At 50.0% G+C, this 282,813-nt stretch overlaps 15 protein-coding genes and 2 long non-coding RNA genes across 58 annotated transcripts in view; 7 read left to right on the top strand and 10 right to left on the bottom strand.

Annotated features, from left to right (window-relative positions):
• The window catches only part of LOC122386364, a 48,280-nt gene extending 27,286 nt beyond the window's left edge, over nt 1–20,994 (bottom strand). The window contains exons 1-2 of the mRNA XM_043375516.1: nt 20,612–20,994; nt 3,463–3,879 (exon numbers count right to left, since the gene is read on the bottom strand). Coding sequence (XP_043231451.1) covers nt 3,463–3,538 — 76 coding nt within the window. The 5' untranslated portion in view covers nt 3,539–3,879; nt 20,612–20,994. The remainder of the gene's footprint in view (nt 1–3,462; nt 3,880–20,611) is intronic.
• A 26,570-nt stretch (nt 20,995–47,564) lies between these two features.
• Nucleotides 47,565–57,195, bottom strand: LOC122386363 (tRNA (guanine-N(7)-)-methyltransferase-like). 7 transcript variants are annotated; one of them, XM_043375515.1, is made up of 7 exons: nt 57,064–57,140; nt 55,524–55,602; nt 55,147–55,289; nt 54,185–54,369; nt 53,573–53,686; nt 53,187–53,288; nt 47,565–47,974 (listed from the first exon to the last, which is right to left on the bottom strand). In XM_043375515.1, exons 2-7 carry the CDS (start codon nt 55,598–55,600, stop codon nt 47,846–47,848), a joined length of 750 nt encoding a protein of 249 aa, XP_043231450.1. In that variant the 5' UTR covers nt 55,601–55,602; nt 57,064–57,140; the 3' UTR covers nt 47,565–47,845. The 7 variants fall into 7 exon arrangements, with proteins under 7 accessions (XP_043231450.1, XP_043231445.1, XP_043231447.1 ...); XM_043375510.1 differs by lacking the exons at nt 47,565–47,974; nt 57,064–57,140 and adding exons at nt 49,261–49,672; nt 57,164–57,195; XM_043375512.1 differs by lacking the exons at nt 47,565–47,974; nt 57,064–57,140 and adding exons at nt 49,261–49,672; nt 56,939–56,959.
• Nucleotides 57,196–58,027: 832 nt separating this feature from the next.
• On the bottom strand, nt 58,028–64,114 carry LOC122386362 (protein canopy homolog 2-like). Its single transcript, XM_043375506.1, has 4 exons — nt 63,735–64,114; nt 62,973–63,085; nt 59,436–59,639; nt 58,028–59,147 (listed from the first exon to the last, which is right to left on the bottom strand). Exons 1-4 carry the CDS (start codon nt 63,823–63,825, stop codon nt 59,013–59,015), a joined length of 543 nt encoding a protein of 180 aa, XP_043231441.1. The 5' UTR covers nt 63,826–64,114; the 3' UTR covers nt 58,028–59,012.
• Nucleotides 64,115–64,579: 465 nt separating this feature from the next.
• LOC122386361 (methionine aminopeptidase 1D, mitochondrial-like) lies at nt 64,580–68,147 on the top strand. Of its 4 annotated transcripts, none has more exons than XM_043375501.1 (6): nt 64,580–64,782; nt 65,675–65,891; nt 66,158–66,349; nt 66,715–66,865; nt 67,051–67,226; nt 67,475–68,147. In XM_043375501.1, the coding sequence occupies exons 1-6, from the start codon at nt 64,667–64,669 to the stop codon at nt 67,634–67,636; spliced, it is 1,014 nt and encodes a 337-aa protein (XP_043231436.1). In that variant the 5' UTR covers nt 64,580–64,666; the 3' UTR covers nt 67,637–68,147. The 4 variants fall into 4 exon arrangements, with proteins under 4 accessions (XP_043231436.1, XP_043231440.1, XP_043231437.1 ...); XM_043375505.1 differs by lacking the exon at nt 64,580–64,782 and adding an exon at nt 64,796–64,814; XM_043375502.1 differs by lacking the exon at nt 64,580–64,782 and adding an exon at nt 64,998–65,067.
• A 267-nt stretch (nt 68,148–68,414) lies between these two features.
• On the bottom strand, nt 68,415–87,209 carry LOC122386360 (paired amphipathic helix protein Sin3b-like). Of its 4 annotated transcripts, XM_043375499.1 has the most exons (20): nt 87,089–87,200; nt 80,824–81,031; nt 80,542–80,766; nt 80,121–80,237; nt 79,377–79,669; nt 79,048–79,171; nt 78,616–78,818; nt 78,153–78,399; nt 77,746–77,979; nt 77,310–77,525; nt 75,119–75,241; nt 74,827–74,953; nt 73,267–73,481; nt 72,777–73,055; nt 72,168–72,564; nt 71,476–71,823; nt 71,028–71,221; nt 70,297–70,742; nt 69,532–69,724; nt 68,415–69,243 (listed from the first exon to the last, which is right to left on the bottom strand). In XM_043375499.1, exons 2-20 carry the CDS (start codon nt 81,004–81,006, stop codon nt 68,962–68,964), a joined length of 4,446 nt encoding a protein of 1,481 aa, XP_043231434.1. In that variant the 5' UTR covers nt 81,007–81,031; nt 87,089–87,200; the 3' UTR covers nt 68,415–68,961. The 4 variants fall into 4 exon arrangements, with proteins under 4 accessions (XP_043231434.1, XP_043231432.1, XP_043231433.1 ...); XM_043375497.1 differs by having other exon boundaries at nt 80,542–81,031; nt 87,089–87,209; XM_043375498.1 differs by having other exon boundaries at nt 77,310–77,504; nt 80,542–81,031.
• A 28,697-nt stretch (nt 87,210–115,906) lies between these two features.
• On the top strand, nt 115,907–158,297 carry LOC122386359. The gene is made up of 3 exons (XM_043375496.1): nt 115,907–116,117; nt 120,437–120,561; nt 154,939–158,297. Exons 2-3 carry the CDS (start codon nt 120,470–120,472, stop codon nt 156,608–156,610), a joined length of 1,764 nt encoding a protein of 587 aa, XP_043231431.1. The 5' UTR covers nt 115,907–116,117; nt 120,437–120,469; the 3' UTR covers nt 156,611–158,297.
• A 1,822-nt stretch (nt 158,298–160,119) lies between these two features.
• Nucleotides 160,120–166,224, top strand: LOC122386355 (sodium-dependent phosphate transport protein 1, chloroplastic-like). Of its 5 annotated transcripts, none has more exons than XM_043375478.1 (10): nt 160,120–160,159; nt 160,794–161,118; nt 161,479–161,638; nt 162,023–162,135; nt 162,854–162,982; nt 163,434–163,638; nt 164,010–164,157; nt 164,478–164,592; nt 164,948–165,094; nt 165,528–166,224. In XM_043375478.1, exons 2-10 carry the CDS (start codon nt 160,927–160,929, stop codon nt 165,579–165,581), a joined length of 1,263 nt encoding a protein of 420 aa, XP_043231413.1. In that variant the 5' UTR covers nt 160,120–160,159; nt 160,794–160,926; the 3' UTR covers nt 165,582–166,224. The 5 variants fall into 5 exon arrangements, with proteins under 5 accessions (XP_043231413.1, XP_043231416.1, XP_043231415.1 ...); XM_043375481.1 differs by having other exon boundaries at nt 160,159–160,178; XM_043375480.1 differs by having other exon boundaries at nt 160,159–160,189.
• A 126-nt stretch (nt 166,225–166,350) lies between these two features.
• On the top strand, nt 166,351–169,056 carry LOC122386356. The gene is made up of 4 exons (XM_043375482.1): nt 166,351–167,238; nt 167,565–167,767; nt 168,168–168,306; nt 168,539–169,056. Exons 1-4 carry the CDS (start codon nt 167,096–167,098, stop codon nt 168,891–168,893), a joined length of 840 nt encoding a protein of 279 aa, XP_043231417.1. The 5' UTR covers nt 166,351–167,095; the 3' UTR covers nt 168,894–169,056.
• An 8,430-nt stretch (nt 169,057–177,486) lies between these two features.
• On the bottom strand, nt 177,487–184,607 carry LOC122386354. Of its 2 annotated transcripts, XM_043375475.1 has the most exons (7): nt 184,488–184,527; nt 184,168–184,361; nt 183,059–183,211; nt 181,744–181,854; nt 179,599–180,963; nt 179,011–179,306; nt 177,487–178,552 (listed from the first exon to the last, which is right to left on the bottom strand). In XM_043375475.1, the coding sequence occupies exons 3-7, from the start codon at nt 183,141–183,143 to the stop codon at nt 177,866–177,868; spliced, it is 2,544 nt and encodes an 847-aa protein (XP_043231410.1). In that variant the 5' UTR covers nt 183,144–183,211; nt 184,168–184,361; nt 184,488–184,527; the 3' UTR covers nt 177,487–177,865. The 2 variants fall into 2 exon arrangements, with proteins under 2 accessions (XP_043231410.1, XP_043231409.1); XM_043375474.1 differs by having other exon boundaries at nt 184,168–184,607.
• A 5,091-nt stretch (nt 184,608–189,698) lies between these two features.
• LOC122386357 (complexin-like) lies at nt 189,699–221,964 on the top strand. 11 transcript variants are annotated; one of them, XM_043375490.1, is made up of 7 exons: nt 189,699–189,726; nt 193,950–194,242; nt 216,027–216,193; nt 216,465–216,594; nt 218,564–218,617; nt 218,971–218,991; nt 220,564–221,964. In XM_043375490.1, exons 2-7 carry the CDS (start codon nt 194,206–194,208, stop codon nt 220,581–220,583), a joined length of 429 nt encoding a protein of 142 aa, XP_043231425.1. In that variant the 5' UTR covers nt 189,699–189,726; nt 193,950–194,205; the 3' UTR covers nt 220,584–221,964. The 11 variants fall into 11 exon arrangements, with proteins under 11 accessions (XP_043231425.1, XP_043231427.1, XP_043231424.1 ...); XM_043375483.1 differs by lacking the exon at nt 189,699–189,726 and adding an exon at nt 192,554–192,783; XM_043375486.1 differs by lacking the exon at nt 189,699–189,726 and adding an exon at nt 192,595–192,643.
• LOC122386353 (uncharacterized protein K02A2.6-like) lies at nt 198,807–203,321 on the bottom strand. Of its 8 annotated transcripts, XM_043375472.1 has the most exons (3): nt 202,544–202,649; nt 201,749–201,975; nt 198,807–200,475 (listed from the first exon to the last, which is right to left on the bottom strand). In XM_043375472.1, the coding sequence occupies exons 2-3, from the start codon at nt 201,838–201,840 to the stop codon at nt 198,924–198,926; spliced, it is 1,644 nt and encodes a 547-aa protein (XP_043231407.1). In that variant the 5' UTR covers nt 201,841–201,975; nt 202,544–202,649; the 3' UTR covers nt 198,807–198,923. The 8 variants fall into 8 exon arrangements, with proteins under 8 accessions (XP_043231407.1, XP_043231406.1, XP_043231401.1 ...); XM_043375471.1 differs by having other exon boundaries at nt 198,807–199,450; nt 201,749–203,321; XM_043375466.1 differs by having other exon boundaries at nt 198,807–199,216; nt 199,346–203,320.
• Nucleotides 211,434–212,278, top strand: LOC122386358. The gene is made up of 3 exons (XR_006257365.1): nt 211,434–211,589; nt 211,727–211,770; nt 211,964–212,278. It is a non-coding gene; the product is annotated as an uncharacterized LOC122386358 (long non-coding RNA).
• Nucleotides 221,965–223,277: 1,313 nt separating the features above from the next.
• Nucleotides 223,278–241,597, bottom strand: LOC122386387. The gene is made up of 6 exons (XM_043375555.1): nt 241,463–241,597; nt 227,334–230,892; nt 226,750–226,858; nt 225,047–225,187; nt 224,700–224,808; nt 223,278–223,808 (listed from the first exon to the last, which is right to left on the bottom strand). Exons 1-6 carry the CDS (start codon nt 241,530–241,532, stop codon nt 223,714–223,716), a joined length of 4,083 nt encoding a protein of 1,360 aa, XP_043231490.1. The 5' UTR covers nt 241,533–241,597; the 3' UTR covers nt 223,278–223,713.
• A 5,624-nt stretch (nt 241,598–247,221) lies between these two features.
• LOC122386386 lies at nt 247,222–255,765 on the bottom strand. Its single transcript, XR_006257370.1, has 2 exons — nt 253,778–255,765; nt 247,222–247,869 (listed from the first exon to the last, which is right to left on the bottom strand). It is a non-coding gene; the product is annotated as an uncharacterized LOC122386386 (long non-coding RNA).
• A 14-nt stretch (nt 255,766–255,779) lies between these two features.
• On the bottom strand, nt 255,780–261,062 carry LOC122386385. Its single transcript, XM_043375553.1, has 7 exons — nt 260,969–261,062; nt 259,551–259,598; nt 259,146–259,295; nt 258,610–258,732; nt 257,935–258,228; nt 257,135–257,368; nt 255,780–256,621 (listed from the first exon to the last, which is right to left on the bottom strand). Exons 1-7 carry the CDS (start codon nt 261,024–261,026, stop codon nt 256,479–256,481), a joined length of 1,050 nt encoding a protein of 349 aa, XP_043231488.1. The 5' UTR covers nt 261,027–261,062; the 3' UTR covers nt 255,780–256,478.
• A 2,298-nt stretch (nt 261,063–263,360) lies between these two features.
• Nucleotides 263,361–273,334, bottom strand: LOC122386383 (serine/threonine-protein kinase PLK1-like). Its single transcript, XM_043375543.1, has 11 exons — nt 273,086–273,334; nt 272,763–272,955; nt 268,636–268,860; nt 267,962–268,179; nt 267,307–267,402; nt 266,353–266,552; nt 266,018–266,128; nt 265,477–265,635; nt 265,015–265,168; nt 264,509–264,755; nt 263,361–264,303 (listed from the first exon to the last, which is right to left on the bottom strand). Exons 2-11 carry the CDS (start codon nt 272,862–272,864, stop codon nt 264,022–264,024), a joined length of 1,794 nt encoding a protein of 597 aa, XP_043231478.1. The 5' UTR covers nt 272,865–272,955; nt 273,086–273,334; the 3' UTR covers nt 263,361–264,021.
• Nucleotides 273,335–273,428: 94 nt separating this feature from the next.
• On the top strand, nt 273,429–280,370 carry LOC122386384 (PIN2/TERF1-interacting telomerase inhibitor 1-like). 8 transcript variants are annotated; one of them, XM_043375547.1, is made up of 6 exons: nt 273,429–273,471; nt 275,820–275,924; nt 276,277–276,399; nt 276,739–276,904; nt 277,194–277,449; nt 279,220–280,370. In XM_043375547.1, exons 2-6 carry the CDS (start codon nt 275,852–275,854, stop codon nt 279,958–279,960), a joined length of 1,359 nt encoding a protein of 452 aa, XP_043231482.1. In that variant the 5' UTR covers nt 273,429–273,471; nt 275,820–275,851; the 3' UTR covers nt 279,961–280,370. The 8 variants fall into 8 exon arrangements, with proteins under 8 accessions (XP_043231482.1, XP_043231481.1, XP_043231483.1 ...); XM_043375546.1 differs by having other exon boundaries at nt 273,443–273,503; XM_043375548.1 differs by having other exon boundaries at nt 273,460–273,499.
• Nucleotides 280,371–282,813: the final 2,443 nt, after the last annotated feature.

Here is a 282,813-nt window from a genome sequence, read left to right as displayed (position 1 = left end):
GACTCCCTACAAGCTACAAAGGAACACTATAGAACACCTATATACATACAGATTAAAAAAAAATGTTATAATTATTCGTGGTTTCGAAAATGACAGAACTGTCGTTTCTGTATGGCTAACAGCGCGGGAATTCTGATCTCGTGAAACTGATTAGTTTTCCTGCTTGGCAGTTGTCAACCGAGAATGAGTGACAAAATGAAATGGAACAAACAATATAAAGAAATTGACTGGTGTTTTAGCCCTCGCCCCTATTCGTGTTTTGCCAGCGTTTAACGTATAGGGGGGGGGGGGGGGTCCGTTGGAATCCCATCGTCGTTTGGCCCCTGGTGGAGCTAGAGCTTCGAGGAAAAAACGAGCGTGTTGCCCGAGACGCGAGGAAGCCGATGATAACCAACTTTAAGGTCCTAGGTCATTGGTTAACCTTCCAGGCCAGGTCAATTACCCAGAAGTCGGGAAAATAAGGGGTTATTTGAAGTTCGTAAAGCGAGGTTATTATTTTTTGGCTGTTGCTGATCACGAATGTCATGTTTGTTTTGATCACATGTGTCTTCGTACATTTAGGCCAGGTCAGGTCAGGTCAGGTCAGGTCAACCAGTAGGTGTCCTGCCGGCTATCCATAGGGAGTGTCAAGTGTCAACTACCACTGACGGTGTCGTAACATGTTACGAAGGCACTAAAACTACTTCGTAAATGATCAAATGCATGTTAAATTCGACGTCGGCCCGAAAAAAACTACCCTAGAAACATGTAAAACTCCAAAAGTGAGCCGAGGTCACCAAATGTCAATGACCTGACCTGACCTTCAGGTGACCTTGACAGTTGACACCCACAATACTGCATGGGACCAACATCATTTACATGTTTGGACGTTACAATCACAAAAAGACTGGAAATGCGCGGATAATGTGAGCGGACTACGCCAAATCGCGATTCCGGCCAAGCATGGTCTCGAGAATCAGGTCACAAGTCAAAAACCATTTGAGTCAGGGTCATGAAATCTTTAGAACATGTGTAAAATTGATAAACTCGAGAGGCACTGAAAGTTTCGTCGCGATCGGCCGCTTTTTGCGCGAGTTATGTGCGAAAAGCCGAAGTGGTCCGTTCGCCCGCCTATAAGTGCGAGGGTTAATTTTGGCTTTTGATGCCGAATTTTGTTTTATGTCGCATATTTCACCTGATAGAATACAGTCCAAATTAGATTCGCTTCACTTCACTTCATAAATATTTTGTTGACTACCAGTCCACAAAAGCTCAGAAGTATATGTGTTCTTTCATTTCAATCCATTATTTCTGTGAGAGGCATATCAACCTTGACCCGCAACTGACAATGTGTTTTAATTACAAGAAAATACACTTGTAATTCCAAAATATATTGCCAGTTTTGATACCGTTGGCTTGAGGACACGTGACTAGCCAAGTTCAGAATGTTCTAAGTAAAACTAAGTATCATAAAGCGAAAAAATGATGCTGCTAAAATCAAGCCATTTTGATAGCGCTGTGTTGGACATGATTGCGTTTTTATGAATGTGAGGTCTGCTGCCAAACTACTATCATTTTTCTAATGGTTTCTTTCAGGATGTGTTCTCTCATCCTTTTTTTAAACACTGGCATTTTATCAACTCACCTCTGAGCTTCTTTAGCCGAGAAATTTTGAAAAATCCAAAATCATATCAACTCACCCCCTGGGGGGTGGTGAGTTGATATGAACTTTGGCGTTTTAAAAAAGGGGCTTAATATATACATTTTTTATTCATCTTTGCTGATTGCCTCCCCAAGGCATGTGCCATGAAACTGGCACAAAAAGAATTCCGTAAATGAATGTGGCTTTTAAAGAAATATAGAATAACCTCAAAATCCATATCAACTCACCCCGGTTTACGGTACCAAAATGACCGTCTCGAAACGTCCGACGCTTGGGAAAACCAGCCACAGTTCGGCTGTCGTGAGTGTCCACTGTCCAATCCCCTTACGTGAATTATTGGCTTCTCCGTTATCAAACAAATAGGTGAAGGCCACACGATAGACGGCAGGTAGTTTATCATACGAGTATACGAGGCACGAAAGCAAAACAGTTAAAGAGACATACCGCAAGGATCGCATTGTGCAATGCCTTTATGAATGGCCATGGTTCGGAAGCCGCAATGTTTAAACGACATTCATCGTGGCTGCAGACAGTAACCCAATTGGGTGCACTCACGATTTCGTTCAGTCCGACCGGGTCCCACGGTTTGCGGTCAGCACCCCCCCCCCCCCCCCCGTAACCCAGCGGGGCCGACTCTAGCGGGTGACAGAGCCTCGGCACGGCGCCGCGCGGTGACCCCAGAGAGCTGATGACCGGGGTCACTGAAGCGTGTCCCGTCAGTGCAGCTCGCGGGCCTGCTCCCGATTTCTCCCCATTGCATCCTGGTCCTGCCGGCGCGGCGCGCGGCCCCACTCTCAGAGAGATGGGGCCCCACTCTCTACGGTACGGCGCGGCGCGGTGGATTCAGCCCCGTGAGTGAGACGATCGCACACCGTTCCGCAGGAGTGGTCTCCGAGTTGTGCGTCATCGTCGGGCCCGACCCGAGGCTCAGCGGTTAGTGACGATACGGCGCCGCCGAGCCGCTAGCTCCAGTCGGGTGTTTGAGCGGCACTGATTTAGTGATTCGAGTCGATCCGCATGAGAGAATACGGCAAAGAATCTACGCTGAATGAAAAGTCACTAACAGAAGACCGCAGGCGGCTGACTGATGACATATTGCCTCATGACGTTTTCCGTGGCTTGACTTGCTCAATGATTGCGGGTCTTAGCAAACCCTCATTAACACTCCTGTGATTACCACGAACTTCCACAACTAAGATAAAATCAAAGCAATCAAGATCAGAGATAGCGTGGAAGACAAAAGAACGAATGAAATTCCAGGTGCGCGTGTTATGGATGCAGATAGATTTATCATACCGGTTCTGGTCTTCCATCGAGTTGGGCCAATCAGTTGCCTAATTTAGATAAGTTACGCGGTGGATCATGTTTTGCAAGCACATTGGCTGGGAACACAGCTGCTATTTTCGTCCATGATCTGGCATGAATCGGCGACGTAACTTAGTGACGCGTTATCCACGCCAGACTCAGATACTCGCAGGCTATACTTTCCTGTCCGGTATGCAAGTACCCGCGAGCAGGTTTACTCCCAGCAGGGTTTTTACGACGCTTTAAACGATTTACAGCCACCGTCGCACACATGCGTAGCGAGTCTGACCGCTATAGGCGTTCACATCTCGCTGATTTCCCTAATTCCCCTCCTATAACTTTCCCGAAACAACTTTCTCGGTGGGCACTATATGGCGCTCATGGGAAGCATGAATTCCAAGGATCTACTCGAATAGTTTACCTGTGGCGGTGATAAAGACGGCACCACGCCATCCAAACACCACCCGCGACAAGCCAGAAAGGAAGGGTGAGTTTCCAACTCCCCGGTGGCTTACCTTGTACTAGTGAAGAGCAGACTGCTGCCACGGCGACCAGCCAGACCAGTGGTAGCGGTAGCCGTGCTGACTCCATGGCGACCCAGATGAGGTCAGTGCCAGTTGCGCTACCGCATGTCACAGCTCACCGCGCACTTGCCTTCCGCTGAACGTTCACTAAACGATCACAGCGAGTTCGCTGGTCGTTTGCTGACAACCGACACTGAGCGTTCAGTAGATGTTCGTTATCTCACTCAGTGGCGACTACTTGTCCGCTCACTTGGTAACCACCCTTAGCCGCTGTCTGATCGCCGTGAGGGCGCCGTCTGATCCTCTGTCGGTCCGTTTCCGGCGGTTTCTGATCGTTGCGCCGTGGTCCGTCGGCCGCTCAGGGGCGAGGTCGGCCCACGGGCTGTCGGTCAGACTCCGGCGCGGCACCTGGGAACAGTAGAGACCCTGCGGTCAGTGGCGGCTCGGCCGGGGAGGGAGGGGCGCACCTGGACGGGCGGGGCCGGCTCGGGTCGGCGATGGCCCCCGGCGCGTGTCGGGCCGTTTGCCAGTGACGCAACCGTGCGGGCCCGGTGGACGGCCTCGGTGTGCCGCTCCCAGCGGGGGTCGACCGACTCCCGCGGCCGTGTCCCCGCACCCACCACACGGCGGGGGTCTGGACCGACTGCAGGACCGACACAGGGCGCCTCCGACCGAGCCGAGTCTCAGAGGAGCATCGAGCCGGGACTGGGGCACCGCCTACCGCCTACCACCCACCGTGGCGCCGAGCGACCGCTAATAAAAGTGAAACCAAACCATATCGCTGTCTACTGGACATCTGCGCCGACCAGCCCGCAGACGAATGGAATCTGAGTAAAAGTCAGAGCCAGACACGCCACAACACAGACTACAGACGGCGGAACGCACGCCTCAAGGAATACAGACACCAGAAGCAGGACTGAGGCACGATGACATCAGCCGAGACCGGGGCGGAGGCGGGAGCGGGGCAGGGGCGGGGCGCGTGTGCGTGGTCCTCGGTGCCGACCGCAGAGCATCTGGCGCGGCGCGGTGACATGTCCGGTGTGGTCGGAAGTGTGTGGCGCGAGGCGGTGGCTGCGGTCGGACATGTGTCAGAGGCCAGAGCTCAAAGCGTGCGCACTATTTCACAGCTGCGTGCAAACAAAGTGGGGCGTCGCCACTCATGGGCGCACATGGGCAGTGTTTGGCATGCGTCATCGCCGTGGTGATACGCAGGATACACAGCGGTGCGTCATTATTACGCAGCACAATGGCCAGTAAGCAGCCCTCCGAGAATTGATCGGTAAAGAAGAGAGTAAACGCTACGGCATGCAACGGTTAAGTTGACCGGTAGCGTGATGTGACGATTCGGTAGGCATTTGTGAGAGTCGGTAATTAGAAGGAGAGAGAGAGGGGGGGAGAGAGCGAGAGAGAGGAATAGAGAGGAGAGAGGAGAGAGGCCTCAGCTTCAAAAGGTGAGCTCAGCACTTGAAATAATTAATTACCAGAGCTTAATTGGATTCATTAAAGTTATATTCGTTTCCCAGCACTAAACTGAAAACGATTATCATCAAGGTTAATTTCAACTCGCCTCGGAGAGCGTTAAAAGCTCGTTATACGTTCCACCCTTGATTTCATTCAGCTGTTCTACTCCGTTGAGCGTCTCGATGACGTTCGCTCGTTTCTCCGTGATTTTGAACGGCTGTTTGACACATTGTTACTGACACTTGCAAGAGCGTCGATACGATAATCTCAAGCGGGCAGATTTCAACATTAATACGAATAAAATATAAAAATTTCGAATGTTACGTTGTGTAAGTTCAATGACAAGTTTAATTATAAAATGTACAAACTCTCACGAAAATCCTCGGAAGATATCCTTTTCATTTGGCCCGTAGGTATTCGGATGCTATTATATAGGTGGAGAAAGGTGAAGATATGCGCGACCCTTCCAGCGAGCAATGCTCATATTCGAACAAGACGTCACTGGAAACGGGCTGAGTGACTCGGCGACAGCGAACTAAGACGGTGGCCCCGTGGAGCAACTGCTGGCGACAGTTTGCAATAGTGAATGTGTTCACTCAACTTGATCCGTGTCGCAGATGTTGCGAGAGAGCTCATTTTAGCTGAGCAGCACTGAGAGTATACGCGACTTGCCTCGTACATACCTGGACACAGTGAGCGATCAATCAGCAACCCCGACTGAGCTGGCCATGGTTTCCATTTTCTCACAGCGGCTCTAGCCCCAGTGCCCTGGACGCTATACCGGCAGCGGCGGAGCGTCGGCCGGCTCAGATCCCGAGTCTGAGTCGAGGTCGGTGCGTGGATGTCGTCATAGCTCCAGCCGTTACAGTGCCAACAAATCCGAATTATTGGGAGCAGCCTCAGAGGCTTATCCCGGTATTACGCAATAAATACAGTGCATGAGCGCCGAACGTGAGGTCTTGCGGGTTGGAGACGAGCATGTGATACATTAGAAACGACATTAAATCACATAAAACCATTAAAACACAGGTGAAAATCTTTTGGAGAGCTGTGTCCACTTATCTGTTGGGAACATACAGGGATGTAAACCTCAAACAGGGCGCATTTCTCTCATAGCCAAGGCATGGTTGAGACACCAACACATAAGACCGTAAGCCGTCCGGTACTTGCGGCTCGCCTGCGCAATATGACCTTGTCCGGTTCCCAGCCGTGTCGGATGGAATAATGGTCCGATCAATCACCGGAGCGTGGCCAGGGAGAGACGCCGACGGGACCGGGTCCGATAGGTGCGGCACTGACCCGGGGGCTGACACACTGTCCAGCTGTGACGGGCCGCACGTGGCCTCGGAGGTCGCAGGACCGCGGTCTGGGGTAAACACAGACTGACCGGCGGCGGAGCGGTCAGGGGGTGCACCGACATCGGTCAGAAGTTCGGTCAGTGGGAGCTCAACAACGGTTCACCCGCGGCGCGACAAAGCTCATCTTGGACTCATCTCGTCGACCACTCAGCATGTCGTTAAACAGAAGTCCAAGAAATTCACGGTGTGTCACTTTGCACCGTCATGCAATGTTGATGCCAGATATCGAGACGGAGAGTTTCGAGACGGGCGCAGGATGCCATGCCCGACGATTGGCCCGAATTCAGCTCGAACTCGTGATCTGCCAGCCCGATTATATCCGGGGTGTTCCACGCCAAAGGTCAAGGACAGTCTGATGAACAGTCTCACTGGAGGCGGCATGGGAGTATCTTTGGTAAGACTTCTGAGACTAGCGCCTATCATCGACGTGCTCTGACGGTCCAAATACCAGCATGGCGTGCTGGTCTCTGGTGGTCTGATACCGCTGCATTCCTCGCCGTCTTACTTTGCACGCGCGTTATAGGTTTACTCTAGAGTCTAGACAGATTCGACAGCTTTCAATCAAAAGTTCATTTCGTCTTTCGCATGGGTCCGCGCTGTTTTAATTTTCGTGTTAGCAAATAGGAGAAAAGTCAAAGCCTGGCAATGTCATGGGATGCCTTGTCGGCACCCATGCCATTGCTACTGGGTGCCTTGTCGAAAACATAATATGGCGAGAAAAAAAAGTTGTAGATACAGGTTCAGCACTCTTGACATCCCAAGCGTCGTTCACTTTTCATTATGTCTCGAATAAAATGGCTGCTACGTCCTCAGTGATGACGCACAAAGGTCATGACCCCAGGAGGGCTGGCCAGCTGGCAACGCCACCGTGTCTGGCAGCCTCTTCTGAACGGCACCTGCAACGGAGAGGCCGCGCTCTGGCTCAGAACTGTGGCACCTCGGGACTCGAAACAGAGCATTGTGTCGGATACGGACTGCAGACTCCGCCGGCCGTCTAGTGCGCACAGAATATCCCCTCCTCGCCGGGGCGAGGGCATGGAGCAGTAAGCTCAGACCGCTCCATTTTCTAACAAAGCACCAGGACGGTCGTCACTAGATAAACTGCAGTGCTCTCACCGTCACAGGTAATTAGCCATATTTGGCAAACTGATAACTACATATGTGCCGCCATTTCATGATGATCTGGCAAAGCTAAAGAAAAGGCATTTGCTGGCATGTAGGCTGTAGCCGATGTGGTAGTTCCAACTGACCATTGACCAAACAGTGCCCGGAGGACGGCGCTGGAACTCTGTGTCCTGCACTGACACCACCTCCCCTGTCCCATCCGGCCATACGCCGCAGTGGCTGCATTAGGGCTGAGGCCGCAGCAGGGGAGCTGTTTATGGCGTACCGGGACGGCTGGGACCACTTCTGCGCCTGCCATCTATCGGGCAGTGTTTGGAACTACAGCGGGCGCCGGCCGGCCGCGCCGCGCGGCGCCGTTACCGGGCTATGGAGGCGAATGAAGTGGTATAAAACCAGACGAATTTTACGCTTGTAAAGCAAAAAACGAAAAATGTACACTCACCACAGTGTTCAGCAAAGTACTGGGAACACTATGGACATAATTTAAAGCTAGTACGATGCGAACTGTTGGTTCCCTAGAGCAGTATTTACATACTTGTAGGAGATAGGACTTTAACATTACGGGAGCTTCTAAACTGCGCTCGCAAAGTACTTGATTGTAAATATTTTCATTTCGAGGCAAAAATCTAAAAATGTACAGTCAGAGCGTTGTTCCCAATGCTTCTAGGTACACAATGAGCATAAATTTAGCTCTAAATGTCATCACACATTGGTTCCCAGTCCAGTTTAAAACGACACTTTGTGCCGCAGAGCCTATCTCTTCCAATGGATGGCGGCTGGGTGGCGGTTGTAGTGGTGGACAAGACAATTCTTGAGTGAAATGAAATCATTTGCTTTCAAAGAATAAATTTGAAGAACTTGTAATAATTGACAAAAGATCGTTAATTACAGTGTATAATTTCAAGTTCATGGCAAATGAAAATATTTTAAACAATGCTAGTGAACCCCAGTACCGCCGCGCGAGAAAGCAAGTACTCGACGCACGGTCTGCCCGCCACTTCTGAAAATGGTCCGCGGCCGGCCGGCCGCGACCCGACACGGGCGGCACTGTTTGTTTTTGTCGGAGCGTCCGCGGCCGCTCGGGATGTGCTGCGGGGCGTGTGCCCTCAGCGCTGGTCGCCGAGTGGGGCGGGGACCGTCACGGGACCTCTCTGGGGAGCGCTGGAGCTTGAGGAAGCGAAGCAGCCGCCCAATGTCCAGGCGGCCAGGCCCAGTGACCTCCAGCTAGCTGAGTCTCGACTCTCGACCAGATTGATTCGAGATTCGTGAGAAATCTTATGAGCCAATGCAGCTCTAAATGACGAGATGCGTGCGTCTGCAGACTGCGTCTCAGTAACACAGCTGCGCTAGTCTGTTCTAATTCGTCAACTCTTGGCGGTATCTGCTCGCGACTAATTATCGGTCGCATATGAGGCTCGTTGGACGGCCGGTGTTAGTGTGAACTATCGGCAGTGTTTACGGCGTCTACAAACACCCAATCTCATTCACGCACCCACGGCGGTGTGTGGGTGACGGAGAAGAACCGTGAACATCCCTCAGGGTCGCATAAACCGACACCAAACGTAACGGTAGCGTGAGGTGGGTGACCTTCAGAACTGATCAATCAGCAACAGGGCATATCTCCTAACATAAATAATACTTATCCTGGCCTAAATAAACTAAACGTCAGTACATGTCGCTTAAAAATATATTGCCAAAGAAAAAATGCAATATATCCGCCCCTCTACTTTAGCCCACGTCTCACCTTCCTCCCGACCGACCCACTTCTCCACCCTCTCTCTCTCTCTCTCTCTCTCTCTCTCTCTCTCTCTCTCTCTCTCTCTCTCTCTCTCTCCTCTCTCTCTCTCTCTCTCTCTCTCTCTCTCTCTCTCTCTCTCTCTCTCTCTCTCTCTCTCTCTCTCTCTCTCTCTCTCTCTCTTCTCGGCGACATCTCCCAGGCGCTCGGCCGCAGTTCTCAGACTCAGCCGTTCCATGAAGCACTCTGTTCCGCCGCTCGAGCCGCGATGGACCGTTCTCAGTCCATCCCTCGTGGACTCTGTGGGTCGGCCATGGGCCGTCGGGTCCTCCCTCGGCGCCCGCCACATATACAAACAGAGCAGGTCGAGGGACCCGGGGGGGGGGGGGGGCTGCCGGGGGCAGTGACGGACCCAATGTCCAGACCACAGGATGCAGATGACTGTAGCTAGCATGGTGTGGCATTTGGGCGCTTTGTAGAAAATCACTGCAAGCCTCAGCTGCTCGGTGTCAATAGCTTATTGAAAAACGGGCGAGTTATTCATTTTGAACAGCAATGCAACCATTCTTGAAGCGTCGCTGGATAGGAAGTTTGGCTCGTCTATGTGGATGAAAAGTCACTAAAGCGCTGCTTGACGCTGTAAGTACGAGTGGAACATAAACTACACATTACACAAAGCATGACGACCAGTGGCGGCGGAATAGGGGGTGCAGGGGGTGCAGCTGCACCCCCATCGAAAAACATGGGGGTGCAAACATATCTTTTTGCACCCCCAAATTCCGTACAAGGGGCCCATCGCACCATCCAATACATTTTCTCCTGAAAACCAGTGATCGGGAAACGAACACTGATGTGGAATCATCCGGGATGTCCAATTATGGTCAGGAGCGCCCCATGCTAGTCTTTGGGGCCCCCACACCGGCTAGAAGTGTCCCGAGCCGCATTTGGTGCTCCATGCGGCATCTGAGGACCGCCACGACGGCCTCAGAGGGCCCTTTTATGACGATCTCTGAGGGCTCCCACGACGACCTCTGTCCCCTGGGCCCTATAACGACCACTAAGGGCCCTCATAACGACCGCTGAGGGCCCCACAGGACTCCAGAGGCCCCGATGGCCTCTGAGGGCCTCTACGACGGTCTCTGTGGGCCCATTTGGCTTCAGACGGCCCAGCGACGGCCTCTGAGGGCCCCAACACAACCAGGCTGCAGGGGCTATGATGGCATCTGAAGGCCTTGCAACGGTCTATTGAGGGCCCTAACGATGGCCTCTAGCGGTCTTACCAAGGCCTCTGAGAGCCCTGCAAAGGTATCTGAAGGCCCATGAAGACCCTCACTATGGCCAAGGACCCTCATGACGACCCCTGATGATCCTCTCAAAGGCTTCTAAGGGCCCTCACAACAACTTCTGAGGACCCCAGGACGGTCCCTGAGGGGCTGAGGGCCCGACGACGACCTCTCTGGGCCCTCACGATGGTCTCTAAGACGGCCTCTGAGGGCCTCGACGCAGGCAGGCTCCAGGGGCTATGCTGACCTCTGAGGGCCCTCTTGACGGCTTCTAGGGCCTAACGAAGGCTTCAAGGGCCAACGCTGGCCTTTGAAGAACCCTAGCCTCAGAGAGTCTCAACTCTTAACTCAACGCAGGCAGGTGCCAGGAGACATGCTGGCCTCTGAGGGCCCCGCAGAGTTCAGATTCAGAGGACCCAACGACCTTTGTGAACCTTACGAAATACGAAGGTCTCCGAGGGCTCACGCAGGCTCCTGGAATTCTGCACTGATTCTCAGGCCCCATGTCGGCTTGTTGAGGCACTTAATCTTCTCTTGGTGCCCCGTCGCCGGCCTCTGAGAGTCTCAATGTCGGAACTTATGGGGTCATGGGTCCTACACCGGCTTTTATGGCCCCTACATCGACTCTTGGGACTCATGACCATTGACCCATGAAATGTGGGTCTAAGCGGCTTCTAAGAATCCCCATGCTGGTTTTAGTAGCCGCCAGCCGAATATTTGGGCTCACACGCGAGCTCCTGGGACCCCGTGCATACCCCAGGGGTCTACCTGCCTCTAAGACCCCACACATACTTTTGGGGCTCAAACGCTTGCCCCTGAAGGCCCCACTGAGACCCCTTTCTTCTATGTATTCAGTCCTCCATACCGGCTCTTTAGGCTAAACATCGGCTCCTGTGGCCTCCATCCCGGGCTTTGGAGGGCCTCCATACAGGCTTTTTTGGGGTCAGATGCCGGTTTCTGAGAGCCTTCACAAGACTTTCGAGCCTATACTGCCTTCTGAAATCTTTCAGCAACTTTCAAGGGACCGACCCTGATCGGAGGGCTCATTCAGTCTGGGGAGTCATGTAGGTCTCTGGAGGAGTCTCTATGTGGTCGGTTTCCAAGGGGCTTCTAAACACGGTCTTCTTGGAACGGTCTCGTAGGGCCCTCAATGGTCCACTGCGGATCTAGAAAAATGGTTTGAGACGCTGCGGGTGGTGGCTAGACAGTGGCGCGGGAACTTCTTCCAGACTGGGGGGGGGGGGGGGGCTGAACCATAATAGAGATCAACCTAGGGTACCCCAAATCTAGTTTTATCACCGGTTTTAGGCCACTTATTTTTCAGACTTTGGCCTTTTCAACAACAAAAAACGAAAAAAAATGCAAAAAAGTGAGGCATTCCGTCTCAGCTGAGTGAAGAAACTACCGTTTTGGCCAGGGCTGCGGAGTCGGAATCGGTCGGAGTCGACAGTTGTGATCGGAGTCGGAGTCGGAGTCGATTTTAGAAACCCGAGCCGGAGTCGGAGTCGGAGTCACCGAAAATCCGTCGACTCCGCAGCCCTGCCAGGTCTGCGGAGTCGGAGTCGGGAGTTGGAGTCAGTCGGAGTCGACAATTCTGGCCGGATTCGGAGTCGGAGTCGGAGCTGGTTTTTGAAAGCCGGAGTCTGAGTCTGAGTCGGAGTCGCTGAAAATCCATCGACTCCGCAGCCCTGATTTTGGCAACCTGGAGTAAAGGTCTTTAATCTGCCAAATGAGTTGCCAAGCCAGTGAAAGAGGTGGATTTTTCACTTACATGCTTTCTTCCTTTGTGACCCACAATCCCTAATTTGGGGAGGACAAGCTGCCCAACGGTTCCTGGCCTCATGAAAAGTTGTGAGGCTCCCGGTTCCCGCGCCTATATATGAATCTATGAAATTATGTTGGTAGATTTCCGATTTCAATTCCTGCAGCTGGGGGGGGGGGGGGCTCAAATACATTACGAGCCCCTCAGCCGAAAAGCTGGGGGGCTCAGCCCCCGCTAGCCCCCCCCCCCCCGGTTCCCGCGCCACTGTGGCTAGACTAAAAGATAGCCGATAAAAAAACTAGCTTCATTTGCTTCTTTATGCTTTCATTATTTGATATAGGTATGTAGGTAGTAGGTACAGGGCATATTTTAAGGATTTTTTACTGCGTCCCAAAGGTGGCATAGGGCACATGCTTCGATCGGAAAGGGCATATACCACATTGCAAGCGAAATAGTATATAATGCAGGTGAGATACACGTATCATTGTGTAATGTGCCGGTGGTCTCACCCTCGTAAAACACAAAAGCTTGCCGGTCATCAATCCACCTGCATCTCTGCATCTGCTTACTACCTATATCGACCAGCTACTGCAGCCGTTTTGGAGCGGCTCACGGCCGATAACACACTGGGCGTGCGCGCTAGCCGCTGGTGCTAAGCGCTAACCACTGAGTGCGCGTGGCCGACTGCCGCCCCGATGGCGCTGGCCCCCGGCACCGGCGCGGCGCTGCTGACCCATGGAGGGGGGGGGGGCTGATAATTAGTTGAGCCGGAATTGGGATAGAAGCCGGTATGGGATTGGGATAGAAGCTCAGCGAGACTAAGGGATTGTGTGGTGCCTTCGGTGCGCCCCTCAAAATCACCCGTGTAGGGCCCTCAGGGCCGCCGCGGTTATGAAGCATTTGAAGGCACTGGCGTGGGCCCTCACAGGTACCGGTGTGATGCTCTCAGAGGCATCGGTGCGGGGCCCCCAGAGGTGCCGCTGTGGGCCCTCAGAGGCGCCGGTAAGGGTCCTCACAGTTGCCGTTGTGGGCCCTCAGAGACACTGCAGTGTGGGGTTGTCACAGTCGGGTGTGGGACCCTTAGAGCTGCTGGCTCGAACCCTTTACAGGCCAACAGGGGCTCTCAGAGACCGACAGGGGGCTCTCAAGAGGTCTGCGGTGCCTTCGGGAGCCCTGTGGAGTCCTTATGAGACCAGCAAGGTACACTCAGACGCCAGTGGGGCCCTCAGAGTCGTCGGTGTGGGGCCCTCAAAAGTCACCGGTGAGAGGCCGTCCGATGCGGCTCCGGCGTTGAGCCCCCAGAGCCGCCGATATATGGCCTTAAGAAGCACTGGTTTCGGGACCTCATTCAGGGGTGCCGGTTGCACTCAGAGGTGGCAGTGTTGGGCCCTCAGCTAGGCACCGGTGTGGGGCATTCACAGCCGCCGGTGAGGGCCCTCGCAGGCGCCGTTGTGGGTGCCTTCAACCATTGGTTTAGGGGGTCATCGCAGGCGTGTGTGGAACCCTTAACCCTCGCCGGCACAGGCCATTTTGAGTCCTTCAACGGCACAAGGGGGGGGGGGGTTGGTACGACCCCCCCCCTCGCGTTTGGCCCCTGATCGAGCTAGAGCTTCGCGAAAAAAACGAGCGTGTTGCCCGTCACGAGAGGAAGCCGATGATACCCAATTTTAAGGTCCTAGGTCATCGGATGACCTTCCAGGTCAGGTCAATGACCCGAAAACCGGGAAAATCGGGACCTGTTAGAAAGTCGTAAAGTGTGGCTGCTATGTGGTTTTCCGGGGTGCTGATCACGAATATCGTGTTAGTTTTGATCAGAGATGATGTCTTTAAGCATTTAGACCAGGTCGGGTCAGGTCAGGTCAGGTCAACCGGTAGGGGTTGTGACGGGTATTCGTAATACGTGTCAACCGCCTCGGACAGCTTCGTAACATGTTACGAAGGCACCAAAACTACTTCGTAAATGTTCAAATGGTTGCTCAATTCGAATTCAGCTCGAAAAACTAGCCTAGAAACATGTAAAACTCGAAAAAGTGAACCGAGGTCACCCGAGGTCACCAAAGGTCAATGACCTGACCTGACCTTCAGGTGACCTTGACACCCACCCTAATGCATGGGAGCAACATCAAATCACATGTTTGAACGTTTGAAACCACGAAAAGCTTGCAAACGCGCGGCTAATGCGAGCCGACATGCGCCGAACCGCGATTTCGGCCAAACATGGTCACAGAAAAGAGGTCACAGGTCAAAGGTCATTGGGGTCAGGGTCATGAAATCTTCAGGGTAGGTGTAAAATTCATCAATGCGAGGGTACTGAAAGTTTCGTCGCGATCGGCCGCTTTTTACGCGAGTTATTCGCGAAAAACCTTAGGGGGGGGTTGCATCAACCCCCCCTGTGCCGGCGAGGGTTAAGGCTGCTGGTCCCTGATAGGCCGGTAAGGCCCTCAGAGGCCGACAAGTAGCCCTCAGAGGTCGCCAATAGGCCCTGAGAAGCCGGCAAGGGGCCCTCAAAGGCCGACAAGGGACACTAAAAAGCAGGTGTGGGGCTCTTATGGAGAGAAGTGTGGCTCTTCGGAGCACATAGGGTGTTCTTCCGAGCACTGTGGGGCCCTTCTGAGTCGAAAGATGCCAGCGTGGACCCTCAGCCGCCAATTGGCGTCGCAAGGCCCCTCTGGCCCGAGAGGCCCCCTGATCCGATGGGGGTACGTGCCCCCTGCTTCCCCTCCCCCGGGTGCAGATAGAGAATGCAATCGGCGGCGGTGCGGAACACAACAATTGCAATCGTTCCTCCTCCCGTCGCGAGGTCGCCCATCCGACCCATATCCCATGATTGTCAATCCTGGGGCTCGGGTCGGCAATGTACCGGCAAGGGAATCAGCTTTAGGTGAGTAAAAAAGTTATTAAGACTTAAGAGTCATTAGTTGTCGTTACGTTCGTCGTTCACTGTTCAGTAATAACAGCTATACGGTGCCAAATGTACCCGACGTACAGCTTGGAGTCGGGCGCCGCCCGGTCTCCACCAGTGACGTCACGCTAATGCTTAGCGACCGGTCTATTGGAAATCGCGGGATGATTCTACCTCTCTTATACGGCCCTGGTTTCAATGGCCGGGAATCCCCGGAAGGGCGGGCGCCGATTCCGCCCGGGTCAGCCTAACATCCAGGCTCGCACGTCCGCCTCGGCTCCGACAGGTCCAGCACGGCGACTACGCGAATGTGAATCATGAATGGGTGGTGGGCGGCGGATGGTGCCACAGGGGAGGGGGAGCGGAGGGGATTAAAGGTGACACTTATGTTGCTTGTGATAACTCGCCTCGCCTCCCTGGGTTCCGCCCAGGTCCAGGGATAATCTTCTCCAGCTTTAGCTAAAGTCTTATATATTTGATTTTTCTAAGTATTATTGGATCTTAGGGCAGGGCAAGGAACAGGACTAGATATGCACAATTTTCTCGAAATCCGGACCCAGCACCGAACCGGCAGCAGCACCGAACGGATCCTTATAGACGGGAAGACAACAAGGTATCGGGTTTGAGGGCACTGGGCAGGGCAGAGAGGGTCACAGGGCCTGAATGCAGAGCAGGGCGCAGGGTCTGAAGGAAGGGCAGGGCAAGGTACAAGACCTTAGGACAGGGCACTGGGCAGGTCACATATCCTAGGGGTATAGAAGGGCAGGACATAACAAGGTGTACGACCCTAGTATAGGGCAGGGCACAAGGACTGGAGAGCGCATGTATGTGCTTAGGTGAATAGTAAATCAGGGCATAAAGCAATCAGAAAGGCAACATCTGTTGCATAGTAAAAGACTGAGGCATGTTAATTATTTTTGCTTGCACTTTTCCGCTGAAACCGTGACATTTCAGTGTGGGACGCAGTGGTCCAAATTTCGCGAGGGCTACGTCCCAAAGGCAGGGGGCTGCGTCCCAAAATGGGACGCAGTCAGTATGTTAAAATATGCCCTGAGTAGGTACACTGCAATTTCAAACCTTTTACAGAACTTTTGTGTATGGGATAGTTTTCCAAAATCTTCGTGTTTCATAAATCAATAATAATCACTCAAAAAAAAAATGAAGGGGGGCCCAAAACTTCAAGAAGGGCCCCTTGAGAAAACTTTGCACCCCCATCCAAAATTACCTTCCGCCGCCACTGATGACGACACTCCAGTAATGCACCGCTGCAACCCGCTGCGCTAAAAGGATACGACTACACTTGCTGTTTTGAGTGTTTCTTCGTCAGCCGTGCAGCGACCAGCGCACAAGCCACCATATTGAGATTGGCGTACAAACTTACGACGCATTGAGCTGAGGACATCTTTTGCGTTGCGCCGTGCGCAATACATTTAATAATGTAGAATTTCGAAGGCTACAGGTACACATTCGGCAGAAAGTACATACAAGAAAATAATTCGCAAGAAATGACTCGATGACAACGCACCCGTCACCACCCAATTTCCAGGTGTAGGCCGCTCCATACCTCGATTACCGCCGACCAAGGCCCAAAGCGCCGGCCTCAACTCACGACCTTCGCCCAGTTCGCGGCCAGTTTTTAGTCAGCGCTGATGAGACACCACAGATAAAGCCTCTAGTGCAGGTCAGCACGCCACAAGCACGCCGCAGTGAATCGTGGCGTGTTATCTAGCGCACCTGCCTGCCACCGAGTAAACTGCCGCTAAACCGGACCGAGTGGTGAGGGACATAAGAGAGTGGTGAGGGGCCTAAGACAAAAGGACATAAAGAAATGGGCGGTCGAGCCGTGTGGTTAGCGGTGGAAGGGCTGGTGCAGAACCGGCAGCTAGACTTGGAGGTCACTATTGCGGCATTGCGTGCACAATATCAAAGGATCTCAGGAAGGCACCGGTTCGGCGCCCGACGTATAATGCGAAATGTGCACCATATGCACACAATGTGCAAGGTGTACAGAATGCATTTATGCATAAGAATGGCTGAATATTGCGAGCACCTAATATTGCATGACAGAGTGGCATGCTGTAAGTCAGGATCGGGATCACTGAACCTAACTGTCACGTCACTGTCCATTTTCAAATCAGGGCGCTGTTATCAGCTCCTCCAATAGAAAATACGCTCCGGCACTGTAGTTTCCTAGGTCAAAAAGAGCCCCGTCGCCATCTTACTTCATCTCCACAGCCGTCTAGAGTCTAGACCGAAACCAGCCACGAGGTGTCCGAGCCGTCGCCGGCTTTCGCTACCAGTCACAACTCACAATTGGACTAGCTACCGCCGTCGGCAGCGTTCGCTATAACGGTGGAGGAACTGCCACACCTGGAACACTACAGTCCGTAGCTCGTACGGCCACAGCCTGTACCTCGTAACGCTACAGTTCGTCTCATAACACTGACTGTCCGGGGTCGATAGTGATCCTGAAGAGTGATAACAGCGGCCATTCGTCATCAGCAATTCAGCGAGGCATTGCCATTCGCCTCCTGGCAACTCAAGGAGTGCCACTACCCTCCGAAGTCAGTAAACACCATAGCCCCTGGTGTTTGACTACCCACCATAGCCCCTGGTGACCCCTGGCTTCCAATCCAGCTAATAGAGCCGGTTGGTCCCCTGTCGCCACTTCGCTCCGCCCAACCCGTCCGACCCACGTCTGTTTACGGTCCCATTCAGTATGCTAACCACGCCTCCAGCTTTTAGCGCTTATAACACGCACAGCAGCCGGCAGGCAACATTTCATCAGAGCGCCATCATCTGTCGACGGTGCGCCTTTATCCGCCGCCACTGCGCCGTTATATGTCTGTTGGGAGTCCTGTTTCCCGGAAAGTTGCGAGTGCGAGTGGCGGCGGGCGAGTGTAACTCGTGGGCTATGGACAGGATACGGTTAGATACGGCGTCATCGCTGGGAGCACAGCGAGCCTGTATACAGTGAAACAGCGACTCAGCCTCATGACTGATCAGTTTGGTTTCCTCGTCACCGACACACCCCGTCTATTCGGTATTAGGGTCCCCTAATAAAGTTTAGTGGCCCCTCTGGAGTGTGAAGACCAGCTGGGCCGGAGGTGGGTTGGGGAGCGGCAGTCCGTGGGGAGGGGCGAGGGCGGGGAGGGCGAGGGAGGAGACGAGAGGACAGACGTCAGTCAGTGAGAGGGGACGACGGTGACAACAGAGGCGGGCCGCGAGTGGCGCGTCTGGTGGTGTGATTGCGCGTGTGTGGTAGGATAGCGTGCGTGTGCTGGCATCACGCAGCCTCTATCGTGCACGGTACGGTGGTGAGAGCCAGAGCGGGACGCGGACCATGGACTTCCATCGTGTCAAGCTGCCCTGGTGTTTGAGGGATGTCGATTGACACTGCCCTGGTTTTGAAGGGTGTCGATTCACACTGCCTTGGTGTTTGAAGGGTGTCGATTCACACTGCACTGGTGTTTGCGAAGGGTGCCTATTAACACTGCCCTGGCGTTTGAAGGGGTCGATTCACACTGCCCTGGTGTTTGAAGGGTGTCGTTTCACACTGCCCTGGTGCTTGAAGGGTGTCGATTCACACAATTCCTTGGTGTTTGCGAAGGATGTCGATTCACATTGCCCTGGTGTTTGAAGGGTGTCGTTTCACTCCGCGCTGGTGTTTGCAGGGTGTCGATTCACAATGCCCTGGTTTTTTGAAGGGTGTCGATTCACACAATTCCCTGATGTTGCGAAGGGTATCGATTCACACTGTCATGGTGTTTGAAGGGTGTCATTCAAACTGCCCTGGTGTTAAAGGGCGTCGATTCGCACTGCCCTGGTGCTTGCGAAGAGTGTCGATTCATCCTGCCCTGGTGTTTGAAGGGTATCTTCACACTGCCCTGGTGTTTGAAGGGTGTCGATTCACACAATTCCTTGGTGTTCGCGAAGGGTGTCGATTCACGCTGCACTGGTGTTCGAAGGGTGTCGATTCACACTGCCCTGGTGTTGGAAGGGCGACGTTTCACACTGCCCTAGTGTTGCGGAGGATGACGCTCGTTGGGTGAGCACTGCGCCTTGTGTGATGGGCCACCGGGCATTCAAATAGCACTTTTTCTGCTCTCGAGAACCAGTCCTTCTGGTAGCTTAACGAGGAGACTCTGAGTGTGCCAGTCTCCTACCATTACCTGTCGGTTCCAGTTGGGGCTTTTGGTGGCGGATGAGGAGCGCAACCGAAAAATGGGTGAGTACGGCCAACAACAGCCAAACTGGAATGGGTCGCAGCACGGGACACAGTAGCGACAGAGAGGAAACACTAATCGGTATTAGGGTCCCCTAATAAAGTTTAGTGGCCCCTCTGGAGTGTGAAGACCAGCTGGGTCGGAGGTGGGTTGGGGAGCGGCAGTCCGTGGGGAGGGGCGAGGGCGGGGAGGGCGAGGGAGGAGACGAGAGGACAGACGTCAGTCAGTGAGAGGGGACGACGGTGACAACAGAGGCGGGCCGCGAGTGGCGCGTCTCCCACCCCCCATCCCCAACGGCGCCAATGTCCTCAACATTGTCTCCTCCGTCTCTTTTGCGTTTTTTTTTTTATTACTTCTCTCCCTCTCTCGTCCGACGTCGTCTCACCCACGGTTGTGGCGGATGAGGAGCGCAACCGAAAAATGGGTGAGTACGGCCAACAACAGCCAAACTGGAATGGGTCGCAGCACGGGACACAGTAGCGACAGAGAGGAAACACTAACAGCGGACTTCGATCGGCAGGCTGCGGGGAGTAGAACTGACACCAGTTACCGCACAAATCGGAGATCAGGAGAGATCGTATACCCAACTGCAAGCTCAAGTTTCCTTACCTGTCATTACTTACGACAGATCCAGATAGATCGGAGAAATGGTCGCATATTTCAAACATTCAAGGAAAGTATGAGCTTTTAAATTGAGTCTGAAAGGAAACTTTACCGCGATGAAGAAACGTTTATGAGCTAGTCTGATTTGTTGAGAGCACGTAATTTTCTCACGTTGATGGTAGAGAGACATTATTTTTACACGTCGGTAAAAGGTACACATCATTTCCAAACGTTTACAGAGTTTGATCATCCGCAGTCATTTTCACACGCTGGATCATCCGTTCTGCCTGTGGCTGTGAACTGAATACTGAATAAGCAGTATTAAGTAGGTGTGGCGTCTCGCTGATTACTGACTAGTATATAATTTTTCAGACCGGAGAAACCGATCAAATATCACTCCGAGTTCCGACCATCGAATGAGTTTTACCACCCAAAAGATCGGCTGAAAACGCATTGCACTTTCCACATTGGGTACAATCGTGAGCCGAAAGTCCTGGCCGGTAGCGACAGGAGTCCTTTTTAGCCATTATTTTGTTGCAACAAACAGTCATGCAGATTTCATCATGAAGACGAAAAACGTGAAAAGCCCCGCCGTGCCGAAACAAGTCAGACCGGATGGAAGCGCTGCGGCTGCGCAACCAGCCGACGATTTGCAACATCGAGGGAGGCAGAAGCGTTTGCTAACCTGGACGGAGAAGCCGCTGTGGCGAGCCGACGTCGGCAGATGATCCAAGCGGTGAGCCCTGTCCACGTGACGTCCACTTTCAGGGTTCAGTCTCACAGCCCGATCCACATCCCCACGGCCCCCGCTTCCACTCCCGAGAACGGTCTCGTTCAGCTAGGAAAATTACTCGTTGTCTGCACTCGATCGAATTTCATTCGTTCCCAGACTGGAACCCGTCTCTACGCACCAGTCCCGTTCAGTCTCGCCCGTCGCTCCCCGCGCCGCGCCGTCCCACTCACTCTCACTCGGTCGACCGCCACCCGCGGACTGACGCCGAGCGCCGGTCGCCCCCGGCCCCCGGCGCGGCGGCCGCCAGCCACCAACACTTTCTCCCGACGAACGACGGCCGCGCCGGCCAGCTCACGTGACGTGACGGCACTGCGTGACGCTGTGACCGGTCACGGCGCGGGTCACCGAACGCTTGGGTGCAGCCGCCAGGTCATGACGGATCGAGAGACGAGTCATGACGACCACGTCATGTTGAAAACGAGAGTCGGGTGAGAAGGAGTAGGTGTGGAGCGGCCGGGGCGGAAGGGCAAAGGTCACGCAAGGCGTGAATCGCGTTACGTCACACCCCACAGGTCACCTGCATTTTCATGTTGATGAAATGGTTAACGCAAACCATAAAGAAAAGTACAAAAAAAATCGTTACAAAGCGCGGTCACATGACGCCATGACAGGTTACGAAGCGCGGCAACATAGGGATGCACCAAGTTTGCCTACTATTGTTTACTTGATGCCTTTCGACTCCGAGATAATTGATTGCTGCTATATCGGTGTACGAGGAAACAGTAACGTAATTAACGGCAACGGCTTAGTATGTCACGACAGTCTTGTTACCCAATGACTCAGTGAGCTCACAGTTTGCAGCTTTTTTCCTTACAGCTCACTATCATTGCCTTCATACACCGATACAGCCTTAATAATCGGCACAGTTTTAAAAATGACCACGATCGGAAGCATGAAATTTTTTTTTATAGGAAACCAGCTCAATTTACCTCGAACAAGTCACCAGTGTGTACCAATATGAAATTGCTTCTAGTCCACCAGCTGTAAAATGCCTAACATGCCATCAATATCTGCTGGGATGAATGTAACAAGTATGTACAGCCCACCGCTAAAGTAATGTAGGGTTTTACCACTGAACTCTATAATGGGTTTTACCAATCTCAACGATTGGCTTTGACTGGCGATTGTTTAATGCGGAGTGATCGAATAGAAGACGTCAATAGATAAACTTGCAGCTGCAAGGGTGACGATACATATGTTACGGGCCAAGTGCGAAGGCTAGTCCGTTTGCGAACGGACTAGTCCATTCGCGAATGGACTAGGCCGTTTGCGAATGGCGGTCCGTTCGCAAACGGACTAGTCCGTTTGCGAATGGACCGCCATTCGCGAATGGCCTAGGCCGTTTGCGAACGGACGGGTTTGTGGCGTTGCACTTAGCCGCCGGAAGCATGGATCCTCGGATTGGGGTACGATTCCGAATGAATGGGGGACCGCTGGTCGATGCAGGGGCGTCGCCGACGGGGGGGGGGGGTCGGAGGGGTCCGGACCCCCCCCCCACACACACACATTCTTGAAAATATGCCGGTCCGACGCCCCCCCCCTCCCCCCCACACACACACTTTTGGCCACGAAAATCGATCAAGAATAAAATAAAATATTTTAAAAACGATTTTGGTGCATTCTCAAAATAAAATTGTCTAAATCCGAGGAGTTTTCAGTATTTGGTGGGGATTACTTTGACTGACCGTCCGACCAGATCCCCTAGTCGAAAATCCGTGGCGACGCCACTGCGTCTATATGTTTAGTTTGTTCTCCGGAGCAGATCTGCGAGCTGGCGCAACTCTGGGTTAAGGTCTCCACACGCCTGGTCCATTCGGGATGCGACTTTCCGCTGAACCCTGCACAACGCGGAAATTATAGCAACGTGTTGCCGCTGGCCAGGCTTCGGCCACCGATCTGGATCTGGGGAGGTCAAATATCCCCGTGACCTTCGAACAGCGGAGAGTCGCGTGGTGTGCGGAGACCATTAGTACCGTGCTCCGGGCTCCCCGCTGATGACCCGACCTGACCTTGGTCGAGTTTGTGGCGCTCGATTCATTCTGCTCTGGTGTGGTGTACCGGGACGGTGCGGCTTGTGTGTGGTGAGTGCGGTGCGGTGAGTGTTCGAAAAACTGTTGTGTTGCATTGCATTTAACCCGCGCCCTGCTGGGGGGCGCGGGTTACAACACCCGCGGGCGCGGGTGTTTGAACACCCCCCCCCTTGTGGTTTTTCGCGAATATCTAAAAAACGGCGGCGCTCCGCGCCGCCGTTTTTGGTACACCTTATCATACATCAATTCTACACATGTTGTGAAAATTCAGACCAAGGTCATTCAAGGTCAGGTCACCAGGTCACTTAAAGTGACCTCACCTCATAAAAAGTTTCAATGTCTGTCATAGCTACACCGAGTGACCGATCGCTTTGAAACTTTCAGTGATTGCTAAGAGCAATAGCATGTACAAAATGTATATCTCAGAATTTTGATATCGATGACCTAAGGTCAGGTCAATTTTGCGACCTCCCCATTATAAGTCAATGGGAGAAAATTGAAATGCGCCTGTTTTGGAAGAAAGACATTATAAACACTCCCAAACACTGAATTACAAGTGGTTTAGACACACTGAACATGAAAACGGTGTCCGTGACCCCTGTTTATGCCCTGAGGTCATCTTAGGTCACGAATGGTATCTAATAGTTTTTCGCAAATAACTTTTGATAGAGGCATGCTAGAGCGATGAAAACGCCTTAGATGTGTTCAGCTCGACGATACGGATCGGCTGATATGCAACATGACCCTTTCCGGTCAGGTCATGACCTTGACCTGAGGTCAAATTTTCAAGTTGACCTTTCAAGGTCAAGTTATAGTTCATTCGATGCGTCTTGACGAGAGGAACACGATGCCGGTAAAAATAAGCTCGTACAAGGCTTGGGTCAAAAGTTATTGCAGAAAAACTGTTTCCGAAAAAATCGGCTATTTTTGCAGTTTTTGCCCCCTGCAGGCAAAACCGTTGACGTTAGGTCAAACCTGAGACAGTTACTCAGAAAGGGCGTTAATAGGGCTATCGAATGCGCTTTTCCGCGGCGCTGTAGCTCTATTGGTTCCCGAGTTATGCGTTGGCTTCTTGGAAATTGTCGACATTCGACCTGGAAATCGGCGAAATTTTGCCTTCAATGACCTCTGGTGACCTGACCTTTGACCTGACCAAAAAATTGACCGAAGTGATTTCCTCATTATTTTTGACGCTCTTTCGAACGCCGCCTTCCGCGTATCGCTACGTGGCCCAGGAGCCGAGTTAGAAGGGGGGTGTTCAAACACCCCCCCCCCCCCAGCAGGGCGTGGAAATCCAGGACCCCAGCCGGGCGCGGGTTAACAATACGCGCACTGGGGTGGCTATCAAAGCATACAAAAGCGCAGCGTACAATCCTCAAAACATACAAAATCGCAACATACAGCGCGCAAAACCTACAAAACAGGCCAGGTAGGGGACAGCCCAAACGTACAAAAGCGCAGCGTACAAAATCCCAACGTACAAAAGTTTACCGTCCAATGGGTAAAGCGTACAATGGCAAATCAAACAATGATCAAAACGTACAAAATTGGAACGTACAATGGCAGATCAAACAAACGCGTATCATACAAAATTGCAACCTACAAAACGAGATGATCGTATCATACAAAATCGCATCGTCTAAAATCAGAAGGTACAAAATGCCTCTGGTTGACGCCGGGTGAATTGATATTTAACAAGTCAGCCACCAGATGGGGTAATGGTGCTGTGGCAGTAGTTTTTTGGAAGCCACCAGGAAATAGAGTGGAATGCCACTAAGTCCCTTAGAAACACGATACCTCTGGACGCTGCACCGGCCGGCTATCGACGCTGCGGGCGGTCGGAGGGTGCCGAGGGGAATGGTTCCGAGCAGGCGGGAACACGATACCTCTGAACGCTGCACCGGCCGACTATCGACGCCGCGGGTGCCGCGTGGACCGGTGCCGAGCAGGCGACGAGGAGAAGCGGGCATCAAGACCGTGAGAAATCTATTATATTGGCGGGTGTGCATATGTAGGTAAATGAGGCAAACGTGCATAGGTATGTAACACCTTCATCGTATTGTATTGTATTGTATTTACATTTAAGAGCGATCCACATACAAAGTGCGTGGCGATTACTGCTCAGAATCCGTATCCGCGGTTGCTAATCTAATCATTCAAAACAGTTGCACATTCACTCACGTCAAAACAAGGACAAAACACTCTCAGGACAGCCTCATCGCTTTTACCCACCCCTATCCTATTGGTCAGCGACGATGTGCTGATTCATCGTCCACGATTGCGGCTTTAACAGCGCGGGCGAAGCGGGCGGGAGGCAGCTGCGACAGGTGAGGTGGCAGGCTGTTCAGCAGAGCTGCAGCTCGATAGCCAAACCGCCGCTTGCCCGTTTCCAGCCGTGGACGGGGAAGATGGAAGAAGTGATCTTGCCTGGATGGTCTCTCGCGGATAGCGCTATTAGCGACGAACAGGGCTGCTAGTTGCTCAGGTTCACGGCGCTGTATGACCTTGTGTGCGATGACAAGGGTGTGGAAATCGGACATACCGCGCGGGGACAACCACCCGAGTTTTGTTCGCAGGTCGGAGACATGGTCAAATTTACGGCGGCCGAAAATAACTCTAGCGGCGAAGTTAAGAATTTTTTGGAGTCGATCGAAATTTTTTTGGGACCCATTACCATAAACTGAAAGGCAGTACTGGATACGCGATACAACGAGTGCCGTCACGAGCGTTCGAATGATGCCATCTGGGAGACAGTGGCGCGCATGTGAAAGACCAATCAACAGTCCCGTACACCGGCGGCAGAGTTCAGAGACGTGTGCGTCCCATGACATAGTGCTGTCAAAAGTGACGCCAAGGTTCCCGACTTGTGCGCACGGTTGCAACGCTGCGTTGCGGAATGGTACTCTAAAGTCTGGTAATTTACGAAGATTTTGACGAGTGCCAAATACAATAAGCTGTGTTTTACTTGCGTTCACTTTGAGGGCGTTAGCGCAAAACCAGTCGTTGAGAGACGCGAGCGAGTCCTCCATGCGCGAGATGAGAACTTCGAGGTCCCGAGCTGGACCGCTAACCAATACTTGAGTGTCATCGGCATACTGAAACACTTTTGCGTCGCCCGCGTATAGCGATAAGTTGTTAGAGAAAATGGTGAAAAGAAGCGGCCCTAACGCAGAGCCCTGGAAGACACCCATGGCATTAGAAAGAGGTCTAGACAGCACTCTACGTCCGGATACATCTTTCAAAGACACGCTCTGAGTGTGTCCATGTAGATAGGCGGCGAACCAGGAAATTTCAATGCCGTGTAACATCAGTTTTTGCATCAGAAGATCGTGGTCAATCACGTCGAAACATTTACTGAGATCGAGAAGGCATAGCATTGACAAATCCCCCCTATCAGTGGCGGCCAGGATGTGTTCAGTGACAGACAGCAACGCGGTTTCCGTGGAGTGCCGGGGGCGGAAGCCGTGCTGGGAGGATGCCAGAAGGTGATTATGGGAGAGGTAGGCGTAGAGCTGCTGATGGACAATGCGTTCAACTACTTTCATGATTACAGGAACTAGGGAAATGGGTCGGAAGTTTGCGGGGTCTGAAGGGTTACCAGACTTGAACAGAGGGTGAACTATGGAATGTTTCCATGAATCGGGGATGTCAGATTGGATTAAGCAGGTATTGATAATATGCAGGATGACGCCACCAATAGCGGGGAATCCGAATTTCAGCATGCGGACACAGACGTTATCGGAGCCGCAGGCACTCGAGTTACGCATGCTGAAAATAATCCGCTCGAGCTCCCCCAGTGTTATCTCACGAAGTTGAAAACTGCATGCGCCGATACGGGTGAGACGCACATCCAAATCGGTGGGAGTGTTTTGGGCTCGGATCTCGTCAGCGACACGAGGACCGACAGATACAAAAAATGAATTTAAATCATCGGCAGATAGATCGGGCTGGACGTCTGGGCCGTCCTTCTTCGCGGCTACCACTGACCTGATGCACTGCCAAACTTTGTTGGGGCCCCGCTCCCCAATTTCCCTCCGTATCTCTATTCGCCTGTCTCGACGCACTGCCGCCCGGACTGAGCGGTTTAGGTCTCTGTATTCGCTCGAGTTGCGGCCTAGATGGCGAAGCGCAGCGCGACGTTGAGACATGAGGTTACGGGTGGCGGCGGATACGGGAGGAGCGGTCGGGTTACGGATAGACACACGCTTGATTGGGGCATGGGCATCAAAAACAGGTACGAAGAACGACAAGAAAGCATGCCACTTGTCACTGACAGTTTCGGCAGAGAAAACATAATCCCAGTCGACATCGAGTAAGTCGTGATACAGTGCAGGGTGATCTAGGCGCTTAAAAGAGCGAGATGAGATAACGGCGGGCTTTTGACGCACTTTCGGCACATTGACAATCACGTCGATGATTTTATGGGGACTGAAGTGACAATAATTAACGCTGGTGTCACACACAAGTTCGCGTTTGTTAACAATACATACATCCAATAGAGAGCCGGAGGTAAAAGTTGGATTTGTTACTAGTTGATCTAAAGAATAATTCGATAAGAAGCTGATCAGATGTTGAGACGCGCGGAAACTCGGCCCCTTCAATAGGTCACAGTTGAGGTCCCCGCAGAGAACGAACGGTACTCTGGGGTAATCGATGAGGACCCGCTGCAGCTGGGCCTCGAGGTCCGTGAAGTCGGCGAGCAGGGCAGCCTCAGAGTGTCGGGGTGGCCGATAAAGGGAGCAGATGATTATCTGTTGGCCCTTGTCCAGCTTCAGCAGCGCCCACTGCGACTCCAGCTTGCTTTCGGAGCTCCCGCTGCCGGGGATCTTCAGTGTCATTGACGTCAAACTGTTTTTAGTGATGATGGCTACGCCGCCATAACCGCTGCCATCTGGGCGGTCCACACGACTGAGCGAGTAGCCCGGAATGACCAGGAGGCGTTTCGGGGTAGACGGACGTAGCCAGGTCTCGGAAAGCACCATTACGTCGTAGTTGCGACGAGAGAGTTCGCAGGTCAGCTCTTGAAGTTTGGGTTTGATACTTTGAATATTTAGGGCGCCGATCAGCAATTTGGGCGGGTCGGTCGGCCGGCTGGACTGGAGAGTCCTCGATGCGGGGCGGGGTCCACATGCCGCTTCCGCAGGGCTGAGGGGGCGTGATCGATTAAGACAGCGGATGAGATACGCGGGAAGACTGCGCCGGATAGTCTCGGCTACTTCACGAGTGGTGTCGTTGCTTAGTCGGTCACGCACCGCCATCAGATGGTCACATCACATGCTTGGTCACATAGCCCTACCCACGCACTGCGGGGGGGGGACTGTTTGAACAACCCCTCCGGTTTCTCGCGAATATCTAAAAAACGGCGGCTCAGAGTGCCGCCGTGTTTTGCACATCTTATCATACATCTTTTCTACACCTTCTGTGAAAACTTCAGACCAAAGTCATCCAAGGTCAGGTCACCATATCACGTCAAAAGACCTTACTACATGAAAAGTTTCAATGCCTGTCACAGCTACACCGAGTGACTGATCACTTTGAAACTTTGAGCAACTGATAAAACAACAGTATACACAATACACATAATGTATACAATAATTATAACAATGATACACAAAATGTATCTCTCGGAATTTCGATATCGGTGACCTAAGGTCAGTTCAATTTTGCGACCTCTCCATTATAAGTCAATGAGAGACAATTGAAAGGCGCCTCTTTTGGCCGAACGTCATTCTAATCACTTTCAAATATCGAATTACAAGTAGACATGACAAACTGAACCGGAAAATGGTACCCGTGACCCCTCTTTATGTCCCTGAGGTCATCTCAGGTCACGATCAATGGTATCCTACAGTTTTTCGCAAATAACTTTTGACAGAGACATGCTAGAGCGATGAAAAAACCTTATATGTATGTGTTTGGCTCGACAATACGGATCGACTGATGCAGCATGACCTTTTCTGGTCAGGTCATGACATTGACCTGAGGTCATGACCTTGTCATGAGGTCATGACCTTGACCTAAAGTAAATTTTTCAAGTTGAACTTTTGAGGTCAACTTATAGTTCTTTCGATGCGTCGCCTTGACGAGAGGAACACGATGCTGCTGAAAGTAAGCTCGTGCATGTTTTGAGTCAAAAGGTATTGCAGAAAAACAGTTCCCGCAAAAACCATCTACCTATTCTGGCAGTTTTTGGCCCCTGCACGCTAAACCGTTCCTAATCTATGCGCCGGTTTGTCGAAATTATCGAAGTTTGACCTGGAAAGTGGCGAAATTTTACCTTTGGTGACCTCTGTTGACCTGACCTTTGAGCTGACCTAAAATGTGGCCGATATAATTTCTTCATTACTTCTGCCGCTCTTTCGAACGCCGTCTACGGCGTGTCGCTACGTGGCCCAGGAGCCGAGTGAGAAGGGGGGTGTTCAAACACCCCCTCTCCCCAGTGCAGATGGCGCCGAGCACCGGCCCGGCGCCGGTTAGTCAATCGCATGGCGTTTAACATAACGGTACATCATCGGTGTTTAACCCGCGCCCTGCTGGGGAGGGGGGGGGGGGGTGTTTGAACACACCACACTCCCCTGTGTTTTTTTCACAAAAATCTCAAAAACGGCAGCGCTTAGCGACGCCGTTTTTGGCACACCTTATAATACATTTTGTACATACTATTGCTCTTAGCAATCGTTGAAACTTTCGAAGCGATCGGTCACTTGGTGTAGCTATGGCGGACATTGAAACTTTGCATGAGGTGAGATCACTTCAAGTGACCTGGTGACCTGACTTTAAATGACCTTGGTCTGAAATTTTTAAAACATGTGTAGAATTGATGTATTATAAGGTGTGCCAAAAACGGCGGCGCTCCGCGCTGTAAACTATACTGAGATAAACTCTGCATATCTCAGAGTTTTGATATCGATGACCAAAGGTCAGGTCAATTTTGCGACCTCCCCATTATAAGTCAATGGAAGAAAATTGAAAGGCGCCTCTTTTGGACCAAAGCCATTATAAACACTCCCAAACACTGAATTACAAGAAACTAAGACACATTGAACATGAAAATAGTATCCGAGACCCCTGTTTATGCCCCTGAGGTCATCTCAGGTCACGAATAGTATCTAACAGTTTTTCGCGAATACCTTTTGATAGAGGCATGCTAGAGCGATGAAAACGCTTTGGATGTGTTCAGCTCGACGATACGGATCGACTGATATGCAACATGACCCTTTCCGGTCAGGTCATGTTGGTAAAAGTAAGCTCGTGCAAGGCTTGAGTCAAAAGTTATTGCAGAAACACTTTCCAAAAAATCGTTTATTTTGGCAGTTTTTGCCCCCTGCAGGCAAAACCGTTGACGCTAGGTCAAATCTGAGAGAATTATTCAGAAAGGGCGTTAACCCGCGCCCCACTGGGGTCTGCGTATAACACGCCCTACTGGGGGGGGGGGGGGGCTATTCATAGCCCCCCTCCTAACTCCGAAACTACTGGGCCGATCGTCAAAATTCAAACGGCGTCTGAGAGCCGCGGAAAAACTGTCGAGCGAAACCTAATTTCATTGACCTCGAGGTCACCGATGACGTCACAGGTCAGGTCAAAGGAAAAATTATTAGCATTTTGGCTTCTTCACGTTTTGGGCACTGGCCGCCGTCTTACAAGTCAGATCAGGCTCATTTTTGGTTCACACACTCGTGAACAGATGCTCTAGATACTTTGAGTGTACCAAACTTGTACTTTGATTTTCAGGTCAAGGTCAGATCATCACAGGTCACGAAAATATTATATCATCCCTCGGTCACGTGACACATGTTTTATGGTCCATTTAGGCCAAACATTTCGAATGTGATGTCGTCTGTGTCATTCGAGGTCATTTTGAGTCAAATTTAGCTTAGGTCAGGTCACTTTCAGGTCAAAAAAGGTCAAATTTTGAAGTTACAATTTTTCAACAAAAAAGGTGTCTATTGGATGCAGTTTGAGCTCAGGAACACGATCGTGCTATTTATATTGGCGTACGATGTCAAATTCGTGCTGAAAAATTGATTTGAAAAATTAATAATTGTTGATTTTTTGCAATAATGCGTATAACTTGGCCATTTTTGAAGATATTTAGCTAAAACTTGCTAGAGTTAGTCATAATAATGCGTTCTATCACATGTGTTCCGGTTTTTTCGAAAAGTCAAAAAGTTGAAAAAATGTAAAAATATAAATTTTGAATTATATTATATAAAATTTTCGAAAGTTTCAAAATTTCGAAAATCCGATATAGCAGTTTGATAGCGCAGTCTATTCTGAGTCCTCTCATGCAAAGAAATTGGATCTAGCTTAAAACTGAGCTCTTGGGATTGATTGCCGTGGTTCAATGTTTTGCGTCGAAATCGGCCGAACATGACGTCACTCTGACGTCATTTCCGGCCGACCTATGGTTGGTACGAAGTTCAAATTTTGACACAAGGTGTCAAATTGATGCAGCCGAAGGTACTGAAAGTTTGGCGTTGATACGTCAAGCGGTTTGGAAGTTATTGCAGAAAAACGGGAGGGGGCTATAAATAGCCCCCCCCCCCCCCAGTGGGGCGCGGGTTAATAGGGCTATCGAAGTCGCTTTTCCGCAGCGCTGTAGCTATATCGGTTCCCGAGTTATGCGTTGGCTTCTTGGAAACTGTCGACATTTGACCTGAAAATCGGCGAAATTTTGCCTTTGACCACTGGTGACCTGACCTTTAGCCTAACCAAAAAAGTGACCGAAGTGATTTCATTATTATTTTTGGCGCTCTTTCGAGCGCCGCCTTCCGCGAATCGCTACTTGGCCCAGGAGTCGTGTTAGAAGTGGGTGTTCAACACACACCCCCCCCCCCCCCAGCAGGGCGTGGAAATCCAGGACCCCCAGCGGGGCGCGGGTTAAAACACATTTGGAAAATATAAATATCTTCAATACAATGTACGCTAACCAGTTTTCTCAGTAATTCAGGTAGCAAATATCGTGCTGTGTTGTTTACATCGAGGGTCGAACATAACCCACGCCGTGCTGGTGGCCTAAGTTTTCCGTGTCGTGCTGGGGGGAGGCGTTTTCACGTCCCCGTCTAACTCGGCTCCTGGGTCAAAGGTCACGTCACCAGAGGTCATCAAAGGTAAAATGTTGCCTATTTTAACATTTTCCCAAACACTCAACGCATAACTCAGGAACCAATAGAGCTACAGCGCCACAGAAAAGCGTATTTAACAGCTCTTTCAAAGGCCTTTCCGAGTGTTGTTGTTAGATTTGACCTCAGGTCAAATATAAATCGTGACGTTAGTAACAACGCACGATACGTTAGACGCTGGCAAAACACCAATACGGGCGAGGGTTAAATCATATGTGAGCCAACCAGTTTTTGAGTGGTTAACCTAGCAAACATTGTAAATGTGTTCAACAGGATGTTTACAGTGAGGGTTGAACTTGAAAAAGACGGGCCATTGGACGATGGGACCGCGGCCGGAATTAGCGCGACACTGGTGGATTTGCCGCCCTTTCCCAAACTGAGTTAGACTGTTCCACGTAGTTCAGAAAAGTCCAATTCCATGGACCACGAATCTGCAAATATTTTTCGTCCATGGTGTATAGCGTCCGCGCCACATCAGCCCAAATACAAAGTTCTGTGACAAGCATCGTAGACCCGTTTTCGTACGGAGAAAAGTAGCAGCTAATGTAGGTAAGAAAAAATGTATATTAGACGGCTTTATCAATATTTTCGGAGTCTAACCTTTAGACCATGAAACAAGAAATGTTTAGACCATGGGCTTCACGATGGAAAGAAAAACTTATAACGGAATATATACATACGCTTCAAATGTTAAGTTTGTAGGTGCTTTTAAAATTGTGAGTTAATTTTACTATTATAAACATTCTAGAATGCCGATATGAAAGGTCCCGCTAGGTTGCGCTCTTCTTTTATCAATATGGTCTTTACCGATCAACTGCCTTTCAGAAAATGTATAATTTATCTGCTTCAGCCTGCTACATCGAAAATGAGGGGCATTTTTGTTTTTACTTCAGGTCGCCGGCGCTGGCCGTGCGCGGTTACCACGAGCCGGCCGGAAGCTGGGAGTAACAGATCGACAGATCCTCTTAGGAGTCGAACAAGGCTGCCAAGTGCCAACTATATTTAAGTTTTGTCCGGAAATATCCGTACCTGCTATCGGAGTGTCTGATACACTTTTCTGACCCTCACTTTATTTGTTATATAGTCCATCAGCCTATCAGATTTCCATCATGGTTTTGGTGGCTACATTATTTGCTTATGGGAATTTCCGGTTCCGTCATGACTTGACCGGGCAGGTGATGCCATCTTATCCCGCGAGTTGCTGGGGGGGGGGGGGGGCGTTAAACGCCCCCACTTTTTTCGCCGGGCCATAGCATAAAAACGGCGCGCCGCAGGCGCGCCAAATTTTTGATACCTGTAGGGAATTGATTGAAGTTTATTGTGACGAAGTTTAAAAAAAAAGTCGGTCGGATTCTTTTTTGAAATATCGATGTTTTAGTGACGTCATGATTTCTGAGTTTTCGACCAAAAACGGCATATGTTCAAAAAATCATATAAAATCACAGAATAGACATACAGACATGCCGTAAACGCCATTAGACTGCCAATACCATGAACAATCAAATGGCTATCTTCGATTTTTGATTATTGCTCCGCATATTCCAAAATCTTGAACTGAATCTTGGCAATTTCTCGTGACTACTTCACGACCATGATACTTGCATTTCTTAAATTGAACTTTTTGAGCCAAACACGTACACATATGATAATATGAATGTCACCATCGTGTTCTACGCCCCAAATAACCCATAAAACATGTGTCACAGGCTGCGAATATCAGTTTTGATTTTCGGGGATATGTGCCCACCCGGTTGACCTGACCTTGACCCTGACCTATGCTGGACTGACCCCTACATGAAGCTGACACTCTTGTAGGCCTTATATGATGGATTGTGCACCGTTTTGACAGAGTTTATGACGAGAGGCGCCCATTTCGAAGTCCTGAAGTCCATGCTACTGAAAGCCCGATTTCAGGTGTTTGACCTGACCTTGACCCGACCTGTGACCTCAAAATTCAACTTTAAAGTACTCATCTGAAGCGTCTCGTCGCGTTCTTTCGTTTGCCGCCTCGTGCGTTTCGCTGCGCCTATTGGTTCTCGAGTTATCGGCTGGGGGCGTTTAACGCCCCCCCCCCCCAGCAAACGGTGGGTGGCGAAATACCCCAGCAACTGCCGGGTTATCACATGACCGAACCGAGTCAAGGTCAACGCAGGTCAACTGATTAATTAATTAATTAATTAATTAATTAAATGACTAATGATTATTTAATTAAATTTATCAGGAATTGCTTCGAAAGTACACCGACTACCATTTGTATGATTCTATCATCCCTTTCATGTGAAAAGCGGGCACGAAACACGAAAAAGTACCGATGTCGCGCTAATTCTCGCTCCGGTCCCATTGTGCATTGTAAGAAATAGTTTTAGTGTCTATGCTACATATTTTGCGACCGATACCCCCTGAACCCGATTACGACTCGCTGACGAAGTTTTGTAAATACAATTTGAAAGCTCCGACCCGAACGATTTCTTGTGGAGTGAAGCTCTCATTCACTTATTGCATTAACAAACTCCACAGTCCACATCATATCTTTATGTGTAACTAAGCTGTTGGTGGCTTAGTAGCAGGTATTCAAAATAATCTTGAACCGACCTGTGACCTCGGAACTCCACTTGAAGGTACTCATCAGAAGTCTTTCGTAGCGTTATTTTGTTTGCTGCCTCGCCCGTTTCGCCGCGCCTCGAGCTATGGGCTATGGGCTATGGGTTCTCGAGCTATGGGCTGGGAAAGTTTAACCATCAGCCTAGCTGATGGCGATTTTGTATGACACGATCCCTCTCCCACCCCCACCCAGCAAGTGGTGTGTGGCGAAATACTCCAGCAACTGCCGGGTTAACCCTCGCCCGTATTGGTGTTTTGCCAGCCTCGAACGTATGGGGGGGGGGGCGGGTCCGTTGGACCGCCCCCCTTGCCGTTTGGCCCCTGATCGAGCTAGAGCTTCGAGAAAAAATTTAAGGTCCTAGGTCATTGGTTGACTTTCCAGGTCAGGTCAATGACCCACAAGTCTGGAAAATCGGGGCCTATTAGAACATCGTAAAGTGAGGTTGATGAGGGATTTTCGGGGTGCTGATCACGAATATCGTGTTAGTTTTGATCACAGATGATGTCCTAATGCATTTAGGCCAGGTCAGGTCAGGTCAGGCCAATCAGTAGACGTCCTGCCAGGTATTCATAGTACGTGTCAGCCGTTACTGACAGCTTCGTAACATGTTACGAAGACACCAAAACAACTTCGTAAATGCTCAAATGGTTGCTTAATTCGAAATCAGCTCCAAAAAGTAGCCTAGAACTCGAAGAAGTGAACCTAGGTCATCAAAGGTCAATGATCTGACCTGACCTTCAGGTGACCTTGACACCCACCATAATGCATGGGACCAACATCATATCACATGTTTGAACGCTTGAAACCGCAAAAATACCGCAAACGCGCGGCTAATACGAGCCGACATACGCCGAATCGCGATTCCGGCCAAACATGGTCTCGAAAAATAGGCCACAGGTCAAGGTTCATTTGGGACAGGGTCATGAACTTTTAAGGGTAAGTGTACAATTGATTGACTCGACATAACTGAAAGTTTCATCGCGATCAACCGCTTTTTACGCGAGTTATTCGCGAAAAACCATGGGGGTGGGGGTCCGTTCGACCCCCCCCCCCTATACGGGCGAGGGTTAAGTCAGTTAAATTTCTTTCGCAGTTTTCAATTTAATTTACGAATTATGTTCCGGCAGCTATAGTCAAAATGAGCAGAATGCTGCTCAATGTACCAAGCGCAACTTCGTTCTCCGGCCCGCAGAGAGCGGGGATGTAAGTCAGGCACGGCCTTGGCCGTTTCCTCTGGGGCCGCGCCGTCTGCCGAGGGAGGGGAGACCTTGCCCAGTCTGAGGGAGGGGGACGACGGCGCCACCGGGACGCCCCGTCGCTCCGAGACCGGCGCTCACTGTATAAACAAGCAAAAAACGCTGGCCGTGCAAAGCTTGGCTGTGCTTTGACAGAGGAGGCATCTAGTGGAATATTTCGTAACTACACAAACTTCTAACAAAGATGTCGCTTGAAGCGCGGTTGAGATTGTAGGTTTTGATCCAACTGAAAATTGACATCTCAAGGACGACGAAATGATGTAAATTTATATGAAATGGTTTTGTATGATGCGTACTTTGATTAATGCCATTAATTTTCCACTGCCTTTTTGTGTGAAACGATTTTGTACCTTGCGATTTTGTATGACACGATTTTGTATGCTGCGCTTTTGTATGTTTTGACTGTCCCCTACCCGGCCTGTTTTGTAGGTTTTGCGCGTTGTATGTTACGATTTTGTATGTTTTGATGATTGTATGATAAGATTTTGTATGCTTTGATATGGAGCCAGCGCACTGCAGGTTGCTTTCAACCCCCCTGTGGTTTTTCACAGATCACGAGAAAACGGCGGCGCGCAGCAAAGCCAAATTTTGTATACCTTTTCTCCCATATTCTGCGCACATTGTGTGAAAATGCTGACTCCAGATGACCTAAGGTCAGGTCACCAGGCCAGGTTAAGTGACGCCGGTTGAGTTACCAATACTTTGCACGCATCATTTCACACGGGACTTTGCACATGCGAAGTTGACTTGCCAAGTTGACGTCACTTTGCTGGATATTTCGCACTTGGCCTGACTTCGCACTTGGACTGGGAGCATAAACGCCCGTCCATTCGCAAACGGCCTAGGCCAACTGCAATAACGCACATGGACTAGTCCATTCGCAAACGGCCTAGTCCAAGTGCGTTATCGCACTTGGACTAGGCCATTCGCGAATGGACTAGCCTTCGCACTTGGCCCGCAACACATATAAGCTACATTCAAAGTTTCATCGTAGTCTGGCTAATCGTTCCTAAGCTTCAGAAGCAGATCATACCCATGACTGAAACCCCACATTACTTCTGCTGTGGACTGTACGTACCTACTACGTAGTGTTTCCTTGGAGAATAAGTAAAGGGAGCACTAAGTACAGTAATCTACGACTCTGCGAAGAAATGATTTGCCACATTTCGTACCAGCTGGCCCGAGTCTGGACTGCAATTACATTTCGTTCACGTGTCAGACAAGTCAGCGCCCGGGGGCGGTCGCTCTATCATTGTCGTGACCGTCACGCCGGGAGCAATCTGACCAGTGACGTCACGACCACGGTCCAGCTCTCAGCCAATGACCGAGCCAGCGAGCAAGGCGCAGAGGTCATGGACGGTGCCGTCGGCTGGAGAGAGACGGTCCAGAGCACCACAGAAAAAAGACTCAGGACTGAGGAGCGATACCAGAGGCAGAGAGGAATACTGGACACACCGCACCGAACGATAAACCATAACACCTGACTCCTAGCTGGTTGGCAGTTGGCACGCATCGCAAATCGTTTACAGCAGGGGTGGTTAACCTGTCATCGTATTATAATTTGGATTTCCTCGTGATTGTGAACAAATGCAGTTGAATTTAGTACCTACGTCTAGCAAGTTCAACTTTAAATCACATCATGGGCCTCAGTAAGTATCAGCTCTCAGAAGTCAGCAGCAGCGTATCAGAAGGCCCACCTTCCTATTCCTACTGTTTTATCGTGACCGGGCGTGGCACCGGCCGGCCGGTGACCGCTGACCCCTTGACCTCAGTACGCTCCACGCGGCAGCCCTAATCCCCGAGCGACAACCCGTGCCGTGGGAAACAGCCCACTGTTCTGGGAACACGGCATGCCGCCGTCTCAGCGGCCAGCTCACACACACATAGACAGATGCCGGGGTATCTGCGGCGGCCGTGGTGCGCTGACGACGTGCGCGGCGCGGCGGCACCCGTCACCGCCGACCTGGGTCAGAGGTCAGCCGTCAGCTTCCGGCGCCGGCCGAGGTAACAGGGCCCGAGCGCGGCGGGCGGCGGGGGCGGCATTGTTGCACCGCGCGGGAGTGCGCCTCGGGTCACCTCTCAGCGCCGGCGTATATGGAGGCGGCGCGAACCGAGCCGCCGAACACGCTCTAAAAGGCAGCCGAGGCGACATTAGCGGGTGTTTACGACCGACTGAGTGACGCCGGATGGACGGAGGTGACAAGGTGCTGGCTGATGAGAAATGACGCTTACCGCGAGGTTTACATAATGCGCGAATATAATTAACCGGCGATGCGGCCGATATGTGATACGCAGCGTAAAACTTTAACAGAGCAAGTGGGCACAGTCAGATCGACATTAATTGCAACTCAGCTCAACGTATCGCATGCATTTATTTTTTTGTAATGTTCATAGTAATGCACTCTGTATTGGTTATTACGCCACAATTGTGCCAACTGCCACAGTGTTATGGATAAATGATCTGGAGGCCGCTGGCCGCGGCTCTATTTACTGAGGCATCGCAGTTCCCTGTGTTCCCATGCAGTCGTGAACCATGGCGGTGGGGGTAGGCTGCCCGCAGGGACTCGATGTCCGGCGGCACAGCCTACCTACCAGGGAAGGACTGAGGACCGGCGCGGGCGCTCCCCATACCTAAACGGAGCCATTTCTGAGCAGTGCAGTAGCCACAAATGTTGGGCACGTACAGGTTCACAGGAATGTGCAAAAGTTTTATTTGGCAAAAAAGGACGAACCGTCAGTTTACCTTTGATACAGCAGTATCCTATTTTACTGCTGCTTCTGCTTATCTTTAAAACTGCAAGCATGGATAAACGAAGGTAAGTCAAGTTTTTTTTTTGCATTTTTGACAGACCCTCATCAGCAATGATACAATCTTAGGAATGTGGGACAAGGAGCAGTCGCATGACTTACTGAAGTCGTAAGGCTCATCTGATCCCAACCTGCACGCAGTATCGTCGACGCCAATATTATAAAGATGACTCAACGATTACAAACAATAGAGGAAACGTAACCGCACCATCCTTTGTGGCAAAACAAAAATGGCCGGTAAGTGCGGTAGCGGGATACCGCAATCCGTTGTCCCGGCACCGCGCGCGACTGACGGGGAAAGGCGTGGCCGATGACGGCGCTGGCGATACCATCTAGCTACACAGGTGGTCAAGGTGTGTGTACGGGGGACCGTGTCGCCACACTCGATAGTGACGCGTTTCCGTCTCGTATTTATCCGCCGATTGAGTAAGTGGAAGGATTATTGAGCTCAGGCAGCTGCAGTTTGCGGTAAAGTGGTACATGAACTGCACCTACTCGCGTACCAAACGGGACGCATGTTTACTATAAATAACCACAATATTCAATGTTGAAGGTGCAGTTCGCGGTGCAGATGCACTATATACTTCACCATATTCATGTGAGCTTGGATAAAAAAGACCTTCCAGTTCCTTCACATCGCAAGGAAAACATATACCTACGTTTCGCCCGTCGCCTGCCTTGGTGAGCAGTTGAGCACAGCTCCGCCCGGGTCTTTACCATTTCTTCCACGGCCGCCCACAGCATTAGCGTTGCTACAGCGTGTGTCTCTACTCTCTACTGACGCCGTGACGCGGTGTGGCTGCAGCCGAGCATGCAGCCGAGCATGCAGCACACGGGTACGTTATGAGGTATATGACACACAGGCGGCCGCTGGACCAGTTCTGCCTGAGCAAAGCTGTCACAAGACACTGTCACATCCATAGAGATATAATATATAAGATCTCTATGGTCACATCGACCGAGACAGACCAGTTCAGTGTGAGCAGCACGGTCACAGGACACCGGCCGCCACCGGGCAACTTATGCGTGAGCAGGACGGTCATAAGACACCAACCACCGTCAGAGAGATCATGGCACAACGACAGACCGATCGTCGTCAGGCCAGTTCTGCATGAGCAAGACTGTCACTATCTGACTGATGAGCAAGGCACCGGCCACTATCGCTCGGGCCGGGCCTCTTCTGCGTGGACGGTCGACTCGGATGCAGATCACTGCGGGCGACAGTCTCAGATTGTTTCGGCTCATTTCCGTTTGAAATCAGAGGATGCGTGCAGCGAGCCAGCTTGCTAAGAAGTTGTTCGATCAGGAAAATTATCTTTAGCAATATAGGTACATAGTACCATATAATACCATATTAATCAATGCAGCGTGATTCCAACCGGCACAAAGCAAAACCATTAATCAAGATGTATGTGGGCGGATGTAAATATTTTCCAATAATAACAATTCAATAAGATAAAACGCCTGCATAATAGCGTATAACCGCGGTGGCCAGCCCCGCCTCACCTCACCCACATAAAGGGAGCGTTCAGACGATAATGACGTCAGCATCTTCAGGTAGGTCCGCATTGTAGCGAATTTATCCTGTGCAATACGGGCGGGCCCGGATCAATAACTAAAAAACTGCAATTGACATCTTACCACAAGAACCACAAGTTATGACGTCACAGCCAGCCAGCGACGTGCAGTGTTACACCCGAGATGTCACCCAAATCCCCTTTAAAATATTAATCACTTCGAAAGAGATATGTTCTGTGCCATGGCGTACCATCTGCTGCGTCCAACTGTCAGCCAGTGAAGTTAATTTACTTGCAAAAAAGCCACGCCTCTTCTTGCAGTGTTTCCCAACAGGACCCTAAAAATCCCACTGCCATCTGCTGAGGTGAGCACCGACCGGGCCACTCTGTGGCCGCTCGTGACAGCCTCCCGTGTCCCCGTCCGTGCTGCTCCGTCCCGTGCCAGTCGACCGTCTGTGGCCGCTCTGTGACAGTCTATCCCGTGTCCCGTGCCGTGCCGTCCTCCCACCCCGTGCCGTGCCGGTCGGCCGTCTGTGGCCGCTCTGTGACAGTCTATCCCGTGTCCCGTCCGTGCCGTGCCGGTCGGCCGTCTGTGGCCACTGGCCGCTCTGTGACAGTCTATCCCGTGTCCCGTGCCGTGCCGGTCGGCCGTCTGTGGCCACTTGTGGCAGTCTATCCCGTGTCCCGTGCCGTGCCGGTCGGCCGTCTGTGGCCGCTCTGTGACAGTCTATCCCGTGTCCCGTCCGTGCCGTGCCGGTCGGCCGTCTGTGGCCACTTGTGACAGTCTATCCCGTGTCCCGTCCGTGCCGTGCCGGTCGGCCGTCTGTGGCCACTGGCCGCTCTGTGACAGTCTATCCCGTGTCCCGTGCCGTGCCGGTCGGCCGTCTGTGGCCACTTGTGGCAGTCTATCCCGTGTCCTGTGCCGTGCCGGTCGGCCGTCTGTGGCCGCTCTGTGACAGTCTGTCCCGTGTCCCCGTCCGTCTGTGGCTGCAGTGACAGTCTATCCCGTGTCCCCGTCCGTGCCACTGCGGTTCCTTCTGTTCCCGACTTTGCCGTGGTCCCACTGCCCCGTGCCGTGCCGGTCGGCCGTCTGTGGCCGCTCTGTGACAGTCTGTCCCGTGTCCCGTCCGTCCCGTACCGGTCGGCCGTCTGTGGCTGCAGTGACAGTCTATCCCGTGTCCCCGTTCATGCCGCCCCATCCCGTGCCGGTCGGCCGTCTGCGGCCGCTCTGTGACAGTCTATCCCGCGTCCCGTCCGTGCCACTGCGGTTCCTTCTGTCCCCGTCTTTGCCGTGGTCCCACTGCCCCGTGCCGTGCCGGTCGGCCGTCTGTGGCCGCTCTGTGACAGTCTGTTTGTGCGGCGGCGCGCCCTGTTTATCCTCGGCCCATTAGCAGCCGGCGGCGTCATCCGTCGTCAGTGTCATCCGTCGGCGCCGCCCTGCAGGCCGGCCGGCGGCCGCCGTCTCAGCCCGTCCGGCACGGGTGAATCACGGCCTCTGGTCAGGCCAGGTTGCTGCGGGCTAGATATTAATGGAGTGGACCGACGTGGTGTGGGAGACCGACAGCGATCGTGATAAAATATACATAATTAAGGGCGAAAGTGGAAACTGCAAACTACCTGCAACGTGTTAAAATAATTATTCAGAATGGAGGCACCAGCGGAACTGATTTATCGCTGGATGACGACTGGACAAAGTGAAAATGCTTACACCATGATCAACTGAACCATGCTGCCCACGTTTAGCAATTATGTTGCAGCCACGAGATAAATCCAACTGAGAAAAGATATTCAACAATAGGGCCATCTGAACAATGCTATCCCACAATTCACTGCTACCGACGAACTATAAAGTCATCCGATCTCCAAGATAAACAGCAGCCGAGCCAACATCCCATACCATACAGGGGCATGCTCTGACTCAATATGAGGCAACAAAAATTGCTAGCTGTCAAGATCGCACGGTTGAGAAGCAGTGACTCCGCGGATCTCATGCGAATCGCAGCGACACTGACTTCAGATCTGTGACGCCGGGTCAGTCAGGCGAGACCACCGACAGAAGATGAAAGTGTCCAATGCAGCCCGTGCAAGGCCCCGGCTCCAGCGGCGGCGGTGCGCGGGTGCCGACGGGCCGAGAAAGTGGCATGGAGTGCTCCGCAGTCACCCACTGTGTGGTGCGCTGAGATCAGCCAGGCTGGGAGGGGCGGGCGCGGCCGGTCGGCCGGCCCAGAGCTCCGTTCGCAGGAAGGTGTTGCTAATGGGGGTTTGTTCCGGCGCACACAATCGTTCCGGGGCGGATATTGTGCGCTGTAACACCCTAGGAAAATGGTGCCATTGCGAGGTGTCGGCTAAAAAGGCTGCACGACGCTGCTGGGTGTGTGACCGAGGAGAACAACGAAAAATGAGCTGTTGACACCTAATGGTCTCTTGGACTGAGCGACAGTCCATGGGTATTTTTAATTCACACTGCAGAGACGTGTCCAACGGATACCGCGTAGCGACAACTTCAAACCCTCGGCGAACAAAAGTGTGACAAACGACCAAAGTTTACCTTCAAATTACAGTTGAATGAAACAACACAGTGTGATAAAAACGTCCAGTGATAACTAACCGTTTGCAGGAGCTCACCCAGGTAGTTTTTATGTCATTCGACTCGGGTCCCACCATACAAGTTACCTTATTATCATCGCCTGACCGTCTAACGGGAAGGAGCCGGTGCGGCTTGTACGAGAATATAGGGTCCAGGAACACGTTTTACGCTTACTCGGGAAAATACCGAGGCAAGATGCCCTGTGCACATTGCACCTTCTCCCCTTGCCTGGGCACCGATACCTGCGGGGTCTACCTCCCGCTAGCATGGTAGTCAAGTCCCTGATAGTCGGTACAGAGCAACATATCGATGCTTGAAAGACAAATGAGCCTGACAATTTGTGGCCATAACAAAAACACGCGCAGGATCGGGGGCGTCTGTCGGTGACAGGCTGAGTGTCAGCCCGATACGTTCTGCTGGTACAGATATTGTCTGCAGCTTCCGCGCCGTTCTGAGATAATAAACCCGCTGATATTGATGGGGTGACGTCACTGGAACTGTCAGCGCTGAATCAGATTTGAATGTCATACCCGCATCGTGTGGCGAAAACACTGGTCGCAATCGAAAGTTGTTGCGACATCTCATATCATGCGAGATATCTCACATCTGTGTATAGTCGACTACAGAAAGATGTTCCACTCCTCAGAAGCTATCAGTTGACCGGAGCGCTAAGTTGTGCCGTTTATCACGCAATTAAGTGTCGATTGTGAGCATTGGGACAAAGCTATAATTTGTGAACTCAGACCGTGTGATGCGGCACAGCCTACCACTCCAGGCAAATAACTGCCAGTGAAAAGTGGAACATCATTCTGTAGTAGACTATACATTTCACGAGGCAATCGCCCACCCCTCCCCGACCGATCAACCCCCAGCATGCTGACTTCACTATCCGGACTTGTAACGACGCCAGACAGGAAACAAAGGCTCTACTATACACACTTATCGAGTGACCAACACAAATACCGTGCTCACGACACTGGATTAGTCACACTGTGACCTTTCCCGGCAATCAAACGATTTTCAATGGTATCCGCTACGTTATCCTCAACAGTCGAGGCCCGCCATCAACCCGAGGAGCTCAGCCCATTGTCACGATGCCGGCGACTACAACGTCATGATTGGAGAGGTGGAGACGGTTTCCTGCAATTAGTAGTTACGGAGCGAGCGAAGCGAGCGTAGTCTTTCCTTAGATTAACGGAAATTTCTGAGTATGAGCGGCCGGCCGGCCGGCCGGCCGGCCGGCCGTGGGGACGCTCTTCAAAAGCTAATATCTTAGGAACGGGACATCCGATTGACAAGCGGTCTTCTTTACTGAATGTCACTTGGACGTAAAAGTTCTGTGGTGTGATGGCCACCATGCGTTCTTGCCAACCACCGCACGTGGCGCGTGGTAAAGTTGGACATTTTTTAAGAACCCCCAAAATTGCAACCTCAATAACGGCACAACGGTTGGGCCGATTGAATTGAAACTCGGTACCCAGTTAGGTCTCCATCAGATGATTCATCTGCATGTGTTAAGGTTGGGGTGCTGCTGCACGTGCGCACGTGCAGGGGTCGTTTCCAGATCTCGAGAACGGCTGGACCGATGGCGCTCAAATTTGGTACACGGTTAGGGACCAGTTAGTAGGGTGCCGTGCACAAGTCAGTTGGGACCCATTTTGCACGTGCGCACGTGCAGGGTGCCGCTTCCAGATCTCGAGAACGGCTGGGCCGATTGTGCTCAAATTTGGCACATCGCTAGAGACCGGTTAGTAGGGTGCCGTGCACAAGTCAGTTGGAGGTACCCCCTCGAAATTTCGCACGTGCAAGGCCCACCCTCTCGCTCGCTCCGTTAGTCGCCCCATAAGGCGTTATACTGGTTGGTATCAGCATTAGTACCTCAGCTGTGACACATACGGAACAGCGGGGTATATCGTTACTATTACCGAATATTCATGGACTGCAGTATCAGGCCGATGCTAAAAAAAATGTGGCTGCAAGATATAACGTGAATATACTTTCACGCAAACAATCTTCACGGCTTGAATACAAGTTAACCCTAGAACGCCTAGGGGGGGGGGGGGGTTGTATCAACCCCCCCCCTGAGGTTTTTTCGAAGTGCACGCTAAACGGCTTGTCGTAGCGGGCTGAAATTTTCAATACCCTCTGGGACAACCTTTGCGCATCTTTTGCCGAAAAAATTGATCGGGTCATGTCAGGTCACGGAGTTATGACGTCATAAGAGGTACAGCCTCCGGCCGACAGTTACCAAACGTGTGCGCCGAATCCCTAGGTTTTCTGCCGGTGATACCCACATTGTTTGATGGATCATGATGAAACTTCCCATGCATGTTGGGGCAAGCATTGGCTATCGTGTGGTGCAAGAAAATTGACCGGGTCAGGTCAGGTCACGGAGCTATGACGTCACAAGAGGAACAGCGTCCGGTACTATTTTTGAAAAGCGCCCGAACCACTATTTTGCTAATTCTTGTCACCTCAATGGGAATATGCAGCAATATTAGCTTCTATAGGGAGTAAATGGACCTCCCAAATACAAAAATACAATCAGATTTCAAAAATTTAAATTTTGATTTTTCGAATTTCTGCCGCCGACTGTGACCTTGCCGACTTCCGGCGCTCCCAACGCGCCATTTTTAGAGCTAGGGAAACGAAATACATACCAAACGATAGAGAATTGATCAAGGAACACGATAGTGAAGGTTTCAAGTCGATATCTCCCACCGTTTTGCCGCAATCGCCGCGGAAAGTTGAAAAAGTTTGATTTTTTTCGGAAAATTTGACCTTTGACCGGTCATAAGTAGGTCAAATGTTGACCTAGGACCAAAAAATATACCACCAATCGCGAGATCTCGTTGAGAGCAATCCGTTGGTTTTTTCCGCTAAGCTCTACGACCTTCCGTTTCGAAACGCCAGGGGGGGTCGTAACAACCCCCCCCCCCCTGGTCGTTCGTGTTATGAGAAATGGCCTGGTCGTGCGAGGGTTAACAGTCGTGCAAAGTGTTCCTTCAGACCTTCATTTCACCATTTCAGTCAAACTGATCGGCAATTATGGACGGTGCTCTGATCTGAACATGAACATTACGGCACGCCCGTCTAAAACTGCCACCGCTGCTCGTCGCCGTTACCCGCACAGCCACGTGGCACAGGGTCTGGGACCATTCCACCACCGTGCCGCGACCCAAATCGGGGTCACAAAGTTACAAACCCCACCGGCACTGGCCCATCCCGTCAGGCCGACCACCCAGCATCCTCCGCGGGGCGGGTTGCAGTGCAGAGTGCATGTGGCAGGGGAAAGCCCCCACTGACCATCGCTGTACGGCCGCTCGAGTCAGTACAGACAGTCTCGACACGTCCCGACACCCTAACCCTATTATACATCCCACACTGCACACCAGGAAGGACCTGCCGGCGCGCGGTACCGTTTTCCGTCTGATTCCAGACCCCCACCGTCGCCGGCGATAGACAAAATAAACCGGCACCGGCAGACCGACTAGATCACTCAGCCCATCCCAGACTCACCCCAGCGCCACTTCCTCGTCCGTGTGAATAAATGACACCATCCTATTTATAAATATTACGAAAGGACGGGGGGACGGGGTAAAGTGGCAGATCGTGAATAGCGAATCTTAAATAGACAGAACGAAGTGCCGCTCGCCGCCACTGCTAGGTGTTTCTCTCCGTGGACACGTGCCACCTGCCGACCGTGTGGAGCTTTGGGAGCACATCCGGCAGGCGGCGGACGCCGGGCGATACGAGACACCTGTGCATAGAAGCCACCGGTGTCGGCTGAGGACCACCCTCTGAATACCACCCAGCTGGGTTTGCGGAAGCAAGTGGTGCTGAGTGTGCTGGAGTGGACGGAACACGGATGGCAGATACGATGTGCGAGAGACACAGTCCATCCGGCCGATACGCAGAAAGATGAAAGGGGGAGGAACGGGTCGGGTAGTGACTGGCGGTGCCCTAGTTTGCAGATGTACTGTGCCCACATAGCCGCCCAATGCTTTTTTTATCGAAAGGCATTGCACACGATGCCGCGTTACAAAAAAAAAACGTTAGAAAAAAATCAGTACAAATGACAAGCGATGTCGACTAGCTGAAAGGAAAGAGCCATGCCAAATTACTGCCAATATTACTACCGAATGATAGGTTTGATCAGCCGGCTGGCACCTGCAGCGTATCCACAGATCCACAGAGCATCAAGTAAGCAGAGGAGGCCCTTCGCCCCGACATTGCTTAGGAGTTAGGAGTCACAGCCTTAGCAGTGACAGGTGACTACTTAAGCCTATGCCGACGGTCGTGAGCTCAGGTAATGAATCTCAGCGAACCGCGACAAACAAACTGCGAGTCGGCGTGACTTAGTGGCAGGTTGTGGCAGAGGATCGCGTAAATTGGGACTGGCTCAATCAGTTCACTTCCATCACGGTGAAACAAGTGTGGTAGGTTTGGATGCAACACTCTGCACGACTCTGCTGGTTACGTTGCGGTTTGCCAGATTAGAGTAGGTTGGCTGGTTTGGTTAACCAGCGTGTGGAGCATGATGCAATCCATCGTGATTACGCAATGTGTCGTTAATTTCTTCCAAGCGGTCTAGTTTCAAAACTATCATGATACTCTGCTAAATGAGCATGGGACTGATCTTTTTTAACTTCAATGATGCTAAAACAGCTGTAGCCTGTAGACAGTTTTATCGATACTGTAGAGCGAGAATTGAACAATGAGCATGTTATACAAGGGTGCAATGTGCATTATTACCGAAGCGGAACGGATTACCAAACGCATCTTTTCAATTAGGAAACAATCCGGATCCTGCCGAACAGACACCGGATATGCTACGATGTCAAATGCCAAAATCGTTCATTACCACTGCTGTTGCTCGCTTTTGGTCTGCAAAAGATTTTGTTGTGTCGTCGAAACAAATCCTGTTCAAACGAATACTTTCTTATCGTTCCCACATATCAACAAAGTCAATATGAACAGGATGCACATCAAACAGTGCGTAAAACAAGTCGCGTACAACACAGCGGCACATCGGTCCCTGTTATTGCAGTGGACAGCAGCGCTCCCTTCAGTTCGGAGCGCCGACTGTGCTGCCGCCCCGGTGCAGGCTGTCAGCTGTTTCCCCGAGTCAGGGTCCGGGACAGCAGCGCCTCGTCAGCACCGTCCGGAGCGTACACTGCGCTGCCGCCCGCTGGTGTCGGCCGTCAGCTGTTTTCAGAGTACGGATCCGGGATACGCCGGAATACGGCCAGGAACTTGTCGCCGCTGTTTCTGGTCACCTTCTGACCCTCCTCGGAGCTGTCGTACAGCTGGGGCACCACCGGGTCGCCGCTCTGGAACGAACGATACCGCTAGAGTCCGGCCGACCGGCTGCACTGGCGCAATGAGGTGGAATGCACCCTGGACGGTGGGGTGTATGGAAAACTGGGCCGACATGACTTGGATGGAGGCAGCGCCAATTACAGCAATAGCTGCTCCGTTTGGATATTCAATCAAAGGACATCTTCTTGGAGAGATGGACAGTAGAATCGTACAGGACAACAGAGTTGAATGGCGGACCCAAGGAACGTATGGAGACTGTGGAACCGATTAAAAATCAATCACCAAACGGCTCAGATGCATCTTAGTCGTTGAATATTTCCAAATATCCCGATTTTTCTCGAGTAACACATAACAATGCTAGGGAATCACCGCACCGAATAGGGTAGTGAGCCTAAAATGAGTATACGCAAAAAATGAGTATAGTTTTGGAAAATGTGCATTACGCCAAAGTTATTTTGAACAAAAATAAGAAAAAAATACACAGTGCGTCCGAAGGTTTACTGCAACAGTTGCAAATACGTCCATCGCCAAATGTCAAGCGACTTTGGTCTGAAAAATGATTGAATGCTTTTTTCAAAAATGTCACAAAAAGTACATGCTAAAAAGTGAAGCCTGGTGAAAATATGTGCACTGCTGAAATAATTTTACCTTTTCAGCTGTTTGTCTCATGCACTGAGCTTGCTGGCAGCCGTAAAAAATAATCGAAAATTCGAAAGCGTAATGCAAAAATTTTAGCATTTATAAATTTCTATAAAATGAGTATAGTTCCATACTTACTTACTGGTCTTACTGGTCGAGCGGCAGCGTCGTTAGCCGGCGGAGGCCCAATAGTTGGCCCCAAGCAGCCTCTGCTCCTCCTAGCTGGAACACCCTGGTCAGCGCCGCTCGGGAGAGAGTGCCTGTGGCCAGCTGGCACATCGTGTGGGCATCGCGGCCACGGGAGGTGGATTTCGCCACCCAACCCCGCTGCAGGCCTCTCTCGCTCATCCTCTTCTCCTCCCACGACCCGTCGTCGCGGCTGCTCAGCTGTCGATCCCGTATGATGAGTTGGATGTCCTGCGTCCCGAGCTCCAGGTAGTCGGAAGCAGAACCGCTGCCAGCCAGGTGATCGGCTCTGTCGTTCAGTTGGACTCCGGCGTGCCCTGGGCAGTATACCCATACGACTTGTTGAGGTAGGTCGTGCCACTCCGGAGGAGCCGATCCGCTCTCTAGTTTGCGCAGGAGAGACTGAGAGTCGGTGCAGATGATGCATGCGGCTAGATCAGGGTGGGCGCTTCTGGCAAGATCCAGACCGCGGAAGATGGCCTCCAGCTCAGCCCTCATGCTAGAGAGGCGAAGGTTACAGCCTCCACGGTGGGTCTGCAGGCTGCCGTCTGACTCCCTCATCACACACCCCCATCCCGATCTTGGGGCGCTTGTGGTGACAGAACCGTCAGTGGCCAGGACGACGAGGGGCTGTGGGAGCTCACTGCTGGTGTCGGCCAGGACCTCCTCAAACATGGCGTTCACTACGTGTGGTGGTAGCTCACGGTCGGTGCGGCTGAAGAGGTCGATCTTGAAGGTCCATCGGCATCTGGTGGCGGGAGGCGTCGCAGACCACAGGTGAGATCTGCGGATCTTGTGCCGACCGCAGAGACCGCGCAGAGCTTTGGTCCCATCGCGCAGCCAGCCCGTGCGCTGCAGACGTGCCAGTGGAGCGCGTGCCAGGGCTTGGTCGACGAAGCCGTGCATAAAGTGTTGCAAAAAATGAGTATAGTATGGAAAGTGTGAATTTGAGCATGGCTACTCCACCGCCTGCTAAATATCGCCCCCAAAGACATTTCCGGGATTATTTTGGTTATGATTACGATCTACCGGCCATCTTCGATGGCCACAATGACTGACGCTGCAGCGTATTTGTAAGCGCGATACGGTAAGCGTTGGAACTCGTTTCGGTCGATTCTCATTTGCTTGAGCTTCAGTCACTGATCTTTTTTTTCTTTTTCATTTTCCTTTATTTTTTATTATTATTTTATTTTTTTATAGTTAAGCGGTGACATTAATTGCTTTATCTACTCCTGGCCATTTTGGCGAAATACCGTACAACCGGATGTGACGTCATGTGATCTGCGACCACCAGTGCCCTCTCCACCAATCGGGAGTCACCGGAAATGGCACTGTGACCTGTCACGTGACCAGCACCGGCTCGACCAATCAGGAGGCGTTTCCGGCGACAGAGGTGACTCCGAGGGTCGGCTGAGCTTTTCGCGTCCTTTTTGCACTGATCGTCGTCTCGTGCGCGTGTCCTGCTGGCATACGGCAAAAACTGGTGAGTTTTGAATGGCATTAGTCTTAGATTCTCCTTCAGTGATAATTTGTTGTGTATTGCTTACAATCTGATTTCAACTTTAAAAAAAAAAATATCAGGTAATCATTCTGGTTTGTAGCGGTTCGCAATTTAGTATGCCCTCAGAACTCTTGATATATTGGGTAATGTTTGGTCATACGGGACCTGCTGAAGGACCTGCCGACCTGAGCTGCGGGCCTCTGCCTGCCGAGTATCGTCGTCATTGATTCAAAAGCACTGGTGTAAATGCGCACATTCCTGGCACGAATTATTAAACAATGACCTCTTTTTTGTCAGGTGGCACCAATCGTCATGCCGAAATACACGGAGGAAGATCTGGGCAGAGCGAAGAAGCTCGTCGCGGATGGATTCACCGTCTACAAGGCAGCCAAGGACACCGGCGTGCCGTACGAGACGCTCCGCCGTCACATCTTCGGCATCAACGTCACCGGCTCCACTGGCTCTGGGCGACCGACGGTGCTGACGAGGACCGAAGAGGACAAGCTGGTGGAAATCCTCGCTTACCTCGCCCGCCAAGCATTTCCACTGGACACCAGTGACATCTGCGATCTGGTCCAGCAGTTCCTGAACAACCTCGGCAGAGAGACGCAGTGGAAGGACAACAGGCCCACCCGCTTCTGGCTGTCACGTTTCAAGGCTCGTCACGCCGGTGTCCTCGCGTCGCGCAAACCGGAGATCCTCACCATCACTCGTGCCAAGTCTCTGACAGAGGAAGTGGTTGGCGCCTTCTTCTCCATGTACAACGGGGTGCTCGTCGACCTGGGACTCGAGGACAAGCCGGACAACATCTACAACCTCGATGAGACGGGACTCTCGACCGATCCGCGCTCGACAAGGGTCATCGTCCCCAGCAAGTCCCGTGACGCCTACCTGAAGACGGCCAGCTGTGGTAAGGCGACATACAGCGTCCTCTTCTGCGTGAACGCCACTGGAAACTACTTCCCACCCTTCGTCGTCTACAAGGCCAAACGTGAGCCCTTTGACTCGTGGATGCGTGGCGGACCGCCAGGAACGGCCTATGGGACGACACCGTCAGGCTGGATGGAGGGCAACATATTCGAGAGCTGGTTCCAGACCATCTTCGTCCCAGAGATCACCAAGAAGCATGATGGTCAGCCCACAGTGCTCGTCTATGACGGTCACGGATCCCACATGACGTATTGGACAGCAGCGCTTGCGAAGGACAACAACATCACGGTGGTATGTCTTCCGCCACACACCAGTCACGCCATCCAGCCCCTCGACGTCGCCGTGTTCAAGCCGGTCAAGGTCGCCTGTGCGCAAATCCTGAAGCGGTGGCAGCGTGAGTCACGACTCGTCGCTGTCGACAAGTCGGTGTTCCCGACTCTCATCTCCCAGCTGTGGAAGGAACTGGATCCGGTCCACGCCGTGGCCGGATTCCGCGGCTCGGGTCTGTTCCCAGTCGACGCTGAGAAGGTTCGCAGCCGGATGGTGGGACCCGGGAGCACGTCACGTGATGACATCCCGTCACCTGATGAGGCGCTCCAGGATGCTGTGCTCAGTGTTCTCAGTCCGGAACAGTCAAGTGAGACGAAGGCGGCCCTGGCCAACAAGACGAAACGCCGCAGCCGAGTTCAAAACAAGAGCGGCGAGGTCTTGACGTCAGAGTCTTCTCTGCAGAGGCTCGAGCTGGAGGCGGCGAAGCGCGCAGAGAAAGGGAAGAAGTCTCCGTCGTCACAGCAGGACAGGAAACTCTCCAAGAAACGCGAAGAGAAGGGAAAGAAGCGGTCTTCGTCGCACAAGATCGAGAAGCCATCCGCGAAGCGAAAAGTGACCAAACTGACGACTCGATCGAAGTAGAGGGGGTAAAGCTCACGCAGGCTTTTGGAAATGTGGCGGTGCCCGTTCGCCACGCCACTGTGACCGTGGTTGGTGTTGTGGCCATTGTCGGTTGTGTTTGTTGTTGTCTGCTCAAGTCATCTATGTGTCTTAATAAATTGAAACGACCGGTAATACATTTTCTTGATTTTTTTTACATTTCAATACTTATATTGTTAGCAACACCGATTTCATATCCACGTTCCAGGCGAATTTCAGCGTCGCAAATCCAGCAGATTAGGCACAATAGAGCGTTGAAACAACTGTACTCATTTTTTGCGAAGGAGCAAAAAATGAGTATAGCCGACATTGGTCAGAAGATGCAATTATTACAGAACAACCGCTCGTCTGACACCGTTGTGCCACATAGGACGTCGTAGTCAGAACACGTAATGTCAATGTCCCATATAGCCATTATTCACACCCTTTCTAGTTTTGAATATATTTAACTGATAATGTAAAACTATACTCATTTTAGGCTCACTACCCTATTTTTCCTTCCACCAAAACAATAGAAAATGCGAAAATAAGGAAAAACACGACAGAGAAGAAAAAGACGATGAATCTGATTCTTTCACCCTAACTCCTAAAACGGAGGATAAAGATTAAAGATATTGGCATTTGAACCCTCATTCGTGAAAGCCCTACGCTAGCTTATTGTCACAAACTTTCGGCGCCACAATCCAGGTAAACGGAGACACGAAGGACCCGACCCGACTCCGAGACCATCGCCATTTAGAGTTCGGATCGATACAGGCTACCACTGGAGACCAGAGCCGACTACCAGTCACAATCAGGGCAGCTAGGGTTGACTCCGTCGCCCTTTACGACTTAGCTTTTAGTAACTTTACCACTAAAATGCAGTGACCACAGAAACGCTTGCCCATAAACCTATGCTACAGCACTGCTATGCTATTTTACAGTCTACAGATGGATCTACTTACATCTACACTACAGCGAAGCACTAAAGCTACGGAGCTATGTACGCTAAGACAGCAGCCAATGCCACGACTGCAGCCAACCAATGGAACACTCACCAGTTCCTCGTCAGCAATCCTCTGGAAGAGGGGGTGCTCCTCCAGGTGCTTGGCCATCCACTCGTGCAGGTCCTTGACGTCCGTCACAGTGTACACCATACCCTGGGTCAGAGGGGCGCAGGTCAGAAACGATACGCTGGTCAGAGGGGTAAAGGTCATCGCGGTACCCTTGGTCAGAGGGGCACAGCTAGGTCATACACCGTACTCTCAGTCAGTCTCAGTCAGTCATAAACAATGCCCAGGGTCAGAGGTGCACGGGTCCTTTATCATCCCCGTGTCGGAGATGCAAAACTTATAAACGACACCATGAACCAGAAGCGAACCCGATCCAGATGAGCCAACTATCCGCTCATCGAGCCGTACTTAACAATAAAGTTAGTGCTCACCCCTTCCTGCAGAGCGTAGGCGTATTCACTGAGTAGAGTCGGGCTGATGATGCGCCACTTGTGCTTGGCCTTCTTGAAGTGTGGATCGGGGAACAGGAAGAACATCTTGGTCAGCTGTGGAGAGGAACATTCATCAACATTCATTCATTAGAGTGGAGCATTCAGCGGGTGGAAATCGGATCACGTAGTGTAATTGGCCACTAGCAATCGGATGGGACAGCGACCAACAGCTAAAAATGACAAAAGTGACAGCATTTATTCAACTAAGCCTGTTCGCGATACATTTCCCGACCAGTCGCTGGGCTGGGCCATAGCTTCTGAAAATAAAAATATGGAAACATGATTACTACGGATTCTGACCTCATCACCCCAAACATTTGAATGACACATTCATGGCTCAGATGGAATATAAAAAAGATCCTTCACAAGCAAGAGTACAGTGTACACGTTTAAACCCTCGACAATAGCTGATAAATTGCCACGGTTCAGTGATAAGTAATGTAGTAGTCATTCAATAAAACTACGTCGGTTCCTATTTAAATAACCCACCATCAAACATTTTCTTACTTTTAGCTTTGCTCCTAATATACTCCATCGGCTACATGTACCCACCTGTCCCTTTCTGAAGAAGTTGGGGAGGTACTTCATGGCGTTGGAGCGGAGGCAGGCCACGTTCTGGTACTGGCCCGGGTGCTGGGCCCGCAGAGCCGTGATCCGGTCTGAGACGTAGTCGGACACTTTGACGCGGATCTCCATCCCCAGCATCAGCACCTCGGGAAACATGGTCGACAGCCGAACTGCGCAACACGCCCGCTTTGTGAGACGAACCGATAATGTATTAACTTCAGTGAGACAATGGCGACATGAATTCAACGAGACAGCGAGTTAATTAGCAACGAAAACAAGTTCATCCCTTCATTGAGTTGACCCAGTGGATGAATATGCCCCGTTAGTGCCTAGTGGCAGCCACTTTTTCAAACGAGTGCATTGAGCGGATTCTCAAGGGTTGCAGCCATCCTACGCGGAGCTGCGTAAATTCTACCACTGACCAATACCACCCGATCGAGAAATAATTAGCACACCGCACCGCAGACCTTACAAGTCGATCAGTGATTGTTAACAGACATCTGCACACAACTTCATGTAACACTCACTCACTGACTTCATCTGGCATGTGACACAACTCTTGTATATTGATAGAGACAAGTAGAAAAGCACGGAACAAATAGTGCGTGGGCGCGTTTCGATTGTGAAATCTTCATCATCATAACATCATCACGATCTTATTTTCTTATCTTGTTGGATATCTTGTTTGGATATCTTGTTTTCTTTTTGATTATGTCATGCTGATGAAGATTTAACATTCGAAACTCGTCCATGCACTATTTGTTCCGTGTTTTTCTACAACAACTCTTACCGAAAGCTATAAGCGCCAGGAACAAATGACGTTGGCCGATTTTCCATACCGATATGGGTTTTACTACCGGCCATCTCAAAGGACGGACAATGCCACTGAACTACTGGGGTGGGCAGTCAGAGGTTCGAGAGACCAATTCGCTCAGTCAAACACTCACCTAGCAGTCCGCCATATCCACACCCAATGTCGGCGAACCGCACCAGATGTTGTTGCTTTTCCGCCTGGTCACTGGCAGTGCAGTCCTTGCCAAAATAGTGTGGAAAGTATGGCGACCAGTCCATGGCATCTGGAGACACTGGACTGAAACAGCAGCAAGCACAGGTTGTGTTAAGAAGATGGATGTAAATTGTAAAGCCAGTTCAGCATTTTGAACACTGCAAGACAACAACTTCATCTGAAGTTACATTACCAGCAAATATTTTCTTATGGCATTGGCACATGAGGCTCTACTACATAGACGACAAATATTACTGATTATGTCCAACTTGAAACTCTCGACTATATCATTATTATCCCCATAATATTGCTACTTACTAGTCAAAGCAGTGGTCAGCTATTGGGTTCGAGTGAGCCCTTTGTCTGTAGAAACGTTTCTGTGGGAGGGCAGCCATTTCTGAAACAGAGAAAAATATGTCCAGCTATTGCTAGATTATCTCACAAAACATTGAAAAACTCAGGAAAAAAAATTAAGATGCAGGCTATAAGGCTTCTTCAAGGCTTCAAGGCCTCAAGCCTATCCAGTTTCCCATCTGCTACCAAATGGGGTGACCTGAATGGTGCTCAAAAGTCAAGGTAGGCATCTTGGTACCAGCCAGTAAAATTGATTTGGGCCATATCTGGTTGTACTCTGGCTAGCTCTGGCACTTACTCCTGCCAAAACATGGGCAAGGTCTGGAGCTCTACTGGAGCTGACACATGATCCCAGAGCTCGCCCTCACTACAATCAGACTTCAGCCACTATATGACAGAGCAGCTATGACTAGCCACTGGCCAGCCAGAGCCCAGACCTGGCCATAGCACGGCGTGGCAGGGTGAAGGTTTGTGGAGGTAAATAGAGGGTGCATATTTTGAGACCTCAATACAAATTGTGGCATTTTGTAACATTATTTCAAATTACTGTAGGTTGTAACTTGTTAGATTCTGTAGGCTACCTATGTCCTATAGTCTGACAACATGTATTCTTGGGGTAATTCAAGGACGCACACTGCTGTGGTTGCAAAATATGCCCCACAGCGCCTCTCCCGAACATCACGTCTTATGGCAGGGAGCCGGTTGCTGGACTTGAGCCAGACTTGGCGGTTCGAAACCATAACAACCCAAACTCCGGAGCCAGGAGCGGGAGCGCTACATACGGCAAAGGGTTATTAACCAGAATCATGGGCTAGGATTTATTTCATGCCGGCACTGGCAGCAGAATTAAGCCATATCAACCCAAACCTCCCTGTTCCAACGGCGTTCCGTTTACACCGGCCCAAATCTGGCATGTCAGAGTTACCACTTCAACTTACCAGGGCAGAACGGGCCATACTATTTTCTGGAAAACTCGCCAGCTGACACAGTATGGTGGCACTACCAGAGCTTGTTATATATCAATGCCAGATACAAATAACTAAATATCCTTTAATTTTCTACGAGTGCCATTTTACGTGTTCATGTTCCTGTCAATCTCCTACCTTATTTATATCAATAAATAACATAGCTATCGTGCGTCGCCAGCTGATTTTATCCAGTACCTAGTTAGTAAGACTAAGGCCCATGCAAAACTGAAACGGGCTTCAACTTTAGCCAAAGCAAGTTGAAATCATTGACCCCGCGTTCGATGTCTCTCGGACGACGAAGATTCTACGTTGACGTCGTCCGGCCAACCCCGCTCGAGGTCAGCGGGGGCTCGGCTGCGGTTATGAAACGTGATTGGCCGGACAGCGTAGAATCTTCGTCGTCCGAGAGACATCGAACGCGGGGTGAAATTGCTTGGCTGGGAAGATGCTCCCATCACCCATGGTTGTGGTGTGCTCAAAACAGTAAAATTGACCAAAAATGCAGGAATACTTATCTACAGGAATATTGTACGTACTCTTGGAAGTGCTCACCGACCTGAGGACCTGAGGCGGACACAGCCCCTATGTCCTTTTTATTTAATTTATCTTATAATTTGAACAAAACACATGTTATACTTCGCTGTAAATGCTACAGCTGCGTCATAAATGTGCATATATTCGGTAGGAAAGGGCCACTAAAAAATACTACCCAAACTCCAATAGACGTACGGGCTTCAGCCATATTTTCCCATGATGCATTGCTAGTCTTTTAGCCCATGGACTCCGATCTTCGTCCTGCCTTATGATCTCGAATCCCCGTTTTATGTTGGGCGGCCACCACCATCATCACTTGAGCGGCTCCCATCGGGCCATGCTCACGCATTGCACGGTGAGCAGTGGAGGTGACCGTTCTCGGGGCCGAGTGGCCTGTCCTTGCAACAGCAATGACATGGATAACTGAAAGTGACAAGCAGAGTACCTATATGTAACAAGAACAATGAGTAATCCATGACAATTAAGAGTTCACCCCCAGGCTAGCCATCTGCTTATGGGCGGCAGGCGCCAGCACCCGTCAGTATAACAGCTGAAAATATTTTCACGCCAACGTCCAAACTCCAAGCCCACCCATGCCACGATTTTCGTGTCCTTGGCAGGGCTGCGGAGTCGGAGTCGGAGTCGGAGTCGGAGTCGGAGTCGGTCGGAGTCGACAGTTGTGACCGGAGTCGGAGTCGGAGTCGATTTTAGAAACCCGAGCCGGAGTCGGAGTCGGAGTCACCGAAAATATGTCGACTCCGCAGCCCTGCTAGGTCTGCGGAGTCGGAGTCGGGAGTTGGAGTCGGTCGGAGTCGACTATTCTGCCCGGAGTCGGAGTCAGAGTCGGAGCTGGTTTTTGGAAACCGGAGTCGGAGTCGGAGTCGGAGTCGCCGAAAATCCATCGACTCCGCAGCCCTGGTCCTTGGGAAGAATTTCCACAGATCAGGGCATTTCCAAACCAAGTGGTGCTCTCAATGTGACGGCACTCGCCGCTCTGTATTGTGCGAGCCATGTTATAGGTACCTCTCCCCAACACAACAAACGTTCCGACATCAAGCGATCAACGACAAAGGCACGTGCGTCACCACAGCCCCTTACATGAAGTGCATGTCACTGTGGTCCCTAGCGTGGGGGTCTCGAGCACAGATGTTTCCCGACAGCGCTGAAACTTTGTCACGTGGGACGTATTTGGAGCAGTGGAACACTTGTGTAGATACATAAATCAATAGCAGCGAGACAGTACCACCACTGGTTCTATCGATAGAATAAGCTGTGGAAGACGGTAGGCAGTGCACTCTGCCATTGTCGAAGAATCATGGGGATGGTGGAAGACAAATCACGCATAAAAATATGCACAAATGATCCAAATTGCAGCAAGAACAACATTCAAATAATCAAATAAAATACACATCACGCATGAGTCATAAAAGAGGCAAATTTCCGACTATGCCCCTACCTCTTATTCATGTTACGCATTTTCATAGAACGTAGTGACTCAGAAGCAAGTTTATAAAATAAAAAAGTGGTCCAATCCAAACAGTGCAAATCAAACAAAACTACCTAAAACAAAACAAGTTTCAAAAAGAGATTATGTGCACTGTGCAATGTGCATCGTTCATCAAAAGGTTTCAGAAAACGTCAGCGCAAGTCCCGACACCCCAAATATCATAAGATATATGTCACATCCGAAGACACGCCTGCACGTTGAATAATATTCCGTACGGTAAAATTATAACAAAACAATTCGATGTGGAAGACGTAGCACACTGAACATTCGTGACCTCCCGGGCACCCCAGCCACCCATCCCAACACCATAATACCCAAAGAACTGGACGGCAATGAGTCCCCAATAGCACAAACCCGGTACATGCCAAAAGACACCGGGAGTGCCGACAGCCTGTAGCCCCGCAGCCCAACTACAAAACCGCAGAGGTCGAGTTTCAGCCCTCATCACAGCTCTTCCTTGTGACTGTGATGGGAGCAGATGCTGGTTTCGTGGAAGCAGAATTGGTGGCTGGCGTTTTCGTGCTCCTTGGCCAGGAAGGCCATGAGCTCGTCCTCCTGCTCCTCCACGATCGTCTGACACTGCGGCACGGGGAGGGACGGCTCGTGAGGCACCAGCACAGAGTCGTGGACGGCTAGGTCAAAGGGGGCAATGTGGCTCGCCGTGTCTTCGCACGATGATGGGATGAAGAAGGGGTGGCGAACGAAGAACTCTATTAAGAGTTCTTCGATGAGATAAGATTAGGAGCTCTATTACGAATAAATTATGAAAAGGTGACTAAGAATACAAAAAGCAAGCAACAAAATGGATTAACAAAGTCAAACAAGTGATGTACATAGGGAGGGCAAGAAAACAGCATAATAACGCACATAGTCCTTGATTCCCCTGTTGAGGTTGGAGTCCTGGAGCAGTTCGAACTCTGACATCCTCGGGTTCATTGCTCCGTCGACGATGATGGGCAGCAGGTCCTTGGCGCCGGTGTCCTTCCAGTGGCCCTGGGCGTAGTCGTCCATCTTCTCACACACGCCCTCCAGGAGCTCACCGAGGTGAACCTCTGATCTCCGGTACTGCTTCTGTTGACAGCAGCGAAATGGCCATGGCATTAGCACGCACATCTCGTTATTTATACCATAAGGCAACTTGCTAAAACTGCTAAGTTTACCTGAGATCTGAGATCACAAACCATATCTGATAAAATTATGTACCTAGTGAGCAATGAGCATTGCAGTAAGTATAAACATAAAAAATGTTACAAAATAGCCTTTATCAGGTACGAGGGGAAGCACACCCCTTCCCCGCCTCGAGTCACGATCGGACCACCACCCTTCACACTTAACCCTCACCGGTTTAGTCCACTTTTGCATCCTTCGAAGGCACAGCAACAAGGAACAAACAAAAATAGGTACAGTTGGTAACTTCTGCACTCCGTAGTGTACTTCAAATTTATCCTATGTTGTGTGACATTGTAACCACTTGTGGACTGTTTGATGAGGTCAGGTGAGCCGCGAGGTCATGTATGTTAACCCAGGCCCGTATGTGGGGGGGGGGGGGTCGAACGGACCCTCTCGATTTTTTTCGCGAATAACTCGCGTAAAAAGCGGCCGATCGTGACGAATCTTTCAGTACCCTCGCGAGTCGCGGTAATCAATTTCACACCTACCCTGAAAATTTCATGACCCTGGTCCCTGACCCAGATGATCTTTGGCCTATGACCTATTTCTCGAGACCATGTTTGGCCGGAATCGCGATTCGGCGTATGTCGGCTCGCATTAGCCGCGCGTTTGTAGTCTTCGTAGTTTCAAGCGCCCAAACATGTGATATGATGTTGGTCCCTCCCATGCATTAAGGTGGATGTCAAGGTCACGTGAAGTTCAGGTCAGGTCACTGACCTCTAATGACCTTGGTTCACTTTTTCGAATTTTATGTTTCTAGGCTAGTTTTTTTTTAGCTAAATTCGAATTTAACAGCCATTTGAACACTTTTAAAGTAGTTTTGGTGCCTTCGTAAGATGCTACGAAGCTGTCAGAGGCGGTTGTCAGTTGTCACGTACTACGAATACCCGGCAGGACCCCTACTGGTTGACCTGACCTGACCCGACTTGGCCTAAATGCATGAAGACATCATCTGTGATCAAAACTGACATGGTATTCGTGATAAGCATAAAAACAAAACAAAAACATAGCAGCCACACTTTACGACGTTCTAACAGGTCCCGATTTTACCGATTTTTGGATCATTGACCTGACCTGGAAGGTCAACCAATGACCTAAGACCATGGGTGGAGAACCTGCCCCGGCCACCCCGGCCGTGGCCGGGGTAACTTTCAGCCTACCCCGGCGCGGCCGGGGTAACTTTTCGACTCTTGTAAATCCTAGAAGCTGTCTCCAAACCAGAAAAGAAAACTCGTTCTTCAAATGTTCACTGCCATGGCCGTAATATAGCAAATCAGGTAACTATTTACTAACATACCATAAGCTCCAACCCCAGGAGTTGGGACCCGCGTGTGGTCGCCAATGCCAAGACTGCTCTCAAATCGGGTTCAGTTTCGAAAATTTGGCGCGCCTTCGGCGCACTTTTTTCCGAACCAATGCTTGACCTCACTGCCTTCGACTGGCCTGCCAGTGCCACCAACCGCAACCATACCCGTTAACGTTTATAGTGTAGCCGTCAGGATGCTCATAAACACCGAGCGTCCATCATGCTTCGAACTCGGATTGTCGTAACCGGGACGCGTGCTCTCGCCACGCGTAGTTCAGCGCTCTTATAGCGACTGACGAGACTGGGACCGGTCGATATCCCTGGATCGACCCCCCTGTTTGTCTTATAGGAGTTTGAGCTGCCCAACATTGAAGAAAGTTGCGTAACTGGATGTCAGTGACCCATTTTAGTGCTTTGGTTCGAACGTTCCATTTTCTCTGTAAAACTCAACATTATACGATGTCGGATCCAATGTCGGATACGATACGCTCATCCTTTAAGAAACACAACATCCAATATTCCATTTCCATGGGTCAGAATAGGGGTTTGCTTATGATGACCGTTAACAACAATGTGAGCATACCGTCTTTCCGACTATTGGTCGCCGGCCGGGGTAACTTTCTAAAACATTCTCCACCCATGCCTAAGACCTTAACACGCGCAGTGGAAGGGTTGCGAGTACTACACCCAGAGGAAGGGTCGAAGTTGTCGAAGTTGTCGAAGCCGAGATATTAGGGGGGCCACAACTTGTCGCCCCCCCCCCTAATATCTCGGCTTCCACTGGAGCTAGAAAGACGAAATTTTGTGGGTAGGTGGGGGCCCTGAGGAACTCTGTTGTGTGTGAATTTCATGACCCTAGGTCATATCTTCAAGGTCAAATGAGGTCAAATTTGGTCAAATCTGCCGTATGAGCGACTTTTTTGCGTTTACACGCCGATAACTCAAAAAGTTACCGGCCGATTTTCTTTTTTCTTTCACTATACGAAAGAACATACATTTGTGAGTACGTATGATGAATTTCTAGTTAAATCTAACAATAAATATGGCAGTTAGAAGCCTGCTAAGAGTAAGATGTCGCCGGCTGAAGCGGGATCGGCCGACGCGGGAAACGCGGCAATCACAATAATTGTGATTTCACTTGACACAAAATTTTGTGTTTACACGCTCATAACTCAAGTTTTCACAAGCCGAGTTTCAAACTTTTTTGACCATAAGATTGCCTGTACATTTCTTAGTCTTCTCACAAAATTTGACGCGAATCAAATGTAATCAGCGGTAAGGAGCGGCGAGCGCCGGCGCGATGCAAAAACGGAACCCGGCCCCGGCCCCGGCACAGTCTACAATTCAGGCGGCGCGTAACGGCCGCGCCGGCAGTCGCGCCGCCGCGGCGGCAGGATGTTTGACTTTACACCGCTATTACTGGAAAAGTTGTGAACCGATTTTCTTATTTCTTGCACGAGAAGATCCGCAATTCAATTGTGGACAAGTAGCCAAAATTTCAAATTGATATTATGTTTTCGGCGCGAGTTATTGTCGAAAAACTGGAGGGATGGGCGAAATCCACCCCCGCCCCCTCATTCCACTGCGCGTGTTAAAATTGGGTATCATCGGCTTCCTCTCGTCACGGGCAGCACGCTCGTTTTTTCCGCGAAGCTCTATAGCTCGAAGCTCTATAGCAGGGGCGAAACAGCGAGGGAGGGGGGTTCCAACGCCCATTACGTTCGCGGCTGGAAAAAAAAAACAATACGGGCGAGGGTTATATTAATTTAAATGTTCAAATTACTCCCTGCTATGCCAGATAAACTTCAATATTTCCTAGCTGTCCTACATGGCCATGCCAGTGACTTACCACCACTGATAGTTTTCCCACATAATTTCACCAGAAATTATTTTGACCCTTTAATATTTGAGTTGTCACAGTGACCCACCTTGATGATTTTTCTAGAGCCATCTGCTTCCAGTCTTCCACCAAGATCAATTACTTTCTTCGGATCCACTGCAGCTATACCTTTCTCCAGTTCATTTACTATCACTTCACAAACTGGAAATGAGGTTCATATCAGATTTAACATTAAATCACTCAAATGACTGAAGAAATCAATTATCATGATTACTATCATCATTGAAATAACTTGAGTTTCTAGTAAAAATCAACATTAACTGACAGTCCCACCATCTAAATTGAAATGCTCATCAAAGGCCAGAGTAGGTATCCAGTTGCTCACCAATGCCTTGCGCCTCTGACTGACTCTGACTCTGACCTCAAGCACAAAAGTGAAAAATAAAAATATTTTTAAGACAGCAGGTATCACGCAAAGTCCTGGTCAACCAGCCACAACAGTGTGGAATTCCTAGTTTAAAAAAAACATCACAAAAATAGACATCAATGATATCAAAACTCACAAGGCAGTAGAAGCCTGTCTCTCTTAATTCAGCCATTTGCATTTGAGTGAAAACCATTCTTACAGATCTTATTCTTAGCTGAGATGCATGCTTTAGTCTGTTCCATAGGATCCAAGCTTGCAGTCCAACTGTCCAGCTGAAAGCACTGCAGTGTGTGACTTATACGCTTGTCTCAAATTATTGAACGAAGATAAATGCCGAAACAGCTTTGACCACAAGCTTGATAGATGATATGGAACATACTTTAATTTAATAACTTTGATTTTCATTCTCTCAGAGCAACTTACCCATACAGTTGAGGTCATCATCAAAAGCAGCATAACCTTTTTGTATGCTCAAAACCATCAAAAGAACAGGAAGTAATGAAATAGCCAGCATCCTAATATAAATTCTGAAGAGTAGAGGCGATGCGACAACGTGGTTCCTTCACTGTAAATTGGAAATAGAAGACTGGGACTTGACTTGTCTTGAATCTATGGTATGCTCAACCCCACAACAGAACCTTTCCGGGCTGAGACTGGTTTCAAATGAGGGCCTTTTGAAAAGAGCTTGATCCTAGGCCTGAAGCCCTAGGCCTGAGACATTTGTCAACGAAAAGCGAGGACCGAATGCCACCCAACGCAAAATTCTAAACGGTTTTATTGACCAATCATTGACAAAAACAAAATAAATACGTGGCATAACGCTAGAGGAAATGTCATGAGCTGCTTTTGTAACTACTGCGTGACATTTGTCGTCCTATCAAAAGTAAACAATAGACGACTCTGATGCTTGCTTCACAAAAAAGTTTCGTATTTGCCTTTAATATCATTCTTTATTTTTAATTAAGGTAAATTAACATCAAAACTTTGACATAAGCTTTTTGTTCAAATGAAAAGAGGAATGAAAAACATCGCGGTTTCTAGAGCAATGAATTGATTTTTGACTGGCGCAGCACGCTCAATTATGTGCACTACATAGTGTTCTAAAATGGACGTCAGCAGCTAGCTTATGCATTCTGATTTCGCGTTGCCAGGCCACTCTGACAATTGCCAGCGCTCAATGGCTCAGCGTACGGCTTATAACTCGCTCACAACGCTATTGAACACAATTCGACGAATTTCACTTTTATCGACGGTTTTGTCTCTATCTGTTATCTGTAAGAATCTTGGCATTGTCCAAGATCATTTTTATTTTGTTTTGTCACTTGTGACATTTTCTTGTTGTTATAATTTTAAAGATGATCGCCAGAACTTTGTGGAGGCTGACACACTGTGAATTACTGACAGTTAGGCCGCATGGCCAACAACGACGATTGCTGTTCTGGAGAAAGGGAATGAAAACCAATGGATTCGGGTGAGTTTAGTAGTTAGCCATGCTTGAAGAGGGTGAACCCCTTGGGGTGAATGTTCGGGGCTGGTGGCCTGAGGGCATGTATTCAGAGATCACAACACAAATTGTGGCACTTTTTATTTATATTTTCAAATCCTCGTAGGCTGTAAGTTATAAGACTAGGCTATAATTAATCAATTTGATTTTTCGTTATTTACGTACCTACTGTTGCGAGCACCTGAGGAGCCAGGGCACCTCCCCCGAACCACCACCGGCCACCTTGAAGAGAAGATGCCCGCATCTGTGACTGTGGAAGCAGTATTCTTTAGAATTACCTATGTTGCTTTTTGAAAGCAGACTGAAATCTGAAATGGTCCATAACAATAGCTAAATGTACAGCAGATGCTGTTGACAGACATGGCTGTTGCATGTTTTGTTAAGTCAAAGTGGTGTGAATACTGGGAAGTCAGGGTTCACTGTTCATATCCCTGTGCTTTCTGCTTTGTACCTAACCACTTCTTCTAGCAATCAGCATACACCCATTGCTGACATGCTGGCATCATCATGTTCTGTAGTATCCAACATCAGTGAGTTTGCTTGTTCTCAGGGCACACACGTGATGTGCCATCTTCATCATATGCTGGGCCTTCTAGTTTAATCTATCACTGCCACTGTAAATGGGCTGTGAGGCCTGTAGCTAGCCAATGCAAATGCAGAATACAGAATACAAAACCTTGGCTGTCTGAAATGAGAGGAATCAGTGCATCTCCATGTTGTCTGATGGTTATTTTAAATCTGGTGATGGAAACTTCTATTCTCACCTCTAAAATGTTGCTTTCATCTTGAAGAACAACTAGTAGTCTCAAGTCTCAGCAAAGTGCATAAAACCTAATAAGATGCTTGTTTGGTGTTTCAGCTCAGCATTTGGTAATTTCTCTCTGGTCGAGCCAGGGACAGTGTTGCCTGCGCAGCCAGTCCCTGACAGCATTCAGAGGCCACCATGGGCAGAGTCTGGTGTGCCCAGTGATCCTCCAGCTGAGGCTGACTGCAAGTCAAAGGATGATCTAGGGAAGATGAGGAGGGCATGCAGACTGGCCAGCAAGATTTTACATGCTGCCAAACAGCTGGCAAAGGCCAGTACCTACCTATTACATGCGCACCATGGAACTATTAATTTTCCAATGAATCACATGATCATCAGTGTATTTGCCTATTTGATGCATAAAAAGTATATCAACATGCAAATGGCCTGGAGCTTTTGATTATTTGAGATATAGAAATGTTACTTTCCAGAATGCATTGATATTGGATAATTTTTACATTGCTGCACTCTGATGTATTTCTATTTCTGTTCAGTCACTTCTGGTGCTCTCTGTTGATTGGATCTGCCCGTTTGCAGCCGGGTGTGACCACTGAGGAGATTGATCGGCTGGTGCACCGGCTGACCGTGCAGCACGGCGCCTACCCGTCACCACTCAACTACCGTGGCTTCCCAAAGTCGGTCTGCACGTCAGTCAACAACGTGGCCTGCCACGGCATCCCCGACGATCGGCCGCTCGAGGACGGCGACATCATCAACATCGACGTCACCGTGAGTCCCCGGTGGGTCCCGCCGCCGCCGAGCCGAGCCGAGTGTGCTTCACCGCCTGGCGGAGCACAGCGACTCACGAGGCCGTAGTCGGCATTCGAGGCGGACGTCGGCCGATTTTCCTCGCTGCACTTTGAACACCGATATCATTTTCATGTGTTTTTACGCTTCAGGATCTGTTATCGAATGAATTACAATTCTCATGAAGGTTGTGTCTCGTCTAATTATTATCCTGTTTATTCTGTTTTTATTCCATCGCATCAGTGCCCAGTGGCGCATGCAAAGATGTGGCTGTGTTCTATTTCTCACTTAACCTTTCCAAACACATGCTGCCTGCTGAGAACCGATGGCGACGTTTTCCCGCGCAGGTGTTTCTGGACGGTCACAACGGCGACTGTTCGGAGACGTACCCGGTGGGGCAGGTGGACCAGCAGGGTCTGCGGCTGATCGAGGCGGCGCGCCGCTGTCGGGACGACGCCATCGCCATCTGCCGGCCCGGTGTGCCGTTCTCAGAGATCGGTGAGACTTGTTCGGGCGTTTATAAGTGTAGGTTCAATGGGGTGCAATGGTTCTTTTCTCCCACGCATCACAATGTCTTCATTGGCTACACTGACCCAGGGCGACCTTACTGCATCTCATATCACCATTGCGACGGCCTGTCACGCCGGTACTGTCCGCGTAACTGGCCTCTCCGGTCTCCACAGGCAGCCGGGTGGAGCTCTCAGCTGGACACTTAGACCACGCCGTGGTGCCGGCGTTCATAGGCCACGGCATCGGCCGCTACTTCCACGGCCCGCCCGAGATTTACCACTGCTGGAACTCGTACCCGGGGACCATGCGGCCGGGCATGACCTTCACCATAGAGCCGGTCATCAGTCAGGTCAGTCCGCCGAGCGGCCCGGCCCTGCGTCCAGTCCAGGTCCAGCCCGAGTTGTGAGCAGACGCGTCTCTCTTTTAGATGACGAGGAGGAAGTAACATATAAATATTATGTCTCAGCGGTGGCATGTATGCAGTTATCTCACGTCGTATCATTACGGTCGCAAAATATGCTACAAAACCTTTCACCGCACCATGTTGCGACGGACAGCACTGCGTGGCACTGTGGAAATGCTGTTTCTTTGTCGCAGGGTTCGCGGGAGATTGTGCTGCTGGAGGACGGCTGGACGGCCATCTCAGGCGACGGGAGCCGGTCGGCGCAGTTCGAGCACACCGTCCTCATCACGGAGGACGGCGTGGAAATCCTCACCGAGCACCGGCCTGAGGACGACCTGGCTGTGGAAGGCAGCTGAGGACTCCAGTATCCTCACTGTGGGTCTGCAGGGCGCCTGAACTCCGCCGCGGGGCCGGTGGACGCCCAGGAGTCTTCTCAGGCCCCAGGAGAAAGAAAGGCTAATATTTTGTTAGCGACAGATCAAGGGGCTAGTCAGAATGTCGATAGGTTATAAAATGAAATTGAAGCGAGCACATCTCTCTGGGAGCAGGGCACACCATCTATTAAATTGTGGCTCTACTCAAAGTCCATGCCAGATAGAATTCTCACGCCTTGAGCCCAAGATGGTAACCGATGTCCGACTTTATTACCCCGCGATATCGTCTCGCTCGCTCGCCCGATCTGTGCCAATACGGCGTTGAGCTATGAGTTGCCTAAATATGTGACGCACTTTTTGAGTGTTTTTGTAACGCCCAAAGCATTATTCGCTGCAGATAGGGCGGCATGCATAACGGCAGCAGGCGATAGCGATTGGTACTTTTTGCGATATTGTGACATGGGACAATATATGGCATTGCTCAACGGACAGAGCGGCTGGAGCTGAAATTATAGCGCAGTTGAATCGGGGAGGAAAAGAACAATTCGCAGATCTGTTTTCAATTGGTTTTTCTCGCCTCCAGTTCGATTTGTTTTCCTTATATTTGGGATCTGCTTCCATCTATCCCCATCCAGGCGAAAGCCACAGTGGCAGCGAAAAATAAGCGGTTTGTAATAAGAAAAATGTGTGTGAGCGCCAGACCTTTTACACCCGTCATCGGTTATAAACTTTCATGAAAGGCTGTAGCGTAAAGACCGGCTGACTGCGAGCGATGTATTTCTATATCTAATTCGACGCATGTGAGCACTTACATTTAAAGAAGTACAATAAGACAGAATACTTGAATCGTCGGGGGTGGCGGCCGGTCGTCGATGACCAAATACAGTACAAACATTTGACTCTTGCTATAAATAACCGTGGGCGGCAAGGCCCGGCGCAACTGGGCGCCTTTGTACGAGTCGGCCGGCGCGTGATTGGACGCGCGTCGGTGACGTCACAACCGTCAGGCACCAATCACAGCCGGCCCGGCCTGCCGACCGGTCCCGTGCCCTCGTCCCGGTTCAAGTATTCATCAAACAAACAACACATCAGTATGTCACGCGCGCCGGCGGCTGGCCGTCTCGCCTCCGCCGCTGCTATAGTATTGTCTCTGTATCTGTTCCACCCCAGCCCTCCCGTCGAGCGCCGCCAGTCGCCGGACGGCTCCACACCGACATCGAGTCGCTCCATTCTCGGCGCCGCCCTCGACATCACCGGGAGGTGAACACCACGGTCACATGATCTGTCTGCGCCGGCGGGCTCCGGCATCACTTGTCCCCGCCGGTCGGGGCGGCCGCGGCTGCGGCGGCGGGCGGCGGCGGCGCCGGATCCAGCCACTCGACTCGGTACCGGCTGTAAAGCACGTAGGGCGGCCGCGCCGTGTCGGTGTTACGCTGCACGGAGGTGCGGCTCGGCTTCAGGCCGTCCACCCGGCCCAGGAACCAGTCCTCCGAGAGCTGCTCCTGGCGCTGCGACACGTGGCCCTCCTGCCACCGGCTGTGCCAGGCGCGGAACCGGGCGCTCAGGTGGCGCGACACGGCACAGTGCGTCTGAAACACGGCGAGCCGGACAGGTCAGATATTCAGTCGGCCAATCACATAACATACAGACCACTGGGTGACTACGTCCGCTACTCCCCGGGTCAAACCGGCGGGAAACGCTGTCATCCTGGCATCAGCTGTACCCAGAAGTATTACCAAAAACAAGCAGGCGACATGATCCACATTTATATCTCGTCCGTTAGCAATACCTTTATGACTGCCAACGCACGCCCCTCGAAAGGAAATCAAGATTGACAAGCCCGGTAAGCCCCCTCGTTTCAACCCTCGTTCGCTAACCTGTCTGGCTTTTGTCATGGCGCCGCGTTTGTGCAGGTAGGTCTCGTCGTTGGCCACACGCATCATGCGGTAGTTGCAGGCCAGCTTGAAGTGCTCGTCGCCGTCCATCTCCAGCGGCTCCGGCTTCACCTTCAGCTTTCGGTCCGTCTCGGGTGAGGCGTCCACGTCCATGCTAGACTCATCCTCGACATCCCTGGCGGAGGCCGGAACACGAGTCGGTCACAATCACTCAGCATCGTGACACAGTTAACGAACAGAGCGGCCCGTGTTACAGCCGACAGACAGCGGCCCGTCAGCAGATCGATGACTGTGACCGCCGCCGGCCGCCGCGGTATGGGCAGCTACTGGCCCGACACCAGTATGCCATCGAGCCGCTATCGACTCGCCGGTGACACGGACCGGCTGCGGTCCCCTCCCTCCTTCTCGTCCCCGCAGCCGACCCCTCCCTCCGACAGGTTACCGGGAAACGGAGCCGGCGGCTGTCAGAGCGCCCGGATAGTCGGGAATACCGGCAGAATCAACAGTGACCGTGATCAAACAGCTTCATCATTTGTCACCGTTACGGTAGCTGAAGCCGTCAAATTAATTATGCATTGTTGTAATTCTCCTAGCTAGTTTCCTATTGTTTATCGTTTTTCTTTATTCTCATTCACCACCCGAGCCTCAGCTCTTTCACTAATCACACGTCTCAGGTCTCCCTGTCTCTCCTGTCAACCCCTCGTCACCCCAGCCTTCTCCAGCCTCCGCCCGGACCCCTGCTCTCACCTATCGCCGGAGGAGGTGGGTGTGGTGGCGTCCCGCTCGCGTTTCACGCCGCCCACGCCGGCTGGGAACACGAGTCGGCGCATTCGGCGCACGATGCGCGGCAGGAACAGCGGCAGGTTGTTGATGCTGGGCGTCTTCATCTCGTCGTCGGTGTGGTGGCTGGGCGAGGCGTACTTCTCCTGATAGGTGGAGCGGCGCTTCTCCTCCGCGAACCCGTCCTCTGAGTCCTCCGAGTCGGTGGTGTCCAGCAGCTCCACCGTCATGCGCGCCGCGTTCTTGAACAGGTAGATCTTCATGCAGTGCTCGTTCTCTTCTGTGAGCATCTGCTCGACGCGTTTGCAGTAGGCGGTCTCACGGAGCTCTCGCTGGTCGGCGCTGGCGCACGGTCCGCCGGCGCCGCCGCTGCCCGATTCCAGCAGGTACTCCTTCAGCGTCAGCTGGGCCACCTGGCGACACAAGAGACGACAGTTGCCAAAACAGGCCCGACAGATATCATATCGGTCGTGGAGATCCGGCTATACAATATTGTAGCATTGTAGGCCGATATCTTCACGCAACGAACAAATGATACCAAGAAGTGACAACAATGACGATTAATTCCAATGGATAATCTTATAGCAGACGAGAAATGATTCTGTCGATTCGATTAGCCACAGCTATCATTCACTTGCGATTAATAGCTAGTCGGCGGCCAATAATCCAAGCTAAATTAGCTGAAGTGAATAGCTTACGTTTTCGGTGACGATGTGCTGCAGCTGCCGGACGGCGCCGGAGACGATCTTATCGGTGGTGAAAGCGTTGTAGGCGTGGATGCCGAACATCTCGCGCAGCGTGTCCTCGAACTGGGACGAGTCCATGTTGTTGTCCAGCACGTTCTTCACCATGTCCAGAAAGGCGGGGTAGTAGTCTTCGACGTCAATCTCGTCTGTAAACGGGGGCGCATACGTCAGGCAAATAAGTGGCAAAAGACAGATAGTCGACAATCATCAGACAACGAACCTGCATCACAGCTTGAGTTTGGAAAAATGAAACTTCGGCAACGTATGAAAAGTCAGGTAGCGACGTTAGTTATGCATTTCATGCACTGTTGATCAACCTAAAACGACACCAGGTACAAGCGAACGCCCAAACTATCCTCCCTTCACTCGAACTGTACCAGCACCATCTCCAATCACTCACTCTTTGGTTTGAGCCGGAGCGCGATGGCGGTGGACTCTGTGCGCAGCTTCTTGTGCTGCTCCTCCTCGGCGGCCATGATGACGGCGCGCTCGTAGATCTTGTTGAGCCGCTCGCAGAGGATGTGGTGCAGCCGCAGGAACAGGTACCAGTTGCTGCTGGCCATGAAGAGCGTGTAGCACTCGCCCGTCTGGTCGTCGTCAGAGCTGGAGGCGGCGTCGCTGCTGGTCGGCGCGCCGTTCAGCTTGCGCTCGGTGCCGCTGCGCCGGACCTCTGGACGGCGCACCTTCTGACTGCGCGTGCGCCGCTCGGCCGGTCGCGCCTCGTCCTCGTCCGACTCGTCATCGGCGTCTGTGGAGACGCAGGACGGGGAGATCAGGCGATCGATCCGGAGACGTCTCATCGGACATTGCGTCATAAATATTTTGAAGAATGATGAAAACGAGGTAACAATTACGCATTATGCGAGATCATGGGTGAGAGGTAATATTTGTGACGGTACGAAAAATGGGAAAAAATATATCAGTCATTCATCTACATAGCAACCAAATATAACAAAGTTTTTGCAAGAATATACAAAGGGATTCATGCATTCATCAGCCTGGTACTCAGCAAGCGCCACCCGTTTATTTGTACCATTTTAATTCTACCTACAGCTTCCACAGACGTCGCCACCACCAGAGTCGACCACTTACCCTCGTCATCATCGTCGCGCTCATCATCACTGAGCTCCTGCTTCGGGTGATAGAACATGCCGGGCAGCGTCTGGCGTAGCAGCAGCTTGATCTTGGCCTTGTCCTCCTTCTGGATACCCGTCTGGCGCTTCACGTGGTGGATGATGAGGTTGGCCGCGTCATTGAGCAGGTGTTTGTTGGAGTAGACGAACTCGGTGTGAGGCCCGCCGCTGGCCGCCGGGTCGCCGCCCGACTCCTCCAGCTGCTCGTGGCGCTCGTCGTACAGAGTGTACAGCTCGTTCAGCAGCGCCTTCGAGCGCAGCATCTTCACGTCGTTCTGTTTGAAGTTGACGCCCTGTGGGTCTAGTGATTTTAGGTAGTACTTCTCGTTCTGCTCGCGCCAGATCTTGTTGAAGCCCTGCGAAACGATGAGAAACGTCATTTGACAGGTAAAGAAAAGAACCACTCAATGTTACTCAATACTACAAAAACCACGTTTAATAAAAGCCACTCCATACTACGCACTAAACGAGCATCCTACGCATCACTTCACGTAAACATCACAACACATCTCCACAACGTCCTCCTCATTTCCCCTCTCCATCCACCTAAGCCCCCTCTACCCCTCACCTTCTGCGCCTCGCGCCACTCGTCCTGCTTGGCTTTGAGCCGGCGCAGCACCACGGGCACGGCCACGATCGGGTTCCGTTTGAGTCCGTCCATGATATCGGCCGCCTTGTCGCCGTAGATGCGGCGCACGGCACGCTGGTGGATGGTGGGCGACGTGCCACCCAGGCAGTCGTCCAGTCGGTAGCGCGCCGCGTCCTCGGGCGCCATCCGGGACAGCTTCTTCTGGACGCCCTCCAGGATACGGATGGTGGAGAGGTTCGTTTCCAGCACCATGTCCAGCTGCCGCACGGGTGGTCACGAAACGTCAGCATGGGTCACGGTGGATCATGAGCCGGGCAGGTTGAGTCAATAAATGTTCAAGACCGTCCTTGCGGCAACAAAGTTACGAGACCTTTGCTTCAAAAGCCCAGAAAGACGCGCCCCAAAGACTCGTTTAATACCCCTATTAATTGTCAGTACATTCATAAACGAAGTCTCGCTATAACCTCACCTCGAAGCGTTCGTCCTCGCAGCGGTAGATGTACTCCTCGTACTGTGTTTTGCGCGAGGTGACGAACGTCGAGTCTTCCGAGTAGGAGGGGAACGACACCCAGGTGTCGTTGAGCACCTCACGGCACAGCTGCGTGCGTCCTGAGCAGCGCGGCTGCGGGTACGACTTGGGCAGCGCGCAGTAGGACGCGCCCAGACGCTTACAGGTGGAGTAGTCTGCCGGGGAGGGACCAGAAACAGGATGTTAGCAACCTTGGACGAGCAAGACATCATGGAAACACCATGCCATGGAAAACAATGATTTGATAACGCCATTGGGACAGCTGGGGTGATGTGCAAAAGCAAATATAAACCTTCACATTCCACAAAAGAAGTCATTTATACGATAAGGCGTCCGTTATACGAACATATCAATATAAATCTAAAGTGATATTAAAGGTAGTGTGCCACCTTTGAAAGATTTCCCATTTTATTTTTCCTAGGATAAGAAGCTTCTGTTTTTACCTAATATCGCAAAAAAAAATCAAAAATGGGCCTGGAATAGTGCCTTTTTCGCCTAAAAGTTTTTCGGTTTTTAGATATGTATCACAACTGTAGTGGGCTCACCTGCAAACAGGCGTCGGGCAACAATCGCGAATGCGGCGCACTTGTGACAATAACCCGGTTTACATAGGGTTTATTGCAAGCTTATATCTCCGTCCGTGATGTTGCAAAAGATGCCAATGGTGCTTAACAATTTACAAAATGATCCCCTCTAAATATTTGAAGACCACTGCATCGAAATTATTGCCAAATTAACAAGCTAGAGCCTCGTCAAAAATGCTATGTAAACCGGGTTACTAAGCAAAGGTCATTATAGTGTTACGACCATACGACGTACGGGAATGAGTTATCAGCTGTCTAATCGTAGACAACACAATGTCGAGCCTTAAACTGTAAGCCCGTATTGGTATTGTTTCTTTTATTTGGCTGTCGAACATTATTTATGGTTTGAAATATGATTTTATGTAAAATAATTGATATGAAAAAGCCGTCTTATAAGTTATGACCCCATTTCACCACACGCAAGTGGCAGAAATGACAATGATCAGCTGACGCATTTTTCTTGGCCGAAGTCAGAGCGCGCGGCCCGACGCACCACGCGTATTTGGAAATTCCGACCTCGACGAGCATCAGAAGCCACCTAACAGGCGTGTTCGAAACCGCAGGAGATGATGATGAACGGGTTTATCGAAACTTGATTGGATGAGCATATCGGTAATAGCGATTTCAGTGTGTGCATTTATTGTTCATAGTGGTGTGAAATGTGGTTGGGGTACGACCGACAACCCGTCGGGGCGAATTTCGCACTGGGGTACTCAAAATTTGAAGAATTTAAGACGTTTCCATGAGTTTTGAAGGTATGGATAAGTTCTAAAAATCCGGTTCTCCTTATCTGGGCCATTAACTCCATACGGTCCAAGAAAGCTGGCACACTACCTTTAAGTCACCATTAACTTATAACTACAAAAAGCCGACCAGGTCTGCGAGCCGCCCGGCACCATCGCTCGCCCAGACGTACCGATCTCGATGGCCTGGTCTCCGGAGACGCGCTCCTGTTTGGCCATGCCCGGAGGGATGGGCTCCACGGTCTCGCGGCCCTCCTTCACGCCCATGAAGTCCTTCAGCCACTTCAGCATTCCCGGCTGCTGCGGGACGCAGCGGGCGGGGCAGCGTCAGTCGGCTCCAGTCGCTCGGACACGCAGTGCAATACAGTGAGCCCAAAAACACAAACAAGAGTGACGACACGTAAAAGATAAGATGGTGATGGTGTTAATAACAGACGACGTGAATGCGTAGAAAAGGAAACTTACTTTGCCGAGGAATGGCGACAGCAGCTGAATGACATCAAGTCGAGAGATGATCTCGCTGTTGTAGAGGGACAGCACCCGCAGAAAGTTGTTGTAGGAGTCCTGGTTCTTCAGCGTCTTCCTCACCTAACAACATCAAAGCTCGAGTCAGCTGAAGGCCATGCATGCCGCATATGAGCAGAACAAGACGTCGATGGCATAAATAGCAAACGTACGTCGATGAAAATACGATATGTAGAGATCCTCATTCCTATCAATTTGAAGAAGCCAGAGGATATGACAACTTAACCATAAGCGAAACAAGAGCTGGGGGCTACGAAAGACGGTGTCGACTAATGAGAAGAAAAACGTTGACCCTTCCGCGCATGAGCATAACCATAAAACCGTTTTTATTTTTGATTTGACAAGCTAAAAATTATCAAAGAAACCCGAAATAAGATCCACGAAGATAACTTTTTGTACGAAATTTTATACAATGAATCTCGATGCTGTCTCAAGAACAACCATTACGCTTTCTAAGTTCCTATGTCGCCGACGTATAGATCATTCACATTTCGATCACATGATCGTCTGTGTTGACAGCTGAATGCTTCCGAGGAATTTAAATATGAAATTTCCGATGAAACGGCACGAGCGCTGTCCTAGCCAGACATTTCCATCCGCCGGCCGGCTGTGCCACCGCCACTAACGCTAGCCCCACGAACCAAAGCACTGAACGCTTCCATTAGGCACCATCCAGCCTCGCGAGAGGAGACAATAAATTTGGAACTTTGAGTTTAGATTTCAGCCGCTATAACTTCGAAAATACCGTCCATTTAGTGTTGACACATCACTTCTGGTACCCTAAGCTCTCCGCGTCACCATACGTAGCCGACACGACTCAAAGTGGCCCAACCAATGGCCTCCTGGGGACCGCGGTACCGACGCAATGGCGGGGCCTACCGCGTGGAGCGTGCGTCGGACGGGGGCGGCCGGCGCGTCAGCTCAGGTCGCCAGCACCGGGGAGCGCCCAGCGGCGCGGCGCTCCTTCCACCCAGTGAGGGCGGATGGACGAGCGAGACACAGCACGGGCCACCGTCCGCCGAGAGCACCGCCGCCGCACAGCAGCCGGCGACAGGTCGGCCGCTGCGCCAGCCAAACGCTTTTCAAAATACGGGGCAACACGAATAAGCATCACAATCGGGGAAGACTAGACGTAAAAGTGGGCGCCATATAGCCTCGTTGCTGGTGCGCCCTAAAACACCAAATCATCATCATAGACGTAAAAGCTAGTCCGTCCACTAGTCCATCCTGAAGAAAGATGGCCGAAAATAAATCTTAAGTCGACAACATCATCTAAGCAAGATGTTAGTTGGATCTCAAACACGCCTGTGCAAACGAGCTGGCAAAGCGGCACGGGCATTCATAGTTGAAGGTAACGACCTAGCACCAAGCAAAAACTAGACATGAATAATTTTACGGATGTGCAATCGTTGCTCATTGCCGAAATCATCCCCTGAAAATGAGACAAAGTGCTAAGAAACAAAAATTATACATGGACAAAAAAGCATAGGCAAGAAAAGCATCCGTAAGGTCTTCTTAGCGTGTAATCCCAGGCTAAGCGTTACGTTTCACAATCAGTGCGAGTCTGAAGGCGGCCGCACGGTGTTTAGTTCGTTCGGACACGAAATAGTCGCGAAATAGCTGCTAATTTCGAAACGTACGATGGTCGCATAAAACAAATTACGAATTCCAGACGTGGGTGCGATAAGAACGAAACGGTGCTACTTCAGGAGCGCAGCATTCAAGTACCTAAAGGCTGATCATTTGATCCGTTACATCGTAGTGTTGGGGCTGGCCGTGTGGAAACTCGCGGATCTATCACGAATATTGTGCCGTCTTGTTTCAAGAGTCCGTGACCGAATACAACCTAAGTGCGGCCTCCTTAAGAGTCATGGCTTGTGGCGTCAACTTGTAGCGGGTGCTTAAAAGACAAGCACAAAAATCAAAGAGCAGCAACCAAAGCAGCGATAAGCACGCATGCAAACAGACGCCAAGCATTACATTCCTACGTCGAGCGGCGACCGCCTCAATATCACGATGTAACCAAAGTAAGCACCACTATAACCTTCAGCAACCACTCCCACTTCAGGAAACTAACCCACCTACCTCCTTGCAGCAGTTGACCCCAACCCCTTCCCTCCACAACACTCACCTGATCGAAGAAGGCGTACTCGTTCAGGGTGGCCACCTTGCCGGCCTCGGCCAGTGTGACATCCTTCAGCATGCCGACGCGCGGCTTCTTGGTCGGTATCGGCGCCGGCGGCGCGGTCGGCATCGGCCGCTTCAGCTGCTTGGCAGTCGGCTGGAAGCTGGGCTTCATCGGCTTCTTGAGGGCGGCCGCGTGCTCCTGGTTGATCGAGCGAGAGTTCTGTTGGTCAGAGGTGGAGGATTTGGAGTTAGAGAGACGTAGGACCTGGGGCTGGAGAAGCAGGAGTCACACTATGGCACAATAGCAGAGCATCAGGAGGAGAACATACCGCCTCACCGCCCAGCAGTCAACTGTCAATGAGACGCTCGCGGTTATCGGTGCTAGCCCTACAGCCACTACAGCGATATCGTTCCCGGCTGATAGCGCGCTATCGACTCACGTTGACGGCGTTGATGGCGTTTCCGTTGGTGGCGTCCGGAAGGAACTGTCCGAACTCGTCCATAAGGTCCTCGTGGCTCTGGAACAGGGTCGCCACCTTGGCGTACACCTCCGTCTCGGTCAACGAGGGTCCGCTAGGGGGGAGACCATCCTTCAGGCTACGCTGGTCCTTCTGGTACGTGTGCAGGATCTCCAGAAACTGCTTGTAGACGTCCGGCTGGCCTTGGAAGCGGTTCTGGCGACGGCGAGACAGCCGGGTCAGAATCTGAGATCTCAGTCGTCGGTCTAGAGGGCACGCTGCGAGCAGACTGTAAACAACGCGCAACCATAACCACGGAAACAATCACGAGAGTTAAATAAATTTCCAGTGCATTTTCCTTCTAGTACAGCGTTCGCACGTCGCCTCACCTTTATTTTGTTGACGTAGTTGATGGCGTGGTTGAACTCCACTGGCTGGCTCTGCTGTGTGCCGCCCACGCCCTGGTTGGGCAGGTTGGAGCCGACGCCGCCGACGGGCGCGGCCGGCGCGGCGGCTGTGGGCGCTGCAGACGGCGGCGGCTGGTTGTAGGAGTGGTGCGAGGTGACGTGGTGGCCCCCGGCGCCGGCAGCCGCCGCGCCGGCGTGCGAAAGGATGTTGTTTGTGCCGTAACTGCTCCTGAGGCCGAGAACAGAATCAAAGCGTCAGCAGAGGCGCGAGTGATCAACAACGCTGAATTCCCGGACATTATTTCAACGAAAAAAAAAAAACAGCACGGGGGCCACTTCAATATATGCAAACCAACGAGTACCAACCACGGAAGTCCTGTCCCGCCTGGCAATCACACACCACTATTTAGCTACACCCAGCCGAACGATTGGGGCCCCTGCTCACCGCGGCGGCTGGGTGGGCGGCTGGTGGCTGGGCTTGGGCGGCGCGCCGGGCGCCGTCGGCAGCGCCTGCGGCGGTGGCTGCTGCTGCTGGGGCTGCGGCGGCGGCGGCGGTGCCACTGTGTCCGAGTACGTCTGGAAGCCGCCAGTGGGCGTGTGCACCACCGTGGTCACCTGACCCGGCGCCGTCATCGAGACGTGCAGGTACTGCCGACGAGAGCACATCAATGCGTTATGAAGGTCCGGTAGACAGGTGTTGGTACGAATATATGGCAATGAACCATACAACGAATGCCGCAGATATGGCCAATGAACCATAATTACCACTAATGCACAAACTAATTAAATCGGACATTTCTATAAATCAGTTACGTTGAATTTAAACTCAGGTATGCTAAGCCACTGTCATGAAGCACAGCTCTCTGACGATACTTACATTATTGCTGGACTGAACCTCGATCTTGTATCCGGGCGGCAGGAATGTGTTGAAGCCGACGATGAGGGCCGGATGTCCTCTGAATAAGCTGGACACTCGCGTGATGACGCCCGGTGTGTCGATACTGACAGAGACGGACACAGAGAGACACGGAAGTCAGACACCCGACAGCGGACAGCGGCGGCTGCGCTCGGACAAACTGAACATACTGTGTAAAGTGACGTTCTCTTTTGACGACGAGACAACCAAGCAACTATGTACCTAATTGAGAATGTTAAGAACAAAAATTCATGAACGTCATTGACACAAGACAGCCCCAAATTACTTACTTTTGTGCCTTGAATTCCTTCATGATGTCCAGGAAGTCGTTGTAGACCTCCGGATTGTTCTGAAACTTGGACTTGACCTGGTCCAGGTAGGAGAGGGCGTCCTCCACCTTGAGTCGGTGGTAGCTGGGCTGGCCGGCGCCGGCGTCGGCGGCGGTCGGCGCCGGCTGAGCGGTGCCCGCCGGCGGCGCCGCCGACAGCGGGCCACCCGGCTGCGGCGGCTTCCCGGCACTGGCGGCACCCATCACCATGGCGGCTGCGGCCATACTCGGCTGCTGGGCGATCGGCGCGGTGGTCTGCCGGGCAGGAGACACGGGTCGGCCGCGGTAAGACACGGGACGGCCGCGGTAAGACACGGGACGGCAGCAGTCAGACGAGCACACGACGACAGATGGAGCGGTTGGATAGACGTGGGTCGCTCGAAAGGTGCACGGTTTACATGTCAGTCTTATCCAACTGAGCCATATTCTGTTCCGCAACTTGGTCAAAATAGCAACGTATCCTGCAGAAAGAATCATGCATATATATCCCCATATTCGCCGGATCAACTCCTTATCTTTAAGTCTCACTGCACGCTCAAGTAAAGCCGCAGACCCCAAAGCATTACGAAACAAGCACGAGTTCAGAAAACATAAGCAATCGCATGTTTAGCTCATAGCTAAACCGGATTAGCTCATAGCTAAACCGGACTGAACCTTCCTGTTGCTAGGCGAATCTGAACGCATCCCGGGAAGTGCAGTGACTCACCCTTCTGACTGGCATAGGATGCGCCTGTGGCAGATGCACACTGGCGCCGCTCGCGTTCGACAGTGTATGCAGGGAGCTGGACACCGACACCGTCACACTGGTACCCACGTGGGAGATCTGGAACCAAACGTGTGGCGAAGTGTCAGCTGGGCGAGTAGGAGCGCGGATACATATGTGCACAACATCTGTCTGTGCTGATTGAACAGGCACCGCAACAGCACGGGTATGTGGCGCCCACAGCTAGAGCTGAGAGCACGGCCTCAGATTAACTGTCTGGGGTATAGTGGTTCAAGAGGCTTTGAACACCCAGCTAAGTCCCACTGCCCTGAAGCAACGTGACTGACCACGTCCGACCGGCAGTCTGGGTCTCTGGGGCGGCCCCGTACACCGTGGGATAGCCGAGTCGGCCGCCGTCACTGACCTGCGGCGAGGAGGAGTGCGGCACCGGCCCGGCGGCAGCGGCCGAGGCCGGTCCTCCGCCGGGGCCGGCAGAGTACTGCGACGCACCGCCGCCGCCGCCGCCGTCACTCTTCACCGAGAGGTTCTCGCCGTAGGCGGCGTGCGCCGGGTGGGCGCCATGGCCGGCCGCCAGCGGCGCCTGCTGGTACGACATGATGCCGTGTACCACGTGCGAGGCGGGCGCCGGCGGCAGCGCCGACGGCTGCTGGCCCTGGCCGCCGTTACCGCCGCCGGCAGACGCCAGGTGGGGCAGCGGCGCGGCGGAGGGCGCCGCCGTCTGCGCCGTCAGCCGCGCCGGGCTCGGCTGGGCGGCCAGACTGGGCGACGAGAAGACGGGCGGCTCGGCGGGCGACCGGCGCGCCGGCGGCACCACGCAGACCACGGCTGGCGAGCCGTCACTACTCACCGGCGGCTCCTGGCGCTTCATCACATTCCCGAGATGGCGCGGGGCGCTGTGGGCACACGGACACGTACCGACCACGCGTCAGCCGTCCGGCGCCGCCGCTCTACCGACCACAGACACAGGTACTCAGCCAGCCAAGGGACATACCGGGTGTTCATTAATGAATGGAATTAAGTAGCTACGTCACGTGATAACAATAAATCACGTGAGCGCATTTTTTTTCTTGTAAATATGAAACATAGGCTTTATCATTTTTTAATACATGATAACTTTAATCACAGCGTTATCCAAACGCTTATGAATGGCTCTGGTTTCGAAGAGCCCAAATCGGCACTTCAAGACAAACTCGCCGTTCCATTATGAACTAGCCGGCTGGGTTGTGGAGAACTGTGCCGGGTTGGAAAGTCTTACCGTGGTTAGACGGGCTTTCTGGCTCTTTCCTAGAAAACCAGCAGCCATACCACATACCACATCTGAATGCTTTTCAGCGTTTAGTGGAGAGATTTAGGATGGTTGCAGCGACACGGCCATGTGTGCGCTCCGGGCGCCAGCCGATGACCCCTGGTGAAATGGAAAAGGTCAAGGATTTCTTCCAGAAAAATGTCACAGCTCATGCTCGGCAGGCTTGTGAAGAGCTTAAAATGTCCATTGGAAAGGTATGGAAGATCCTGATTCTGTCATGATTGGCCTCCCTCGATCGAAGTTCAACGATCGGATCATCTCGCGCGGAGGTACCCATCTGCACTGGCCCGCATACAGTCTCTACCTGTCCTGCCTGGATTTCTCGTTCTGGACCCAAGCTTTGAATCGCGTGGTAGAATCGGAGCCGGAAACAATCAAAGAACTGAAAAAGGTCGTGGAGGACTTCGCCAGAACATAAGCGAGGAGCAGATGAGGAAGATGGTCCGGCACACACAGCGCCGGGCAGAGCCGTGCGTGGCGGAGTGAAGGTGTTACTTTGAGCACTTCCTGTAGGAGACACAAGTGGCAAGCGGGGATTGCGATGATGTCATCATAAATGATAAACCCTCTTGAAAATGCATTGTGTGATTTGATAACGTGAGATAAAAATATATCTATCTGGTGCCTACCTACTTTATTCCATTCATTAATGAACACCCGGTACATGGCAGAGGAGAGCGCCCTGGATGATAACTGATATCACAATAACAAGATGTTGGGGTAGGCGAATCTGATGACACAATAACTTGTTTATATGCTACAAGCATTCTTATTCATAGATTGTAACTCATAAGTGCTACAATTCTTATCAACCAATGTAAGCTGCAAAGTGACCATTCAGTCTCCCCAGAAGTGAGGTTTCCCTTCTGGGGAGTTTTCCTGGGTAGAGCACCTTCGGCTTTTGTTTAGGGACACTCAAAATTGCTACAGGCAGCTGTAACTACCTGTTGTGGTGTGCCTCGCACAACTGTCTCATCTCTCATTAGCACGCCAATTCTGCAAAAAAGCTCAGAGCTCTGAACTCAGTATCGGTATGGTGACAATCTACAATCTACCTGACATTTCCTGGACTGAGCATCAACTGATTGAGCATTTCCTGGACTGAGCATCGACAGACTGACTGCACATTTCCTTGACTGCATGTGCATGACCCGCAGTCAAGCCCAGTCTATCTCCTATTCGCTGAACTTGATCTGCATACCTATTTCTCATAAAATCTGAAAATAGCAGGTCATGCGTCTAATTTCCTGGAGGATCACACAAAGTGTAGCTTGGGATTAATGCTGGTTAGGTAAGGTCAAGATTTCATTTTGCATAAACAAGGATTTACTGAGATTGAGAAAAAATGTGTAAGAGAAACACATGTGAAATAAAGAGATGCGCTGCCAAAAAGTGGATTCATTGTTGCGAGACAAAGAAGTGGGCACAAAGAAAAGCCAGCATAAGTTTCGAGAGCCAAGAAATGGAGAAAAGGTATTCCGTGACGAAAAATTGGCATGCAAAAATCGGTCCTGGAATTCTCACCGAATATCAGGGCCTCGGCTAACATGTTAACTACTGGGGCAAATGCCCCAGTAGAGTCAAGGAATGCCCCAGTAGTGGTCAGGTTTTGCCCAACCTCTACAAAATGATAATATCTTAATATTAACGTACATTCTTTCACTCGGGAGCGGTTGAAGACGTTTGTAGCAAGAAATCATGGGCGGCGGAAGAGAGGGTGCATGGCCGTGCAGCTGCACCCTCAATTACCATCCAAAAACATAGGCGTGCATTGCCAAACATACCTTTTTGCACCTCCATAATCCATAAGCTACCCTTCGTTCGAAAAAGCGTCAAAAATAATGATGAAACTACTTCGGTCAATTTTTTGGTCAGTCAAAGGTCAGGTCATGGGGGTCATTGAAGGCCAAATTTCGCCGAATTTCAGGTCGAATATCGACAATTTGCAAGATGCCGACGTATGACTCGGGAACCAATAGAGCTACAGCGCTGCGGAAAAGCGCATTTGATAGCCATATTAGCGTTTTTTTCTGAGTATTTCTCTCAGATTTGACCTAACGTCAACGGTTTTGCCTGCAGGGGGCAGAAACTTCCAAAATAGACAAATTTTTCGGGAAGTTTTTTCAATATCGAATTTGACTCAAGCCTTGCACGAGCTTTCTTTTACCGACATCGTGTTCCTCTCGTCAAGACGCATCGAATTATAATTTGATCTTGAAAGGTCAACTTGAAAATTTGACCTCAGGTCAAGGTCTTGATCTGACCGGAAATTGTCATGTTGCATATCAGTGGATCCGTACCGTCGAGCTGAACACGTATAAGGCGTTTTCATCGCTCTAGCATGCCTCTTTCAAAAGTTAGTCGCGAAAAACTGTTAGATACCATTTGTGACCTGAAATGACCTCAGAGGTATAAACACGGTCATGGATGGCATTTTCATGTTCAGTGTGTCAAAATTACTTGTAATTCAGTGTTTGAGAGTGTTTAGAATGACTTTCGTCCAAGAGAGGCGGTTTTAACCCGCGCCCTGGTGGGGTCTGTTTATAACGCGACCTGGTGGGGGGGGGGGGGCTATTTTTTGCCCCCCCCCCCCTCGTATCTCCGAAACTACTGGACGGATCCGCAAAATTCAAACGGCGTTCGAAAGGCCTGTCAAATTTGTCGAAAGAAACCAAATTTTATTGACCTCGGGGTCACCGATGACGTCACAGGTCAGGTCAAAGATGAAATGTTTCACCGTTCACGGGTCTTCTAGGGAATGCGCTATAACACCGAGGAAAACGCATTTTGTCGGGAATCAGCGATAGGGTGTCAGTTGCCTAGTAGATATGTTGCTGTTAGAGGTCACTGGTCATACCAGGTCAGGTCACAGGTCAGGTCACCAAAGGTCACCGAGGGTCACCACATGAACCCAACTTTACTAAGGTTGTGCGATGCATGTTTTATGACCATTTTTTTCATTTCCAACTCAATGGTGTTGGTTATAAGACCATCAGGTACGGTTTAGGTCACTTTCTGGTGGAGGTCAGGTCAAGGTCAGGTCAAAAAAGGTCAAATTTCAAAGTTAATATGTTTGCATAAAATGGGTATTGATTCGATGCAGCTCGTCACGGGGAGTCTAATGGTGGTCTTTGTTTTGCGCTACGAGGTCTAGAATTGCTGAAAATGGAGTTTGAAAATTTGACGTCATCAATTTTGAACAGTTTTTTCGCTATAACTTGGCCAAAAAAAGAGGTATCGATCTCAAATTTGGTATGTAGATGGAAGACGGTAGGGACTATCACATATATTCCGGTATTTTCGAAATTCAAAAAACTTTTTGGATTTTTTGGTTATTATATTCAAAAAATCTATTTTTTATTTTTGGGGGTCAAAATCCAAAAATTTCACAAATCCGAGATAGCAGTTTTGTAGCCCTGTCCATTCTACAGCTTTTATGTCTGTATCATTTTTCTGTATTTGCAAAGCTATAGGCCTGACAGCTCTTCCCGCGAAACCTTTTTTTGGGTCGAAAACGGCAGAACATGACGTCACTCTGACGTCATTTCCGGCCAACCTATCGTAGCCTTTGGAAAAAATTTTGGTCACAATGTGTAAAATTGATGTCCGGGAGGGTACTGAAAGGAAAGTTTGGTGACGATCGGCGCAGTGGTTCTGGAGATACATCGAAAAGTCTGGAGGGGGGCAAAAAATAGCCCCCCCACCAGGGCGCGGGTTAAATTTTCTCCCATTGACTTATAATACCTAGAAGACGCAAAATTGACCTGAGGTCACCGATATGAAAATGCCGATATAAATTTTGTACATACTGTTGCCACTTGCTAGAGCACTTCATGGGCCGGATAGCTCCGTTATCCATGATAAATCCATGGACCGGATAGGATTGGATCCCAAATTTGAAAAAAATAGATCGGATATGGGAATTGAAGGTTGAAAACGGATAAGAACAGATAAAATTATAGCATTCGATATTCATGTAAAAAATTAACTGAACTTGTCAAACAGCAGCAGAGGTATTTATTGATTTAGCTACATGCGATTTATAAGCATGCCTTTGTGAACCGTGAGTCTGTGAGATATATGGTTATCTGGTCCCTTACAGTGAATTTGTGATAGTCAACAACCAGTTTTGGTGAAACGGATTATTATGGATATTTGGATGGCTGAAATATGCCATGGGCCATGGGCCATGGGCGGGCCGGATTCTGAAACTCAAAGAAAGGCAGATAATGGGCGGACCTGCGTGACTTGCTGAATATAGGCCGGGCTTGATCCTGAAAATCCTATCCATGAAGTGCTCTAACTGTTGTCTTTATCAATCGCTGAAAGTTTCAAAGCGATCGGTCATTCGGTGTAGCTACGGCATACATTGAAACATTTTATGAGGTCACTTGAAGTGACCTGGTGACCTGACCTTGAATGATCTTGGTCTGAACTTATTACAACATGTGTAGATTTGGTGGAGGATAAGGTGTGGCGCTCCGCGCCGCCGTTTTTGAGATATCCGTGGAAAACCGCAGTGGGGGTGGGGGTGGGGGTGGGGGTGTTCAAACACCCCCACCCCCAGCAGGGCGCAGGTTAACATACGTCGACCATTTGCCCCAGTAGTCAAAATTCCTTAGCCGAGGCCCTGCCGAATATGGAAAGACCCTGTCTATTTTATAAAGCTGTCCAGCTATATTCAATTTTGATATTTCATCTACTCATGAAATGTCCCCCTGCTGCTTTGTTCACAAATTTATACATCATTTTGGGTGCCATTGCCATTATTTGTGGCCTTGGCAGCTTTGTAAAGACAAAGTGACAAAAAAAAATGTTATGGAGAAATTAAAAGACAAAGTGACAAAAAAAAACTTATGGAGAAATAATAACTACAAAAACCTATTTTATCTGTGCAAAAATTGAAAAGCATGCTTATCTTCCCAGAAACTCATTTAAAACAGAACAATGAAATTAGAATAGAATCCACTGAAGAAACATCTGGTAATATCATCCCTGACATCCAATCCCACCATGTATTTAATGAAACAAGTAATCAAAAATCGAGGTCTGGACCTCCAATTACATGTATTTCTTTAATAATTTTAACCACTTACAACGGACTCCCAGTTCGTGTATCCCCAAGTGTATCCCAATACGCAGGAACTCCCGCTCAAAGGCAAATGCGGCGCACGAAATCGTTGTCCCTGACCTCCCCCGCCCCAGAAATCCCCTCCGGATAATGGACTCTCCCGAAATGACGAAATGAGAAACTCGTAGTCTGCAAATACATAATCATATAAACCACAATTACTATCTTGAAACAGTACCAGACAAATCGTAAGAAAATGCACAGAACTATTGCATTTGCCGCGCGGAATAAGAATGATAAAGCCGAAAGGAAACGCAAGCATTGCAGACAGCACAAGCCAGCACTTTGCATGATGACCATCCAAAAAGCAATGCATGAGTCAATTTGACTGAAGCTGCGAAGGTGATGATTACTTGAATTAAAAGTAAATCATGAAAGAGATTTCGCAACGTTTAAGCTTGAACATGACATAGGAAGGGAACTGGAACGGCAACAAAGCGAAGCGCTGAGGCCGGTCGGGCCTGTGGCGCTAGTGACTGTGATGCCATGAAAATGAAATAATCGGGTACTTACCAGGACCGTTAAGACACTTCAACGATAAGAATTCCAATCACCAGAATAGAACGATATATCAGTCTCCACAGCACAAACATGAACGACGCCGTCCGACCCACCTCCAAATTCCCACAAACTCAGACAAAATAGACGCAGCTGGGCCACATAAAAGAAAGACCAATCAAATCGCACGATTCAAAACATTAGGCTGTTACCCCGAACGTGGTTGGTCATTAGGAGTTGCATGGGCTTTATGTTGGCGAATCCAAAGCAGGTTACATTCTAGTGTCGTATTCCTACACTACAGATTCAATAATTCTTCCTAGATGGCAGGGTGGTAGCCAGGTCGTGAAGCCCGGTGCAGCCCTCCGGCCTCCGACATCTCTCCGATATGATGACAGCGGATTTTCATGTTTCACATTTAAACTGCGTTACAGGTGACCAAAGTACACTGGATCTCGCAAATTCGGACCGCCGATCCGGTACAGTGCATGCATTGCAACCTCCAAGACAAAACTGACGGGCGTCTCGACCAGGTCTCGACAGTCGACTCGGCTCCGAGTACCTACTAACTAGTAGAGGCCACCGTTCCGTGCTTCTATCCTCAGGATACTGAAATCCTTCTCCTCCACGCCGCAACCCCCCTCCGGACTGGACAGGCAACTTTATCTCATGCGGGCTGCTCCCTTGGAGCGGCACCGCTGCTCCCGAGGGAGCGCACCCCGTAGCCGGGTGCAGTGAGTGCCTTGGGGCTGGGTGGCCTGTCCTCTGGACGGGCTCAGCCCCGGCGACTCACTAGGGTGCCTGCCCAGACCAATGTCTCCCCCTATATCCTATCATCCTCCCGGCTCTGAAATGGTCTCATTGGACCAAAAGGGCCTAACCCAACAAAACAAACAAACTAGTAGAGGCCGCGATTACCCGTCGACCAGGCTAACGCGTCGGTCGGGTCAAGTAACAGGTCATCAGGACGAACGGTTAACGGTAACAACTAAAATAACAGTGCAGGTCTGTGCAGGACGACAATCTGGCCAGTGCAATAGACTCGCCGCCGCCATAGGCGGCGGAACGGGGAGGGCACCGGGGCACCGTGCCCCCGTTTGATTTTAGCATTTTAACATTAGCCTTATGGGCGTTGCATGGAAAGAATGGGACCAAAAGTTGGCAGTGCCCCCCTTATCGAAGGTGTTCCGCCGCTACTGGCCGCCGCGCCGGACAGTGAACAAGTGGCGAACGCCGAACTCATTAGCCGTTTATAAAAACGTTTAACGTTTCCACGTGTACATAGGGGAAAGTGGGGTAAGACGGGCACCTTAACTTTGGAGCCATTTTTCGGCCGGTAAGAAACATCATAGAAACGGGAAACTGAGTAAAAACCTTTTTTAGACATTTTACTTCCATTCGCCAGAAGATGAGACTTAGAGCTGATTCAACAAATAAACTGCAGCTATTTTTGCAAAACCTTGCAAAAACCCGTCTTACCCCACCCCATGGGGTACCTAAGACGGTCACATGGGTAGGGCAAAGACGGCCAGCTTCTTTCACCGATCAGCGCAGCTCGCAACAAATGCCCGAGATTAGCCGCATTCATACAGTCGCTCGTTGGTCTCAAGTGCTTCGGAAAGGCAGTAGGTATAGGTACGAGCGGTACGAGATTCGTGCAGAAGGCCTATGCTCGTATATAGGTCCTAGTTCAAAAGCTTTGTAGAGCCGTTTTTCACATTGATTATTCGAGAATAAACTGCGCCGCAGGAATATTGCTAACATGTCTGTGAGTATCGATATCGAACATATTCTTAACCTTCGCCCCAGTGGGGGGGGGGGGGGCATATGTTACCACCCTGTCGCGTTTTTCGCGTCACGCGTGTGAATAAAAAACCGCGCCACGCCGTTTGGAGTTGCTTTTTTGTACATCAATTTTGGACAATGTGTGAAATTTTTGATCCCAGGTCATGTCTGGCCAGGTCACCAGGTCAAGTTAACTGACCAAGCCTAAAAAAGTTTGCAATCATGTCCAGCCTGCAGTGTTTGTCAGAGAGGTTTTAAACTTAGTGGATTGCATGATGTCATGGGCGCCTACAATTTGTATATCTCGGATTTTTTATATCCGTGACCTAAGGTCAGGTCAGTGGCGTGACCTTTCCGTTATAAGTCAATGGAGAAAAACGAAAATCCCTCTAGATCCGTGTGTACGCATAGGAACAGTCCAAATATTTCAGGATCACAATGATTTGAACCATCCCGTGACGACCAGGGTGTCTTTTTTGCTGATAGCCTCTAGAAAGGTCATCCGAGGTCATTTAGGCTACAAACAGATTATTGCAAATCACTCTCGATTGGAAAGAGATAGAACGCTGGAGATGGTCTCGTTGAGTTTGTCATGCCGAGGCGCATCGACTGATATGCAACATGACCGTTTTCGGTCAGGTCATGACCTTGACCTGAGGTCAAATTTTTAAGTTGACCCTTCAAGGTCAAATTATAGTTCATTCGACGCGTCTTGGCGAGAGGAACACGATTCTGGCAATAGAAATGTCGTGGCTTTTTTAGTCAAAAGTTATTGTCGAAAAACACTTTTCGTAACGACAACTATTTTTGGAGTTTTTGCCCTCTAGAGGCTAAACCGTTGACCTGAGGGCATTTTTGATGATGACCTTATCAAAAGAAAAGTTCAAAAGCTATCGATTGCTATTCCAAACGTTTTTCTAGCTATCATAGTTCCTGAGATAATGGCATGTTTTCTGAAAAATATAATGACAATTCGCAAATTTTGACCTTTGATGACCTCTGGTGACCCCAATATTGCTCTAAGATGAAAAATGACTGAAATACTTTCAAACGCACGAATCGAGAGCTATCGACTGCTTTTTTACCGTGTCTTTCTAGCCCTCTTAGTTTTTTAGTTAGAGGTGGGTGGTAAGTGGTAACATATGCCCCCCCCCCCCCACCTCCACTAGGGCGAAGTTGGCTGAGACCGCCACTGGGGCGCGGGTTAAAGGGACTATCCCACCTTTAACATGGGGTTTGAGTTGAGATAGCCAAGTTTGCGGCGAGGTTCAGAAACCACTATCTATCTAGGTTGCAACCCCCGCGGCCTCTTGGTGTTGAAGAAATTCGTTCCCTTCATTTGAAAATGGGCCTTGTGCAAGGCCCTATCTTCAACATGTAGCGACCGTTAGTGTGACGTCACCTCGTTTAGTCATTCTGATTTAAATGGGTTTGTTCGTTGAAAAATCGCTTAAAACTTGGTCTGAACTTTGTTGTGGTGCCTACAGAGTAAAAAGAATCAGCTTTATGACAGTAATGTGGCCTGGGGAAGGAGGTAATTTTGGGCTGTGACGTCACATATTTGAAAGTTTGTGTTTGGAATATGGGAAGCCTAAGATGTTTAATGAAAAATAAATGCCAGAACCGTGTTCCTGGTCATCCAATAAAGTCGGGCACAATTTAACTGGTTTTAACAACATTTTAGAAGGTGGGATAGTCCCCTTAACAGTACCTAATGGTTCTTTTTTTCCTACAGCAACAAAAATATTTTCACCATTACAGACCCATTGGATCCACAGTTGCCCGTCTTACCCGAAACTCAATGTCAGAAGTTCAGCACGATTTTTCTCTGTGGACAACTTGATGCAGACAAAGCAAATCCGCGGTAAATGAACACTGGTGGCATTGAGTGTACCACAAGTGATTGCGAGTTTTTAACTCTATAGTGCTGCATGCAAAAGCTTGCACAATACATTATGGATGTTTTCAATGAAATGGATGTTTTTAAAGAAATCAAAATAAAAGATCATTGACTGAACACAAATTCACCAGACTTCAATGGTGGTGTGTAGTGGGAAAGGCAATTCTGGTCCTAATTTTTCTCGCTCGTTAAGCGCTATTGGTTTGGTCTGCAGACTGCAGAAGGGGTGCCCATCTTACCTACCCTGACCATCTTACCCCACTTTCCCTACATATAGGTAGCAGGACCTAATTACGAATTCGGTCGAGCCTTCCTTAAAAGTGTAAAAATCCAGTTTCAACTAAAAGTTGAGGTTGATAAAAATAAGTTGAATTAACCCTCGCACTTATAGGTAAAGGGGATCGAACGCACTCCTCCTTGGTTTTTCGCGAATAACTCGCGCAAAAAGCGGCCGATCGCGACAACACTTACAGTAGGTACCCTCGTGTCAATTAATTTTACACCAACCCTCAAAATTTTATGAGCCCGACCGCAATGACTTTTGACCTGTGACCTCGGTTCCTCGAGACCATGTTTGGCCGGAATCACGATTCGGCATGTCAGCTCATATCATGTGGGCATTGCCCGTCTTTTGTGGTTTTAAACGTTCAAACATGTGAAATGATGTTGATCCTACGCATCATAACGGGTGTCAAGGTCATGTGAAGGTCAGGTCATTGACTTTTGATGACCTTCTTTCGCTTTTTCGAGCTTTACATGTTGTTACGGTCGATTTTGGTTTCCCGACTTATGGGCCATTGACCTGACCTGGAAGGTCAGCTAATAATCTAGGACCTTAAAATTGTGTATCGTCGTCTTCCTCTCGTCACGCGCAGCACGCTCGTTTCACTGTTGTTTCACGCCAAAAAGTGATAATGGGCTGCATATAGGCAGTAGGTAGACGGTAGGTAGGTAAGTAGTGAGTACACCTCGTCCCTTGGTAATTCCTATTCAATGGGAAGGCTAGGAGATTCCTGTGATATATCGACATGGGGGGGGGGGAGCAAGATTACTTTACTAATAGGGGGGAGCACAGGTACCTATTCCCTAGTTACGTTAGTGACCACTGACCAAAGAGTAACATGCCTATCGAAGCATTTTTTTTTTCAAATCCCAAAATCCGTTCTCCCGTGAATAGGTATCCAGGAAGCACGAACGATCTATTTTAAATAGTATCAATCATCCGATCCTGATCAAATATGCGTGTTCGTAAGCTTGTTCTGGTATTGCTTGATCTACCAAGACCGACGAACTTGAGAAAATCGAGTGACTGTACCATTTTCAAAAGTCTCTATCCAACTTTTCGGAAATTCACGGGAGAACGAGAAAGGGCGTCGATATAAGGTGTCACTTTTATCTTATGCTTTCATTTTATGGTAAGGTACCTATTTAAGTATTCAAGGCCCTAAAACTACTTGTATTAACGAGCCCTCGCCGGACCTACGGGTTTTCCACATACGCCCCTGCCGAAGGGGGGCTGGTAAGACCCCCCTCACCGTTTCGCCCCTAATTAAACATCGCGGAAAAACGAGCGTGTGCGCCGTTACGAGACGTAGCGATTGGTATTCGATGTTAATGTCTCAGATCAATCGGTGACCTCTAGGGTCAGATCAAGTGTCCTAGGTCACGGGCTCGGTTTTTGGTCAATATAGTCGCCAAAATGGTCACAGAGCCGCGACTTTGGCACCATCATGTTTTCTTGCTCAGGCTCGTCGAATGGCATACTTTTTGTTCGGGTGAGGTCAACCTGAGGTATTGGCCTCGGGTCAAGGTCAGGTCTGAGTCACCCAGGTCACGAGAAGCTGGTTGAAGGCCATTTTGCATATCATTCGATTCGGCAGGTCTTTACGAGTCCATTAAACCGCGCATGGCTGGGGAGGGGGGCTCTACAGAGCCCCCTCCCGTTTTTCGACAATATCTTTTAAACCGTTTCACGGATCAACACGAAACTTGCAATACCCTCAGCGGCATCAATTTGACACCTTATGTTAAAATCTCAATTTTCTAGCTACCATAGTTTGGCCGATAATGACGTCAGAGTGACGTCATGTCGGTCGATTTTGATGCCAAATATTGAAATACGGCAAACGCTCTCAAGAGCTTAGTTTTAAGGCTAGATCCAATTTCTTTGCATCAGTGGATTACAAATCAGTCCCACGCACAAGGGGGAAAAGCTCAAATTATTGAGCGCTCAAAAAATTGAGCGGGCCCCATTATGAAGGAATAGGCGAAACGATGGTATTTTACAATGCCTCTAGCGTCACACTACGGCCAATATCGTATCCAACTAAGGTATCAATGGCAAGAGAGAGCAACAAGGTTTCTTCTCGAACACTCGCCGTGATAATTTATATCGGTGTTTTTGGAAAGAAAATGCCCTAAAGACGCTCAACTTTTTGAGCGCCACTTGTCGTTCGGGACCGCGATACTCAATAAATTGAGCGCCACGACAGACGACAGTCAGCTGGCGCTCAAAAAATTGAGTGCCGGCCAGCATCTACACTCAATTTATTGAGCCTTCTCCGTGACAGGTGAAGCCGGTACTGGCTGCCATTTTTGATGTTATATTCGTTGAAATACGTTAAACTGAGTTGAAACAGAAATGCAGGAAGTTGAATGCTACGTGGTACCTAAACTTTTCACAAACCCATGGCATCATGTCACATTTTCCGCTAGTAGTTTTATCGGTCGCCTTTCGGATTCGGCACACCTCAAATAATTATACAGGGCTTGAATAATCCGTATGAATACTGTATTGATATTTTCTGACTACTGGGAGAAGGGAATACGTGATTACAGAAAGATATCCAATTCCACCCACGCTTGAATATTGGAGAATTATACAGGAAAAACTGTATTGCCACGGTTACAACTTACAAGGCCATCGGCTGCAAACAAACAAAAATACTATACAATGTGGGTTAGATTCACAAACATCATCAAGTGTGGAACACAGAGACGAGCAAAACAACATCACATTATCGCATGCCAGCCCGACCACATTGGAACCGGGTGACCTGCGACCGGAGCCCTGATCGGCGGCCGGCTAGTACTCTTGCCCTCGCTCACATACGTGCACGTTACCCCGGCAACGGGCTATTGACCAATGAGAAGCGAGAAAAGTGTTACGTCACTGCGATTTTTCATATACCTGTGCCCCCCGGACGTGACGTAGTGTGCTCGCGTGCGTGCAGGGTCTCTGCGATCGAAAAAGAGCGCGCAGCGCGCCACTCGACGCCGCAATTGTCAAAAGCGGCGTGTTAGTATGCTTTATTATGAATGATGTGTGTAAAAGTGAGTTTTTATGTTGTTTATTTGGAGGAAATGGTTGGAATAAATTAAGTTATTTTTATTTCTGTTGATCGGAGTTTTTTATTCAAAAGATTTCGGTCTATACCATTTATATTTACTGGAAATACCTTCGTTTGAATAAATTGCAGATATCTGGCAACTTAAGTGTGAGGTAAGCCAAAATCATACGTAAAAAGGTAAGAGACACCCTGATTATCATTTGAGAAACGAAAATATATGAATTTCCCTTATAAGACTCGCTCAATATGCTACTCCGCGGTTTATGCCCCGAGGGTGTCCGAGGGTTCCCGTTAGTTTGTCGTTGGCGCTCGGCTCGCGCGCGAGCCGACGTCACCGCCTGTGACGTCGGCTCGCGAAATACGTCATACCCTGCACACAAAATAGCCGGCTGCCGAACAGCGCTCGGAACCTGCGTCTTGCCAGCATACATCACAAAAGCAGGAGGCAGTGTCGTACTGCTTTGATCCAAAATATGCCATATAACAAATGATATAAACGACCTAAGCTCGGACTAAGCTTATCATTATCAAATCCTTAACATGTAAAAGACGAATGGAAACATCGAGTCTCAGACCAGGAGTAGCAACCATCACAGTAGCAACATCACAAAGAACACGCGGCATTATCAGACAGCCGTTTTGTTATCGGGCTACAGGCGGCGACGGCGTGGTTGCAGACCAGCTGCGAGGTAGCGGCGTGCGGGCAAAAGGCGCGGGCACACCTCCATGTGGCCGTGCGGACAGTGCGCGGTCGACGTCGCATAGTGGGCGGCATCGGGCTGTCCCGGGGCCGTCGAAGCCGCACAGGTTGTCGGCGCATGTGGGCGCGCGCGGTCACCACGGCCAGCTGCTCACCACCAGCACAGACTGCGCAGCGTCGCCGCTCCGCCGGCCAGAACACGCAGACAACCCTTCTTGCAGTCGCACAACACGTCGCCAAACTCATTCACCTGCCCCACCATGTTGTTGATGTCACCGAGTCGTTCAAGTTGTGGCTCGTGCCGTCGAGCATGACCTGCCCGATCGGACACGGGTCAGCGGCTTCTGCTCCAGCGAAGTCTTCATCTTGGTGACGTCTTGCTGATCTCCACGAAGGCTGAGCAGATGACCTTACCCACAGGGACGGCCGACGTCCTCGCCAGCGACCGCTTGGTTGTGCAGGCCTGCCAGAAAAAGAAAAGCTGTTTGGTGATCTCAAACGATTTTTTTTCTTTATGCAGTGGAACAAAATGGAAAATATGTCATACAACAGGAACTAAAAAAAGATGCAGCCTAGGTCGTCTAAGAAATGGGTGCAACATTGATAAAATTCTTCCTTGAATGAATTCTACAAATGCTTTTGATAAAATGTGTGGTGATTATAAGGAGACCACTGTACTATAAAATTGCTCAGGATTCCCTATCTGGACCTGTCAAAAAATCCTGACTGCACACCAACAATGAGCATTAAATCCAAAACCTCTACCAGGTACCTAGGGATAATTAAATTCTGATTCAGGAAAATATTTCACATCATACAAATAAAAACCTTTACTATATTGAAACTGAAAATGTGATGCCGATCCAGTGACCTAAGGGTCTCAAAGTATAATAATGAATTAATCTATTATAAATTTGGTGGTGACTGCCAACTGGCATCTGGCAGCCTAGACCTTGAGGCTTGAAAGTGGCCTTCCTTTTCCGTTGACTCCGATCCTCCAGATGGAAATGATATAAAGGATCATTTTTATCTTATTTCAAATGAGCCAGTCAGCAAAGTGGCTATCCTGTTTCAGCATTCACACACACAATAGTTGACTGTCAGTCTGCCATGCTGTCAGTGTTGTGAAGTAACGAAGGAGTTGAGTTTTGTTGATTATAAATTGTGATGTTATGTAAAGGACTGGAAAATGAATGTGAAAACTATGGAAACATATTGGCAGAGTATTGTCACTTACTATCAGGACATATGGATAGAGAATACATTCAAATTAATAAGAAATGCCAAATATCAAGGTACTCAATCACTGATAGCAGTGGACTATCATATGTTTTAATGTCAATTATATGAAAGTTAAGACTGAAACTACCTTTTACTGCATCATACCTAATGAAAAATTGTGTGAAGAAAACATTCACAGCCTCTTTGAAGCACTTAGACCACTAAAAAACAAAAATTTTCACGTAAATATGTTGTGTCTCTTTCCCTCAAAACATCATATCGGATGGCGCCACTTTCGTCGACAGTTACTTATCTGCACGCAAATCGAGGAAAACGTGAATTGATTGACGTTTACGTGTTTCCAAATTTAAAATCACAGCATATTCAAACCTTTCAGTGTACCTTTTAACATCTAAATATAACTAAAACGATAAAAACTTACCTTCAACACAAGGACGACGACAACCACGCGACCGGAGACGTCGCGACGAAATAAACAAACGGCGCCGCCAAATGAAAAATATTCTCCGATATCAATATGGGTGATGTGAAATTGAGTCGCAATCATTTTGGGTAGTATGAAAAATGCTCTTTCAAACAGAACCCTAGTAAAAAACGTGAATGGACAAAAAATAACTTTTATTTCGACATAAATATTGGCCTGTTTTTAAGGCATCCTGGTATGCTGTAAGATTTCGACCTAGAAATCAGGGCCTCGGCTAACATGTTAACTACTGGGGCAAATGCCCCAGTAGAGTCAAGGAATGCCCCAGTAGTGGTCAGGTTTTGCCCAACCTCTACAAAATGATAATATCTTAATATTAACGTACATTCTTTCACTCGGGAGCGGTTGAAGACGTTTGTAGCAAGAAATCATGGGCGGCGGAAGAGAGGGTGCATGGCCGTGCAGCTGCACCCTCAATTACCATCCAAAAACATAGGCGTGCATTGCCAAACATACCTTTTTGCACCTCCATAATCCATAAGCTACCCTTCGTTCGAAAAAGCGTCAAAAATAATGATGAAACTACTTCGGTCAATTTTTTGGTCAGTCAAAGGTCAGGTCATGGGGGTCATTGAAGGCCAAATTTCGCCGAATTTCAGGTCGAATATCGACAATTTGCAAGATGCCGACGTATGACTCGGGAACCAATAGAGCTACAGCGCTGCGGAAAAGCGCATTTGATAGCCATATTAGCGTTTTTTTCTGAGTATTTCTCTCAGATTTGACCTAACGTCAACGGTTTTGCCTGCAGGGGGCAGAAACTTCCAAAATAGACAAATTTTTCGGGAAGTTTTTTCAATATCGAATTTGACTCAAGCCTTGCACGAGCTTTCTTTTACCGACATCGTGTTCCTCTCGTCAAGACGCATCGAATTATAATTTGATCTTGAAAGGTCAACTTGAAAATTTGACCTCAGGTCAAGGTCTTGATCTGACCGGAAATTGTCATGTTGCATATCAGTGGATCCGTACCGTCGAGCTGAACACGTATAAGGCGTTTTCATCGCTCTAGCATGCCTCTTTCAAAAGTTAGTCGCGAAAAACTGTTAGATACCATTTGTGACCTGAAATGACCTCAGAGGTATAAACACGGTCATGGATGGCATTTTCATGTTCAGTGTGTCAAAATTACTTGTAATTCAGTGTTTGAGAGTGTTTAGAATGACTTTCGTCCAAGAGAGGCGGTTTTAACCCGCGCCCTGGTGGGGTCTGTTTATAACGCGACCTGGTGGGGGGGGGGGGGCTATTTTTTGCCCCCCCCCCCCTCGTATCTCCGAAACTACTGGACGGATCCGCAAAATTCAAACGGCGTTCGAAAGGCCTGTCAAATTTGTCGAAAGAAACCAAATTTTATTGACCTCGGGGTCACCGATGACGTCACAGGTCAGGTCAAAGATGAAATGTTTCACCGTTCACGGGTCTTCTAGGGAATGCGCTATAACACCGAGGAAAACGCATTTTGTCGGGAATCAGCGATAGGGTGTCAGTTGCCTAGTAGATATGTTGCTGTTAGAGGTCACTGGTCATACCAGTTCAGGTCACAGGTCAGGTCACCAAAGGTCACCGAGGGTCACCACATGAACCCAACTTTACTAAGGTTGTGCGATGCATGTTTTATGACCATTTTTTCATTTCCAACTCAATGGTGTTGGTTATAAGACCATCAGGTACGGTTTAGGTCACTTTCTGGTGGAGGTCAGGTCAAGGTCAGGTCAAAAAAGGTCAAATTTCAAAGTTAATATGTTTGCATAAAATGGGTATTGATTCGATGCAGCTCGTCACGGGGAGTCTAATGGTGGTCTTTGTTTTGCGCTACGAGGTCTAGAATTGCTGAAAATGGAGTTTGAAAATTTGACGTCATCAATTTTGAACAGTTTTTTCGCTATAACTTGGCCAAAAAAAGAGGTATCGATCTCAAATTTGGTATGTAGATGGAAGACGGTAGGGACTATCACATATATTCCGGTATTTTCGAAATTCAAAAAACTTTTTGGATTTTTTGGTTATTATATTCAAAAAATCTATTTTTTTATTTTTGGGGGTCAAAATCCAAAAATTTCACAAATCCGAGATAGCAGTTTTGTAGCCCTGTCCATTCTACAGCTTTTATGTCTGTATCATTTTTCTGTATTTGCAAAGCTATAGGCCTGACAGCTCTTCCCGCGAAACCCTTTTTTGGGTCGAAAACGGCAGAACATGACGTCACTTTGACGTCATTTCCGGCCAACCTATCATAGCCTTTGGAAAAAATTTTGGTCACAATGTGTAAAATTGATGTCCGGGAGGGTACTGAAAGTTTGGTGACGATCGGCGCAGTGGTTCTGGAGATACATCGAAAAGTCTGGAGGGGGGCAAAAAATAGCCCCCCCACCAGGGCGCGGGTTAAATTTTCTCCCATTGACTTATAATACCTAGAAGACGCAAAATTGACCTGAGGTCACCGATATGAAAATGCCGATATAAATTTTGTACATACTGTTGCCACTTGCTAGAGCACTTCATGGGCCGGATAGCTCCGTTATCCATGATAAATCCATGGACCGGATAGGATTGGATCCCAAATTTGAAAAAAATAGATCGGATATGGGAATTGAAGGTTGAAAACGGATAAGAACAGATAAAATTATAGCATTCGATATTCATGTAAAAAATTAACTGAACTTGTCAAACAGCAGCAGAGGTAGGGGAGATCCGTGTAAGACGCCCAGGGTCGGTAAGAGGCCCCATCGCTTTTTTTACCAAACCAATAATGTTATTTATTTTTTAATGTTCTTGTAAAGCAGAAGCCCTCTTGAAACAACAACTCACGAAACCTGAGGTATCAGGTGCGTCGCAGCGACTTTTGGTAAGCCTGTTTCTGTTTTTGCCCCTTTACTTGCTAGATATATGCATCTTTATCACCCTTATATATCTGAAAAAACAATGGCTATCAAATGCAATCTTATCTCATCGAAATTGTCACATGTTAGCTTCAGAATAGACCATGTTCTGGTGCGCTGCAAATGTCTCATAAACCATAAATATTGTGACGTTAAAACACTGCATTTTTTTAAGAGGCCCTCCCTTCGAGGATGATAAAACGCCCCCCGATAAAAAACGCCCCCGATGCTAAAACGCCTGCACCTGCGGCAGGCGTGGCATTCTTTTTTCAAGGTGTTTGTTTTTGTTTCTTTTTTTCTGTTTCCTTTCTTAGAGGTAATAGGTACAATTTTCGTTGGTCATCAGCGTTTGGTTGTGCTAGTTTTCGCATTGTTCGAGCGCTTTGGAAGTGTTATTGGTTTCGATAACACCGTATTTGCTTAGTTTTTCGAAATAAAAGGCCTTGCAACTGTTCGCAAAGCGTCTTTTACAAGTCGACTTGACTTGTAAAACGCCCGAGGGGGGGGGCGTCTTACCATACCCATAGTGTAAGAGGCCCTTTTGCAACTTTTTCCAAAATGTTAAAGTTTACGGTTTGTGTACCCCCTAGATTCATTTTGAATGCAAATATGTATGGGAAAATGATGCATGCTCACAGCGCATGCACATGTTAGCTCTTAAATATTATCAGTTGTCTAAGAATAGCAACTGAGCTTAAGGGGGGGCCTCCTGCACCACTCTCCCCTATTTATTGATTTAGCTACATGCGATTTATAAGCATGCCTTTGTGAACCGTGAGTCTGTGAGATATATGGTTATCTGGTCCCTTACAGTGAATTTGTGATAGTCAACAACCAGTTTTGGTGAAACGGATTATTATGGATATTTGGATGGCTGAAATATGCCATGGGCCATGGGCCATGGGCGGGCCGGATTCTGAAACTCAAAGAAAGGCAGATAATGGGCGGACCTGCGTGACTTGCTGAATATAGGCCGGGCTTGATCCTGAAAATCCTATCCATGAAGTGCTCTAACTGTTGTCTTTATCAATCGCTGAAAGTTTCAAAGCGATCGGTCATTCGGTGTAGCTACGGCATACATTGAAACATTTTATGAGGTCACTTGAAGTGACCTGGTGACCTGACCTTGAATGATCTTGGTCTGAACTTATTACAACATGTGTAGATTTGGTGGAGGATAAGGTGTGGCGCTCCGCGCCGCCGTTTTTGAGATATCCGTGGAAAACCGCAGTGGGGGTGGGGGTGGGGGTGGGGGTGTTCAAACACCCCCACCCCCAGCAGGGCGCAGGTTAACATACGTCGACCATTTGCCCCAGTAGTCAAAATTCCTTAGCCGAGGCCCTGCTAGAAATTGGTGTTCCCCCAATCATTGAACCTTGAGCAGTGAAAAATATGAAAGCCTAATCTGTTTTGCATCATTAGTGAATCTCCTAGGGTGTTGCCATTTCTCCCTACGTGTTGCGAGTTGCTTTTGCAAAACGTGTTCCTGAAACGGCTCAATTTTTTGAGCCCTCAGCATTACGCCTATGGGAGCCTCTGACGTCACACGCTCAATATTTTGAGCGCTCAATAATTTGAGCTTTTCCCCCTTGTGCGTGGGACTGAAATACACTTAGCTATCAAACTGCTGTCTCGAATTTTCGTAATTTTGAAAATTTTAAAAAATATGTTTTTACAATTACAAAAAAATATATTTTTTGATTTCTTCAAAAAGTTTTACATTTTTCGCAAAAACTGGAAAATATGTGATAGAACAGACACCGATAAACTACTCTAGCCCTGTCTTAAGGCCGCCCCACACTGGACCTCGCATGCGGGTTGCGAGTTCGCGGGTTTTGAGTTTGCGGGCATAATACTAATTCATAGAGTGATTAGACCGTTCCTTTATGGTAACTTCATGAATGCAGTGAAGCCGGTACACCTTCAGAAAATAACATATAGTCGCAATACCAGCGCAACGAACCAAAATTTGACTCCAACGAAAAACCCGCAAACCCCGCAGAACTCGCAGACCTCGCAGCGAGGGAAATCGAAAGTTGACTCAAAATCCACTTTTGGAATGCGATGGAAGGTCGCTCGCAAGCTAAAAACATGCAGAAGCGCTCGTTAGATGGTAGTGTGGGTCACTCAGCTTAGATTGTATTATTTTATTTTGAAGAAACCCGAAAACCCAAAAACTCGCAACCCGCATGCGAGGTCCAGTGTGGGGCGGCCTTTAGCGCAATATCTTCAAAAATATCCAAGTTATTTGCGGTGTTGTCAAAATTTTACAATTATATATTTTTAAAACTATTTTTCAGTACGTTCTTGACATTGTACAGCAATATAAATGACACCATCGTGTTCCTGAGCTCAAACTGCATTTGATAGGCACATTGTTTGTTGAAAAATTTCATTTTCAAGATTTGTATGTATGTATGTATGTATGTATGTATGTATGTATTACAATCATGGACAATCCACACGGGGCGTGGCGATTACAGTCCAGTCCAACCCTTTCTGACCTCAAATTGACCTGACCTCCAGTAAATTCAGTTGAAAATTACCTCAAATGACACAAACGACATCATTTACGAAATCTACGTGTAAAATGGGCCATAAGGACCGCCCACTCCGCCATCCACCCCTACCAAAACCGGGGCAGCCCACTCGATGCCACCGGTCGTCCATTTGTATCTGGTAGGAACCAGCTGCGTCACTTTCGCCGCAGTAACTGCATCCTCGTCATCACCACGACGAAAAACGTCACGTTGACCGTTGTTCGCCGCTGCGCATCTGCACTTGTCGGACGCCAGAGAGCTACGACAGGTGGTGGAAAGCCGAGAGGGAGGGGACCGGATAATATCCAGAGCGGTATACCTACATACGGAACGTCTCAGCCGCGGAGCGGCGGCTGATTCATTCATTCGCGATGACTCAATTTAATTTCTTTAGTTGTTTACATAAAACTTAAAAGTAAGCACTTTACTTAAGTAAGTTAGGGCTAAGTAAGTTAATATTTTTTTCCCAAGTAGTGATACATACCGTTATTTTTTTACGCTATTCAACCTCATCGCGTTTCACTTTCATAATAAAAATGGCTTTGGAGTCTTCAAAAGTAAGCATTAGAGCCTAGCCAATAAAGTTGAAAAGGTCTCGTCCGCGTATGTTGGCTATAACTAAGAGTTGTTTTATCCGAAAGCATTAGCCTTTAATATATAAGAAAAGTATCGCTGTTATGCGTCATCTTTTCCACAGAGGCAGCTGTCGGACAGAAATCGCGTGACGTCACCAATGGTGCGTGACGACCGTAACGTTTCACGTGACATGTCCGAGAGCATCAGGCGGTAACAAGGGCGGCGCCACCGTGGGGGCAGTGGGGGCAGACTGCCCCCACTGGCAGGAGGCCGTGGGGGCAAGACTATGTTTTTGCCCCCACAAAATTTGGCTGATGTTGAAAAGGGAACAGAAGACCAGTGCAACATTCATGATAAGCGTTTATAATAGTGCGTCTGTTTTTGACGGTCCCCGTATCAAGTGCATCAGCAAAACGTTCGTTCTCGGACCGTCTGTCGCATATCTCCTACTCCCACTCATTCTCCTACTCATGTTCATTCACCGTGATTGACTCCCGATAAATCATCGGCGTCACATGCTGGCTGTGCGTTCAGTTAGCGATGGACATTGGCAACAGACTGGTAGGCCTCAATCACCCTTAACCCGCGCCCCGTAGGGCTACCGGCGGACCCTACCACCCGTAGGGGGGGGGGGGCGTTTCGGCCCCCCCCCTAAGATCTCGGAAAGTTACCGGCCGATTTTCAAAATTCAAACGGCGTTCGATAGCCCCACCCGGGAACTACCTTGTGACCAAATTTCATTGACCTAGGGCAAACCGATGACGTCACAGGTCAGGTCAAAGGTCAGATTTTCACCGTTCACAGGCAATTCAAGGAATGTGCTGTGAAAGCGAGTAAATTGGTAATTTATTGAAAACCATCGATGGTACGTTGTTCGTCAAACACATACTTTGCTATCTGAGGTCACTGATACTAGGTCAGGTCACAGCGAGGTCAGGTCACCGGGGGTCACAATATGAATGTGTCGTGTGATACATGTTTTATGGTCCATTTTACATGACAAATGCGATTATGTGGGTTAGGCAGCCTTTGGGGCCAGCCTAGGTCACGTTTTGGTGAAGGTCAGGTCAAGGTCAGGTCAAATTAGGTCAAATTTCAAAGTTGATATTTTTGCATAAAATGGGCATCGATTCGATGCAGCTCGTCACGGGGAGTCTAATGGTGGTCTTTGTTTTGCTCTACGAGTTCTAGAATTGCCAAAAATTGACTTTGAAAATTTGACGTCATCATTTTTGAACAGTTTTTTTTCGCTATAACTTGGCCAAAAAACGAGGTATCGATCTGAAATTTGGTATGTAGATAGAGGATGGTAGGCACTATCATATATATTCCGGGTTTTTTCGAAACTCAAAAACTTTTTGGATTTTTTGGCAAATATATCCAAAAAAATGCTTTTTTGATTTTTGGGGGCCAAAACTCAAAAATTTCAAAAATTCGAGATAGCAGTTTTGTAGCCCTGTCAATTCTACACCTTTTATGTCTTGATCATTTTTCTGTATCTTCAAAGCTGTAGTCCTGACAGGTCTTCTCGCGAAGGTCTTTTTTCGGTCGAAAATGACAGAACATGACGTCACTCTGACGTCATTTGTGGCCAACCTATCATAGCCTCTGAAAAATTTTTGGTCACAATGTGTAAAATTGATGCCCGGAGGGGTCCTGAAAGTTTGGTGGCGATATCTCCAGCCGTTTAGGAGATATCGACCGAAAAGGACAGGGGGGGCCGTTTCGGCCCCCCCCTACGGGGCGCGGGTTAATCGTCGAGAATGGTCGCGTGCTGACTTAATACCAAGACGTACCCGTATCGGAGACCTCTATGTTGCGGCGTTAGCCGTCTCTGTAGGAAGCGGGCTCTCTAGCAAAAGCTATTTTGTCTACAGAAATTAGTTACTGTGAAGCATATTGCTACGAGCCATGGCAACCACGTAAGCTCAGTTACGAACCAATTCCAGCGTGCCTTTAAGCAAGAGAGCCTATAAACGTAAAATTTAGGTGAAAACGAACTTATGGGACACCCTGTAGATATCCACACGAATCTCACGTGCTTTCAAACATTTTTGGGATGTTTCGGTTGGTTTCAGGTTCAGTCCGAGCTCAGTCTGGGTTTCGGTGGTTTTGCCCGGTGTGTGCCCTCAGTTCCGTTCATCCAATTCTGGCCCAAGGTAACGCAAGAGCGCTGCCGGCATTTAGTAATTAAGACATGTTTTCCCATCCTGAGGCTCTTAAATGAATACTTAGAGCAAAATGGATGCCAGAATCGTGATCAGCGACTACGAAATCATCACAAAGGAATTTTCACGTGTCAAAGTCAACCAAAGGTCATTCGAGGTCACATGAGTACCATAATAATTTTGAATGGCAACATCTAGGGGCAAGGTGCTCATGGATTTTGCAGATTGGCGTATCAGACAACAGTCGGGTCACCTCAAGCTTGCCCCCACTGGCGAAAATTCGTGGCGCCGCCACTGGGCGGTAAAGTGGCGTCACGCCACCGTCTCATCTGCTAATGCATGTCGCGGCGACCCACAGGACACCGCCAGTGAAAAGGTGTCTGCCATACGCCGAGCTTCCTATTGCTGTCCTGCCGGTCAATCTACATTCTATGTAGATGTACATTCTATGTAGGTGCAATGTACATTCTATGTAGGTGCATAATTTACCATAGCATGGCATTAACAAGCTCATTCATTTACGTCACGCACGCAGAACGATGCAAACATTTGAGACCATTCGCTCAAATTCGCTCAAACTAGATGGATCGTGCTTAAATTTTCTTGATTGAGCCTATGTGCATTATAGTGAGCTGTTAGCGCCATTTCATGTAAATTCAGGCACAATCTTTTTAGCATTAGGTACAGTTTTCACACACCAGCGCATGCATAAGTTATATGTACTTCGTAGCTCGGTTAGATCCCTGCCACACTAATTCCGGATTGCACACTGCAGAAAGGCCGGCCGCAGACCTCAGTAAATAGCCTAAGCATCATAGGAGCAGGAGGACTGAGGAGGTACCTACTGATTGGGTCACCGTGCGTCCCGCGACTGAGGCGCTTAGCTCAGCGCGGCGGCTCTGTTTGTCAGCGCTGACGACACCGCGTGCACCCCCAGCGACATCCTCGCCTCCCACCGGCCACCGCAGCCAATCTGATACAGCCCCGCTCGGGTGTCATCCGTGCCGCCCAGTGGCGAAATATCCCCTTGGTGTGACCCAATCCCTCATAGCTGATCAAGCTTTCCCCTACCCCGACCATGGTCAGCCTGTGCCGGTAGAAACAAGCGGTGCGACTTTCTTCTCAGTATAACTAATCCTTGTATCCTCCGTCTTAACACGGATAATCTGAGGTAGGTGTTCAAACAACACCCAGTAGGAGAAGGAAATCCAGGAGCCCCAGCGGGACGCCGGTCAAGTTGGGGTTAAAGACGTCGTATACCTAATTATGTCTCCTGAAACGATCAAAGAGATGTGCCGCAAGGGACATCCATATGAAAGTCATTCGACGTATCCAATTTGACAGAATGGAAAAGAAACATTTAAATGAAGTTTTTAGTTGCACATTTTATGTGTTTATATTTTCGTCAGTTTGATCAATGCCGTAGATTGATAACTAGTGAGAACAACGGCACTTAAGTTTTTTAGGATCTGCCAGCTTCCAAGTGTTTCCCATGACTCACGTGAAATCTAACGGAATAACTGGGCTCCGGCTGGCAAATCTGTAGATCTCTTGTGCAGATGACATGGTAACGGGAGCCGCAACTGTCTCGCGTGCTCCGAGCTTTGACCTTGAACAATTTTGTCGTTGTTGGAGGTGTTAACTGTGTGAAAGTAAACTTGTCTGACTGTGAGTCCAGCCATATAGCCAATAAAGACAACCTATCAAGCGAACTGTCTCTCGTTTTACCTAATCTCTCTGCACTGAGCTATTTGTTTTTTAAGCGGTAAACTGGTTACGCCCTACCTCAAGTCACCCATAGCTAATGATCATCCTCCTGGAACCTAAATCTAATCGACCAGATTGCCGATCGAAACCCAAAAGGTTGGCACTGGCAGAGCGAGAGACGCCGCCTCGAATAAACAAGCGTCCATTGTTTATTTAAGACGATGCTCTTTCAATGTATAGGCTGAAATACACAGCCGTACAGGTTCAATGGTTCACAGCTGTAGGTGCTGTTGAGAACTTGAGAGTCAGCTATGACAGACTGCCAGCAAGAATAACTGTTAGCGGCGCGATCACCGCCCACCCGATGGGCGTGGCGATAGTGCTCTCTTTAGTACGTGCATGTCGAATCATTGTCCTATGCAGTTGCCCCCACTGCCGCTTGGTGGAATGCACCGCAGATCGCATCTGCACAATTGCAGAGAGCGGTGTTTTGTACTCTGAAATAGGTCATTCATTCGATTGTGCTCGAAATGGTTGGAGAGATTCTGATTCAGTCAGAGCAGCGTTTGCCCGCTGGTTTTCCAATTGTGGCTATCGAGTCAAGAGCTCTTCCGTTGAAGCGGTTCGAGGGCTGGAACGAATACGTCACCCTTTCTCCTCCAGCTGCTTCTAACTGACTTTGAAAGGCACACTGCACTGCATGTCAGTTGGCAACAGCTCACCGTTTGAGTAGCCCACCCGACCCAACCCAAGGCCGGGCGGTAGCCTTCGCGGCCACCCTGGCTCACGAGTTCCAGTCGCGATGGACGCGCCCACCAGAGGTCGACAAAATTCATGGAGTTTCTCCGACTACCTGCCAATTTTCTCCAGGCTTTTCTTCGCGATTGTGAGAAATGATGAATTTGGATACCTATCCACGCAACCCAAAACACTGGTATACGGCAGTCATAAGCTCTTGTTACACTGCCAAATTTTGGTGCACGAATGTGCACGAATATGCAGGTCATCCTATGTCGCGGACCGATTCGGGATCTTTCTTCCCCGGTCTTGGCATTTCGCAGACCATTCGGTGTCCACCGCGCGACTTTTACGGCTCGTCACGACCGCCACAAATTTTTCATGAAAAATGAAAATTTCGTGGCCGTTCTCCGAACTTGTGATAAACGAATATAATCACCAAACAGTCGCCGAGTCGGCGCCGACATATCGCTGCGTGCGCCGACTTGTTGCCAAGGTATCGCCGACTATTCGCCACAGATGAGTGCCAATGATGTAAAATACAATACAATTTAATACAATACAATACGCGCACGCAGTCCTCTGCCGACTGAAACCCGGGTGTGTTTTGCTCCTGCGAGTCCCCCCCCCCCCCAACCCCTACCTTCCCCGCGGCCAGCGCCGGCCTCCTGCCCTCCTGCCCCGCGTCTCATCTCCCCTTTTTCCTAGTCCCCCTACCCACTCGCTCCCTCCCTCACCGCGCGTCGCTGTCGGGCCCTTAGCAGGGGTCGGCAACCTACGGCCCGCGGGCCGGATCCGGCCCGCGGCTGGCATCAGTAACTAACATTGTGTTCCGGTCCGTTGCTCCTGCGCGTGATTGTAACAAATTGTGACCATGCTCCGGCCCGCCGGTTGCTTCCAAATCACATATAAGGCCCCCATCCAAAAAAGGTTGCCGACCCCTGCCTTAGCGTCTTTGCCGCTAAGGTGGCTATTTCCCGTTATTGAGACTTTTCCTTGTATTTGAAGAAATTCCTTCAGATTCGCAATAAACATCGCAAGAATTAGCGACCATTATTGATAAATCTCAACTATTTTTCTCTTGTCTCAAGAGTTTGGCAGCTGAAGAAAACAAAGCGGTCGACAAAAACACCACTTTCTCCGACTGCCAATAAGAGCGATATTTGGTTATGAATTGGTAGGGAAACCGACCTAATAGGCACAGAGTTGCTTCTGACCGGATCAGACCAGCTCTGACTAGGGAGAAAGTGGAGAAATGGTAGAAAACTGTCATCACTAATTTGTTACTCGTGCTGTTGTTAGTCGATGACATAGGTGTATGGATGTAACAATGCTGGCTTTGCTAATCTTAGAATTTCCTCCAAGTTCCATGATATTTTCTTCTTTATGTGATTTTCGCTCGCTTATTTTTCTCTGACTAGGGTCAGATGGTCAGAGATTTTATCGACCTCTGGCGCCCACAACGGCAGACATGTAGGTCAGTGTTCCACCTGCCCACTCCTCGGTGGTAGCAGAGGGTGAGTTCATAGTGTTACGATTACTTGAACTTTATTGAACTTAATTTAAACACGAAGGTAGCACTGTAACCGCTTACTAATGCTCAAAACTCTCGGCCACACAAGCCGGCCGCCCGCCGCCACACAGGTCCGTCGCGAGAAGAACAAACAGCGCCTCTGGCGGCCGGCCGACAAATTACGATCAGCTGATCGACAAAACTGGGTCACCGGATCGGCGCGCGACGGCCGATCGTCAACAGCGGCAGCTGATCCACAACATCCTCCCCTTCAAAAAGTACGGACACCTAGGTCACAGGTGCACACCCGAGGGCCTAACCTGGCGAATACGGTTGCGGGCGTCGCACTGGGCGGCCATAGCGGCTAACAGCAGTTGGCGGACGGATGGGAGTTCCGTCCGGCTCCGAATCCGAACTATCCGAGTCCGACAGAGCACATTCACTTTCAGCGCTACTCGGCGAGTCCACACGACCGGAAACTTCATCGGAGCGGACCGCCAGCAATGGCCCGACAGCGGTCCGACCTAACAGCGGAATACAGGCACCGAGGTCCGGTTCCTCGTCAGACACACTGACAGTGACAGGAACCGTCACACATGTCGCCCGTTCTGAATCGTCCCGCACAGAACTTTCTACTTTCTTCAGGTTACTACCATGCACAAGCACCTGCTTTCGTCCCCGCTTAATCCTATAATCAGGTCGCTGCACTTTGACGACTACATATGGTCCAGTAAAACGAGCGGACAGTTTCCTGCTCTTACCACGCTTCACTGCCTGCACTTTTAGCATCACCGTATCGCCTACTTCAATGTCACTCGTTCCAGCCACAGACGAGCGCGACTGGCTGTCCTGCAGTGACTGATGGGCCTGGTCGCGGTCCACCTCGAGACGGCGCTTCAGGTCACTCACATAATTCGCGTAAGTGTCACACTGCAGCTTATCTGCGTCATCAATGATCTCACTCACAACGGGCACACGCGGGTAAACACCATAAACCAACTCGAACGGCGAATATCCTGTCGTGGTGTGCTGTGAGAACCGATAGGCTGACACACACACACTGACCCACCGGTCCCAATCAGCCTGGTTCTCACTCACATAATGGGTGAGCATATCGCACAGAGTGCGGTTGAACCGCTCGGTTTGACCATTCGTTTGTGGATGGTACGACGTGCATCGTAGCTTTTGGATCCCCAATAGCTCACAAATCCGCTTAACTAGCGCGCTTTCGAAGTTCGTGCCCTGATCTGTCAGAATGCTTTTCGGCACTCCAAAACGAGCAAAGAGCTCCACGAAACAGTCGGCCACGGTCGTGGCCTTCTGGTCAGGAATACAATAGGTCTCCACCCACTTCGTGAACAAGTCCGACACGACTAGAACGTACCTGTTCCCAGCATCTGAACAAGGCAGTGGTCCAAGAATATCTGCCGACCACTGGGAGAACGGCTCCCCTACGACAGGTACACTACCTACACCTTCTCGGTGAGAACGGTTCGGCCTTTTCACCCGCGCGCATCCGAGACATGCACGGCAGTAGTCGCGCACGGTCACTTTCAGGTTATGCCAGTAGTAATGACGCGTGATCTGACTCATCGTACGCTTCAACCCGAAATGCGCCGCCATTGGCACATCGTGAGCAAGACGTATCACGTGACTCTGCATGCTTAACGGCACGATTATCTGCGGCTCACGGTCTGAAATGGTCTGTCGGTACACGAGGCCATCACGAACAAACAGGCTGTCTCTATCACGCATATAGAACGCACCGACGTCACCAAGTCTCGCATCGTTCGTGCTCCCAGTCCGTAGACAGTCCATGACAACTGACAGCACCGGGTCCTCACGCGTCGCCTGCTGCAGCTCTGGCAGGCTGAGCCGGCTAGACGTCGCCTCCGCCCCGACAGCAGCTTCGTCAGCCGCCGAGCTTTTCAGCTCCACAGCTCGGACCGTCGCCGGCACGTCACCTTCGGCCAGCTCACACGAGTCACCATTTGGCACGCAGCCAACACTGACACTGGACAGTCCTTGTTTTGGCACACAGCCAGCACGGTCACCAGACAGTCCCTGTTTTGGCACACAGCCAGCATCACCAGACAGTCCTTGTTTTGGCACACAGCCAGCATCAGCAGACAGTCCTTGTTTTGGCACACAGCCAGCACTGTCACCATCACCACAGTCTCTGGACAGTGCGTCCGCGTGGGGAATCGCAGTCCCCGGTCGGTGAACCACCGTAAAGTCATACTGGGACAACTCCATGACCCAGCGAGCCAGCCGACCAGACGGATCCTTTAGGCTCCAGAGCCACTTGAGCGCCTGGTGGTCCGTCACGACGACGAACTCAGTCCCGAGGACGTACCATCGGAACCTGGTCACGGCCCGAATCACAGCGAGCAGCTCGTGCTCAGTCGTCGTGTAGCGCGACTGACAGTCCGTCCATTTTCCCGAAGCGAAGGCGACTGCATACTCGCCATCACCATCACACTGGCTCAGAGTCGCGCCCCAGCCGCGCGAGCACGCATCGGTCGTGATCCGAAACGGCTGCTCCGGGTCCGGCGGCCGGACCACAGGGAAGGCAGCCACCGCCTTCCGGAGATCCTGGAAGCTCCGCTCTGCTGCCTCCGTCCACTCGAACGAGTGCCGGCGAGTCAGATCAGTCAGGCCCACCGCACGCACACTGAAGTGAGGAATCAGGTGACGGAAGTAGCCCGCCATCCCCACGAATCGCAGCACCTCCTTCACGCTGCTCGGCCTCTTGTAGGCCGTGATCGCAGCCACGTTGTCGTACGCCGGCCGGATACACCCCTCAGAGATCACGTGAGACAGAAACGTGACCTCAGACTGTGCGAAGCGGCACTTCTGGGGGTTCAGGCGGATCCCGCTCCGCTCGAGCCGCTCGAACACCTCCCTCAGAACAGCGACATGCTGCTCTAGAGTCTCCGTGAAGATGAGTACGTCGTCCAGATACACGACCACTGACTGGTGCAGCAGGTCCTTCAGCACCGTCGTCATCATCCGCTGGTACGTTGCCGGTCCATTGCACATACCAAAGGCCAGGACTTGGTAGCAGAATTGCCCCTGATCGGTGACGAAGGCTGTCTTCTCTTGTGCCGATTCGTCCAGTTTCACTTGCCAGTACGCAGCCTTCTGATCGAGCTGCGAGAAGACACGGCATTTGGAACCGATCGACGCCAGCAGCGACTCTATCCTAGGTAGAGGAAAAGGGTCTTTCACGGTGCAGCGGTTCAGCTCCCTGAAGTCAGTACATACTCGAAAGCTCTTGCTTCCCTTCTTCTTTACAAGAAGCACCGGGCTCGCGTACGGGCTGGCACACTCCCGTATCACGCCCATTGACAGCATGTCCGCGATCTGCTGGTTGGCAGTCTCTCGCAGAGCCGGCGGAATCGGGTACGGCTTCTTTTTCCGCGGCTCCTCCATCAGCTCTATGCGATGTTCGACAGCTGTGACTCGTCCGAGCTGCCCTGGCGAGCTGAACACGTCCGACTGGTCCAGCACCGCCTTCAGCTTCTCCTGATCCACTGTTGACAGGTGAGACAGGTCAGCCTGTGTCTTCACCTGGTCCAGGAACGGCATCACCTCCTCGTCCAGACTGTCCTCGAAGTCCTCCACCGCACCATCTGTCACCACACACCGGCACACGGTGGCGGCCGGCTCTCTAACCTCCTGTCCAAAACATGAGAGCACACCGGTACTGAAGTTGACAGCCACTTCAGCCGCCTTCAGAAAGTCTGTGCCGAGTAGCACACAGTCACTGCACTCGGCGACCAGGACCTCCATGGTCACCTCACCTGCAGTGCCCGGCACATGCAGAACCACATCTGCAGCTCCGTGAACATGGAGACTTTCCTGTCCAGCTCCCACCACAGCCTTTCGGCTGTGTCGCAGCTGCAGCTGACACCTGTCGGCCGTCGATCGCGACAGAAGCGTCCGCTCGCTGCCGCTGTCCACGACTGCATCCTGCACTAGCCGTCCATTCACCGTCACGTCCAGCTTCAACGTCGAACCGACAACCACTCGCCTGTTGGCCGTCACAGCTCCTGGTCCTGCACCACTGGTGCCAGCACCACCACTGGTGCCACCACTGGCACTCCCCATGGCACCACCTCGGTTACCACCACTGGCACAGTATCGACTGATGTGCCCCACACCTCCGCACTTATAGCACTTGATGCCCTTCGAGCCGCCTGACCGGCTCCCTCCTTTGCACTGTTTGGCAATATGTCCCATCTGGCCACACGAATAACACTTTCGACTCACAGATCTTCCAGTCTCCTGGCAGCGCCTCGCTGCTGACCTCTGCTTGCCATGGAGCAGAGTCATGTGAGTCACCAGCTGGTCCAGCGAGGACAGGTCGCCCTCTCCCAGCTTGTGCGACCAGACCTCTGGCGCACCCTTAATCGCCTGTACGATGGTCATGCGGTCCAGAGACTCGGCTGTCAGCTCTGGCATGACCTGCTGAATCTGACTCTTCAGCGCCTCTACGTACTCCCGCGGAGTCTCGCCTGGCTGCAGACGACGCTGGTCCAGCCCTTGAAGGATCTGCCCCTTCATCACCTCCGGCGTCAGGAGATGCAGCACCTTTTGTTCAGCAGCACTGACTGTAGCATCCCGTTCAGCAGCCTGTACTTCTGCCTCAACCCGGTCGGCCACCCAGGCCGCCCGCCTGCACGAGCCAAGGGCATAACAGATCAAGTCCAGGGCCACCACGCCCGACAGGTTTTTCAAGCTCGCATAACGCCGAAACTGCTTGAAGAAACGCCGTGGTTCGGCGTACTCGAACACGGGGAGGGGCAGGCTCAGTGCCCCAGTCGCCCCGGCACTCGTGTCCACCGAGTTATCCATCAGCGGTCCCGTATCACACAGATTATCCGTCCGGTATCCGTTCACTCAGTTTGTTTACATCATCACACTGGGCGCCGCCATGACACACCTGACCGGTGGCGCCACCCGCGGAATAGTCCCGAAGCTTCCCTGTGACGTCACGTCCGGCTAACGCTCTTCCCGCTGCCGGCCGACGCCATCTTCGATGATCTTCGGCACACTGATCGGTTTCGCTCACGCCGACTGCGGCACGCGGCGCCGGTTATAATCCCACCGCTGAATGTTACGATTACTTGAACTTTATTGAACTTAATTTAAACACGAAGGTAGCACTGTAACCGCTTACTAATGCTCAAAACTCTCGGCCACACAAGCCGGCCGCCCGCCGCCACACAGGTCCGTCGCGAGAAGAACAAACAGCGCCTCTGGCGGCCGGCCGACAAATTACGATCAGCTGATCGACAAAACTGGGTCACCGGATCGGCGCGCGACGGCCGATCGTCAACAGCGGCAGCTGATCCACAACAATAGCGGGCATCAGTGCTCACTGCAGTGCTGGTGTGTGTTGGTGTCCAGGCGAAGATACGGTGATAAATACCTACCAAGCTTGTGAAAATTAAAAAAGTAACAAGAAATAAGAGAACAACTTTTGCGGACGATGATGCATTTTCGATCTGCAGAGATGCATTATTAGCTGATTGATCGCAGCTTATTCAAGGAAAACTCAATTTTATGAGCTTGCCTTGACCAAGGTCACGTCCACTTAATGTTTCAGCCTCACGGCTGACCCACGGCTTATTTGCTTCTATTTTGTGAGCACACTTATTCATTGTTATAAGCAGTAGGTAAAAAGGTAAAAATCTGGGCTGCAGATGTCAACGTTGTCGTCAATGCTGTTTTGTATCCGTCGCATTTTTGTGGTTTGTCATGACCGAATGCTGCTAACTGAGAATAAGCTAAATCTGCACAGTGCAACTGTACACCCATGGGGATGTGGGGCCGGGCACATTTGCACCGGTGGGACCGGCTGTACGCCCGGCCATCGCACGTCAAACTTCGGATTCTTAATTCTGCCATATAGGAATTGCGCGATCGGAGTCCGATGTAGTGGAGGGTCCACTCCACACAGCGAGTAGTTAAGGGACACAGCTACTTAGCTCTTCTTAGCGGGGGCTCTGTCCTTGTGAATCATTCCATTCAAACATGTTCGGACTAAATTTGTTTGAAAATGTTATCATTTCATCATAGGCCGTGTTTGCAAATTCGGATTTGGTGTTGTTTGGCGTCTTGTTATCGATCTGACCGATAATACGATTTGGGTGCTGAGGCCAACAACAGCCAGCTTGTAACGACAGATCTGAGTTGCGAGTGGTATTGTTGTGTGCAAGTTCGGGTCAGTTTGAGTTTCGAAATGCACTGAAATAATGTGTCATATTCGTATGCGTATGCGTACTTCATATGCGTACTGAAGATACTGTTTTAGTGAATTCTTGCATACGGAACGTGAATAGAAAATTCCCGTAAATAGAAAAGTGTTGCAAATTTCGTATGTTTGTCGACGACATTCGCTTTTGGCTCTTAAAGGCATGTCGAATGATAAATCATTAGAAAATAGGTCTAGTTGTGATGGCAGGTATTTTGAAGAAAAACGATGGCCTAGGTAAAAGCAAAGCCAAGATCCATGTTTAAATTCGCTTATAATATAATCGATTCGAATCTATCTGTAAGCGGTTTAAATTTTGGCACAAGAGCACAGTATCTGCAAAGCACAACATTGCAAAATTAATTCAGTTAAGTTTCCTTAGCTCAGGAGCGAGTCATTTCCAAACGTCCTAAACGTCCCAAGCGTCCCAAGCGTCTGTCCCAGCGGGTATCGGGTGTGCCTGTCGCACCTCCGACCCATGACGCTCATTTATTAGCTCCGTGCCGTTCTTTTTCACCGTTCCGTGCTTCTATCCTCAGGATACCGAAATCCTTCTCCTCCACGCCGCAACCCCCCCTCCGGACTGGAAAGGCAACTTTATCTCATGCGGGCTGCTCCCTTGGAGCGGCACCGCTGCTCCCGAGGGAGCGCACCCCGTAGCCGGGTGCAGTGAGTGCCTTGGGGCTGGGTGGCCTGTCCACTGGACGGGCTCAGCCCCGGCGACTCACTAGGGTGCGTGCCCAGACCAATGTCTCCCCCTATATCCTATCATCCTCCCGGCTCTGAAATGGTCTCATTTTGGACCGAAAGAGCCTAACAAAAAAAATCCGTGCCGTTTACTCGGTCACAAAAAGCGGTCCTCTCCCTCCCTCTCGTCTACCGGCGCGCCCTTGAACCTCGCCAGCCGTTCCAGGCCCGAGGATGACGTCACGCTGGACCGGTGACGTCACACATGGTCCGCCCGGCGGGCAGGCCGTGACGGCGCGGCCGGGCGCAGTGAGACGGTGCGCGGTGCCGCCGTGGTGCGGAGTGGTGCGGAGTGGTGCGCGCAGGTGGCTGGTGCGGGCCGCCAGGTCTCGGTCGCTGTGGAGGGGTGTCTCGAGGGAGGGCGGCGTTCCGCCTAGGTCAGCGGGAGTCGGTTGCAGTCGCACACCTGTCGATCTGCAGTGACGCACGGACGAGCACACGCGGAGCCTCAAGGTTAGTTTTCTCCCGCGGGCCCTGCCCGAGAGGTCACATGTGGTGTCTGTGCGTGAACTCTTGTAAAACAGGCGCATTATTAACAGCTTTCATGTGACAAGGTGATATTCGGCCTCGATGTACAAATTCAGAGCAAAGTTTTTCGGTGAAGTTTACTTCGTCCTGCATCGTTCTTCAGCCTTACCAATTATGTAATACAAATTTTGTCATTAATTGACAACGAATTAGTATTTTATCTATCAGACTCAGAGGTAAGTGCGACTAGTAGGTACGAGATATCCACGTTTTCTATCCGCAAAGGAATGGTTGATTAAAACTGCCTTGCCTGGCAATGCTCTTGGCCCGAGCGACGCTCAAGGGCGCGCCGTCTGCCAGGGGGAGGGTGAGACAGCATTTTGTGACGGCAGGAAGTCGACACATCATACGGGCATATTGGCTGGTAAACGAGTATCATTTTGCACGGCGAGGTTAGATGTTTGGATAGCACATTCAACAGTTCATGTACGCATCTTTCGGTTCAGGTTGGAACTCCTCGGGGCTATGCCAATGCAAGCCTGAAAACTCGAAACTCAAAGCTAAGACATTTCTCCTTCCCAAAGATTCAGCCGGCCTCTTGCCGCCGGACCAGAATAAATATGAGTGTGCATTGAAAAGCCTGTGTTATGATCAAAAGCGACCTCATTCACCATCACTTAATTTGGCAGTGAATGATACTGGCCTGAGAAGGGACCATAGCACATTCGTTAGTTTTGATTGATATCCGACACACTGCACAGTTCGGGGCTCGCTCTGCAGTTCGGGTCGCTCGGGCACGATCTAAGTTGTATTAAAAAAAAATCGTAATGCGCTACTTTTTCTCTAGCTACCATTGGCTTGTTTCTATCATAGTTACGGGTTTACCTCAGCAATGGTTGACTTATTTTCACTGCATCGAGCTTTGCAACTGGAAACTCCCCAAGTTACCGCATGTGTCACGAGTTTAATCGACCAGCATGAAATGCACAATGATGCATTCAAGCTGCAATTGCTGGCCGAAAACCCAGATCTGCATAGGAGAGCCATCGCAACTCGCTTTGTCGACACCATGCTGCTTTGGCTTGTCGGACAGCAACCGCCTCGGACATTCATTCATAAAACACCGCCTCCTCGACATGCAAAATTTTAGCCAGTAAAAACAGCCGTGTCACACGGGATTTGCATACATCAAGATCGTACGTGATTGCGAAATACACGGTCAAGTATACTTGATTATACCATGTCAACTTTACCGTTCGAGATCGAGTACCGTTTAACTAAAATTGCAAACTCTGCTCGATTAGAGCACCGATGTTCACCGTGTAACCTGCGGAAGTCAATGCGTGCACATCACAGTTTGGTTGATTCATTGAAATGTCGCACTAGCCTGGTGACATTGTAGTCCGGAGACAGAGTATATGTAATGATCTGAGCTCGCTTGATAACTAACAGGCAGTGATGTGCGAAAAATCAGCCGTAACTACTCCATAATCATTAGCCACATACTAGGACCAATTAGGCGTCGGTCCGTCTAATGAACGTCAGAGGAAAACCGATACATATTTCGCCTTTACACCTATATACATGCATTTACATGACTGACGTTTTGCATGTTCGGACGCGCAGAAACTCGCTCATTAGCTATCACCGGAATTCAGACATCTGGCTGCACCAGGCTCGGACGATCGACTCTCCAAGACAAATATTTGGACCGGCCGGCCCGTGGCGGGCGCTCTCCGACCGACCGCAGCCAGCTCTGTGGGATCGGCCGTCCCGGGCGCGCACGGCTTTTTGCCGCTCTGCACGGGGCGGCGGTCGGCGGTCGGCGACCGGCGACCGCTGCCGCCGGATGACACGCACCCATCGGGCGTTACCGTCACATGCTGGCGCGTCCATTGATTCGGCGGCCGCGCCCTGATCCGCCCAGGGGCACGCGGCCCGCGGCTGTGCGGGCCTCATCAGCGACCCAGCACGCCAGTCCCGTCGGCCTGCCCTGCACCGCCTTCCGCCCCTCACCCCGTCCGACAACTCGCGTGCTGACTGTGTGCCCATGGATGGGCCACCCGGGCCGGTGCGGTGGTGGACATTATCCGCAAAAAAGCGGTTAAGGATGTAGATGGAACTCCTGGGTCCCTTATTGGCTTCGAAGCCTATTGTTCCATCCACTTTTGTGTTACCATTTCTGTACAACCTTGAATGTATTGTGAAAGTGGGACTTTTCAACCATAAATTGGATGAAGGCTCCCCTTATGACCGTTTTGAATCTTGTGTCTAAAATAGTTAGTTTTGTCTCGCAAATAACACTCAACAAAAATATTTTCTAAATTGAGTTACGCTGAGCAAGCATTACCCAGCATATTGGCTGGTTAATGTCAGCTTCATTGCTCTCAATATGGCATAAGCGATATTGCTCATTACCCGAGGTTGCTTTGGGTTGCCGAGGTCACGTGCAGTTAGTTCACATAGGTACCTATAACTCACACATTCCCCCGTGATATTCAATCGCACTTTGTAATTGCGAAAAGTTATTGGTATTTGCATTGTTTATTGTCCAGTTGTGAATTGGTTTAGATTGTGTTGTATCGGCTTGGTATACAGTTTTCTTGAGTAGGTACTGGATTCTTGACGTATAGGTATTGGCGAAGACTGCTCTAGAACACCCTCCACTCACCAAGTCACACATGAATAGCATTCATGTGCACCAGTGCTGGAGTATAAGCTGCAGATGCCGCTGTCCTTACTGCTGGCTCGATTCGCGAGTGTCAGCTAGCACGCCCGCCCCGTTCCGCCGCTCCGTTTTGCGTGCATGGCCCCCACCACTCGTGCAGAATGACAGTCACTCAGAAAGTTTCCAACACCTACCATTTGTATTGAGCGGGCACCGTTTGGGTCTGGCTAACTCTGGGTGATAGGTGAGCCTAGAATGCGCCTCATTTAAAGGTCGGTCGCCACGGTCGGCTGCCACGGGATGCACTCGTAACATAACATGTACGGAGGTCGAGCGGAACTGCGGGATGCACTGTGGTGCACAGTGTGCAGTGGGCCCTGTAGTCGGCTGTGCGCAGCATATGGGAGTGGGATGAAGGATGTATTCGGCTACCAGCTGAAGAATGCGTTCGGTCATCGGGTCGCTTATCAAGTGACTATAGGTCGCCGGACACCATACTCAAGATGCTAGATAATGGGAGTAAGGAAAGTGAGAACACATTTTTAGTCACTTGCTCATCGCATTTGGAATTTGAAATTATGATACGATCATTTCTTTGTTCTTTCTCAGAAGGTTCTTTTTTGTATTGCATAAGTGTATTGTATATTTGTATTTGTGTTGTATACCTATTGAAAGTGCATAGGTATCGAATACCGATGACATGCTTATGAGTTCTGATTAATTAGGTATAAGATCACTCCGAGGCATATTAGATGTTTTTGCACCTTGACCGAAAGAGTGGCACGGGGATTTTTCACCAATAGGTAAATAGACAATTAGACATGTTCCATTTTCTATTTTTTGACAAGAACAACAGGGATTAAAAAGAATTTCGTCATAGTCCCATCATGGTTTTGAGTTTTGCTAATTTTTCTGATTTCTGAAGCCCGTTGGAGCCGCTGTGAGGCTATTCAATACCAGCTCCGACCTCCTGCAGTGCCGAGCTGCCTCCCGGAGCAACACTCTGGCTGGTGCCCCGGAGTCCCGCTGTGGGCGCGAGGGACGCGTCGCCACCGTTATCTGACGCTGTGGATTTACGCCGCCGTTCACGGACGGAAGGTGGGGACTGGGGAGATGGGAGTCGCACCTCCGCCGCCTTTCACGGGCGTCAGAGCGGGCTGAATGCCGCGGGCCGGCTCCGTCCGGCACCGGGCCGGTCATTTCTCACACACGACACCATCTGGATCGATAGCTGATCTCCAGCGTGCTGCGTTCTCGTGCACTTTCACCGCTTTTGTTCATGCTCACAAATAGCTTTGAGGAAACTGTGGCAATTTACCGAACCTTTCGGCGTTTGTTGCAACTCTTCGATTAATCACCTCAAAGGCAGGGAGCTGAAAGAAACCTGAAACGGTGCTTTGTGGTGCTGAGACCTAGATTGGGGACTTGTTCCGGAACTTAAAGCTTACTTAGGAACTTAAAGCTAAAGCTTAGATTCCGCTCTAGCATTGCCATTTACATCGAGTCGTTAAAATCTGATAGCTTCCACCCTGTTTAGTTTCCGCGTGGAGACTGACGGTGCCCTAGTTTCCCCACCTCTCACTGACTACTGAGCCCGACTCTGTCCCGTGTTGTGACCGACCGTCCGTGCCCGCAGGGTTGCCGCCGACCGCACGCGGAAGGCGGCACCATGCAGTACGTGAAGCTGCTGCCGCACAAGGTGATGCGCCGCTACCTGCTGGTGGTGGTCGTCTGGACGCTCTGCTGCTACGCCGTCTACAGGTGAGGCCGGCGTCGCAGGATCGACTATCTCCCTGTCCTCGTCACCTCGCGCATTGGTGTTCTCTGGACGTTCCAATCGTGCAGGTCCGACTCGGATTATCTTCCTCCTCGTCTTCTCTTGGTTAGGTGTTCTCTGAACCTGGGCAATAAATGTGGAGAGCATTGCATGTTAATTGTTAATCGTCCTGTAGGAACTAGGAATATATAGGTCTTCAATTTATGTGCGGCCATCAAAAACAGAGCTACGTTATTGAAGTAACACTTTAACACCAGAAACACTTGTACCGATTGTTTCAGACATCGTGTCACATTATGATATTTCTTATGCAAATCGATGCATTACATGCAAACCAAGACAAAATGACGACAAAACAAAACGACATTCGATCCTTGATATAGTTAGTGGAACGCTTGTTTGTGAAACTGTGCTAGACACTAAACAACAGCCAACAGGCTTTACTACACCAATGCCAACAACTAATAAGCACGAATGTTCGGCGCCGCAGTTCGCTCCTGGACGTCCCTGAAACGAGCGGCCCATCAACTCGTAGTTGTGGCTTTGTTCCCAGCCTGACCACATCTCTCGTCTCTGCAGCAAACCGCGAGCGAGGCGAGACCGAACATTTCTGACGATGTAACACAGCGAAGTACCGTAAAAAGATACGAGTAGTCTGGGGACGCTTCAGCTTGGAGAGTGCAGGATCAGAATGTAATACCTATTTTGTTCTTATTTCACCAAACATGACCCGTATTTACTGGACATGCACTCTGCAGTGCAACAATGAATAAATATCATGACTGATCTTTGTACCAACAATTGCAAACATACTCAATGATTAATAGCTCGAACATAATAATCAAGCGTAAGTTAACAACGTCTGTGTGTTCTTAAAGGGACCCTCCCACCTTAACATTAGTTTTGAGTTGAGATAGCCAAGTTTGCGGCCAGGCTCAGAAACCACCATTTATCCTGGTCGCAACCCCCGCAGCTTTATGGTATTCAAGAAATTTCTTCCCTTTACTTGCAGGGTGGGACCAGCTTGGTCCCTATCTCTTAACCATTACGGGAATCTGATGACGTCATCAGGCTTTCGAACGTCCGTCATTAAGTTTGACTAAAACGTTTTGTAGCACGCGGTGGTATATGCTATTTGCGCGCAACATCTGCCGCAAACGCCGCACTTCTAAAATAAAGTCGCTAGAAACAGCGGAGATCCCAAAAAGTAAACAAAAGTAAAAGTCTAATATCTTGAAAACCGGTGAATATTTTTCGGTGAAATTTGGTAGATATTCGTTTTCGCTCTTTCTGAACCGAGCGACATCACTTTCATGCCAATTCATAAACTTTTTTGAAGGTGGGAGGGTCCCTTTAAGGCACAAGTATAGCTAATCGTATTTGCTACACAGACTGGCGAGCAGGACGGCGCACTGGTAGCGTTCAGCGAAAAGCGGGTGGAGGGAGCCCTTAGCCCTTTGACTATCACAGGAGTGCGCATAGGCCCGGGCAGCGCTTGTCGAACAGCACTGCGGATCCGAAGGTTGGGACTTGAATTGTGAAAAACCGCCCGCCCGCCGCCAAACGCAAACACCGCAAAACGCGCAAAACGGACGCCAAAACGCCAACGCAAATGCCGCAAAAAAATCGCCCGCGAAAACCGCAAAAAAAAACTCAAAAAACGCAGCAAAAAAATCAAAACCGCCCGCATCGCACGCACCCCAAACGCCAAAAAACGCCCGTCCGCCGCAAAACGCGAAAACCGCAAAAAACGCAAACCCCGCCGCCGCAAAAAAAACCGCATCGCCCGCCGCCAACCGCGAAACGCCGCAAAAAACGACCGCCCGCCGCAAACCGCAACACCGCAAATAACGGCCGGCCGCCGGCGACCGCAAAACGCTGCAGAAAGCCGCCCGCCGCAAACCGCAAAACGCCGCAAAAGAAACGGCCAACCGCCACACACCGCCGCAAAAACGGCCGCCCGCCGCCAAACGCAAACACCGCAAAAACACCCGCATCGCCCGCCCGCCCGCCGCCAAACACAAAAACCGCAAAAAACGCAAACACCGCCGCAAAAAAACGCCCGCAACGCCCGCCGCCAACCGCAAAACGCCGCAAAAAAACGGCCGCCCGCCGCCAAACGCAAACACCGCAAAAAAAAACGCAAAAACGGCCGCCCACCGCCTAACACCGGAAAAACGCAAACACCGCCACAAAAAAACGACCGCCGTCCGTTAAACGCAAACACTGACGCCATTGACCTCTATTGACCTCTATTAGGTATTATAGAGGTCAATGACTGACGCATTAAGACAAATATGACGCTCTGCGGCAAATGTGGTGCATTCATATCTGCCGTTTAAGCAGCCATCCCTTAATTACAGCGCATCCTAATCGTCCAATGTTCGACAAAGATACGCACATTCTGCGATTTGCGGCAAAAATGGCGCTTTGAGACAAACGTGGCGCACTGAGTCAAACGTGGCGCATTTGTTCCTGTCGCTTAACATTTCATCCACCCACCAAATTCTAGCCTAATCGGACTTAAACTGACAATGTTATGCACATTTGAATATTTCACTGTAAGATATCTCCGCAAAGGAGGTGCCCAAATTTGCACGTGTGCCATGTGACCGCCGGTGGTGTAAGCAGGACTTGTCCCCTCACTGATTGCACCATTTCAGTGTTCCTGGCTTGTGCTGTTTTCGTGCTATAAGGCCACAAATCGGCAAACACACGATAATCTGGGAGGTACGCGACTCAAACACGTGGCCACGTGGCACGTGCCGGACCTCTGATAGCTTCACCGCTCACGCCACGTGATGACCCATCGACGTGGCCATCAGCATGTAAAAGATGACCCCGGCCGGTGTCACCGTCTCTGAACAGTGGACGGCTAAACTCGAAAAACGGGAAAATTTAGGGAAATTTCACCTTTGAATATATAATTTCCCCAGAATTTTGAATTTTTCATTTTACAAAAAATCCGAGATAGCAGTTTTTTAGCCCCCTTCATTCTGTGCCTATACCCGTTTTCAGATCGACCCTATCATAAAACCTGACGGCCTGACGGCTATTTCCCCCATTCCTTGCATTTCACAATGCTAGTATATTTAAGCACCAAAATTGACCCCGTGCCACGGCACGTGCAATAGCACGTGGGCCACGTGACCACTAGTGCGACAAGCTGGACTCATCTGCTCACCGGCTGCACTGATTTGGTGTCGCTAGGTGGAGTGGTTTCCACGCCATAGGACCCCCAGTTGGCCAATGTCGCATTTACCACGAGGTTACCCCATCAAACACGTTTGCACGTGGCACGTGCTTTTCAATCGCCCCATATCTGACCCATACCACGTGGTAGCCGACACCCCGGGACACAACATATTCGAACATTTTCAAAATCTAACGTGGAAATTTTTGGCAAAATCGATTTGAAAATAATTTTTCGAAAATGCCATAGGCTCAACATGGGGTAACTGTCGGCGTCGATTACCCGAAATTTTGTCATTTATATTTTAAATAATTACCCCCAGAAGGTGAGGTGCCAGCCAAAGAACTGACCCTAAAAATGTGGACAAATATTACTGAACAGATTTTGCGCAAATCGCATTTTCAATTTTTCCCCATGTTAACCCTATGGGAAAATGCACGTGCCGATTACCCCAAAACGGGTTAATTATATTTCAAGCAACCGGTACCAGCCGGTAGCTCCCCCACACGGGACCAAACGCTGAAAATGGCAAGAAAATCTACCGAGCCGTTTCGGCGGCGATCAAAATGACCCAAATCGCGGCAGAAACGCTAAACACCCCCCTAGAGAGGTAGCTCAGGTTGGGATTTTCAATAGAAAATCACAATTCTAAAGAATAGTGATTGTTCTTAATTGAAAAGTCCCAACCTTCGGATATCATACCCACGTGGCCGCTATGTTTGTATAGTGCGCCAGGATCACCGTTTCACGAGCGATCGATCTTGTGATACCCGCCGCCGAGCCGTGCAGTGGGTTTATCTGACCCCACCTCCTCCATCCCCAACCCACACCGATAGCCACCCGTCCACCCGGCCGGTGGCGCCGTGTCGCGGGGCTCGGAGCTGTCGCCCGCGCCGGCAGTATTCATGACCGTGGGTTTTGGAATGGGGATAGATAGGGGAGGGGCGAGAGCCGTATATCCCGACCGTACCCCACGACTGCCGCGTGCCATCGATGTCCCGCTACCCCGTCTGTAGATTAAACACATGATAAAATCCACTAATTAGCCAAATGATTTCACGGCAGGGGCGCCCTGATTTGGTTAATCATTAACCCGCGCCCCGTAGGGGGGGGGGGGCCGAAACGGCCCCCCCCCTGTCCTTTTCGGTCGATATCTCCTAAACGGCTGGAGATATCGCCACGAAACTTTCAGGACCCCTCCGGGCATCAATTTTACACATTGTGACCAAAAATTTTTCCAGAGGCTGTGATAGGTTGGCCACAAATGACGTCAGAGTGACGTCATGTTCTGTCATTTTCGACCGAAAAAAGACCTTCGCGAGAAGACCTGTCAGGCCTACAGCTTTGAAGATACAGAAAAATGATAAAAACATAAAAGGTGTAGAATTGACAGGGCTACAAAACTGCTATCTTGGATTTTTGAAATTTTTGAGTTTTGATCCCCAAAAATCAAAAAAGCATTTTTTGGATATATTAGCCAAAAAATCCAAAAAGTTTTTTGAGTTTCGAAAAAACCGGAATATATGTGATAGTACCTACCGTCTTCTATCTACATACCAAATTTCAGATCGATACCTCGTTTTTTGGCCAAGTTATAGTGAAAAAACTGTTCAAAAATGATGACGTCAAATTTTCAAACTCAATTTTTGGCAATTCTAGAACTCGTAGAGCAAAACAAAGACCACCATTAGACTCCCCGTGACGAGCTGCATCGAATGGATAGGGGAGATCCGTGTAAGACGCCCAGGGTCGGTAAGAGGCCCCATCGTTTTTTTTTTTACCAAACCAATAATGTTATTTATTTTTTAATGTTCTTGTAAAGCAGAAGCCCTCTTGAAACAACAACTCACGAAACCTGAGGTATCAGGTGCGTCGCAGCGACTTTTGGTAAGCCTGTTTCTGTTTTTGCCCCTTTACTTGCTAGATATATGCATCTTTATCACCCTTATATATCTGAAAAAACAATAGCTATCAAATGCAATCTTTTCTCATCGAAATTGTCACATGTTAGCTTCAGAATAGACCATGTTCTGGTGCGCTGCAAATGTCTCATAAACCATAAATATTGTGGACGTTAAAACACTGTATTTTTTTAAGAGGCCCTCCCTTCGAGGATGATAAAACGCCCCCCGATAAAAAAAACGCCCCCGATGCTAAAACGCCTGCACCTGCGGCAGGCGTGGCATTCTTTTTTCAAGAAGTTTGTTTTTGTTTCTTTTTTCTGTTTCTTTTCTTAGAGTTTATAGGTACAATTTTCGTTGGTCATCAGCGTTTGGTTGTGCTAGTTTTCGCATTGTTCGAGCGCTTTGGAAGTGTTATTGGTTTCGATAACACCGTATTTGCTTAGCTTTTCGAAATAAAAGGCCTTGCAGCTGTGTTCGCAAAGCGTCTTTTACAAGTCGACTTGACTTTTAAAACGCCCGAGGGGGGGGGCGTCTTACCATACCCATAGTGTAAGAGGCCCTTTTGCAACTTTTTCCAAAATGTTAAAGTTTACGGTTTGTGTACCCCCTAGATTCATTTTGAATGCAAATATGTATGGGAAAATGATGCATGCTCACAGCGCATGCACACGTTAGCGCTTAAATATTATCAGTTGTCTAAAAATAGTAACTGAGCTTAAGGGGGGGCCTCCTGCACCACTCTCCCCTACCCATTTTATGCAAAAATATCAACTTTGAAATTTGACCTAATTTGACCTGACCTTGACCTGACCTTCACCAAAACGTGACCTAGGCTGGCCCCAAAGGCTGCCTAACCCACATAATCGCATTTGTCATGTAAAATGGACCATAAAACATGTATCACACGACACATTCATATTGTGACCCCCGGTGACCTGACCTCGCTGTGACCTGACCTGGTATCAGTGACCTCAGATAGCAAAGTATGTGTTTGACGAACAATATACCATCGATGGTTTTCAATAAATTACCAATTTACTCGATTTCACAGCACATTTCTTGAATTGCCTGTGAACGGTGAAAATCTGACCTTTGACCTGACCTGTGACGTCATCGGTTTGACCTAGGTCAATGAAATTTGGTCACAAGGTAGTTCCCGGGTAGGGCTATCAAACGCCGTTTGAATTTTGAAAATCGGTCGGTAACTTTCCGAGATCTTAGGGGGGGCCGAAACGGCCCCCCCCCCCTACGGGTGGTAGGGTCCGCCGGTAGCCCTACGGGGCGCGGGTTAAACAACTTCTTGATTGCATGCAGCTTGACACATTGTTTTAAGTGTGGAAATGTAATGCAAAAAATACACTGATTTTTGAGTTTTAGTGTGAAGTAACCGTTAGTGATGCTTGCCCTTTTCTTTTTTAATTTGTTAAGTTAGTTTTTAGCTTTCAACTGGTGGTACTTGCCCAGTACGTCAACAGCTATGATTTCTTAGCACATGTGCAAGGGCGACGATTCCACGATCTACCGCCGCTGCACCGTTGCCTTCATAAGCCGCAGTTTTCGCGCACAGCGGCCGGCGATTTCGACGGCGATGTCCTCGAGCCTCGGCGGCAATTGCGCCGCGACAAGACGAAATAGAAAGCGATTCGCTGGCCGGAGTCCGCGCTCGCCGAGGAGGGGAGGGACGCTCGCCCTGGAAGCCTGGCGACAGAGTCCGCGGGCTGGTGAATGATTTTGTTTCCAAGGAATAACATCCAGGGCACATCTGGACCTGAGCCCTGTCTGGCGTCCGGTCGCGCACAGCCAATGGGCCGCGTGATCGCGATGACGACACCACGTGTGGACTCCAAGCGGAAAACATGGAGCGCGGCGACGTCGACAGCAGGTTGGACCCGGCTGCCGCCGGTTCGAACCGGCCGGTACTGGCCGCCGGGCGAGGACGCGGCTCGCGACAGCCGCCCTCTCACCGCCCGAAGAGCCCCGCTGGCCGCTCCGCCGCGCCGGCCGGTGAAGGGCCGCGGGCGGCGGACGACGCGGGGCGGCCGCGCGGTCGGCGTCGGTCGGCGCTGCAGCTCAATGAGGGGTGTCTCCGAGCAGGGGGAGCGGGAACGCTCGCTACTGACGGGGCCGCGTCGGACAGACTCGGAATGTCCAGTCCGGCCTGCTGGCGCTGCGCTGGCGTTCCCCCGAGCTGCTCACGAGTCGCCGGGTGGACCCCGGGTGACAGCAGAGGGGTCCCTGAGTCACCGTGACTCGGCGACCGGCGCCGCAGTGCCGTTCTGGAGCGATGCGGATTGCGCTGGCACGGCTCGGTGGTGACCAGGTGCACCAAATTGACGGCGAATGGGAAAGCGGTTTGTTGTCGTCGGTTGGACAATGAATATTGGAAAGCTGTGCATCTTGGCCCTCCATGCCGTGTGCCTGCGCTCTCACTGTCACTCTTGCATGTGGAAGCCGATTCATGCACTAACTTGTAATGTACGCAACAGCAAGTGCAGGTCATTGCATTTTTTTATTATATAACTTTTATTACATGCTAAAAAGGATAGATAGACATTTCAGAGAAAGGCGACGAAGCCGTTAGACACACGGGACACATTGACCATTGGAATTCGATGTTCTCACTCTCCTCACTCTATCCCTCCCTGCTTTTGCCTCTACGTAATTATGCTGCTTTGGTTACCCTCCAAACAACAGTAAGGTGCCAGGTTTCTCTATACGCACTCGCCTTTGACTGACTCTTCCCATTGTCCTTTACAATAATGGCCGCGTGCCGGTCCCAGTCGTAAAGTGATTGGGTCCGTGTGGCTCATCGGTCCCACGGAATGGCGCCTCACCGGTCCGGCGGACACTTTCTTTTGTTTCCCTCCTCGGGCGGTGCCGGGGGCGGTGGGTTCGTGGCCGGTTCCCCGCGGGCCGTCGGCTCGTGTCGCCCCCGCCTGCCGACGGTCGATCCGGCTCTGCGTTCCCACTAATGAAACTGTCCCTCACTCGGTTAATTACCACCAGCTATGTGATTGACCACCGACTCATAATGTCGAGACGTCTGATCGGGACACGCTAAGATGGTGTCTTCGGCCGCTGTTTGGTTCGGTGTTGTGGTGCGTTGCATTGACGGCTGTTTTATTGGTTTGGAAATTGGCTGTGTCGTCCGCTCATCGTGATAGGAGCGTATTTGGTAGATTGGAATCGTGATGGAATTTGTTTTATGACAAAGTTATGCGCTGAATTTAACGGACAAATCGCCAGGACAAATGACTAGGCCACTGCCCTTGAAGTCTGGAGCTTATTATAACCACTGAGGTGCTCTCATTAACATCAGCTGACCTGGAAGTGGCGATTGTTGAATTCAACCGGGCCACTTCGCCGAAATAGTCGCCGGAGGGCGGTCCTTTATCAGCGTGATGGACGTGGTCACGCACTGGCCACGGACCACTCGGCGCTTTGTCTGGGTTGGACTGAGTGATTTGGAGGGCGTCCACCTCTGGGGGCGCCGGCAGTCCGCGGTCAGAGCCGGCGACGGCTGCCGCGCGGCCCTGTCGGGCAGTGCGGCCACGGCGGGCGCTCCTCCGACGACCCTGGCGCGCGGCGAAAGGAGGGCCGATGAAGGCCGTCCTGATGGCCGCCCTACCCTGTCAGCGTCCACAACACGGCCGGCATCCGGCGCCGAATTGTTGCACTCTGTTTGCACGGTTCTCACCTCACATGACTGAAAGTCGAGCTTAGCCGTGTTCAACGGCTATGCAACGGTTGGTCAGCTAAGCCGGCGCCGTTGTTCACCGTATCAGTGACTGGGAGGGACGCCGGTGGATATCCCGCCCTCGTCAGCACCACATATCCGCCGCCAGTGGTCCTTGCCGACCGGGTATCACCGCTCCAATCGGGCGGCGCGCCTGACAACCGGTTACCGGGCCGAGCGCCCCAGACGCCGCGCGTCTGAAACGGTGCGCCTCCGAGCATTACGGCCTTGTACCCGGCAGGCGACGTGCGGCGCGGCGGCCCGGCGACTGGACGTTCCAGGAGATTGGGGAGTGTTAATCTGCGTCCTCGTGAGAACATAATTCGTGCAGATCTCTAGGCAGAGGTTGTTAGGAGTGGCTGATTAGGGTAATTTGTTGCCGGGGATTTGTATTTAGTGGCCTTATCCCCAGTAAAGTTGTTTTCGGACCATGCTGTTTGTGTAGAGCAGTGTCATATGCACATTATCAAGGATCATGACGAAGCCGGAGGCGAGATAATATACCTCTTTCCATGATTCACACGGTTCGTGTTAATCAGAGCCCAGCTAAAGTCCGCTCGTCGCGACATGCATCTGTGTGGAAACATACAATCACATAGGAGCTCATTCTGGATGGTTGACTATAATGGTCGACTATACGGATGGCTGGATGGCTGTCAGTTTTATTCTATGCATACTGCCGTCTGCTGCAGCGGATCTGAGTTGGTTGAAGTTTCTGCTTGTGTCCCAGCATCATTTTTATTTCCACTTTCTCCCGTCGGATTTACGCCATCTATGCAAGCCGCCTGCAGGGGAGCTTCCCTTCTCCGGCGTTACGTCTGCCCTCCCCCGAGCACTCATAGCTCTGCAATGGTCCTGCACTGCCAGACGCCGCCGCTGCAGACAAGGGCAGTGGCAGGCGGCCGGTTCTGGTCAGCCGCGGCCCTCCGTCTCCCCGACTCTGCGACCGGCCGGGCCAAGAGATCACTCTGACTGCCGGACCCCCTCCGAGTCTGTCATTCTGACATCACAGCCACCCGGCCCGAACGGTAGCCGTGGCGGCGTCATGGGTCATGACCTCACGCGGCGCCGGGGCACCGAGGCGCGTCCCAGCGGCGGCACTGTAGGTACTGGACCGGCCGCTCGCGCCACGCTGTCGCACTCACTTTCATCATCATCGGCTGCGTGCGTGCACGGTCCGGCAGGGCGGCTGAGCGGCTCTGGCTGCCCCGGAGAGGGATAAGCTGGCTGAGACGGAGGCCAAGAGCCGGAAATGCCCCGGAGCCGTGCTTTGGCGACTATCAGCGCCGCGCTGGGCCAGCTGAGAGCCCGTTTTCCTTCCGCCCGTGCCAGATGCCGGGAAGTAGAGTGGGCCATATCCGATGATCATATTTCGTAGTGAACCTCAGTCAATAATAATGGTTTTGGCTGACTGATGGACCTTCATATATCCATGAAGTATTTTGAACTTCGAAGCGAAAGTCGGTGTAAAACACATGTTCGTTCAGTTGATTTCCATCTCATGACCTTCTTTCTTCCACATTGAGCAGCTCTGAAACATAAGTGTCTTGAGCTCGTTCAACCGCTTACTCATTCATCCATTTCCCTTTACTTACAACGTTTGCATGACATTCGATTTGTATGAAGCAGCACAACAAACCACTCCGCTACCGTCTTTGATAAACCTGATCCTTTGGGTTCTTGTGAGTGTCTTTAAGTGTGGCACCTGTCGCGTCTCCTCCCAGTGCGGTGTATGTATGTACGAGAGACCAGGTGCCGCCACTGGGCCTCGTTTCATAAAAGGAATTACTTACGGCGTTCCGTCAATTATGCCAGATTTGGCGTATTTGATGCCAATTCGGTTTCATAAAGCCGGAGACCGGAGTAATTCACGCCATCGAAAGTACGGAGCTTCATTTACGGCAAATGCTCGATTCCGGACCAATGGATGCCATTTGGGTTTCATAAAACGACGTAATTAACGCCAAATATTTTATCAAGCTATTGATATCAGTGGTGTAAACTACGCACAAAAATGTTGCGTGATTTTGAATTAATGTGAAGATTCGAAGCTAATTTTTAATATATTGTATAATGCTGAGCCCGGTGAGGAATAAAGAACAGCCAAAATGAGAAAAAGAAACTGCAGATCTTCTGTACCAGTCGCTTTTTGTGGCCACTATCGGAATTTTGTTTATTCGCCGCGCCGCGCCACTTTCGTAGTTAGGCACTTCTGCTTAGCTGGCTTTCTGCTGTTTTTAATGTATTGTTTTAATAAAGGATGGTCATCAATATCAATTTTGTTTTTTCATACATAATTTTTAAGATTTAAATTCAACATAATTGTTTTATAAATTCTCGTAAAAAAATAAGTGTTGACATGAAATTGTAATTTGTAGGACGCTTGATAAATTACGGTAACTACGCAAATGTGCTTTGTTACGGAGGTGTAAACAATTCCAGTTGTGGCTTTGTGAAACGGATTTATTTGCGCTCCGTAGTTTGAAAGGGTGTGAATTACGGAAAGGTGTAAGTTACGGCAGAGTTTTATGAAACGAGGCCCAGGTCGGTGGCCGGCCAGCTCGCCTCTGCTCGCTGACGCGTGACCAGTCTCGGCGACAGACTGCGCCATGAAGGCGTCCCGCCCATCCGCCGCTCGCGCATCTGTCCACAGGCCGGGTCCGAAGAGCAGGAGAAACTCGCGCTGGCCTGCACCACATGACTCTCGGCCGCCGGCTGCTCCAATTAACTGGGGCTGGCGAGACCACATGGCTTTGAACCGCCGGCTGCTGTACATTCCCGGTTGTGGATATGTCTATCACATTGCACCCTTCCCGTGGCAGTGCTCCCAGCTGAGCTGCACTGCAGGTGTGTGTTGGCTTGCAGTCGCAGAGCAATGGACATACCAACGCTGCAACTGGGTAAGCGGACACAAAAGGTCACATGGCAACGGTGACGAGGTGCTGGCCAAGTTATCCGACTACTCATCTACTCTCTTTACACAACAAACTCATTGGAATGTGTTGGTAATGTATAGACACCGTATGTACATACATACTTACACCGATGTGTTTTGCGCTTTCGTTATTCTATGCCGTCGATCGGTGATCAATACATATCAGTGTATTTTTTTCCGTTGAATGACACAAAATATTTTCAACATATTGCTAGCATATTTTCGATAAATTTTCAGCATATATCCCTTTCACTCCATTTTTTTTTTATAGAATGCCACATTATGTATGCGCCTACAATGGTAACCCGGATAACCGTGTGCGCTATTGGCAACATGCTTTGCTTGCGCTACAGCTGATAAAGTGACATGTACACTTACTCTGATTGGGTTTTAAGGCCAGCGTTTCCCAACGGTGCAGTTGGACGCCTGCTGACCAAATGACAACAGAGGAAGCTGCTTATAACCCACTAGGCACGTTCACACTGTACTCATGCACCGGTCGCCCCACACTGTCCTTATTATCGGTTTCCGTCGCTGTCATGTCCTGGCCATGGCCGACGTTGACTGCTCAGTGCACATCTATATAATCAACACGCAATTTTTGGATTCGGATCGCTCTTGAATGTACAACACAACACAATACAATACAGCGGAAGGAGTCGAAGCTGCCGTCAGTTCACGCAGGCGGCATCGGCGTCTCCGTCACCGCGTCATGTGACACCCCGTCACGTAGCGTCACGCGGAGCCGGAGGGCGTGGTGACATCGACGGGCGTCGACGCGGCCCACCCCGGCCGTCGCAGCCGACCCCGACGGACGCCGTCACAAACCCCGACGGACGCCGTCACAAACCCTGACAGACGCCGTCACAAACCCCGCCGGTCGCCGTCACAAACCCAGATAGTCGCCATCACAAACCCCGCCGGTCGCCGTACCCAAACCCGGACGGACGCCGTCACAAACCCTGGCGGACGCCGGTGGCGTGAAGGTGCCCAGTTCCCGACCTCCGGGCGCTCATAAACCTGATTGCCCCGTCCAATGGCCGAGCTTGTCTGGCATTAACGATCCCCGACTAAAATGCAGCCACCAGCGAACCAAGTATGATCGCCATCGGACAGATTAGGCTGAAACGCTTTGTTGAGGCTGGACTTATTACCGGGAGTGAACTCCATTGTATAGCGTCGATGTGGCCGATATATCCGAGTGCTGTTTGTCGAATGGAACTGCCTACTCATTTAGCACGAATGGCGAATGCATGTTTGTCTGATAATTGTTACGGACGGCTATTAATTTATAATGCAAATCAACCCTATGGAACCTGCACGATGATACGGTTCAACGTGTTTTAGTGTTTATACATGTAGTGAGCATACATAGGTACCTAAAGTGGTATTGGTCCATGCATATATTGGACGACTCCCTCTGATAGGTAGGTGGGTACTCTTTAGGACAAATACATTTCCCGCACCTCCCAACTTGGTCCTGATTGTAAGTTAAGTAGAATTTCGTAGGGCTTGTCATCAACAAAATAATTGTGATACGAGGCTAATAAAATCTTTTTTCCTTAAAAAAATATTCGAATTTTATCAATTTAAAACGAGTCGACATCTCATAACCCTTTTGAGATACCCCTTTTGTCCAACGCGCTAACGATCTGCTGTCGGCCGAGCTTCTTAACTGTATAAGCACCTCCCAACTTGGTCCTGATTGTAAGTTAAGTAGAATTTCGTAGGGCTTGTCATCAACAAAATAATTGTGATACGAGGCTAATAAAATCTTTTTTCCTTAAAAAAATATTCGAATTTTATCAATTTAAAACGAGTCGACATCTCATAACCCTTTTGAGATACCCCTTTTGTCCAACGCGCTAACGATCTGCTGTCGGCCGAGCTTCTTAACTGTATCACTATTCATTCCTTGGATCGTATATCACCTGGAAATGGAAAAAGTCATGAGCAATAGCGATCTGAACCAACCGAAGCGTGTTGTCAAAATTACATCGCTTGATGTTAAACGACGCGACAACTGACAAGAGAGCATTACCAGAGCGATTACATCCTGCACAACCTTGAGCGAGGCAGCACGACATTGCTGCAACAGTGCGGCGCTGTTGGAACAGCTCTGGATCGACCAGTTGACTCAGGGATTGGGGACAATGGCTGGTGACTGATATCGTGGCAATTGTTACACATACTGCAGTCACATGGTAACATCTACCGGCGTAGGTTCTGACGGCCCTGATCGGGTCAATTCAGTTGGCCGCCATCGCCGACCGAGACCGGTATCCTATAGAGCTTGTTGAGCTCCACAACTGTTCTTCCTGCAGCGTCGAGCGTGAACGGCAGCTGGCCTCTACCGCAGACAAATTGCATACGGCCGGTCCATCGCGTGGGGCACTATGTTGGCGGTGCTGCTCATTATCTGCCGCTAAGGCGCCTCGTTAGCCGTGGTCGGGAGCGTTCCGTCGGCTGCCGTGTCTGCCAGCGGGCCGTGACCCCTTTCCCGGCCCCATCGGTCACGCAGCTGCTGAGGTCAGGGCACGACCCGGCCCGGCGCCGATCACTATGTGTGTAGGTGTGGCGCGATGGTCCTCCATCCGCTGAACAGCCATACACTTACTTACCTTGTATCTTCAGAGGTCTCAGACAATGCCTGGTTCTATTGTACACCACACACCATAACGTCATTGCAAACAAGATCAATATACAGTACCTAGAAGGCTTTGTGCTATGCGCACACATTGCACAATTACGCATCCACACGTATACTTACGTTGGATATTGGACAATGAGAGCCATGAGCCCATGTGGTATAACGTCCGTTAAATATGTAGATGGAATTAACCAATAACATGACAGTGAGGTGTATGACAGTGAGGTGTATTTTTGTATAATAAAACCAGTAAAACGCCTTTTGGGCGAAGAACGAGCGAGCGAGATAGTGAGCCCTGCACGTGCGGAAGGGCGAGAGGGTGCTTCCAACGGGCTTGCGCAAAGCACCCTTCTAACTGGTCGCTAGCGGTGTGCCAAATTTGAACGCAATCGGCCCAGCCGTTCCTGAGATCTGGAAGCGGCATTCTGCACGTGCGCACGTGCAAACGGGGTCCAAAGTGACTTTTGCACGGCACCCTACTAACTGGTCCCCAACCATGTACCAAATTTGAGCGCAATCGGCCCAGCCGTTCTCGAGATCTGGAAACGCCCCCTGCACGTGCGCACGTGCAGTAGCACCCTAACCGTAACACATGGGAATGCATTGCCTGGTGGGTGCCTACCTGTATGCCAACTTTCAGCGAAATCGCCCCAGTAATTACCGAGTTACTGAAATGGGAACAAATTTGGCACCTCTTATTGTTGTATTTTGCACGTGCACTGGGGGTGACCCACATGCATTGAGAGTATCCTATTTTGGGTAGAAGGGATGCTGCTGCCCTACAAAAATTACCGCAAGTCAATCGCCCAAGCGGCTGCTGAGATATGAGCCTCTCAAAATCACTACTTTTGCAAAACAGCTTGAACACCCTTGACTTTTCACGTGGCACGTGCCAGGACGGTCACTGAGATGTATCAAAAGTAGTCAATTACGGGGTAGAAGGGATGGGGCTACCCAACAAAAAAGACCGCAGGCCAATCGGTCCAGCGGTTGCTGAGATATAAGCCTCTCAAAAGCGTTACAGGCCGGGCCGGGCCGGGCCGCTCATACTGAGATTTTTCCGTTATATTGAAAAGACTCACTTCGCTCGCTGCGCTCGCTCGCTCGTAATAAGGCCGACAGAACGAGCTTTTGTCTTACATCATCGGGCCAGAACCTGATGATGTCATAAGACGAAAGCTCGTTCTTTATATTCGGCCTTATTTTGTTATATAAAGATACACCTCACTGCCATGTTATTGGTCAATTTCATCTACATACATATTTAATTATTTGATCATGACAAAACCGACCATAACGCCTGTTATCGTGTCGTTCGTTGATGTCTCAGGTATTGTGGTGCCCCTTTACGGTATTTACTCTCTGAGCATCCATTGGTTTCCATTGGTACCCACAGTAGTCATCCGTTCATTTCTTGTCCAGGCTGCTGGGACAATGTGTCTTTGATACATGTCCAACTCGAGCTTTTGTTTACCATCGGTGCCAAACTTCACAGTGCATTTATTGTGCAACCATTCATGTGTTTAGAATGCACTTGAACTTATTGACTTGGAAGTTGGAATGGTTTCATAACTTAATGGTTTCTGAGAAGTCTGTGCTACTGTGTGCATGGCTGTTGACAGAAATAAATCAAGGGCAGGACGAGACTAGGGTCATTTGTCGCGGTAGCATTCTGAACCACGTGCGGATCCGAGGCGCATGATTGTGACATTACACCCAAACATAATCGTCAATGGGCTCATGGTAAAGCTGGCAATCGGTAGCGTCAGCAAGAGCAATAACTATCTTAACTTCAAGTGCAGCATTGCGCACTAAGCTTATTAAGCTTACCAACGCACGTATAATCCTCAGCAAAATGCGTGGTATTTTTTTCGACAAATCCGAGAAAAACGCGAATACTATGCTATTGGTCACTCGGAAGACTTGACAGCAAAACGCGCGAGACTCCGCACCTTAGATTGGGCTTATCGTCGTATTCATTTCCCATCGAGTTTGCCAACAAAACACAAAAAGTCTAATATTTGCCCTAAAACAAACTTTTGCTTTTTGTTGCCACACTAGGCGTATACTTTGTCAGTGATAGACCCAATCGAAGGAGTGGAGCATGGCGCATCTATTTGCAATGAGTTCCGACCGACTGATAACATAGTCTGAGTTATTATCGGCTTTGTCGAAAAAAGAATACCTACCACGCAGTGTGCAGGCTGAGCTAAGTTGATTGTTCGTTCGGGACCGACTCTGCAGCTTCGTTCTGCTTAGAATGCCTCAATGTTCTGCAATAGGAAACACTCTCCAGTGCAATGCTGGACACTTAAAGAAACTTTTTGTAGACAGTTGAGTGAGTGCCGCGCTGCTTTTATTCGAAGCAGAAAGGTTACGAATGCCTCAGTCCCGTGTGGGCCGTGTCCGACTCTAATCTCCTGCCCAGACTGCACTCTGGGCGTTTGGGGCCGCCGCGCGGTGCTCCAGCTGCGGCCCGACCCGCCCGGCGCTCCGTGCCGCGGCGGTGAACGGTGCTGCCGGAGCCGCTCGGCTTCTGCTCGTCATGCCGTGCCGGTCAGCGCGCCCGGCCGGTCACATGGCCAGCCGCTGAGTCCGCCCAGCAGTCCGCTGCGGAGTTCGCCGTGGAGTCCGCCGCGGATTCCGCCGAGGAATCCGCCGCGGAGGCCGTGCAAATGTGGGCGCTGCGCCTGTCTCGAGGTGTCGCACTTTGTACCGCCGCGGCCGACACGCGGAAGAAGTGAGCTACCCGGGCGGCAATGGCGGCCGGTAGAAGCAGCGATATGAGGATATCGGCCCGATATGCCAGCTAGTGTGGCTCGGTGGAACGTTTGAAGGGATATGGGCGAGGCTGCCTCGACAGACACCAAGGAGTAAACGATCTGCAGCGCGTCTCCATATTTAGCTACGCCCGCGTGCCGAGCTTCTGTATGTGTCAGTGACTCAGGCAGACACAGGCAGCTCGTCAGGCTTGGCCGTGCAAAGCCAGGTGTGCGTGGAGCACACATCACTGAACCGGCCGGCGAGCTATCGGGGCGGTACCTGGGAGGGGGTAGTTGGGGGGGGGGGGGGGGTCACACTGTGGCTAGCTGATGCTCCCGTCGTTGCCGGTAATCGTGCAGACCGAATTGGCTGTCCCACGGTGCCAGACCAGACGACAGTCCTACATATCGGCCACGGTCGCGTCAGCGTGGGAGGGGATCAGCCTGAACGGCCCACTTGGTCGACATTGTTTGCGGGTTATAAATGACGAGCACTGCATTGTTGCCTTAGTGCAAGTGAATCTACAATGCAAATACTATAGGATCCAAACCAAAGGTATAAGAGGGTATTTGGATTCGGATTTAACGTAATGCAGCCTGAGCCATACCGGGATTAATTCGTAATGTAAGCGCGTCAGTAACGACAAGCGGAGGGACCTTGTGCACCACTTCAGTCCATATCAAGGCCGTATAAGAGAGGTAGAATCATCCCGCGATTTCCAATGGACCGGTCGCTAAGCATTAGCGTGACGTCACTGGTGGAGACCGGGCGGCGCCCGGCTCCAAGCTGTACGTCGGGTACATTTGGCACCGTATAGTTATTATTACTGAACGTAACGACAACTAATGACTCTTAATAACTTTTTTACTCACCTAAAGTTGATTTCCTTGCCGGTACATTGCCGACCCGAGCCCCAGGGATAATCATGGACCCAATCATGGGATATGGGTCGGATGGGCGACCTCGCGACGGGAGAAGGAACGATTGCAATTGTTGTGTCTCGCACCGCCGATTGCATTCTCTATCTGCACCCGGGGGGGGGGGGGCAGGGGGCACGTGTCCCTATCGGATTAGGGGGCATCGGGCCCGAGGGGCCTCGCGACGCCAATTGGCGGCTGAGGGTCCACGCTGGCATCTTTCGACTCAGAAGGGCCCCACAAGGCTAGGAAGAACATCTTATGTGCTCCGAAGAGCCACTTTTCTCTCCATAAGAGCCCCACACCGCCTTTTTAGTGTCCCTTGTCGGCCTTTGAGGGCCCCTTGCCGGCTTCTCAGGGCCTATTGGCGACCTCTGAGGGCTAGGTACTTGCCGGCCTCTGAGGGCCCTTACCGGCCTATCAGGGACCAGCAGCTCTAAGGGTTCCACACACGCCTGCGATGACCCATGGTTGAAGGCCCCCACAACGGCGCCTGCGAGGGCCCTCACCGGTGGCTGTGAAGGCCCCACACCGGTGCCTAGCTGAGGGCCCCACACTGTCACCTCTGAGTGCAACCGGCACCCCTGAATGATGTCCCGAAAGCAGTGCTTCTTAAAAGGCCATATATCGGCGGCTCTGAGGGCTCAACGCTGGAGCCTCTGACGGCCTCAGACGGGACCTGCGCATCGGACGGCCACTCACCGGTGACTTTTGAGGGCCCCACACCGACGACTCTGAGGGCCCCACTGGCGTCTGAGTGCACCTTGCTGGGCTCTAAGGACTCCACAGGGCTCCCGAAGGCATCGCAGACCTCTTGAGAGCCCCTTGTCGGTCTCTGAGAGCCCCTGTCGGCCTGTGAAGGGTTCGAGCCAGCAGCTCTAAGGGTCCCACACCCGACTGTAACGACCCCACAGTGTGGGGTCGTTTACCACACTGCAGTGTCTCTGAGGGCCCACAACGGCAGCTGTGAGGACCCTCATCGGCGCCTCTGGGGACCCCGCACCAATGCCTCTGCAGAGAGCCTCACACCGGTACCTGTGAGGGCCCACATCAGTGCCTCCAAAGGCTTCATAACCGGCGGCCCTAAGGGCCCTACACGGATGATTTTGAGGGGCCTACCGAGGGCACCACACAATCCCTTAGTCTCGCTGAGCTTCTATCCGCGGCTTTTATCCCAATTCCGGCTCGACTCATTATAAGCAGCCCCTCTCCATGGGTCAGCAGCGCCGCGCCGGTGTCGGGGGCCAGCGCCATCGGGGCGGCAGTCGGCCACGCGCACTCAATGGTTAGCGCTTAGCACCGGCGGCTAGCGCACGCCCGGTGTGTTATCGGCCGTGAGCCGCTCCAAAACGGCTTTAGTAACTGGTCGATATAGGTAGTAAGCAGATGCAGAGATGCAGGAGGATTGATGACCGGCAAGCTTTTGTGTTTTACGAGGGTGAAGGGTCGAAGTCGGCTGCTAAGTGGTGAGCGGATTTTATTAGATACCGGTTCACTATGACCTTTGTCCGGGTCCTGGAGTACCCTGACGCACTCTTGGAGAGCCGAATCACAGCAAAACTCCATCCACGACTGTATCTATACGGCTTACGCTTTTCTGAAAACGTCTGCGTTTGGCCTTCTACGGGCCCAGCCGGTCGGCCCCGATTGGCGGTCCACCAGTGACGTCACCGGTAGTGTTAAACTGATTGGCGAATAATACATGGGAAGAACCGGGACGACATCCCCCTGGTCCATATATGGACCTGACCCTATAGGATCAGGTGATGTTGATTAATTGATAATGGTGACATGGGTGGAGAACCTGCCCCAGCCACCCCGGCCGTGGCCGGGGTAACTTTCAGCCCCCCGGCGCGGCCGGGGTAACTTTTCCACTCTTGTAAATCCTAGAAGCTGTCTCGAAACGAGAAAAGAAAACTCGTTCTTCAAATGTTCACTGCCATGGGCGTAATATTGCAAATCAGGTAACTATTTGCTTAACATACCATAATCTCTAACCCCAGGACCCTCGTGTGGTCGCCAATGCCAAGACTGCTCTCAAATCGGGTTCAGTTTCGAAAATTTGGCGCGTTTTCGGCGCACTTTTTCTGAAACAATGCTTGACCTCGCTGCCTTCGACTGGCCTGCCAGTGCCAAAGACCGCAACCATGCCTGTTTATAATAGCGTACTCGTCAGGATGCTCATAAACAGCGAGCTTCCGTTGCACGCTTCGAAATCGGACTGTTGTAACCGGGACGCGTACTCTTGCCACGCGGAGTCCAACGCTCTACCGACTGAGCTGCGAGACCGGGACCGGTCGATATTCCTGGATCGACTCCCCGTTTGTTTTATAGGTTGAGCTGCCCAACATTGAAGAAGGCTGCGTAAGGGGTTTGCTTATGATGACCGTTGATAACAATGTGAGCATATCGTCTTTCCTACTATTGGTCGCCGGCCGGGGTAACCTTTTCAAACATTCTCCACCCATGAATGGTGATGCTGATAATTGATAATGATGATGATGATATTGTTAGTAGATTATATAAACGATTATATTTAAGATTATGTTAAGTTTAAGTAATAAATAGCTGGTAACCAAACAAGCCTTTCCATGTCCATCATGTAAGCTTACCTAAATATCCCTTAGATCCACATTGACAATGTTCAATTTGTCTGATTCCGCTAGACTTTCACTTAATAATCCGCCCGGTGGTTACCTTCGAATAAACCCGGCGCCATTTGTCATCCACCCTCCTGAAGATCTTACAAGTGCAAGTTTCTGGTTTTCGTTCGGGTCAACCGGGCGGTGGGCCGTCTTGGTGGTCGGGTTGGAGATCTCAGAGCCTTTCAAGGCCGCTCAGCACCTCTTCAACAACTGGTGTGATCAGACACCGGGGCATTGGGAGCGTTTTTTCAGTACCGCTTCAGGATTAGTCGGGTCTTAGAGTGTGGTGAAAGGGCAAAGGCATCGGTGCAAGATTCTCCGTTAGGAATGCCTATTGTTCATGGGGAGTTATGACATTGTGTAGATAGGAATAGCATCGCCAGCTAAGCAGTAAAGGGGGATAGGGACATAATGCAAGTGCTTTCCTAGGTTCATATTGATCGATTGTTTTAGCTCTGAACTAATGAAAGGAAGGCAATACGCAGTACTTGATATGCATTAGTGGTAAAGATCGTTTCATTTATGTGTGCAGCTGCTTCCTATCAAAGGATATTCGATAGCTACAAATCAGTGGTATTATATAACTATTAGGTATAACAGCGCTGTGCAGTAGGTATGCAGCATCCGTCAAGGACATTGAGGGCTGGCTCAGTTTGGCAGGTGATCGGTTCCCGCGCAGTGCACATATGCATATAGGACGATTCCATGACAAAATATCGAAGTGCAAAATATCGAACGCAAATTGTTCAAAGAAAAATGTGGAGGTCGCAAAATATCGAAACCGCAAAATATCGAATCGCATAATAATGAAATTGCAAAATATCGAAAAAGCAAAATGTTGAAAAGCACATAGGACACTTGGCGGCCTTCCCGGCGGCCGGGGACGACGGTGGATTCTCCTGGTCCGTTCGCCGTCGGCAAGGCTCCATGTCCTCCCCTCCCTCCCCCCCCCGGCCGGCGCCAGTGGTGTACCGCCTTTTGTCGCCAGTGGTGCTAGACGCACACTCGCCGCCCCGGGCGCTGCAGTCGCCCGGGGCCGCCGGCGGCAGCCAGGGGCACGGAGAAGGATGGACGACGGACGTTCCACCACCGCAGCCAGGTTTCGACAGAGACGCCCTTGGCCGAGTGGGCGCCCCTCATTGGAAGGCCTTCGCGCCGTGTTGGAATAAACGACGGGTAAATTTGGCGATTGCGTGATTTGTGTGCCCGAAGATGTACGACTCGGTGGCGCGTCGGTGGTCGGTTGGTCGCTGTGTCGTGACTGCTCATCACGCCGTGGGAGTTGTGTAGTTTGGCGGGATTTGTTCGGCCATGCTCGAAGGAGCCGCCGGAGGCGGTGTCCCACGCTGCCGGCCGTTCCAATGCGCCCATCGCCGAGCGCCGGCCTGCTGCGGGGAGGCCGGCGGGTCCCTGCGCCGGCCTGCTGCGGGGGTCCCACCATTACCGACTGCCTCGCTCCAGGCCGGAGGAGGCAGACGTCCTCAGACGACCTTGGAGAAGTGGAAATGGCCGTGTGTAACCACTTCCGAGTGAAGGACACTATGACCACACACTTGTTATCAGCCAGTGAAGGATGAAAAAAGAACACAGTGGGAAGCTGACTTCGCAATGCTTTCTCCGCTTGTATGCCTTGAATGTATCGAGCGGTGCATTGTTCGTATAGACCGCTTTTTGCTCGTCGCTGCGCGGACGTCACTCGCTAGGTATGCGTCATTCACCCTGCCTGCATGGGCACACACCTTGGTGCATCTGCTCAGCCAGCCGCTGCCGGTTTCCAGTAGCGCAGCGGGTACATCCCACGCTCCGTTCCTCCCGGCTCCGATCGTGACCGAGCTCACGGGTGAGAAACTGCTGGTGCACGCCCAGTCATACATATACGGGCCAGCGAACCGGAGTGCCAGGCCGGTGAACTTGACCGGCAGTCTCGGCCAGCCGACCAGCGGGCGATTTTACGACGCGAGGCTTAGTAATGTTCCACCTTTCGTGAGGGAGGGCTCGCGGTCATGAGATGACCTTTGTGGAGAACGCGCGGGGCAGGTGCTGCTGTGTTTTAAGCTAGAAATGGAGCAAGGTGGTACACGTTTTTGGTGGCACTGGCAGAATTATGTAAAATGAATCGCTTACTTCTTCATGGCAGTTTGGCATGTGTTTTGCAGCTAGACAGATTTGGCAATTCGTCTGCATTTCATGTAAGTTTCGCAGGATGGATGAGGACAACACTGCATGTGTTCATAGTTACCACCCGTAAGCAAGTGCTATCGACGTTCACTGAGCTCTCCTCGGATGTTGATGGACGTTTCGGTGCTTCGTTTTGGCCTTCAGCAACCGCTAGGTACGGTAGGTATGCTGGTTTTTGTTTTGATTGCCTCAGGCATAAAGAGTCTCTGCAATGCCGAATTCCAATTGGCAACACCACGCAAAACAATGCATGGTATCGCCATTCACTTTCTTCATTGCTGTTTGGTTTTTGCGCTCTGCGCTGAACCGTAAATGCTGGAACGCTGTTTCGTGTCGAAGGTCTCATTGCGTGCTACACCTGCAGCGCCGCTCGCTGGACAAGTTGCCACGGTCCGCGGTCGCCAGCGGCAACATGCGACTTTCAGTAACGCTTTGCATCCCGGTCAATACAAGGGCAGGGCTTGACACCATCAGTCATCCCTGATTGCCTGATGGTGGCGTCCGCTTAGTAAAGGGTTTTGTACACAATGTAAGCCACAGCGCACCTTCCGGTCCCGGACACGACATCGTGCAGAAAATAGAAATGTGCAAACAGACGGGATTTATGGGATCATTCCCGCTTGAGTCTTGTCGGACTCAACGCTGTTGTTGCTGTTGTTGCTTAGATACAACTTCATCTGTTCAATCTTTTTTTTTGCTATCATGAATATTTTTGTCATTTGTTACCAGTTATTATTTGGACAAAATTTACGTGACTTATGTAGCTTAATTTTTTTCCACTTGAACAATGTTTCTGAAAATAAAATAGGCTGCACGACATAAGAAGCAATGCTTGATAATGGCCATTTCGCGACAAACTCGCAAAAGAGAGAAAAAAATGAAGACATCTCATGGCCCATGGGTTATGTAACTTAACCCATGGGTTGCTTACATTTTTTAATCGTAGAACTCTCAGAAGCGTTCTCAGAGAATTATTGAGGTTTCGATCAAAAATTGTCGTGCTGCAAGGAATGTTGTGTTTTAGTGTGTGCCTGGCTGCCGCAACTGCCGGGAACTATCTGGGCATTGTACCTGATTGCTGTGAAGGTTTCTACAATACCTCCGGCTAGTCATCACCGGGCACCTAGCAGGCGAGTGCTTTGTATAGTATATATCAACATAAACTTTAAAGCACACTCCGCAATCCCCGGGTAGTCAGTAAAAGTGGAGTCCACGGGCGCCGTGGTCTCTGGTGTGTGATTTGCCATCGACCGACGGAGCGAGGGGCAACGGAGCGAGGGGCGATGGAGCGAGGGGCGACGGAGCGAGGGGCGACGCGATGGACAGTGCAGCCGGGTAGGGGCATTACCCCCCCCCCCCCCCGCCGCGTCCGTGGGGAACTGGGTGACCAATGACCATGGCCACTCGAGAATGCTGCAGTGGCCGTCATTGTGCATTGAACGCGCCTGAACTCGGCCGAGGGTGCATGTTGTAGTGCTGTATGTAGGTGCTGGGCTATGGCCGTGGTCGTCAGAATGGAATGTGAACGAGTTCTACTGACGTTATACGCTTAAGTTCTATTGTCCAGTCTGGCAGTGCAATGGACGTGTTGATGACCTGGAGCTGGCAACGAACAAATGTGGCGGCGACATAGCTGGGATCCCATGCGCTGCACTTTGTTTATTAGCCAATCTGCATAATAGCGTTCCATTCACGGACCAAAATTCTTAGGAATATTGGGTCACATGCTTGCACAATGCACTGTTACTTTTTCACAAATAGAATATGAGTAATAAATGCATAGTTATCGTTAGGTATATGTGAAAACGGTTCGCATCGTCCTAATGCCCAATGTCATGTTTTTACGTCTGTTAGCCCGTGCTGAACTGAATATGATTGTATCGCTTCACATCGATAGTCCGATTTATTTACAGTGGCTTAGATCACCATCGATAGGTGCATGGTCCTTCATGGGCCGATAGACGCAATCCTTCGAACAAACATGGCCGACTAAGGGCGTGGGGCGTGGGCCGCGACTGAGAGGGTGCCGGGGCCATATCTGGGTGCCGCGGGGTGGCCCAGTGCCCTCTGCTGACCAAGGCCAGACGGGAGTCTAAATAAAGGGGACGGCGTGCCGACTCGGCAGCTCAGCTGGCCGCGCCGCGGTGACCCAGGGTCGGGTTCAGCCTCTGCACTGTCGATAGAACTGCCGTGTCGACTAGGCTGACTCGTAACAAGGGAGGCGAATGGTGGCTTTGATCACGACCGCCGTCGGTTAGGGGCCGGCAGCACAGTCAGACTAACTCACCCCTTTTGAGTCGTCCCCGGTCCCTCCCTCTTAGTTGCATGACCGGATCGCAGCGGTCCAAATTCAGCGCGATGTTACGTGTTAGTTTAGTCAGTACGGTTATGGAGCTGTACTGATGGGGCGTTAGCTCTGCAGCACATCAAAGTATGTGACAGCATGAGGGCCTCGTTGTTCCGCTTTACTAATCGACAATACAATGCCAACCGTGATTGAGAGTTGCTGCTGAGCCTAACGAACGTAAATGCTGGCCAGCTGGCTACATTTCCCCTACCAGGCGAATCGCAGTTGTTTCGCTGAATGGCAAAACATGCATTGCGCGCCACAACAGCGGTGCCGGATCTGGCCGTCATTTTTACCGGCTCTAATGCTTTACGGTCTGACCTCTGACCTGTTTGTGAAGGTCACGGCTATATACTGTCTCTGTAATTCATCCGTCGCTATGCCGGCTGGCCTGCCGTCGAAGCTGAATGCTAGACGGATGATGTGACGGTTTCGTAATTCATACGGCCGGTGCAGCGTCGAGCTCTTGCGAAAACGGGTGTCGGATGCATAAAATAGCGCCTCTGTGATACACGGGCCTCTCTGGGATGGCGCATAGCCTGATTGAGGCGTCTATGCGTCAATGGGTATGTCACAGCTTGGTCGTGGCCTGCGACACCGGTGGCTCATTGCAGCTTCCTTGAACTCATACTCATTTATGTATGCTTTTGTCAACACATGAGTAGCAAATTTGATACACGTTGACGTTACACATCGACGCAAGACGAATACACAGCTATTCGAGTTACAATTGAAACGAGCTTAGAGCAATCGAGCCAAGAAACAATAACCAGATCCGGCGTCAGTTCGCCAACTGAGCTCTCAACTCAAAACATATAATTGGTGTTGGACCGCACGGCGATGCGCCTCTTCAGTTGTGAGACGGGGAAATTACCGAAATGTTCCGGCAAATAACAGGCAACGGTGAGCTCTGGCAGGATAACATTCGTGCGCGGAGAAATGTGAACACTCAAATAGCTCCTGTTCACTATGTATGTGTTCAAACCATGTCTGGAAAATACCCTCTCAGCTTGAAAACATGCGCTTGTGCTTTGGTATCGGTAGGCATGGTGAGCCCAGAAGTTATTTACATGAGGACGAGAAGTGCATGAAAAATAACGTGCTCTTTACTCACAACGTCTACAAAAATCACGAGGTAAATGGAATTCGGAACACACTCCTAAGTCAGGAGCCGGCAGACAAAGCTTGACATTACCTTATACATAGACAGCAGCGCCACATGCCTAGATAATTTCACTGTACTGTCCGATATTGTTTGTCCTCTGTTGATTACGACCCATGTGATATCGACCAAACCGCAAATGGGGGCATTATTTATGGCAAAACTACACAGCCTAGCTGCCCTCTGAATGGATCACTGATCATCCCTATTCATCTTTGAGCGTATTATGTATGTGTCGGAGGGCCAATCCGTGTTTTGGTAGGCTAGAACCGCCGTGTCGGCGGAAATGGACACACTCGCGACGCACCGCGGCCTTTGCGGCGCACCGTTTGATCGATGACAGAGGCACCTGCGGCATTACCGGCGCGGCCCGCGGCGTCACCATCGTGACAGTGGAGTGCGCCGCGTTTGCGTCACGCCGGGGTGGCCAAATCCGCGCGCGCTATTGATTGTGACGCCCCGGCCGAGCTGGCCGAGGCTGCATTGTGCAGCTGTTGTCCCAGGCCGTCCGGGCACCGTGTTGGTCGCGCCTGGTGCCGGCGACTAGCGCTTATTAACCAACACAGGAGCCCAGGCAGTCGATCAGGGACTGAGACCCTTTGTTGGTGTAAACGGCGGGGGAGTCGGTCCGTATGGACTCTTGTGACTGCAATCGATTGCTCCAAGCGACTGCATAACACACTTTGATGTTGACCACGATTGCATTGATTGAGTGTGACCTGAGAATTGGATGACTTCGCTGAGTTCGCATTGCTGTGACATTAAGGTGCACTGGGACAGTTCTACTAAACTGCCATAGCTTGGCTGTTGACGTCACGGCGGTCAGATGCCAATAATGACCGTATCGGCAAATACGACATGGTGACAAACGGGACTAATGACAGATGACAAGTGATACCACGATCAGCAGCTTTTCGTTACAGCGTCGACTGACTGAAGCTGATCTGCCACTGTGAAACCCTACCGGATTTATTAATGCTGTATGCTGTATTGTATTGGGCACGAATTGACGTTTTTAGCGTTTCTACTTTCTATGTCTTGACTGATATACATAGCAGATTGGCCACGCCATGGTTTGAGCCGAAGAATAGACTTATGAAGTAAAATATTTGTTTGTGTTGAACTTTATGCATCATTTTATACAGCCTATCATTCGGCATTTGTCCACTAAGGCATGCAACCATATATGGGACCTGGGGCGACAAACTGAGCCTGGCCTGGAACATGCACTACAGTGACATACATTCCACATGTTCTTCAAGCTTAGCATCCTTGCTTTCTTTTCATTGCTTTCAACAGTTCTCTCTGATAACTCACCAGCTGACGACTTTGTACCCTGCATGCTGCTCGGGTGCGACCATTTGTAATTCATGTGAACTATGTTAGGTGGACGAGTTTCTAAAGGACCCATCGCGCTCTGGAAATGGGGCCCGACTGTGCTCATCCATGGGTCGCCGGCCGGCAGCTGTGCCAGCCCACTGTCGCCCGGGGCGCCTCCGCCGACCGGACGAGCGCACCGAGCTCTCACTGCTCGATCAGGACCACAAACATGTCCGCACAGATTGACGCCAAGGCCAGATCGCTTCCAGCTTACAGATGGTAGTGTTTTGCATGAGCTCAGTGGGCAAAGGTAACGCAAGCTGCAACAATTACTTCATGCTACCTTTTCAAATAATAACTGCAATAGGTCTAGTTTGCATTACAATACATTAATACCTTTACAGCCCCTCCCTCTCTCTCTCTCTCTCTCTCCTCTCTCTCTCTCTCTTTCTTTCTCTTTCTCTCTTTCTCTCCTGTGACTCCTTCCTATTTTCCTGAATGCATTATGCATATCCCTATCCGTACAATATAGCATGCATCTATTTCGTCGTTCTCTGGTGTAGATGTGCAGCCGGTGATGAATGACTGATCAGGTCAGTGTTCACCCTGGCGCAGGTCAGCTGCAGCGGTTCCGGCTGGATCTGTGTTGGCCGTTGGGTGCAGCGGCTCCGGCTTGATCTGTGTTGGGTGCAGCGGCTCCGGCTCGATCTGTGTTGGCCGTTGGGTGCAGCGGCTCCGGCTGGATCTGTGTTGGGTGCAGCGGCTCCGGCTGGATCTGTGTTGGGTGCAGCGGCTCCGGCTGGATCTGTGTTGGTTGCAGCGGCTCCGGCTGGATCTGTGTTGGGTGCAGCGGCTCCGGCTCGATCTGTGTTGGTTGCAGCGGCTCCGGCTGGATCTGTGTTGGGTTGGGTGCAGCGGCTCCGGCTCGATCTGTGTTGGGTGCAGCGGTTCCGGCTGGATCTGTGTTGGGTGCAGCGGCACCGGCTCAGGGGCCGCCGGAGAGGGTGCGCAGTGCGCACTGCCTGGTGCAGCCAGCGCTCAGCAGCGCGGTGGGATGTTTCTGCTGCCGTCACTGCCACCAGGCACCCGGCAATGGCAAACAAACAAGCACAGGCTCCGTGTAAGGTCAGAGAAGTGACGAAACGAGCCCAGTGGGAGGCTCTGCGGGCTGGCCGCGCGGACCGCGGTTGAGGTTGAGGATCCTCGACCTGTGCTGGTAAATCTCACAGAGGCCACAAAGTGAGCTGTTCCTATCAACAAGGGCCGATGTCGCTTGTTTTGTGACGTCGAGAACAGCTTTCCTCAAGTGCCCACGTCGACGGAAGGTCAATCGTTGGTTGGTATAAGAGCGGTGGCCTGTTGTTCGAACGTCAATGGGTATAGTCTACGGGAACATAGAGGGGCTCTGTCAATACTGCTCCATTAAAGGGACCCTCCCACCTTAACATTAGATTTGAGTTGAGATAGCCAAAATGGGGTCCCTGGCTCACAATTACCGGTTTCGGCACTCACAACATCGAGAAATGCCTTAAATCGGAAATATTGAATTTCAAAATTGCAGCATTTTGATTCAGAGGGGCTAATGCTTAGGAATACCCCTCTGAATGTGTGACGTCAGCGCAGATATCTAACGATTTTTAATTGTTTGACTAAAACGTTTTGTAGCACGCGGTGGTATATGCTATTTGCGCGCAACATCTGCCGCAAACGTCGCACTTCTAAAAAAAAAAGTCGCTAGAAACAGCGGAGATCCCAAAAAAGTAAACAAAAGTAAAAGTCTAATATCTTGAAAACCGGTGAATATTTTTGGTGAAATTTGGTAGATATTCGTTTTCGTTCTTTCTGAACCGAGCGACATCACTTTCATGCCAATTCATAAACTTTTTTGAAGGTGGGAGGGTCCCTTTAACAGTGAAGACGGGCGACAGCAATTAGTGGAGGCCCGTGTTGGGGCTGTGTGGGTGGTCAGTGACGGTCACTATAGTGACCGTCACTCTCTTGGGGAGTTTCTACGCTCCTCGCATGGTGGATAAACTTGACTCACGTTTGTGAGATGATAGAAGATCCAACATCAACACTTGTGTTTTAGGTGGAATTAGTGATAGTTTCGTACCGATACCAATACCGCTCGGCTGCATTACCTCGACTCTGCTAAATGTTGCACGTATCATCGTTTTTAGACCGTAACCGAAAAATTGTGTCGTAATTATTTGTAACATAACATAACGTTATGTTATCAGACGTATTGATGCAATTGAATTCGAATTTTATCTTGGGGCAAGCTTTATATCAAGGTTCCATAATAATCGACTCATAACTATGCCTCTGTGTGCGGATACCGATCTGCATATTTGCAGCTCCGCCAAGGCCCATTATGATTCGCAACAACTGCAGCGAACACTCGGTAACATGACTTTATTGACTACACACAGTGCACAGAACTACTACCTATACATACGCAGACCAGCGTGTCGGACAAAATATTCTCTCTGTAAATGAGCGCCTTTGCATGCACCGTTCGGGCAGTGGCTTTTGCTGGGCACGGTTGCTATTATGTTGATTGATGTATCCAGTACCCGCATCGGATCAATCATGACAGACCCACCCTCGCCGTTATATAATAGGTATATATAGGACTCTGACAAAGGTTGTGCCGGCACGAATGAAAACGGCAAAATCAGTGTTTTCTTAGTTATAACCTGAATCGATGTGTTTCGGGTCACGAGTGCTCAAAGAATGACGGCTCTGTAACAGTCGAGACAGTGGCGACAGTTCGGACTCTGTCACGATCAACACCGCGTGACAGCCGCGTCCCACTGCCCCGTCACGACAGCACCGTCACGGTAGGCGGTATCAACGGACGCGTCCGAAGTTTGTCTCGTGACTCGACCATCCATCATCGAGGGCCCGAGGCCGTCGGTGACACCTTCGAGGGTGCACCTCCGAGCGTGCACAGACGGCCGACGTGTCGGTCGTTTGCCACTCGACCGGCTTTCTTCCGATGTGGGATAACGCTGCAGCTGTGTTTGCGAGTGGTCACCAGTCGAGGGAATTTCACACGTGGCGCGGCTGAGACGCCCACCTGGCGCAGGACTGGCAGCGCGCGCCGGATGGGCGCCATCCGGAACGACAATGTGGCCATGTGGTGTGGTGACTTGCCAGGGATGGACCGCGACTGGCTGGGGACGTGCTGCGGCTGGACGGTGACCGGCTGGGGACGTACAACGGAGGACGACCGCCATTCACATGTGTTCGCCTGTCGCGTACGGCAATTAACACATGTGATGAACGTTCGCACGCAGCCGCCTCAGACAATTTATGATCTGCCAGTTATCAGTCATGGGCAATTATGTATTATTAATTGGTTGTCGGTTACAGTGCTAGAAAGAGCATTGTATGGATAACGTTATAAATATATATTTCCACCGATCAGCTACCAACACCAATATGAATCTTCCACGCTGTATAATGGGCAAACATCATGAAACATCATAATGCAATTGATCTGTGTGCAGTGTGGCTTACGACCGGCCAACTCCGTGCCTGCAAAAACATCGTTAGCATGGAATAATCCATGTTCATTTTTCACCCATATTGGTTTTACTCATGCAGCACAAAAATAAAACACGATTGTGGTTTAATGGTGTTGGACTCTGCCTATTATGTCGCAATGGGAGGGAAGTCAGTGAATTCAGATGTGCACAAGTTCAGCTTTATTAATCCTCCAATGCTTTAGGCATATTATTTTATATGCACGTTTCTGCCCTTGATCAGTGTGCCCTGCGCAGTGCGGCAAATGCTTATTAATTCGGAACCTAATCTACAGCGATGCTGATATGATATAGCTACAGATATGACGGTCTCGGTGATTGATGCTGCCTTACGGGACTTTTATGACCGAAAGCGGACCATATGAGAACCAAACATGTATCTGAAGACGTAGCAGTGCCTACCTACTAAACATGAGGCTACAGCACACGCTGCTACAGCTGCAGAGGTAGCTGCAGATATAAACTGATTATTTCGACAAGTTATCGAAAGGTACTACTACCTACATCATGTAAGGTAGTCCAGGCTGAGTGATAATCCAGATCCAAACATTACCATTTTTTTAATCTCTGCTTACAACCCTGCGGGCTAGGTATATCTAGGCACATTACCGTATCCGTTTCACACGATTCTGGCGTTGGAAAGGTGCCATATAACCTGCTACTAAGCACATAGAGTATAAATGCAATAATGAATTAGGTAACGTCTTCGTCGCCCAGTTGGACACTCGGACATGTGCACAAATTAGGGCAGCTCTGCAGTCACGCAATGTATTTTGCAAATGCTCAGCTACTTTTGCTCCTTAATTTTTGCTCGGCATATTAGTCGTCAATTCTCGCTTAAGCACAGCTCTAAAGAGTTAATTGACACTACACGATGTCTTAATTAATGATCAAAAAGTTAACGTTGACTGCATGAAATGAGTGAAAGCACGACAATTTTGCCGTCGTCAGACGGACAATGAGTTGTGCCTTGGTTTATTATGCGCGGCCAAGCGTGGGGATAATCCCGAACGGATGATACTCCACACACCACCACATTTTCTCAGTGTCTTTCCCGTGGCCCGTGAGTGAAATAAGTATTGTAGGTACCTAACTCTATCATATGACCGGGTTGGGCTCGACACAATCAATCGCCCATAAAACACTTAGGTATTATATCTGCCGTCTATCAATGCGAACATAATGACATCTTTGTTTTATTGCTTTCTTTGGTATTGGTCCTGCGCTACATGCGCTATTCATTTCGGCATGTGCAAGCTGCATAGACGAGCCACTATAATTTTTGAGAAATTATATTGCACGAAATAAGCATACAAGTGTCAGTGTAACAGCCCTCACGTGCTGGCACACGGAAAAGAACCTACCTTCATATACGTTGCCTATCAGCGATTTGCGTGACGCAGGCCAGTTATACAGGGTGTCTCAAAAGTTCGTTCACAGGTACCAGCCATGCTTTTTTGTCAATAATTCTGAATCAACAAGAAATTAACAATCGAAATTTTGCATGGGCATTGGTGACAACCTTCCTCAAGCAGTCTCATTGTTTTCAAGTGCATTCGACCCTTCATGAGCTCACAAAAAGGGTTCACCTCTGACCATGGGTCAGGCACGAAAATGTAGGTTGCAAAGTCGGGTATGTTGTGAAACTCTCTGTTTCAGGAGTAATGGGAATGGTTAAGTCGGAAATGACACATGGCTAAGTGTCGGCGAGGATGAGTGCAAAATGATGATCATCTCATAAAAACGGTGGCTAAAATTTTTGAAGGACGAAACCATGCGAGACTAACGGCGTTTTGAACGACCCTCGCACGACAGCAGACTCGTGTTCCGGAAAGCAGCTGAAAATGCGGTCATAACTATTGAAATTGGCAAGAAGGTCACAGACAGAGGTTACCCATTTTCAAAAAGTGCAGATCATCGTAAAATAAAGACAAATTATAATTTAAAATTATTTATAATATCTATAACGCTAATTTTTGGGGACAATAACACAAAAATCGTCAATGCCAAGGACACCTGACCCTCCAAAAGTGTCAGCTATTGTAAAATTTTATCTAACGAAGTTTCAAGAGGCAGATCTGCAGCGAATAATTTTCTTTTAAACACAAAATCCCGATAAAACCACACGATGAACAGGTTTGGGCCGTTTACAAAGCAGAACATCTCCCGAGGAAAACACTCCGCAACCGAGCGAAGGTCTTGGCATGGGGAATGACGAGCGCTTGGAATTTGCAAAATTTGCACAATGTGTCTGAGAAACAGACGTCCGACACATTCTGCTACCATATGATGCGAAAAATTTACTCCTGGCACTTCCCGTTTGTTCAGGACTGGGGTCGTTTTGAAAAGGAAAATGGCGCTTGGGATGTCGGCGCCAGTCATTCATGAAGGAGTTAGCGCCAGAGAATGTCTACAAAATACTCAAGGATGGTGTCGATGCAAGCTGTCGGCTTTCAGGGAAAATCAGATGTTGCCTGGGAGCTAGTCAAAACTAAATCCGACGCAGAAACTGCAGGGGATTCCCCTGCAAGAGCTTGAAAGCTGGTAACCTTTTATCAGCCTCCGGCAGCTGACGGAGCAACAAAAATCGGTATGGGCAAATATTTTTAGAGATACAGCAAAGGGGTTGGTTTCCAACCTTCTTAATCAGTTGTCAAAGCATGCATATTTGTCTAGTGTACACACAGACACCAAAACATTATACTTTTGGCCGGTTCTTATATGCTTTATTGGCATGGGAAATGTGTGAACGAACTTTTGAGACACCCTGTAGATACAGAGGCTTGTTTATTAAGATGACAGTTAGAGTGAACGGTGCGGTAGGAACGAAAGAACGATTTTTCAGTACAACGGCGTCGCAAATGGCAATCGCTCTCGATAGTAGGTATGCCTCCTAAAAAAAAAGAAAATACCAAAGTAAATTCGATGGTTTTAGCGTAACGTTAATTAAGTAGCGATATTACGGTCGTATGTTTTTCAGTAACTATTCAGTAATTATAGTAGCCAACAGTGACTACTACTAGCATATTTATGCTCACCAATTGTCTCTTTTCTTCGCAGGTTCACCGGCATCGAGAGTCACAGGCGTTACCTGGCGTCGAACGTGAACACGCGCCAGATCCTGCAGAACATGCTGGAGACGACGACGGTGCCCGTGCCGCTGCAGAAGCTGCTGGAACTGCGGCCGCTGATCGACACGTCGCCGGCCCTCTCCGAGAAGGAGGTGCTCAACAGCATGCGCAGGGACGTGCCCAACCTGCCTGTCGACTACTGGCTGGCGATGAAGGGTAAGGCGACCCAAAAGAACAAGACGTGCGCCAAGCTGCCGGCGGTGTACGACCTCAAGTTCAACAACATCTACTGGCAGGTGCTGGAGACCAGCAACGGGACGTACAACTTCTACGCGGCCTACTACGACAACCGGCCGACGCTGTCGATCGGGCCGCTGGTGCGAATCATGGTGATGATCGACCGCATCAAGCCAACACTGAAGACCTACTGCCAGATGTGGTTCAGTGGCCAGACGGCGCCGGTCATCATGCCAGTCATGGAATATAAATACGTGTGGAACGAAAAGTGGGGCAACTTCAAGCAGGGCATCATCCAGCCATACCTGATGGCGTGCCAGGTGCCGGCGAGTCACCGCAAGCTGGTGCCGCAGGCGGTCACGGTGGTCGAGAGTCCGTGCAACACGTCCACCGTGGCGCTGCGGGTCATCAACAACCGGCCGCCAGAGGGGCAGCCGCCGCAGGACTTCGCCGTCTGCGTCAAGGGCCTGTCGTTCCCCGACAACGACCTCTCCGTCCGGCTGGTGGAGTGGCTGGAGACGCTGCGCGTGCTCGGCGCCAAGAAGGTGTTCCTGTACGATCTGGAGGTGCACCCGAACATCTCCAAGGTGCTCCGCTACTACGAGCGCCAGGGCCTGGTAGAGGTGACGCCACTGACTCTGGCCGGCGAGCAGCCCAACCTGTCCGTGTTGCAGCGACTCTACCTGCGTAAGAAGGTCACCAACAAGCGTCAAAGCGAGCTGGTACCGTACAATGACTGCTTCTACCGCAACCTGTACCGCTACAAGTACGTGGCGCTGCTGGACACGGATGAGGTAATCATGCCGACCGGGCATCGCGACTGGGCTGAGCTCATGGCGTCCATCGCGCCGCGCGCCGACACTGAAGCCAAGAAAAAGAACAAAGTGGTTGCCTCGTACAACGCGCGCAATGTCTACTTCTTCGACGTGCAGGACCACGAGCACACCTGGCAGCCGGACATCCCGCACTACATGCACATGCTGCAGCACGTGAAGCGCAGCCTCAACTACACCAAGCCGGGCCACTACATCAAGTGCTTCCACCGTACAGACCGGGTGATCGCGCTGCACAACCATTTCCCGCTGGCGTGTCTGGGCGGCTGTCTGTCCTACAGCATCAACACCAGCGACGCGCAGCTGCAGCACTACCGCGCCGACTGCGTGGGGCCGCTCAGGAAGACGTGCGAGCTCGAGTACAAGAAGAACGCCGTGGTGGACACGTCCATCTGGCGCTTCAAGGAGGAGCTGATCACGCGCTCCACGCGCACGCTGGTGACGCTCGGCTTCCTGCCACCGGAGGGAGGCCGACTGGCGGAGCTGTATGAGTCGGCCCGCTCGGCGCACGCGGGCCGCGCCGAGTCGCTGTCGGCCCAGTCGGCACCCGACGCGGCCACCGAGGCTCAGAGCGAGGCAGACGTTCGGTAGTGCGCTGGGACGACCCGCCTGCAGGGTAGCCTAGCATTGTGTTCTAAACCAGCTGTGATGTAGCCGTGGAACCCGGACTGAGGTCGCCATCAAGCGGCAGGGAACGTTCCTGCAGTGAACGTGCTTCGCGTGACCGGGTGGTCACAATATCGCGGCTGAGCGGAGCGGGAACCTTGGACGTTGCTCAGTATTTGTCGTATTTGATTGTGATTATGTTGGTTGATCGTGGCTTCTCTTTCGAATGTCAGAAGGGGTGCTGGTTATGTTTCGCCGCGATTTCTAGTGCTTTGTGAACTTCGCATTGCTTTAGTTATTATAGGAGTGTTTGCTTTCTCTGGAGGCTGTTGACATTGTTACACATTGTTTGGGTTCTTCTGTCCCGAGGGTCCTGGCTGGCTTCGATCAGACAGTGATCTAATCTGAGTGCTGTTGTCGCCCGTTTTGTCCGCGTCATTTCTGTGCGATGTTTACTCTTTTGTATTAGATATGTATATCTGAAGTCTGAACCGTACGCGGCTTAGTCACGCATTTCGGCGTCCGAAACACCTGACGTTCCGTTCCCAGTGACAACATTTGTGTGCGTTTGAAGCGAAGGAAATGATGATGCTCGTATGGATGTGCACTGTGCGTATGTAGCGTGAGACATGTGTGTTTGTTGTTCTATGCGTCTGCACTCTAGAGGTGCTCGTTATCTGTGGTCCATTCAGAGGAGTGTTATCTGCACACAGTCTGGTGATAGCAGTCTGACCGACCGGTCCCCGACCTCGACCCTGGCCTGTCGCGCTCACCATGACCCGTTCGGCTCGCCAGCTGGACCAGTTTCCAGCCCGCCGGCCGGGCGGGGCCGGTCTGACTCTGACCCGTCTAATGGGAGCCGGTGGGCGAGCCGGCCGATGAGCGGACCGGTCTCGCGCTGACCCGCTGTTCGGACGGCCAGCCAGGTGGCCGATGGGCCGGTCTGGGTGTGGGCCGGCGGCGGGCGGAGCAGCGGGGCCGGTCGCGGGTCGTGACGGCGGGAGGCGGGCCGGCGCGGGGGGACAGGCGCTGTGGCAGTCCGTGTCTGTCTTACGAGCAGTGAGGCGCGCGTGTCCTCCGCCACCGCGTCGGGCGTCACGCGAGATCCATCATTCATTGTTTGGTGCCGCCGGTGCGAGGCACCCTGTCGCCCTGGTGTCAAGACGCGCTTGCCTGCCGTCCTGTCATGCGGCGGACATGTGATTTGGTGACTCCCGTACCCCTGTGTGCTGTTCTTCCCGCGGTGTCCTTCTGTGTAAATTTATGAACGCTTGAGTGTCTGAGATCCAACATATCACATGTGTCTATAGGGGACGGCGGAATCGAGCATTACTGGGCCGTGCTTGCATACGAGATCAGTGCGTGGCGACCTTTGTGATATGCCACAGGGCTAGATTGGGGGCGATGCTGCCACGAAGCGCATGTGCAAAAATGTGGAGCATAGGAAGTTGAAGCAGCTCGATCATGTTATGTGTCTTGTGATAAAGCTTGCAAACCTGGGAGCTTACAGCGCGTTGCGTTGTTGGGTGTCATTATGTTTATCTAATTCGATGACCGGTGCCAGGAGACGATAATTTATATTTTCTTTATTTCGACCTCAAAGTTTACTGGAGGTGCACCTACCTACTCCTTTTGTGAGAGCGTTGTCAAAATATATTTCGTTGTTTGAGGAGAAACGTCTTTGAGCCTCGTCTTTGAACTTTGAGTCAGGAGTAGGCGTACATGGTATGGCGTACCTTCTTGTTGTAAATGAAGTTTTTTCCTGCACCAATGACGGAACAAAAGAATGTTCCTTCCTGTTATAGCCGTCAGCAGCTCCAGTGTTTGTGCCATGTGGATTATGAGTAGCGGTCCAGTCCACACAAGACTGAGCCGGGAGCACATTTCAGATGGGACTGAAATGTAAGGACCGGGAGAACCGGCTGAGCTGAAAAGTGAGGACCGCATGAACCGGCTGAGCTGAGAAGTGAGGACTGCATGAACCAGCGGGGCTGAAATGTGCAGGGACCGCCCGGCGACCGAGCCACACACTGCCTCCGCACCGGGCCGGGCGGCGCCGCCTGCCGTGCCCGCCGGCTGTATTTTAGCGCTGCCGAGTTGGCCAGCTATGTTGATCAGTGTGATCCCGTGCTAGGCGCTCGCAGAGCCGGCATCCAGCGGGCCCCATCAAATATGCACGGACCGTATCGACGACCGTGGAAAACGGCGCGTCCCCACGCGAGAACTCGGCTGTGTCCAACCAGGTCTCCCACATAGTAAACAGACCCGCGTGGCGGCCTGGAGCTAAAAATGCGCAAGTCAAACATAGAGGCCTCGTTTTTTTTTTATAAACAAGTCTGTTCTTGCTTGTCAAGCCGGTAACGTCTTTTCCCATTCTTTATTGCCGACTTTCTTACAGACCCGCTAGAGCGATGAAATAGGAAAATATATTATAGGCCTATCTGATGTGCTTACCTCAACAATGCAGCTCGAGTAACATGAGCCATGACCTTTTCCTGGTCATGACTTTTGACCAGTTGGGTGATGGGTCGAATAAATTTCGTAAAGATTTTGTGTTAAAAGCTAGGTAGGTATTGCATAAAATTCCATTCCGCAAAAAGTTATTGACGGGCGGCGGCTCTTGCCTGGCTGCGTGGCTCACTCGAGTTCGAGGGGTGGGCGCTGTTTGTTTGTTTTGCTGCAGGAGCAAGCCCTTTCGGACTGAACAGTCATTTCATGGCTATGGGATGATAGGATAGGTTGGGGACCTTGACCGTGCGGACCAACGACGGTGCCCCGGCAGCGCGGCGATAAGCAAAGGAGACCGTCTCAATGGGATGGGAGCGTCTCGTTGAGATCCTCAGTTGGATCCTCGAGACCTGGGCCTGGACCTCGCCACCGGCTGTCTGGTGGGTTGAACTCCAGCTCAGCCCTGAGAGGATAGTGTAAGAAACTGATGGTTTGGTCCTGCTCTAACTTCTGAGGCGATGCCATCGAGCTCGGATGGGAACTTCGCTTGTTTGGGGGGCAAGGGCATCGGGCAATAGGTATTTAGGCAATAGATCACATCACCAGATGTTTCGGCAATAGGCAATAAATTACTAAATGTTTCATAGCGGTGCTCTGCAAATCACGGCGTCTGACTGAACGTGCTTTACATAGGTGGAAATTTGTGCCGGGCTGGGGGGGGGGGAGTGCCAGCCAGAGCCCTCCCAATTCCACGCTGGCTTGGCTTCGAAGCCGCAACAGACGGCGGAGGTCAAGGTCACCGCTTGGGCGGGGGCATATCTGTTGCGCCCGGACACCCCCACTCCCCAGCTCGGCACCTCTTGTCTTGCTTATCGGCACCTCTTGCTTGGCACAAAGTTTTACCCTTTACATTTGATTTTACATTTGGTTTACGTAAACGCCGTAAACGTATGTTTAAAACCGAAAAAAATCATAGGTACCAAAATTTACCTATATGGAATCATATGGAAGCAAATATCTGCGTTTTCGTAACACTCACGCCATTTCTGTCTCAAAAGTTTCAGCGTTATGTGCAGGCGAGGAGCGGTTTGTTTGATGCGAATTTGTTTATTTAGTGTTTTATAGCCTTCGTTTTATAGGAGCTGTATCGTTCAACTAGAAATATTTCCCCTCTACCACGAATAGCAGAGTTTTACATCTGTGGAATCAGTTTTTTTCTTCTACAGAATGCTCGTTTGACACTGACACTGATAGTAAGCATGAGCGTCGCTTTGCTAGTGCGCGGTAATGTAACAGTAAAAATAGGTATCTAAGATCGTTGGGAGTTGAGATTCCAGTAACGGCTCATTGAACTGGTAGTATTTGTCCAAAATAAAATGGAACATTCTAGATTTATTTTTGTATACTGCTGATTGAGATCAAACATGGTCGGAGTTCGAAGACGGGTGATGTGAATAGGAATGTCCCGTAGCATTATAATTGTGGCTAAAATAAGGTACCTAGCAAGGCTATGTAAACCAGTTAGAACACTCACGATGAAAAACTGGGGACAAAAATGAATTAAGTAACCGCGACTGGGCCGGGGACCAAACAAACTCAGGTTGCCATGGTAACGGAGCAAATTTTGCATGAGTGCGCATCTAATAACTCATGCTTCAATCAAGATTCTTATGCTTTAATGAATTACTTCAGAAACCTTACCTATTTTTTTTTCTTTCAGCTTGCAAAAGAAGAAATCTGAAGCTGAACACATTAATGTGTTCCAAGAAGAGGAACTCAACCTGTAGCCAATCCCGTTTGTGAATGGATAGTTTCAACACTTAATGCAGTCACAAAGTATATAGATACTAAAAATGACTAGAAGCTTGACATCACGACACATCAAGATCATTGTTTCATTGTGCTCTGCAGCAAACTTCATCAATGCTGCTGACAGGGTGCTGATGCCCATAGCCATAATACCTATGACAGATGAATTTGGCTGGACATTGCACTGGCAGGGGTGGATATTGTCATCATTTGCACTGGGATATTTGACTAGTCAGGTATGTGCTTCATTTCATCAGCTTCCATGATCCATCAAGTGAAAGTATAAGGATATTTATTTTGCATTCTTGTAAATTTCTGTCATAGTTAAATACTGAAGCTAATCTATTTTAATCCATATGTTTTGCTGTCAGCCCATTTGACCACTTCATGCATTGATTGCCCACAATTTCCTGGTGCACACAACTTGAGGCCAAGCAATTTAACTATACCTAACATACCACAATTGATTCACATAATGTGCTATTGAAGCCGCCATTTCAGCTTCTGCTCGGACACCCATATGCTCTGCGACGACTTCATAGACAAATCATTCCAGTTACAGGCGTGTCATTCTGACCTGCTCTGTGCTGCGGCAGATAATCGGCGGGAGCCTGGCGACGCGCGTGGGCGGCCGCTCTGTTCTGCTGTTTGCCGTTCTGCTGTGGTCGCTGAGCACAGTCATCACGCCGCTGATCGCACACTCTATCTCTGGCCTCATCATCTGCCGGATACTGCTCGGGCTCGGCGAGGGACTGGGTGAGTTGCGCGGGCGGTGGCAGCGAGGCGAGCTGACTGCACTGACTGGGTGGACTGGCATCAGCTGTTGGGACTTTGAGCTACTTGGGGACTAGATACATAAGTGATGGAGTGATAGGTATTGGTTCAATAGATGACACATGCCTGACTTCGTATTGGGTTTGATCTTGGAAAGATTCTTTAACATATGCTGTCGCCCTTCATATCAGGTTCTTTCAAACAATGAGGCGCACGTACAAGATCGTATGTTATCTACCGCTTTTTTGCATTATGGTATGGCTTAACTAGAAGGCAAACGTTTGATATTTCTGGACATAGAAAGTATGCTTTGACTGTCTCTGCCTGGCGCTCTACAATCACTATGCCGGTGTGTCTGTGTTCCAGGTCTGCCGACGATATTTCACGTGTACGCCCACTACGTGCCGGCTGAGGAGCGCTCCCGGGCGTTCGGCTACCTGATCGCCGCCGGCGGCGTCGGACAGACCGTGGCCGCTGTGGTGAGTCGCGCTGCTGTCGGCGTTTTGAGTGATTTCTACTGCTACTGTCGGCTGGTCTAATCAATTTCAAAGTGAGATATTTTGTCTGTGGAGTTGGTTTGATGGACATTGTGATTGGTATAGGTGTGTGTCGGGAAAAACTTATTTTCTTCTTTCGAGTTGTCGGTGGCTTACATCTGACTGGTGTATTATGACCTATGCTGTTATAGAACGTGGTCATTGAAGGATATTAGCTGCTGTTCCCGTTTAGGATATTCTTTTTAGACATCCTCGTGTCGTGTCGAACTATTCACCATGGGACATCCGGGACTCTGTTTTGCTGGATCACTCATCTATTGACACAGTCGCCTGTTTTCCCCGTCATTTCCGATCACCCAGTCAGGCACGCACATAATTTTATAGAGCGCATATGCTGGTCACCATGATAAGACAAATTTTCCAGCTAAATGTGTAATCGCTCACGTTTTGTGTACGCCGCGGCGATGTATCCTTCATGTGCGCAGCCGTTTCCTGTGCCTATTAATTCGCCTGTCATGGTCGCCGCCCAGCCCCTCTGCCGACGCCAGGTGTGCGTTAGCCGTTCCTCACTCTTCCATGCAGTGTTTCCAGACGAATTATTGTTACGTGGACTTCTCTGGCCACTGTCTTCCCTCGTTTGGTATCCTCTGGTAGCGAACCCCTGTGTTGACCCCGCTGACCCCGCCCCTCGTCCCGGCAGCTGTGCCCCCACCTGCCCTGGAGGACGTCGTTTATCCTTCTGGGCCTGCTCGGCCTGGCCTGGCTGCCGCTCTGGTGTCTGCTCTACCCCGACACGGGAGATGCCGAGAGCGAGGGCTTCATGTCGAGGGTGAGTGATCGGCATCGGTCGAAGGTCCGCACTCGTCACGTGTACTGGGTCATGATTCAGAAGAGTGGTGCTCGTAAAAATATCAGATCTGAGACCCTAGAATTAGCTGCTCTAAGTGCTGTCCGTTTTGAATGAGTGAAGTACGTTGTGTGTAATGCGCTGTGCACTGCAGATTCGCCTTGACTGTTTCCTAGATAAGATAATGCTGCGTATCGTTTTCTTTGCGGTGAAGCATATCGACACGATATCGATTGTTGGAGCGAATCAAGTACTTTTTTTTGTCTCGTCTCATATCAAGGTTACCGACTGACTGCCATTCACCATTTATATGTATTTACTTAGCGATGCATCCAAAGCTCAATATTTGTAACGCCTATCATGTCATCTGTTTTGTTTGACTGATACAATTCTTGTGTCGACCGGCCCTGATCCTTGTCCGCTCTTTTGACAGTCGGGAGCGGCCAAGGTGCGATGGGCCGAGTTCGTCAGTCACTGGCCGCTCTGGGCCATCTACATCGCCCACTTCGCCATGAACTGGAGCAACTACATCATCATGCACTGGCTGCCCACCTACCTGTCGCGCACGCTGGGAGCCAACACGGAGTCCATCAGCCTGACGGCGGTGCCCTACATCGTCAACTCGTTCGTCGGAGTCGGTACGGGTGGCCGGGCGCAGGGTCATTGTTGGTACGGGGGAGGGTTGGGGACATGGATAAAGACTAAAAACCACTGAAGGTGCAGTGTAGCAGGTCCATTGATTTTGAGAAAGAATGCTTCTTCATTTATTTGTAGCTCCCTTATTACCCTTTGCTTCACACCTTTCACTTTTTAAGGCCATGAATTTGCTTGAAGGAACGCGTTTTACGAGTATATTCCTCGTAAGGACATTGAGCTCATTCGTGATCAATCGCCGTTTCATCACCATGAACCCTGCCCTGCCTTATCTATACCCTCCTTAACGACCCACTTTACACACCGCTCCTGCCGCGCCGGCCGGCCGTCTGACCCCACCGTGCCCCTCCCCCAGCGGCCGGGCACCTGGCCGACCGTCTCATCACCAAGAAGCAGTGGACGGTGCTGTCGGTACGCCGTCTGATGACCACTGTTGGCCTGGTGGGGCCGGCAGTGTTCCTACTGCTTTTCTGTGCAGTCACAAACCTGCCGGCGGCGCTGCTGTGAGTCGGAACGGGAGACGAGGGCAGAACGAAGTGGGGACGACGATTTCCGGGGTGGGACGGGGTAGTGTATGTACGTTTTCAGTGATTGGGTTAGTTTTGCCCTGGGATGACGGTCTCGCTGGTTGCAATGAGCGATGATAAGCTTTATTTGTCGACATTGCAATCAACAGCGATTGGTGGCCTGATGTGGATTGTGATAAATGATGGCATCTCTTTTCGCTGGACGGTATTCACAAAAGTGCCGAGTTGTGGCTAACGTTGTGATACCGCTCGTGTTTTCGCACGTCGCCTCTGACGAGGTACTCGTCTGCCGGCAGGCTGGTGTCGATAGTGATGGGTTTCTGCGCGTTCAATTCGGCCGGCCACCTGAGCAACCACGCCGAGGTGGCGCCCAACCACGCCGGGGTCACGTTCGCCATCTCAAACACCCTGGTGAGGAGGGAGGGACGAGCTGAGGACAGGGAGGGTGGGGATACGGAGAAAGAGAAGACGGACAGGTGCGTGTGTCCTGACTTTGATTTAGCACTGATAGAAACTGGATTAACTACCACTCATCGTTGTAATGGTCTCCGTCTCATGGCCTGTCGAGCATGAGTACTCCCTGCCTGTCAACCAGCAATTGACCCATTAATTACAGCCCCGACTCATGATTCATAACTTGTGCTCGTCACCCATAACCCGTGAAGTCTTGACCCATGACCCGTGACCTTTCGAACGTCACTATCCTGGGCATTTTGTGCGGTCAGGTGATAGTGACATTTGACCCTTGACCCGTGACTTCCCGCAGGCTACGATCCCGGGCATTCTGTGCGGCCCGGTGACGGCCGACCTAGTGACGGCTTCCCAGGGCCGGTGGTTCCCCGTGTTCGCGTTAGCAGCGGCCGTGAACCTGGTGGGAGCCATCGTCTACTACAGCCAGAGCTCAGCGCTACAGGTGAGAGAGGAACTGTCTGCGGGGACGGGATATGTTTAGATTTTAGTAAGGAAAGAAGAACCGCAAGGGCAAAAGAACCGCAAGGTCACTTGGCAAACGCTAGCAGTTGCCAGTGACTATTCCCACGAATTTTTAGCGTATGTCATATGTGTTTGTATTTGTTAAACGCTGTTAAGGAAGTGTGTCTATAGTTCGATGGTGTCACTGCCTACTGGCTGGCTCCCGTTGTTCCCTGAGTTACCCTCGAGTCTATTCTGTGAGTGTGGACGGCGTGTCAAATTCCTGTGACTGCGGTCACTGTGCCGAGACTGTTCAGGGCAGGCTCGGCAGAGACTCGATCCGCCCACGATAGCAGGGCCCGTGATCATTAGGGATCGGTCCCCACCATTTCGTTTGGTGCGCTGACGGCGCCGCCCCGCCGCCGCTGTTGCAGCTGCTCGGCCTGCAGCGTTACTCGATGATGGAGAGCTACCGGGAGCGGGTGTGACCCCGGCCGGGCCGCCGGCGGGACGCGGGCCCGTGACATGCTCACCGCCGGCCGCCGCCGCCGTCAGGGACACAGATCTGAGCGCACCGCGCCGGACGGCGGCGGTGGAGCGCCGGCCGACTACCTACCGGGTGATATGGGAATGACTGGGTCCACGCAGCGGTGTCTATTGAGTGTGATACGTGCCGGCGCCGCCGGGCCGGCCTTACTACTTTAATCTGTTGTCGAGACAATGCTTTAACCGTGCGCGCCTGCCGCCAGTGTTGGGCCGAGTCGGTCTGACGAAGACAGTGGTGGGCCTGGGGCCGACAGTGTTTGTATTTATCGTTAACCGCCTCCGGCCGGCAGGCAGCTGGCCACTGCGCGGTTTTCTGATCCGCCGACTGACGAGTGAGTCCTCTTGGCTCTATGACGAGCATTGGCGCACCGTGCGTCGTCGAAGGCGACTATGAGGAGACTGAATGGGTATCGTATCGGGCAGACCGGGTGATCACCATACCAGAGTGTCGCGGCGACCGTCGTGAGGGGGGGTCTCCCTCGACTGGCCGAGTCGCAGCCCCTTTGAGCCGAGTATATGTCGGATGGCCGTCCGCAATTAACGTCAACAGACGTTAATAATTGCCAATAAAAGTGTTCAAAGACACGCGCTGTGTGACTGCTGATGTCGCTGGAAATGGACAGTCGGATTTATGGCTGAAACAGACTCTTTCCGCAGTCAGGAAATCGCATGCGAGAGCCTATTCTAATACATGGAAGCACGCTCGCATCAATCGCACGCACCTCCCGGATGCGATTGATGCGGAAAGAATTATAATGTATTTGAATAGGCTCTCGCATGCGATTTCCTGAACGCGGAAAGAGTCTGTTTCAGTCGTTAGGAAATGGAGCGGTGGTGATTCTTAGTTTGATATTATACCCGGCGCGTTGATAATATTGTGAAGGGCAGATGGAGTGGAAGTTCGCGGCTAATGAATATACTTAACAGTCAGGTTTATGCGATGCTAATATCCATCGGGAGACTATAACGCATATGTCATCTTTGCAGTCGTCTTCATAAAATTTGAGATGATTGTGACTTATATTTGGTAAATATATTCGGGTCTGCGTGAACCTTCAACTTTGAGCATAAGCCGTCTGTTTTCTGTACAAGTATGTATAATTCTGGAAGATGGTAGAGGAGGCTCTCGGGAGTATTCACGTGCTTCTTCACTTTTCGGGGGTGTCGTGGGAATCGGCGAGGCACAAGGAATGTGAATGTGTGGCGACGTGACGTGTTTCGGTGATTAAACGTATATGGCCTTCGGTGATTATTGGTGTGGAACTTGGTGTGGAAGACGGACAGCCAAGTCCTTTGGACATCTTGCAGGGCTGTTGCCAGTCTGGTAGGCAAAGGGTGTAAAAGACTGGCTGGTTAACCGCAATAATTTTGTTTTGGAAGTGACTATCCCTGACCAGGGATCTACCGGAGTACCACTGGATACCGCATCGTCAACAGCGGAGACGGAAAAGTCAGGATGCCTCAGCGCCGCTCGTCACCCACGGCGGACAAGAACCGGCTCGACGAGTTTATCAGGTCGACCCTCTCCAAGAACAGCATCGTTGACGAGGCCCAGGCCACCATCATCCTCCAACAAGAGGCGCCGGCCGATATAGCACAGTAAGTGGAAGTCATGGAAGCTTTGGTGGCTCCGTAAAGGTTCCGTATCTCGGTCACGAAGTACTTGGGTCATGCAAGTCTTCGGTCATGTTTGCTTTTTCGAAGATTCAAAATCACTTACAATTTTGATAGCTTGCGTGATAAAATAAGTCGGTTCCGACCTGGCGGCCGTGATGATTATGTGGCAGAAATTGAGCTGAAGTTAGGCACGACGTCGGCTTGTTTCACGGTTAACTTCTATGAGCATTATCTATGTTACGGTATGTCGTGATAAAAAGTTTAAATATCGCTATATTACTTTTCTAACAAAGCATTCTGCCTCACAGGACCGTGGCCAACTACCTGAAGCTGCCTCATCCCAGCCACGACTGGATCAAACAGTGGGAGGCCGACTACTTCACCAACGGCGTCATGGAGCTGATGGGCACCTCGCCCGTGCTGCCACCTGGCGGCGAGCCGGTGAAGTACACGGCCAGGCAGCTCGGCATGTCTATCACGGCAATGAAGTTCGCCCTGGCCTGCCACAGAGGTACTGGTTGCTCTGACAACAGTGCAGACACGCGTCATACGTGCGTGCTGCGTAGACGTTCTTCCCGATTACTCGCTCTGACGCGGTCATAGTTCATACTTCATAGACACAAAAATAAAATCGTTTGGTGCGATACATCTTGAGGATCTATTGACATAACCATTGGATAGTCGGACCCGCCGTTGAGCCGTGCCATCGTGATTCCTGACCCTGCCTTCCTGCCGTCAGTAGGGTAGATCCAACCTCCGTGCGTCCTGACCTCCCGGTGGCCTCTGTCGCCCCGTTCCTTTGACGACTTCTGCCTCTCTAACCTACTAGTGACCCCTGTCGGTCGCAACTCGCTACGGACCTCCGCTGCCCTGACTCGGTACTGACCTCTGTCGGCGGTGCGGTGCGCCAGGCGAGTATGAAGCCGAGTTCGGCGGTCAGACGGGAGGCGTCCGCTACCTGATGAGGCAGCTGGAGGAGTGGCCGAACCCCAACAAGCCGCTCCTCACGCACCAGCAGCTCTCCAACCTCCGCGAGTACCTCACTAAAATGTGCGCAATGCTCCTGACATGGTGATGGCTGTTAGTTACAGATCTTAAGTCGATCTTAACGACTGACCCAAGCGCGTGCAGCTCATGTTTTGCATGCTCAAATTGTGATTGTGTGATGAATATGTGTTAACTGTTTATACTCTACAATCTACATTGTGTTAGCTACATTGTGTTACATAGTGTTACATTGTGTTAGTTAACTTCACCTAATATTGCTGTTTATGTCTGCCAGTTTCAGCCACTCGTTCGTGTCTCAGCTGCTGCTGCGGCCCCGCGTCGAGGCTCCCTATCGGCTCGAATGGAAGATCAACCGACCGCTGACGCTGCGGCTGCCCTCGCCCGAGCCGCCGCCCGACCGCAAGGCCGCCAAGAAGAAGTCCCCAAAGCAGAAGAAGCCGAAGAAGGGTAAGAAGGGCAGCGCGTCGCCGGTGGAGGAGCGCACGCACGATGCGGCCACGCAGCTGCGTCCGCCGGGCTACCTGCCTCTGAGGATGGCCGCGCCGCTACCGCTGCTCTACAAACTCTACACCGGGGAGGAGTACGACGAGGAGGCCATGGCCAAAAAGAAGAAGGGAAAGCGGAAGTAGATGGAAGATATGTGGTCGTGGTGCAGGAAATGGAGGTCCTGGAATGAAGTCATGGAGATGATTGTGATTGTGATGGATTTGCATTTCGTTTGAGTTCCGGAGTTGCGCAGGAGTTTTTGTGGCGCCGCACACATTTGATGAATGAATGAATGATCGAATTTAATTGAGTTATTCTGTAACGCAACGTTTCAGCCCATAGTAACGTAAATAACGTTTCTAACTTTACTCTCGGACAATTACATTTAAAGCCATTTCTGGCAAATTTTGGCGAACGCTTCAAATGCTGACCTAAGCTCAACCCTGGGGCAGGGCTGCACCTGAAGTTCGCACTGTGGCGCCTAGATGGCAGCCCCGCACCGTTTGTTTTTCCGGCTGCCTGAATCAATAGCAACATCAACATTGTGGGCCGGCGTGCGTGGTTCCAGAAAGCTCATCTCGGATTTGGTTACGATGAGGTTTGGCGGCTGCAGGGACGGCGGCCGGCCAGTCAGGTAAGCCCCTGCACGGGCGGCCGCCGCCGGTCCGCGCGGACTGCGGAGCGGGCTGCTGCGCGGCCTGGTGTGGAACGCTGCGCGGCGCGTGGACAGTCAGCTGAGACCAGCCGAGCTGCCGACCGATCGTAGACGGGCCGCGGGGGTCGCCCGGACAATCAGGCTTTATTGCCGCGGATACGCTCAGTCGCTCAGTCTATCAGGCTTTATTTCGTGGTAACGGAAATGAAAGCGATCTTGTGGCATGGCTGGATCAGACTATGTTCGGAATAACCGGCCGAGTTCCCGCGACCATTGGAACGTAGATGGAAATCAAATACCTGGGAATTGCTTCCAGGGTGATGGGCATTTGATTGCCGAAAGGAGTTTGTGAGGCGGTGATATGAGCATAAAAATGAACTCGTGAGGAATGAAGGAATTCGGCTGAATGTCGGCTATTGGCCAACACGTTATCAGCCCGTCTTGTCTTGGAGGAGTCTTACCACCTACGCCACCGGTCTCGGCACGCGGAAAACCGATAGCAGTGGCGAGCGATGCATCGGCGCAAGCTTTTCAGGTTCAGGGTCATCTCGAGTCTAACCCAACGAGTCTCGAGTCTAACCTATCGAACAGCATTCAGCAGAATAGTTGGTTGGTCAACGGGCCACTTTTGACTTTTGGGTAGCATTGTCCTGGTAAGCTCCCGTAAAAATCACTTACCGACAGTGACCTTGTCGGTCTGTGCGCTTAATAGGTACTCCATGGCACACAGCTCGCGGCGCCCGTCACACATCGATCATGGTAGTGCCGATGGCGGCCCTTTGTCTGGTCCTGATCAATGGCCCTGTAGTGGTGGGCCGGCTGTGCATGTCAGAGCGATCCGCAGCGACCTCGGCCCGCACTGCTGTAGATAGCGCGATTGGGCGCTTGATGATTTAGTTCCATCCAGTTCGTCAACTGCAATCTTCTTGTTGCATGCAATGTGCATGGTGTAGAATGCAAGGAGTACCATGGAGTATAAGTCTCTTTCGCACGTTCTCTCTCTCTCTCTCTCTCTCTCTCTCTCTCTCTCTCTCTCTCTCTCTCTCTCTCTCTCTCTCTCTCTCTCTCTCTCTCTCTCTCTCTCTCTCTCTCTCTCTCTCTCTCTCTCTCTTATCTATTATCTTTCGTTAGCTCTCTGCCTCTCTCTTCTTTTCTCATTTTCCTTTCTTTCTCTTCATACCTACTTTCGATATCGGCCTCGCTTTGCTCATGGTCTAACATTCGTTCCTTCATTTTTCATTTCGTTATCTGGCACCGTTTAACTCTATGGTAAGTAAGTACCTTTGCTCTCTCGTTCCGCCAGATATTTCGCTCTGCCGACCGTCTCGTGCTTCTCTCTCCGTCTGATATTTTTATGAAATCGGCCGGGTAAGGAGTTCATTGCGTCACCATATGAAGACTCCGTATGCCGGGCGTTTTCTAGCCGCCATCATATCGCGCAAAGATAACCCGGCCAACCCTATAACCGGGAAAGCTGACCCATAATAATGGCAGCATTTAAGCTGGCCCTGAAAGCCCGGATTGGGTGAGCCTTGGGATATGAAGGGACGGAATTGGGGAGGGAGGAGCCACTGTCGGCGACTGGGGTGCCGGGACGGGGGCCGGTGGGTTCGCAAATGCCCCGCCATTGGGGACACAGCCGGCCGGCGTTAATGGCTGGATCGGATTCGGAGCTCATACAGAGTGGGGCCGCCGCTGGTCGCTTGGAGGACCGCCAAATTCTATTGATCGCAGTGGTCAGAGTGGCACCAGGGAGACCGGGAGGAGGCGGCGGAGGCGCCCTGCAACGGCGGGGCGGCGCCCTGCAACGGCAAAGCGGCGGCATGGCAAAGCCAAAGGGGCGAGACGGTAAAGCCAAAGGGGCGGCACGGCAAAGGCAGAGACGGTGATGGGTGATGAGCAGTGACTTATTCTTGTGTGATCGTCGCTGTCGCACAGGCGTGGGGAGTTTTCAGTTGTGTGACCGGTTGCGTGGTAGGTGTCACCAGGGTATATTGAATTAGGGGTGTCACAGTCATTTAAAGGTCAGGTCAAGGTCATTGACCTTAGATGAACTCGGTTGAAATTTTCGAGTTTCACAATTTTTAAGTTTTAGAGCTGATTTCGAATAAAGCACCTATTGGAAGAGTTGAACACTTCTTGTTTTGGCTCGGTTCACAATATTCCAGTTTTAGAGCTTATTTCCGAAATTAGCACCTAATTTGAAGATTTGAGAACTTATAGTTTTGGCGCCTCTGCAGCATGTTGCAAAGCTGACAGGGGTAGTTAACGCATAAGGTAGCCGATGGGATGTCTACTGGTTGACCTGACCTGACCTGACCCGACCTATCCAAACTGCATGAATACATCATGTTTGATCAAAACTAACATGAAATTTGAAATCAGGACCCGACAAGCCCTATAATAACATCAGCTTTGTGGTTATCATCGGCTTTCTCTCGTCACGGGCAACATACTCGTAGTCTCGTGAAACCCTAGCTCGATCAGGGGCCAAACGGCTGGAGGTCCAATGGACCCCCGCCTTTCCCCTACTTTAGCGGCTGGGATCAAACATCAAAACGGACGAAGATCAACAGTTTGGTTCACGGCTTGTCAACATTTGAAAGTATTTTCAGTTGTATTCGAGTGCTGTTATTAACTATTAAAGATGGTATATATCATTGATATGCTGGGTGCTTGGATTGGGTTGTTGGTAACTCCTAGCATACAAACATGCACATACTTAAACATACACACGCTAATTAACATCAAACTGATAATGGTTCTCCATTAAATAATCTCCATGACGGCCGATAGGTAGGGGAAGGTGGGGTAAGACGGACCAGCTAAGGTTTGAGGCCGCATATCTTGCTACACTGCTCTCGTAATTCATATTATTTATAGTCTTCGGAATGCTCAATCCTTCCTCTGTTGATATGTGTAAAGACTAAATTTCAAATTAAAGATATCTAGGTGGTGGATGCTCTTAAAGAGGGACATGTCAAAAACTCAGACAAGAAAAAACGTGGGGTAAGACGGACCACCCAGCAGTGCCTGCTATCCGTTCATGTGTGTTACACTTCTGCTCTGTAGGGGAGAGTGGGGAAAGATGCCCAGGGTTTTACTATGTCATATATTATTCGAAAATGACGATCGGAAAGCAAAAACTTGTAGTTTCAACGGAAGCCGACATCATTTTTCTCCAAAAATATCACACTTTCGTGCTTGAAATATGATAACTTTTTTTGCTATTAAGCATTTTCCTGAAGAAGTGAAAGGGGGCATCTTACCCCACAGGGTGGGAAAGACGCCCCCTGGCGTTGGGTAAGATGCCCCCTACACTATAAGTGACATAAATGGGCACGTGAATCGCCTGAACGAATCAGTAGTCCCTTCGGGCCTGCAGTAGACACCAAACGTCATCGCAAGGGCCCTCAAAAGTAGTCGTAAGGGGCTTCAGAGGTCATCGTTAGGGCTATCATAGTCCAGCGCGGCCAAACAAGCCTCTGTGGTGGCGTTCGGAGACCACTGTGGGGCCCTTATAGGTCTTCATGATGCTTGAGGGCCCTCGAGCCCATCGTGGGGACCTCAGATGCCAGCGCGGCCCGTGGAGCCAATGTGGGACAGTGGCGGCGGAAGCAGGGGGGCAAGGGGGGCAGCTGCACCCTAAAGCTATGGAAAGGGGCGCCTCGAAAATCTGTAGAGGAGGCAGGAAGTTAAGAGGTGCGGCAGCCATAAAGCTGAGCAGTGCGACACCGCAACTGATAAAGGCACTTGTGACACGAAGAGGGTGGCAATGACGTGGGAAAAGTATCTTTTGATATGCTGAAGAGTGGAGGGCATCCTTATCTGAAACAAAGGCAGATGCTGCCGACCCTGTCGAATATAATCTTGCCAGGCGATAAAGGATAGGAGGGCGCAGCCACTCGAGAAGCGCGCCATGCGGAAGAGGGGCGCCTGCATGCGAAAGAGGTAGCCTCCGAACGCCAACACGAACATATGAGGGCTTATAGCGTTGCAGGCTCCATGCGACAAAAAGGGGCGCCTGATGGCCGATATACGAGAGGAAATCAGTTTGTGTAACATTTATCGGGGGCGGTTTGCCGTTTAAAACATATGAATGTTAAGGGAGGTCCGAGATTGGGGCCTGTAAAATTGCACTGTCCGTATGGGCGGTTACACCCCTAGTGCTTGGGCGTATTTTGTGTGTGTGTTTTTTTTTTTTTTACTTGGGAGATGATTATGACCAGGAATAGCACTCTGCAAACTTCTATGGGCGCCTGTATAGGGGCGAAACTGATTTTCCAGTGCAGGGACGGCCATCGGCATTGTGGGGCGGCATTCATTCCACTAGGGCGTCTGCCAGTGTTGAAGGGCGGTATTCATTTAAATGGGGCGCCCGTTGGTGCTGATGGGCGACATGTATCACCTGGGGAGCCTATCGGAGATTGGGGCGGCATTAATTTCACTGAGGCGCCTATCGGCGTTGACGGGTGGTATTTATTCATCCGGGGCGCTTATCGCCTATCGGTGGTATAGGCCGGCATTCGCTTCACTGAGGTGCCTATCGGTGTTTTAAGGCGGCAGTAAATCCACTGGTGTCTGGGGCGCCTACCGGTGTCGAAAGGCGACATTCGTAATGCATTTCACTGGGAGGCATATTGGTGTTGATGTGTAACATTCATTCTCCTGGGGCGCCCGGCAATGAGGGGGCGGCATTTATTCCGTTCCAGTGGCAGGGCCGGGCGTTGGCTGGCCGGACTGAGCTGCTCCATTCCTACTCTTATGTGACGGCGAGACGTTAGACCATGAAGTGGGTTGGCCGGTCCGAAGAAGACGTGCGGTGCCGGGACAGCAGTGGTCCTTGTGCCGCGTGTATGCGGCTGGTGGGCCCAGGGGGCCTGTACATGTCGCTGGCGGTCCGTGGGAATGGTGTGAGCAGCTGGCGAGCCCGTGGGGTCTACGCGTGCAGCTGTCCGGTCCGTAGGACCAGTACCTACTTACGTGCGGCTGGCGAGCCGGTGCGGCGTGCGCGTGCAGCCGACGGTCCGAGGGACCGGTGTGAGCAGCTGGCGAGCCCGTGGGGTCTGCGCGTGCAGCTGTGCGGTCCGTGGGACCAGTACTTACGTGCGGCTGGCGAGCCGAGGTGGCGTGCGCGTGCAGCCGACGGTCCGTGGGACCGGTGTGAGCAGCTGGCGAGCCCGTGGGGTCTGCGCGTGCAGCTGTGCGGTCCGTGGGACCAGTACTTACGTGCGGCTGGCGAGCCGAGGCGGCGTGTGCGTGCAGCCGACGGTCCGTGGGACCAGTGTGAGCAGCTGGCGAGCCCGTGGGGTCTGCGCGTGCAGCTGTCCGGTGCGTAGGACCAGTACCTACTTACGTGCGGCTGGCGAGCACATCGTTTGGGGGGCGCCCAGCGGGAAGGGGCGCTTCAATATCGTTTGCACCCCTATCCTAGAATACCTTTCGCCGCCACTGATGTGGGAGCCCTCAAAGGATGTCGTGAGGGGCCCTGGAGCCAATAATGTGGCCCACAGAGGCCGTCGTAAGGGCTCTCAGAGTCAGATGCCGCCCAAAAAGTCGCTGTGTGGGCCGAGAGACCGGCATGGGGAGCACCCGACCGTACTGGACTCTCAATAGTCCCAGATCGGCTTTTGTCTCTCATCACAGGTATGTAATAAATGATTTGACGGGCTGCTTGAAGGACAGCCTACGGATTTAGGGGGGCGTCTTTCCCCATCAGGACAGGGGGCATCTTACCCCAAGGTACCGAGGTAACATTAAATCAGTACAATTTGTTAGCCATAAAACTACACCCTGAAACAAACTGTTTGGGACACAGTACACGCATGTTAATTTATCACGACTATAGCAAGGGACGCAAAAATTATCTACCTTCTTTGATATTTACAATGTTTTGACACCAAAATATTTTTTGAAAGCAGCAAATAAAAAACATGCAATCACCAGCCAGCCGTTGCCCAACTGAGCCTCGCAAATTTTTGTGCAGTTAACAAGGCAGGCTTCCGCTTTACGCTAAGAACATTAATTTCCAGGTTCGATTCTTTGTTTCGCCGCTAGTGGGGGTGGGGCGTCTTTCCCACCCTGGGCATCTTACCCCACTCTCCCCTACTCTTGTAAGAAAAAGTAACCAGAATGGTAAAATAACCAAATGAGCCTTTATTCTTTACCCATGTGTGATGGAAGTGCAGCTAAAAGCTGGGAACATGTGTGTTGATTGTCGTTTGGCATGAATGCATGCTAACTAAGCACTTGCATGCATGGCTCACATGCAACAAAGACTCCTTCCTGAAAAATTAGCTTACTCAAACTTTTGTCAATGTTTTGGAAAAGAACTTTCCATATGCAGGGTACAATGGACCACCACAGGGTAAGATGGACCACAGTGGTCCGTCTTGCCCCAAATCTAAATTCTGTCATTATCATGACGTATATGTCAAATAGCCCAACATTGCAAAACCTTGCCTTTCCTAAAGTGTGACTATAACTAAGTTTATAACTTTGTTCTTCACAGTTAAGTGCAAAATAGAAACTTATCATGCAAGAAAGGCGCCGTAATTGAATCACCCGTAGACCTCTTATATTAGATCGGTTTGACGAAAAACAACATTTTTCTCAATAACTCAAAAGCTATGCATCCTAGCAGCATGAGCTCAAGGTGGCCATTGTTACGAAGGAAAACAAACATAGTGAGTGCATAAAGCAGTAGATACCAGCAGCGGTTCAGCTGGGAGGGCTGGTGGTCCGTCTTGCCCCGCTGGGCCGTCTTACCCCACCTTCCCCTACAGTGATAAATGACGTATTCATGCTCAACGCTCTCTCATATCACTATCATTAGTGATAAAGTTGCTAATTGGTATATTCCCGCCAAATTGAAGTTCACATGGACTATACATAAAGTGAAGTTGCATCCATGTTGATGGTTGACCATATCAACGAGCCCGTGACGCTGCATGTAATATAACACCAGCTCTAATTTGGAATCACGATTACAACTACACCACCATGTCTGTCGCAAACTTTTCTGGAACTCGTCCAGACACTTCATTTGCAACTCCCAAGGTCGGGCTAATGTTAGACGTCGCGCTCGGCTTACAAAACCCGGCTGTCGGGGCTCGTTATACCAGCGTCGCTAATTGCGAATACCTGCACTCGATGAAACGCCGGCCCGACCGCGAGCCAATAACGACTAACGATGCGGGGCACGCCAGCGGCCGCCGGCGCGCAACGTCTTGGGCAGCCCCTCTTTCATTAAAGGCCAGAGTGATTAATGTGTGGAGATGAAGGCATTTGATGTATGGCCCAGCTGCCCACCACCAAACCCGTTTAATAGAGTGCCATCTTTGTGTCTCACGACATTGAATTATTATCATTTCATAGGGTGAACTGAACGAGCGCGAAAAGTTTGAAAATATGTTTCGAACTTTAGCAACTGTTTTTAAGGAGGCATAATTACGCTAGAGCTGTTCGGTGCTCATATTTTCGTTGTAATGCTCGTATAATGTCAATGCATTAGGAGCATTATCCTGGCAAAACTAGGCATGCGTGGCACCACCACCAATAGGTATGTTTAAAATGTTTGGTGTAAGACCATGTAAGGCACAGTAACCCGGTGCAGAACTGGAAGTCACTGGGGCATTGGGCTGGAACATCCGTACCTTCGATTGGAGAAAGTCAATAGCCAACGTAATTTATGTTCACCGAAGAACAGTTTTTAAGAGGCCAGGGCTGAAAAAAGTCCTTTCGTGGTTGTCGTCCAAATGAAAAAATGCTGATATTGGTTGTCGTATTCAATAATGACCTGTGGAACCAACTTTACATTGGTACCGTATATTGTGTCCTCTATATGCATGATTTTTGGTTATATATATACATATATATATATATATATATATATATATATATATATATATATATATATATATATATATATATATATATATATTTATATATATATACATATATATATATATATATATATATATATATATATATATATATATATATATATATATATATATATATATATATATATATATATATATATATATATATATATATATATATATATATACTGTTTATTTTTAACTGTAAGGTTGGTCTTACAGATATTGCAAAAAATGTTATAGACGTATGCGTAAAAAGGTCACAAAGCATAGCAATGACAAATAGCGCTGCAGATACACAAGCATGGTGTATTGGTAATATTGTTGCGGAACAATGGCAATTTACAAATGTAAAACTTCATTGATTTTACATCCAAGTACACTTCATTTCACTTACAACCAATGTCAAAAGTGAGTGAGCTGGGCTCTGACAGCCTCCAATGTATCATCACTTATATGCTGCTCAGCACGTGACTGTAACACCATTCGAGGACAACGAAACATTACAAGGGTGCAGAATAGATACAGCAAACACATGGGAGCTACTGCTATCACATCGCACTACACACCTCTTCACTTAGCTCGGTGCAGTGCGCGGATATATATGCGATTTTGCACATCTGTGAGCTTTGTGGCGGGCTATCACTTTGCCTTCCACCTGCTGTGACAGCGTGGACCTGACGAAGTTATCCAGGTGAGGATACTTCTGCACGACTGCCGCTATTAGACCGTCAGCCTGCGGCACGCTAGGGCCGTTCCATCTAACGATGAGCTCTTTTTCGGCGTTGCCATGGTCAAGGACGCGGGACGACGATACACCGAACACGGCCTTCACCACCGAGGCCATACTCTCTACTACGCTTTCGGACGGGCTCAATAGCCACAGACGCGCCACTACACTCAAGTAAGGCAGGAGACGATGGTCATCCCTGAGCCAGAGTTCCTTGAACAGTTTCTGGTTGGTGCCATGCTGCATGCTTTTCAGTTCCTTGAAAGTAGCAGCGACTGATTCCCAGGGAATCGGAGCGGTTGGAATCAACGAAGCGTGCTGCAGGGCACTCAGCGCCCTTCCTACCTCGGTGATGGCGGATGAGGTGGGAGATTGTTGAAGCCTCTCGAGATCTGCTGCCTGTCTGACCTGGACCATCTTCTCCTTCAGTTGCAGATTGTGGCAGCCCCGCGTCCGCCCTCTGGCGTCCACACCATGTTCTCTGCTGGCGCAGTGAGACTCCAGGGCTCGCGTGAACGCCAATATTTCCTTCACCTATAAAATAAGAGATCATTATAAATTATCATATATCGTGGACAATAACCATTCTGAATGCAAGCCACTTTCTTTCTGAGCATCGATTTTATTGAGGCGTGAGGGCGCACCGACTAATTGGGTCATTTTGCGCCCGTGTGAGCATCAGTCGATGACCCACCAGGATAAAGAAATCCATTTATTGAGTGCCTTAATATTCTAATGATCAATAGGCATCAACCGCGAGTGAAAGAAGTATCAATGATCAAGGCAACTCAAAACATTTTTACCGGGTCAAATGGTAATTTCAAAGTGATTAGGTGTCTGTACCCGTCCTTCCATTCTCTTAAATGATATCACAATGAAGCCATCCAATCTTGTCTGTATGTTGTGCTTATGCGTAATGAGTTGCACACAATTATCACGCGGGCGACTGATGGTGCATACTATTACCACGACGTTAGTTCCGTCTCACTTACCACTGACTGAGGCAGGTTTGTGCCGCATTTGGAGAGGTTCGGCCAGAACGCCGCCATGTCATCGTCGTCGCCTTCCTGAAGCATTTCTTGGATTTGAAGTGCAGACATTGCGGCGGAGCCTCTCTGTTGAAAAAAGCCCAGCTTTTTCCTTTTCTCGCCAAGGTCATTCACCATCTCCTCGTACGTGTTCTGACGCTGCCATGGGAGTAGCTGAAGGTTCTGAAGAGACTTGCTTGTCCTCGACATAACCGAGTAGAGATCTAGCAGCGCCAGTAGGCGCGCCCGAAATGACGCATCTGAAAGCCAGCAATTTCACATTAAAGCAGGCGCGTCACAGAACAGTGTTACTCATAGAAGGCACTTTAAATTATTTACCTAAGCAGCCCCATTCCATCGCGAGTCAGGTACCAGCTATTTTATATTAATCGTGTGGTATCATACACACGATAAACAAAACAATTTAACTTGTTATTATCAAGATTGGTAATAGCATTAAATGCTTGTGAAAATCTCTGCGTAGCAAATCATGAAATATTTAACGCTCTGGAGTTCAGAACAGCCATGTTTAATATAATTTACGGTTATTACCTTTCAGAAGTTTGATGTCCTGCTTGATCTCGGCTTGCTGAACTGTACGGCTGCCCGCTGAGGCACAGCTGGCCACTAGCTGGTCCTCCAGAGCGACTGCCAGTACCGGCAGGTTTGTGACGAATGCCTCGATGACATTGGCAGCGTGAGGGGAAAAACGGGTCTCTGACCAAAGGAGCAAGCCTCTGGTTTCTATCCCCATGCGTTTGCCCGCCGCTATGAAAACCTCGCGGCCTTTCCCGTAGGAAAACCGTTTAACGACGCGGCTGATGGCGTCGACCACATCATCCACCCACTTGGAAGACAGCTCCCTTCTCGCACTGCTCTCGGCGAGGTCCAGTAAGTGCGCGTTGTCCCACAAGCACGGAACGGATGGTGATCTTGAACGCGCCGCGTAGTCCGAGTGGCTGGACTGCAGTTTCGCCAAGAATTTGGCAGGAACATCGGCACCGTGGTATTGTCCATCTGTACAGACAGCGGCTATTTTAGCCGTGTCCTGAATGTTCACTCGCTTCACAGTGTTCACCCACTCCTCCGCAAGGGATTCGCCATCATGGTGCGCTACCACTGGGGCACCAATTACAAAGCTCTGAATTAGCTCATCGCAATGAGCTTCTGGGACAAGCGTTAATATCCCGGTGATGTCCACAGTCCGGTGCTGTACTGTCACCTTGTCCGCCACAATACCAACGCAGGGCATCCGCTCAACGTAGCGTGCTACATGATCCAGGACAACGTCACTGAAGGCATGCCTAAAGCGCTGCATTTGGGGACCAGAGTGGCAAAGATCGCCCATCTTTGATCCAGTGAGATCACAAAGCACTATAGTGTTTTCGTACATCACACGGGCCAGAGAATGTTTCATAACGTGGTATGCCGCCATCAAGGAGTTTCTGCAAGCACTTTGCCTTAAACGCTCACGTGTTTCAGCATGTGCCGAGTCTCTCTTGGCCTTTTCCACAGCATCTCTGTGCCTTTTGGATGCGATGTGGTGTTTCACAGACTCTTTCAGACGGGTAAACGGCTTTGGTATCGTCATTGGCCGTGGAAAAGAGGTTCCGGCTGAAAAGGTATAGCGGCATATACCATGGACGTTGTTTTTGTTTCGATCGAGCTCGACCTCGGGACCCATGTTTGGGACGCACAGCTCGCAAACAACGATGTTACGATCCGGCATCGCAACCCATCGGTGATCAGAAACCGCCTCAAGAAGAGAATCCATGTCACGTGCCGAGTTAATGCGCGCCTCTGTGTCCTTGTCGGCACACACACGTGACTCTCGCTGGCCACCCTTTAGCGTCTGTTTCACTTCTAGCAGGCTCTCCTCGATGCGTCGTAGTCTGCACTCCACCGACACTCCGAGACCTGTAACGCATGTGATAAGCGAATTATTTCAGCTGCATTGCGTTTCATAGCTTAACCCGCGCCCGGTTGTCTGTCTCAGCGAACTTCGTCATGGTGGTTGGTAACTTTTCGGCCACATACCATCAGGTGGGTATCGCAAAAGCTAAGGAAGATTAAAAAGACGAAGAAAAAAACGATAGCTCCTATTCAGACGAATAACGGTCACTTTTTGGTCACGTCAATGCTGAGGTGGTGAATTCTAGTGCTGACATCACTATAGGTCGCCAAAGGCATAATTTTTCCCGATTTTAACAATTTTGTGTCATAGACATGTTGCATTTCGTTGAGTTTTATGTATAGACGTGTGTTTATGGAACAGAGAAATGCTGATGAGAATTTTTTATGTAATAATTGCAGCCCAAAGTAACTTCATCACACACAGGGGCGTCGCCACGGATTTTCGACAGGGGAGGGGGCGGATCGGCCGACTAAACACCCAGAATTAGGTATTGTTATCGTACTTTTTCAGGACGATGCATTGTCTGTCTAATGGAAATGGACCAAATTGCTACACAGTGCATGTCTGAAGTCAGATTCATTTTGACACAGTTAAGGGCAAAGACTGGTCTTCTATCAGGGCAAATTGCTGATGTATTCCACCAATCTGATATGTAATGCATACATACTTGCGTATGGGCTGCTTTACTAGTCACGACTCACAACCACTTTTGGATTGAGGTATGAATCGGCGGCGCTTTCCGATTCTCGAGGCGCCCCCTTACCCCCCGCATGATTACACACCTGTCTTGTCAGAGGTATGTCGCTGGTGGCCGATGTCTGTGGAAGAGCTTGGTTGATGTTGGCGATAACTCCTTTCTTTAGAAGGTTCACCAGCGGAGATATGGACTACAGCTGAAAACAAACAAGGTGCATGCAAAAAGCATTTGTAAGAAGTGCCAGTTTTATAGAGTCGGCAGTCTGTGGAATAGATGTCGCTGCGGTCTGGCAGCGCCCCAGCGACATCTGCGCGCCGAACAATAGGAAATTGGAGCCACGGGTACATAACTGACCCTTGCATGGCCCTGTTTCAGAGCAATGAATCTGTCTGACGCTTAAACGGTATTGATGCTCAGTAACCATGGAAACCCGAGAGGGCTTCAGCTCCTTGACCCAAGCTATAAAATTTCAATTCTGCACTGAGATAAATGAATACTCAATTAATCAATAATTATTAACAGATACACATTTCTGAGAGGGGTTTCAGAGATGAAGATATCTTTCAAAATGGCTAACATTTGAGTTATCTTACATAAAAGCCTGCAATTAACCTGCATATGACTGGGGTATTTTCCATAACGCGAGGGACGGGGGGGGGCTCTCCAGAGCCCCCCCCCCCTCCTATCTCCGAAACGAATGGGCCGATCGTCAAAATTCAAACGGCGTCTGATAGCCCTGGAAAAACTGTCGAACGAAACCTATTTTCATTGACCTCAAGGTCACCGATGACGTCACAGGTCAGGTCAAAGTAAAACTATCGGCTTTTTGCTTGCTTACAATTTAGGCTCTGGCCGCCGGCTGACAAGTCCGATCAGGCTCATTTTTGGTTCACGCACTCCTTGATATATGCCTTAGATACCCTGAAACCCTGAGGGTACCGAACTTTTACTTCGAATTTTTAAGGTCATGGCCAGGTCATCCTAGGTCACGAAAATTGTATATCATGTATCGGTCACGTGACGAATGTTTTATGGTCCATTTTACACGTAGATTTCGAAAATAATGTTCTCCGTGTCATTTGAGGCCATTTTCAGCTGAATTTACCGGAAGTCAGGTCAATTTCAGGTCAGAAAAGGTCAACTTTTGAAGTTAAAATTTTTCAACAAAAAAGGTGTCTATTGGATGCAGTTTGAGCTCAGGAACACTTTGAACACAAGGTGTCATATTGATGCCGCCGAGGGTACCGCAAGTTAAGTGTTGATCCGTCTAATGGTTCAGGAGATACCCCCCCCCCCCCCAGTCATGCGCGGATTAACATAAAAACCCTGAAAACAGAAAGTGTAAGTTCAAAATTCACCGGAAATGCCACAACAAATGAAGAATCATAATTACACCATACCTTCACGTTGCTCAGGTTCCAAATCAGGTGCTGCAGTTCCAGTTGTGGTTGGATGATCGTCCATAGGAGTGGTAGGATCGTCCATAGCCTCCCTCTCTGACGAGGCAGGACTCGTCCCAGAGTTAGGCGCACTGGATGGTGCACCACGTTGTCCTGAAAAAGGAGACATGAGGGATGAAATGTTTGTACCCAACAGCAAACACCAGCATCTCCATTATACTACAAATATCACTGGTCTTTCACAGTTTTTAGTACAAAACATGGTCTTGAACGCATACCTATGCAATATGCCTATGGACACATAATATCAAAATACAAGGATTTCATGCTATTCCATGTAGATTTCATGACACCATCATTACCTAATTGTATAGGGCAAACAAATCGTAGCAAATTTATAAAGAAATGTATATAGTTGCAAGCCTCTAACTAGGGTAGAAACAATGGTGATCTTGTATGCATATGCAATATACTTATCAACATGATTTCAATATGCATGGACTTCATGCTATTTCATGGAGATTTTGTGTTGCCATGATAGGGGAAACAATTCATAAGCAAGCTTTTGAAGGAGAAATGTATCTAATTTCAAGCCTCTGACAAGGTATATAAATATGAAGTAGGTAGCAGCCAGGCATGCCACAAAACGCACCAGAATTTTGACAACAGACATTTGGTGAACTTCCAAAAGTTAACAAAACATAGTGTGCTGTAGGTCAATGAAAAAAGCAAAAAAAGCATTTTCCATGATTGGCAAACTCTAAATTTTACTTTATTTTAACCTTCATAGTTCATACATCAAACACCCAATAAGGTTTGGCTTATAAAAAACATGTTAGTGATCATAATGCAGGTTTTCCCCATTAGCTTTGTCTTCCCCAAAAATGCTTATTTACAAAATAAACATTGCTGGGCCATAACTTTAAAACTGTACAACTTTCAAACAGCTGATTTCCTCTGCAAAAGATTCCCAGGCAGCCCAAAATGGCTTTCATCCTTATACAACCCCTATTGCAGCCTTATTTTCATCTGAGCTCATCTGTTCTCATCTGGTATGTACATTAAACTCCTCTCATATTTTTAGGGGAAGAGGTGGCTCCACATCTCACCTGAGATTGAAGAAAGTGGCACAGCAACAGTGACATGCGCCGAGCCTCTTTGGGTCCAGTCAAAGCGCCTGCCAGGGCCAAAATGACTGTTGTTGAACGCTTTTAGCACAGGCTGGCCAGGATGTCTTGCTTTCGTATGCTTGTAAATGCTTTGCTCCGTGCCTTTCCATCCGCAATGTCCACACCTGCAAGCACTTCTCACTCTCTTTTTCGCAGGGCAAGGACAGGCCCTTGGCTCACTGTTCACCGTAGCCTGCTTTAGACCAAACCAAGGCTTCATATCACTGCCTTTTAATACACACTGTATCTAAGCTGTCTACCAGCACTGGCAGGCCTTGCTGCGACCGCAGACAGCGAGTCGCGAGCCCCCTTCGAAAGGTTTGAAACCGCACTGCGCGCGCAACCACGAGACACGCACCAGGGACACGCACCACGCACAGCGACGCACTGCGACGCCGCCTAATCGGAAACAGCACTGCCGTGCTCTTAAACTTTTCAGATTTTATTAATTTTTGTTCACTTATATCCTAGTTAATTGAAAATTGTAAGCATTAAAATATTCTTTTGACAGTAAATTAAACACAAATTTCCATTCCTATTTAAAATGCACTACCTAACAACAAAACAACTAGAGTTGCCAGACTTAGACCAACGGCGGCCGACAACCACGGCGACCATCTGGCAATCGCGGTATGTCATTGGTCGCCTTTATGTGGTCGCCGATCTGGCCGTCCAAACGATGGTCGAACGACGCAGTATATACTAAATAGCCAGAGGGTGTTGGAATATTCGTATGTATACTACATGGGTACTTTTCCATCGCCGCCAGCGCGTACGGAGGGCTCGGGAGCCGGGGCCCCGAGGAAAATGAATGGAGAGGGGCCAAGGGGACAGGGCAGAGGGAATTGGCATGCGCGGTGCGCGCTAATCCAGCCGTAACCGGATCCAACCGGATCTCTGCTGAAGTGTCAGTTGTGGTCGCCATAGCTCGCGTTCTCGGTTGTCGTCGACAACGACAAAACGATGAGATTTTTCAGCCCTGTAAGAGGCTTGTGGAAGGGCTGTTTTCGCCTTGCACAGTCGTGGTAAATTTGTCATGTTAATTCGTGGGAATTGTAATGCATTGCTATCAAGACTAAGCTGTTAAGTACGTACTTAGTTTAGACCATTTCGCTGAATGACCCGTGTGGTGGTTTTAGATTCAAAGGGTTGTGCTAGTCTGAAGTTATTGCATGTGTACTGTAATCCTTTCAGCGGGTATTGCAACACCTGATCCATCTCGTGAAATTACCTCCGGGCTTTTAGCGAAACTAGATCGCCATACACCTGCAGATTTTCAGCCATGATTTGACACATAATTAGATAACATGAATCCATGAGAATAGATTCATGCTGCCTTTGCATAGCAAAATAAAAACTATATAATATAATAGTTTTTTTTTAACCATTCCCACCCAGCCCAGGTCTCTTCGCCGACTCCTGCAGCATCTGGTCGGCGAAAGGTGTAGGCTACGGAACACCGAGTCTTTTTTTAAATATACATTTATTACACTCAGATCACCTTATCACATTCACAGTCATCCGACATCATCCACTCCGCTGATGCGCCACCAGTGGCTCATCAGTTGCTGCATCAGCCGCATCAGCTGGCACGACGCGCAACGACAGCTCCCCCCAACAGCACACACGCGCCACACTATCACTGCACCGCTGCAATGGTTGCACTACACAGGTCAAGGCACAGGGACACCGAGTCTGACGCTGAAGCCACCCGCGGACTCCGGAGCCGTGCGCTAGCGAGGCCATGCTTTGCGGTGCAGCATCATTCCAGGCGTACGATAGCCCTGCCATCTAGCGGTGGTAACGCGAGCTGCCGAGCAAGGCACCCATTTCGTGCGTCGTCCCGCCTTAGCACAAGTGAAAGTGCACTTGCGCGAGCACTTAAGGTTCCATATATTTTGTATTGACTGGAATATAGTGTAAGCAATGTGTGTAGTAGCTACTTGTTAGCACAAATGAAATGGCAGCCGTTTAGGTAAGTACTCCAAACCCCACACTTCGGTCTAGGCCTATAGGTTCAGATGCCTCCGAGCACTATCAATTTTTTATCCTGCTTCGTCGCATGAACCAACTAGAAGATTAAGTAATAGAAAAGGTGATGCATCGCTGTGTCTTTATTTTGAATCTGGCATATGATACCCGACCCGATGAGCGCAAGGTCCATTATTTAGTGCTTAGAATTAGAAGCTCATTCTGTTCACTAATTGTAAATTTTAACAACTCGTAGAAAGGCTATCGTATCGTTTGCGATACGATAAAACAGCAGTCAAGGACATATGTGTACGATGTGTACGCTCTAAACACATGAAATGGTGTCCTCTGTCCAGTGTCACCAGACATCGCCATGGCAATTTGTCACCGAGGCTTACATTTGCCGAACAACGCCAAAGCCTTGCTATCAGATAGCTGTACATCCGGCTTTCGACGACGGCTTTGGGTAACGATGCCGGCCACTGCCAGGCTTTGACGCCGTATCTCGGGCGCCGCGTGCGGGTCCGCTAACGATTTGCCCCGGGGCACGCTGGGTAATACGGGACAGACACGCCAGGGGCAGCGGTGGCCCCGCCGGCCGGCGTGGTGACTGCGCTCAGCGCCAGCGATCGGCCGGTTTAGTAGCCTCGTTCTCCGGGGAGCGCTGAGCGATTAAAGCGACTCATGATTTCTCGATCGCGTGAGGCAGCGCAGACTTCAGGCCATAAACAGACTGGCCGTCGACTTAGACGGTATAATAGGTACCGGCCTCATCGGCGTAATTTTATAATACAACCATGCGTCACTGTTTGTGTCATTTTGGCATGCATTCTGTGGCGCAGTAAAGGGGCCTCCTTTGCGAGGATCGCTTCCTGTCTCTCCAGGATACAGCAGATGTGACTTAATTGCGGCCGGCCATATTGCAGGTATCTGTTCGAGATGGTCCCTTTGTGGCTTATATAACAGCTGTTTTATTTTATTCGCTTAGCAGACAGACATCAAGGTGGTCTAGCGGAGGATGTGCCATCGATTTCACTTTCGCTGGTTTGTATTTTATTTTCATTCATTTAATAGTTGCGGCCATTTCACAATGTTTTCCAGGTGGTCTCCAGACTGCAGGAGCGTTACAGATCAAAGGCCGGCGCTCGCATGACGCATTGATCCCCCACTAAATTTTCCACCCATAGATCAAAGTGGCTACGGTGAGTTGTAAATCATTGGCTCCTACTCCATTTTGTGCTTCATATATCTGATGGTTATTTTGATGACAATGACCAGCACCGTGCAGTCATCTGGTATTGCAATAGGCGCGGGAACGGAGGGGGGGGGGGGCAGTGGGGGCAGCCTGCCCCCCCCCCCAACTCTGGGGCCGTGGGGACGGTGCCCCCACAACTTTATGACGGAATATCGCGCTTTTTTGCATTTTTCTTTTTTGTTGGAAAAGCCAAGGAATGAAAAATAAGTGGCCTAACACCGGTGAGAAAACTTTTTTTTGGGATTTGGGGGTACCCTAGGTTGATCTCTATAATGGTGTGCCCCAGCCTCCCCCCACCCCCACCCCCACCCCCACCCCCAGTCTGAAAGTAGTTCCCACGCCCCTGATTGCAGTAGCTGCATTGCTGTGTAAACGAATTGAATCATCCAGCCTTGAGCCTACGGTCGTATCTTGATTGGAACCAAGCCAGTTGAACAAACCGCTTCTCCGTTCCTTAATGCAGTTTCATTTCCGCTTGGGCGCGCATTTTCCGTCCAGTACGTGCGTAAAGTTCTTGGAAACTGCCAGCACCCGATGGCGTCTAACACGACGACGATGCGCCGCTGCAGCGCCCTCGTCGCCAATGCCCGTCACAGATACTGCTGTCCGTCATAGATCTCCCCGCGCCCTGTCTCTGACCCCAGGTCCCTCCCCGGATACCTACGCGGACACACCCCTTTCCCCGGCCTCTCCGCAGACACACCCCTTCCCCCGGTCCCTCCCCGGACACACCCCATCCCAGTGACAGATCTCCCCCGCCTGCTCCCGGCCACCGGTCCCGTCCCCGGGCACACCTCATCCCAGTCACAACTCATAGACCTCCGCTGTGGTAAGTTCCTTGCCTCTATGATTCAGCCATCCGGGTTCGATTCCCGGGCAATGCACTTGCATTGCCGCTGCCTGACCGCTTGGAACACCCCATCCCAGCCACAGGCCTCCTCCACCCTATCCCTACCCCGGTCCCGTCCCCGGACACACCCCGGGCCCATTTCTCCGGCTCTCTCCAGCTATCTCGGTCATCCCCAGCTCTGCAGCCCCTCCCGAACCCGTTCCCGTCCCCTCTCAAATCCCTAACTGTCACTGACCGTTCTCTGGAAACAGTATTACGGCGTAAATAATAAGCATAAAACTACGGTTAGACGCTAGACGCTAGATACCTTTTGTTTTTAAAAGCTGGCGATGAATAACGAATTCAGCCGTACGACATTCTTCTGGATCAGACACATTTGTCTGAGTTGAATCCATATCGGGCATAAGACAAACTTGGAATACCGGACTTTGATCGACATATGGAACTGTCAGTGTCGCGAGAGTAGACCCCCTATCTACAGACCACCCACGCTTACGACGAACAGCTAACAGGACGAGCTCACCGACCTCACTTTTCTCACTGACCTCACCGACCTCACTGATCTCACTGAGCGAGCAAGATTAGCCGAGATGGGCTAACTAATCTTACCGACCTCACTAACCTCATAGATTTTACTGACCTCACTGACATCACTGATCTCACTATAGCCTAACTGACTTTACTGACCTCACTTTAGCCTAACTGACTTTACTGACCTCACTTTCTACTGACCTCACTGACCTCACTAATCTCACTTACCTCATTGACCTCATTGACTTCACCGCGCACTGTCCTCACTGACCTCACTGATCAGGGCGGCTGGCTCAGACTGACCTCACCGACCTCACTGACCTCGCTAACCTCACTAATCTCACTGAACGACACCAGTATTAGAAGGTCAGGAAAAAGTCCATAGGTTCAGCTGTGGATAATTACATAGGGTCAGTTGGTAGGATGGTCTATTGAATCAGGTGGGAGAAGGGTACATGCCAATTGCAATGTTGAAAGAGTTGAAAAAAAAAATTACTGTCGGTACCTCCGAAGTACTATTTATCATTGCTTTGGCTAGTAGAATGTCGCTGTTCAATCGTTTCAAAGTTTACTGCTAGGCCGGTTGAAAGTCACTTTTGGGGTCATGCTGGATCAAATGGAAGGCACTGCTGGGTCAGCCGACAGGTCACAGCTAGGTCAGTTGGAAGGTCACAGCTGGGTCAGTATGAAGGTCACAGCTGGGTCAGTGGGAAGGTCACTGCTGGGTCAGCTGGGGAGGGTCCGAGGCGGCGATGGGGGAGGGCCGCCGCCAGCCGGGCGGGCCGGGTGGGCCCTAGCGCCGGTCCAATCGATACTGCGCCGTATTCTCACGCAGCCGGCGGCCCAGCGCGGCTACGGAGCGCCAGTACTACTCGGCACAGCGATGGAGCAGGTAGGTGCTACCCGGTGCAGCATAGAGCAGGTAGGTGCTAACAGGCATGACATAGTGCAGGTAGGTGCTAACAGGCACAGCATAGAGCAGGTAGGTGCTAACAGGGACAGCATAGTGCAGGTAGGTGCTAACGGTAGGTGCTACCCAGCGCAGCACAGTGCAGTCACTGGGCTTCCATGTATCAGGCAGGTGATGGCCCGCTCAGCAAAGTGCAAGAGGTATGCTCTGCTTGGTACCGAAGTGTGTGAAAAAATTAAGCTTGAAGTATATGCAATCGATTTCGATTAGGCACCCGTTGATTGAGCTCACTGATCAGTTTCAACTCGCTCGTTCGCGCTTTCGTCGGATAATCCACTGGGATCATAAACATTTGACCGTTTTCGGCTAAATCATTGAGATCATTTCAAAATCCACAGCATATGCGGATAATTTATCTGATGGAAACGAAATATGTATTAAGTCACTTACAATCGCTACATGAAAGCCTTCAAAAATGCAACAATACTTTAGTGTAAACTTCATAATTTGTTTTGCATTTTGATCTTTATTGCTCCCTGTCGAGGCACTTTTCCCCTCCACAGTCTGATGTCGAGCCGGGCTATAGCCGTGTTACAACAATTACACGTTGAACCAATTCAATGAGATCTCACACACAAACCTGCAGTTACTCGATTCGTTTCCCAGTGTTTGAGCTCCTTGGGCCTCACCCCGTGAACACCGGGAGTGAACATTTCGCGATTATTTCACACCGGAAAAATCAATAAAAAATTAAGTGCGCCATGGACGCAGTATATACCTGAAACTATGTAAAACACTGCAAGAACAATCTAGAAGTACGGTCTTCACCGCCACGGGCTTTAGCCATACAAATCAGCTGATGACGGAATGTGTATACGATAGTCGATACTTGACGCATTATAAGGAAAAAGTCGGTACTTTCAAGCAGATTTCTGGAAAATGTAGGTATAGGCAAGTCCTACTGCTCGGCATTGCTATACAGTGCATAGATGTTCAGCTTCATCCGACGAATCTATGAAGGTTAGTGAAGTCTGGCATATGTCTGAGCAGCATATCTAAGAAGCATGCCATTACATCTGCGGAAGCACGCAAGAAAACACCCATACACAGCCGTGGATATTGGATAGCGCTGTCTTTCATTGCTAGATCGTTGATCCTCGATTGAACTCTGCCGAGAAAGTGCATCCGGATATTAGGGTTAGGTCAGATTGCACCTGAGTTAACTTCACTTCGGTCCCGAATAGAGTATGTAAGCCAGTTTACGACCTAATTTGTCCCGAAAACAATCCCTTATTGGCTTCTGTGGGCCATCGAATGGGTAATCCCGGCCGTAACCGTTATCACTACAAAGTCGGTCTCTAATGCCGTCAGAATGTTGAAGGCGCACACATACGGAACGGCGCAAAACCTAAATACCTATTTAGAGCAAAATTCCCGTACCCTGGTGGGTCCAGAGATAATGGCTTTGTTCCAAATGCCTCTCCCGCCCGCAGAGTCTGAAATTCAAAAATAATTGCGTCGTCCTCCCGCAACCATCTTATCAACTAATCAGCAACTAATCAACCACATTTCTGAATCGGCCAATGTTATTTTGTCTATAAAGTGTAAACATTATTTACAAATGAAATCAAAATTCAATGCAAAAATGTTTAGCCTATCATCAATATCAATCACTGGGGCAGAATGAAATTTTCTATAAGCTAACAGTGTCAGCTATTCCATGACCAGTCATTGTTTTTTGAAAGTCATTTAACGGTGGCGGCGAGAGCAGCTACATGCATACTTATGCTGGGTACTTTTTCAAGTTAGATGCAGCTGCAGTACCTACCCTGTCAAAACCAATTCATCGGCATGCATTTTATTTCATTATGAATCGATGCATACATCTGACTATTTCGAAGCGACCTCAGAGAAGGGTTTCTAATATTCAGCTCATCATCTGCACAGTAATCCTATCTGCCGGCTGATGCTGCAGCTCATGCGACGACATCTTAGCGAGAATTGGGCGGCGTGACGCGCTCTGCCGACAAAATTGAAATGGTTCCACAAAACACCCGATGCTCCCGCTTCCCAGAACTGGGCGGAAATGAAGACCTCCAGTCGGAACAGCATCACGATCCGACTTCCCTGTTCTGCGGGTGTCGATCATTGACTGTCACATCGTCGTTCGACGCTATTGTTATCGTCGCAGCCTATCCATTTTCGTCGCGAGTCGCGTTACTCGCTTCACCAGCTGGCGACTTCATCCCGTAAACCGCGCTGTTTCGAGCCGTAACGACGGAACGGTTACGGTTCCAACCGTAACGACGGAACGGTTACGCCGTCGGTCGTCTCGGGTCACTCTTGGGTCACGTACCAACAGGCTACCTCTGTCCTGGGTTACCTCTGAGTAACCAACTTGGGTTACCTTTCAATCAACTTTGAGTCACCTTGGAGTAACTGCAAACCTGGATCATTTATGACACATGTGTCACCTGAATTTCCTCTTGATTATCTAACTAGATCGTCTTCGGAGAATGGCTCACCTATTTTTCACTTCTAGATCATTCTTGGGTCACCTTCCTCCACCATCCCCATTCCGCCTCTGCCGCCGTCTTTTGTTGCTCAGTTCCCACCTCCCTTTCCGTCGCGTCGATTGCTGGTTAGATTGTGTCCCCGTCCCCCACCGCCGGCCGTGGCGGACCAGCTCTGATGTATGGTGCCACTCGGTGCTCCCTGGCGCTCCCCTCCCCTCCCCTCTGGGGGCCGCATTCAGGTCTGATCATTCCGACCTTGCGACGGGCGCGGGGCGTCCGACCGTGACAGACACAGACTGGGACACACTTGTGGCGCGGCGGGCAGCTGGGGGCGCGCGTCTGGCTGTCAAGGGCACAGTGCAGCGGCGGAGGCAGAGGGGAAGGTGGCGGTTGCTGCTGGTGGTTGCTGTGGTGTCGGTGGCGGTGGTGTTGGTGGTGGTGGTGGTGGTTGTGGTGGTAAATGACTATTGGCTTGGGTAATAGTGGTGCCAGAATAGCTTATTGACCAAGAACGACCAACGAGGTGATTGCGGCTAGGTCGCTCATGCATGCTTTCATAAGGCATTAACACTATAAAGGGAGCATTAAAGAGCGTAAGAGCTGTTTCCGTATCGAAAATCTGTTAATCGCCTTGATCAGGAAATACTATTCCTCAGCCTCATTATACAGTAGGTCCAGAGACTTACATTTTTGAACACAGGTAAAGTTGACAATGTCAACTTTGACCGTGACCGTAACAGACCAGTTGTGACATTACATGCCATGTAGTGTCACAACCGGTAGGGACGACGAAGTATGTACAAACACCATCATTCTATGACTTGGCAACATTTTCTTTGAAGGGGATGAAAAAAGTTTGATCAAGGCCTGGCAAGTAGAGATATCTAATAGGAATTTTCCTCAGTTCCTAATCGCTTTTAGGCATGCATGAAAACGCCTCTTTCGATCCTCTTAACTTTTCGTGACGTGCCAAGCAATTAATTAAGGCAATGTACAGCGTTAATAAAAAGTGTCTGTTGTCGGATCAAAACTTGGCAGGCTTATAGTCGGTAAAATTGTAATCAAACTAAGCTTATCTGCTCCGTCGATATCATACATGGACGGTGAAATCGTGCAATAGATACACTCGTGGTCGCTATTACTCGCATGAGTGCTGTAGAAACACACAATCCCATCTGTATATATGTGATCATCGGTCATAATAAAACACTTCAAGTGGAGGGTAATGTATCATCCAATGTAATAGGTCAAAGCCAGGCTGAGCGTGATTTACGATTTACGCTCTTGTCGTGACCATTGTGAGTTAAATAAAAGTTAAACTAGATCTTAAATGGTAACGGGAGCATTCTCAGTGGAGCTTGCTTTTCTTCAAGAAATATGTTCGACAAGTACAATAAACTACATGCTATTGCTTAGGTATGCGCTTGCTTATAACATCATAACATTACCGAAGCTATTGATTGGTCGCAATTATTATTGCTCGTTCCTGAGTGTCCAGGATATTTTTACTAGGTATACCTAATTACCGTACACATCTGGAGAACCTAGATAAGCATGGAAACTTGAGAGGTGTTAAAAACTTGCTCGAATATTTCTTTGACGGCAAACACCACGTCTCTCCGTTGGCTTATCGTTGAGTATTTTGGATGCTGGCTGGTTGCACTCACATGCCATTTCCTCTGCTTTCAGGTTTGAGGAAAGGATGCAGTGACACATTTCGGCCTCCTATCTCTCCTTTCTCTTGAACCACATCTCTGCGTCTTGCCCACTCACCCTCTCGTTCCACTTCATTTTCCTATCTTCCTCTGCGACCGATTCCAGTCCAGACAGCTCTTTCTGGCCGCCCTTTGCTGGCCGCCAGCACCTCAACAGCAGCACCGTCTCGAGTCGCCCTGCGAACCTGTGAAGCTACCGGCAGCCGACCGTCGGCCACAAAACGCCAGCAATGTTCGGAATGTTCAACCCAATGAGCGCCGTCACCAGTAAGTGAAACCACTCCTTTCTCTTTTCACCTTTGAATATGAAAATAACTGATCTGCTTCTCATTCCGCTGGCTAGTTATCCCTCTACTGCTATAATATGTTATGTTTCCGCTTAGTGGGGCGAAATTGTTCAATAAAGCCCTATGCAAGTATCGAGAAGTGCATTGAAGCTTTGAAGCTTTTGTGAACAGCACTGGCGATATTTTAGAGTGTCCTACTATTGATTTGCAAGCATTAATGTCATTTGCAAAATCCTTTAATGCGTCTAATTTGGGTTTCCATTTGACGTGGCACAAAGTGTGCGTTGTTTTGTTTTCGTGGGATTGAGCAGCTGGACGAAAGAACCTTATGGACTTAAATTTATGATGACATCGCATTAGTGGCACTCGATAATTCGCTGAATTCGGTGCTTTTGATGTTGTAAAGGTTATGTCATTTACGTTTGAAGAAAAGTCACAAATGTTCCTTGCATTTTCTGCTGCGAAAGGTTCAAAGATAAGCTAGGTTTTTCTGTATCTAGTTGTGTTGTCTGCGATCAGAGATTTTAGTTAGATTAGTGTCGGCACCATCTACCGAACTATCCATATCGGACCATTTGGTAGATATGATACAATGGAAAAGAAATCGATGTGGTCGATCACAATTATATTCTGAGGAAACAGCTATTCAATGATGGAATAAACAAAGCCCAAGACATCGATGAAAGATACGTAGGCACTATATGTTATCGATTAATCATTTTATCTTTTTACATTTTACTTATTACGGATTAGCCCAATTTGCCTACTTCAAACAAAAATGCTAAGGAATGTTTGACTACTTTCACCCGTATAATAATGCTCGTTGTCTTATTAGTTTATTCAGCGCATTGGCTAGGTATTTACGACAGGAAAGACAGTCTATCTGGCCATTTGCCGTGCCTTTCCCACCCGATGCCTCCGACTAGCCGTACTGGGGCCGGTCTGATCCGGACCGATCCGCCCAGTTCCGGTCACTCCGCAGGCCCGCGGGCCACTCCGTCGCTGCAACAGGATTGAGAGGCCTTAACTCGGTAAATCAGCAATGGGCCGCTCCGTATCGAACGCTGGCGCGGGCGAGACGAGGCGGGAGACGTAGTGAATGGTTACTGACCCGCCGCTGTTGCGGTCACTGCCTGCTGGGCTGCTGTAGATTATCCGACCAAGCAGAGGTCACACGGGTCACTCCGTGGACCGTCAGAAGGTCAGAGGTGGGGTCTGTCAGTGACGGTTCGTGCGGGATCCACTGCAGGACCAAGGACATATGAGGCATAATATTGCCAACCGTAATGTAGCACCCCTGCTCAGGTCCAATTGTTATTACTTGAAGAGTAGTCACTCAGTAAAAGATAGATATGTGGCTCCCGTCAATCCACCCGGCTCTTCCAAGGTCCCGTGGTCCTGCTGTATATCTGTGTTCTCTGCGAAGCTGCATCCTCTTTTCCCTTGGAACTGAATCCCCTTCTTTCCCTGCCCCGTCTTCCAAGTGGAGCTGTATCCTCGTGAGTTGTATCCCCGTCTTCCCTTGGAACTGTATTCCCGTCTTTCCCGTGGAGCTGTATCTTCTTCTTCCCCATGGAGACGTCTCTCTATCTTCTCTGTGGAGCTGTATCCTCGTCTTCCCTGTGGAGCCATCTCCCCGTCTTGTCCACGGAGCTGTCTCTCTATTTTATTATGCCGAACTTATATCCCGTCTTCCCCGTGGAGCTGTAGTCTGTATCCCCGTCTTATCAATGGAGCAATATCTATTATCTGTGGAGCTGTGTCCCCGTGATATCCATGGAGTTGTCCCTCTATCTTCCCTGTGGGGCTGTCCCTCCATATTCCCTGTGGGGCTGTTCCTCTGTCCTCTCCGTGAAGCCGTATTCCTGTCTTCCCGTGGAGTGGTATCCTTGTCTTCCCCAGGGAGCTATCCCTCAATCTTCCCCTGTGGGGCTGCACGTGAAGCTGTACTCCTGTCTTCTCTGAGGAACTGTATCCCCTTCTTCTCCTTGGAGCTGTATCCTCGTCTTCCCCCTGAAGTTATATCCCCTCCTCCCCGCGGAGTTATATCCTCGTCCGCTCCCTGTGGAGCTGTGTCCTCGTGAGTTGTATCCTCGTCTTCCCCCTGAAGTGATATCCCCTCCTCCCCGCGGAGTTATATCCTCGTCTACTCCCTGCGGTGCTGTTTCCACGCCCTCTGACCGTGACAGCGACTGGGCTGGACTGGCAGCCCGCCCACCCCTATCGGCCGCGTGTCGAACGAGAATTGATTGCCGTCCCGGTCAGTGGCCGGCCGCCCGCAGCTAATGAACGCGGGAATTGCCGCCAATCTAATAGACATGGAGAACTTCACCTCTCAGGAATGGCTACATTTGTCACGAGTTCCCCATCCTCATGCGCAACTCTCTGCGACGGTTGTGCCCTGCAGGTTGTGCCTACTCTACATAGATGATTCAGATACAGGCCACAGGGATTTATTATTTCTTGTTTTTTTTTTGCATAAGTATAAACGGGACAGATCAGGAAAGGTATTTCGGGACACATTCAAGTGAGTAGATATAATTTCAAAACCGTCACAACTACAAGACAGCGCTAAAACTATCGGGTGTTGGCTTTGGCTTTACTTTGATTTTGCAAACCCATCGAAGTACAAAATCTAAAACCATTGTCATTGTGGTCATTGTGTGATCGGTGTCGGCCAGATCTCCGGGAGCGCTCAGTTGTCTTCGACAAAGTTCTGTTGTCGTCCCGGTGAAGACGAGTGACATTTGGGCTATTGTATCGATGAAGTAAGACTTGTGACTCTGCACTGAAGTTACTTTGGTGACTTTGGAAATTTCCAGAAAGCTCAGGGCGAGTGGCGTTTCGCTCATGCTTTTATATCCCAGGAATGACTGCCTGCAATTCTTAATCGCAAATGCATTTCGGGCAAGGGCAATTTAGCGAGTTTTAGAGGTTTATGAAGCTGTTTGCTTGATTGCCTATAGTAGGCTTGTGAGTACTTGGTATGCATAATAATAATAAACATAATGGTTCCACATAAGTTATCGACCCTCGCTTTATCGACATAACTATGTGTGTTATACCTGGAATGTTCAGTTTTGATGAATGAGCAATTATTACCCAAATTATTAGCATTTCACTTAGTGATTTTATAACCTTATACCAACTTTGTCTGGAAGAAACATGTCACCAGATTGTATAGCTGGAATGCCAACGAAGGCGCACCAACATCTGACCTCTGCGATACGACATTTCCTAGAATTCTCACTAGTGGCATTCAAAGTTTACCTACAATTTTAGCATGCGGTCTTGGTACTCCTAACTATGGACCGTATAGCTAACTTTTGGCCTTACTCAGTGTTGGAGTGCATATATTTTAACAATAATTTATAGGAGCAATGCAGGGCTTGATGATGAGTGTTGAGAAGATAAGGTCAACCAGTGCTTTATAACGTAACGAACATAACGTCCAATTTTTTTCATATTGGTGATAAACAGTCAGGAACACTGCTCGTGGCAGTGTGTCAGTCCTCGTCAGGTCACCGCTGATGAGGTCAGGGGTGAGGGAATCGGAGGGGTCAGAGGGCGGCCGCCGGCGCGTGTCATGTCCTACGGTCGATGGCCACAGGGACACGCATGAGTGGCAGGGAATTGGACGGCCGGATCAGCCACCACGGGTCAGAAATCAGACGTCCGGCTCGGGGCAGAAGCTCAGGGGAATAGTGAACGAATGCCCATTGCGTGTATTTCGATCACCGAGCTGTGATGTACCGTGGTAGCTACATGCATGGCAAAACATTAAAAAACATATTTTTAACGAAACGGAGCAAAACATATTTCTCCAAAAGATGTCCTGGATGTGATGGGGGTCGAGCAATCTGGCAGCTCAATACCGTCGCTGTATTTGCAGTACAACTGCACATTTTCATTCTCTCTGACGAACATTGTGTGCCACATATTTTGTTTACTCAAACGGCTTGTTCAAACAGTGCCCACGGCTTTCCCAACTACCTCTGTCTGTTATTGCTATTGTCTCTGGCTGGGCCGCAATATCCCGCACATCTGTAGGCCGGACGGCGCCGTGTTTGGCCTACTGTTGCGATAATGATGTCGGCCTGTTTTCGCTGGCCGCTCCGCCGCTCGGCCGCTCGGCCGCGGGCTGTGCGCGCTGGCGGCCTCTCGGGCACGGCGGCGGTCCTGACGGGCGTCACTCCTCCGAGCCGTATCGATCATCAGAGAGCCGCAGCCGCAGCGGCACTGCCGAAAGACAATCGTCCCGGCCGCCCGGTGCGGCGACGCGCCGCCGACCGCCTTCGCCGCCAGTCCAATATCGCCAGATAATGGCTGCGGGAGCCGTCCCAGAGCCGCTGAGCCTCAGTTAACTGGCCAAAGGAGCTCGCCGCCATGAGGCTGTGTTTTCGAGAGCGTCTACTTTATGGATCATGGAATATGCATGTAGTGTCGTCTTCCGAATCTCCCGAATCAGCAGTCCGCTCGTCAAGTCCTCACCAAAGTCCTCACTATATACCGTGGTCCTCACAGTGCCAGCCCGATCAAACAAGTGTGTATTTTACAAAACTGAAGCTCCGACAACATCTCGGCCAAGGTCAACTGAATTCATGGTCGTTAAATCACTGCCGTTTAGTTCACTGCCAAGTTACTACATTTTCCCCCCTCCATTAACGGAAACGCGCTGGTGTCTTGATGCGTCTCCCACACCGCGTTCGCCGTTCCCCACCGTCACGCGCCAGGGACGACGGTCCCCCACCGTTGCCACGTATCGGGGACGACGACCCCTCACCGCGCGCACCGTTGCCACGTATCGGGGACGACGACCCCTCACCGCGCGCACTGTCGCCACGTATCGGGGACGACGACCCCTCACCGCGCGCACCGTCGCCACGTATCGGGGACGACGACCCCTCACCGCGCGCCGGGGACGGCGGCGGTCCCGCCGGAGACGGCGGCGGTCCTCCGTCGCCGCGTGCCGGAGACGATGCGCGGCCCCTGGACAGCGGTCCACCGCCGTCGCTCGTTGGGGGCTCTCCCTCGCCGGCGCTCGTCGGGGACGGCCGCCCTCCGCCACCGCCGCGCGCCGGTCCTCCGTCGCCGCGCGCCGGAGACGGCGGTCCTCCGCCGCCGCCTGCCGGAGACGGACAACCGCCGACTTCACTCCGTCTCGCTGGCGGCGATCCGCTCGAAGGATCTGTGGAGCGGGTTAGTCGTTCAGCGTGCACCAATGTCCCACAGCTGAGTTTGTATGAGACACGTCCCCTCCTTTCCATCACCATTCTCGGAGACGAGAAGGCCTGCCGACCTTTCCTGGGGCGGGGCACCAGCCTAAACCTCACCCATTCTCCCACTTCATAGTCCCTCGGCCGGGCACCATACCTCAGGTCGAAGTACTTTTTCTGCTTTTCCTGCTGCGTCGCCACCCGCGCCCTCGTCGTCGAGTCGTCCACCGGACGACGCTCAGCCGCCGCGTGCAGCTTGGTGCGCAGTTGCCTCCCTCGCAGCAGCTCCGCCGGTGACCTGCCCGTAGTGGAATGGGGTGTGGACCTATATGACAATAGGAACTCACGGATGGCCCGCTTCCAATCCATACCATCGGCCGTCGCAGTCTGCAGGACATTTTTGACGTTCTTATTGAACCGCTCAACTGCTCCCGCCCCCCTTGGGTGATAGGGAGTCACTCTGATTTGTCTCACACCCACTTCTTTCAGGTAGCCTGTGAAGACAGCAGAGGTGAATGCAGTACCGTTGTCACAAACTAGCTCTTCTGGGTATCCTTCTCGACTCGCAACAGCCTCCATGAACTCTATCACTGACTCCGAGTTGGGGTGCGCACAAAATGCTACCTCTGGCCACTTTGAGTAGTAATCGACCATGACAATAGCAAAACGTCTCTGCACCCCACCTCCCTCCATCGGTCCAATGAAGTCTATGCCCACTTTACTCCAGGGCGTCTGGGGCAGGGGCACCGGGTTCAGTGGGGGCACATTCACCTTGACAGTCTTGTCAGCGGTAGCGCAAGCAGCACATTGACGCACAAGACACTCAACGTTGGCGTCCATCCCGGGCCACCAAAACAGCTCCCTCAAGCGCTGCTTAGTTCTTACCGTGCCTTGATGTCCCTCATGAGCAAGATCCAGAAGACGCCTTCTCAGCTCCTCCGGAACCACGATCCGGTCGCCCTTGAAGATGAGACCGTCAGCCGTTGACAGCTCCAGCCTGCAGCGGAAGAACGGTCTCAGGTCGTCAGGACAGCTGGCAATCCTTGCCGGCCACCCTTCGTCCAGCTGACTCTTCAGCTTCCTGAGAACAGGGTCGGTCTGAACTGACTCGCGGAGCTCGCCTCTGCTCACTGCCGAGAGACGCTCCACCCGTTCAGCTATCTCCGCCACCAGCTGCTCCTCGTCGTCTGGAGCCGCTTCCGCGCCCACTGCCGGCAGACGCGAGAGACCGTCAGCCACGTTACACTTGCCTGGCACGTGACGGATCTCGAAGTCGTAGACGAGGAGGCGACTGGCCCAGCGACTGATCCTCATTCCTGCCCGTCCGACTCCTCTGGACGTGAGAAGTCGCAGCAGCGCCTGATGGTCCGTCCTGAGGGTAAAGTGAATGCCAAACAGGTACCGATGCCAGTGTTCAATAGCCCATAGAGCAGCCAGTGCCTCCTTCTCAGTCGCACAATACTTCCGCTGTGCTGAGGAGAGGGTAGCGGATGCGAACGCCACGACCCGCTCTCCTTCCGGGTGGATCTGGCTCAGCACCCCACCGAGACCAACATCAGACGCGTCCGTGGTCACCACTGTCGGTAAGGTGGGGTCAAACATGGCAAGCGCAGAACTGGACGTGATCAGAGCGATCACCCTCCTGAAGACCAGCTCCAGTTCCTCAGACCACTCGAACTCGTGACTTGCACTCGAACGAAGTTGCGCGCGCAGAGGCTCCACCAGCGACGAGTAGCCCTGCACGAACCTGGCATAGAAGCCAAAAAGGCCCAGAGCTGACTGGAGGTCAGCCTTGGTCCGCGGTGACGTCAACTCCGTCATCCCTCTCGTCCTCTCAACACTGACCGAGATGCCAGCTGCGCTCACTGTCAACCCGAGGAAGTCAAGTGTGGGGACACCAAACAAGCACTTCTTCTCGTTCAGGGTGATACGATGAGCGTTCAGTCGCGCGAGGACTTGCTGCAGCCGGACATCATGCTCTGGTGCATCCCTGCCAAACACAATGATGTCATCCATGTACACCATCACCCCTGGCAGACCCGTCAGGACGGCTTCCATGACCTTCTGGAATGCCGCTGGAATGGACGACAGTCCAAAACAGCACCGTTTGTAGCGCCACAGACCCTCGTGCGTCATGAAAGCGGTCAAGTCACGGGACTCTTTGTGAAGCATCAACTGATTGAATGCTGACTTCATGTCTAGTGAAGAAAATACTCTGGCTCCTCTGAGCTTATCTAACATCTCTTGCATGTCAGGCAAGGGGTGCTTACTTGAGATGATGCTCTTGTTCACCTCCTTCAAGTCCAAGCAGAGACGGATACCACCAGTCCGTCGCCGGGTGACCACCACAGGTGACACCCATGGAGAGGAGTCCACCCTCTCTATGACGTCCTGCTTCTCCAGCTTCTCCAGGTGCTCCTTCACTTCACCCCTGACCGACAGCGGCAGGGGTCGCAGCTTCTGACGGACCGGAGTGGCCCCCTCCTTCACCTTGACTCTGTGGACAAAGCCGTGTATGGCGGGCAGAACCTCTGCATCCTCCCCCTCCACCGCACAGACGACATTGCCATCTTTGACTGTAACACTAAGCAGCTGCTGTAGGTCACGGCCAAGCAGGGGTACACTGTGGGACTCCACCACGAACAAGGTACCCTCAGTCGAACATCCCCTGTCAGAGGACACTGTGGCCGTCATCATACCACGAACAGGCAGAAGGTGTCCTCCATATCCCTGAAGCCTGATGGAAGACATCTGTAGAGGGACGTGCGCAAACTGCTCCTGATACAAGCTGCTGGGTATCAGACTCACTCCCGATCCTGTATCCACCAACATCTGGACCTGAATTCCATCAATGCCAACAGACATCATGGGACGAGGCACTTGAGAGGGCACATGGTGCACAGTCGACACTTCTACCACACAGGCATGCGAAGACTCCTGACGCTTGCACATGACTGCATAATGCCCTTTCTCATGACACTTGTTACACTTCCTGACCCTGGCTGGACACTCCTTACTCTTGGCTTTATGTCCTTTACGGCCACATGCAAAACAGGTCATCTCACCTTGCTGTCGTTTCTTGCCTTCTGAGTCTCGCCGGGTGGAGAAGCCGCCTCTCCTCTCAGTCGCTGCCACCTCCTTGAGGACCTCTGCCCCCAGCTCCGGAGACCTACCAGCTAGAGTTTGTTGACGGTCAGCAGCCTGATCAGCAGCGAGAGCGATGACTTCAAGACGCTGCAGGGTTAGGTTTTCTTCCTGACACAGTCTTTCCTTAAGCCTTTGAGAGGAACATCCTTCCAAAAACTGATCTCTTATCATTTCATCTTCTAAGTTACCAAATGCACACTTCTGACTACCTTCCCTCAGATTGGCTAGGTAGGTACGAACAGAAGAAGCCTGCTGTCTGCACTTCCTGAATTTTATCCTCTCTGAGATGATATCAGTCTTACTGACAAACAGACGACATAAGACAGCTACTGTATCCTCAACCAAAGTGGTGTCAGAGGGCTCTGTTTTCACAATACCTCCTGGGCACTCAGCCCTAAACAGTCTCCGCCCTTCCTGCCCAAGGCAGTGCAGGAGCAAGGCCTGCTGCCTCTCCTGACTCCATGCTGACCAACCTATGGCCATGGCATAAACTTCGAAGTCCGGAAACCAGTTATTCCACGGCACCACCGGCGGGCCTGGAAGAGGTAAGAATGCCGCGGGCGGACGAATTCCCTCCATACCTCACGTCTGGTCCGACTACCTCGTCGCCAATTGTAGTGTCGTCTTCCGAATCTCCCGAATCAGCAGTCCGCTCGTCAAGTCCTCACCAAAGTCCTCACTATATACCGTGGTCCTCACAGTGCCAGCCCGATCAAACAAGTGTGTATTTTACAAAACTGAAGCTCCGACAACATCTCGGCCAAGGTCAACTGAATTCATGGTCGTTAAATCACTGCCGTTTAGTTCACTGCCAAGTTACTACAATGCAATATGCATATCACTTAATACCTGAAGCGCAGCAACATCATAATCTGAAATTAAGTGGGGCGGTTTTATTTTATACTTTTTATCTCTTTCGGGTATCACAAAAAGACGTTCATACAAGTTATTAATTGCGTCTGCGCACAAATGATAAGAAATGCCTGCGTTGGCGCCATTTCGAAACAACTTCACGGATTATAAAACCAAAAGGCAAATTGAACTTTGCCTTTACGCTGGCCCTAAACCGATTTGACGTCAAAGTACCTATGCAACCATACTTTCAGGTACGTACACATCTCATGCATGCACAAGCATATTGCCGCATGTATATGCATAGTTTGTCAACTCCCCAACAAATATACGTAAACGAATATGCATGCAGCTTGCAAATGCACTGCGGTTTAATATAGGTATGTGTTCCTGTTAGCAACTTGGTATAACGTGCTGCGATTTAAGAATTGATATACAGGGTGTAACGAAATTATCCGGACATTGTTCTTCCCGCTCTAATTAGAGAACAAAACAGTCGGGGGCTTTCTCGTTTATTTACCGATGTAGCCACCGTTCATCTTAACACAGTCACTCATGCGCTGGGGCATCCCAGCCACCAGACTCTCCAGCACACTGCTTTTGATCCGGCGCCACGCCGTCTTGACCTGTGTCTCCAGGTGATCCGTGCTGGTGGCGGGTGGCTTCTGATTCACCTCCTGCTGGAGAATAGCCCACAAGTTATCAATGGGATTGAGGTCAGGGCTATTCCCAGGCCACACCCCGTTGGCCCAGAAGGATGGGAGGTTCTCACGGCACCAGTCTTGAGTCCTTTTGGCGCTGTGAGGCGGTGCGCCGTCCTGCATGAACACCGCTTGGCTTGGATCGGGCATCAGCGCGCGTTTGGAAACCGGGCCCTCCTGTGCAGTCCGGTTGAGCGCCTCCAGACATTCGTTGGCCAGGATGTTGCTCCGATAGTACTCGCCGTTGATGGTCGTTTTTTGGGGCACCACGTACAGCTGGGACAGCGCACGGTAGCTGAACATGCCCCAGACGTGGATTTTGGCCGGATGCTTCACGCTGGGGACCGTCGGTACGTCCGAGCTGCTGGCCGCCCACACACGGTCGTTTTGGCGGTTCGGAGGATGAAATAGCTCGAACGGTGACTCGTCCGACCAGACCACCTTCCGCCATTCTTCCTCCGACCAGTGCAGGTGCTCTCGAGCGAACTTCAGTCGGTGAGCTCGTTGTTTTTCAGTCAGTTTTGGCGTCCTTTTCAGTTTGAACGGGCGCATGGCCAGGTTGTTGCGCAGGTAGCGGTGAATCATCATATGGGACGTCTTGCACCCTGCCTTGGTAAGCCTTCGAGCCAGTTTTCGAGTTGATTGGTGACGTTTCTCCGTCGCCATCCTGATAACCCTCTTGGCCACTGGGTGAAGGGCGGTCTTGCGGCCACGGCCGGGCTGGGTTTGCAGCCCAAGTCCCAGCTTATCACGCTTCAGCCAGACGTGCAGCTGGCTCCTGCTGATACCCAGCTGCTGGCAGACCATCTTCTGGCTCATGCCGCCATGGACCATCCCCACAGCTTTGCTGCGAAAGGAGAGGCTGTACTCTTTTCTCGTCATTGCTCTGAACGAAAACTGCCAAGTGACACCGGCGGTGGCTCGACCCGTACTGACGGCATGGGTCACCGCCCAAGGTCAGGTCACCTTGGTGGTGATGACCGGAACCATAGGTACGAATTTATCTAACTTCCACGCTCCTATCGTCAGAAAGAAAGCAATGCGAACGGATACGGCGAAAAAATTGATGTCCGGATAATTTCGTTACACCCTGTAGAAGGTGCGATGTTTCGTCCTCATTATCGCACAAGCTGTTGTGTAAAGAAACGATCTGCGATGTTCATCCACCTCCCTGACCTACATTTTGGCCGAGTTTCCACTTATTCCCGACCATGTCAAATGTTCCTTCCGTTAAACGTTCCGTTACTAATTCTTATCCCTTCTCCCAACGGAAAGGGATAGGATAGACGTCTCTGATAGGAAAAAGATAAGAGGACGAAAGATAAACGTCCCTGATTTCTGCTTCTGTCTCAGCACTCTCTGAGGGCGCCACAGTGCCGGCGGCAGCAAGGTGACACGTCGGTCAACCCTGGAGGATTTCGGCTGGCCACAAGTAATATTGATCAGCCGTACACCAATAAGGTTACCGTACTCTCTCGCTGGTAATTAAGGTAATTTGCCGCGGGAGCCGAACGGAATGCGAAAATAGGCAAAACGTGCGTGCGGTTCCACGGCAAATCGCAGGCGCAGAAATCTAGCATAGTAAATGTAGCACCGCAAGACAGGATCATGACACTAGCAGCAATGAACGTTGGAAGTAGGGACAAAGTTTTTATTTGGTCGCTGAATTTTTCCATCATTGAAACTTGCTGATGACGGCAAAACAAATAAGTGCAAAGATATGCCCATTGCCCAAGTATGGAGACTAGACAATGGTACAGAAACGTCACGAGCCGAAGATGGTAAAATTTTAGAGTCCGGTATTCGACAATAACGGTGTTGATGCTTGATTATATCCCCTTGGGAGCTTTTGGGACTTTGCAAGCCGATACCTACTGGTAGAACTTTTCGAGGATGTTTTTCCGACGCATTATGGCAATAGGTCTTAACGACAGAGGTCGAAAGGTGGCGATGCTTTAATTTATATCCCACTCAGTACACACATGAAATCAATCACGTCATTCTTCATTTCAAGCGCAGCGTTTTGAATCCAGATAAGGGAGAGTCGCCGCGCACGCTGCTGGAATGACAACGCCTTCGAGCCTCATTTCACACCGGGAAACAAACAACCAAAAAGCCATCTCGGAAAAGAAACGAAATTCGCCCAGCCTGCAAAGAATGACACCGGCGCAGAGACAGTGCTCCTGAGTCCACCTTAATGAGTGGCCTGTCTAACCGGTCAGCCGGCAAATAGCTGTCCCAGTACTAATGAGCTGTCCCCTTAATGAGCCCGGAGCCGTCACGGGACAGCGCATCTGATACAGAATGACCGGCTCATTATCGTCAGCTGAGGCCACCGAGGCCAGCAGATGATCAGTGAATGCAGAGGGCACCAATGTGGTCAGGAGATAGTCAATTATACTCACTACTGCACGCTATACATATGACAATAAGCCACGTATTTGTCCTATTAGGTCATGGCTCCTATGATGAGTTGCTATCCTCTTGTCAGCACTGCAGATGCACAGCACACGTTGTCGTTACACAGAGCGCCGATCGGACCTGCCCGGACCGGTCGGTCGGTACCGGGAGGACGCTGTGATCGATGGCCCGTCGCCGGCCGGGGCTGGCCTGATGCCGACAGGCCGCGTCGGCCATGGACGTGCCGTGGGTGCGTGCCGCGGCCGCTCGGTATTCGCAGCTGCTGCTGTCATCACGCCCCCCCCCCCCCCGTCAGCGCGCCACCAGATCCAGCAGCCAATAGAGAACAATCAGCAGCCGTCAGCGGCCAGCGGCGACCGGCCTTCCTCGGCGACCGGCGGCGCCATCGATATCACGGTCAGCTGCCGACAGCGGCCGACAGCTGCCGACAGCAGCTGCCAATCCAGCTCTCGGAAACAGTCGGCTGTCACCGGAAACTTCAACGATGAGCGATGTTGAGCCCCATGACTCCAGAAGCCACAGCTGGTGGTCAGCAGGCGTCTCTCGACAGCCGTCGGCAGCCACCGGTGCCGGCTGTCATCAAATGTCAGTGGCCACCGGTGCCGGCTGTCATCAAATGTCGGTGGCCACCGGTGCCGGCTGTCAGATGTCGGTAGCCACCGGTGCCGGCTGTCATCAGATGTCGGTGGCCACCGGTGCCGGCTGTCATGAGATGTCGGTGGCCACCGGTGCCGGCTGTCATCAAATGTCGGTGGCCACCGGTGCCGGCTGTCATCAGACGTCGGTGGCCACCGGTGCCGGCTGTCATCAGACGTCGGTGGCCACCGGTGCCGGCTGTCATCAGATGTCGGTGGCCACCGATGTTGGCTGTCATCAGAAGTCGGTAGCCACCGGTGCCGGCTGTCAGATGTCGGTAGCCACCGGTGCCGGCTGTCATCAGATGTCGGTGGCCACCGATGTTGGCTGTCATCAGAAGTCGGTAGCCACCGGTGCCGGCTGTCAGATGTCGGTAGCCACCGGTGCCGGCTGTCATCAGATGTCGGTGGCCACCGGTGCCGGCTGTCATCAGCAGTCGGTGGCCACCGGTGCCGAGTGTCCGCAGCCGTCGTTAGCCACTGGTGCTGGAAAAAAAATGCGTCCGAGGACAGGTGGCGATGATCGATGTGGTTCCCAGCCGACGCGACGTCCGGCCAGTTCTGAGTTCGGCCACGCGATAGGCGTGCCCGAAACTTCTCCGGTTCACTTCCTCGTCCAATCGGATGTCAGCATCTTTTACTGCAGCCTCCTGTGTTTGTGTTGTTTGGCTTTCGTATCATTTTCGCTCTATCTTATTTTCAACGTCCGTTCCAGTTCGTGTTTGATCTACTTTGGTGAACGAAAACATATTTTGCGATCGATATCGAGAGGTTGATGTTCAGTCGTTGATGCGCTTGCAAAGTAAGCCTTTCTTTTTGAAACATCCGAGCTGCATTTAAGGTGGAAAAAATGACGTTTTCCTACGACCTGTCCTCTCCCGTTTCCGTTGAAAGAAATAAGCTTTTTTAGCTCATATCATTCACCTTTCTAATCACATTTAAATACTGTTCCAAAACTGCTCCAAAACTGTTCCAGCACATTCCAAAACTGTCAGCTGCCCGCTAACTCAGTTCTCCATCCGTCGTTGGCTGTGCCCTCCCTCCCAGGCGACCCCATCCTTTAGCGTCCCCGCTGCCGGCGGACATTCTGACCCGCCGTGCCCAGTGGCCCTCCGGTGACGCATCGGCCCGCGAATATCTGGTCTTCTCCGCGACCGGACCGGTCTCCGCCGCGTCAGCAGAGCGGGCGCGGCGACACGCTGTCGTCAGCGGGCTGATTTAGAGTGGCGCCCGCCTGTCGGCTACGACGACCGCCGCCGTCGGCAGGCCAGCCGGCACGACAGATGCCCGGCCTCCCATTGGAAGAGAAGGCGCCGCCACACATTCGGAGGCTGATGGAAGGCCCAGGATAGAACAGCCGAAAGGAACGGGCGGTGGCCGACTGCGGAAAATGACGTGCAGCCGGCTGAATGTTATGCGTCATGGCGTAATGTCAACTGGTAATGCTTCGAGTAGGCCATGATAAACCGACGCTGAGCGATGTGAAGGTCAATGTTGATATTGGAAAAAGGGTACCTACCCGCTCAATTAGTTACGCTTATATTTGTGATATTGCGTAGGAAGATAGCCTATCAAAATGATTATTCCAGTTTTAGTTGATCCTTTGGATTTGTAAAGTGAGAAGTTGGTTCACCTTTGAAGGATGAACAGATGAATGTACTTTCAAAATCTATACTGCACTTGCGTGCGTAATACACACTGTGCCATCACTAGACCTCATCGATTTGTATGTAAATAATAGTGTACCTACCTATCGATAAATCTTGGTTAATAATTATGCCTTTAAACTTACGTATTTGGAAGTCTACTCGTGACTCGCCCCACGCATATCGTGTGTGGCAGGATTATTAATGCACCAGTTATCTGCGCTCTTAGACTAGCAGCTGGGCAGCTGGGCTGCTGGCTCAAGTGATAAATCGGGTCCTTACTCACACGGAAGATTGGGTGCGAGAGCCGTCCCTTATCTAGGGCTTCTTGATGTACGGTGATTTTTATTTTGATGAGCACCGTATTCCATCATAATGTGTGGGTTGAAGTTAAACGTAGCTCTCATTGGTAATAGGGTTTTATCGATGGTGTGAAAGGGTATATTACGCTTCGATGCAGGTATTAAAAGATGCCACACTTTTTTCGCGAGATAAAACTAGTATTCATTAATGACGTCGAATATTGTAAGCTGTCTCCGGCATTTGTCTCATACTGACCTGGTAAACCAGTATATAACAAGAGTTATTAATCGGTTCTCGCTCTCGGTATGACAGAGTAAAGTCATCTCCATAGAAAAGTTTTCACAGGAGAACTTTTTGCTGGTTACTTTGATGATAGGTACTAGTGGGTAGGTATCTGAGAGCCATACGGTTTTGATGAATGTTTATTTTGTTTCACGATACACTCAAATGAAGCGAGAAATGCAAACTGCATATGTACCTAAATTGAATACGTATATTTTTCCATTGCCAATTGCAATAAAAGCATTGCAAATTTACGTTTTTTTTTTCTTAACAGCAAACATTTATTACAGTGGAATCCGTTTAGCAAATCCACCTTGGTGACAAAGTGTTTTTGGATTTACTAAGTGGTGGATTTATCAACCGGAGCCAGTTATTTTCATTTAAAAAGCATGTATCGCAGCTGCACGTTCCGTTTTTCCGCAATGCAAGCGTATAGGTTAACATTCCTCATTACTTTACTTATTCCCTCCTTACCTTCCCATGTAAAAAAGTCGTACAAGATTTTACCAGAATCTTCACTATCTTGCATGATCTTATAAGATTCTGAAGACAGTCTTGTAAGTCTTAGCAGATCTTGTAGGGGAGAGTGGGGCAAAGCGGCCACCCGGGGCAAAGCGGCCATCCATCGTTTTAGCCCTCCACAGCTGGCGTCAGTTCCAATTTATGATTTCCAATTATACTTCTCTTTGCGATCGTTCGAATGAGCCAGACCGGGGTTTCAGGCCCATCGCCATTGTTCTGTGAAACACGGAAAAGCATTTCTTGCCAGGTTACCAATTATGTCTACAATTTTTAAATGTTATTTTATTCCATAACCGTTTGGAATTTTTATAAGCGTTTTTGTCCATGCATTGCGTGGTTATCGTACATGCCTTCTACCAATTTTAATGCTTTTTACCCCACTAATAGCTGAGCTGAAATATTTTTGTCTCGGACGGTATGCGCGGGGCAAAGCGGCCGGGGCAAAGTGGCCAGCCCCCAATTGGCCATAAGTTGTTTCCATCTGGATAAAAACATTATTTATATTCAAATGTGTCGTCATGCATTCATCTTGGCCACTTTTCGGTTACGTGAGTTACCAAATTATGCAATTAAATGTTTTTCCAAGAAAATCCTTTCTTTGTTTAGCAATAGGTGGGAAGATAACAAAGTAAACATCCATCTTCCCTTAAACCTTGTCACCATCAAATACCCTAGTCGTGCATGAGGCAACTATTCTGTTTCTCATATCGGGACTTGAGAAGTCGCCAGTGGCCGCTTTGCCTCAGGGATGGGGCAAAGTGGCCAATATGCTATAGGTTTAAAGTTTTGTCAATATCTCCCATATGTGAACGCCTTTGGAAATGAAACGCAGTTGGAATAAAAGACAATTTAATAGGGATCACATTGGTATAGAAAGAATCTTTCCAAGTTTAAAAATCAAGCGTCGGCATCGTTAGAAACGTTAGGGTGGCCGCTTTGCCCCACTCTCCCCTACAAGATTACCCAACATCATACAGATCTTATAAGAATCTGGTATAGGCAGATTCTTGCAAGAATGCTGATTCTGGTAAGATTGAGCAGATCTTGTACATGATTGCCCAACATCATACAGATCTTATAAGAATCTGGCATAGGCATCAGCATTCTTGCCAGCATTCTGGCAAGAATGCTGATTATGGTAAGATTGAAGAATCTTACAAGAATGTGCTGATCCCAGGCATCTCCCGCTAATCACTTGACACCTTTAATTAAGTAATGTTTTTCGCCTAATTAAAAGGCTCGCTGAATTCTCAATCAAATGCTATCATTTGCTCCACACGGTCCCACGGAGAAAAGTTGTAGGCGACGCACATGTGTTCTAGAGACTGTACCGACTGGAATTTAGCGACCACTTGTCCGTTTTTGAGACTGTACGGTCGGCGGCGGGCGACTTCGGCGGCGGCTCCTCGCCTCAGGCGGGGTCTGCCGTCCGGGACGGACGGCAGACCCCGCCTGAGGCGAGGAGGGGGAACTCCGCGTCCCCCTCCGCCGCATTCCATCCGTCGGCGTCCCATTCGCTGCCCGCTCGCGATGTGAGGACGGAAGTGTTGAGTGTGTGCGTTGCGGTGCCGTCTGCCGTCTCCTCTTCCGACCTGCAGGTAGGTAAGTTTCTGCCAGTGCCATGCCGTGTAACAATAATAAAATTGATCCCAATATTTGCATCATCACAGACCAAAACCGGCGCCGAAACGTTCACTTGAAAATAAATGATCACCTGACATTTTTTGCCTGCCACACAGGGAATAGTGCTGACGGTAGCGTCATGCGGCGAAACTGGACCCAGGTGAGTGTATGTATAGGATAGTACGTATGTGAGTATGATAGCTAAATATGCTGATATCTTTAACCGAAAACGATTGCTCACTGAATTAACTCAAAGTCCCATCAATTCTACTTTTTGGCTGATACTGGCTCACCTTTTTACATCTGGCTCCGGATGGCGGATACCTGATTATATGAATGTCATTTCATTTCAGCAATCAAAAATCTCGGCTCACCAATAATATGCGATGCAAGGCGCAGGACGAACGACATCCTCCTGTGGTCGAGTGGCTGGATGCAGACGAAACGGCGGCTTCGACGATAATTGTGATGTGACGTGACGTCAACGTGTGATGAGGTGATGTGACTGTGACGTGTGGGTGACTCGAAAAGTAAAGGGCTGTTAATATGTGTTCTCAGATTGACATTTTTGTGAATATTGATTTTAACGCTTACGTTGGAACATCATTTCATTTCACTTCATGGATTTCGCATACATGGGTCTCGACATAAATACAATTGAAACGATATCTTAGGGCGATGTGTCTGGAATTTGGAAGTCTTGTGCAAGGCTTGCAAGTCTTTGATAAAACTTGCAAGTCTTGCTCAAGACTTGCCAGAGTCTTAGCAAGTCTTGTAAAAGGTTTGCCAGAGTCTGGTACGAGACATGCTGGAATCTTGTACAAGACTCTTGCAAGAGTCTGGTAAGACTCTAGCAAAAGCTTTGTACAAGACATGCAAGAGTCTTGTACAGGACTCTTGCAAGATTCTTATACAGTACATGTAAGAGTCTTACAAGACTCTTGCAAGAGCCCTGTACAAGACATGCAAGAATCTTCTATAAGACTTGCAAGAGTCTTGTACAAGACTTGCAAGAGTCTTGTACAAGACTTGCAAGAGTCTTGTACAAGACTTGCAAGAGTCTTGTACATGACTTGCAAGAGTCTTGTACAAGAGTTGCAGGAATCTGGTACAAGACTTACAAGAATCTGGTACAAGACTTACAAGAATCTGGTACAAGACTTGCAGGAATCTGACAAGAATCTGGTACAAGACTTGCAAGAATCATGTATGATAATCTTATAAGATCATGCAAGAATATGTCCCAATTTCTTGCATACTTTGTCTTGTACAAATCGTGCAAGACAATCTTGCAAGATTTTTTCACATGGGTTACTTATACCAATGAAAGTGTCAGAGGCTCCGCCACTGGTGGGGTCGCGGGGGTCCAGAGTCGTACCCCCAATAATATGACTTTCGTAATGCAGCCCATCGGATATGTAATGGCTGTTGGACATTTAGGGTTGAACATCCCCCTCCCCAACCTGCGACCGTAGTGGAGCCCCTGAAAGTGACCATCGCACACTGCAAAGCTGTCACAGCGGTGAAGTCAACCTATCCATCCACCATCACTCCCCGTCATATCTGCTACGCCAACGAAACAGTCGAGCGTGCCTGCTTTGCCGGGAACATTTATTTGAGACGCATGATGATTGTGTTCTTGATAGCCCCGAACTCCTGTTTTTAGAACTCCAACTGCTGCAGGCTGCTGCTCCAGTGCGGTTCTTTGGGAGCGGGTTGGATGCCGCTTTTCGAAGTGGCTTTATTAAGCGGAGTACGTGGATTTATTAAGCGGATTTATTTACTATTGGTATCTATGGAGAAAATCCGTGAACAGCTCAAGCGGCCACAATAAGCGGCTGAATTTATTATCCGAGGGTTTATTAAGTGGATTCTAGTCTGTATTTCGCCATTCCCGTGAGTTTGGCCTTTCCTCAAAGTTTTTTTTTTCTAGCGATATGGCTTCTTTACATCAATGAGAGCTCTGAATGAAGCCTGAAGATCGCAAAATGATGAGAGACGAAAGGCACCGCATATGAACCATTCTGCATGTTTATTCAGAAACAATCAATTGCATGTTGAATCAATAACGAGAACTTATGTAGAAGACGAGTGTGTTTAAGTTTTTAAATACCGCGAATGCACGCAAATTTGCCTATCATTTACCAGCTCCGATTTTAATTCGAGCCTTATCGAGAACGTTACGCTATCTGAGGGGCCGAGCCACTTCCACACATAACAGGCACACTGGCCAGCCGCTCGAACGCAGGGCTTTCTTCTCATTTTAACAGACAGGCCATCGGCCGGCCCGGAATAAGAATCAGCTCACTCCGACTCCGGGAATAACCAGGGAATAACAGCGGTTACGTAACGTGACGCCACTTTGGGGAAACCAGTTAAAACGACCAATCTCGAAAAGGAAAATGCAGGAAGTGTTTCAGGAAATTGGCTTTTATTCACAGTGCCAGACAGTGCCTTTTGCTCACCTGTAAGCCATCAGCAGTGATAGAAACCACAAGCGAGTTTTGATTTTGCCTGCTTTGTTCTGTTGTTAACCCTCGCATGTGTAGGGGGGGGTCCGATGGACCCCCCCCCATGGTTTTTTGCGAATAACTCGCGTAAAAAGCGGCCGATCGCAACGAAACTTTCAGTACCCTCGCATTGATCAATTTTACACCTACCCTGAAAATTTCATGACCCTGACCCAAATGACCTTTGACCTGTGACCTCTTTTCCGAGACCATGTTTGGCCGGAATCGCGATTTCGCGTATGTCGGCTCGCACTAGCCGCGTGTTTGCAAGCTTTTCGTGGTTTCAAACGTTCCAACATGTGATTTGATGTTACTGCCGTGTGTGTCAAGGTCACCTGAAGGTCAGGTCAGGTCATTGACCTTTGGTGACCTCGGGTGACCTCGGGTCACTTTTTCGAGTTGTACATGTTTCTAGGCTAGTTTTTGGAGCTGAATTCGAATTTAGCAACCATTTGAACATTTACGAAGTAGTTTTGGTGACTTCGTAACATGTTACGAAGCTGTCAGAGGCGGTTGACACGTACTACGAATACCCGTCACGACGCCTACTGGTTGACCTGACCTGACCTGACCCGACCTGGTCTAAAAGCTTCAAGACATCATCTGTGATCAAAACTAACACGATATTCGTGATCAGCACCCCGAAAAACCCCTTAGCAGCCACACTTTACGACTTTCTAACAGGTCCCGATTTTCCCGACTTTGGGTCATTGACCTGACCTGGAAGGTCAATCAATGACCTAGGACCTTAAAATTGGGTATCATCGGCTTCCTCTCGTCACGGGCAACACGCTCGTTTTTTCCGCGAAGCTCTAGCTCGATCAGGGGCCAAACGGCAAGGGGGGGGGGGTCCAACCGACCCCCCCCTACACATTAGAAGCTGGCAAACGCCGCACACATGCGAGGGTTAAGATAGCTGCATATGATTTGAGCAGGCCAAGCTAGCTGAGTATTACATGACTACACTTCTAAGCTGGAACCCAGCATCATTTCCTTCTAATGGAATGCATTCAATGTTGAAAATGAAACATTTCACTAACGAATAACCTGTTTTACAATTACATAGCTTAAAGTTGAGGAAAGTTAATTAATTAAGTTTCTTCTTAGCTGCTTTTTGGTTAACTGCGCTAGCTCACCGCCTATGAATTGGTGTCAGCAAGACCCACTTGTCTTGCCGCAACCAAATATGCGAAGTTTTGCAATGGTATGAAAAATTATTAGCGCCATAGCCAGACCACGTCGCCGATGTGTTGTCTCCATAAGCCAGCTGTGAGCACTGTTGTCGTTATCTCTCCAGGCCAGCTGGGATGGTTGTCTCCTTCAGGCTAGTTGGGAGCACCGTAATGTCTCCCCAGCCCAGCTGGAGCTCTGTTGTGGCCTCTCCCGGGACCTGATGTCACCCCATGTGGTAGTTATCTTCCCAGACCAGCTGCGAGCTCTGTGGTGGTGCATTCTTAGGCCAGCTGTGAGTTCTGTGGTGTCGCCCCAGGCCAGCTGTGAACGCTGTACAACATTAGTCTCCCCAGGTCAGCTGTGAGCTCTGCACAATGTTTGTCTTCCCAGGCCAGCTGTGAGCACTGAAATGCTTGTCTCCCCAGGCCAGCTGTGAGCACTTGTCTCCCAGGCCAGCTGTGAGCACTGAAATGTTTGTCTCCCCAGGCCAGCAGTGAGCTTCGTACAATGTTTGTCTCCTCAGGCCACCTGTGAGCTTCGTACAATGTTTGTCTCCACAGGCCAGCTGTGAGCACTGAAATGTTTGTCTCCCAGGCCAGCTTTGAGCACTGAAATGCTTGTCTCCTCACGTCAGCTGTGAGCACTGAAATGTTTGTCTCCCCAGGCCAGTTGTGAGCTCTATGGTGATGTCTCTCCAGGCCAGCTGTGAGCACTGAAATGTTTGTCTCCCCAGGCCAGCTGCCCGGCGGTGGCGGAGATGACGAAGGAGACAAGGAGAAGGAGGAGGAGGCAGAGCGAGAGAGACAGGAAGCCATCGCAGAAGCAGAGGAGAGGAGGAAGGACAAACACCGCAAAATGGAAGAGGAGCGGGAAACCATGAGGCAGGGCATCAGAGATAAGGTGAAAACTGAAAAGACGGAGTTACTGGTATAAGAAACAGGGGCAAATGGTATTGCATATTGGTAAATCAAATTGGCATCAAACGCAATACGATTGTCAGACATCCGATAGAAACTGATTTCCCGTTAGAAATTCGCGACTCGCTGACAGACTGATTTCCCATATGCCCTTCTTATGCTATAAAAAAGGTCAAGGGTCCAACAGCTGCCGCCCGGTGTTTGTGTTGCTATCCCATCACGGCAGCCTTACCGTGATTGCCGCCTCTCTTCAGTACAACATAAAGAAGAAGGAGGAGGTGGACCCGATGAACATGGAGCCGGACAACCCGCTGATGCGGAAGAAGAAGACGCCCGAGGAGCTGGAGAAGGAGGCCGAGATGGCTGACCAGGACGAGCTCACCAGTGAGTGACGCCGCGGGGAACCGGCGGGACTCGGCAGTGATTGTCTTATCGAGGCCGATTAACAGAGACAAATGGGCAAACTGAGTCCTCATCAGTGATGAACTATTTGCGACTGTCAAAATATGCTGCTTCGTCCTTTATGATATCGCTTCGAAACATTAATTCAAAATTTAGCTTATACCTTTTTGTTCAATTATTTGATCTGTCGGTGCCACCGTCCGTAAATGGCGTTTTAATTGGGTTATAATTAGATTGGAACATGTAGTGTCGCCATGTTCGATGGATAACTTTAACACAACATTGCCATGGAGCCAAGATCTAAGATCTTCAACCAAAAACTTTATTGACCAATATTCTCTTTCTTTCCGCGTTAAAAGCTTTTATTACATTTTTCAGTTGGTCAAATTTATCAAATTCATCAGTTGGTCAAACAAGGCCAAACAAGGTCAAACAAAAAAGTCTGGTTCCTATCGCCGAGGACTGGAATCTGGCCATGTCTGATCTACGATTTCCAAGCTGGACTGGCTTTTGCTAAGTTACATCCACGGAGGCAAAGTTTGGCAGCGGATTAAGTGTCCAGAGTGGCGCTCGGGAGTTGGGAGCGCTTAATGCAAGTATTAAAAGACGTAGGCATACTCGGCTGATTGAGCCTTTGAATAAAATATCCGAATCCCGGCTCTGTAAATCGAGAAACGCCGCCAAACTGACGCGGAGCGATAGCCCTCCAGGGTCCGGCCGGAGGACCTATTTCTCGAAATCCGACCAAGTGCGTAATTCGGTGCCGTCGGACTGCTCGAGCCGCCTCTGGCCGGAGCTGGAGGCCGACACTCGAGCGGCGGTCGATGGCTCGACCTGCTCCCCTCTGCCGGCTGCGGTGTTACGGCCCGCTTCAAGGGCCATCGGGCCGGCCGGCCGGTCACTCGAGTGGCAGTTCCACCGGCTACCCCGGCGACCCGTGCCTATAGGGTCGGCTGGGCTGTGGGCACGCCATGGGGTCGATCGTTGCTGACCGTCCTCCTACCCGGCACCACAGGACCGCACTGCGGCACCGGCGCCGGTGCAGACCCGCGCATCGCCCCCGGGACACCGGCTTATTATCGCTGACTAGAATTGCTTGAACCTTTTCGTTGTACTCACATCTTCTAATATTTGTCATTTCTTTTCGTCGAATTGAGCAACAGCATCGTCTCAGACTAATGAAAGATGCTGTTCCTTGTTCCAGAGGGTAAAATGCCAAATTTCATAGTTTCATCGTCTTCTAATTCAGTAGGTTATTAAAATGCGGTCTTAAAATGCGTGACGGGCCTTGAAACGATCGCGGATATTGAAAATCCATCGACATCTGATTGATGGACGTTTAGCCTCGGCTGATGGCGGCTCGTTCACAGGGCCCAGTCGGCGGTCGGGCAGCCCGAAGCGTATGTTCGGTGGGTAGCAGGCAGCAGCTGCCGCCCGAGGGCGAATTGTCGCCGCGCTCTGAGTTAGACGACTGTTACGTGATGCCGGACAGTTTCCAGTGTGTGACCCGGTCTCATACTGACCGTGGACCGGTGAAGGTCGTGACGTGTGAATCTCTTACTCGTGATTTTCAGAGTGTGAGATCGTTGGCAATCGATATGGTTTGATACTGGTATTTGGTACTGGTGAAGGGAAAGCGCTGAAAAACGCGCCGTTTTATGCACTGTAGAACTGGGCACGATCATTCCGAAACATACAGTAAAACGTCTTGTTCAGTGACTAAGAGTGAAGTGGAAACAAAATGAAACGCAAATATGCATATTTTCAACTAGATAGGTACATACAAAAACACACTAATAAAAATGATAAATAGGAATAAAAACAGCAGCTGTAATCGCCAGCACGATTTGATGGCACCAAATGCGACCGTCTTCCATTTACCTAAACATAGACCGTGAAGTTAAGGTTAAGCAGAGGTTCAAGATACTGACACGAAAGTTCTTAATTTCAGAGTTGAAAAACACTTTGGAAAATCAAGTAGGAGACATAAAACAGCAAATTGAAGGTGAGGGAAATAAGGACATCAGCCAAAGCGTAATTTGCGCTATGCTTCTTAGTTTATATCACATTGGAGTCCTAGCACAATTGCACGCGTGAGTTTTCTCGCCTAGTCATTTTAGATATTTTTAGCAATTATTGCGATAGTTTTAGTTGCCTGATGCAAGTTTTTTACTTAAATAATGCTGGCGATGGCACGAAATCATCCTCGAGAATGACGTGGTACGCAAATCGCCATACAATAGCATGGTAATCACCTGATTTTGCCTCACGGTTTCGCTGCACGGGCCAATGGTCAGATCGGGCCTGACACTGCGTGGTAGCACACCGTAGCTCCTGACTGGTCGGTCTATGTTTCAGACAAATGGCGGTCAATTCACGGTACGTATATGACTCCCTACTGTAAGCCAGGCCTACGCTAGAAACTCAACACTTCTCTATGCAGTATGCGAAGTATCCTATAGAATGTTAAAATAAAGGGTGACGTTACCTCATCCCATCAATGAAAGGACCCCATTTTTCATTGCCATCATGGCGTCACCAACTCTCTGTCTTAGGCTGAGCTTTTCAATGTTCCATTTCAATTGATCTCACCGTTCTCTTGCCCTTCCTGTCATGTCAACTCCCTACGTGCCTAACAATGGATGTATGCTATGTTCTTCTTGCTTCCAGACCGTTGTAACATCTTGTAACCTTGTGCTGTAGTCACCTGCACGAACTGCGCCTTCACTGTGACATGTATAGCACGTCTACTGCATGCAGCTCAACACTGCTACTACTTTGTGTCCGACTTGGACGCTCGAGAAAACTCAACGTCTGAGGGAGGCGAAACATCTCTTAATTTCATTGGCTTGTTAAGGAGAGGTTGTCATTTTATGTGAAAGTGAAGTAAGGCCTATGAATGCGACGATAAGCTGACGGGAAATCAAATTGCCGATGTGTTATGTAACATGTAAAACGTCGAACAGCTCGAGAATTGATGGTTTCTCGCCTTTGATTGTAGCCTTTAGTGCAAGTATAGAGAGAAAAATATTGTCTTTTTGCCTGATAGGTATATGCGGAGAATATGATACCTAATGTTGATGGACGTTGTACGTTACTACTATAGGTAATAAACGTTATCCGCATGCTATCGTGCAATACGCATTGTGCATGCTGCTATGAAACCACGACATGACGTCAGTTGAGGACATATTCGTTTGTAATTATTGTCATGCATGGATAGGCATGAACCATCAATGACTGAAAGGGGTGCTTGGCATCAGTTGAGAGTGCCGTGAAAATTTTCACACAGCATACCTAAAACAGATTTTGATGTAGAGGAAAAACTTAAGCAATAATTTACAATAACTTTGCCATCACAGTCAAACATCAAACAACTAAAAATAATCTTCTGATTCTTAAGATCTAAAAAAGGTATATTTTTATAGAATAGTTACAATGTTTGCCCTCTGAAACTCTTGAAATTATACAAGCCTTGGCGTTGCCTGCTTTCCATTTAAACAGGCCATTGGACGCCGGTCTTCACGGGCTTGACGAGCAATGTGGGGCCATTTTTATGCAACACACAACAGATGGTTATGTGAATGGACTCTGGAGATAAGCGAAAGTACATGCATGCATATTGCATATTATTCCTATAACGTCTCCGGGACTTCTGATAAAAATATATGTGGGGTATATTTTTATCTGTTCAGTCATGCTGGGTTACCGAGGCCAGATAAAGGTCGTCCAGACCACATAGCCTTTGCGGCAGCCATTCGCGGCGTTAAATTGCCGGGGTGTCGGGAGGGCCTCAGATAGAGCTGGTTCGTGTAGCGCGGGTGTCGGCGCTGCCCTAAATCAGGCCCGGACATTTCCCGGGGGCCGACCGGCTGAGATGTGGCCACGGCGGCGCCGGCGGCCTGACCGCGACCGCTGACCGACCGCTGATCGTTCCGCTCGTGTCCGCAGGGAAATGCTCGCTGCAGTAGGCGCCGCGGCGGCCGACGGCTCTGCGGAGGACGCCGCGCGGCACCGCTGCCGCCCGACCGGCCAGCTCAGTGTTAGTCAGTGCCTATACTTGGTTGAGCGTGTTCTGTTGACGCCCAACTCGGCGCGCGAACAGCTGGTGGCGGCTGGGGCCTGTGCAGATCAGGTCAGGTCAGGTCGCGCTCCGCCAGTCTGGAGGAGACATGAAGACGGAACCGCCGCGGTGAGGACGGCTGGTGCCCTGCCGACGCCGGCGGGCCGCGGGGAAGACGTGCACGTCAAGATCGAAGTCAGGCTTGTGAGCGCCTTCGCTGGCTGCCGAGGGCGGAAGGACGTATGGACGCGCTGGTCCGGCCCAGCGATAGTGAGTGTCCCTGTAGGCAGCTCGAGGTAGCTATGTGGTCGTGCCATGCCTAGCTTCTCTCATATCCTCGCGCTGTATTGCGTACGCTGGCGACTCCTGCTCCATTTCGTTTCTCGGCTTATTGATCGCGTCTTCAGCGCTCTGTGGTTCTTGGTCTGGTTGCGTGGGTCTGATAGCGGAGTAGCTTTCAGCTTCCTGACACTTTCAAACAGATGAATTGTCTCTCACGCATCTGTTGTTCTGCCGCTGTAATGACAGGCTCGGCGCGGACGCTCGATAGGCTCGATAGGCTCGTGGCGTGCTGTTTGTGACCGGTATTCCCGCCCCTGGTCGAGGCCAGACTGGTGTAGGCAAGATGTATCGTCCGTGCAGTGTCAATAGCAGTCCTGTAGGAGGCATAACGGATGAGGAGCGCAACGCACGACAAGGACTGGCTTCCTGGACTCTTCCTACATCAACTAACACGTTCCTATTTATGTTAAACGCACTGTTGACCTGTTTCGGCTTTTATTTTCTGTCCATCTGTTTGGGCTATGTGGCCCACTTCCAACCAGTGACAGGGGGGGCACGTCATTTGTTTGCACAAAGGCACGTGCACGCACAGCGTAGAGGGCCGTTGCACGTGCGTTGACCCCGCGTCAGTCGGGGAAGGTGTGTGAGCTAGTGATACGTCTATCCGGGGGTGTTTGGGTAGGTGCCAGGTAGACACTGCGTAGCAGACTTGTGGTAATTTGGCGTACGTTAGCATCTGTGATGCCTCAATAAGATGTTGTGCCCATTAGTGACGCTTAGGGAGTGTAACAGTGATATAATACGACGCGGTGGCTGTTTGAGCTAATTAGATGAATCATTCGCAAACAGAAACATTCCTCGTCATATTGGATTGCCCAGCTGACAGTCAGATCTTATTGACAGCTATTTACTTTGAAATATTTTTCGCTTCTTTTGGAGTTCGTCATCTGTTTGCTATTGTTTCTGGCAATTTATTGTGCTTTGTAATAAAATGATAATTTATGGTACGTTGACGTTTATTAATTATTATCACTGGCGGGTGCAAGGGATGGGGCATTTTGGGTGTTTGCCCCTCCCGTGGCGTTCGAAATTCACGAAATTGTGTGTTTTCTACGCAAAGAAAAACGCTAGGCAGCTTTTAAAAGAGAAAGTTTACATTGAATTGCACTGCATCGCTTGAAGGCGAAACCCGAGGAGCCTTTAGAAATTGAAGGAAGGTCGGAAGAAGTATGTCCCCTCTCCCCAGGACCACTTTTCGAATCTATTCTATTCAACCTTGCAATCACTTTCCCGTGCCCATTTCTTTCCGTGTCTCTCTAGAGATATTTGAAAGCGCCACTTTTACACACGCCACGTTATCACAATGGTTGATGGTTGAGCACGTAGTTATCTCGACTTTTTGAGCATTCCTTCCGGGCGACGTTCGACTGCGCCGTCCGAATCCGGGAATCGATAAAGCCATCTGCTGGCAGGAAGCTTCGACGTCATAGCTGGATGACAACGAGTGAGAGAGTCGGAAATTGCATTACCCTCAGATTCGGCACGATGTTCAAGCTGATGTGGCTATCGCTACGACCAACCCCATTTTTATTATGGGCCTTTCTATTGAAAGCAATCTTTTTATTACTGTAACTGCACTGTTAGCTCGCTAGGATTGGCTTTCTCACACTTTGAAACATAATTATATAGTTAAAGTGTTGCTACCATTTTTCCAAAACTGAAACGGCCAAACGGGTTATATGCCCGCAAGACGTTAGCCTGACGGTTATGGCCGTGGTGTTAAAACGCATTAGTGCCAGCCTTTTTAACATGAACCAGATCATCTGGTCAACGTTATCGAGATGGTAATATCTTGACAACGTCAGAAAACATGACAGCAAACCTTGTGATGAACGCCAGAAGAAGGCTCTAGAGTTCAGCCTGCACACATTGCTTCGGTTACCACACATATGAATTCCGGGATGCTGAGCACTAAAAGTAAGAAACGTCTGACAGTGCTGCCATTCCACGGACCAGGGGTTGATTTAATCATAAGTTGATAGGATCGGATCGTGTTTAAGTATTTCTGGAGCCCATAATATCAAATATGTGTACATTTTAAAATGAATGTGTGGTTTTTCAGCTCTGTACTCTGCAGTAAACCCTGGGCCGTTTTATGATAGTAACAGGCTAACAGCCAGAATAGACGTCGCCGCTGTGCTGCCACCTGCTTTGGACCTGCCATCTGACGGTGACCAGCATAAGCCTGATCTGCGCTGCCCGTCAGTCGTCCGTGCGTGAGTAATTCCTTGTCGGCTTTATACACGCACACAAATAGAAATACACTACGATATTTATTCGGCCAGCACTTCTATTTAAGTCGTGGTAGATCAGCCTGATGGTTACGCATCACCCGGCAGAAGATTCGGAGAGATCGCACCACTTGATGGAATATCCGTAGCTTCATCGCATCATCTCTGAATATAACGTCAACTGAACTACATAAATGAGTCAATGCCCACGAACAAACAAACAAATACATGTTGCTGCAATGCCAGCTTTCACTTGCTTTGATTACTATACAAAGCACATAAAAACATAATGCCCTGTGGTATTACAAATGGACGGAGTGTTCATAGCACAACACGATAGAGTTCTGAGTCTTCAGCATCATCAGTTCGACTCTTTGTCGCCTATTTTTGGTCTCGTTGTTGACAATCCTTTGAGACTCGCTGCCAGATCTTGCAATTAAGCTCGGTCAATGCAGAAATTCCGGGTCACTGAGGCAGAACCGGGTCCTGCCCAAGCTGCCGGAAGTTCAGGCCGGAGCGTCGAAACGTAGCGTACTGTCGCGCGTCTAGCAGGTCCACCACTGCAACGAAACGGGACGGATCGGCGCTCAAAGTTGGGTTGTTTACTAGGTGCTGCCGCGGATCAGATCTCCCACTCTGAATGACAGCGGCGTTCACCACCCAGCCGATCACGTGAGGACCGTTCGGGTATTGGCCGGCCGCCGGCCATACGTCACCTGATTGGCTAACTAGCGTAGCTCCTGGCGTGTTCTGATTGGATAACTCGCAAACTAGCATAGCTCTAGGCGCGCCCTGATTGGCTACTGCGATCGCCTACCGGCTGACAGGTCACGTGATCAAAGTTCCCGGCTGTCAAAGTAACGCTACAATATTGTGGGTTTTAAATGAAGCTAAAAGTTTCAATTCATTTGCACTTTCTCTTCAAATGAGGTACTTAAAGGGCATGTCACTGAGTAAGGTAAACAAATGATGCTTGTCTCAAGCACATATTTCCGATTAATTGCTTATTCGTTCAAATGATTTAAAATGTATTCTTGGGGCATCCATGAAAGAGTTGTATAGTCGACTACAGAATGATGTTCCACTCCTCAGAAGGTATCAGTTGACCGGAGCGCTAAGTTGTACCGTTTATCACGCAATTAAGCGTGTCGATTGTGAGCATTGGGAAAAAGCTATAATTTGTGAACTCAGTCCGTGTCATGCGGCACAGCCTACCACTTCAGGCTGTAAATGCCTGTGAAAAGTGGAGCATCATTCTGTAGTCGACTATACGTCTCGGTAAGCAGTGATATATACGAGTAGATTTCTGGCTCCTAAAGCTTTCATGTATGAGGTTTAAATCGAAAATAGCTTTCACCTTTCTGCACAATGTATCATTAGTCAACAGTTAAACACTTTACACCCCAGCACGCCTATAAATATCTGAGCTCCCAGCGTCCGTGGCTACATACCCTCGACGTCTGCCTCGAAGCCAGTCGGCAGCTGCGTGGTATTGCCGTCGTTGAACACGGCGATGCGCACCTCTCCACGGGCAAACACCATGTGAGGCCGGGAGCCGCTCTGCAGGTCAGGTCGAGTTCGGTCAGATCAGGTCAGTTTGGACCCAAACAATCACAAACGAAAGAGAGGGATCTGATATGACTTCAGCAACCATAATGAAACATGGCGCTGGGTAGGTGTGCAATAGAAGTACGCGTTAACGTTTACGTTAGCGATTTTCGTGTTGATCGTCCGCCTTGTTTTCTACTCGCAAGGTCCGACCGAATATGGTCTGAGGTCTCCAAGTCATGCCACTTGCCTGTTTGATTCGGTTGCCGCACCAGCGCGCCTCGAAACCGTCCCGTTCCCGCTCCACCTCAATGTAGGCGCCGTCGCAGTCGACTGTGTAGGGGGCGCTCAGGTTGTTCACCGTCACCAACAGGTAGAGATGAGGCTCCGTCTGGAAGCAGAGCAAGTCAGCCTGTCAGTACCAACTTTGGTTGTGGGTGCCCAGAGCCCCTTGGGGGGTGCCCAACTCAGCATTGGGGGTGCCCGGGCACACCCAAAAGTATACAAATCGACACCTATGAAGTCAGGTCAGGTCAGGTCGCAGGTACTGACGGGTACAGGTGGGGCTTCGTCTGGTAGCAGGTCAGGTGAGGTGAGGTAAGGTCAGGTCAGGTCATGACATGTCAGTCAAATAAAAATGCAGGCAAAAAGAGGCTCAGTCTGGTGATAATCAGGTCAGTTAAATTCACCAACACTTTATTTTGACTTGTAAGTAAACCATGACCAGATTTAAGAGCCTAAATGCGATTTTCAATCAGCAGTCAGTACAAATAACTTTAAAAATGTGTATGACTGCAATGTGTATTGGAGAAGAAGTCCAACTCAAGTATTCATTCATTCTGAAATATGCCTCAGGTTAAAGGGACACTCCCACCTTAACATTAGTTTTGAGTTGAGATAGCCAAATTGGTGGCCATGGCCTGCAAATACCGGTTTGGGCACTCACAACATCGACAAATGCTTTAATTCGGAGATATGGAATTTCAAACTTGCAGTTTTCGGATTCTAAGGGGCTAGTGCATTGGTATGCCCCCTTAGAATTTGTGACGTCAGCGGAGATCAAACGATTTTTAAATCTTTTACTAAAACGTTTGGTAGCACGCGGTGGTATATGCTGCTTTGCGCGCAACAAATGCCGCACTTTCAAATAAAGTCGCTAGGAAAAGCAGAGATCCCAAAAAGTAAACAAAAGTAAAAGTCTAATATCTTGAAAACCGGTGAATATTTTTCGATGAAATTTGGTAGATATTCGTTTTCGCTCTTTCTGAACCGAGCGACATCACTTTCGTGCCAATTCATTAACTTTTTTGAAGGTGGGAGGGTCCCTTTAACACATACGATATTCCTGTCAACGACCTCCGTGACCTTTCTGGTTGTATAACATGAAAAACAGGATGGTATCAGACGTATACGGGATTATGCATTATCATTAGCGCAGAGAAGTCGCCACGGTAAGATGAATTGTTCCGCTACCATTGCTTCGGCTCTCCGGGATCTAAAACCTGTTCAGAACTCGCCGGTGGTTTTCCCGACGGCAGCTGAGTGCAGGCTTCAGTTTATTAGTCGGCTTATCATAAACATGAAGAAATTTGATTATTCTGGCGTGCACTTCGTAATGTCAACAGTTGACAATGTTGTCTCAACCCGTTAAGACCTTTAAATGCAAAACATTTTTTTTCAATTTTCAGTGGTTCCATTCTTGTGGGTGTCATCCCGTTCTAAGACGTCAGGCATGGAAGTTTTGTGCTCTTTTAGTGCCAGCATATAGGACAGCTTCCATTGCTACTGCTATGATGGGACCTGCGTCCATCCTATCCATCCCAACATGCATACTCCTACCGACCCTATTGGACCCTCCTTTTATTCGGCGAGACTTTGTCGCTGTACGTTTACTCGGCACACCTTTTTGGGCCTATGCGGGTCTGTCTGAAGGGATTCAAGGGAAGCTCTCACCTTGATCTGCCACTCGCAGTCTACGGCGCTGGTGGCCTTCCGCGAGCCGCGGTGTCCGGTGCCGTGCAGCAGAGCCGACACGAACGGGTACGGCTGAGACCGGATGAACCTGTGGCCGATCGGGCCGGGTCGTCAGACGGGTCGAGAAGGGTCGGGATGGGTCGTCAGACGGGTCGGGCCGGGTCGGGATGGGTCAGGATGGGTCGAGATAAGTCGTCAGACGGGTCGTGCCGGGCCAGTTCTCTGAGTCACACCTGTCTCGGCGACAGATAGCTCAGGTGCTGACCTCTGAACCGTCGGCGACCGGCTGAGGTCACAAATGGAAGACGAGCCGGCAGTAGCGGCCGCAGACACTGGTCGGCCGACAGACTGTGGGTTTTTTACTGTACTCAGCAGCGGTTGGTGACCTGTGGTAATTAATCAGTATAAGCTCTCTGCGCCTGACTTTGATTTGCGGTAACAAAAGTTATTTTACATTAGCCAATTTATGTTCAGTAATTTAAGAGTGGTAGCTACGTGGCTTGTTATTACGATTTACGACCAGTAGAAATAAATATGATATTATAAAAAATGTAGTCACTCACCTAAACAACTGGTCATCAGTGTTTCTCAGACTTTCAGCTGCGTCGAAGGACAGCATTTGCTGTTCGGGCTTAGATGGCCCAGCATGGGAACTCTGCGACTGCTCCGAGTCCGCCAGAGGTTCTGAGTCCAGCGAGTCCGAGTGTGGCTCAGGCTCTGGCTCCGAGTATGGCTCTGGCTCCGGCTCGGAGTGCGGTTCCGGTTCCGGTTCCGGCTGAGGCTCTGGCTCCGGCTCTGGCTCTGATTGGGCCTCCGACTCCTGCTCTTCCGTCTGATCATATACAGGGTAGTTTTGCTGCGGCCGGTCCGGCAGCCCGGCCCCATACAGCTCAAAGTAGGGTCCCTGGCCTACCACGATGGTCTCATGCGTGGCAGACTCGTCTGAATCCTGCACTGCTCCACTGATCACCTCCCGCATCATGGGGGAAGAGAAGTCGATCCAGGCGGGTCGCTTGGGCGGCCAAAGCGGCGTGTTCTGGTCGCCGTTGATGAAACGGTACACGCTACTCAGCAGAGACAGCGGATCCGTGGAGACTGGAGTGGGATCGCCAGAACCTTCAGCTTCTACAACTTCTTCAGAATCAGCATCGGCAAAATCACTCTCTTGGCTATCATCGGAATCATCAGTTTTGTCGTCTACTTCTTCGAACTCTACATTTGCTGAATCATTGCCACTTATCTCAGCATCTTTCTCAACGGCATCTTCAGCGCCTGCATCTTCCTCGTTATTTTTCCCATCCACTGTATTAGAAGCAGCCGTTTCTCTGGTTTCAGTGTCATCACCATCATCATCATCATCATAATCATCATCATCATCGTCGTCATCAACATCCTCGTTCTCGTTGTCAGACTCCTGATCTTCCTTACTTCCATCTTCGGTTGCAGCAGCATTTGCCTCAGAAGTCGCAGTTTCCTCCTTGTCTTCAGTAACATCCGGATTACCGTTGACACTGTCCGTTGACTTCATCTCTTCTTCGTTAGAGTTTGATTCACTTTTCTCCAATTCTGACTCATCAGGACTTATATCAACCTCAACTCCTGTCTCGCCCGTGCCAGCTTCATCAGCGACCTGCTCCTCACTCTCGAAGACCTGTGGGAGGGGATCTCCGTCAGTCTTTGCCACGGGCAGCTCCTCCAGCACGACACCCTTTTCCACCTGGGCCAGCTGCTCGGTGCCCCTGACCACCGGTCCCGACACTGGTCCCGCCTGCAGCTCGCTCTCGACATGCGCCGGAATGTGCACCTCCGGCGCAATGATGTCCGATTCCTCGGTGACCCAGGTCTCCTCACGGATCAGCGGGTGCTTACCGCTGTATTTCTGCGCTCCGCTGTTCACCGAAGTACCTTCGGACTCGTTGCTCAAACTGACCTCTTCCTCCTGAAGCGCGGAGTCCCCAGACGCCTCGACGGTAGCGTCCCTGTCGGTCTCCCCAGGCGCCTCGAAGGCGGTGTCCGTGTAAGCCTGACCAGAGGCTTCAGTCTCCTCCTCAACTGGCTTCCGGGCCAGATCTGTGGCGAACGTGGCACTGCCAGATCCCTCCTCTTCGTCAGGGATGTGCTGAAGGATGACACGGTCGCCCTCGAGGCCCTGCACTAGCAGCAGGCGCTCTTCTGAAGTCAGCGTGTCATCAGACTGGCTCACGGCCTGATAAGGGATCGCGTCAGCCTGCTCCTCGACATGGGCCGTGGCCTGATCAGCAGTGGCGTCAGCAGCAGGTCGGCCCAGCGGCAGGGATGACAGCAGGTGGTAGATGGTCTCCGACGGCTCGGGCTGCAGCTGTGCCACCGGCAGTAGCTCGTCCTGCTCCTCCTCTGGTGAAGCAGGATCATGGTTAGCCGAGCCGTGCACCTTTGGCGCCTCCACCTCTGCTCCCGGTGCGTCGGCCGACAGCGGCTCCTCCTGCCGACCCAGGTCCGCGGTCTGATCCGCGACCACGCCGCTGCCCTCCTCCTCCGGTGCCTCCAGCGCAAAGTCAAACTGCAGGGTGAAGTCGCCGGAGCCCTCCCGCTCCGCCGCCTCCAGCGCAGAGTCAAACTGCAGGGTGAAGTCGCCGGAGCCCTCGCGATCAGGCGTCCACTCCAGAGTCACCTTGTCGTCATTGATGTCCGTTACCTTCAGCAGCCGTTCGTGGTCATCTTCTATATCAGTCTCCGAACCGACATCAAAGGCAGCGAACTCTCCGGAGCCCTCGAATGAAAGCCCGGGAGCTTCGCCATCTTGTAATGGTATCCGGATCTCATGGTATTTGTTCAACGGAATGGTCGCAGATGCCGAAAACTGTTCTTCCACTCCAGAGCCTTCTAGCTGACTCTCATCAGCACCTGACGATGGCTCTGGTGTTTCTGAGTTCTCATCAACCACAAATGAGTCACTAGGGGAAGAAACAACATGAGCCTCAGCCTTCACAGCTTCCTCATCTTTTTTAACGATATGAGAAACAACACGGTCTGCAATGGGATAATAATTTGTCGACTTTTCCTGTTCTTGGTCGGGCTGTGCTATAGATACCTCTTCGTCTTTCTGAACATCGGGAGTCTTCCCGGAGGGCAAGTCGACTTCAGCTCCTGGGGCACCCTCGGCCTCGGAAGTTCCCTCTGGCTCGACACTGACACCAGTTGCGCCGTCTGTCTCGGTAGCCTCACTGGGACTCTCCACATCTGGCTGCGCCGCGCTTCCCTCCTCCTCCTCCTCCTGTGATCCTGACGACGCTTCGCTGGCCATGGCTGAAATGGCCGACAGAGCAGAAAGCTCAGCCAGCTGCTGCTGGACGTCGTCAGAGCCCTCAGGACTGGTGGAGATCTGACTGTCAGAGCCCTCAGGGCCGGTGGAGATCTGACTGTCAGAGCCCTCAGTGCCAGCAGAGCTCTGGCTATCGGAGCCCTCAGGGCCAGTGGAGCTCTGCTTGTCTGAGCCCTCAGGGCTGGCGGAGCTCTGGCTGTCGGAGCCCTCAGGGCCAGCGGAGCTCTGGCTGTCGGAGCCCTCAGGGCCAGCGGAGCTCTGGCTATCGGAGCCCTCAGGGCTGGCGGAGCTCTGCTTGTCTGAGCCCTCAGGGCCAGCGGAGCTCTGGCTGTCGGAGGCCTCAGGGCTGGTGGCGCTCTGGCCATCGGAGCCCTCAGGGCCGGCGGAGCTGTGGCTGTCAGAGCCCTCAGGGCCGGTGGAGATCTGACTGTCAGAGCCCTCAGGGCCAGTGGAGCTCTGCTTGTCTGAGCCCTCAGGGCTGGCGGAGCTCTGCTTGTCTGAGCCCTCAGCGCTGGCGGGGCTCTGCTTGTCTGAGTCCTCAGGGCTGGCGGAGCTCTGGCTGTCGGGATTGGTGGGGCTCTTGCTATCGGAGCTGTCGGGGCCGGCAGAGCCGTGCCCGCAACCCGGGCTGTGGGAGTCCCCGGAGCGCTCCAAGCCATCCGAGAGGTGGCCAGTACATATCTCCACCGTGTCTGTAATATCCGCCGGCTGTGGTGTGGTGGTCGGGACCTCTTCTGTGTTCCAGAACTTCACATGTTTCTTCTCTCCCTTGGCGACATGGATGACGGTCGGTTCAGGTCCGCATACGTCAGAGGCCGACACTGTGAAAAGGCGCAGTTTGTTAACTGAGTTGCATAACAAAACGTATTTACATATTTTAACTTTTAAACTAACATTGTAAACCCAGTAGGCTAAAAAAGGTTAACCCGCGCCCCGTAGGGCTACCGGCGGACCCTACCACCCGTAGGGGGGGGCCGTTTCGGCCCCCCCCCCTAAGATCTCGGAAAGTTACCGGCCGATTTTCAAAATTCAAACGGCGTTCGATAGCCCCACCCGGGAACTACCTTGTGACCAAATTTCATTGACCTAGGTCAAACCGATGACGTCACAGGTCAGGTCAAAGGTCAGATTTTCACCGTTCACAGGCATTTCAAGAAATGTGTTGTGAAATCGAGTTAATTGGTAATTTATTGAAAACCATCGATGGTACATTGTTCGTCAAATACATACTTTGCTATCTGAGGTCACTGATACCAGGTCAGGTCACAGCGAGGTCAGGTCACCGGGGTCACAATATGAAAGTGTCGTGTGATACATGTTTTATGGTCCATTTTACATGACAAATGCGATTATATGGGTTAGGCAGCCTTTGGGGCCAGCCTAGGTCACGTTTTGGTGAAGGTCAGGTCAAGGTCAGGTCAAATAAGGTCAAATTTCAAAGTTGATATTTTTGCATAAAATGGGTATCGATTCGATGCAGCTCGTCACGGGGAGTCTAATGGTGGTCTTTGTTTTGCTCTACGAGGTCTAGAACTGCCAAAAATTGAGTTTGAAAATTTGACGTCATCAATTTTGAACAGTTTTTTCGCTATAACTTGGCCAAAAAACGAGGTATCGATCTGAAATTCGGTATGTAGATAGAAGACGGTAGGTACTATCACATATCTTCCGGTTTTTTTGAAACTCAAAAAACTTTTTGGATTTTTTGGCTAATATATCCAAAAAAATGTTTTTTTTATTTTTGGGGTTCAAAACTCAAAAATTTCAAAAATCCGAGATAGCAGTTTTGTAGCCCTGTCAATTCTACACCTTTTATGTCTTGATCATTTTTCTGTATCTTCAAAGCTGTAGGCCTGACAGGTCTTCTCGCGAAGGTCTTTTTTCGGTCGAAAATGACAGAACATGACGTCATTCTGACGTCATTTGTGGCCAACCTATCATAGCCTCTGGAAAAATTTTTGGTCACAATGTGTAAAATTGATGCCCGGAGGGGTCCTGAAAGTTTGGTGGCGATATCTGAAACGGTTTAGGAGATATCGACCGAAAAGGACAGGGGGGGGCCGTTTCGGCCCCCCCCCTACGGGGCGCGGGTTAATGGTCGGGTTATAGCAGGGTTATGGCGATAGGGCTATTAGGGTTAAACGGCGGAACGTTATCCAAAACCGATTCTTATGTGACATCTGCAGCGTTACTTCTTGCTATTATATCTAACAAACACTTCTAAGCTTCGGCAAGGATAGTGACAGTCGGCATTTTGTGTCAGATCTGTAACTTACGTGAAGCCACTTGTATAGGAGTGCCCACTGGCTTAGGGAGACGGGGCAAGGCTTATTCGATTGCGTGTCATCCATGGCTGTGTTATCGTGTATGAATTGTTTTATCGATGCATTGTTCTTTTCCGTCCAAAATAAGTTAAAGCTGTCTTTTTGCCGATGCTCTTTTATAAGTTTACAATGTATAATTATATGTTAGCACCTAATGATTTTACGCTCGTTATAAAACATGTTTTCTTTGAATAAATCGGTGAGAGAATGTTTTGTTACTTATATTTAGTTACGTCAATCTCTTCGTTCGTCAGTTCGTCCGTCCCTTCGCTAGCCCGTCGTGAGACTCTCTCCCTCCCTTTCTCCCTCCCTCCCTCCCTTTCTCCCTCCCTCCCTCCCTCTCTCTCTCTCTCTCTCTCTCTCTCTCTCTCTCTCTCTCTCTCTCTCTCTCTCTCTCTCTCTCTCTCTCTCTCATCTCTCGACTTTTTATCTCTTCATCTCCCCATCTCTTCTCCCCCAACCCATACCGACACAAGTGGCTGTAAGAAACGGCCGAAGGCACGGCGGGGAGCGAGGGCCGGTGTAAATTGTCCTCCCCAGTGCGGCGCCAGCGCCGGCGGCGCGCAGCAGTTCGTCGACTCCTGGCCCTTAGTGCGGCATTCCTGGCGCAGTCAGGCGGCTCGTACAAGTTCAAGGCCGGGCTGCCGCCACCGTCTGGCTTTGGACACGGCCGGATGACCACTGTGCGATTGTAAATGTTTGCGATGGGGTCGTGACAATTATTCAACAAATTGCGGCGGAGAGTCGGGGTATGTGAACATGAGGGGACGTCTCTCTACTGTCTCACTGACTCTGACTCTGCGTCGACTGAGGTTTGGTGTTGATGGGACGGCCAATGGTCGACTACGCCGATCTTGTATGGATTTCTGACACATAAACACGTGTATATAGCTAAAAAGACAGATGCCGGGATTTTTTTTTGGGGGGGGGGAAGAGGGGCACGACAAACGTATCAATGTTACCCGTTGGATCTACATAATAGTGCAGTGTGCATAATTTGTTCTTTCTATGCTCCATCGTACGTACGGAAATAACGATAGCTTGGCGGCACCAGAATGTCTGGAGGCTGGAAACTGACTTCTCATCAGTTGGATTTGGATCGAGTCAGTCCCAGACCAGGTCCAAACCAGTGCAGGCATCAGACTCGGACCGGACCGGATCTGGTCCCGCCGGACCGGTGAGGCAGCGGCAGTCGGCAGTCGGGACTGACTCCCGGATCACACGGTCACCGACCGGTCACGCGTCTTTACGGCAGTTCGGCAGTCACGGTGGGCGGGCATGGCTCGTGACGCGTCACCGTGACGCTACCGTGACCACCGTGACGCCGCCGTGACGCCGCGGTGTCGTTACATTGTGAGCAGTGATTACAAGGGCCTCGTCGGCTTGATAAAGAGCCATGACTTGCGATCAGCTCCACGCCATGGAGCTCCTTGCAGAATAATATGCGGTGTTGACGGCCAGACAGTTCCGTGTCGGTGATACAGCAGGTTCAGAAGAAAGATTATTGTCTTGGAGGAGTCAAGTGGTGCGGGCGCCCAAGGGCAGAATGGTGCGAATGGCTTCATGGTTGGTGCACCCTTTTACCACGAACCATCATCAAGGACGTAAGACAGTCTTGAGCGCCAAGCCTATCCGAGCCCATGAAGGTGATCGACTACTATGTAGTAGAATATTATTGTGTTCGACACTGAGAGATCAGATATACTTAATGCCTTAATGCCCTTGTTTACGCACCGACACCACATGCAGTTCAGCTGAAGGGCGGGGACCTCAAAGTTTTGTCAATGCTCTGCCTCTAGGAGAGTGTTGACTTGCTCGGCCTGACAAGGTGACGACGTGCAGAGCTCATGACGAGCGCCACCGTGCGGTGATTCGCACTGCGACATTGGACGGTAGCCGGCAGCCGGCAGCCGGTGGCGGGCAGTGACCCACACAGGGAACCGGCCCGGCCCGGCCCACCGTCTCACCACAGCCGGTCACGGAACGCTGACTGGTAGATCGAGCCGACCACCGGAACAGATGATCACTTGTCATTGACCTTGCCGATGACAGCGCACAACAGTCGAACATTCCGGGAGCATTGAATGCGACGCTGAAGGCAGTGGATGTCAGACTGCAAATCGGCTGGAATGACGCCGGAACTTGGGTATTCCCACCGACAAAATACAACTTTTAATGCCTTGCCGGCGATGCATGCAGCTGATCTTCCTCTGCATACTATTAGCCGGGCCTCCCCTCTGTTTCGCCCCTGCATATTCAATCGGGATGTCATCTCGCCCCGGCCGACGGCGGGTCCGTCGGCCTCGGGCCTCCCTGCAACTGCAGCCAATGCCCTCTGAGAGGGTCGGCCACACCGGGCTGGGCTTCGGTCATCGGCGACCAGCCGTCTCACTAATGGCAGCCTGGGGCGGCGCTGGCGCCAGGAACGGTGCTGCCGCCGCTCTCCGGCGCCGACCGGCCGTCCCCGGCGGGAAGGCACGCACAGCGGCCTCGGGCTGACCGACCAGGAGTATCGCCCGCCTGTGGTCACCGATCACTACAACCGAGCAGTTGACCGACCGGGAATATCCGCCGTGGTCACTACAGCGAGCGGCTAACCGCCCGGGAGTATCGCCCGCCTGTGGTCACTGTGGTCACTACAGCAAGCAGTTGACCGACCGGGAGTATCGCCCGCCCGTGGTCACTACAGCGAGAGCCTACAGGCCGGGAGTATCGCCCGCCTGTGGTCACTATTGTTCATCGTGAGTGACCGCACAGGTGGTCACCTCATCCGCGGGTCAGTGACAGTGACCGGTCCGACGGCTGGTCATCACTGTCGCCATCTCTTTTACGGCTTAAAGGTAGTGTGCCAGCTTTCCTGGACCGTATGGAGTTAATGGCCCAGATAAGGAGAACCGGATTTTTAGAACTTATCCATGCCTTCAAAACTCATGGAAACGTCTTAAATTCTTCAAATTTTGAGTACCCCAGTGCGAAATTCGCCCCGACGGGTTGTCGGTCGTACCCCAACCACATTTCACACCACTATGAACAATAAATGCACACACTGAAATCGCTATTACCGATATGCTCATCCAATCAAGTTTCGATAAACCCGTTCATCATCATCTCCTGCGGTTTCGAACACGCCTGTTAGGTGGTGCGGTAGACCGCGCCCAAAGCCAGGGCCCCGGTAACGTGAGGTAGCCGAGTCGGGGCAGCGTGCGCTGACCCAAGCCGGGGCCGCGCGTCCTCCCGGTGTCATGTGATAGCCCGGGGCTGCCCGCGGGGATGCGGTAGACCGCGCCCAAAGCTGCGGCCCCGGCTTGGGTCAGCGCACGCTGCCCCGACTCGGCTACCTCACGTTACCGGGGCCCTGGCTTTGGGCGCGGCTTCTGCTCATACTTTGTGGTGCGGTGGTGGTGCGTCGGGCCGCGCGCTCTGACTTCGGCCAAGAAAAATGCGTCAGCTGATCATTGTCATTTCTGCCACTTGCGTGTGGTGAAATGGGGTCATAACTTAAGAGACGGTTTTTTCATATCAATTATTTTACATAAAATCATATTTCAAACCATAAATAATGTTCGACAGCCAAATAAAAGAAACAATACCAATACAGGCTTACAGTTTAAGGCTCGACATTGTGTTGTCTACGATTAGACAGCTGATAACTCATTCCCGTACGTCGTAACTCGCTAATGCGCCGCTAATTAAACTAGAATTAAGCGGTAAATTGGTCGTTTGCGACAAAGGATAATGCAGAGTGACTGGTAGGAACCCACTGTAAAGGTCCCGGGTCAACCGGTGACCTCTGAGGTCAGGTCAAGTGATCTAAGGCACGGGTTCGGTTTTTAGTAAATAACTTCGCCAAAAATGGTCGTAGAGCCGCGATTTTGGCATCATCGTGTTCAGCTAGCTCAGGCGCATCGAGTGATATACTTTTTGTTCGGGTCAGGTCAACTTAAGGTGTTGACCTCAGGTCAAGGTCAGGTCAGCACCCCCAGGTCACGAAGTTGGTCGAAAGAGGTCATGTCGTATATCATTCGATTCGGCAGGTCTTCCTGAGTCCATTGGTGGCTTTCCCGAATCGCTAGCTCAATTTGATCGGGAGTAATTGAAGAAAAACTGTGACCCTTGTGACGTCACAAATGACGTCACGCAAGGGCAACAATGCAAATATGAAGCATGGAACCTTACAATGAGTGCATGAAATCATGATTTTATATGCTTGAGATAGTTTATGATCATTCTCGGCGCCAAAATAGCAATTTTCATATTTCCCCATTGACTTATAAGGGCTTAACGTATTAGTTCCTTGTATCTGAGAAGTTTTTAGGATTTCATCTTATTCTTCACTCAATTCTGCGTAAGATGCCGGGTTCCGTGTCCACATAGCTTGAACGTAACGGATGCAGCGACCGCAAACGTAAATCGAGGTCCCGAATTCCCTATTCCCCAACACAGGCGGCGGCCGCTTCCTGGTCTGCGCAACATGGCGGCACCGTTGGACACCATCTGGCGGCCGATGCGCATTCCACATTATAGAGTTCAGTGGTCGTAACTCTATAATGACCTTTGCTTATTGTCACATGTGCGCCGCATTCGCGATTGTTGCCGACGCCTGTTTGCAGGTCAGCCCACTACAGTTGTTATACATATCGAAAAACCGATAAACTTTTAGGCGAAAAAGGCACTATTCCAGGCCCATTTTTGATTTTTTTGCGGTATTAGGTAAAAACAGAAGCTTCTTATCCTAGGAAAAATAAAATGGGAAATCTTTCAAAGGTGGCACACTACCTTTAAATTAACGTGAGCTGACAGAAGGTCTTTGACTGAGGGATAAGGCTTGCGGCTTGACTGTGACCAAGCATATCTACCACCATTTCTTCAAGTGCTGATTCAAGACGGTCGTTTCAATCGCTCTGAGATATTTCAGTTCCGCCGCGGCTACCCGGGGCAGGCGGCGCGCCACAGAACCTGGGGCGCTAACTGTTCGTAGGCGGCTGTCCTTGACCGAAGCGGCAGGCCCGGTCGGCTCGCCATGCGTCCCAGGAAGCCGGGATCTGGGCCGATGACCGGCCGGGCACCACGCTACCCTGGGCCTGGCACGGCATGGAACGGCACAGTTACCGGGGGATGTATGAACAGGTCAATACGCATTACCAGTGGGCTTCTTTTGTGCTTAGCATTGCAATCTGTTTATAATATGTTTATAATGTACTTACTACTAGGTCGTTCAATAAGTAAGGTAAAATGTACCATAGTTCATTTATATGAGGAATTCAAGCAAAATCAAATATGCTATCTGAATCTTTGAACAATTTCCTACACAACCTTCGAAACTGTTTTTGGGAGTTTGGATCATTGTCCGAACACGGTCGGTGTGAAAACATTGATGCAGCAGAGTTCCGTTCTAAAAATCCCCGGTTTGTCATGCGAGCCAAAATCCGCCTCAAAATGAGTGAGTTGACCCTGATGACGCTATTCCCATTAGCAATGCTTGCTGGTGAACAGCTGGTACGATTTCAACAAGAACACAGCAGTGTAAGAGACAAAGTTCTAGAGCAGGTAGACTTGTGCCCGCAGGCCTCTCTGGACTTGGCACAATCTGTAAAGTCAGGGAGCTGATTATGGAGACCCAAAGCATCTGCGTGACTGGCGACTGCTTTCATTAACAGGGTGAAGTGTTATGTCGAAACAATTCTGGGCATCATCAGATATGCTTGATATTTACAAGGTCATCACGAGGTTAATACCGAAAGAGCTCACTGAATAACAGAAGGAAGCCCGGTGAGGCATCAGTGTGGGGCTCGCTTTGCTTTAGCAGTACAGGAAAGCTGAAGTACAGCCGTGATCTGGCGCCGTCCCACTTGAACCTGTTTGAACCACCGGAAAACCTGTTGTGTACGTTGGAATCTTAACTGATCAGGCAATCAATAAAATAATCAAGACATGGCTTTGGAATAGCAATAAGGAGTTTTCCAAGCAGGATTTCCACGCCGGGTGGAGTGCTGGGATAAACGCGTGCGCCTGAACGGTGATTGGATGTAGGCTCGAGTTCCGAGGGCTGGGGAGGCTGGCCGAAGAGACCTGCCAACAAATGCTTATAGCCAATTTGTAGACGATATTTCAATGAACATATGTTGCTAGTTTTGTGTCGTTGCACCAAATATGGACTGAACTACGTGTGATTTTACCTTACTTATTGAACGACCTAGTATATGTGTTGCTCATGTATATCTCCGGTGCCTGTGAGCAGACTGATATATCAAAGAGCATGACGTTCATAGGTCTGTTTATACTCTGTGCGGGGCAGTACCTGCGGCACTGCATGCTGACTGCATAAGGTATAGGCTCATAGCGGGCCGCTGGCTTGTGAACACGTGAGACTGGTGTGCATTATAATTTATACCTACCACCAAGCCGGAGTCACGGTCTCAGACTCGCTGTCAATGACCGAACCACCAGCTGACCAAGAGCGAGATATCAGATTTTCGAGCGGTTCAACCGACAGACGCCTCGACACTCTAAGTGTGTAGGTATGTGCCATATTTTGATGTGTACATATATTAGGCAGTCAGTAGCCGGAACGTCTTAAATGAGCAGAAGACCAATCAAAGAAAACTCAGCTTTTGGTAAACGGGAGATTGTGCCATTAGCTGTGTATGTGAGATAAAACCATAACCTTGCTTATAGTTCCAACTGTCTTTTTGCTGTTGCTTTGTTTTCTAGCACACAGTCTTCGTTAACCAGCAGTTGCTTGCAAACACGTAGGCAATGAAGCAGACTGCAAAGCTTGCAAAAAGAGATATCTATACAAGCACTATTTTTGTGTGCGCAAAGCAGTGACAAATGCTATGACGTCGCCTAACCAGTTCGGACGACATTATTGAAATGTCCTTCACGTTTGTGCATTGCTTCTTTAATGCTTCATCTGTTCTTTCGCAATAAACAGCTCGAGTCGGGACAATCGTAATGCATTCCGCAGCCTTGTTTCGCGGGCCGTCGCGCACTGCACACGCTCCAGCCGTCTGCGCTAACCGGACTCGGAAGTGCGGTGCACTGAGCAGCACGAGCCTCAGTGCGCCCGGTTAGCCTGCGTGCCACAGCACACACTGGAGGGATGACGGGCGGCGATGACTGACAAGGCTTGTTCACTGAGCCGAACCGAGCCGGCCCTCTGTCTGGGGGAGGGGAGGAGGGGTACATACACTGCCGGTCACGGCTGGGATCGGCGACTGCTGGATGGCATTGGCTTTCACGGTTGGATAGGCTCACCACAGGTCATCGACAGGGGCAAAGGAATAAGAAGGTGGGGAAGGAGGTAGGAGGGAAAGGAAGCTTGAGGAGAGGGAGAGTAGGGCCGGGAGAGGAAGAGGAAGCCGTGTTCTATTAGCTGCCGTGTGAGCAGCGTCGTCAGACCGAAATCGGCATCGAACCCAGCGGTGCCATCAGACACAGCGATCAGCGATGTAAGGGCAAGCGAAAAGGTCATCCTGATCCGACGAGACACCGTCATCATAAGGAAACGCCGTCAGCAGACTGAGCGGTATGATCAAACGAAGAGGATAGACGTCAATCATTGACTTAACACTAGGCCCTGTGCCTACACACAGATGACATCTGTCTACCTAACAGATGACAGGTATGGCATAACCTCTTTAATAGATGCCTGAATAATTTAATAGCACTGAACAGGGATTGGATGGGAGTAGCCTTTTTCACGACGGAGCATTGAGCACCCATTTAATCCATTTGATCTATGTGGTATCTGTGAAATTTTGATACTTGTTTATCATACTTGTTTATTATGGTACAGTGGTACTTGTTTATTATGGTACTTGTTTATTATAAAGGGTTTCCACCTTTTGAATGAAATGCCGGTTGCTTTGCTTCTTTGATTTTTAATTCAAGCAAATAGGTGTCCAATGTGAATGCTTCGTCGTGAAAAGACGCCTATGTCATCTACGCTGGAGAAGAAAGGTGCTCCTGCCTTGATTTTGAAGGAGGAAAGCAGCTTAATAGAACGAAGAAAATGCACAATGCGCGCTAGAGAATCAGGGGAAGAATGAGTGAGAGAGAGCCAGAGGGGTGGAGAGAGAAAGAGAGAGAAAAAGAGAGAGGGAGAAAGTGAGAGAGAAAGAGAGAGAGAGAGAGAGAAAGAGAGAGAGAGAGATAGAGAGAGAGAGAGAGAGAGAGAGAGAGAGAGAGAGAGAGAGAGAGAGAGAGAGAGAGAGAGAGAGAGAGAGAGAGAGAGAGAGAGAGAGAGAGAGAGAGAGAGAGAACAACTACAGTTTGATAACATACTGAAGAACTGAATATTCAAATATTGATTGTGAATATCAATATTCAATCCATATTTTTCTGATGCAAATTCGATGTAAAATTAAAAGTAGGTACATGGCATCCGATATGCACATTAGGTACAGAAGAAAAAACTTATCGCGGATTTTTTTTATTTTAGTCCGAACCTTCTGAATGGAGGGATTTACCAGGACAGAGCCCCGCCAAGCGGGGCTTGTTGCGGTGACCCTACCCTCTACTCTCCGATCGCGCAATTCCTGTTCTATGGCAGAATTTAGAGTCCGAAGTTTAACGTACGCACAAAGCCGCTCACGGCCGGTCCCCTCACTGACTTCAGCTGGCTACGGCCTGCCACCAACCGCAGTCCGCAACCATACCTGTCAAGAGGCTCATAAGCATCGAGAGCCCGTCGCGCTTCGAACCCGGACTGTTATAACCGGGAACGCGTGCTCTCGCCACACGGAGTCCAACGCTCTACCGACTGAGCTAGGGACCGGCATCAGAATTGAGAGGAAGAGGAAACTTCTTTATTTTACTGAAGAGATATTATTCGTACTAAATGAGAAAAAGCTATACATAATTATGGAGTCTTAGCCTAGATAGGTAATAGATCGGACAATATGTCGTTGCACTACATAAAACTGAATACTGACGTGGCATTTATTATGAGCCATATGACGTTCGACTTTCCATCGACTGACCTTACATCGACAGCAGCTATTGACGAGTGCGACACTCACATAACCCCACCCCTCACCTGACCTGACCTGACCTGTGAACTGACCTGAGAGGAGCAGTGGGAGCAGCGAGGCGCCGACCAGCAGCGCCCGACGAGCGGCCGAGGGGGCAGCCATGTCCGACCAGCGTCAGGTCGAGGAGCCGACTGGCGGCCGGCCGGCGCTCCGCGACCGGTCCGGCGCCTGCTCCGAGTCACGGTCTGGTCCCAGCACTGCTACCAGTGCCGCTCTGGTCCGGGTCCAACACCGTCTCCCAGTGCTGGTCTGGTCCCGGTCCAATACCGTCTCCCAGTGCTGGTCTGGTCCCGTTGTGGCCCCGGTCCAACGTCGGGCCCCCAGTCCCGGTCCTGCTCTCGTCCCGGTCCCGGTCTGAGCTCCGATCCGAGTTCCTGCACTGGCTACCCGTCCCAGTCCCAGTCCCAGTCCCAGTCCCAGTCCCAGTCCCAGTCCCAGTCCCAGTCCCAGCCCCAGTCCCAGTCCCAGTCCCAGCCCCAGTCCCAGCCCCAGTCCCAGTCCCAGTCCCAGTCCCAGTCCCAGTCCCAGTCCCAGTCCCAGTCCCAGTCCCAGTCCCAGTCCCAGCCCCAGTACCAGAGCCAGTCCCAGTCCCAGTCCCAGTCCCAGTCCCAGTCCCAGTCCCAGTCCCAGTCCCAGTCCCAGCCCCAGTCCCAGTCCCAGCCCCAGTCCCAGCCCCAGTCCCAGTCCCAGTCCCAGTCCCAGTCCCAGTCCCAGTCCCAGTCCCAGCCCCAGTACCAGAGCCAGTCCTAGTCCCAGTCCCAGTCCCAGTCCTAGCCCCAGTCCCAGTCCCAGTCCCAGTCCCAGTCCCAGCCCCAGTCCCAGTCCCAGTCCCAGTCCCAGTCCCAGTCCCAGTCCCAGTCCCAGTCCCAGTCCCAGTCCCAGTCCCAGTCCCAGTCCCAGTCTCAGTCCTGCCCCAGTTCCGGTCTGATCCCGTAAGGCCTACCGACCTCTGATTTTCTGCTTTATTAGGTATTACTTCGGACCGCTTTCCAGGTTTCTAAGAGACGATTCTTCTTGACATAGCATATTGGTAAAACAGATGTTCATTGAAACGCCCCGTTCAGCGTTCAAACTTCAACTTGTATGCTCCACCTGCAAGTAGGCCCGCTATCAACAAGCTTTCAAGTGACAAATTTACCCAGCGCCAAAGTGCTATGGTACCTATCGTAAAACATCGAGATGGGGAGACGTTTTACGTCCCCTCCACCAAACTCGGCTTGTAAGCTTCCTAAGCGACAAGCAGTAAGCGGCGTTCGGAAGAACGCCAAATAGGTATGAGAACGCAACTGATCGGATCATTTTAAGGTCAGGTCATCAGATATCAGCAAATGTTAAGTTTCCCAATTTTGACGTTCCAGGACTGTAATCAAAGCTCGCATAAAGATGGGAAAAAAACATAGCAGAAAAAAAAACATTCGATGACTCTTTTTAAAGGGACCCTCCCGGCTCCCACCTTCAAAAAAGTTAATGAATTGGCATGAAAGTGATGTCGCTCGGTTCAGAAAGAGCAAAAACGAATATCTACCAAATTTCACCGAAACATATTCACCGGTTTTCAAGATATTAGACATTTACTTTTGTTTACTTTTTGGGATCTCCGCTGTTTCTAGCGACTTCATTTTGGAAGTGCGGCGTTTGCGGCAGATGTTGCGCGCAAATAGCATATACCACCACTGCTTCTGTTAGTATAACAGCTATACCAGCAATCAGGCGTCTAGCTCTAAAAATGTTGAGTGCAGAGCAGAAAGACTACCTGGGGGGGGGGGGGTGGCAACCACCCCCCCCATGTGCGGGCGAGGGTTAGTTTTGAGTTGAGATAGCCAAATTGGTGGCCATGGCCTGCAAATACCGGTTTGGGCACTCACAACACCGAAAAATGCTTTAATTCGGAGATATGGAATTTCAAACTTGTAGTTTTCGGATTCTAAGGGGCTAATGCATTGGAATGCCCCCTTATAATTTGTGACGTCAGCGGTGATCTAACGATTTTGAAACCTTAAAACCCTCGCCCGCACATGGGGGGTGGTTGCCACCCCCCCTCCCCCCCAGGTAGTCTTTCTGCTCTGCACTCAACATTTTTAGAGCTAGACGCCTGATTGTTGGTATAGCTGCTCCTCTATCCTTTCTTGATGTCCACTGAAAATTTCAAGTTTCTATGGTTTTTGGTTTCGGAGATATGACCTTGTTTTTCAGGTCATGTCATGACCCAAATGAGCAATTCTCAACATCTTGCGTTGGCTGGGGGCCTTGCGAGCTTTTGACACCTTGATTTCGGCCTTTTTTGCCAGTCTTACCTCCCACCTGTCATGGAACATGTTGTTCGACGATGTACAGATGTCAAGATCAGGGTCAAGGTCAACCTAGGTCATCTAAAATAATTGCGTTTCAGGCAAGCTGAATTTACTTTTCGTGAAGTTTTTTGACTGTATTTTTGGTAAAAGCTTCTCAGATCATGATTTTGAGGGCTAATGTTAAGGTGGGATGGTCACTTTAACCCTCGCCCGCACATGCCATTTTCCCATCCCAGAACGCACATGGGGGGGGGGTTGCCACCCCCCGCGCCATTTCGTTCCTGTTGGAGATAGAGCTTAGCGGTAAAGACCAAAAAGATTCTTTGGGAAGAGACGAATCCAATGATACCCAGTTTTACCTTCTCAGGTCGTCATTGACCTTCCAGGTCAGGTCAAACTAAAAAATGTTGCTCTTTTGGGTCACCGTTGGATATCAAGTGCGCTGCTTATCATATGCCGATGACGATTCCGTTTTCTGGTGCCCAGCCACTAGCCAGCTAGAACCTCTTTGACACACTACCCGACCAGATTTTTGCTGCTGAGGTCATTTCAGGTCAAGCTAGGTCAAAGTCAGTTATATGTGTTTGTATGTCTGTGTGTGTCTGTGTGTATACTGATGTGTGCACCGATTGTTTATGTGTCCATATTACATGAAATCATGATCTGAGAAGCTTTTACCAAAAATGCAGTCAAAAAACTTCACAAAAAGTAAATTCAGCTTGCCTAAAACGCAATTATCTTAGATGACCTAGGTTGACCTTGACCCTGACCTTGACACCTGTACATCGTCGAACAACATGTTCCATGATAGGTGGGAGGTAAGACTGGCAAAAAAGGCCGAAATCAAGGTGTCAAAAGCTCACAAGGCCCATAGCAAACGCAAGATGTTGAGAATTGGCCATTTGGGTCATGACATGACCTGAAAAACAAGGTCATATCTCCGAAACCAAAAATCACAGAAACTTAAAATTTTCAGTGGACATCAAAAAGGATAGATTTGGGTCATGACATGACCTGAAAAACAAGGTCATATCTCCGAAACCAAAAATCACAGAAACTTAAAATTTTCAGTGGACATCAAAAAGGATAGAGGAGCAGCCATACGAAAAATCAGCCTTCTAGCCAGTGGCGGCGGAAGCAGGGGGGCAAGGGGGGCAGCTGCACCCTAAAGCTATGGAAAGGAGCGCCTCGAAAATCTGTAGAGGAGGCAGGAAGTTATGAGGTGCGGCAGCCATAAAGCTGAGCAGTGCGACACCACAACTGATAAAGGCTTTTTTGACACGAAGAGGGTGGCAATGACGTGGGAAAAGAAACATTTATGGAGTCGTCTTTGAAGGCGATGGCCTCCGAACGCCAACACGAACATATGAGGGCTTAGCGTTGCAGGCTCCATGCGACAAAAAGGGGCGCCTGATGGCCGATATGCGAGAGGAAATTAGTTTGTGTAACATTTATCAGGGGCGGTTTGCCGTTTACAACATATGAATGTTAAGGGAGGTCCGAGATTGGGGCCTGTAAAATTGCACTGTCCGTATGGGCGGTCACACCCCTAGTGCTAGGGCCTATTTTGCGTTTTTTTTTTTTACTGGGGAGATGATTATGACCAGGAATAGCAATCTGCAAACTTCTATGGGCGCCTGTATAGGGGCGAAACTGATTTTCCAGTGCAGGGACGGCCATCGGCATTGTGGGGCGGCATTCATTCCACTGGGGCGTCTGCCAGTGTTGAAGGGCGGTATTCATTTCAATGGGGCGCCCCGCGCCCGTTGGTGTTGATGGACGACATGTATCACCTGGGGCGCCTATCGGAGATTGGGGCGGCATTAATTTCACTGAGGCGCCTATCGGCGTTGACGGCAATAGTGCTGCAATAGTGCAGTGCAGCCCAGGCGGCATGCTGCTCACCGGCCTGCAATTCTCTGTCACCGAGTTAGTGTTATGGATTCGGCGCCTTCTTCACTAGTCCATACGAAGGTGTTGGAACCGTGGAACTCTTTTCGATATGCCTTATTCGGAGAATCTTATGATATGGTGATGAGGTTGTTCCTAAACGAACATTATGAAGGTTACATTTAAGCTATGGAATGTACCTAACTATTTCTCGTTACATAAAAACTGTAATTCTGAACGTGTTGATAGGTACAACACATTGTCAAACGTCTCTTCACTGTTTGTGTTACTACAACCGTGTATATGGTAAGGGGCGCGCAGCGGGAAGGGGCGCTTCAATATCGTTTGCACCCCTATCCTAGAATACCTTCCGCCGCCACTGCTTCTAGCTTTAAAAATGTCGAGTGCAGAGCAGAAAGACTACCTGGGGGAGGGGGGGGGCAACCACCCCCCCCCCCCATGTGCGGGCGAGGGTTAAAGCTCGTTTGCCAGCGAGCCCTTGTGCTTAAACTAAGATCAACAGTCTAGCCTGCAGAGGGCAAACACCTTCAACAGCTAAGAACTGTGCAGAAAATATATTTTCTGCAATAACTTTGACACATAATTCGGACGTTATTTACTTTACCAGCATCTTTTTCTTCCGTCGAGACGTGTCGAATAAACTATAACTATGCCTTAAAAGATCTTATTGAAACTTTGACTATATGGCCAAGGTGTAAAAGATCATTTTGCACATAAGTCGACCTGTATTGTTGAATTGAACACGTCTAGTGTGTGAAAAAATTAACTTACATAACCTAAAAACGTCTCAGGGGCTTAGAGTGGAGTCCGACGGGCGCTTTTTTCTATTTCATTCAGCATATGGTATTCAACATGCTATAATTATGTCATATAACCCTCAGAGGTTGGGCACGCCATCAAACCCAATGCTATAACTACTATGTTTCGTCGCGAACAACGTCGCAAACCTTACCTAAGTTCAGGTCACCGGTATAAAAAACGAATTATACGGTTAATAGGTAGGTGACGGGGCACTCTTGGCACTGTCTGAGGATTCAAAGCAACCGCTCGATCGGTGTGAATAAGGCGAGAATGTGCTTTTACTTTAGGTGAGGTCACTTGACGTGACCTGGGCCTCGTTTCATAAAGCGAGTCCGTAACTAACGGCGGTTTTTGATCTTCTATTGCAAGTGCATGTGAAGCGATGATGTTAGTTTGAATCGTTGAATCTATTTATCTTGCAGGCAAGAACAGAAGGGAGAACGGGAAATAGATTTATTGCTTCACATCACATGGACTTGCAATACAAGACCAAGAACCGGCGTAAGTTACGGACTCGTTTTATGAAACGAGGCCCTGGTGACCTGACTTTGAAGGACCTAGCTGTCTGATGTGTCCACAGCATATGCGGAAAGTGCGTCATAAGCCCGCCATTCTATCTTACCACCGTCCCCCTCCACACACACACACTGCGCTGGTTAAAAAAAAATAGGCATTGATACAGAGTGTCACATGAGTGACCCACCTACCTAGCACAGTTGACACCCAAAGAAAGGTACCCACTCTCCATGCAATGCGCTTATCGCCAAGTTGAAAATCAAACAAGCAGATCACATTACACACCAATGTATTTGGGCATGCCTATCAACTCAGCAAGTGACGTTTCCAGTCTTCTGCAAAATAATTATACACGATCTCTAAGCTTCGGCTCGACAACATATTTCTAAAGACTGAAAATTCTAAGCAAACGATGATATAAGATGTTTCAGAATCAGAAATGATTTCATTCAATAGCCGTTCACACTTATGTATCATTATTCATATACGCATTAGTTCATAAGCAAACATGAAAATTCAATGGTATCAACCAAGTCATATTAAGTCATTTTATTATAAAAACAACAAAAATAACAATGCACCTTCTGCATATTTAATTCAGCTCAGCCGTCATCCAATAATGGGTCCCCAGTATTCAAATGCACCTGGAGCGATGTAAAAAAGTAATGAAAGGCCTAACACTTTAAGAATGCTGAATGCAATTGATCCCCCAAACCACCACGCAAACTCTGTGGGAGGGACAGGCTTTATTTTGATCGGCGGTGAGCGACCTGTAGCGCTACGCAGTACAGCTTGCGAACTAGTAGTTACAAAGCTAGCCGCCAGACGTCCTCTCAGCAGCCGCTGAACCACACTCAAAACGGTGCTCGGCTTCTCTGGGGCTACGGATCTCAGGGGTCGATGATGGAGGGGTGAGTTCTCTGAAAAGAAAAAAAGGACCACAGTGATATACATTATGTGTAAAGAAGCATTACTACTGTCTATTACACATTGTTTTTTTTTTCAATGCTCCTACGCGCTAGCAAAGACGGTGCGAAAGTGATTCGGGGCTATATTCTCACGAAAACAGCGTCTTTGGGTGAGGTGACAGCGCCCGATGAGGTATAACACGCGACAAGCGAATAACATGACATGGCGGCGGCGGGGAGGCGGACGGCAACGCGTGTGTCGCCAGACAGACCAGGCAGAAATGGGACACAGCGTTATCGCGGGCGCGCGTCCCCTAGCCTAAGTCACGTGACCGCGACGGACGTCTTGGCTGCGCAGCGGCCGCGCGCTGGTTCATTGCCCCTAGAGGGCCAAACAGAGAAGTCATGGTACCACAAATTTTTTCGCTCGTATACGATTGGAAAAAGCTCCTAGCTGCGCTAAACGCCGATTCACGTTCATGCTGTCCTTGTTCTAGCTACCACTCTGCGGTGAATTTTACAGATGTTACCAATTACCAAGGGAAATCGTCCGATCCCTATTATCTATCCTCAGACTGCAGCATTAACCCTCCTCTTCAACGCCGCAAGCCCGGGCTGAACGGCCAACTTCCGGGCTGAACGGCCATCTTCATGCGACATCTAACTGTGTCGCACGGAGCTGACCATAGTCAGCTCCATAGGAGCAGACTCACATGTGATGGGGTGACCGTTTGCGGCGCTCTTTGCCCCACGTCCTCTGTGACGGAATCAGCCCCGGCGACGCACCAGGACGGTCGCCCAGCTTACTGTCTCCACCTAATTTTTGCCGACCTTTCCGTGTACAATTACTAGGCAAAAGCGGCTACCAAACAAAATGGATAAACAGAAGCCAAGCGAATTACAATTGTAGTCGTTTTTACGACGGCTATCTGGCACACATTTGGTCACATTTTGGTACGATTTGGTCAATTTGGTTCTTGGTTGATTCTTGTTGTCTGCAGTTTAGGCTGCACTACCTACCTTATTTATCCAATTGTCAGCCCTTATTTTCGATTAAAACATTGTTATAAATTCATGTCATGAAGTTATTTGCTGTAAAAAGGTTTGATTTGATTTGGTCAAGTTTGGTGCATTCGCCAAACCCAGAAAACTCGTCGTGAGAACGGGTATTATCATCACTTTTGGCGCACATCTCGTTAGCGGGCAGAAGAACGACAGTCGACGTGGGAAATGCGTATGGGAAATTAGAGGTCGGTGCTCCATCCAAAATCAACTTTGCTGTTGCCAGTGAGATAGGCTGAAATGTTGGAATGGCCCATTCGTACTCATAAGTTTATTATCCAACGACACGACCCATAGCCAATTATATGCTAGAAAGTCATTCATTTTACCTCAACAATATTTATTATTTAACTTCTATCAACACGCGTCAATTGCTGTTTGATTTAATGCTGAAGTCATGTTATGCATAGAAATTACCTCCTGGCAAGTTTATCAACAAAAAAGGTATAAATAAAGACCCGATACATACATTTATTACTTCTTCAATCTATATTGCATTTGATAATCACATATTAGCCGTTTTCACGACGGGCTATCCGGCGAATGCACCTGATTTGACCAAATCTGCATCTAATTTCTTTTACAGCAAATATCTTCATTTTATGAATTTATTTCAGTGTTTTAATCGATGATGCTCTCCGATAAAATGACAAAGCAGGCATATAAGCAATTAGGGCAACCCTAGCTGATAGCTGCTAAGAGACACAATGAACCTGATTTGACCAAATCTGCACCTATAGTCCGTTTTTCTTATCTTTAGACTTCACTCCAAGATGTTTCGCAAGATATGCACGAGACAAAGCATGGCTTAGAAAAAATCAAGCCCTTCGGAAACAGAAAATATTGCCTTGAAGCCTGGAGAGTGGCGCTCTTGGGTGCGGCAAGTGCAGATTTGTAGTCTCACAAATGTGTATTACATAAATAGGTAGGTACTTATACCTACCTGCTACAAAAATTAAGTTGGATAAAGTTTGGTATGCTAACCGAACTATCGATCCGATGAATTAAAGGGTACCTATAAAAGCGAATATCACTTGGAAATGAACTATTCTGCAAATGGACACAAGTCATCATCAGTGACTTTAGTTCAAGACCTATAGGGCTTGGTTCCAGCCGAAGTTTTTTGAAACCGCAGGTGCGTGCGACTGCGAGTGCGGACCCAATGCAAGGAAATTCTTGAAGGAGCTCGGCGTGTGGCTCGTAACAAGTTCTGGCGACTGTCGTGAAGCACTTGGTTTGTGGTTCGCTATCGCAGACATTCGAGTGAACGCGTTTTCGATAGTATTGACTGTGACGTTGTAATCCTCACGAAGTATCATGTGGACGGGTTAGACTGCGTGACGAGAGGCGGAGATGAATTATGCCTGTGGAGGTAGGCAACCCGCAGGACATGCGTGTTCAGCGGCGCAGGCTACCAACACGAGTTGGCTATATGAGCGTGTGTTTAGCGATGAATGCAGCATTGATCGAAATTAACAAATATACATACTATTTCAATGTGATGACATGTTTTGCTCGTATTACCCGCTAGTGTCTACAAATCTACCACCAGTAACTCGTAATACAAATTACAAAAGACAGGAAACACAGGAGTCGTACTCGTATATTGGGTATGTTTGGTTCACCGAAGCCATCGTAGGTCCCATGCGCCCTCAATCACTTTCACTGTCACTGTCGTCACTGCTCGAATCCTGAAGTGACACGATCACTGGCTCGATGTCCTCCATCATACCATCTGCTCGCCAGTACACCTCTTCCAGTTCTCGCACGTGGCGGCAGCAGTTTCGCCACAAGTCCGGTGGCGCGGCGTCTCGGCTATCCAGCAGCAGCCTTTCCACGTCATTCAGATGCCCAGTGTTGTTGAACTGGCGGACGTGCGTCTTCATGTTTGCCCAAACCATTTCAATCGGATTGAGGTCGCAATGATATGGGGGCAACCTCAGTACTTCATGACCGGCCTCCTGTGCCACCTTGTCCAACACATACTCGCGTGTCTGTTTCAGAGGGCGAACCAGCTCAAGAAGCTCGACCTTCCGCAAGTCCGGATCAGGATTGACATCATGTACCCGCAGCCATTCTTGGATCGCTTCCTTCCTCCAGCTAGCTGTAGGTGCCTTGTTAGCACATCTTGAATGATACGAGGCGTTATCCATAATGATCACGCTATTCGCTGGCAGGTTCGGCAGAAGTTGGAGTCGAAACCAGTCCTCGAAACAGCTCGCGTTCATAGACGTGTGATAGTCGGCAGACTTGCCGTCCGTCCTCATACACATGAATGCTCCTGGGGTGAAGCCGCTGTCCGAGCCAGCATCGACTATGATTAGGCGCTTGCCCTTCCCTGTCACTGGCTTATGGCCGGCCACGTCGTCACTGTCCAACCACGCGACCGTTCGCATATCAAACTGGTTATACCAGGTCTCGTCCAAGTACACTATAGTGCGCTCTGGGTCGGAGCTTCTAATCTTCCGAATGCGTCTCAGGAACGCGTTCCGGGCTGCCACCACCTGAGGTTTTTCAACCAGCAGCTTTCGGTTGTTCACTTGTCGGAACTTGAATCCTATTTGGAACAGCTGCTTTCGTATGGTTGAGCGCGAGATAGTCTGCTCGAACTTGTCCTGAACTGCCGCTCTAATGGTGTCCAAAGTGACCTTTTTCCCTTCCAGGTACATGGCATGCACCATTCTTCTGACCGCGCACTGGTCAAACTCGTCGAAGTACTCGCGTGGCCCCCTGTTAGGGCGCTGGCGGGCTGGAGACTGGCATCCATGTGTCTCTATTCCACTCTTGAATGCATTAACAGAGGCAATCGACACTCCAGTAGCAGAGCTGGTCTCCTTCGCTACGTTAATGCTAGCCGCCGCACTCTCATCACCTTGCTTGAGGTATTCATCTTTCTTTCGAATAAAATATTGGTAAACATTATAAACCACTTGTCTCGCTTGTGCACCGATCGGTTTTCCTTGCCGAAGTTTTGAGAGCATTGCATATTATTGTATACGAATGGATATAAATTTCAAAAGATATATAAAAGTCTCAGATTTCCTTGATACACAGCAGACATATGGTGTGTTCGCTTTTAGAGCCAGTGGCAATGAGCTGGCAATGAGCGTGACGCTTGATTTTTATTATCAAATTGTGTGACGTCACGTGCTAAGTTATCTGCACATCTTGGAGTGAAGTCTAAAGATAAGAAAAACGGACTATAGTCTGTACCAGATGTGCACCAAATGTGTACCAGATGGCCGTCGTGAAAACGGCTAATGTCAGGTCGCGCTAGCGGGCGCGATATAGCGTCGTTGCTGCCTGTTGGTGCGCCCTGTCTCACCAAATCATTATCAGGTCGAGGTAGCTTATTCAAGGAATTGAGATCTATCTAATCTTTTAGTGTTCGACTTCAGGAAGGCCTATTTGACTGTCAACAAATATGCGCGTCTCACTTCCTCATTTGTTTTGCTAGTTTACGTTTAACGGATCTTCTCGCCCATCACACTTTTTGGATACTCGCTTCTTATTGAGAATGTTAGCTCCGCATCTCAAAACGTTACGGAGCACCGCAATAGAATTGGTGGCAAAAACAGGGGCGGTGTAACCGTTTTTGTTCGCCCCTGTTTATTATGCAGGTCTCGGCACCTGACGGACCATGAAGTGGTTTTACTTCATGGAATCCTGATAGCATCTTTGGCCCTGGGTCTTGCCATGCAATGACATCTTGATTGTGGATCATCGCACGCTTTATCTGTGGATGTTTTTATCACCACAAACAGGTGCACTTTTAATTACAAGAGGTAGGCGAGAAGTGTTGTGGATACTAAGCCAATGATGGACAGCGGATAATCACTTCATAAGCCTGGGTGTATTGTTAATTCATTTTTGAATTAAAACGACTCTTGAAAATTAAAATGACGGAAGTGCTTTTACCCAAACCAAAGTCAAATACCTATTTGCATTTTGAGCAGTGTTCTTAGAGATGGATCTGATGCTAGACATGTTGAACCACTGCCTTTCTTATCAAACTCTCCTTTTTTTGGCGATAATCGGTCTCGACTCCATGCCCCTTTTCTCGCTGGTCCGGCTTCAGGTCTGCTCCCTTGACTGAAAGACGAAATGCACTGACGTCTCGTCTCCATTTTTTTTTTCTTCTTCTTGCTCGTCTGAGTTGAAGAGCCCCGGGGCCCCGAGGTAGCTCAAATGGTCCCTGTTACGTGCTCAGAAGAATCAGCCAAGCACTTATGAGTTTCTCGACCAAGCGTTCATAGGGTCTCTCGCTAGCTCTGAGGACCGCGTGACGGGCTGAACATCGTCTCCGTAGCTCGGTTGCTCAATCACGTGTTTGACCAGACCGAGGCTATAGGGAAGGTATTCTTTCACCTCTGTATGGTTATTTTCTACACGCCTCCATTTTTGGTACAACTACTACATATAAAGGGAGCCAAGGAAAAAGGCAGCAGCGAATCTGTTATGAAAAAATGTGAGGCCGATCTCCCTTTTTCGCTCATAAAAAAGTCGAAACAAATAAGAAAATATCGGCCAAAGGGAGCTTACAGCCCCGTCGTATAGACTGTCGGCAGAAATGGCAAATGACTGAACACCCTCGGCTGTTGATGCATGAGTTGATAAATGATAAAATGGTGATCGATCGCTTGAACGCTTTTTAAGGTACTAAGAAGCATTTAAATGGCATGCTGGAAATTCATGTTTAAAACAGCGTGGTATGCCTACCAAATGCAATTGCTTACGAGGATAAAACATTAATTAGGACTACTCATTGGATATTTGACAACGAAAAGACAAAAAATGGACACAGCTGAATCACTAAAGTTTGAAGAATTCGATAGTGTGAAGAATGGTAATATCTCACCTGTTGCCGACATAGATGAAAACACCAACAGAATCAGCAGGGCCTTCATGGAATCCAGTCTCATCGCAGTGCTTACCAAGCACCAACAGTTATCTGTGTTGACACAAGCCGTAACTCTTGATAGTATGGAAGCCTTGGTGATATTCGTGCCGCCAGGCTGACAGATTTTGATTTAGCAGCTTCCTTCAGTTGAAGCACTGTCTCGGTGCGCTTGTAGACGTTTTAAGTAGCCAGCAGGGGCTGTTGTCCACTAGTTCTGCGCTCGATGAGCCGAGGTGCCGGGCTCCTTTCGTCTCCCAGCAATGGTCGCAGCTCGCCGCGATCGGTGCTGTCGGGCCGACGAGTGGCCTCCGTCTGATGTTGGTTCGTGGAGGTGTACCCGCCGCCCTACCGACCGCCCCCGCCCTGCCGGCTGCCGGTGGACCGGGCAAAGGCTGCCGCCCTGGCCCGTCCGTTAGCGCACACTCAGTGAGTACACGCCCGTGGCCTGCGGGAGACGTGACGGGGCGCGGACGCCGCCGACAAACACTGACCCGACCAACCGACCGACCGACCGACCGACCAGTCCCCTCCAGCAACGGGACAACTGGACGCCGGCCGGCCCGACACCAAGCCGGTCAACGGCGCTCCGGCAACACTCTTCTGTGGCCATGACAAGACAGTCCAGGTCGGTATGTTTCGCCTCTCATTTTAGCGTCGATGGACTTTGTATTTCGGAAATCTCATTTAATTTTATCTCTTTTATCCGCAGATTTCTGTTTGAAATAAGTCGATGAAAAGTAGCAGGCAATGCGTTTATTTGAATAACCACTAAATAACTAATGAATTAAATGCCAATTTCTTAGCTGCTCTATAACAGAGAAGTTTTACTCGACAGACCGGCATCTAAATCAAACAAAATGCGCCATGCACTCTGCAGTCCGATTGTGGGCACCTACCCGGTGCTATAGCTCCTTGGCTGCCGCGGCTCCTCTGTTCAGGCTAGCGGAGCTGCTGGAGTACGCTGCTGGCACACAGGGACAGAGCAGCCGGACGGCCGTCGCCCTGAGCCGACTCAGGCTCGACACGGACGCCCGGACGGCGTCACCGCTCATCACCGACGGAGACGTCTTCGTAGTCGAGAGCGACGTATTGGTGGAAGACGCGAACGATGATGTCGCGGCCGATCCGGCCTCTTGGTCCGTCTTGGCAATCAGTGCCTTCCAGAATGACTTTTTCTCTTTGTTCTTGTCACCATCCGCCTTGTCTTGATTGCATATGTTCGAGAAGGAAGGCGTGAGTAGCGATGCTAGAGTAAACGGACTTTGATCTTTGTTTTTGGTGCCATAAGAGCCGAAGCCAGATGAGGAGTCTTGGTAGGCCTCAGAGCGTGTAGTGTAATCCGACCCATCCGATTGGAAAAGGCATATATGGGAACGGATTGCACTGGCAAGCTCCGTGGCAGAAGACGGCATACTGGACACGGCCAGTGCAGACGACTGCAACTCTCCCACAACTTTCGATTTTTCTTCTTAAAGATCATTTGATCATCTCTTAGCTATTTTGGAACCGACTTTACTGATACCTATGATCAGCCTCAAAGCTGAACCATAATTTGCAATGAATAATTTGCAGTGAATATGGCATTGTGTTCACTGTTACGAATACAATATTTGTCTTTCTAACTTAAGAAAATGAGCCGACAGGGCCGGGGCACGACTTTTTAATTGATTACTTACTCTGACATATTAAAAAATTATTACCTTAAAAAAATGACAAGTAACTCATGGAAATGGCATGGATGAGCTATGGCATTGGCGAGGCTTGAGCTTGAGCGAGGCATTTGATTCCAGTTTGTTTTATTTGACGTACAAGATCGCTATCAGCACGAGCTATTATGCTTCCACTTCTTTCCATAACCCGTTCAGGAATTTGTATTGGATAGGTATGTCAAACGTTGTAATAAACATAGGTAGATAGTACTTCTGTAAGATAGTCGCATCTGTTGTAAGTACCTATACATTGTCAACCTTATTCGAGCTCATTCCAACGACGCACCTGACTAAAATGTCAGTTGGAATTTCGGATTGGGCAAATTAATTACGCACTGACAAAGTCGACTGTCTGACAAATAGGCACGCTTAAAAGCTGCTGCAAAGAAAATGATTGTTCAATTTGTTCACCATTTATTTTCAAAACGACCACCAAAATTAATAGTCGACTTTCAAACAAAAAAGACGTTTATATTCACGAAATGAATTAAAATACAAAACCATGACCGCATCTTACTCATTTTTAACCCCCTTAACCCACCCCAACCCCATTTCCGGTTTGCTGCACCAAGTCTGCGATCACTGCTGCTTTGCGAGGTACCACGCTGATCACGGGAAAAAGAGTGACGTACGTACACTGTAAAAGGGTCATGTTGCATATCGGTCGATCCGTATCGTCGAGCTGAACACATCGGACGTGTTTTCACAGCTCTAGCACGTCTCTAACAAAAATTATAGCCAAAAAAAACTGATGGTGACCGTTCATGACTTGATATAAATGGGAAAGGCAATGGGAGCGTGTTGTTTTTTTTTATATTAAAATTGGTTACACATGTGTTTCGGGAATAATCCCTTGATCACACCATATAAAAGTAGCTATATCCAAATACAATCGAGTTATGCTCATTTTTGCGCCGGCGATTTTCTTGCAAGGGGCTTGTAAGATTTGTTTACTGTGTACAATCGGACAGTTGCTCGACGCAGCTCAACTCCGCGCTCTGGCAGGTGCATATCTGTTGACCCACAACGTGGTTTCCGGGCGGTAGGAGACGCATCTCGGGATTGCCTTCGGTCTGGATCGCCAGTGCGCAGCCTGAAAACGTAGCACGTAAGTGTCACTCTAATGCAAAGCATGGTTTTGCATGTATTTGCTTAATGATTAAGACATTACGTTGTTGTCTCACGCGCAGTATGGTATGCACGGCAATTTACTTGTCAGCATTTCTCACATTAACATGGATTCACCGAATAACAAATCATTATTGACCGCAGGAAGCAGCAAAAAGCAAGCAGCATCATTCTAACAGCTTCCGAAACAGATCATATCATCGTGGTATTCGTGGAATGCGATTGAAGAGACTTGTGCCAAGTCGGTGCGGGTCGCATGGTTATGTGTTTTGAGGTGCTGTTGAGTGTTGATTCTACTTGTTTTGATAGTGAGGTACGTTACAACAGTTCGCTAGTGTCATAGCACTTCAGGCTATGATCAGTGCGGCACAGGGCACTGATACGTAATGTTCAGTCATTAGCTCACACACGAGCTCCTTCTAATAAGTCATTAGTTGATGACTCACTCACAGTATATCCTGCTATATGATGAACTCACACGTGGGGTCCTGCTCGAGCTGGCGGTGGCCGTGCCAGCAGCGGACGGTGAGGCACGGCGCCGGCTGCGAGAGCGTGCTGCCGTGCTCCCGGAGCGACTCGCCCACCAGGCACATGCTCACCAGGCAGCTCTGAGGCGGTATGGCCGCGCAGATGGGCTGCAGCTCCTCCGAGCACGAGTACTCGAACCAGCCGCCGGTGCTGTTGGTGAACCGGTAGCCCAGACAGCCGACCGCTGCCGGGCGCACGGACTAGTTACTCTCACGGCGAACAGGATTCGGTGGATTATTCATTTATTTATTTATTTACTTCGTAGTGGCCGTCCTCTATCTATGACCGGAGTTATTCTTGGCACTGAGTCAATAAAATTCAGATGAGATTCAGATGAGATCAGATATTCGTCTTTACAGATCAACGACGATTGTAAGGGAATTCGCTAGAAATTATCACTGGACACTGATCCTTTGTCCTGTGCTGCTTTAGAGGGCAAGTTCACGTTAACTACACAAAAGGTTAAAAGCATCTACTAAATGTCTTCTAGTTAATGTCTAAATGTAAATAAATGTCTTCGATCACCCCTTTGCTAATGCATTGGAAATTGTTTCCGCCACATTTATTGCACTCATTATGGAACGAACGTAGAGTAGAGCTGCTATGCAGAAATCATTATCATGGCTACGACTATAAGCTCGACTATCAGGCCTCTAGACATCTTTGACTACCTTGATTTGAAATTAATGTATATCTTTGTCTGAGCCGTAGCGATATATTCCTCTCACAACCCTGATCCCTAGCGCTCACCGTCGGCGGGCAGGACGCGGTTGTCGTCATACCAGAGCCGCTCGGGATGGAGGCGGTTCGGCCATCTCAGCGGGGCGTCACCGCCGCGCGCCTCCAGCCACCCGTTGACGGGTTCCAGGGCGGTCCGCAGCTCAGTGTCGCGCCGGCCGCCCCCGCCGAACGGCGCCGCCAGCCGGCCGCCCAGCTGGCGGCACTGCGCGCGCGCCGCGCTGAAGCTGGCTGTGGTGGGGAGCACGGTGACGCAGCGGCGCCGCCTGCCCGACCACACGGACACGCTGCCCGGCGGACAGGGCACTGCCGGGGACACGGTCAACGGTCACCCACCGCCAGATACCTACCCATCTGTGTTCTGAATGGTGTCTTTGTTTTACCTACATTTCATCATGGTATGAAATCACCGTTTATTTGTCAAATTGACCTGAAAGGGAAAGGTGAATTAAGTTTTCAGCATTTTCATGAATCATTAGATAGCATCATTTTCGGAATAGCCTGGATTTTATGTGTGTAGGCATATATATTACCTACATATAAATTGAATCAATATATTGAAAAGTGTTAGTCTTTTCGGCACCATACGTGATTTTTAAAGTTTAGCACAGTTTTCATTCGTCTAAGTGATCTGAATGTTTTATTTTCGTACACCATTATCATTTGGGTCTTTGTATTTTCAGTTACCTTCGTCGAGAGGAGCCAAGGTGGAGTATGGCTCCCAACCAGCTTCGGTGCATATGAGGTTTTTGCAGTTGCCGTGGTATTCAATTTCGCCTTGGGTGTATAGCTCACCGTTATGTTCGCAACCTGTGTTCGAAAAGAATAACAAAAGAAGGAGACAATCAGCGCCTCATGGCATTCAGCATTATGGAAAGCATCTAAATGAGACGGGATCTGAAGAAGTGAGGTACGAAACAGAGCCAGAAACGAAACTGTCCTGGTTTAAAACGTAAATTATGATTAAAATGTAACTGATTGTTAACTTGAATGAAGAAAAACAAAATAAAAGCGAACAAGACAATAGGTGAAACAGTCATTGTACAAAAAGATCCCAAAAAAAATGTACGGTTAAATATAAACGCCATATGCCTTGCCTTAAGGGCAATGAAGTCCCAATAGTTTATATACGAATCGGCCGACACGAACTGATAATACATAAGCACATAAGCACGACACAGAATGTATATTTATAAGCTATCTATGTTCAGCTAGCAGCTCACAGTTGACGGCGCTCTCTCCTCCGACAAAGGTGAGGTTGACCCTGGCGACGCCCCGCTGCAGCAGGCAGTGGACGACCATGCACTTGGCGGTCGACGTGTATATCGGGACCGACGGGTCGGGCGGGTACCATTCGCCGTGCCACGGGCAGACTGCGGGACCGGGCAGCGGTGTGCACTTATAGCGCGGTCACATTAGAACAGGGGATCACTTTACAACGCCAGCCGTAACGTGCAGGCTTGGCATGGAGGCGAACCGTGACCCACGACTCCAGTCGACACCCCCCCCCCCGCCTTTCCCGTTGACGAGTTCCCATGAGATGGAGACGGTTCTCAGCGGAGGGCTAAGGCTAAAGCTTCTCAGTTCCCCCGTCCGCAGCCGGACGACGGTCTCCCCACCCCACTCACAGTTTGCCTCTTCACCAGGTAATGGTTCCTCAGGGAGTTGTCCCGCTCCTGAAATATCGAAAGACATTGAGCTTCAAAGTAATGTAGTTCGTCACTTACATGGTTTGACTTATCACGCCTTTACACAAATGCATAAGCTCAGGTTTTACCACGTGGCGTTATTGGCCACCGTAATGACTTCTGACAAGAAGCAATGTGTCATATGACTTATGAGCATGTATGCGAAAGCCGAAAATATAAGGCGACGAAGTAAGCGACCAAAAATGATTTGATAAAAATCCACAGTAACTCCTATAGGTATAATGATTTATAACTCCAATAGGTGTTGATGCATTTAAGGTTATTGCCTGCCGATTGCTGTCATTGCGGCAACTGGTTACTGGCTACTGCCGAAAAGTCACTTAACTATCAATTAATCCTCGCGGGATATAGTCAGTTTTCTACACGCACGCTATGCTCGGGCATGCTAGGAGAGACATTCGAATTACGAACCTATTTCGCCGTTTCGCCCTCAGCGGTGCTAGATCATCGCGGCAAAATGAGGATGCGCACCGTCATAGGACGCAGCGACTGGCTCACCTTTCAAGGTCTACAGTCAGCAAGTGACCTCAAAGGTCAGGTCAAAGACCCAAAGATCGGGGCCAAGTTTCGATAAATAGCTTCGCCGTAAATAAGCGCTTAGTTTAGTTACGATTTAGGTACCACAGCATTCAACTTCTCCGGTCATGTCGAATGATTACGGAGCGAGCGAAGCGAGCGGAGTCTTACGTAGAATAACGGAAATTTCTGAGTATGAGCGGCCGGCCGGCCGGCCGGTCGGCCGTGGTCATGCGATTTTGCGACGCTTATATCTCAGCAACCACTTGACCGATTTACATGCGGTGCCGGTAATTTTTGTAGGGTAACTTCATTCCTTCTACCAAGTATTGGACTATTCCCGAGGCATGTGGGTGACCCCTTATGCACGTGCCACGTGCAAAACGAAGAGTTGTCAGTTTTGTAATAGTTGTAATATCTCGGTGACTACTTGGCCGATTGCGCTGAAAGTTGGCATGTAGGTAGGCACCCACTAGGCAATGCATATCCATGTGCCAGAGTTGGGGTGCTGCTGCACGTGCGCACGTGCAGGGGTCGTTTCCAGATCTCGAGAACGGCTGAACCGATGGCGCTCAAATTTGGTACACGGTTGTCAGTTAGGGACCAGTTAGTAGGGTGCCGTGCACAAGTCAGTTGGGACCCATTCTGCAAGTGCGGACGTGCAGGGTGCCGCTTCCAGATCTCGAGAACGGCTCAGGGCCGATTGCGCTCAAATTTGGCACATTGCTAGAGACCGGTTAGTAGGGTGCCGTGCACAAGTCACTCCGCCTTAGCTCGATACCACTGACTTACAAGTATTTAGGGCGCGCGTCTGAACTCACCGCAGGGCAGTCTGGCCAGCAGAGACAGCGACACCAGCAGCCGGACGGTCGGCACCATGGTGAGCCAGAGCAGGACCTCCGTCAGGGGGGGGGGGCGACCGCGCGCTGTCGGGGCTCGGAGGGCAACTGATGCCGACCCGACTGCACAGCCGGGACGTCGGCACATAATGCACACATGGTGCACAGTTCCACGCATCGCGGAAAAACCGAGCAGAATCGAGCACCGAACATAAAGCGCAGTACGGCGGCCCGGACCCCCTGTGAATGGATAGCCGGCTGTGCACGAGGTCGGTACACAGTGATACGGCCGCCACTCCTGCGGACATCACGGTTCCGCTCTGTGCATGCACCCGGTCATTATTTTGATACCTAATTTTGATAGGTTTTAAACGTATTCCGGCTAGGGAATGATTTATAACTCAGACCACCGGCTGTATCAAACGAGGGGTCGGAGGAAACGGGGGAGCGTTTCGTGCCTATGCCTCTCCTGGCGATCGACTCTTGAGCCGGCAGATATCCCCATAGTTTAGTTACTTCCAAAACGTCGGAAGCTTTATAAATAGCATGAGTCATCATCCTACAGGCATCTCAGATTTTCTTCATCGTGCGGTGACATGTCAATTGCAGGGGTGGATATCTGTCAAAATGTCAGGGGGGTCCAGGCCGGGCAGATGAAGGCAGGCTGGATGCAGTAGGTACCATTGACTTACATAGCAGTAATTCGTTTCCTGACCCCCCGAACCCCCGAGATCTCCACCTCTGGTCAATTGCCATTAACATTATGAAGCAATGGAGAAAAGGGCAAACACCTGCTTCGAGCATGAGTTTCGTATGGTTTAGTAGTTATTTCATAGGCGGCGGGCACCGGGGCACCGTGCCCCCTTGATTTTGCCATTTTAACATTAGCCCTTAGGTATATGGAGTTGCATGGAAAGAATGGGACCAAAAGTCGGCAGTGCTCCCCTTAATTGAAGGTGTTCCGCCGCTACTGAGCTATTTCTCATCCATGGCACGAATTTGATCTTGGTGAAAATTATCCCGCACCCCGCGCTGGGGTCCTGGATTTCCACGCCCTGCTGGGGGGGGGGGGTTTAAGCACCCCCCCCCCCACTTCTAACTCGGCTCCTGGGCTACGTAGAGATACGGAAAAGGCGCTTTTCGAAAGAGCGTCAAAAATAAGGAAGAAATCACTTCGTTCACTTTTTTGGTCAGGTCAAAGGTCAGGTCACCAGAGGTCATTGAAGGCCAAAATTCGCCGATTTTCAGTTCAGATATCGACAAATTTCAACAAATCGACGCACAACTTTGAAACTAATAAAGCTACAGCGCCGCGGAAAAGCGCATTTGATAGCCCTATTCACGCTCTTTCTGAGTAATTCTCTCGGTTGAGCTACCGTCAACGGTTTTGTCTGCGGGGTGCAAAAACTGCCAAAATAGCTGATTTTTCGGAAACAGTTCTTCTCCAAGAACTTTTGACTCAAACCCTGCACGAACTTTTTTTTACCAGCATCGTGCTCCTCTCGTCAAGACGGTCATTGGTCAACGTCATGACCTGACCGGTAAGGGTCAAGTTGCATATCAGTCGATCCGTATCGTCGAGCCAAACACAACTAAGGTGTTTTCATCGCTCTAGCATGCCTCTATCAAACGTTATTCGCGAAAAACAGTCAGATTCTACCATTGGTGACCTGAGATTATCTCAGGGGCATAGAAAGGGGTCACAGGTGCCATCTTCACGTTCAGTGTGTCAAAGCTACAAATAATGCACTGTTTAAGAGTGTTTATATTGACTTCCGTCTAAAAAAGGCGACTTTCAATATTCTCCCATCGACTTATAATGAGGAGGTCGCAAAATTGTGGCAAAATTGACCTGACCTTAGCTCATCGATATCAAAATTTCAAGATATACATTTTGTACATAATGTTGCTCTTATCAATCTATGAAAGTTTCAAAGCGATCAGTCACTCGGTGTAGCTTTGGCAGACATTGAAACTTTTTATGTAGCTTTGGTTGACATTGAAAATTTTTGTCACTTGACCTGACCTGGTGACCTGACCTTAAGTGACCTGGGTCTGAATTTTTTACAGCAATGTAGAAAAGATGCATGATAAGGTGTGCCAAAAAAGCGCCGCCGTTTTTCAGATATTCGCGAAAACCGTAAGAGGGGGTGTTCAAACACCCCCCAGCAGGGCGCGGGTTTTAACACGACTCTTAGAAATGTCAATAACGCCATCCATAGTTCAGTGCCGATGCAGACCTAATGACAGGAAACCTCTCAGCTCACAAAAGCGGTTTTTAGCCGAATATGACCCAAGACATCTGCCTTCTTTACAGAAATGAACTGCTCACCAGCAGGTTCGGGAACTCCTCGGTCCAGGTAATAGGCATCTCTCGGGTTAAAATATTGAGCTTATATTTGTACCTTCACTACTCTAACATGTCACAGAGATCGACTCAACAGTAGAATCTACCGGACGCATCTGGCTCCAAATTAAACGGCATGCCAAATCTTAGCTCAATTTATAATTCACTCCGCGGTGGGTCGTTGGTGACAACAGACGGTCATCTAGCTCTCGAGTAGCATCGGCAATGACAGTTGCCACCGACAACCGACCAATTTACACAAGGCACAGTTCTAGCCAACTAGCATGTATTACAGTACAAACACAGCGTTAAAAGGCGGCGTCCTTGTAGCCCTCCTCTTTCGCTGCCGCAGACATGATCCCCTGCGCTGGGACCGAATCTAGTGCGCGCACCAACGCACCAGCCAACGCACCACAACCGCCACTATTTACAACGCACCGAGAAACCGAACACCGGCCTTACAGGACAGACGTTTAAGACGAGGCGAAGTCGCCGCTGCCGCCAGAGTCCACGGCAAGACGTCGGAGTCAATGTTTATAATTCGCCGGCACACCGCGACGAGCGGAAACCCTCCCACCTCAGCGGTAACCAGCGCGCAGTCGCACTATCCACTCACACATCCCCAGTGTCACCGGCACCGGGCACACACGCAGTGTCTTCAGTCACTCCGCCGGCCGCTCGGGCCCGGTTAGTGCGTCGGCGGCGCGGCAGACGGCGTGGCGGCGGCAGAGGTGGCGGTCGCGGAGCCCACCTTGGCCTTGGTGGCCGAGGCGCTGACCGAGCGCGAGGTCAACAGCCGCTCCACCATGGTCTTGGCGTAGAGCAGCCGGTTGGCCAGCTCCTCGCTGCAGCCAAACTCTTCCAGCAGCGAGAACCGGTACGTGCGGAAACTCTTCTTCTCGTCGATGTAGGTGACGGCGCCCATCATAGGACACAGGATCACCTTGCTGTGGTCGTCAAAGAAGTTGATCTGCAACGGAAAACATAAAGTGTCAGCCGAGGCACTGAACATGACGGAACGCACGGACCCTGTTCAGCACATCGCATGTAGTGGCAATGTAACGATCAAACAGCACTCACGTACTTTCGCCATTCCTCTAATTACACTGCCCGGCTCTCACAGCCACTACCAGCCACACTGCCCCGCTCCGCCGTCCCCGGCCACCCCGCCGCACCTGCAGTGTGCCGTTGGTCAGGTGCAGCACGATGGCCGACCGGCTGCGGAACCAGGCGCGCATGCTCGGGATCCGGCTGAGCTCGTCTCCCTCGCGCGGCTTCATGGCGGCGCCGGCCTTCACCAGGTGCTCGTTCATGTAGTTGCGGAAGTACTTGAGCAGCACCACCTTCTTGTTGGTCTCCTTCGGGTAGTCCTTCATGGTGTAGTAGTGCTCGGTGCCGTCCCGCTCGATATAGTGGATGTCCCTGCGCGGAGGAGGGGACGCAGTCAGCCACACATAGACAGAGGGGGAGGGGGGGGGGGGACTTACACCTAGTGTGGGAGAACAGGAGGAACAGGCATGGAGAAAAGCGCGAGTAGGTTGTTGCATGTATGTGAAATAATTATGCATGTTATGCACGGTTATATCACATACGACGATATCAGTGAAACACGTGCCAGGGTAGCAGAGCTGCTGAATAATCCTCTGAGATTAAGCTGAGATTGTCGGACCGACGCACTCACTCTCCATTGGCGAGCAGCATCAGCTTGGTGGAGTCGTTGAAGATGATGCCGATCGAGTCGTCACACAGCTGGTAGCCGAGGCCGTACTTGTCAGAGTAGTCGACCCACTTGCTGAACCAGAGGAAGGGCACGGCCGCCGGGTCCTCGGCCTCGTCTGCCGCAGGTCAGGGGCACGTGGCGCCGTCAGCGGGGTACGGGGTGGGGGCAGACCCGGCACACTCGTAACAACTGAGTCGAAATAACGTCTGAATGACTGCTAGAGGCAGTCGTAGTGACGTGTCACGGTGTTTCTTGAGCAAAAGGTGCACCTTCGACCCACCGACGCGACGCCATGGTTCTTATCAAACGCATACCTACATTCTAAAAATAGCCCGGCCCACTTCAAACGATAGGGACAAGCAGCCTTTACCAGCAAACACTGCCTTCCAGGACCCAAACACTGCCAGTCCAGTCCACACGTACCCATTTCGATTTTGGCGCGGTTAGCCGGCGACGAGTCGAGCAGCTTCTTGAGCTGTCCGTGCAGCACTTTGAGGTAGCAGTCGCGGCTGGCGCGCTGCTCAGAGGCGGGCTCCGGTGGCGGCGCCACCTCCTTCTGCGCGGCACCACTCGGGGCCGACTCTGCCGGACGGGACGGCACGACAGCGAGGAGGAGTCAGGACAGACAGAGGGGAACGAGGCTATACGCACAGAATCACTACATACAGCATCTCCGGTCGGCAATACTAAACGCGACGATCGAAAGGCAAATACTGATTCCGAACTACGGTGCAATCGCAATCGGTAACTGTGAAAACAAAAACGACATTCCAATTTGATAAAAAATCTTACACTGAATCAATAACTTCATATCAGTATGCACACGTCAGTGATCAAAATGGGAGCGTGCAAACGAATTCTGAGGTAACCGTGACAACGAAGCACATACATATGTAGTGATGATCAGTCGCTTTCCATCCAAACCCCATGAACCTGACTGATCGTTTCTCTCCGCCTATTTCACCTTTATTCAGCTCGACGAGAGGACGGCGCGCCACGATACTGACGTTCATCTTGGTGTCGAACCGCGGCGCCATGGTGAGGCAGGAGGTGGGCAGCCTCACCGGGATGTAGCCTGAAACACGTCCACATACGCTGTCAGTTCGGGGTAGGACTCCTTCATAGCACCGCCACAGCTCAATATTTGGGGCTGAGCTGCCTGCCCCGCCCACCTGCCGTCAATGGTGAGCGTCCTCCCCCACAAATCGACAAACGTCCGTCCCAGCAGCCAGCCAACACCCCCATACGGATCACAATATCTCAGTCATTCCCTCAGCCATGTCCGTGACCCCGGCTCACCCATGGTCATGAAGTCGTCGTGGAGAATCTGGTCGACCGTGGGCCGCCGGGCGGGGTCGCCCTGCAGGATCCGGTGAATCAGGTTGCGCGCCAGCGGACCTATAGTCTTGGGCACGCTGTACTCGTTCTTCTTGATGCGCGTGTACGTCTCCTTGAGACTCTCAGTCTCGAAGGGCGGCCGGCCCACCAGCAGAGTGTACCTGCGGCCGTGCGGAGGGGAAGGGACGGGGCGGGACACCGGTGAGCGACACGCCCCACCGCCCGGCGGACGGACACGCCTGTGCAGCCGGCCGGACGCGGCAGGGTGACACGGCCGTGGTCGATCCGGCTACACACCGGGTCCAGCAGGGAGCCGGCACAATCGCTGGCGACCCGGCCTGTTATAAAACGAGTGCAGCGAGCAGCCCGAAGGCCGCCGGTAGAGCACACCATTGTTCATGTGCCCTGCGGCGCAGTAGTGACCGCCGACCCTCCAACTCTCATCATCGGACCCAGCACAGACGCTGCTTTACAAACTCGCGCCGATGACTCAGTCGGGCTCGCTGCAAAATGTACACTCTCGTTTGAGCCCCCTGCGGGACCTTCCGGCGCTGAATCACCACCCAAAACGTCACAGGTGAGGGCAGCATTACGATTTACTTTTACTGAATTACTGCGCTTCCCTGTCAATGTGCGCTATTACTTTTGCACAACTGCATTTTCGTGAAGGTTTATATCGTCGCTAAGTGAGGGTAACATTACCTACATTGGCATATTCCCTTTCTAGTGTAGGTGTAAGAATAAGATGACCACACACAACGTTTGAAGTATCTTTTTTGTCAGTTTGAAGAAAGTATCTTTGAAAATAAGTTTGTCTTTAGAGAAACAGCTATAAATGCCCATCACCTCTCGAGTATCGGCCAACGTAATTCTACCAGTCATCACTCCCAAGTCGCAGTTCCCATTGGCACTTACAGAATGCAGCCGATGGACCAGACGTCCACCTCGAAGCTGTGCCCCTTCTTGGCCAGGATCTCCGGCGCAATGTAGTTGGGTGTACCGCACAGGGTGCTGTAAACAATGACGTAGTCACGTAAGGATACAGACACTGTCCACAAGTGTCGATCGGTCAGTATTAAACGGGCGTGCGGAGCCAGCAACGATCAGGCGTTCGTGCGCAACCAGCATAAGAAATACAGAAACTTATAAAAGTATAAAATTCCGTTATTTAGGAAAGATGCAATGCTCATTGCAGCAAGTCTGTAATGAGCCACAGAGCAGAGCTGCGGAGTCGGAGTCGACAGTTCTGCCATGAGTCGGAGTCGGAGTCGCCAAAAGCTTACCGACTCCGACTCCGGAGTCGAACTTAACGCTGCATGGCTCAACGTCATGCACTGCACCTGTCTGACGATACTGCGCCCGAAATGAGATTTTGTTGAAAAAAAAAACATTTTGCTGTTTTGGACAAACGTTTTCAGCGAAAGAAGCAGAAGACGGTGAATTCCCCAGAACCTGCTTTTTAATTCTGCATGCTATTTAAAACCGTCTGGAGTCGGAATCGGTTTTGAGGCCGGAGTCGGAGTCACCTTAAAATCCATCGACTCCGCGCCCTGTCCCAGAAGCCACCTACCGTTTCCGCTCTCCGGTGTAGTCGACCCTAGTGGCGAGACCGAAGTCGCCGATTTTCACCTCCATCTCATCATTCAGGAAAAGGTTTCCGAGCTTGAGGTCGCGGTGGATGATGTTGCGCTCGTGCAGGAACTTTACCCCGAGCAGCACGTGCTGCAGGAAGTAGCGCGTCTCCGGCTCACTGATGGCCTTCCGCCGTTTGTGCAGCTCCATCAGACTCTGTTTGTGGCGAGAGAACCCGCCCGGTCACCGTTGGGTTTCGTGATTATTTTGGAGAGTAACACATCAATAGGTAACGGCCTTCCAAAAACACATTAAGAAGAGATAATAATGACATGCCATAACAAGCCGGAAGAAAAGCACTTGCACGAAAAAGTGAACAGTTTATCATCGTGAATCACATTTTACCGTAAGTTTGTTTTAAATCGAACAGTTTTTAATTTGATCATGAATCGCAGTTACCGTATTCTTTTATTTATCCCAGAAAACAGCCAGTGTAAGCTGGTGAGAGAATGGTCTCTGTTACAGTTGCAGTTCGCGACTGTGGTTTCGATACGGTCAATACAGGGATTTCAGGGAGTCGCAACAATGCCGCTATATAGCGTCCACTCCCTCTCCTGTTCACCCCCACTCCGGTACATTCCTAGCGCTGTACAGAAATGATAGCGTCCTCACCCTTTTCCGGCAAAGTTCGAGCACAATGTAGACGTTCTCGCTGTCCTCGAAAAAGCTGGAGAAGCCGACGATGTGTTTGTGGTGCAGCTCGCGATGGATGGTGATCTCCTGGGTCATCTTCTCCTTCTGGTGCTGCTTCACCAGCAGCGCCTTCGAGACAATCTTGCCAGCTAAAACCTCCTTCGTGTCCGGGTCCACAAGCTCGTAACATCTCGCAAAACCACCCTGCGATGATGAAAAAATTAGCATGTCATGCCATCTTAAAGCAGCGCCCGAGCTCGGCGCCAACCACGCCGGGCTGGGGAAGGGAGCAGGGGGGTGTTTTAAGCCGCGCGGGTTGGGGGGGCGGGTAAATTTTACCCCCCTCGCGAATTTTTGCAATATCTCAGAAACGGCGGCGCACAGCGCCGCCAAACTTTCAGTACCTTTTCTTACATCAATTTTACACATTTCTGCCAAATAAAAATAAAATCGGTTGAAAACTTTTCGAGAAATAAGCAAAAATGTGACGTCACTACAGGCGATTTTTGTACTATGGTGACCATTAGTGACCTCATCTTGACCTGACCCGGTCGTGCCACCAGCCTAACGGTCTCAAAGCACCTTGCTGCATTCAAGTGAAGGCTTTCCATGAAGTATGAAGCTCATAGCTTCTATTGCCTGATCTCGGTAGCATTGCAACCTCAAAAACCACGCTTTTGACAGCTGACCTCAGTTTGACCTTGACCTTGACCTCAAACTTTAACCCTATTCCTGGCGGGGGGGGGGCCTCAGGAGCCCCCCTCCCTGAGGTTTTTTGGTTATTTCTCCCAAACGCGTTGAGCTAGGAAGCTCAAATTTTCTGACTTTTCCTAAAAGGCTTCTACGCAACATGTCTGAAAATTTTGAGTTGATCTGACCTCAGGTCAGGTCACCAGAGGCGGTTTGGTGACTCTACCTCAGAAAAGTTTGCAATCACGCCAGAGCTAGAGTTTTTGACCGATCAATTTCTTCTCTTCAGGCTTTAGTTAGGGTACCAGTATGTGCAATTTGTTTATCTCGGAATTTTGATATCGGTGACCTAAGGTCAGGTCAGTTTCGCGACCTCCCCATTATAAGTCAATGGGGGAAAAATCAACTCCCTGTTTTTACCACTAAAACGGGTTGGAATGGCCCCATATACCATACATGACTTCATATACGATCAACCTTCACTACCCTGAGGTCTGTTTTGCTGTTGGGCAGCTGTGAGGTCATGTGACGTCATCAAAGGTCACCAAAGGTTTTTGGCCAATAACTCCCTACAGGAACAAGATACAGACGCGTGGATGGTCTCATTGTGTTCAGCTCGTCAAAACGCATCGAATGATATACATGATGACCTCGAGGTCACGTGACCTGAGGTCAACCTTTGACCTTGACCTTTCGAGGTCAACATATATATCATTCGATGCGGATTGACGAGACGATCACGATGATGCCCTTAGTTTGTTCCTATCTTGACTAATTCGAAAGTTATTCGAGAAAAACTCTCCATATCTAGCGCCGCCATTTTGACTTTTTCGACCCCTGTGACGTCACCTTTGACCTGACCTGAAAATGACCTTAGTAAAAATTGTAGATCTTGACCGTGCGTATCCGATGCCGTTTACCGTTTGTCGCTGCGATGTGTAGTTTTTGAGATCTGAAGGGGGGGGGCCGAATCGGCCCCCCCCCCCGCCAGTTTCTTGTCCCGGCGGAGCCCGCCAGGAATAGGGTTAAATTAGGTACATGTTTTTAACTGTTCGTGATGAGATCTTTCGATTGGCGTTTGAATTTTCCAAATCGGACCATTAGTTCGGGAGATAACAGGGAGTGGGGGGGGGGGGTAAAATTTACCCCCCAGCCCTGCGCGTTCGGCTGGAGACCCCAGCCCCGCGCGGGTTAACACCCCCCCCCCCTTCTAACTCGGATCCAGGGCCACGTAGCGACACGCGGTAAGTGGCATTCAAAAGAGCGTCAAAACTTCGGTCATTGTCTTAGGTCAGGTCAAAGGTCAGGACATTAAAGGTCATCAAAAGTAAAATGTTGAAAGCGCATTCGATAGCACTTTTAACGCTCTTTCTTGGATATGCTTTCAAATTTGACCTAGGATCAACGGTTTGACCTGCAGAGAGCAAGAACTAAAAAAAAGCCGTTTTACGAAAAATATTTTTTTTTTCTGTAATAACTTTTGACTCAAGAAAGGCACAATTATTTTGTTTGCGTCGTGTTCTCCTCATCGAGGCGCAACGATTGAACTACAATTTGCCCTTAAAAGGTCATTTTGAAAATTTGACCGAAGGTCAAGATCATAACCTGACCGGAAAGGTCATTTGCATATCAGTCTATCCGTATCGTCGACTTAAACACATCTAAGGTGTTTTCATCGACCTAGCATGCCTCTATCAAGTTATTGCAAAAAAAAAACCTGCTGGGATCCTTTCATGACCTGAGATGACCTGAAGCACATAGCGAGGGGTCACAAGTGCAATTTTCCGATTCAGTGTGTCAAAGTTACTTGTCTCTCGATGTTTGAGTGTTTAGAATGACTTCCGTCCAAGAGACTCTTCAATTTTCTCCCATTGACTTACAAGTTACAATAGAGATGGAGCAAAACTGACATGACCTTAGGTAAAAAATATCAAAATTCCGAGATATACATTTTATACAAACTGTCACTCTCATCAATCACTGAGAGCTTCAAGGCGATCGTTCCGTCGGTGTAACTACGAGCATTCTGGCATTTTCTGAGTGACTGTCACTGCCTTGTAGGTACTGTCAAACCGAACTAGGTCAATCATTTTTCCTCTTCAAAAAACAGGAGCCGGAGTCGCCCCTTTTTTGACGGGTTCCGACTCCAGCTCCGGGCAAAATATGCCGGCTCCGGCTCCGCACCCCTGCCCAAAACTAAAGCTTAAAGTCTAACAAGTAAGCATACTCAAGCAGTGCTAAAAAAGTCAGAGAAGCCCCAATGAAACAGCTACAGAGGAAATATTCAAAGGAAAATCAGGGAATCCTTGTTCAAACATATTATTTAGGTACTCTTTCAATAACTATATCAAAATTATCCATTGCATTAATTTCTTTTCTTTTTAAAATGTCAATAATCTTGATAATACATATTGTGAAGATAATTTAATTCAAAAGGTAGCAAAATTCCATTTTGATGAAAGTAAAAAACATCATCAGGCTGGAAGACTGGAGGCAGGAGGGGTGGCCATATTAACATTATTTTTAAAGTTAATGCATATCATTGAAGGTAATTGCATTTGTGAAATGTGCCTGATTTGGTTGTTACTGAACTCTTACAATGCCACCAGTGTGTAACTGACAAAGTATTGTGATGTGAATTCATGTAAGAATTTATCTGAATCATCACTTTGAACAATAAAATAAAAGATGGGTGGCAACAGGCAAAGTATCTTTCAAAACTTGTATTTTGTTTACCACTAAGACAAATACTTAACTACTAAAAACACTTCTATTTTTACTACTTTTTAAGTAGTAAACTTCTACATCTATATAATCTTCTTTCTTTTGCCCAGAACATATTTCAAACTGATAAATTGGGTGCTGGGTGTAACCGAGTTTCCTCCACCTATTACTTTTTTACTTAGTAGTTACCTAGTGAGTTAGCAGTTTAAAACTATAAAGATACTGATAAAATTGTGGAAATAATCTATTGATACCTACCTCATTGCTCATCCAAGTAAATACCTACCTACCTACCTACTACTGAACAATATAACCTAGCTTACATTAAAATTAGTAACATGCTGTGAAGCTAAGGGAAGAGCATTCAGGGTATATGATGTTTGTGTTCTCAACCTAAAAATGTAATTAGAGGACTTGTTTTTTACTGCAAACCAATAAATGAAAACAAAATTAAAGATCTCCTCAAGCTTTGGGGAGTAGGCCTTCAAGAACCCATTGAAAATTTCCGGATCCACCAGCGTTGTAAAAGCTATCCTTACTTATACCTGCCGTAACTTCCTAGATTGATGTCTAAAAAATCTAAAAACTATGCCATGCACCATGCAAGATCTAACTACCTTCACCATCCATCTACTGGGTACTTATTTATCAACTTCCATATTGGGTAGCTTGGGTAGATAGCAGATACACACCTTTCCGAGAAACTTTCCACGCTGGTATCTTTTCCTTGTTTTAGGGTCCAAAATAACTTGCGCAATCTCCTTAGTTGTATCCACTCTTGGTCGTGAGGCCATCTGTGCAGTTGAAAATTAGCTGGTTGAAAGAGGACGTGAACGCCAGCCAACTTGAATTCAAACTCGCCCAGCTGATCGGTGCGTCTCAAAACTGGAACAGAGAATAAGACGAAGTTATGCGTATGATTATCAAGCGTATGATGGCACACATATTAGGATTCTATCCACAAAGAGTGAATAAATTAAGCACATTCAGCATTCGATGTAAAACCACAACTTACCTTTCGTAAATAAAGTTTATTTTCAAAGCGACCCACCCAAGTCCCAAGATAGTGAAAATCGTCCAAATCGTCTTTAGCGATTTCCGCCGCGATACTTTCAAAACGTACGGCAATGGAGCTCGCTGATTGGTTTACCATGAATAAATGATACTCTTGAGTAAATGCAAAAATAAAATATTTTTAAAACAATTTTTTAATGTGACAAAATACAATGATCAGTGTTATTTTTTAATTTTGAATTGTCATATTGGAAAGAATATGGTTTCTTGAGAAAAGGTAATTCAAACGTAAAATTTTAAAGCTCTGTATGTTGCATTGATGACGCTCTTGATTCGTTCAAGACGCAGATCTAACTGCACGGGCCGCGCTAACACGTGTTACTGTTTGTGGGTGTCATTCCAGATATTTCAATTTGTGTGTTAGTATTTGTGATATAGCCTTGGTATTTGTGCTACCGTGTGGCCAAAGAGTGTTTTCAGCATGTGGATTGTATCATTTCTATAACAGAAAAATTTATTCTAGTCCACCTGTGAATTTCATGCCATTTCAATTTCAATTTTACGCCACACTCACAGGCAGGCCACTGCCGCTGGAATTCGTCCCTGTCCCTTGGTCCCTTGGTTGTTGGGCATGGGTATGGTGGGTATGGTCATGGAGTCCCATCCATGGATTCTGTTGCAAGTCAAAGCGGTCTTGGTTTTTGTGTTAAGACTTCAGGGCTGTTCCCTGGTATGCTGCCGGTATGCTATGCTAGTATGCATAGCATACCTGGTATGCTAGCATGCTGCCGACTGCACATGGTATATTCAGTTTCTATGGAGATGTCAATTGTTAACAAACTTGGACCCTCTAACATTGAGTGAGGTCGTCAATTACATTGCCGTTTTTCAGGGGGATGGATGATGGTAATTCACAGGGCAATGCACAGCGCAGGGCCCCCATACTTACGAAATTACGGTTGCCACAACCTAAGATGACAGCTCACAAAAAGTGCTAACAGTGCCAGTAGCAGGTAGTAGGAAAGCAGGCATCACACTTGTTTTTTGCAACCAAGGAGAGGCGCCATACCCAGAGATGCTTTCCAATCAAACCAAGTCTAACCAAACCTTACCTACAACCTACAACCTAACCTATGGCACCTCTCTGTGGTTGCAGAAAACAAGTGTGACACCTGCTGTTATTGCTAGTTGCTAGTGGCTACTACCAGTAGCGGCTAGCAATGAGCCAGCAAAAGTACCTATATCCCAATCTTGACCTTAGTTAAATAATGCCTGTATCAGTTGAAAGACATTTCATAATTCAAGTAATTTAATAGTGTGTATCAAAGTTCTAAATCTTATGTAAAGTTTTGATGTTAACTTGTGATTTATTACAACAGCAGGAATCTGGCAAGATTACAAAACATGCAACAGGGTCAACACTGGCTCACTGACTCACTGGCTGGGATGGCCAATTTGCACCAGCTTGCACAAACCTGGCTGGAACTCCATTGCAACCTGTGGCCTGTGCTGAACAACCTCAAGATATTTTGCTACATAATTTACGAATACACACTTGTGATTTAATGAAATTGCAGTAACCCTTGCATTTATTGGGGGGGGGGTTGAATAAACCCCCTCATTTTTTGTGAATAACTCTTGCAAAAGAGGCCAATTGCTACAATCCATTCCCTCGAGTTGATCAATTTTTGACCTACCCTGAAAATGTTATGATCCTGACCCAAAGGTGCCGCCGTGAGTTTGCATCCCTACTGGCGGCCCACTATGCCCCGGGTTAGTGTGCGCCGGCCGCCGGTCAGCCGGCGCTGGCGGGGCGCGTCAGTCGGAGCCGGACAGAGGTCGCGTGCGTTTGCCTGGTGTCCAATACAGACGATCGCCGACTGCCTGGCGTCTCAACATGGTGATTTTGTAACAGGTTACAAAACTTTCATTGGTGGTTGACAGTTGACACCTACCATGACTAGCTGACAAGACACTAAATGGTTGACCTGACCTGACCCGACCTGACCCAACGTGGCCTAAATGCATGAATACATTATCTGTGATCAAAACATACTTCAAATTCGTCATCAGCACCCCGAAAAACCCGATAACAACCTCGCTTTACGAAGTCCTAGCGGCCCCGATATTCCCGAGTTATAGGTCATTAACCTGACCTGGAAGGTCACTGGTCAGCCAATGACCTAGGACATTTAAACTGGGTATCTTCGGCTTCCTCTCGTCACGGACAATTCACGCTCGTTTTCCGCGAGGCTCTAGCTCGATCGGGGGCCAAGTGGCAAGGGTTTCAAACGGACCCCCCGCCCCCTCCATACGGTAGACGCTGGCAAAATGCCAATACGGGCGAGGGTTAGAAATTAAACTTTTTCCTGGTGGTCCCCATTGTGTCTCAATGCATATTTTTTTTCGAACAATGCGCATTGCTCTGCCAGTAGTACTGGCGGTACTGCACTGAACCTCTTATGACCCACACTGCTGCACTTCAATTCTGCATCACACTATGGTAAAACTGCACCCGACCATGCACCAACAGTGCCGCTGCACAGACAGGACCTTGTCAAGTCGAGATCTCCATGCTTTGCAGTCTGGGAATCTGGAACAGTAAAAGACAAAACACGAATTCAACCCAACTGAAAAGCAATAGTAAGGTATTTCAAAAGTCACTTATAACAGTCATTTGAATTGTAACATCTTTAGATGCCTAAATGACTTAGTTCTGTTCGCGTTTTTTTCAGCTACCTGGCACTGATCAGTCATATGCTGAGCAATGTCAATGCTTGCTGAGCCACGAAGGAAAAAAGCCTGGATTTTAAATCCACGCAAAAGCCAGTGGGCTGAAGGTAAGTAGATGTTTGTGTAGTTAAGGTGTCTGCAGAATTCTACAATCATCAGATATGTCATGCTTCATTTGAATGTGATAGTATTAGTAACATTGTAAATATTCTCCATGCATGCAAAGAGTGAGGCTGATAATTTATCATGGTCACTTTATTATGTATAAGTACATTATAATTTATACAAATTATATTATGTATACATTATGTTACCATATCCTAAGCTTTGGAATATCAATTTTGTTTTCTAGCTGTATTATTTGAAGTGTTGTATTATTGATTTGTGGATTAAACTAAACATCTTATTGGTCATGCTGCCTCCTTCATTTGTGAGAAGCTGACTGACTCCTTTCCTCAGATGACAGCAAGTTTGGACAAAAGATGCTGGAGCAGATGGGATGGAGTAAGGGCAAAGGCCTGGGAAAAGAAATGGCTGGCATCACAGAGCACATCAGACCATCTGTTCAGAATGACTCCAGAGGTGAGCACCTTGCTACAAAACCACACCATTAATCTGATGTCAAAGTGAACTATTTCTGTGTAAAGATTTGAAACTCATTCAAAGTTTGGATAAATAAATCAAATTGAAATTGAGAATGGCACCAAACTGGCTATTTTGATTCATCATATTTTTCATGTAATTTGGTCCTATTTATAGGAATGTTTTCCTCTTTTCATTAACTTAGGTATTGCATGGTTACTGCCATGTAAATTGTAAATGCTATATTCTGATTCATTTATGCGCAGCCCTGATTCTATAATTTTACCTACCACCTCTTCAGGCTAAAACTTTACAGTAACTGTTCCATTGTGATTTCAGGTCTGGGCTACGAGGGCCGGACGGACGACTGGGTGGCCCACCTGGATGACTTCAATGACCTGCTGGCCAACCTGCAGCAAGAGCAGGAGACAGGTGGCGACTCGAAGGCCAAATCCAGTGTCAAGTCCCTAGAAGAGCGGTCAAAGAAGTCTCGAGCTCGTGTTCAGTACGTACTTATCCTCACTTGTATCAAAGATACCCGATTAGTAAGCTATAAGGGCCACAGCAGTTGCAGTAGTCTCTGTAACTTATGGCAATCATACTTTGATTTTAGTATTAGTATTATATTTTATAGTTTTTGGGCGTGAATGCCTTTTGGGATTGAATAAGTATAATAAGTGATTTGTGTTAACAAAGTTTTTGATGATGTGATCAGCTGAACACAAGTGGATCAATGCCCAGCCTTGTCCTGCAATATCTCGTATTGTAGCTAACGGCAATCCCTCGTCCTACAGCTACCACAAGTTCACTCGTGGTAAGGACCTGAGCCGGTACTCGAGCCAGGACCTGGCCAGTATCCTGGGCGGCCGGTCGGAGGGCGGCGCCGCCTCGCAGCCGGTGACGCCGGTCAGCTCCCGGCCGCCGTCGCCGCCGCCACACGCCGACAGCGAGCCCGTGTCGGAGGCGGAGACGGAGTCGGCGCCGGCGCCCGCCCCCGAGCTGGACACATCGTCCGGCTACACCACCATCAACACCGGACTCTCCGTCAAGGTCAGTCCGACGTCCCGTGGTCTTGTAGCTATGTTTGTTATTGTCAGGCTCTCCGTTACGGTCTTTGTAGTCCTTGCGTCCGTCGTCCTGCTTGCTAGAATTCCTGTGCAAAATTATCGAGCTGCAGTAGTGCTGGCCCCTCGATCGCCACCGTACAGTGTGTGCACCGAGGTCCGTCTGTTCGTTAGTAACGCCAGCCGACACATCTGGGTCTCGGCAATTTCCGGTGTCGACACTAACAGCTCGCTGTTCGATTACCCCTTAAATCTGCAGGCTTTTGGTCTGTCGTATGAGTCTTTGAGGCTACTATAGTCTGTTCCATTCCAAGTTTGCAGCCGAAGCGCTGCCCGCCATTCGCACGTGGGGAGCAATGAAAAATCAAGGAGGACTTTTGCCAAGACTTTTGCGGAGTTCCTGCGGCGAAAATACCCGGCGATATTTACAGGGCCTTACCCCAGAATATTTTGAAGACACGTGTGCCCAACGTTTTCCGTATTTTGTGTTAACCCTGAAACGCAAAACAAAATTGAAACTGTATATTTGAACAAAAAAGTGATCTCGCAAGGCATCATCCTGTCGAGCAGCATTAAAATCTGCCAATCCAGTCGTATTACGTGCTAGCCTCTGCTTGGCGTTAACATTTTTATTTCGTTTACGGCTATGATAGATCAGGTCGTTTGAACACTTTGCCATAAACAGCACACCACTGACAATATTTAATGCTTATATTTTTATTTCATCCGCTTTTGTTTTCTTGCAATCCGTCCACAGACCGACCTCGGGTTATCAGCTCTCTTGATGCGGTCCGGTGGCGCATAGGCGACGGCAATACCTAGGCGGACTTTGCACCTAGGCCAATTTTCAGACGCCCGTCGCCTCCACTTCTTGCGGAAAAATACTGTGCCTGTGTGCCTGTCCGACTTGTTTGCTATCTGGTGACCGCACCGCCCTGAAGTGCGTAGTGCGTACTGATTTTAGAACATTTTGAAAAGAATAAATATTAAATACAAAATTTACATATTAACAATTAAGTACATATTAATTGATAATATAATAGCCGACAAAATTGACGACATTGCGACTGTTGAAGAGCGTCAAATCAAGCAAGAAATCAAGTCTCAACTCAAATGCGCAGCTTTCCAATCCGTTGGCGCATTTGCATAAAAAGTTGCACTAGCGTTGTTCACGTGCTGTTATGAGTGCGGCGCTTCGGCTGCAAACTTGGAATGGAACAGACTATAGCAGGCGGTAATCTCATTCCAGCATGGCCCTGCCACTCATAAGCGAGCTTACATCTAGCCACCTAGCGTGCTATTGCGGAAACCGTCATAGACAGCAGTGGCCGTACAGCGCAAAGACGATCCCTCTTTCCATACCTATTGCTCGTTAAACTCTATGCAAGGCTGTGATTGGGATTCTTACTCCTCACTTTTCGCTGTTAACCTGATCTGTTTTGCTATTGCGACTTTAAGCTCGTAACCGAGATTAGCGCGCCAGATGTATTAAGCTTGCCCAGACGATAAGAGAGAGCGCATAGAACTCGTGGTCTAAAGTAGTCACTGTGCGTACATCTCCGGAGCCATGAGGTTTTGTTCTAAAATTCTTTTAGAAATGTGTTGTAGAACATCTGATCATAAAATGATTCGCTAAAATGCGCATAAGGGCTCAGTTACATAAACACAGCAAAAAAGACTTGTCACTTGATATAATATTCAGAAGTGTATATTCGTTGCCAGTTTATTTAGTCTCAGAACTTTTTGAAATTTCCAGGATTACTTTGCCGCAAAAATGATGAAAATGAAAATGTTGAAAGCGAAACATGAACAACACCAAACGAGTGCGAACGTGTTCGATGAAAACTCTGTAAAAGAGATGGCGGAAGAGCCTAGTATTAAACCCAAAGAAACTCATGAGAGTGTGGAGAAAGAAGCAACGAAGTCTAAGAAGAAAAAGAAGAAGAGGCCTGCTTCGCCTACTGAGGAAGCGTCGCCGATGCCTGAGGAAGAAAACGTTTCCGAGGAGCCAAGGAAGAAAAAGAGGAAACATGCTTCGAATGTCGAAGAAACTGTTGATCCAGCTCAGGAAGAAACTGGTACCACTACTGAAGAGCGTAAGAAAAAGAAAAAGCGGAAGAACGCCGACGTTAATCGCGAGGAGATCGCAGAGTCTACCGCGGATCAGAGCCCCGAAATGTCCTCCGCAGCTGCACCATCGGAGGAAGACTCCCCAGCAGGTGGTGGTATCGAACAGACCACAGATGAGACCACAGAAGCGCCTAAGAAGAAAAAGAAAAAGCGGAAGAACATTGATGCCGATCCCGCGGAACGTGCACAGTCTGCTGCGGATCAAAGTGATGAACTATCCTCTGCAGCTGCTCCGCCGGCGGAGAACACGCCGCCAACTGCAGCCACCAGCGAGCAGGCGCCTTCTGACGAGACCTCTGAGGCACCCAGCAAGAAAAAGAAGAAGCGGAAGAAGAACAGATCTAAAACAACGGAAAGTAGTGATTGATGGCATGTTGTTGGTTGTTTGTGACGGGACGTTCTTTCTCAGCATCTGTAATTTTACCTCTATTTTACCGCTATTTTTCCGTTTGTAAATAATGGGGTTTCATTTTATGGCATATGAGGAGTGTTATGCCCATGTTGCCAGCATAATGAACTTATGGCACGATGAAATTAGGTGTTTGTCTCAAGGAATGATCGCCCTGGTCCGTGTACAATGAAGCTGGTTGACTTTTGGGCAATAGCGACTTGTTCGTTGGAGTAAAGTAACAGAACACACTGTATTTGACGCAGTATCACGCGCGGTATGTTTTATACGTGCCGGTTTGCTGCCATCGACGTGGTCCGTTGTTAACAGCGAGGATTACTGCCTAATACCATGTGGCGTATGCAAATACAATTCCGATGACTCGTCCATTGCAGTGTGTTCAAACGAACTGAGATCGCTGGGCACCGGACAGCAAAAAAAGTCACTACGCATTTTAATCAAAACACTCCAAGCCCGATATTCATTCGAGCTAGACTGGTCAGCTAACAACAGGGGTGCGTGATTAATTTTATCCCTGATCATTCCTTTTTCATTACACATTGTTGTATCGGAAGTGTTATTTCGAAGTTATGGACAATACTGATCTTGCTTTTAATGCCTGTTATTTGCCTGGCGCATGACGTAAAGGTAATTAGAGATGCTGACATTTTTTTAATCGCAGAACAGGTATCGTCGTTTATATGACCATTTTATGAACAATACACACATCATTTCATTTAAGTTTTATTCTCAACGACCATTTTCTGTCTCCAAACGATGCAATTTTTTTTTTAAAAAATTTTTGCAGCTCGTTAGATATGGTGAGAACGCTTGTTTTTGTTCTCATTTTGGCACTCAAGACTTTCTTGTATACATCTGCGCGGCAGAATGGCCACACAGTATACATGCAGAGCCGACAGTTACCATAGGATAGTACAGACAAACTCCATGAGGATTCCGAGTAGAGATAGGACGACCATTTGCCGCAATGTTTATGTTCCTTATGTCATTACAATAATTTAACAGTCTTTTGTCACTTTCCTCATAGGTGCTACTGGCAGTTCATTCGGGACGATAATCCCCCTCCCGGTAGCCGCGATGGCGTACCATGTTCATCGCACGATATTTGGCCTGACAACGAGAGCACATCGCATTATGTATGCTTTTAAACATTGCTTCAGCTACATTGACTGGCACATTCATTTTCACTCACCGCTAACGCCCAACAACGATAACAGCTCAGCATATACTTCAGCTAAATAAAATAAGCGCATTTCGCTGAACATAGCTGCTCATTTCCGACACAACTGGACAGTAGACACGTTCACGACTTCACTAACATAGATATCTTACTAAACTCCAGCATTGTTCAACATCAGTCATAAATGTTTGTGCCCGCACACTGAGAACCAACACCGAGCGGCGCGATGGCGCCCAACAAACTCAGCACAGTACTCCCGTATCCCGCGTATATCCGGCTGGCTGGAGCACCTTCCCGGCGTACTGGGGACGTGTGCCCATCCGTGACAGACACCTTTGACCAGGCGATAGAGCCGGCCTCGACAGTAACACTGGCCGGATAGTCTATCACTCTGTGGCCCCGGGACCGCCGTACCGTGCGACGATCCACTGGACAGCACCAAACACACACTTTCCACAGACATACCTAAACTCGCTAGTCTCCCAAGTCATTAGCCACCGTTAGGACAACATCTTAGTCCCCTCCTATTGTGAAAATGTTGGTCGTTCTGACAGCCCTAGGGCGACGTCTGGTCAAGGTTGAGTTTAAAGATGTGGATGTTCAGTGGTCAAACGTGAATGGTCTATGACCTAAGTCGCCCTGCTTTGATCAGCATGTCCTATTCCCTTGTCGGCCGTAAGATAAGTGTTTTGTTTCCTGGTCGGCCCATGAGTTTGGAGTTTTGTCTCTGGTCGGCCGCTCAGGCCAGGGTGTCCTGTTCTCTGATCGACTCATGATATCGATGTTTGGCCTCTAGTTAGTTGGCCGCTCAAACCAGTTTATTCAGTCGCTGGTCAGCCTCTCAGATTGAGTGTTCTGATTGCCCGCTCAGCTGAGGGCGTGTGGTCGCTATCGCCCGCTCAGATCAGTGTGTTCTGGTGGCTGTTTGGCCGCTCAGATCAGTGTGTTCTGGTCGCTGGTTGGCCGGCCGCTCAGATCAGCGTGTTCTGGTGGCTGGTTGGCCGCTCAGATGAGCGTGTTCTGGTCGCTGGTGGGCTGCTCCAGTGAGGTGGCCGAGCCGCCGGTGACAGTGACGGCGGTGGCGGTGACGGCGGCCGGTTTGAGCAGCGCCGTGTGCTCGGTGTGGTCCGAGCAAAGGGAGCCGCTGGCCGGAGACAAGTCGCCCGGCAGACTGCTCACCTCCGCCGCCGTGGTGCCCGGGCTGCCCTGGCTCGGCGTCGACTCGCGCAGCGTCTGCAGCTGGCACAGGTCGGCCTCGTCCAGCCACAGGCTTTCGCGGTAGGCGGCGCTGCTGCTGGTCGGACTGATGTCGCTCAGGATCGGCGGCTGCTCGGCCACTGCCGGCGCCGCCGACTCCGACAGCGGCGGCCGCGGACGGGGACGGGGAGACATCGGCAGCGACACCTCGTCGATGGTCTCGGGGATCTCGCAGGGCGCGTCGTCGTCGTCGTCTGGTGCGGCGATCTGCTCGGGCCCGACCTCGGGGTCCTCGTCGCCGGCGCTTTTCTGGTCGTCTAGTGCGCTCATCTGGCGGCCGGGACGAGCAGATGCGGTCAGATAGGGGTCGCATCGAGAGCAGGGTATTAGAGAATCGGCTCTTATTCCTATTTTGCCAGCAGGGGCATTCCACG

The sequence above is a fragment of the Amphibalanus amphitrite genome, unplaced genomic scaffold (genome assembly GCF_019059575.1).
Source record: "Amphibalanus amphitrite isolate SeventyFive unplaced genomic scaffold, NRLGWU_Aamphi_draft 000248F_arrow, whole genome shotgun sequence".
NCBI lineage: Eukaryota > Metazoa > Arthropoda > Thecostraca > Balanomorpha > Balanidae > Amphibalanus > Amphibalanus amphitrite.
Note: the sequence above shows the minus strand (reverse complement) of the source record. Positions and strands in the feature narration are given on the sequence as shown.

Excerpts from the sequence above, each read along its gene's own strand:
- LOC122386363 (XM_043375510.1), bottom strand. The coding sequence starts at position 55,600 with ATGGCTGCCCTCCCACAGAAACGTTTCTACAGACAAAGGGCTCACTCG. Across the intron at positions 54,370-55,146 it reads TGGATATGGCGGACTGCTAG|TTCGGCTGTCGACCATGTTT; the intron begins GTGAGTGTTTGA and ends CGTGTTGCGCAG. Across the intron at positions 49,673-53,186 it reads GGATTGCTGACGAGGAACTG|CCCTGGCACGCGCTCCACTG; the intron begins GTGAGTGTTCCA and ends TCGTCGACCAAG.
- LOC122386362 (XM_043375506.1), bottom strand. The coding sequence starts at position 63,825 with ATGCTGGCTATTTCATTACTTCCTGTTCTTTTGATGGTTTTGAGCATA. Across the intron at positions 63,086-63,734 it reads TGATGACCTCAACTGTATGG|TTTGTGAAGTGATAGTAAAT; the intron begins GTAAGTTGCTCT and ends CCTCATTTCCAG. Across the intron at positions 59,148-59,435 it reads ACAGGGGAATCAAGGACTAT|TGTCAGACGATCGTGGAGGA; the intron begins GTGCGTTATTAT and ends CCCGTGCCGCAG.
- LOC122386361 (XM_043375501.1), top strand. The coding sequence starts at position 64,667 with ATGATCGCCAGAACTTTGTGGAGGCTGACACACTGTGAATTACTGACA. Across the intron at positions 66,350-66,714 it reads TCATCAACATCGACGTCACC|GTGTTTCTGGACGGTCACAA; the intron begins GTGAGTCCCCGG and ends TTTCCCGCGCAG. Across the intron at positions 67,227-67,474 it reads TAGAGCCGGTCATCAGTCAG|GGTTCGCGGGAGATTGTGCT; the intron begins GTCAGTCCGCCG and ends TCTTTGTCGCAG.
- LOC122386360 (XM_043375497.1), bottom strand. The coding sequence starts at position 81,006 with ATGAAGCGCCAGGAGCCGCCGGTGAGTAGTGACGGCTCGCCAGCCGTG. Across the intron at positions 79,670-80,120 it reads ATCCTATGCCAGTCAGAAGG|ACCACCGCGCCGATCGCCCA; the intron begins GTGAGTCACTGC and ends CCTGCCCGGCAG. Across the intron at positions 70,743-71,027 it reads AGCACATCGTCACCGAAAAC|GTGGCCCAGCTGACGCTGAA; the intron begins GTAAGCTATTCA and ends TTGTGTCGCCAG.
- LOC122386359 (XM_043375496.1), top strand. The coding sequence starts at position 120,470 with ATGCAGTACGTGAAGCTGCTGCCGCACAAGGTGATGCGCCGCTACCTG. Across the intron at positions 120,562-154,938 it reads TGCTGCTACGCCGTCTACAG|GTTCACCGGCATCGAGAGTC; the intron begins GTGAGGCCGGCG and ends TTTTCTTCGCAG.
- LOC122386355 (XM_043375478.1), top strand. The coding sequence starts at position 160,927 with ATGACTAGAAGCTTGACATCACGACACATCAAGATCATTGTTTCATTG. Across the intron at positions 162,983-163,433 it reads GCGAGGGCTTCATGTCGAGG|TCGGGAGCGGCCAAGGTGCG; the intron begins GTGAGTGATCGG and ends CTCTTTTGACAG. Across the intron at positions 165,095-165,527 it reads GCCAGAGCTCAGCGCTACAG|CTGCTCGGCCTGCAGCGTTA; the intron begins GTGAGAGAGGAA and ends CCGCTGTTGCAG.
- LOC122386356 (XM_043375482.1), top strand. The coding sequence starts at position 167,096 with ATGCCTCAGCGCCGCTCGTCACCCACGGCGGACAAGAACCGGCTCGAC. Across the intron at positions 167,768-168,167 it reads CGCCCTGGCCTGCCACAGAG|GCGAGTATGAAGCCGAGTTC; the intron begins GTACTGGTTGCT and ends GCGGTGCGCCAG. Across the intron at positions 168,307-168,538 it reads CGCGAGTACCTCACTAAAAT|TTTCAGCCACTCGTTCGTGT; the intron begins GTGCGCAATGCT and ends TATGTCTGCCAG.
- LOC122386354 (XM_043375474.1), bottom strand. The coding sequence starts at position 184,447 with ATGAAGCCTTGGTTTGGTCTAAAGCAGGCTACGGTGAACAGTGAGCCA. Across the intron at positions 181,855-183,058 it reads GGAACCTGAGCAACGTGAAG|CTGTAGTCCATATCTCCGCT; the intron begins GTATGGTGTAAT and ends GTTTGTTTTCAG. Across the intron at positions 178,553-179,010 it reads CAAACCTGCCTCAGTCAGTG|GTGAAGGAAATATTGGCGTT; the intron begins GTAAGTGAGACG and ends CTTATTTTATAG.
- LOC122386357 (XM_043375490.1), top strand. The coding sequence starts at position 194,206 with ATGTTCGGAATGTTCAACCCAATGAGCGCCGTCACCA. Across the intron at positions 194,243-216,026 it reads CCCAATGAGCGCCGTCACCA|GCCAGCTGCCCGGCGGTGGC; the intron begins GTAAGTGAAACC and ends TTGTCTCCCCAG. Across the intron at positions 218,618-218,970 it reads CATAAAACAGCAAATTGAAG|ACAAATGGCGGTCAATTCAC; the intron begins GTGAGGGAAATA and ends TCTATGTTTCAG.
- LOC122386353 (XM_043375466.1), bottom strand. The coding sequence starts at position 203,204 with ATGGAGGGAATTCGTCCGCCCGCGGCATTCTTACCTCTTCCAGGCCCG. Across the intron at positions 199,217-199,345 it reads TCCGGCGCGCGGCGACGGAG|GACCGCCGCCGTCTCCGGCG; the intron begins GACCGGCGCGCG and ends GCGGCGACGGAG.
- LOC122386387 (XM_043375555.1), bottom strand. The coding sequence starts at position 241,532 with ATGGCTGCCCCCTCGGCCGCTCGTCGGGCGCTGCTGGTCGGCGCCTCG. Across the intron at positions 224,809-225,046 it reads GCGGCAACCGAATCAAACAG|AGCGGCTCCCGGCCTCACAT; the intron begins GCAAGTGGCATG and ends CCTGACCTGCAG. Across the intron at positions 223,809-224,699 it reads CTTCGAGGCAGACGTCGAGG|TGGTGGACCTGCTAGACGCG; the intron begins GTATGTAGCCAC and ends GTTTCGTTGCAG.
- LOC122386385 (XM_043375553.1), bottom strand. The coding sequence starts at position 261,026 with ATGGTGCCGACCGTCCGGCTGCTGGTGTCGCTGTCTCTGCTGGCCAGA. Across the intron at positions 259,599-260,968 it reads GCTGGCCAGACTGCCCTGCG|GAGCGGGACAACTCCCTGAG; the intron begins GTGAGTTCAGAC and ends TCGATATTTCAG. Across the intron at positions 258,229-258,609 it reads CTTGGCTCCTCTCGACGAAG|TGCCCTGTCCGCCGGGCAGC; the intron begins GTAACTGAAAAT and ends TGTCCCCGGCAG.
- LOC122386383 (XM_043375543.1), bottom strand. The coding sequence starts at position 272,864 with ATGGCCTCACGACCAAGAGTGGATACAACTAAGGAGATTGCGCAAGTT. Across the intron at positions 264,756-265,014 it reads ATGCTGCTCGCCAATGGAGA|GGACATCCACTATATCGAGC; the intron begins GTGAGTGCGTCG and ends TCCTCCGCGCAG. Across the intron at positions 264,304-264,508 it reads TGACCAACGGCACACTGCAG|ATCAACTTCTTTGACGACCA; the intron begins GTGCGGCGGGGT and ends TTTCCGTTGCAG.
- LOC122386384 (XM_043375547.1), top strand. The coding sequence starts at position 275,852 with ATGTCAATGCTTGCTGAGCCACGAAGGAAAAAAGCCTGGATTTTAAAT. Across the intron at positions 275,925-276,276 it reads CAAAAGCCAGTGGGCTGAAG|ATGACAGCAAGTTTGGACAA; the intron begins GTAAGTAGATGT and ends TCCTTTCCTCAG. Across the intron at positions 277,450-279,219 it reads ACACCGGACTCTCCGTCAAG|GATTACTTTGCCGCAAAAAT; the intron begins GTCAGTCCGACG and ends TGAAATTTCCAG.